Source organism: Ambystoma mexicanum, chromosome 10, assembly GCF_040938575.1.
Source record: "Ambystoma mexicanum isolate Mex_15411 chromosome 10, UKY_AmexF1_1, whole genome shotgun sequence".
In the NCBI taxonomy this organism is placed as follows: domain Eukaryota; kingdom Metazoa; phylum Chordata; class Amphibia; order Caudata; family Ambystomatidae; genus Ambystoma; species Ambystoma mexicanum.
The window spans coordinates 57,260,887-57,549,244 of record NC_090932.1 but is presented as its reverse complement, the minus strand read 5'-3'; the positions used below and the strand labels follow the sequence as shown (position 1 = coordinate 57,549,244).

The window sequence follows — 288,358 nt, the reverse complement described above, 5'->3', positions numbered from 1 at the left end:
GCTGTGGTAGCAGAGGCTGCTGTGGTAGCAGAGGATGCTGTGGTAGTAGAGGATGCTGTGCTAGCAGAGGATGCTGTGGTAGCAGAGGATTCCATGCTAGCAGAGGATGCTGTGGTGGCAGAGGATGCTGTGCTAGTAGAGGATGCTGTGGTAGCAGAGGATGATGTGCTAGTAGAGGATGCTATGGTAGTAGAGGATGCTGTGCTAGTAGAGGATGCTGTGTTAGCAGACGATGCTGTGTTAGCAGACGATGCTGTGTTGGTAGAGGATGCTGTGGTGGCAGAGGATGCTGTGGTAGTACACAATGATGTTGTAGCAGAGGATGCTGTTGTAGTAGAGGATGTTGGGGATGCTGTGGTAGTAGAGGATCCTGTGGTAGCAGAGGATGCTGTGGTAGTAGAGGATGCTGTGGTAGCAGATTATGCTGTGGTAGTAGAGGATGCTGTGGAAGCAGAGGATGCTGTGGTAGAAGAGGATGCTGTGGTAGCAGATTATGCTGTGGTAGCAGAGGACGCTGTGGTAGCCGAGGATGCTGTGGTAGTACAGGATGCTGTGGTAGCAGATTATGCTGTGGTAGTAGAGGATGCTGTGGTAGCAGATTATGCTGTGGTAGTAGAGGATGCTGTGGTAGCAGAGGATGCTGTGGTAGTAGAGGATGCTGTGGTAGCAGAGGATGCTGTGCTAGTAGAGGATGCTATGGTAGCAGAGCATGCTGTGGTAGCAGAGGATGCTGTGGTGGTAGAGGATGCTGTGGTGGCAGAGGATGCTGTGGTAGTACACGATGATGTGGTAGCAGAGGATGCTGTTGTAGTAGAGGATGTTGGGGATGCTGTGGTAGTAGAGGATGCTGTGGTAGTAGAAGATGCTGTGGAAGCAGAGGATGCTGTGGTAGTAGAGGATGCTGTGGTAGCAGATTATGCTGTGGTAGCAGAGGATGCTGTAGTAGCAGAGGATGCTGTGGTAGTAGAGGATGCTGTGGTAGCAGATTATGCTGTGGTAGTAGAGGATGCTGTGGTAGCAGAGGATGCTGTGGTAGTAGAGGATACTGTGGTAGCAGATTATGCTGCAGTAGCAGAGGATGCTATGGTAGCAGAGGATGCTGTTGTAGTAGAGGATGATGTGGTAGTAGCGGATGCTGTGGTGGCAGAGGATGCTGTGCTTGCAGAGGATGCTGTGGTAGCAGCGGATGCTGTGGTAGCAGAGGATGCTGTGGTAGTAGCGGATGCTGTGGTGGCAGAGGATGCTGTGCTAGCAGAGGATGCTGTGGTAGTAGAGGATGCTGTGCTAGTAGCGGATGCTATGGTGGCAGAGGATGCTGTGCTGGCAGAGGATGTTGTGGTAGTAGTAGAGGATGCTGTGGTAGCAGAGATGCTGTGCTAGTAGAGGATGCTATGGTAGCAGAGGATGCTGTGCTAGCAGAGGATGCTGTGGTAGCAGAGGATGCTGTGCTAGTAGCGGATGCTATGGTGGCAGAGGATGCTGTGCTGGCAGAGGATGCTGTGGTAGTAGAGGATGCTGTGGTAGTAGTGCATGCTGTGGTAGCAGAGGATGCTGTGGTAGTAGTAGAGGATGCTGTGGTAGCAGAGATGCTGTGCTATTAGAGGATGCTATGGTAGCAGAGGATGCTGTGCTAGCAGAGGATGCTGTGGTAGCAGAGGATGCTGTGCTAGTAGAGGATGCTGTGCTAGCAGAGGATTCTGTGCTAGTAGAGGATGCCGTGGTAGCAGAGGGTGCTGTGGTAGCAGTGTATGCTGTGGTAGCAGAGGATGCTGTGCTAGTAGAGGATGCTGTGCTAGCAGAGGATGCTGTAGTAGTACAGGATGCTGTGGTAGTAGAGGATGATGTGCTAGTAGAGGATGCTGTGCTAGTAGAGGATGCTGTGGTAGCAGAGGATTCCATGCTAGCAGAGGATGCTGTGGTGGCAGAGGATGCTGTGGTAGTAGAGGATGCTGTGGTAGCAGAGGATGCTGTGGTAGCAGAGTATGCTGTGGTAGTAGAGGATGCTGTGCTAGTAGAGGATGCTGTGGTAGTAGAGGATGCTGTGGTAGGAGAGGATGATGTGCTAGTAGAGGATGCTGTGTTAGCAGACGATGCTGTGGTGGTAGAGGATGCTGTGGTAGTAGAGGATGCTGTGGTAGTACACGATGATGTGGTAGCAGAGGATGCTGTTGTAGTAGAGGATGTTGGGGATGCTGTGGTAGTAGAGGATGCTGTGGTAGCAGAGGATGCTGTGGTAGTAGAGGATGCTGTGGTAGCAGATTATGCTGTGGTAGCAGAGGATGCTGTGGAAGCAGAGGATGCTGTGGTAGAAGAGGATGCTGTGGTAGCAGATTATGCTGTGGTAGTAGAGGACGCTGTGGTAGCAGAGGATGCTGTGGTAGTAGAGGATGGTGTGGTAGCGGATTATGCTGTGGTAGTAGCAGATGCTGTAGTGACAGAGGATGCTGTGCTAGCAGAGGATGCTGTGGTAGTAGAGGATGCTGTGGTAGTAGCGGATGCTGTGGTAGCAGAGGATGCTGTGCTAGTAGAGGATGCTATGGTAGCAGAGGATGCTGTGGTGGTAGAGGATGCTGTGGTGGTAGAGGATGCTGTGGTAGCAGAGGATGCTGTGGTGGTAGAGGATGCTGTGGTGCTAGAGGATGTTGTAGTAGCAGAGGATGCTGTGCTAGTAGAGGATGCTATGGTAGTAGAGCATGCTGTGGTAGCAGAGGATGCTGTGGTGGTAGAGGATGCTGTGGTGGCAGAGGATGCTGTGGTAGTACACGATGATGTGGTAGCAGAGGATGCTGTTGTAGTAGAGGATGTTGGGGATGCTATGGTAGTAGAGGATGCTGTGGTAGTAGAGGATGCTGTGGTAGCAGAGGATGCTGTGGTAGTAGAGGATGCTGTGGTAGCAGATTATGCTGTGGTAGCAGAGGATGCTGTGGTAGCAGAGGATGCTGTTGTAGTAGAGGATGCTGTGGTAGCAGAGGATGCTGTGGTAGCAGAGGATGCTGTGCTAGTAGAGGATGTTGTGCTAGCAGAGGATGCTGTGGTGGTAGCGGATGCTGTGGTAGCAGAGGATGCTGTGGTAGTAGCGGATGCTGTGGTGGCAGAGGATGCTGTGCTAGCAGAGGATGCCGTGGTAGTAGAGGATGCTGTGGTAGTAGCGGATGCTGTGGTAGCAGAGGATGCTGTGGTAGTAGTAGAGGATGCTGTGGTAGCAGAGATGCTGTGCTAGTAGAGGATGCTATGGTAGCAGAGGATGCTGTGCTAGTAGAGGATGCTGTGGTAGCAGAAGATGCTGTGCTAGCAGAGGATTCTGTGGTAGAAGAGGATGCTGTGGTAGCAGAGGATGCTTTGTTAGTAGAGGATGCTGTGCTAGCAGAGGATGCTGTGGTAGCAGAGGATGCTGTGCTAGTAGAGGATGCTGTGCTAGCAGAGGATTCTGTGCTAGTAGAGGATGCCGTGGTAGCAGAGGGTGCTGAGGTAGCTGTGTATGCTGTGTTAGCAGAGGATGCTGTGCTAGTAGAGGATTCTGTGCTAGCAGAGGATGCTGTGCTAGCAGAGGATGCTGTAGTAGTAGAGGATGCTGTGGTAGTAGAGGATGATGTGCTAGTAGAGGATGCTGTGGTGGCAGAGGATGCTGTGGTAGCAGAGGATGCTGTGCTAGCAGAGGATGCTGTGGTAGCAGAGGATGCTGTGCTAGCAGAGGATGCTGTGGTAGCAGAGGATTCCGTGCTAGCAGAGGATGCTGTGGTGGCAGAGGATGCTGTGGTAGTAGAGGATGCTGTGGTAGCAGAGGGTGCTGTGGTAGCAGAGGATGCTGTGGTAGTAGAGGATGCTGTGGTAGCAGAGGATGCTGTGGTAGCAGATGATTCCATGCTAGCAGAGGATGCTGTGGTGGCAGAGGATGCTGTGCTAGTAGAGGATGCTGTAGTAGCAGAGGATGCTGTGGTAGCAGAGGATGATGTGCTAGTAGAGGATGCTATGGTAGTAGAGGATGCTGTGCTAGTAGAGGATGCTGTGTTAGCAGACGATGCTGTGTTAGCAGACGATGCTGTGGTGGTAGAGGATGCTGTGGTGGCAGAGGATGCTGTGGTAGTACACGATGATGTTGTAGCAGAGGACGCTGTTGTAGTAGAGGATGTTGGGGATGCTGTGGTAGTAGAGGATCCTGTGGTAGCAGAGGATGCTGTGGTAGTAGAGGATGCTGTGGTAGCAGATTATGCTGTGGTAGTAGAGGATGCTGTGGAAGCAGAGGATGCTGTGGTAGTAGAGGATGCTGTGGTAGAAGATTATGCTGTGGTAGCAGAGGACGCTGTGGTAGCCGAGGATGCTGTGGTAGTAGAGGATGCTGTGGTAGCAGATTATGCTGTGGTAGTAGAGGATGCTGTGGTAGCAGATTATGCTGTGGTAGTAGAGGATGCTGTGGTAGCAGATTATGCTGTGGTAGTAGAGTATGCTGTGCTAGCAGAGGATGCTGTGGTAGTAGAGGATGCTGTGGTAGTAGCGGATGCTGTGGTAGCAGAGGATGCTGTGGTAGTAGTAGAGGATGCTGTGGTAGCAGAGGATGCTGTGCTAGTAGAGGATGCTATGGTAGCAGAGGATGCTGTGGTGGTAGAGGATGCTGTGATGGTAGAGAATGCTGTGGTAGCAGAGGATGCTGTGGTGGTAGAGGATGCTGTGGTGGCAGAGGATGCTGTGGTAGCAGAGGATGCTGTGCTAGTAGAGGATGCTATGGTAGCAGAGCATGCTGTGGTAGCAGAGGATGCTGTGGTGGTAGAGGATGCTGTGGTGGCAGAGGATGCTGTGGTAGTACACGATGATGTGGTAGCAGAGGATGCTGTTGTAGTAGAGGATGTTGGGGATGCTGTGGTAGTAGAGGATGCTGTGGTAGTAGAGGATGCTGTGGTAGCAGAGGATGCTGTGTTAGTAGAGGATGCTGTGGTAGCAGATTATGCTGTGGTAGCAGAGGATGCTGTAGTAGCAGAGGATGCTGTGGTAGCAGAGGATGCTGTGGTAGTAGAGTATGCTGTGGTAGCAGAGGATGCTGTGGTAGTAGTAGAGGATGCTGTGGTAGCAGAGGATGCTGTGCTAGTAGAGGATGCTATGGTAGCAGAGGATGCTGTGATGGTAGAGGATGCTGCGATGGTAGAGGATGCTGTGGTGGCAGAGGATGCTGTGCTAGTAGAGGATGCTATGGTAGCAGAGCATGCTGTGGTAGCAGAGGATGCTGTGGTGGTAGAGGATGCTGTGGTGGCAGAGGATGCTGTGGTAGTACACGATGATGTGGTAGCAGAGGATGCTGTTGTAGTAGAGGATGTTGGGGATGCTGTGGTAGTAGAGGATGCTGTGGTAGTAGAGGATACTGTGGTAGCAGAGGATGCTGTGGTAGTAGAGGATGCTGTGGTAGCAGATTATGCTGTGGTAGCAGAGGATGCTGTAGTAGCAGAGGATGCTGTGGTAGCAGAGGATGCTGTGGTAGTAGAGGATACTGTGGTAGCAGATTATGCTGTGGTAGCAGAGGATGTTATGGGAGCAGGTGATGCTGTTGTAGTAGTGGTGGCAGAGGATACTGTGGTAGCAGAGGAAATAATGCTGTGGTAGCAGAGGATGCTGTGGTAGTAGAGGATGCTGTGGTAGCAGAGGATGATGTGCTAGCAGAGGATGCTGTGGTAGTAGAGGATGCTGTGGTAGTAGAGGATGATGTGCTAGTAGAGGATGATGTGCTAGTAGAGGATGCTGTGGTAGCAGAGAATGGTGTGGTAGCAGAGGAGATGATGCTGTGGTAGTAGAGGATGCTGTGGTGGCAGAGGATGCTGTGGTAGCAGAGGAGATGATGCTGTGGTATCAGAGGATGCTGTGGTAGTAGAGGATGCTGTGGTAGCAGATTATGCTGTGGTAGTAGAGGATGCTGTGGTAGCAGAGGATGCTGTGGTAGTAGAGGAGATGATGCTGTGGTAGCAGAGGATGCTATGGTGGCAGAGGATGCTGTGGTAGCAGAGGAAATAATGCTGTGGTAGCAGAGGATGCTGTGGTAGCAGAGGATGCTGTGCTAGTAGAGGATGCTGTGGTAGCAGAGGATGCTGTGCTAGTAGGGGATGTTGTGGTAGCAGAGGATGATGTGCTAGTAGAGGATGCTGTGGTAGCAGAGGGTGCTGTGGTAGCAGAGGATGCTGTGCTAGCAGAGGATGCTGTGGTAGTACACGATGATGTGGTAGCAGAGGATGCTGTTGTAGTAGAGGATGTTGGGGATGCTATGGTAGTAGAGGATGCTGTGGTAGTAGAGGATGCTGTGGTAGCAGAGGATGCTGTGGTAGTAGAGGATGCTGTGGTAGCAGATTATGCTGTGGTAGCAGAGGATGCTGTGGTAGCAGAGGATGCTGTTGTAGTAGAGGATGCTGTGGTAGCAGAGGATGCTGTGGTAGCAGAGGATGCTGTGCTAGTAGAGGATGTTGTGCTAGCAGAGGATGCTGTGGTGGTAGCGGATGCTGTGGTAGCAGAGGATGCTGTGGTAGTAGCGGATGCTGTGGTGGCAGAGGATGCTGTGCTAGCAGAGGATGCCGTGGTAGTAGAGGATGCTGTGGTAGTAGCGGATGCTGTGGTAGCAGAGGATGCTGTGGTAGTAGTAGAGGATGCTGTGGTAGCAGAGATGCTGTGCTAGTAGAGGATGCTATGGTAGCAGAGGATGCTGTGCTAGTAGAGGATGCTGTGGTAGCAGAAGATGCTGTGCTAGCAGAGGATTCTGTGGTAGAAGAGGATGCTGTGGTAGCAGAGGATGCTTTGTTAGTAGAGGATGCTGTGCTAGCAGAGGATGCTGTGGTAGCAGAGGATGCTGTGCTAGTAGAGGATGCTGTGCTAGCAGAGGATTCTGTGCTAGTAGAGGATGCCGTGGTAGCAGAGGGTGCTGAGGTAGCTGTGTATGCTGTGGTAGCAGAGGATGCTGTGCTAGTAGAGGATTCTGTGCTAGCAGAGGATGCTGTGCTAGCAGAGGATGCTGTAGTAGTAGAGGATGCTGTGGTAGTAGAGGATGATGTGCTAGTAGAGGATGCTGTAGTGGCAGAGGATGCTGTGGTAGCAGAGGATGCTGTGCTAGCAGAGGATGCTGTGGTAGCAGAGGATGCTGTGCTAGCAGAGGATGCTGTGGTAGCAGAGGATTCCGTGCTAGCAGAGGATGCTGTGGTGGCAGAGGATGCTGTGGTAGTAGAGGATGCTGTGGTAGCAGAGGGTGCTGTGGTAGCAGAGGATGCTGTGGTAGTAGAGGATGCTGTGGTAGCAGAGGATGCTGTGGTAGCAGATGATTCCATGCTAGCAGAGGATGCTGTGGTGGCAGAGGATGCTGTGCTAGTAGAGGATGCTGTAGTAGCAGAGGATGCTGTGGTAGCAGAGGATGATGTGCTAGTAGAGGATGCTATGGTAGTAGAGGATGCTGTGCTAGTAGAGGATGCTGTGTTAGCAGACGATGCTGTGTTAGCAGACGATGCTGTGGTGGTAGAGGATGCTGTGGTGGCAGAGGATGCTGTGGTAGTACACGATGATGTTGTAGCAGAGGACGCTGTTGTAGTAGAGGATGTTGGGGATGCTGTGGTAGTAGAGGATCCTGTGGTAGCAGAGGATGCTGTGGTAGTAGAGGATGCTGTGGTAGCAGATTATGCTGTGGTAGTAGAGGATGCTGTGGAAGCAGAGGATGCTGTGGTAGTAGAGGATGCTGTGGTAGAAGATTATGCTGTGGTAGCAGAGGACGCTGTGGTAGCCGAGGATGCTGTGGTAGTAGAGGATGCTGTGGTAGCAGATTATGCTGTGGTAGTAGAGGATGCTGTGGTAGCAGATTATGCTGTGGTAGTAGAGGATGCTGTGGTAGCAGATTATGCTGTGGTAGTAGAGTATGCTGTGCTAGCAGAGGATGCTGTGGTAGTAGAGGATGCTGTGGTAGTAGCGGATGCTGTGGTAGCAGAGGATGCTGTGGTAGTAGTAGAGGATGCTGTGGTAGCAGAGGATGCTGTGCTAGTAGAGGATGCTATGGTAGCAGAGGATGCTGTGGTGGTAGAGGATGCTGTGATGGTAGAGGATGCTGTGGTAGCAGAGGATGCTGTGGTGGTAGAGGATGCTGTGGTGGCAGAGGATGCTGTGGTAGCAGAGGATGCTGTGCTAGTAGAGGATGCTATGGTAGCAGAGCATGCTGTGGTAGCAGAGGATGCTGTGGTGGTAGAGGATGCTGTGGTGGCAGAGGATGCTGTGGTAGTACACGATGATGTGGTAGCAGAGGATGCTGTTGTAGTAGAGGATGTTGAGGATGCTGTGGTAGTAGAGGATGCTGTGGTAGTAGAGGATGCTGTGGTAGCAGAGGATGCTGTGTTAGTAGAGGATGCTGTGGTAGCAGAGGATGCTGTGGTAGTAGCGGATGCTGTGGTGGCAGAGGATGCTGTGCTAGCAGAGGATGCTGTGGTAGTAGAGGATGCTGTGGTAGTAGCGGATGCTGTGGTAGCAGAGGATGCTGTGGTAGTAGTAGAGGATGCTGTGGTAGCAGAGATGCTGTGCTAGTAGAGGATGCTATGGTAGCAGAGGATGCTGTGCTAGTAGAGGATGCTGTGGTAGCAGAAGATGCTGTGCTAGCAGAGGATTCTGTGGTAGAAGAGGATGCTGTGGTAGCAGAGGATGCTTTGTTAGTAGAGGATGCTGTGCTAGCAGAGGATGCTGTGGTAGCAGAGGATGCTGTGCTAGTAGAGGATGCTGTGCTAGCAGAGGATTCTGTGCTAGTAGAGGATGCCGTGGTAGCAGAGGGTGCTGAGGTAGCTGTGTATGCTGTGGTAGCAGAGGATGCTGTGCTAGTAGAGGATTCTGTGCTAGCAGAGGATGCTGTGCTAGCAGAGGATGCTGTAGTAGTAGAGGATGCTGTGGTAGTAGAGGATGATGTGCTAGTAGAGGATGCTGTGGTGGCAGAGGATGCTGTGGTAGCAGAGGATGCTGTGCTAGCAGAGGATGCTGTGGTAGCAGAGGATGCTGTGCTAGCAGAGGATGCTGTGGTAGCAGAGGATTCCGTGCTAGCAGAGGATGCTGTGGTGGCAGAGGATGCTGTGGTAGTAGAGGATGCTGTGGTAGCAGAGGGTGCTGTGGTAGCAGAGGATGCTGTGGTAGTAGAGGATGCTGTGGTAGCAGAGGATGCTGTGGTAGCAGATGATTCCATGCTAGCAGAGGATGCTGTGGTGGCAGAGGATGCTGTGCTAGTAGAGGATGCTGTAGTAGCAGAGGATGCTGTGGTAGCAGAGGATGATGTGCTAGTAGAGGATGCTATGGTAGTAGAGGATGCTGTGCTAGTAGAGGATGCTGTGTTAGCAGACGATGCTGTGTTAGCAGACGATGCTGTGGTGGTAGAGGATGCTGTGGTGGCAGAGGATGCTGTGGTAGTACACGATGATGTTGTAGCAGAGGACGCTGTTGTAGTATAGGATGTTGGGGATGCTGTGGTAGTAGAGGATCCTGTGGTACCAGAGGATGCTGTGGTAGTAGAGGATGCTGTGGTAGCAGATTATGCTGTGGTAGTAGAGGATGCTGTGGAAGCAGAGGATGCTGTGGTAGTAGAGGATGCTGTGGTAGAAGATTATGCTGTGGTAGCAGAGGACGCTGTGGTAGCCGAGGATGCTGTGGTAGTAGAGGATGCTGTGGTAGCAGATTATGCTGTGGTAGTAGAGGATGCTGTGGTAGCAGATTATGCTGTGGTAGTAGAGGATGCTGTGGTAGCAGATTATGCTGTGGTAGTAGAGTATGCTGTGCTAGCAGAGGATGCTGTGGTAGTAGAGGATGCTGTGGTAGTAGCGGATGCTGTGGTAGCAGAGGATGCTGTGGTAGTAGTAGAGGATGCTGTGGTAGCAGAGGATGCTGTGCTAGTAGAGGATGCTATGGTAGCAGAGGATGCTGTGGTGGTAGAGGATGCTGTGATGGTAGAGGATGCTGTGGTAGCAGAGGATGCTGTGGTGGTAGAGGATGCTGTGGTGGCAGAGGATGCTGTGGTAGCAGAGGATGCTGTGCTAGTAGAGGATGCTATGGTAGCAGAGCATGCTGTGGTAGCAGAGGATGCTGTGGTGGTAGAGGATGCTGTGGTGGCAGAGGATGCTGTGGTAGTACACGATGATGTGGTAGCAGAGGATGCTGTTGTAGTAGAGGATGTTGGGGATGCTGTGGTAGTAGAGGATGCTGTGGTAGTAGAGGATGCTGTGGTAGCAGAGGATGCTGTGTTAGTAGAGGATGCTGTGGTAGCAGATTATGCTGTGGTAGCAGAGGATGCTGTAGTAGCAGAGGATGCTGTGGTAGCAGAGGATGCTGTGGTAGTAGAGGATGCTGTGGTAGCAGAGGATGCTGTGGTAGTAGTAGAGGATGCTGTGGTAGCAGAGGATGCTGTGCTAGTAGAGGATGCTATGGTAGCAGAGGATGCTGTGGTGGTAGAGGATGCTGCGATGGTAGAGGATGCTGTGGTGGCAGAGGATGCTGTGCTAGTAGAGGATGCTATGGTAGCAGAGCATGCTGTGGTAGCAGAGGATGCTGTGGTGGTAGAGGATGCTGTGGTGGCAGAGGATGCTGTGGTAGTACACGATGATGTGGTAGCAGAGGATGCTGTTGTAGTAGAGGATGTTGGGGATGCTGTGGTAGTAGAGGATGCTGTGGTAGTAGAGGATACTGTGGTAGCAGAGGATGCTGTGGTAGTAGAGGATGCTGTGGTAGCAGATTATGCTGTGGTAGCAGAGGATGCTGTAGTAGCAGAGGATGCTGTGGTAGCAGAGGATGCTGTGGTAGTAGAGGATACTGTGGTAGCAGATTATGCTGTGGTAGCAGAGGATGTTATGGGAGCAGGTGATGCTGTTGTAGTAGTGGTGGCAGAGGATACTGTGGTAGCAGAGGAAATAATGCTGTGGTAGCAGAGGATGCTGTGGTAGTAGAGGATGCTGTGGTAGCAGAGGATGATGTGCTAGCAGAGGATGCTGTGGTAGTAGAGGATGCTGTGGTAGTAGAGGATGCTGTGCTAGTAGAGGATGATGTGCTAGTAGAGGATGCTGTGGTAGCAGAGAATGGTGTGGTAGCAGAGGAGATGATGCTGTGGTAGTAGAGGATGCTGTGGTGGCAGAGGATGCTGTGGTAGCAGAGGAGATGATGCTGTGGTATCAGAGGATGCTGTGGTAGTAGAGGATGCTGTGGTAGCAGATTATGCTGTGGTAGTAGAGGATGCTGTGGTAGCAGAGGATGCTGTGGTAGTAGAGGAGATGATGCTGTGGTAGCAGAGGATGCTGTGGTGGCAGAGGATGCTGTGGTAGCAGAGGAAATAATGCTGTGCTAGTAGAGGATGCTGTGGTAGCAGAGGATGCTGTGCTAGTAGAGGATGCTGTGGTAGCAGAGGATGCTGTGCTAGTAGGGGATGTTGTGGTAGCAGAGGATGATGTGCTAGTAGAGGATGCTGTGGTAGCAGAGGGTGCTGTGGTAGCAGAGGATGCTGTGCTAGCAGAGGATGCTGTGGTAGCAGAGGATTCCATGATAGCAGAGTATGCTGTGGTGGCAGAGGATGCTGTGGTAGCAGAGGAGATGATGCTGTGGTAGTAGAGGATGCTGTGGTAGCAGAGGATGATTTGCTAGTAGAGGATGCTGTGCTAGTAGAGGATGCTGTGGTGGTAGAGGATGCTGTGTTAGCAGACGATGCTGTGTTAGCAGACGATGCTGTGGTGGTAGAGGATGCTGTGGTGGCAGAGGATGCTGTGGTAGTACATGATGATGTGGTAGCAGAGGATGCTGTGGTAGTAGAGGATGCTGTGGTAGTAGAGGATGCTGTGGTAGCAGATTATGCTGTGGTAGTAGAGGATGCTGTGGTGGCAGAGGATGCTGTGGTAGTACACGATGATGTGGTAGCAGAGGATGCTGTGGTAGAAGAGGATGCTGTGGTAGTAGAGGATGCTGTGGTAGCAGATTATGCTGTGGTAGTAGAGGATGCTGTGGTAGCAGAGGATGCTGTGGTAGTAGAGGAGATGATGCTGTGGTAGCAGAGGATGCTGTGGTGGCAGAGGATGCTGTGGTAGCAGAGGAAATAATGCTGTGGTAGCAGAGGATGCTGTGGTAGTAGAGGATGCTGTGGTAGCAGAGGATGATGTGCTAGCAGAGGATGCTGTGGTAGTAGAGGATGCTGTGGTAGTAGAGGATGCTGTGCTAGTAGAGGATGATGTGCTAGTAGAGGATGCTGTGGTGGCAGAGAATGGTGTGGTAGCAGAGGAGATGATGCTGTGGTAGTATAGGATGCTGTGGTGGCAGAGGATGCTGTGGTAGCAGAGGAGATGATGCTGTGGTATCAGAGGATGCTGTGGTAGTAGAGGATGCTGTGGTAGTAGAGGATGCTGTGGTAGTAGAGGATGTTGTGCTAGCAGAGGATGCAGTGGTAGTAGAGGATGCTGTGCTAGTAGAGGATGCTGTGCTAGTAGAGGATGCTGTGGTTGCAGATGATGCTATGGTAGCAGAGGATGCTGTGGTAGCAGAGGATGCTGTGGTAGTAGAGGAGATGATGCTGTGGTAGTAGAGGATGCTGTGGTGGCAGAGGATGCTGTGGTAGCAGAGGAGATGATGCTGTGGTAGTAGAGGATGCTGTGGTGGCAGAGGATGCTGTGGTAGCAGAGGAGATGATGCTGTGGTGGCAGAGGATGCTGTGGTAGTACAGGATGCTGTGCTAGCAGAGGATACTGTGGTAGCAGAGGATGGTGTGGTGGCAGAGGATGCTGTGGTAGCAGAAGAGATGATGCTGTGGTAGTAGAGGGTGCTGTGGTGGCAGAGGATGCTGTGGTAGCAGAGGAGATGATGCTGTGGTATCAGAGGATGCTGTGGTAGTAGAGGATGCTGTGGTAGTAGAGGATGCTGTGGTAGTAGAGGATGCTGTGCTAGTAGAGGATGATGTGCTAGTAGAGGATGCTGTGGTGGCAGAGAATGGTGTGGTAGCAGAGGAGATGATGCTGTGGTAGTAGAGGATGCTGTGGTGGCAGAGGATGCTGTGGTAGCAGAGGAGATGATGCTGTGGTATCAGAGGATGCTGTGGTAGTAGAGGATGCTGTGGTAGTAGAGGATGCTGTGGTAGTAGAGGATGTTGTGCTAGCAGAGGATGCAGTGGTAGTAGAGGATGCTGTGCTAGTAGAGGATGCTGTGCTAGTAGAGGATGCTGTGCTAGTAGAGGATGCTGTGGTGGCAGAGGATGCTATGGTAGCAGAGGATGCTGTGGTAGCAGAGGATGCTGTGGTAGTAGAGGAGATGATGCTGTGGTAGTAGAGGATGCTGTGGTGGCAGAGGATGTTGTGGTAGCAGAGGAGATGATGCTGTGGTAGTAGAGGATGCTGTGGTGGCAGAGGATGCTGTGGTAGCAGAGGAGATGATGCTGTGGTAGCAGAGGAAATAATGTTGTGCTAGTAGAGGATGCTGTGGTAGCAGAGGATGCTGTGCTAGTAGAGGATGCTGTGGTAGCAGAGGATGCTGTGCTAGTAGGGGATGTTGTGGTAGCAGAGGATGATGTGCTAGTAGAGGATGCTGTGGTAGCAGAGGGTGCTGTGGTAGCAGAGGATGCTGTGCTAGCAGAGGATGCTGTGGTAGCAGAGGATTCCATGATAGCAGAGTATGCTGTGGTGGCAGAGGATGCTGTGGTAGCAGAGGAGATGATGCTGTGGTAGTAGAGGATGCTGTGGTAGCAGAGGATGATTTGCTAGTAGAGGATGCTGTGCTAGTAGAGGATGCTGTGGTAGCAGAGGAGATGATGCTGTGGTGGCAGAGGATGCTGTGGTAGTACAGGATGCTGTGCTAGCAGAGGATGCTGTGGTAGCAGAGGATGGTGTGGTGGCAGAGGATGCTGTGGTAGCAGAAGAGATGATGCTGTGGTAGTAGAGGATGCTGTGGTGGCAGAGGATGCTGTGGTAGCAGAGGAGATGATGCTGTGGTATCAGAGGATGCTGTGGTGGCAGAGGATGCTGCGGTAGCAGAGGAGATGATGCTGTGGTAGTAGAGGATGCTGTGGTGGCAGAGGATGCTGTGGTAGCAGAGGAGATGATGCTGTGGTAGTAGAGGATGCTGTGGTGGCAGAGGATGCTGTGGTAGCAGAGGAGATGATGCTGTGGTAGTAGAGGATGCTGTGGTGGCAGAGGATGCTGTGGTAGCAGAGGAGATGATGCTGTGGTAGTAGAGGATGCTGTGGTGGCAGAGGATGCTGTGGTAGCAGAGGAGATGATGATGTGGTGGCAGAGGATGCTGTGGTAGTACAGGATGCTGTGCTAGCAGAGGATACTGTGGTAGCAGAGGATGGTGTGGTGGCAGAGGATGCTGTGGTAGCAGAAGAGATGATGCTGTGGTAGTAGAGGGTGCTGTGGTGGCAGAGGATGCTGTGGTAGCAGAGGAGATGATGCTGTGGTATCAGAGGATGCTGTGGTAGTAGAGGATGCTGTGGTAGTAGAGGATGCTGTGGTAGTAGAGGATGCTGTGCTAGTAGAGGATGATGTGCTAGTAGAGGATGCTGTGGTGGCAGAGAATGGTGTGGTAGCAGAGGAGATGATGCTGTGGTAGTAGAGGATGCTGTGGTGGCAGAGGATGCTGTGGTAGCAGAGGAGATGATGCTGTGGTATCAGAGGATGCTGTGGTAGTAGAGGATGCTGTGGTAGTAGAGGATGCTGTGGTAGTAGAGGATGTTGTGCTAGCAGAGGATGCAGTGGTAGTAGAGGATGCTGTGCTAGTAGAGGATGCTGTGCTAGTAGAGGATGCTGTGGTGGCAGAGGATGCTATGGTAGCAGAGGATGCTGTGGTAGCAGAGGATGCTGTGGTAGTAGAGGAGATGATGCTGTGGTAGTAGAGGATGCTGTGGTGGCAGAGGATGTTGTGGTAGCAGAGGAGATGATGCTGTGGTAGTAGAGGATGCTGTGGTGGCAGAGGATGCTGTGGTAGCAGAGGAGATGATGCTGTGGTGGCAGAGGATGCTGTGGTAGTACAGGATGCTGTGCTAGCAGAGGATGCTGTGGTAGCAGAGGATGGTGTGGTGGCAGAGGATGCTGTGGTAGCAGAAGAGATGATGCTGTGGTAGTAGAGGATGCTGTGGTGGCAGAGGATGCTGTGGTAGCAGAGGAGATGATGCTGTGGTATCAGAGGATGCTGTGGTGGCAGAGGATGCTGTGGTAGCAGAGGAGATGATGCTGTGGTAGTAGAGGATGCTGTGGTGGCAGAGGATGCTGTGGTAGCAGAGGAGATGATGCTGTGGTAGTAGAGGATGCTGTGGTGGCAGAGGATGCTGTGGTAGCAGAGGAGATGATGCTGTGGTAGTAGAGGATGCTGTGGTGGCAGAGGATGCTGTGGTAGCAGAGGAGATGATGCTGTGGTATCAGAGGATGCTGTGGTAGTAGAGGATGCTGTGGTAGTAGAGGATGCTGTGGTAGTAGTCCGAGCTACAGCCCCGATTGGAGCAGAGGAATTGTACGACTTTACTCCTGAATCTGTTCCAGCTCATGAATATGTCCACCTAGGCCCACCCCTGCGAGCAGGGTGGGAATGATGGAAAGTCTTCAGGCACCACCTGACGATGGGGTTCTTGTGCCTTGGAGGCTTTGGGGGCGCGTGGCGGCGATCCTGAGCCGGAGGAATCGGCTCATGTACGTTTAAACAGTTTAGTGCTTGATGAGAGAAACGTGCTGGGTCGGGCTCCACCAAAGACGCTTTGGAGAGTTCCATAGATTGGCCCTCATTACGACCCTTGCGGAAATCGAAAAACGATGGCGGAAATGCAATACCGCCATCGAATAGCGCTCGGTGCGACTATGACCCGTCACCGCAAAGTACGAAGCCATTAGCGACACCGTAGTGAACGCCAACGCTAACTGCACCAAGCACGCGCGCGCGCGCCATGCCAAACCGCAAACACCACCATGGCGCAACGGTACGCCAATTCCGACCCTAGCGGACATGTACCTAACGCCATCAGGCATGGCGTAATGTACCATTCCGCCATGGCGAGAAGTACGGCATCGCGAATCAACCGTAAACGGCCCCACTGAGTGCCTGTACACCGCTCCCTGCCCACAAAGTACAACCCCCCGTAGGTGCAATGAAGCCACAATGCAACCATTGAAATGTACAAGTCACCCATGCATGGCAACGAACAAAAGAAACACAAGAGGGGCCAATGGGAGCTGCAGGGCACAGATGGCACGAATACAGAAGCCATCCCAATGGACATGACCACAGTCCCCCATCAAGAAACGCACGCAAACACAGGCACCTGTGACCAGCAATATTCCGAAAATCACATCATTCCACCAGTCCACCTGGCTGACCGGCATCTGTTACACAAAACCCAATCCCCCGCCCCTGAGCATGACAACATTCAAACAGTCATATTGGCAGCCCCCATCCCTGACCTCACTGGGCTTCGTAGGCAAACGCGCCCAGCACAGTACCACGCAACTAAACCCCGAAGCTGGAACCCAATGCAGATCTCCTCACAATACATCGCCCCCCAAATAGGCATATGCCACATCACTTGCAAAGAAAAACGCTACACGGGCCAAATCAGAATAGAAATTTTATGCACATCAAAATCACCAAGCCCATACAGCCATCAGGCCATGAACTCCAAAACACTAATCACCATTGTGGGCTGCTTCCGCAAGAAATGACCAGCCACTACCTGTGTGTCGCCCTGTTCCCCCATGGTACACAGAGCCACATTCACGTACGAAAAGGCAACATGGAAGCGCACAGAACCGCAGGGCCGTCCCAATGGGGAGGCACTAGTCCAGCTGAAAGGCCGAAATGTTGCTCCGAGCCACCAGTACTGCGTAAGGGCATGTGGGCCATTGGCGATCGTCCCATAAGATCGTAATGCTGCTCCACTGATTAACACGAAGCAGCAGGTGTCGGGAGTAAAATCCATTTGCAGGAGTGGCATACAGATGGCAGTGGCAAAAGGGGAGGAGATACCTGTCAACCAAAAGAAAAGAAAAAGAACAGAATGGCCATCAGAACTACATTCCAACAACTCACTTCAATGATCACACGAAATCCACAGCCATATGCATGCTAGCCCACTCAAAAGGATCATCACCACCCCAAAACCACTTGCGACTCATAACCATCTATATCGAGGTGCAAACACCATCACAAACGAGTGTACCTGTGCATGCGTCTGTCAAAACAGATTCCATCAGATGGGAATGTTAACGTGCATGGACACAAGTGTCTGAGGGCGCCTCGAGACAGGGAGGGCTCAACAAGGCCAGATGGACGATGGTCCCACTATGGCAGCCCTGCATCACATAGCGTAGGGGAGGCGGATAGATCCCAAGAAGCCCTGTACATGGCAAACTCTGTATCAAATCACCTGCCCATGCATCCATCCATCATTCCCTCATCCCGGGATCAAAACGCCTGAATAATTACTCACATGACATTAGAAACATCCATTGAGTCTGTGCGTTATGCAGCCTGCTAAATCCACAGTGCCCCAGCCCGTAATTCCAGTGTTGTGAAGTAACATGTATTTGGGAACGGACGGCCTCATCGCCCACGTAGCTATTGCGCATCCCAAACTATTCATATCAATCATTGCTCCCTCGCCATGGGCCCTGTCTCAAGGACATAGAACAATAGAACGTTATATTTGCAGTCAGACCTGTGGGCATCTCCTCGCCGCTAGCTGGAAACCGAAAGCGCCGCCCTTCGAATTCCTCATTTGCAACAACACGTCGAAAAGGCATCTGTGGCCGTTTGAAATCACTAATTATTCCATCGAGTGCGGCTGTGTGTGAAAATGGCAACTGCCTTCACCCACGAATGGGACGCCCCGCCCGTCGTTGCAACTCGGTACAGTGATGCATGAGGGCCCACCGTTACTCGAGTACTACGTTCCACTGACCCCTCACAAGTCTGTTCGCGACTGCACAGATAGTATGTGAAACAATGGGACCACAGCAGAATGAACATATCAACCAATCTTACACGGCCATCGGGTACAAATACATGATTGCAATAGCAAGATACAATTCCCCGAATTGCAGCGTTGTGCGCGGGACGTGCTCGGCCAAAGGGGAGAGCAGTTTGCACAGGTGGAATCAATCACCACAGGTGGAGGCCATACAGCCTGAAAACACATAAATTGCACAGCCAGTCTCCTCCCACAACCACACCGAAATGCTACCGGCAGGACTCGCGATGTTGGCCCTGGGGGACCTGATAGCACTGCAAGTGCTCCGACTCCAAGAAGAAGACGAACACCAACTACAACCAGCCGCACGGAGGAGACGCAGGAGGAGGAGGAGGCCAAGGCAGGGCCAGCAAGGCCCACCAGCACAGCCACTACCACCACGCAGGCAGCCCGCAATACCACGCCTCCGAGCAGATCCGTTCAACCTCACTGATGAGCAGATCCACACCCTCTACCGTCTGGACCGGGACACCATAGCCGCCATTGTGGACATGACACAGGCTGACCTTGTCAGCATGATAGATAGCCCAACCGCCATCCCACCCCTACTGAAGGTGGTGTCTGTACTACACTTCCTGGCCACAGGCACCTACCAGCACACAGTCGGACAGTTGCATGGCATTTCTCAGCCACTGTTCTCACGGACACTATTGCAAGTGCTCGATGCCCTCCTGCAGCACGCAGACGACTACATCTCTCTACCACGCTCGGAGCAGGAAATAACCAACACAAAAGTGGGATTCCATGCACTTGCCGGCATACCGGGTTGCATTGGTGCCATCGACTGCACCCATGTTGAATTGGTCGTCCCACATGCCATGGAGGCCCAGTACCGCAACCGAAAACAATTTCATTCCCTGAATGTACAGATGGTGTGTGACTCCAACAGGATCATTACACATTGTTGTGCCCGATTCCCTGGATCAACCCATGATTCTATGGTCTTGAGGAACTCTACGATACCACGCTACATGGAGCGACACGCAGGGAACAGATCCTGGCTACTCGGTGAGTCTCATTACATGCATGATGATGTGGGGTATGTGAATTGGCAATGACCTGCCAGGAAGGGGGGGGGGGGTGTGCGTACGTATCAATGGCATTCCACATCATACGTTTCTCGTCCACATACAGGTGATGCTGGATATCCACTGAAGAGATGGCTCCTCACACCAGTCCGGAACCCACGGGACCAGCATGAGGAGGACTACAACCATGCCCACTCACGTACCCGTGTAGTCATTGAACAGGCATTCGGCCTACTGAAGACTCGTTTCCGCTGCCTCAGCAGGTCTGGCGGGGCACTCCTGTACCGCCATGAGAAGGTTGCAAAGATGGTGATGGCATGTGTCATGCTCCACAACATGTGCGTACGTAGAAATGTGCCCATGCCCCCTGACGCAGAACTGCAAGCACCTGATGATGGTCATGATGAGGGTGGGGATGTGGCAGCACCTCATGGAGTCTGCGAGGCACCGGAGGCCCGTGACATTCGTCAGCATCTCATTGATGTATGCTTCTAGCACTCACGCCTGGTGGCTGATACATGGACACGGGACTCGTGGCACTGCGTGTGTCTGGGACATGCACAATATGGACTGTACACCTATGATGGCCTAGTACACAAAGATCAATGTCCACACTTCTCATTGGTTGATCGTGCACTTTTTATGGCATATGTGATATCATGTTGAACACCCTATCGACCCGCCACCCAAGTGAGCCCAACACACCCCCTCCACCCTCCTACCTCCCCCCCGAACACCAGTGTCCAAAGATGCTCATTGTCAGTGGGCTGTCGCTATTGCATGCCCCCTCTGCGGGTATCAGGGGCACCCCTGCCTGTGGAGCGCAGGTTCCTTCCAGATCTACGTTGGGGGCTGCCCTGGACGGAACTTGCAACGGATGATGTGTCTGCCTGCTCACGTCCATGCATGTCCCTAAGGGTTTGCGAGAGCTCAGTGAGCACACGGCGCACTGCGGCAAGTTCGGCACATACGTCTTTGGACGTCGCATGCAGTTCCCCCCTCAGGCTCTCGGTGCTTCTCTCAATTTGTGCCCTTAGCGTCTCTGTACCTCTCTCCATTTCTGCCCTAAGTGTCTCAGTTGATGTTTCTATGTCTGCCTTAGTGCCCCCACATTCATCGGCATGGTCCTTGAGGAGTGTGGCCAGTTGCTGCTGTTGTTCGATCAACTGGTCGAGGGACTGTTGCCTCTGCTGGGCCATGGCCATTTGCGGGGGTGTCACAGAGGGGCTGTTGTCCTCATGTTGCCTTGCCACAGGGCTTGTGGGGGATGGCCAGTCGTCGTCTTGTGGGTGCCCCTGCGTGGTATCCTCATGTTGTACGGGATGGGACAGACAGGGGGATTGGGACAGGTCATGGATGGATCTGACTTCGGCATCCCCGTTTTCTGTGTCCGAGCATGCTGCCATCAATGGGGTGTCACCTATGGTGCTGCTGCCACCAGAGGCAGTGCCTTCTGTGGCATCCATTGGGGGGACCTGTGGTGGTGGTGTTGTGGGCATGCTGGCTGCTGGGGTGCCTGTTGATGTTCCCTCCTCTGTGCTGCCACCTGATTTGTGCTGCTGCCGTGTCTTGATGCGTGCAGCTGAGGTGGAGGGTCTCTGGCCGTTGGTCTTGGCCCTCTTTGCAGGTGTGCTGGTAGGGGTGTCCTGTAGCTCGTCGTTTGGATCGGACCCTGTGGTGGAGTAAAGGAGGGCGAGGGTTATTGATGGGTCTTTGGGAATTGGAATGGCATTGTATCACATGCTTTGGGGTGGTACCTGAGGGTGATTTGGGTCGGGGCCTTGGAGGTGCTTTGATTTGTGTGTGGAGTGAGGGTGCAGTTGTTTGGCAGCCTGCAGTTAGGGTGTGCCTGCTGCACGTGTAGTGCGTGTATTAGGGGTTTTTAATTATTTATGTATTTATTTTGGGTTTTAACGTGCGCTATCAGGCCGATGTGTGTGGACGTTCTCCTGGACATGTGTTTCTGTTGCACTATGTGGACGCATGGTACTTCACATGGATGGACTGTGTGGATTTGGCATTGTTTTATCTGGCCCACCTACCTGAATCTTCGGATGTCTGCACTCCTTTCTCCATCCCTCCGACTCCCTCTATGCTCTCCATTCCGATGGTGGAGGCACAGATTTCTTCCCAGGGGGTCAACTTGATGGGTGATTCAGGACCTCCCCCGGTGGCTGTGGCAATGTTGCGGTTGGCAGAGAGTATGCTGCGGACGCGTATCCGCAGGTCGTCCCATCGCTTGCGGCATTGCTGTGGGGTGCGGGGTGCGGTCCCCACCGCACTTACCCGCTGTGCCACCAGAGCCCATATGGCCTTCTTGTTTGCAAGTGCCGTCCTGGTCATTTGCGTGCAGAAGACGACGGCAGCATTCTCCTGGAGGGTCTCTGTTAGCACGGTGAGTTCCTCACGGGAGAAGTGGACCTGCCGCTTGCGGTCGCACGCTTTCTTCGCTACTTTTCCCATTTTTCTTGGTTTCGCTAGGGTGGTTGACGGGTTGGGGTGTGTTTCAGGGTAGTGATTTTAGTGGTTGTGTGGTTTTAGTGTTTTTATAGGTGTACGCCGGGATGTTTCCCGTTCCGGGCCCATGTTTTAACTTCCGTTTCCGTATATTTCCGGTCACCGTACTTTCCGGTAGGCGCACACTGCGGTGACCGCTAAGAGGGGTGGCGGTATTGCACCTAGGGCGCCGTACGGCGGCGGTGTGGGCCGTTTTGGGGTCATTTCCGCCATCGGGGACTTTGCACTTCCGCCGTGGCGTGGTGCTCGTGCCCGATGGGTCGGAATGGGCCGCACTTTGCTCCTTCGTGCAATGGCGGAAACGCTATTTACGCTGTGGCGCTCCGGTCAGTCGCTTTCCGCCAGGGTCGTAATGAGGGCCATTGTCTCTATCGGCAACTCGGCAGTGTCGGAATTGACGGTTGAATTTTCAGTGGGAGGTGTGGGGTTGTCCTGTTGGACCTCGTGGACCCCTTGCTGGGGATTCCATTACCTCTAGTGCTGTAAATTTTGGGGATTTTGCACGAATTCCCTTTCTCCCAAATATTATTTTAGATAATTTTAGTAGCTTGAATAAATGATATGATATGATATGGCATTTATATCGCACCTATACGCAAGTGCTTCAATGTGATCACGTGAGTCATGTGTGTAATGTAAAAAGTGACCAACCCTATCAAGCTAGTTTATCTAAAACAATGTTAGGCTCTTCTTCAGATAGTCTTCCTGCGCGGGAACACTTGGAAGGGTGTAAATCTTCAAAAATCACACAACGGAACCAAGCGACACAACCACTAGTGTGTGGATCTGACAAGGAGTCTGTGAGGTTACAGAACAATCCTTGTCGGGTGAATCATCTTAATCAATAGACTCTTTTACAATTGGAAACTAAGTCTCTAACGAGGTCCTTTCTCGATAGTAGGGCAAGGACGCAGAAACCCTGGATAAATCCTTGGACATTATAAGCTCCCCATCCTCTATTTTGGTTAAAGCTAACTCTGGTGATCATGACGCTCCGAGTATGAACTCTTACGGGGTCTCTGTAGTAGCCGCTGCGGCTATATCAGAAAAGGCCGTAGCGGCTTTTAGCGAATGTAAGGCCTACGGGACCTTAGAGCATAAGTAGGTAGTATTCTTGGTGCCGATGGGCCCTGCTGTACGGAGTTCCCCTAGCGGACTGCCGCTGTGTGCCGACTGCACGTGATATGGAAATCACGAGGGGCCTTGCCGCATGCTGGAAGTCTGGGTGCCATTCGTGGCATGGATAGTGTAGTAAAGCACGTTCCACGCTCGCTTATGTTACTTCTGGCAAGTTTATTGCCCGTTCTTAAGTTACAGATAATGCAGGACAGAAGACATCAGATAGGCAACAACACCGGCTCCCATCACCCAGGCAGGGAGGGACCAACTGACTCTGAATACAACGCTCACCAAGGCATTCTCTCACTCATACATCAACATTCCACATGACAACCACATGACTTCACCAGGCACATCACAAGCCACAGCAGACTCAGACAAGCATTATATAACACATAGCCCTTGCTGCAATGTGATCACCTTGTGCTATTGTGACCGCTGGTGTGGAGGCCAGTTGTGTTAGGTGCGCACCGGCTGCCAGAGATCTGCCAACAGCTGGTAAAGAAAATGTGTGTTTACCTAATAAAGATACCCCGAGTAAGTGCCTATATGCAGTACTTGGCGGTGTCACAAAGCTGAAGCCTTTTAGCATTGGGTGCCGCGAGCCATACGTGTTAGTGGCGCAGACAAATAGAGAAAAAGAATTCATGAATTCTAGGGGTTAGTGATATTGCCTCAAAACTTTTTCGCAGTCTCCGTATCCCGTCGGACTGCATGTTCTGCAAAGGCTGCAATGGTTCTGTTTTATAATAATAATTTAGCATTTATATAGCACTACAAACCCTTAGGTATAGGAGCGCTGCATATTATTACCCACGGTGTAACCTCGGAAGGATGAAAGGCTGAGTTTGGCTCCGCCGGGATTCGAACCTGCGTTAGCAAGCTCTGCACGGATGTCAAAGCGACTGACCGGCTTGCAGTTTTGAGCTTGCATGCTAAACTGCAGAGAAGCTCTGAGTGCAAGAGGAGTTGAGGTATTCCTGCATGCTCAATTAAAACTGTGCCATCTTCACGATACATGGTATATTACAGAGGAGAGACCCCTGGAAGTAGCAGAGTTTCGGGGAGAACAGGAGTACTGCTATAAACAAGGGTGGACTGGCCTATAGGGAACTCTGGAGATTTCCCGGTGGGCCTCTGCCCACTGGGCCACTTGTGTGGTATTTCCACATTTTCTCATAGGAAAAGCATTGGGCTTGCTGAAAATGTGTCATATGGGGCCACTTTGAACATTATTTCCAGGGCCTCTTTTGGTCCCTAGTAATTCTTTCCAGGGCCTCTTTTAGTTCCCAGTCCACCCCTGGCTATAAACCACTGTCTTTTAGATCTATCGAGATCAGAGTTAAAGCACACACTTTTGAGCAAAGTGTAGCATCAGTTTATGGAAGCGTGCGTTGGGGGGGGTGTATTCCTATATGCCACTTGCTCCCCAGGAGGTGGTCTTTAGACTGAGCGCTGAGATCCCCGAAAGAATAAGTCTGCTGATCCGCTCCTTAATGCACATTGTGACATCGCGAAAGGGGCCAAAGTGCAAAATGGTATGCTAGTTTTGTTACTTAGAATATGACAGGGGTTTTTGATAAGCTAGGGGATGCTGCGTGGAAACTGTGGTTAGAAAGCTTAGATGTGGTATGTCTCCAAGAGACTTGGTTGAAAGACGATGGCCGTCTACGGGCACGCTTCCTGGATTTTGGGGTTATGTCTTCGGTAGCTTTACAGTGTGGTTCAGGGCGCCCTACCAAAGGTAATGCGACTTTGGTGCACAACGTTTGCTGTATGCTTTCAGAAGTGGTTGTAAATATTAGGGAGCAGGGAATTGTAATCTCTTTCCAGGCCAAATCTGATATGCAATTTACAGTTGTTAATATATATTTGATGCACCTGATATGTCCCTCCCTATATGGACTACGATGTAGCTCCCCGCAACAAGAGGTGAGCTTTCCCAAGTATGTATTCTATGCACCTGATATGTCCCTCCCTATATGTACTATGATGTAGCTCCCCGCAACAAGAGGTGAGCTTTCCCAAGTATGTATTCTATGCACCTGATATGTCCCTCCCTATATGGACTATGATGTAGGTTCCCGCAACAAGAGGTGAGCTTTCCCAAGTATATGTTCTATGCACCTGATATGTCCCTCCCTATATAGACTATGATGTAGGTTCCCGCAAGAAGAGGTGAGCTTTCCCAAGTATATGTTCTATGCACCTGATATGTCCCTCCCTATATAGACTATGATGTAGGTTCCCGCAACAAGAGGTGAGCTTTCCCAAGTATATGTTCTATGCACCTGATATGTCCCTCCCTATATAGACTATGATGTAGGTTCCCGCAACAAGAGGTGAGCTTTCCCAAGTATGTGTTCTATCCACCTGATATGTCCCTCCCTATATGGACTATGATGTAGCTCTCCGCAACAAGAGGTAAGCTTTCCCAAGTATGTATTCTATCCACCTGATATGTCCCTCCCTATATGGACTATGATGTAGCTCTCCGCAACAAGAGGTGAGGTTTCCCAAGTATGTATTCTATGCACCTCATATGTGCCTCCCTATATGGACTATGATGTAGCTCTCCGCAACAAGAGGTGAGCTTTCCCAAGTATGTATTCTATGCACCTGATATGTCCCTCCCTATATGGACTATGATGTAGCTCCCTGCAACAAGAGGTGAGCTTTCCCAAGTATGTATTCTATGCACCTGATATGTCCCTCCCTATATGGACTATGATGTAGTTCCCCGCAACAAGAGGTGAGCTTTCCCAAGTATGTATTCTATGCACCTGATATGTCCCTCCCTATATGGACTATGATGTAGTTCCCCGCAACAAGAGGTGAGCTTTCCCAAGTATGTATTCTATGCACCTGATATGTCCCTCCCTATATGGACTATGATGTAGTTCCCCGCAACAAGAGGTGAGCTTTCCCAAGTATGTATTCTATGCACCTGATATGTCCCTCCCTATATGGACTATGATGTAGGTTCCCGCAACAAGAGGTGAGCTTTCCCAAATATATGTTCTATGCACCTGATATGTCCCTCCCTATATAGACTATGATGTAGGTTCCCGCAACAAGAGGTGAGCTTTCCCAAGTATATGTTCTATGCACCTGATATGTCCCTCCCTATATAGACTATGATGTAGGTTCCCGCAACAAGAGGTGAGCTTTCCCAAGTATATGTTCTATGCACCTGATATGTCCCTCCCTATATAGACTATGATGTAGGTTCCCGCAACAAGAGGTGAGCTTTCCCAAGTATGTGTTCTATCCACCTGATATGTCCCTCCCTATATGGACTATGATGTAGCTCTCCGCAACAAGAGGTAAGCTTTCCCAAGTATGTATTCTATCCACCTGATATGTCCCTCCCTATATGGACTATGATGTAGCTCTCCGCAACAAGAGGTGAGCTTTCCCAAGTATGTATTCTATGCACCTCATATGTCCCTCCCTATATGGACTATGATGTAGCTCTCCGCAACAAGAGGGGAGCTTTCCCAAGTATGTATTCTATGCACCTGATATGTCCCTCCCTATATGGACTATGATGTAGCTCCCTGCAACAAGAGGTGAGCTTTCCCAAGTATGTATTCTATGCACCTGATATGTCCCTCCCTATATGGACTATGATGTAGTTCCCCGCAACAAGAGGTGAGCTTTCCCAAGTATGTATTCTATGCACCTGATATGTCCCTCCCTATATGGACTATGATGTAGTTCCCCGCAACAAGAGGTGAGCTTTCCCAAGTATGTATTCTATGCACCTGATATGTCCCTCCCTATATGGACTATGATGTAGTTCCCCGCAACAAGAGGTGAGCTTTCCCAAGTATGTATTCTATGCACCTGATATGTCCCTCCCTATATGTACTATGATGTAGCTCCCCGCAACAAGAGGTGAGCTTTCCCAAGTATGTATTCTATGCACCTGATATGTCCCTCCCTATATGGACTATGATGTAGTTCCCCGCAACAAGAGGTGAGCTTTCCCAAGTATGTATTCTATGCACCTGATATGTCCCTCCCTATATGGACTATGATGTAGTTCCCTGCAACAAGAGGTGAGCTTTCCCAAGTATGTATTCTATGCACCTGATATGTCCCTCCCTATATGGACTATGATGTAGTTCCCCGCAACAAGAGGTGAGCTTTCCCAAGTATGTATTCTATGCACCTGATATGTCCCTCCCTATATGGACTATGATGTAGTTCCCCGCAACAAGAGGTGAGCTTTCCCAAGTATGTATTCTATGCACCTGATATGTCCCTCCCTATATGGACTATGATGTAGTTCCCCGCAACAAGAGGTGAGCTTTCCCAAGTATGTATTCTATGCACCTGATATGTCCCTCCCTATATGTACTATGATGTAGCTCCCCGCAACAAGAGGTGAGCTTTCCCAAGTATGTATTCTATGCACCTGATATGTCCCTCCCTATATGGACTATGATGTAGTTCCCCGCAACAAGAGGTGAGCTTTCCCAAGTATGTATTCTATGCACCTGATATGTCCCTCCCTATATGGACTATGATGTAGCTCCCCGCAACAAGAGGTGAGCTTTCCCAAGTATGTATTCTATGCACCTGATATGTCCCTCCCTATATGGACTATGATGTAGCTCCCCGCAACAAGAGGTGAGCTTTCCCAAGTATGTATTCTATGCACCTGATATGTCCCTCCCTATATGTACTATGATGTAGCTCCCCGCAACAAGAGGTGAGCTTTCCCAAGTATGTATTCTATGCACCTGATATGTCCCTCCCTATATGGATTATGATGTAGCTCCCCGCAACAAGAGGTGAGCTTTCCCAAGTATGTATTCTATGCACCTGATATGTCCCTCCCTATATGGACTATGATGTAGCTCCCCGCAACAAGAGGTGAGCTTTCCCAAGTATGTATTCTATGCACCTGATATGTCCCTCCCTATATGGACTATGATGTAGCTCCCCGCAACAAGAGGTGAGCTTTCCCAAGTATGTATTCTATGCACCTGATATGTCCCTCCCTATATGTACTATCATGTAGTTCCCCGCAACAAGAGGTGAGCTTTTCCAAGTATGTATTCTATCCACCTGATATTTCTCCTGTATGTACTATGATGTAGCTCTCCGCAACAAGAGGTGAGCTTTCCCAAGTATGTATTCTATGCACCTGATATGTCCCTCCCTATATGGACTATGATGTAGCTCCCTGTAGCAAGAGGTGAGCTTTCCCAAGTATGTATTCTATGCACCTGATATGTCCCTCCCTATATGGACTATGATGTAGCTCTCCGCAACAAGAGGTGAGCTTTCCCAAGTATGTATTCTATGCACCTGATATGTCCCTCCCTATATGTACTATCATGTAGTTCCCCGCAACAAGAGGTGAGCTTTTCCAAGTATGTGTTCTATCCACCTAATATTTCTCCTATATGTACTATGATGTAGTTCCCTGCAACAAGAGGTGAGCTTTCCCAAGTATGTATTCTATACATCTGATATGTCCCTCCCTATATGGACTATGATGTAGCTCCCCGCAACAAGAGGTGAGCTTTCCCAAGTATGTGTTCTATGCACCTGATATGTCCCTCCCTATATGGACTATGATGTAGTTCCCCGCAACAAGAGGTGAGCTTTCCCAAGTATGTGTTCTATGCACCTGATATGTCCCTCCCTATATGGACTATGATCTAGCTCCCCGCAACAAGAGGTGAGCTTTCCCAAGTATGTGTTCTATGCACCTGATATGTCCCTCCCTATATGGACTATGATGTAGTACCCCGCAACAAGAGGTGAGCTTTCCCAAGTATGTGTTCTATGCACCTGATATGTCCCTCCCTATATGGACTATGATGTAGTTCCCCGCAACAAGAGGTGAGCTTTTCCAAGTATGTGTTCTATCCACCTGATAGGTCTCTCCCTATATGGACTATGATGTAGCTCTCCGCAAAAAGAGGTGAGCTTTCCCAAGTATGTATTCTATGCACCTGATATGTCCTTCCCTATATGTACTATGATGTAGCTCCCCGCAACAAGAGGTGAGCTTTCCCAAGTATGTATTCTATCCACCTGATATGTCCCTCCCTATATGGACTATGATGTAGCTCCACGCAACAAGAGGTGAGCTTTCCCAAGTATGTATTCTATGCACCTGATATGTCCCTCCCTATATGGACTATGATGTAGTTCCCCGCAACAAGAGGTGAGCTTTCCCAAGTATGTATTCTATGCACCTGATATGTCCCTCCCTATATGGACTATGATGTAGCTCTCCGCAACAAGAGGTGAGCTTTCCCAAGTATGTATTATATGCACCTGATATGTCCCTCCCTATATGTACTATGATGTAGCTCTCCGCAACAAGAGGTGAGCTTTCCCAAGTATGTATTCTATCCACCTGATATGTCCCTCCCTATATGTACTATGATGTAGCTCCCCGCAACAAGAGGTGAGCTTTCCCAAGTATGTATTCTATCCACCTGATATGTCCCTCCCTATATGGACTATGATGTAGTTCCCCGCAACAAGAGGTGAGCTTTCCCAAGTATGTATTCTATGCACCTGATATGTCCCTCCCTATATGGACTATGATGTAGCTCTCCGCAACAAGAGGTGAGCTTTCCCAAGTATGTATTCTATGCACCTGATATGTCCCTCCCTATATGGACTATGATGTAGTTCCCCGCAACAAGAGGTGAGCTTTTCCAAGTATGTGTTCTATCCACCTGATATTTCTCCTATATGTACTATGATGTAGTTCTCCGCAACAAGAGGTGAGCTTTCCCAAGTATGTATTCTATGCACCTGATATGTCCCTCCCTATATGGACTATGATGTAGCTCCCTGCAACAAGAGGTGAGCTTTCCCAAGTATGTATTCTATGCACCTGATATGTCCCTCCCTACATGTACTATCATGTAGTTCCCCGCAACAAGAGGTGAGCTTTTACAAGTATGTGTTCTATCCACCTGATATTTCTCCTATATGTACTATGATGTAGCTCTTCACAACAAGAGGTGAGCTTTCCCAAGTATGTATTCTATGCACCTGATATGTCCCTCCCTATATGGACTATGATGTAGCTCTCTGCAACAAGAGGTGAGCTTTCCCAAGTATGTATTCTATGCACCTGATATGTCCCTCCCTATATGGACTATGATGTAGTTCCCCGCAACAAGAGGTGAGCTTTTCCAAGTATGTGTTCTATCCACCTGATATTTCTCCTATATGTACTATGATGTAGTTCCCCGCAACAAGAAGTGAGCTTTCCCAAGTATGTATTCTATGCACCTGAGGATGTAGCTCCCTGCAACAAGAGGTGAGCTTTCCCAAGTATGTATTCTATGCACCTGATATGTCCCTCCCTATAAGGACTATGATGTAGTTCCCCGCAACAAGAGGTGAGCTTTCTCAGCTCCCCGCAGCAAGAGGTGAGCTTTCCCAAGTATGTGTTCTATGCACCTGATATGTCCCTCCCTATATGGACTATGATGTAGTTCCCCGCAACAAGAGGTGAGCTTTCCCAAGTATGTGTTCTATGCACCTGATATGTCCCTCCCTATATGGACTATGATGTAGTTCCCCGCAACAAGAGGTGAGCTTTCCCAAGTATGTGTTCTATCCACCTGATATGTCCCTCCCTATATGGACTATGATGTAGTTCCCCGCAACAAGAGGTGAGCTTTCCCAAGTATGTGTTCTATGCACCTGATATGTCCCTCCCTATATGGACTATGATGTAGCTCCCCGCAACAAGAGGTGAGCTTTCCCAAGTATGTGTTCTATGCACCTGATATGTCCCTCCCTATATGGACTATGATGTAGTTCCCCGCAACAAGAGGTGAGCTTTCCCAAGTATGTATTCTATGCACCTGATATGTCACTCCCTATATGGACTATGATGTAGTTCTCCGCAACAAGAGGTGAGATTTCCCAAGTATGTATTCTATGCACCTGATATGTCCCTCCCTATATGGACTATGATGTAGCTCCCCGCAACAAGAGGTGAGCTTTCCCAAGTATGTGTTCTATCCACCTGATATGTCCCTCCCTATATGTACTATGATGTAGCTCCCCGCAGCAAGAGGTGAGCTTTCCCAAGTATGTACTTCTTGCACTATCCCAGGCACTGTTTGTCTGCTCTGTAACTATGTAATATGTATGATGCTAGCACTTTCTATAACCATATCCTTAAGTTAAAGCGCCTAGATGCTTCTGGGCTTTGTGTGCTATATAAACACAAAAATAAAATAAAGAGAATGTCACAAATTGTTTTGCAGCAAATGGTTGGCTGGCAAATTTGATGTCTACAACATTTACTTGGGGTTTTATCGTCGTGGGGGATTTTAATCTCAAATTGAGAAAATGTAATTCATTTTTTTCGGGTCGTAAAGAGTTAGAAGCAGAGTGCAGCATTCCAGAGCCTAATTAATGTTTATGAACGGGTGAATCACGTGGGCGCCTGCTGGACCTATTCCTGAAGCAATTCTCATTACTGGAGTGTAGAAGCCTGGGGGATATTCCCACAAAAATGACTTTTAGATTGGGCTCTAGAGAGTCACTGTTGCCTCGTTCACTACTTTTCGTATTCTTATGTTCGGAGATTTCCAATCTTATCTATAAGACCTGAAAGTGACCATCGCCCTAATCTGTTTGTGTGGAATGCGGGGGCTACTACACATTTTTATTCTGGTATTCATGTATTAAAGGGGGGAAAGCATCCTCTGTAAAACTGCCCAGAATTGCAATGGAGCTAACGGTGGGCAGGCAAGATAAAAAATATCTTGGCTAACGCTAAATGCTCTGCCATGCACTCCTGTGGGCAAGCGATTAGATCTTTCGAGGAGCTGCCCTTTCTTTTCACCAGGGAGCACTGCCCAAAGACATCTATGACAACCTCGGTTGCCAAGAAAATGAGCCAAGATGCGCCATGGTTTGATAAGGAATGCTTAAAGGAAAAATGGGAGCTCTTCATTTCTCCAACATTTCAAAGCCTCCAGCCCGGATTTTCACTGTCCCCTTGGACTTAGGGCTCTTGGACTTCCTGAATGTTCAAAAGGCTACTGGGGTTGCCTGTTTGCCTTCATACATGAGGGAGTGTTTTTGCATGTTCTTTTCTAGGAAAGCGGTTTGGGGGCGGGTCTGTTTCTGTCCTTTTTTTGTAAAACTTGGAAAATTACTGTGGTTGAATGGTGAATTATAATGAGTTTCTAAGAAAATTGTTAATAAAAAAATGTTAATGCTTAATTATAGTTGGTGGATCGATCTCTACAGGAGGGCTAGTTACCACTCACGAAATATTATCGTAAGACAACTAAATTTCCAAACAAGATCGGTGGCAGCGAGTACACTATTCCCTCAAACTTCCCACAAAAGTTTGTAAACAGTTAGCAGAGTAGATTGAGGTTCGGGAAGGTTTCTAGTGCTCAAAACCCTTGGTTTTAAGAAGTCCATCAATGTCAAATGATATATCACTCCAATATATCACTCCAAAGAAATAGGAAATATGACATTTGTTCTTCAAGTCAAAGACAGCCTTTGATTTGAAGAACAAATGTCATCTTTCCTATTTCTTTGGAGTGATATATCATTTGACATTGATGGACTTCTTAAAACCAAGGGTTTTGAGCGTGAGAATCCTTTCCGAACCTCAAAAAAAAAAAAAATGTTGACTACAAAAAAAACTCAAGCTGCTAACTTCCAACTGTTTCTACTTTGCAAGTTAAAGGCTTTCATTCCCCTGGGCCATTCTGCACCGTAGGTCAGGCTTTGGGTGTTTAGCACATGGACAGCGATAATGCTGTACTTTTTGGCACGTCTCAATGTTCTCTCCGCTCCCTAAAACCTTCATTTCCTGCTGCTGCTCGACACGTGGTCGCGATATGAAAGACCGACCATATCTCACCTATTTTATATGTGTTGGGCGGCCTAACATTTGAAGCCAGGATTCATTTTTAAATTGGGCGCTTGGCCTTTAAGGCCCTTCTACTCCATCACCCGCCTTATCTAGCTGAGAAATGTCAGGTAGGCAGGGGTGTGCATTGCACTAGAAGGCTTTCTACTTTGGAATATTCCCAGAGAGTCGAAACCTAGAGCCGCCAACCAAGCTTGCTCTATTTACATCCCCCGTCTGGAGCTCGGTTGTCCCTGACCAATGAATGGGTCCTCTCTCCGGATTTTTAGGAAAAAACTGAAAACTTTTATGCCCCCTTGCTAAAACTTTCCTTTTCATACATGACTTTCTCCTACTCTGTTTTAGTTTATGTTCTGTGCTCCGGTGTCCTCTGGTCCGTTTAAGCTTCCCAATACTTAGTACACAATTAGTCAAATCAAATGATTGCAAATTTCAACACAACCATTTAGATACAGAATCACAAGTATATTTGTACATAATAAGCAACATTTCAAGCACTTTAAAAAAATATAATCATTGTTAATGCCCACATTAGCATTTGTATAGAGCAGTTTGTAGTTGATAATGCACATAAAATCTTACAGCCAAATAATACATTACGAAACAGATATATCTTAACAAAATGATCCCAAAACCAAAACAGAAGCAGGATTATGTTTTTTTTTTTTAAAAAATGTAAAAAACATATGTTTTTTTTTATTAGTTGGTATAGCTGAATAAATCAACTTTACAACAAACCATTATTACACACAATCTAAAACCAGAATTCATTATACGACCACAAAGGTTACCAGACATTTGGTCGAAAAAAATTGGTCGACCAGACAAATGGTCGAACCAATTTGGTCGAAAACCAAATGGTCGAATTTTAATTTTTTTATTTTCACCTTTTTTTTTTTTTTGGGGGGGGTCCCCCCCAACCTCCTTTTTTTCTAAAAACCCATTTTTGTAAAAAACGAAAACCCGAAAAATAAATATATAATTAAAAAAAAAATTCGACCATTTGGTTTTCGACCAAATTGCGTCGACCAAATGTCATTCGACCAGTTTTAGGTCGACCAAATGTCTGGACACCGACCACAAATGGTACAAACCTATTCATGTTTACATTTCGTGTCATTTAGTTTGACAAAAATTGCCTCTAGGAATCTCATAATAGCAATGTACACTGAAATCTGCTTTGTTGAAAAGAATACATTCCATTTTTCCATTAGGTTAAACGTTTGAAATTGACAGTGTTTGATTAAAAATAATTCACGTTCTCTTGCAACACCTGGACATGTCATAAACAAATGCCATAAAGATTTGCTTGTTTGCTTATTCCCACAAAGCCGACAAAGGTCTAATGATTTATCACAGATCTTACAAGTGACCAAAATTTCACCTGTATTCCATAAATTGAGTCGAAAGCGCAATATCGCAGAGCGGAACACTGGATTTGGATAACATAGCAGATAAGGCTCGCATTGACCAAATTTCTTTTCAACAAAGGGGTTATTTCTATACACTTTATATCTCTGACACAATTGCTGCGTTTCAATCCAATCGTGAAGGTACAGCTTTTTTTTTGCTCTATCTCGGTTTTCCACAAGGGTTTGCACAGAAATATCTGCGGCTAGCAAAATGTCTAAGACCTTATTACACCACTGGACAGCAAAGGAATGTTTAGATCTTAACATGTACACAGCAAGAACTGATAGCAAGTTTCCAGATTCATCTGCCATCAGGTATTTCCTAAACAACGCACATTGACGCCACTGAAGTCTAGAGAAGAGGGATAGCTGCCCAAGTTCATACCGTATCAGTGCATGGCGTACACTGCGGGAGATTTAACACCCTCCTCCAAAGCCTTCCTTCAGTTTGTCAAGAATAGGTCTTTCTAATACTATCCACGTTTCAAGACCGTATAAGATTATTGGGACGGTCTTCTGATTGTAATAGGTGATTATTGGTTTTAATGAAAATTTCCCATAATTGTACAATATAATTTTTGATTGTGAAGTAGCTGTTAGTATTCTCTGATACAGAAGCGTCAGATGTGCTTGGTTAGGTTGTGGAGAACTCATTTGCATTCCCAGGTAAGTGTATTGATGGACTATTTCTAGATTGTCCCCTTGCAATGCCCATTTATATTTATTTGAGAACCTTAGCTGGCCATTATAAATCATTATTTTAGATTTGTTAGTGTTTACCGTAAGATGATTCTGCGATATATAGCCTTCCAGGGCTTGGGCCTGTAGGGCTTGTAGGCCGCTTGGGGTTTTTGATATTAAAATCAAATCATCAGCATATATTAAAGCGGGAATCTTTACTAAACCCAAAGAAGGAGGATCGCATGTCAAATTTTGGAATATATCAGGCATATCGTAAATGAAGAAATTAAACAAAGCAGATGCAAGAATGCAACCCTGCCGCAACCCTTTTTTGGTAGGTAAAGAATCTGAAAGTAGACCTTCCATATTCAGTCTTACTTGGATCATTGTGTCAGAATGTAATTTGTTGACTATGTCTATAATTGTAACGGGGCACTTAGCTTGCTGTAATTTCTGTATCAAGATCTCTCGGGAGACTGAATCGAAGGCTGCATGAAAATCTATGTAGGCAAGGTACAAGGGTTGCTTAGTGATTTCAGTCTGATGCTGGATTGCATATAATGATGATAAATTGACACTAGTTCCCAACCCTCGAACGAAGCCTGTTTGACATGGGTCTCTCTTATGATAAGAGATGGTCCACGAGTTAAATTCCCGCAACACACAACGGGAGAAGATTTTTCCAATAACATCAAGCAGTGAAATCGGTCTATAATTCTGAGGCATGTCTTGATTACCCTTTTTGTAAATTGTGATAATCACTGCTTTACGCCAAGAGGCGGGGATTTCCTTTTTTTATTGCATTCAAAAAGATGGTGTATAAGATCCTAGCCCATTCATGTGAGTGTGCTTTCAAAATGGCATTGGAGAGGCCATCAGGCCCCGGAGCTCGTGATCTTGAGGATTTTATAATAAAATCTTCAATCTAATCTATTTCAATTTTGAGCAACCACTTATCACATATAATTACAAGAGGCGTTTGATGGGGCCATGGCGACACATTATATAACTCATGGAAATGGTTAAGCCATTGTTTTTCCGACAGCCCATTGATTTGAGCGGCGAGTTGTTGTTTCCCTGTTATGTTATTCAACAGTGACCACATATTAGCCGAATTTTTCGAAGACCAAGTTCTTAACATAATCTCACCATCTCTTTGATATTTGGAGCTCTTCTTTCTCTCGCCCAGTTTCTGTAACGACATTTGATGGATTACAGAGCCAGTTTCCTATCCGCCATGGGCAACAGCTTCAATGAATTAATTTCACGCTGTTTTTGTATCTTTCTTTTTTTTTGTTCTTGATCAAAGCAGTGAGTTTTGTTTTTTTTAGAATTATGATTCAAGTTAGACTCGTTGTTATTTCTAAATTCCAATAGTGCCGTAGTGTAGAGCGAGTCTTTAAAACGTTGAACATTGCTCTTCAATATGGAATCAAAGCGAATCAATTTTTCTTCGTTCCATCGGAATCTCGATTTATTGGTGTTAATTTCTAGATTGTGTGTGTAAAAACATATGTAACCCCGCTTAAGAAGCCCACTTTCCTGCTCTGACTTGGTCTCTGTTGGTACCTTTTCTAGATCTATTTCCAGCTCCGCCTCTGGCCTCAACATGTCCGATATCTGCACACTAGTCCCCAGTATAGATTGTGCACATATACATGTGTGATGACCTTCTCATGACTCTGTTCCTTATTTTCCAATAGCATGTTCACGGCAGCCCTTTTGCGTTGCAAACTCTTTTCAGCATACATTCCAAAATGGCGCTCTTCATGGCTTTCCCTGTGGGGCATGTCCATAGAAAAAGACCTTTTCAAGGTTGGTCTGGGTCTCCTTCCGCCTTCAGCCTTTCTGTCTTGCGGTTGCTGGTTTCATAGGCCCTTTTGCTGACGCAGGGCAGTTCTTACTTATTGCTGTTTGTTCTTTTCCTGTTTTATGCGTGTCCTTGTCCTCCTAACTCCAGATTCCTGTGACCTAGTCTCTTGGATTTCCCACTTGGAAGGTCCTGTCATCAGCCTCCGCACAGGGCGTTCTCCTTGCCTCCTTTCCACCAAATCGTCCTTTTCCTGAAACCGGATATTTGTCTCTGGTTCCTGCTGTTGCACGGACCAGTGGTCGGTTCACACCAACACCATCCAGCGTGTATATCCATTGCAGTCTCTGGCATGTGCCAAATGAAATCAGAGTGGGGGCCAGTGCCACTGATGTTGGATAGTCCAAGAGCAGTCCATCCAGATTACCGTAGACTGGATAACATAATAAATAATAAATAATAAATGTCTAAAATAAATATGTTGCTGCACTAAAAGGGCCGGACATTACAAAATTACATGTTTAGACGTTTGACAATACTCAAACCTTTACAAAATCTACAATATGCTTCATCACGAGTATTGTTACAAGTACTTTGGATAAGGGGGAGTGTTATTGTACTTAGGGGAGCCAGTGTCTGTTTTTGTTCTAAAGGGCAAGCACCCCCTACCAGCGAATTTGGTCAAGAAGACGTGACCGCCCCTCCCCCATGCAAAATTATAGATGCAATCATAGCACCACGGTGAAGTAACACATCCAGCTATTTGTATAGGGCTTTTTGTGCCTAAAGCACAATAGCACACACAGTAAAAGCTTCCCATAGCCTTCCCAATTTCACCAGCTAACTTTACATGAGTGCATTTCACCCACCATCGGCTGCCAAGTGCCAAGGACGAGTATGCCTGTCCTTTTTGCATAGACTTGCCTAATGGCCTGGCAGTTAAGGGTTATTCACCACTGTAATGACATGTACAGGGGCCTTCTAAATCACCTTTTAGGCTCAAGTTGATCCTACCTATAACATGCTAAATCAAATCCCCACACACGTGTCTGCTACTCAGCAGAGCTTCCTCACAACCATGGAGTAAGTGCAATAGGGAAACCTTTGCAAAGTGGGGACTGTGGTGCCCAGTCCTTTCACCCGCCATGTTAGTGGTCTTATCCTTTGGCCCCGTGCTGCTATCTATGTTATGCATGGCTTCTACATCATCACAGCACCCTGGGGTCCTTTTAGAAGTGCACGGGTCACTTTATTCTCAAAAGTAACCAGCACAATGTAGGGGAGTCCCCTTGCATACATTAATGTCTGGAGTGTGCTTTCAACCATAATGTATTGACCAGAGACAGACCCTAAAGAGTCTGTCACTGTAAAATTTCTATTCCTGTTTTTTTTAAATGTGTATATGGTTCATTACAAAACCTTTACAAATGTTGTATAAAATCATTATGCTGTTACATGCATACATTTAATTAAATTGATTGATTCTAACATTTAATATCCTAAAGACACATATTAGAAATATAGGTCCCAATATCTTCAAGTACTATGTGCAAATTAGCAGTTGTGCACATATTTAAAATAGTGCTTTCCAACATTTAGACCTATAAGTACATAATTAAAATATATCAAGGAACTACTGTTTATGAGACACCAGCACCTCCTATTGTGGTGCAGAAGAGTGCAGTCTTACGAACAATTCGATTCAAGATCCTAGTTACAGCACATCCGTGGCCACCCTGTGTCGGTACTTGACTAAGTTAAACCACTTGGTTCTAAAAGTCAGCGAAGTACAATGATTAGCAATCTCCAGTGACTGAAGTTCATTATCAATTATATTTAGGAGACCTAGAAGTGAAGGAACCAATGAAACATGATCACCCCACATGCATCTAAGCCATAGAAAGTTCCTTGAGAAGGTGGTTTCGCCGATAATCATTTTTCCAAAGGCTTGCACTCGAACAGGTTCAAAGTGAGGACACAAAGCGACAAGGTGTTTCAAAGTTTCACATTGAAGCCTACAACGAGAAAACCGACAACTGCTAGATGATTTCACAGGATCTTTCGAGCCCCAGTGTTTCATTCTTTCATTGGTGTGAAATTGATTCAGTTTGAATCTGATATACAGAGAGTGTGCTTTTTCACAAGGAAAGCAAATAAAATGGGCTTCTCTTTTTGATAAAGCAAGTGTATTCTTTGTACACACTATATTTGTTGAGCGCCTCAATGGTGCACGCCCAGTCAAAAGCATATTGTTTCTTTTTAACATGGCCTGGATGGGTAATGATGTCTAGTTTGACCACCTCTAGTTTTTCTAAAAGAGTTTACATTTTCACACCAAACAATCATAGTGAAACTGGACAAGCTTCAGCAAGCATTTCAGATAAGTCAACATACAATGAGTTTCGTGGTGGATTGGACATTCTTTAACAGTTCCACATTCTCCATAGATATTTTTAAGAGAGTGAACTAAGCCCAAGTTCATGTCTCAAAATGGGGCTAGGAAATAAATTGGCTAGTCCCAGCGTTTCTTCCAGATGCGACCCTGGAGTCGGTCTAGAAATCTGCTTATGTCTACCAGACACATATCGAGACCATACAATAGGATTGCTTCCACCTTCAGAGTGTAAAAGTCTATTACTGGCATACCAGCGAATTTGCAATATTTTTTTGAAAAGTAGAGGTCTCAGTTTTTGATTCAGAGAATTCTTCCACGCAATGATTGACGCGGTATCACATAAATTGTAGCCTAGATACTACGATTGCAATAAACGTTCAATTGCGATACTTTATAAAGACCATTTAAAAGATCTGAGCTTTTTTCTACTGCTGAATATCACAATCTTAGATTTGCTGGGATTCGATTGTAGGTTGTATTTATGTGCATAGGTTGAAAATATCTGTAGTTTGTTCTGCTAGAGCTGCCTATGCAAACAGAATCTCGGTCCCTCTTTCCCGCAGAGTGCGTGCGGGTGGCACAAGCTTCCCAACCATGGCCACCACTTCCTGGCACACTCTCCCTTCTCAGATTAGGCTTATTGACTCTCATACAGCCTTCCGGAAAGCCATTAAAACCAGACCCTTTAACTGAGAGGGCATCATTTCATCCTCTGTATGTATCTCTGTCTTGCAACTAAGTAATATTCATCAAATGTATCTGTGCAATGTAACATTTGGTAATAAGCTCTACCTATTTGTTGGGCTGAAACCTTGTAACCCTGAATCAAGCCTTCTTACGTTCATCATAGCGCCTTGATGCCTGTGGGCTGTAGTGTGCTCTACAAATGCAAAAAAAGTAAAATAAATAAAGCCATGACATATACACTACGCCCCCGTCTGGCTGCTTTGTTGACACTAGAATGTGGGATAGAATTGTAGCATTGAGAACCGTGCCCATCTTTTTTCAAAAACCTACTTGAAATCTCGAAAAGGATGCCATTACCTTTCTAGGTCATAGAGGACCAATCACAATAGCCATACTTATTCCTGACTTCTGCCGCAAAATCACTTGTGTGCTGGAAGCTCCATTAGCTGGCAACTCGCCTGCAGTGTTCATACCGCAACGGATCCTGCTTTTAAAATGTAGTTATTCTTGAAACTGTGCTCGGGAGCAGCGTTCTGGAAGTCTGCTGTTACTGTTCAGCGAGGCTCACTGCACCAGGCCACAATTCTCCAAGTCTCTCCATAATGAAAGGTGTTTCTTGAGCCATGCATGTAAATTTAGGGGTGACAAGGGTGTTTGTCCCCCACAACCTTTGTGGCACACCATTGTGTCCCACTCACTTGGCAGGGGCCCTTTTCATTTAGATGTTATGCTCCCCCTCCCCCAACATGTTCTGCAAAGTTACACCAATGTCTTCAGCACTGATTAAGCAAGCGCAGTGCTTCCAAAATGCTTTATTTCTGAATGTATCCAGCCCTGCCCTGGCATGTACATGGTCTGAAAAATAGAAATTAGCTAAGCAAACTGTCAGTGGCCCTCATTACGACCCTGGCGGAAAGCGACTGACCGGAGCGCCACAGCGTAAATAGCGTTTCCGCCATTGCACGAAGGAGCAAAGTGCGGCCCATTCCGACCCATCGGGCACGAGCACCACGGCATGGCGGAAGTGCAAAGTCCGCGATGGCGGAAATGACCCCAAAACGGCCCACACCGCCGCCGTACGGCGCCCTAGGTGCAATACCGCCACCCCTCTTAGCGGTCACCGCAGTGTGCGCCTACCGGAAAGTACGGTGCCCGGAAATATACGGAAACGGAAGTTAAAACATGGGCCCGGAACGGGAAACATCCCGGCGTACACCTATAAATACACTAAAACCACACAACCACTAAAATCACTACCCTGAAACACACCCCAACCCGTCAACCACCCTAGCGAAACCAAGAAAAATGGGAAAAGTAGCGAAGAAAGCGTGCGACCGCAAGCGGCAGGTCCACTTCTCCCGTGAGGAACTCACCGTGCTAACAGAGACCCTCCAGGAGAATGCTGCCGTCGTCTTCTGCACGCAAATGACCAGGACGGCACTTGCAAACAAGAAGGCCATATGGGCTCTGGTGGCACAGCGGGTAAGTGCGGTGGGGACCGCACCCCGCACCCCACAGCAATGCCGCAAGCGATAAGACGACCTGCGGATACGCGTCCGCAGCATACTCTCTGCCAACCGCAACATTGCCACAGCCACCGGGGGAGGTCCTGAATCACCCATCAAGTTGACCCCCTGGGAAGAAATCTGTGCCTCCACCATCGGAATGGAGAGCATAGAGGGAGTCGGAGGGATGGAGAAAGGAGTGCAGACATCCGAAGATTCAGGTAGGTGGGCCAGATAAAACAATGCCAAATCCACACAGTCCATCCATGTGAAGTACCATGCGTCCACATAGTGCAACAGAAACACATGTCCAGGAGAACGTCCACACACATCGGCCTGATAGCGCACGTTAAAACCCACAATAAATACATAAATAATTAAAAACCCCTAATACACGCACTACACGTGCAGCAGGCACACCCTAACTGCAGGCTGCCAAACAACTGCACCCTCACTCCACACACAAATCAAAGCACCTCCAAGGCCCCGACCCAAATCACCCTCAGGTACCACCCCAATGCATGTGATACAATGCCATTCCAATTCCCACAGACCCATCAATAACCCTCGCCCTCCTTTACTCCACCACAGGGTCCGATCCAAACGACGAGCTACAGGACACCCCTACCAGCACACCTGCAAAGAGGGCCAAGACCAACGGCCAGAGACCCTCCACCTCAGCTGCACGCATCAAGACACGGCAGCAGCACAAATCAGGTGGCAGCACAGAGGAGGGAACATCAACAGGCACCCCAGCAGCCAGCATGCCCACAACACCACCACCACAGGTCCCCCCAATGGATGCCACAGAAGGCACTGCCTCTGGTGGCAGCAGCACCATAGGTGACACCCCATTGATGGCAGCATGCTCGGACACAGAAAACGGGGATGCCGAAGTCAGATCCATCCATGACCTGTCCCAATCCCCCTGTCCGTCCCATCCCGTACAACATGAGGATACCACGCAGGGGCACCCACAAGACGACGACTGGCCATCCCCCACAAGCCCTGTGGCAAGGCAACATGAGGACAACAGCCCCTCTGTGACACCCCCGCAAATGGCCATGGCCCAGCAGAGGCAACAGTCCCTCGACCAGTTGATCGAACAACAGCAGCAACTGGCCACGCTCCTCAAGGACCATGCTGATGAATGTGGGGGCACTAAGGCAGACATAGAAACATCAACTGAGACACTTAGGGCACAAATCGAGAGTAGCACCGAGAGCCTGAGAGTCCAAATGGAGAGTAGCACCGAGAGCCTGAGAGTCCAAATGGAGAGAAGCACCGAGAGCCTCAGGGGGGAACTGCATGCTACGGCCAAGGACGTATGTGCCGAACTTGCCGCAGTGCGCCGTGTGCTCACTGAGCTCTCGCAAACCCTTAGGGACATGCATGGACGTGAGCAGGCAGACACATCATCCGTTGCAAGTTCCGTCCAGGGCAGCCCCCAACGTAGATCTGGAAGGAACCTGCGCTCCACAGGCAGGGGTGCCCCTGATACCCGCAGAGGGGGCATGCAATAGCGACAGCCCACTGACAATGAGCATCTTTGGACACTGGTGTTCGGGGGGGAGGTAGGAGGGTGGAGGGGGTGTGTTGGGCTCACTTGGGTGGCGGGTCGATAGGGTGTTCAACATGACATCACATATGCCATAAAAAGTGCACGATCAACCAATGAGATGTGTGGACATTGATCTTTGTGTACTAGGCCATCATAGGCGTACAGTCCATATTGTGCATGTCCCAGACACACGCAGTGCCACGAGTCCCGTGTCCATGTATCAGCCACCAGGCGTGAGTGCTAGAAGCATACATCAATGAGATGCTGACGAATGTCACGGGCCTCCGGTGCCTCGCAGACTCCATGAGGTGCTGCCACATCCCCACCCTCATCATGACCATCTTCAGGTGCTTGCAGTTCTGCGTCAGGGGGCATGGGCACATTTCTACGTACGCACATGTTGTGTAGCATGACACATGCCATGACCATCTTTGCAACCTTCTCATGGCGGTACAGGAGTGCCCCGCCAGACCTGCTGAGGCAGCGGAAACGGCCCTTCAGTAGGCCGAATGCCTGTTCTATGACTACACGGGTACGTGAGTGGGCATGGTTGTAGTCCTCCTCATGCTGGTCCCGTGGGTTCCGGACTGGTGTGAGGAGCCATCTCTTCAGTGGATATCCAGCATCACCTGTATGTGGACGAGAAACGTATGATGTGGAATGCCATTGATACGTACGCACACCCCCCCCCCCTTCCTGCCAGGTCATTGCCAATTCACATACCCCACATCATCATGCATGTAATGAGACTCACCGAGTAGCCAGGATCTGTTCCCTGCGTGTCGCTCCATGTAGCGTGGTATTGTAGAGTTCCTCAAGACCATAGAATCATGGGTTGATCCAGGGAATCGGGCACAACAATGTGTAATGATCCTGTTGGAGTCACACACCATTTGTACATTCAGGGAATGAAATTGTTTTCGGTTGCGGTACTGGGCCTCCATGGCATGTGGGACGACCAATTCAACATGGGTGCAGTCGATGGCACCAATGCAACCCGGTATGCCGGCAAGTGCATGGAATCCCACTTTCGTGTTTGTAATTTCCTGCTCCGAGCGTGGTAGGGAGATGTAGTCGTCTGCGTGCTGCAGGAGGGCATCGAGCACTTGCAATAGTGTCCGTGAGAACAGTGGCTGAGAAATGCCATGCAACTGTCCGACTGTGTGCTGGTAGGTGCCTGTGGCCAGGAAGTGGAGTACAGACACCACCTTCAGTAGGGGTGGGATGGCGGTTGGGCTATCTATCATGCTGACAAGGTCAGCCTGTGTCATGTCCACAATGGCGGCTATGGTGTCCCGGTCCAGACGGTAGAGGGTGTGGATCTGCTCATCAGTGAGGTTGAACGGATGTGCTCGGAGGCGTGGGATTGCGGGCTGCCTGCGTGGTGGTAGTGGCTGTGCTGGTGGGCCTTGCTGGCCCTGCCTTGGCCTCCTCCTCCTCCTGCGTCTCCTCCGTGCTGCTGGTTGTAGTTGGTGTTCGTCTTCTTCTTGGAGTTGGAGCACTTGCAGTGCTATCAGGTCCCCCAGGGCCAACATCGCGAGTCCTGCCGGTAGCATTTCGGTGTGGTTGTGGGAGGAGATTGGCTGTGCAATTTATGTGTTTTCAGGCTGTATGGCCTCCACCTGTGGTGATTCATTCCACCTGTGCAAACTGCTCTCCCCTTTGGCCGAGCACGTCACGCGCACAACGCTGCAATTCGGGGAATGGTATCTTGCTATTGCTATCATGTATTTGTACCCGATGGCCGTGTAAGATTGGTTGATATGTTCATTCTGCTGTGGTCCCATTGTTTCCCATACTATCTGTGCAGTCGCGAACAGACTTGTGAAGGGTCAGTGGAACGTAGTACTCGAGTAACGGTGGGCCCTCATGCATCACTGTACCGAGTTGCAACGACGGGCGGGGCGTCCCATTCGTGGGTGAAGGCAGTTGCCATTTTCACACACAGCCGCACTCGATGGAATAATTAGTGATTTCAAACGGCCACTGATGCCTTTCCGACGTGGTGTTGCAAATGAGGAATTCGAAGGGCGGCGCTTTCGGTTTCCAGCTAGCGGCGAGGAGATGCCCACAGGTCTGACTGCAAATATAACGTTCTATTGTTCAATGTCCTTGAGACAGGGCCCATGGCGAGGGAGCAATGATTGATATGAATAGTTTGGGATGCGCAATAGCTACGTGGGCGATGAGGCCGGCCGTTCCCAAATACATGTTACTTCACAACACTGGAATTACGGGCTGGGGCACTGTGGATTTTGCAGGCTGCATAACGCACAGACTCAATGGATGTTTCTAATGTTATGTGAGTAATTATTCAGGCGTTTTGATCCCGGGATGAGGGAATGATGAATGGATGCATGGGCAGGTGATTTGATACAGAGTTTGCCATGTACAGGGCTTCTTGGGATCTATCCGCCTCCCCTACGCTATGTGATGCAGGGCTGCCATAGTGGGACCATCGTCTATCTGGCCTTGTTGAGCCCTCCCTGTCTCGAGGCGCCCTCAGACACTTGTGTCCATGCACGTTAACATTCCCATCTGATGGATTCTGTTTTGACAGACGCATGCACAGGTACACTCGTTTGTGATGGTGTTTGCACCTCGATATAGATGGTTATGAGTCGCAAGTGGTTTTGGGGTGGTGATGATCCTTTTGAGTGGGCTAGCATGCATATGGCTGTGGATTTCGTGTGATCATTGAAGTGAGTTGTTCGAATGTAGTTCTGATGGCCATTCTGTTCTTTTTCTTTTCTTTTGGTTGACAGGTATCTCCTCCCCTTTTGCCACTGCCATCTGTATGCCACTCCTGCAGATGGATTTTACTCCCGACACCTGCTGCTTCGTGTTAATCAGTGGAGCAGCATTACGGTCTTATGGGACGATCGCCAATGGCCCACATGCCCTTACGCAGTACTGGTGGCTCGGAGCAACATTTCGGCCTTTCAGCTGGACTAGTGCCTCCCCATTGGGACGGCCCTGCGGTTCTGTGCGCTTCCATGTTGCCTTTTCGTACGTGAATGTGGCTCTGTGTACCATGGGGGAACAGGGCGACACACAAGTAGTGGCTGGTCATTTCTTGCGGATGCAGCCCACAATGGTGATTAGTGTTTTGGAGTTCATGGCCTGATGGCTGTATGGGCTTGGTGACTTTGATGTGCATAAATTTCTATTCTGATTTGGCCCGTGTAGCGTTTTTCTTTGCAAGTGATGTGGCATATGCCTATTTGGGGGGCGATGTATTGTGAGGAGATCTGCATTGGGTTCCAGCTTCGGGGTTTAGTTGCGTGGTACTGTACTGGGCGCGTTTGCCTACTAAGCCCGTGAGGTCAGGGATGGGGGCTGCCTATATGACAGTTTGAATGTTGTCATGCTCAGGGGCGGGGGATTGGGTTTTGTGTAACAGATGCCGGTCAGCCAGGTGGACTGGTGGAATGATGTGATTTTCGGAATATTGCTGGTCACAGGTGCCTGTGTTTGCGTGCGTTTCTTGGTGGGGGACTGTGGTCATGTCCATTGGGATGGCTTCTGTATTCGTGCCATCTGTGCCCTGCAGCTCCCATTGGCCCCTCTTGTGTTTCTTTTGTTCGTTGGCATGCATGGGTGACTTGTACATTTCAATGGTTGCATTGTGACTTCATTGCACCTACGGGGAGTTGTACTTTGTGGGCAGGGAGCGGTGTACAGGCACTCAGTGGGGCCGTTTACGGTTGATTCGCGATGCCGTACTTCTCGCCATGGCGGAATGGTACATTACGCCATGCCTGATGGCGTTAGGTACATGTCCGCTAGGGTCGGAATTGGCGTACCCTTGCGCCATGGTGGTGTTTGCGGTTTGGCATGGCGCGCGCGCGCGTGCTTGGTGCAGTTAGCGTTGGCGTTCACTACGGTGTCGCTAATGGCTTCGTACTTTGCGGTGACGGGTCATAGTCGCACCGAGCGCTATTCGATGGCGGTATTGCATTTCCGCCATCGTTTTTCGATTTCCGCCAGGGTCGTAATGAGGGCCAGTGAATATTGTGTAAGCGGTTTACGCAATGCTTAGGGAATAAATGAACTGCTGGCAGAGAACTAACAAATGTTTATCACTGCTTGGGAACTGTCCTTTAAACATTCCAACTGCTCGATAAGTGCTCGGGAACGGCTCAGCAAGAATGTCTCTGACTAGGGAACTTCTAGACCAACTAGGGTGTTAAGGGTTCCTACGCAGATCAACCCAATTTCTATCGCTGCGGAGCCGTGGTGGCTAAACTCCCCGAGGATAGGCCCCCAGGCTGGAGTTGAAAGGACCGCCTGCTAACCACGTGACCGCCCTGCCCGGTAATGATTGCCAAGGCTTATGTTTGCAAAGACAACGTGCATGAGAGTTCAACCCTGTTGCCTCTCCCACTCATGCTTAAATGTTCCCCTCCCTGCTCGCGGCGGAGGGGGCAGTTTTCCTTGGGAAACCTCCACACTCTCTGTGGCACCTCCAAACCTTCATCAGAGGCTATCTTACGTTAGGGGAATGTGTAAAGCGCAGTATTCACCTGAGTTGGCCTCCTTGCATCAAACTGTTAAACACCAGGAACATGGTTTGAAAAACGTGGTCTTTAGTTTTGGCTCACTTGGGTGCTGCGAAGCGCCACCTCTGCTGTAGAATAGAGATGAGGGTTGGCATGTGGGAGGCAGACCGTGGGTGTTGTTTGGCTGCCCTGCTCTAAGTCCCAGTGAGCAGTCCCTTGAGGGTGGGGTATTGCCAGAGCTTGATCATGGCAGGCAGAACTATGTCTGTATCAATGCCTTTTCGGAAAGCATCAATTTTCAGGCCCCCTCTTGCGATTATGATAATGATTTGTTATTTATATAGTGCCTTAAGCCAAAGCGCTTTGCAGAGAACATATTTCCATACATTTATCATTCCAACCGAAGTTGGTACACATTTATCGACCTCGGAAGGATGAAAGGCTGCGTTGGCCTTGCCGGGATTCAAACCTGCAACCTGCACATCACACATAGATTACAGCAGCAAGCGCTTAACCCACTGAGCTATCTTACCGATTGGCATTCTCCAGCCTTGAATACTAACCCTGGGATGTAGGACAATCTTTTTTTCCTGCATGTTTTAGTTCTGGGCAGTAACCTATTTGTTACACAGAAGACAGAGCAAGTGGTTGCATGTGGGATGGGAGCCATTTCAACCTGAAAGTGAAATTCAGGCAAGCCCATACCAAAATGCTGGCACTTCCTCTTCCCTTGAGCCTTGAATCCTTCATGCCCAAGCTTAAGCTCTTTCAAGACCCTTCTTGTGTCCTTTCTCACCCTCTGCAGGCAATAACTGAAGGCCCCAGCACCCACCTGCAAAACACTCAACTGACCAAGCGGATGCCCCAGGGCTGCTGAATACACCCGCAGGACCCAGGCCAACTACTGACACTGCCAAGCCTGCCCCATCCAACCGCAACAGGCCTCACCAATTGGGCAATCAGAACCTCTACCCGCAGTACCCAGAGGCGGCAGGAGGCCAGCAAGAAGCGACACAGAGCAACAAAATAACTGGTCTTCCTCTTGTCCATACTGGCATGCATATTGACTTCCTTGGGGAACACACTCGTAGATCCTTTTGTCATGCACCCAGAGAGACGTCTTTGTGGGAGGTCAAAAGGGGCAGGTGCCTCGGGCCCCCACCCTGGAGGGGCCCCCACGTGGCTGCTTGGTTGAAATCAGTCAGTACCCATTTGTTTTATGGTCCGCTGCTGAGGCGCCACACCTGCAGCTAGGCTGCTGCTAACCAGCACATTTTGCTCGGATCCATCAATCCTGTCATGCTTTTTGTGTTCACTGTAGCACACGCAGCTGTCCAGTCGGGATAGCACAACTCCTGTAGTGCTCTCACCCTACTGTGGGTTATATATAGAACATGTGGCATGCCGAAAGTTGAAATGCATATTGATACATTTGAGTGCCATGACTGCTCAGATGATAGCTCAGTTTGTTAGGTACTGGTTTCCGAGATTTTTGTTCATATGCCAAATAACAGTATTAAATTCCAGTTAGGCCGACTCAGCCTTTCCTATGTCTGAGGTTGATAAACTTGCATGTATATATACTTTGTGATAGTAACACTTAACGTGTGCAACACAGAAATCTAATGGCACCACTTAGCGCTGGCTATAGAAAGTGACATGGCATTCATCTGGCGCATGTCTAGAGATTTGTTCCTCCAAATGAGGGTTGTTAAAATGATGCTCCTCATTGGGAAGTGATTGCCAAAGTGTTAGTAGGGAGAGGTGATTAGGTTGTAAAATTCCAGCCACTGCAACCAAAGTGTTGAGGCTCATCTCCCGGCTTTTCCAGCGGAAGATACACTGATCCTGGACACATCTTCTTATGCCACTGTATTGTACTGTGCTGTCTTCCTGTGAAAAGGTTTGTCTTCTCACTTACAGGTGGTGCTTTTTAGCCTAGTGCTTGATATTTCTTTTCAGGTAGGCCATTTGCATGGAAGGGGTTCTATACAGAAGAGAGCCAACCAAATGTCACAGACCTATGGCAAGGATATTTCCTAGTCTGCTCATTTGGCAAAAAAACAGTCTGCTTTATTTTATAATTTGAAAGGTTCTGCACATGCTAAATAACAGTCTTCAATTCTGTTTTTCGGTTGTATGCAAACCTTTAAAATACAATTGAAAATCCCAGATGAAGCCGTTAAAGCTCACATCAGTTAACATTGTAGTGTTAGTATAATTGCCTTAGTGATAGTGAAAATGAAGCTAGAATCATTGTCCTTTTGCATGAAAAACTTCTATAAAATGATATTTTTAAATGTTGTCAGATTGGGTTATTATGTGAATTGTGCACTTTCCAAGTCAGTTCTTAAAACTTATCCCATCCTAGCAGACCCTGCAATATTGACACTAGAAATACTAGACTCCGATCAAGACTGGCCAGGCTATTTGAACCCCTTGCTAGAACCATGCCTAACTTAGATCTTAAGAGAATTCATCCTCCCTGTAGCCAATCCACCATGAGTAACAAACCTTCAGACACCCTACCTCATCTCACCACTTCCAAGCACCGCACGGCCAAACAACTTAAGGATGCAGCTACTAACATCTCCCCCTCACTTGCCCCAGATCACACTAGCCCACCTCTCAAGGGGGCTTTGGTAAACTCCAGATCTCTAGTTGTACATGCCACAGAGATCGCTGATTTCATTTTGGCAGAAAAACTTGACTTTCTCGCCATCACTGAGTCTTGGCTTCATGCTGCATTAGTCCCTATGCTCATGCTAGCAATTCCTGACGTTACGCGATTCTAAGAGAGGATAGACATGAGGCGCGAGGTGGAGGCGTTGCTATCATCTTCAAATTGAGCCTATCCATGAGACTTGCCCCCTCCCAAGACATCCAATCTTGTGAAGTTCTCACAGCTAAATTACCTTTAGCTAACTCCCAAACTCTTACCATTCACCTTATTTATAGACCGCCTGGCCCTATCGGGTCATTTGAGGAAGTTATCTCAACCATTATTTCTAACAACCTTAAAAACACTTCAGAAGTACTTCTATTAGGTGACTTCAACTTGGGCTTTAATGACCCCCAAGACAAATTTGCTACTACCACCACCAACATCTTATCAGAACTAGGCCTCACCCAACGAGTTGACGCTCCCACACACAATGAAGTAAGAATTCTCGACTGGGTGGCAGATCATAACTGCAACGCCACTATCACCTCCATCACCGCTCAAGCCTGGACCGATCATTACCTCTTGTCTTTCAATCTAGTCACCACTAAACCTACCCCTACACTCACTCCTCCCGCTCCATCTACCCCAACTAGAAATAAAATGAATATTACAGCGGACAGACTCATTCCCCTTATTCTCCCCAACCTTAATTCTCTACCAGACAGCACCGATCCCGGCATGCTTGTCGATGAGTTCAATAATATCATGATACCATCTCTAGATACCATTGCTCCGCTCAAAACTTGGTTCACCCCACACCTAAAAGACCTACGACTGAAAAAAAGAAGCTGCAAGGCCTCCTGGAGACTACTCCCTTCAGAAGAAAACAGAATTGTCAAGATTTCATCTCTTTACTAAAAAGAAATTGGTCTGGCCAAACGAGAATCCTACAATAACTGCATCTCGCAAGCCAATTCCAGTATGAGCTAACTATTCACGATCCTATAAGAATTAGAGTCTCCTACCCCCTTGCCAGACACTTGCACCAAAGACAAAACCTGGTGTTCTGACATCCAGCATGCGCTAGCCAATAAAGTGACCACCCTCCAGAATAAAATTGCCCAAAAAAAAGCTTCTCTATCCACCACAACCCCGCCTAATAACACTCCTAAGCCCCCTCAAACTCCACCTACTCACTTCAACTTCTCTAAAATGTCTATTCTCAAGGTAGAAAAAGTCATACTATCACTCAAACCCTCTAATTGCCAGGGTGATCATTGTCCAGCCCAACTTATCAAAGACGCAGCCAGGGATCTAGCTTCCTTCATATCAAAGCTCATTAATGCCTCATTCACTTCTGGTACCATCCCCAGTAACCTTAAAGAATCGTGGGTGCTCCCACTGCTAAAAAAACAAACCCTGGATCCATCAATACCAACTAATTACCGGCCTATCACGACAGTACCTTTTCTCATAAAAATTCTAAATAAGGTGGCATACCTACAAATTCAGAAATATCTGGAACTTCACTACCTGCTAGGAGCTCGCCAATCAGGCTTCCGTCCCCAACATGGAACGGAAACCACATTTATTGACCTCAAGACCCAAATCGATGAACTAAGGGACAAGGGGAAATCAGCACTCCTCCTCCTCCTCGACCTCTCGGCTGCATTTGACCATGTGGACCTTGTGCAAACCCCCATTAACTGCTCTCGCTCCACACTACACTGCATACGCGCACACCTAAATCCGATCGCATCCCTGGCTGCGTACACGCACCCCTAAATCCGACATGCAAACCCACCTCCGCGCTGCGATTGCTATGCGCAAGTGTACTTATGCCTGCCTTCGGGCGGCGGAGACATAGAGGGATTTGCGTGGCCATTTCTCAGGTGGTAGGTTACGCGGTAACATCCATCTCGGGAGGATAGCTCAGGGGTAATGTGCTCACCATGGAAGCAAGATGACACGGAGCAACACAGGTTCGGTCCCCGGGTCCACGCTTAGTAACCTCTGGGTATTAAGCGTGTTATAAATAGCCAATCATATCATATCCATGAATACGCTTTGCCGTGCACATTTGTGGGAGTACTATGGACTGCCTGCGGCCCATCCCTCGTAATGCCAACTTTTTCCCTTGTTCTTCCTTATTTTCCAAGTTTGGCCCTCTACTCCCCCCTATGTGCAGGCCTCACCCATGCTCTGCGTGGTGTCTCACGCAAGGCACTCGACTGCTCGCAGAAACGTGCTGAGCTTGTGCCCTAAAATTCAACACACAAACAAATGTTTTATTTTTTTCTGTTCTTGAAATAGGGAGCAAAAAGAGGAGGCTGCAGCACTTTTCCACTATGAGAGATTTGGCTTTGAGGCAAAATCGACTTCTATTTATGGTAGGCAGCAAGCAAAGCACAAAGCTACACTGCTTTGTGTTGCCCTTATGTCAAAAGCTTTGCGTAATATCGCAAATCGCAGTAGCAACAGTGGTGTAAGCTGCACATGGATGTGGCTAGTGTAGCGGGGAGGAGGAACCCCTTTCTTATCACTATTTTCCCCAGGAATGGGATGCCCCTCATGTACCAACTCCAGGTAGTATGGCACAAATGGTCGTCTCCAGACCCCAGAGTCCCTCGAACCTCCACAGATATTGCTTCTAATGCGCCATTGTCACACTCTGCGCACCGTGGAATGAAGGAACGTTCTGAAATGGCGTCTGCTGCAGATTCCTCACGTTTGGTTGTAATGTCATGAAGTTAGGGATGGGACCCACACACTGTAGCTTGGCGTCTAAGACATACTAAGAAGCAGTGCTTTAAGTGGGGTGGTAAATTAAGGGGGCTCTCATTAGGGGGCATGGCCAAAGTACGAGTGCTTATGGCACGTCCCCAACAAGAGGCCCCCACAGCCGTTGTATTCAAGGACCCGTGGTTAAAATAAATTCTGCGAGGTTCAATGACCCTCCCAGGCAACCCTTCAACCACAGCTCCTTGAATGCAATGGGCTGCCTGCTGCATGATGTCTCTTTATTCAGAAACAGGAGGAGGGATGGGGGCCAAGCACGGTTAATGGGCTTCCTGCTGCATGTTAGCTTTTTACTCAGAAACAAAAGGAGAGGCTGGCCAACCCAGCCCCCCTCCTGTTTCTGAATATAGAGGCATCACGCAGCAGGTTTAGCTGAAGCACTACTGGTTACATGGCCGAATTCAGGTGTCAGTGTTTCAGATTAGAAAAAAGAAAAGGATAAACGGCTGCCTGAGTGATCGGCGTGGCTGGGGCTAGTGGGCGTGAGCCCCGGCAGGGCGCCAGTGCATAAGCCCAGCTCAGAGATTACCGAGGCTTGGCCCCGCAAGCTCGACCCACTTAAATGTTAAATGTTAAATGTTAAAGGTATTGGTCCCCAGGCGCTCTGGCGGATCTGTAAAGGATAAGGTGGGATGGGTTAGTAAGGTGAAGAGGGAGTAGGATAGTGAGAGGAGTCGTGTTCTGTTGGCAGCTTCAACTCGGTATACACCGGGTGCTGAGCTTTGGTGCGGGTATTGGATCGGTGTCAGTCCGCGTGTGCTGTTGCTCCGGCTTATGTGTTTTTGCAGTGTTGTGAAGTGCGTGCGGCTTGTGGTGCGAGAGATGGTTGTGTGAGTTTTTGAGTGAGATAAGTATGCAGAGTTTGAGCTTATATTGGTTATTTGGTTACCTGACCTTTAGCTAACATTCACAGTTTTGTCTAAGTGAGGCACTTGTTGGCCTTCACAATCCTATCTGGAAGTGGTGCAGGCCAATGTTCAAAATTCTATCTAGGTGTGGGCATGCTAACATTCATAATCTTATCTAGATGCAGCGCAGTCTGGTGTTCACAGTTCTTAGTGTGGCACATGCTAACATTCAAGTTTCATCTAGGCGCGGGCATGCTATCCTTCAAACAAAATCCTATCTAGATGTGACGCAGGCTAATGTTCACAATTCTATCTAGGTGTGGACATGCTAATATTTACAATTCTATCTAACTGTGGACATGCTAACATTTACAACTCTATCTAAGTGTGGATATGCTAGTATTTATTTACAATTCTATCTAAGTGTGGACATGCCAACATTCACAATTCCATCTAGATGCGACGCAGGCTAATGTTCACAATTCCATCTAGATGCGACGCAGGCTAATGTTCACAATTCTATCTAAGTGTGGACATGCCAATATTCACAATTCCATCTAGATGCAACGCAGGCTAATGTTCACAATTCCATCTAGATGTGATGCAGGCTAATGTTCACAATTCTATCTAAGTGTGGACATGCCAATATTCACAATTCCATCTAGATGCGACGCAGGCTAATGTTCACAATTCCATCTAGATGCGACGCAGGCTAATGTTCACAATTCCATCTAGATGTGATGCAGGCTAATGTTCACAATTCTATCTAGATGCGACGCAGGCTAATGTTCACAATTCCATCTAGATGCGACGCAGGCTAATGTTCACAATTCCATCTAGATGTGATGCAGGCTAATGTTCACAATTCTATCTAAGTGGGGACATGGCAATATTCACAATTCCATCTAGATGCGACGCAGGCTAATGTTCACAATTCTATCTAAGGGTGGACATGCTAATATATACAATTCTATCTAACTGTGGACATGCTAATATTTACAATTCTATCTAAGTGTGGACATGCTAACATTTACAATTCTATCTATGTGTGGATATGCTAGTATTTATTTACAATTCTATCTAATTGTGGACATGCCAACATTCACAATTCCATCTAGATGCGACGCAAGCTTAAGTTCACAATTCCATCTAGATGCGACGCAGGCTAATGTTCACAATTCTATCTAAGTGTGGACATGCAAATATTTACCATTCTATCTAACTGTGGGCATGCTAACATTTACAATTCTATCTAAGTGTGGATATGCTAGTATTTATTTACAATTCTATCTAAGTGTGGACATGCAAATATTTACCATTCTATCTAACTGTGGACATGCTAATATTTACAACTCTATCTGAGTGCGGGCATGCTAACATTCAAAGTCCTACCTAGATACGACACAGGCTAATTTTCACAATTCTATCTAAGGGTGGACATGCTAATATTATGGCACTCTATGTTATTGGGAGGTAAGATAGAGTGGCAGTGTTTTTCTGGAGTAGAGTAATTGCTCTACTCTCCACCCATGCCACACTCACAGTTTTTGTCGGTGTCTTTTAGCTGCTGGCTTCCTTGGCGTCCCCTGCGGACACCTGCAGACACATCTTGGAGCCGCCAAGTCGAAGCCGCCCTTGGCCTTGGGGCCCTTAGCCACAGGGGCTGCCGGGCAGAGGGCTACCCTGGAAAGGTTCATGATATGTGGCCAGGAGACCAATCAGGGTGTCGGGGGGAGGGTTGGGAGGCGGGATTGGGCTGGGGCAGGAGGGGGGATGGAGGAAGGGGACTGGAGCACCGAGCACGCTGGAATGCTATTTCAAAACACTTTTACGATGTTTGAAATGGTAGTAGGGGCATCTGGGGGCAAACTCACCGTGGCCAGCCTCATGTAGGGTGATGGTGGTAGCACCATGCAGGCAGCCAATCACGGGAGGGGGAGGGCTGGGAGGCGGGATTTAGCACAGGAGGAAGCCGTGGCTGCAAGCCAGCACGCGGGGGCATGGGGGCACCTAAAAACAAGGCCCAAGATGTTACAGAGGCTGGGGACTTCAGGGCACTCACCTGCTCACCGGGGGATGCCGGATGTTAAATGGCACGATCCCCCGGTGCAGCGATGTCACCGGGATCAGAGATATCCTCGTCAGAGAACGTTGATTCCGATTCTCCACCCTCCCCTAGCTCCTCACCTTCTTCTTTCCTTTCCGTACCCTTCTCTCCTTTTCTTCTTGGTCGCTCCTTTTTTTTGTGTAGATAAGGACGTCCACGGAAGGAAGCCACCGTGCCACCCGAAAAGGGTGCCCGGGGTCCCCCTCTGGGAACGCTAAAAAGGGGAAAAAGCCCAAAGGCACAAAAAACCCCTGAGCGACCCCTGAGAAACTCAGGATATGAGTAATGGGTAGTCTTGAGACGGGGCCGAGCAGAAGAGATGGTCAGCGGTGGTATTCTGGAGGAGCTCCGGAGGAAGGCAGTCCATGCGGTAAAGGGATATCACTGGGTGAAACCCAGTTCAAGGAAAGGGCACCAGGAGAAGTCGGCAGTCCAATAGCAGGCCAGGATCCGGTACACAGGAAAGCAACAGAAGAAGGTGTCCAAGCGGTAGAGTAGACAATCCGAAAATAACAGGCCGGGGTCCGGTACACAGGGAATCCAGCAGGAAGACCGCAGGAAGCAGAGGAGGAGACGGGGACAAGAAGACAGAACAGAGAAAAGGTAAGGAGCACAGAGTGAAGGAAAGATGGGACGGGGTGGGCTAGAAGACTGGAAGGAGGGCAAGGGGGATAAGAGATATGGAAATACAGGGGGGAAACTCTCAGAGCAATGAGGAGCAGGCAAGCAAGAGAGGAGGAATGGGACCCGATAGGGATCGGGGACCGAAAGGGAAAATATACAAGCGTGAAGGCTGCGAAAAGCACATAGCGGACAGCACTCTCGGAAAACGAAACCGGAAGCGTTGTAACGCGTCCGCGATCCGAAAGTGGCAGGCTTTGAGCTTCCGAGTCGCGTCAGCGCGCAAACACTAGAACGGTGCTGAAGGAGAACGTGACGGGTGAGCGGAGCATGCGACGGGCTAGTATCTGCGCCGCCAGCGGCTCCACAGGCTCCACCCGCCTCGCGGCATGACAGTATGCCCCCTCCTAATGGCCCCTCCCCCTGGTTTACCTGGATGAAAGAAATGAAATTTTGCGCAGCAGGGAAGGGGCTGTAATATGGGAGATGGGTTCCCAGGAGTTCTCAGAGGATGGGAAGCCTTTCCACTGTACCAAATATTCCAATTTGCCTCTGTGGTACCCGGAGTCGAAAATCTGAGCTACCTCATATTCCTCCAGAGTGGAAGCCAAAGGCATAGTGCTCCCTCAGCTTGACGAGTCCAGGTGTCGACATGAAAGTCTTTTAGCTGTGATGAATGGAAGACCGGATGGACCCGGTTAAGGCTGGTTGGAAATTTGAGACGAAAGGCCACAGGGTTGATCTTTTGTATTATCTTGAAGGGCCCTAAGAACTTAGGAGAAAGCTTGGATGGATGGGCCCATCGAGGGAGGTATCTTGTGGAAAGCATAACTCGAGATCCCACTTCCCAGCCAGGGACCGGTTGGCGGTGTTTATTGGCTTGAGACCTGTAACGCTCTTGAGCTGCCCTAAGGCTTTCCCCTGCCTTCTTATGTATTTCTCTAAGGAGAGTGAGGGAGGAATCTACAGATGGCACGTTGGTAGAGGATGGTAGCCATAGGTACAGAAAAATGGACTGAACCCTAGAGCAGAATGTAGAGAATTATTGTAGGAAAATTCAGCCAAAGCCAATAACGAGCACCAATTGTCCTGCTGGGAGTTGGCAAAGCACCTCAGGTATTGTTCAAGAGTTCCATTTAGCCGCGCAGTTTGTCCATTGGACTGTGGGTGAAAACCCAAAGTGAGGACTCTTTCAATACCCAGCCGCTCACAGAGGGCTTTCCAAAAGCGGGATGTGTATTGACTGCCCCTGTCAGAGATGATTTTAGAGGGCATTCCGTGCAATCTGAAGATATCTTGGAGGAACACTTCAGCCATTCTGGCGGCTGTAGGGACTCCGGGCAAAGGGGAAAAGTGAGCCAATTTGGAATATGAATCTGCTACCACCATAATACACGTGCATCCCTGAGTAATGGGCAGATCCACTATGAAATCGGTTGAAACAGAGCTCCAAGGGCCTTCAGGTACTGCACATGGTTCAAGTAATCCGATCGGTCGTTGGCGGGAAGACTTGCTTCGAAGACATACAATACAAGACTGGACATAACGATCCACGTCCTCCTTCATTCTTGGCCAGTAAAAGTGTCATTGAAGATACTCAAGGGTGCCTGTTCTGCCTCCATGGCCTGCAAGTTTAGAGTCATGACACCAGCTCAAGCCATCTTGCGAAAGGCGGGCGTGGGTAAGTAGAGTCTGCCCTTTACCAAGTAGAGACCATCTCTTATTTCATACGCCAGATCTTTAGGATGTCTCTGACCCTCAAAATGCCCTCCTGAATCTTCCTTTACCTGTCTGAGAAACGTGGAAACCACTCTGATGGACTTGGGTTGAGGGAACATACATTCAGGAGGAGATCTGAATCTGGTGAATAATCACAACGTGAAAGAGAATCTGCCAGCACATTCAATCTCGCAGGGATGTAAGTGATGTGGAAATCAAATTGGGCGAAGAAATGAGCCCATCGGGCCTGTCGGGTGTTATAACACTCGAATTGCTTCAGGACCTGCAGGTTCTTATGGTCGATCCAGATGGTAAATGGATGTCTGCCTCCCTGAAGGAGATGGCGCCATTCCACACAAGCAGATTTCATGGCTAATAATTCACGTTCGATTACAGAGTAGTTTCTTTGACTGGCGTTAAGAGTCTTCGAGAAGTATGCGACTGGATGCTCTACTCCCTGAATTTCTTGGAGTAGGACAGCTCCTATGGCTGCTGATGAGGCGTCGGTTTCAAGGACGAAGGGCGGGTCTTGATCAGGCTGTAGTAAGATGGGTGCTGTACAAAATGCATTCTTAAGGTCTCTAAAGCTGTCTTCGGCCTCAGCAGACCATCTGAATGGGTTTGAGGACTTCTTGAGAAGTGAAGTGATGGGTAAGATCTTCTGAGAAAAATTTGAAATGAACCTCCGATAAAAGTTAGCCAAACCCAAGAACCTTTGGAATTCTTTTACCAAAGAGGGTGAAGGCCATTCTAGTATAGAAGACACTTTGTTGGTATCCATTGAAATACCCTGGTTAGACAGGATAAACCCCAGATAGGGGATAGACGAAGCCGAAAACACGCATTTAGCGAGTTTGACTGATAAATGGTTATCTCTAAGTCTTCGGAAAACCTCCTTGACATAGCCTTCATGTTCTTCAGGACTGTTGGAGTATACTAGGATATCGTCGAGATATACTAGAGTGGTTTGACATAACAAATCGGAAAACAGTCTCTCCATAAAACGTTGAAAAACTGAAGGTGCATTCACCAACCCGAACGGCATCACTTGATACTCAAAGAGTCCGAACGGAGTCCGGAAGGCAGTCTTCCATTCGTCTCCTTTCTGAATGCGTAGAAGGTGGTAGGCGTTTCTCAAATCTTGGCTCCGTGGACAGCTTGTAAGATTTCTGTTATCAAAGGCATAGGATATCGATCCTTCACAGTGACCTTATTTAGGCCTCTATAGTCAATGCATGGCCTTAATTCCTTGGATTCCTTCTTGGAAATAAAGAACATGGAGGCCCCTGCGGGAGACTTTGAGGGTCTTATGAGCCCATTGGCCATGTTGTTGTCCAGATATTCTCTGAGATATTGTTTCTCCTCTAATGACAATGGAAACATTCTGCAGAATGGTACCAGAGCTCCCGGAGTTAATTCAATGCTACAATCCTCAGGACGGTGTGGAGGTAGCTCGATGGGTTTCTTCTCTGTAACTACCTCCGTAAACTCCTTTAGGTAATGGGGCAAGCAATGGACGGTCTTGGTCTCACAGCTGTTAGTAGTCTTGACAGTTTCAAATTTTGGCTCGGGTAAACACTCAGATTTGCAATAGGTGGACTGAAAATTCAGTATGTTTCTTGACCAGTCAATATTGGGGTTGTGCTTGCGTAGCCAGCATATTCCCAGGATGATGGGAAAGTGCGCGGCTCTGATGATGTCAAAAACGATCCTTTCTGAGTGTTGTTGTATCGACAAGGTGAGTACTTCTGTGGTGTGGGTGATCAAGCCAGAGCTCAATGGTTCACCGTCCACCCCTTCTACCTTCTGGTCTTCTTGTTTGGCAATTCTTTTGACACCCTTTTTTTTTTAGCCCAGTGGGTATCTATGAAATTACCGGCTGCCCCACAATCCAGTAGAGCTAAGGTAGTCACTTCAGTTGACTCTAATTTGAGAGTAACCGTGAGAACCATCAAACGGGAGTCCTCTGAGACTTCCGACGAGGACACAGATAGAGGAGCATCAGGACTTGGACCAGCCCCTCGGTAGTGAGTCCCAACATTTACCGAGGGCGAGCGTTTCTCGACCTCCTGGATGGAACATCCGGGCAGTCCCGTAACATATGTGTGGATGCCCCACAATACATGCACAGGCCGCCATCCCTGCGCCGTTTGCGTTCCTCTGGTGTGAGCGGGGCTCGAGTTGTTCCAATTTGCATTGGCTCTTCCTTGGTGGTTCGTGGGAAGGGTACGGACTTAGCCGGGTGAGTTTCTGAAAGAGGGGGTACATTTATCTTGGTTCTTTTCTTTTCCATGCGTCGTTCCATCATGCGGAAGTCAATTCGGAGGGTAGCTGTCAGGAGTTCAGCAAAGGATACAGGCCTTTCAATCCTGGCTAGCTCATCCTTTAAGTCTTCTCTCAGACCTCGCCGGAAAATGGCATACTGAGCCTGCTCCTGCCAACCGGCTTCAGCTGCCACCTGTTTAAAGGCGGTAATGTAAGTCAGCAGATCTGAATTTCCTTGACGGATATCAAGAAGATCTTCTGATGCCAAGAAAGTGCTTTCTGTATGCAGAAAGGTCAGCTGCATCAAAGCTTTGAACGCGTCATAGTCCTGCAGGACTGGGTCCGGCTGGTTCACAAGCGGGGTGGCCCATGCAAGGGCGTAACCTGTTATATGAGTGATCATAAACCCCACCTTGGCGTGGTCCGAGGCAAAGGTTTGGGGGCGAAATGAGAAGTGTAAATTGCAGGCATCCAAGAACTCTTTGACCCTTTTTGGAGAGCCATCAAACTTGGCCGACACAAGGGGAAGCGGTGGTAAGTGAGTCGAGGGTCGTTCTCTCTCAGTCATCTGTTGCTGTAAGGTGGTATTAGCGGCCTTTAGATTCTGCATCTCCACGTTTAGACTCTGGACTGCTGCTACAAGTTCTTGTACTTGCTGCGGCGTAGCCATCGTGATCTCACTCTTTTGGCGTTGCAAACTGTCACCGGGATCAGAGATATCCTCGCCAGAGAACGTTGGATCCGATTCTCCGCCCTCCCCTAGCTCCTCACCTTCTTCTTTCCTTTCCGTACCCTTCTCTCCTTTTCTTTTTGGTCGCTCCTTTTTTTTGTGTAGATAAGGACGGCCACGGAAGGAAGCCACCGTGCCACCCGAAAAGGAACGCCAAAAAGGGGAAAAAGCCCAAAGGCACAAAAAACCCCTGAGCGACCCCAGAGAAACTCAGGATATGAGTAATGGGTAGTGTTAAGACGGGGCCGAGCAGAAGAGATGGTCAGTGGTGGTATTCTGGAGGAGCTCCGGAGGAAGGCAGTCCATGCGGTAAAGGGATATCACTGGGTGAAAACCAGTTCAAGGAAAGGGCACCAGGAGAAGTCGGCAGTCCAATAGCAGGCCACGATCTGGTACACAGGGAAGCAACAGAAGAAGGTGTCAAAGCGGTAGAGTAGACAATCCGAAAATAACAGGCCGGGGTCCGGTACACAGGGAATCCAGCAGGAAGACTGCAGGAAGCAGAGGAGGAGACGGGGACAAGAAGACAGAACAGAGAAAAGGTAAGGAGCACAGAGTGAAGGAAAGATGGGACGGGGTGTGCTAGAAGACTGGAAGGAGAGCAAGGGGGATAAGAGATACGGAAATACAGGGGGGAAAACTCTCAGAGCAATGAGGAGCAGGCAAGCAAGAGAGGAAGAACGGGACCCAATAGGGATCGGGGACCAAAAGGGAAAATATACGAGCGTGAAGGCTGCGAAAAGCACAGAGCGGACAGCACTCTCGGAAAACGAAACCGGAAGCATTGCAACTCGTACGCGATCCGGAAGCGGCAGGCTTTGAGCGTCCGAGTCGCGTCAGCGCGCAAACACTAGAACGGTGCTGAAGGAGAAGGTGACGGGTGAGCGGAGTGTGCGACGGGCTAGTATCTGCGCCGCAGGCGGCTCCACAGGCTCCACCCGCCTCGCGGCATGACAAGCAAGCATGGGCACAAATGCCTGATACAGGCAGCCAATAACGGGAGGGGGAGGGCTGGGAGGCGGGATTTAGCACAGGAGGAAGCCGTGGCTGCAAGCCAGCACGCGGGGGCATGGGGGCACCTAAAAACAAGGCCCAAGATGTTAAAGAGGGCGGGGACTTCAGGGCACTCACCTGCTCACCGGGGGATGCCGGCAAGGCCCAAGATGTTAAAGAGGCCGGGGACTTCAGGGCACTCACCTGCTCACCGGGGGATGCCGGATGTTAAATGGCACGATCCCCCGTTGCAGCGAGCATGGACACAAATGCCTGATACAGGCAGCCAATCACGGGAGGGGGAGGGCTGGGAGGCGGGATTTAGCACAGGAGGAAGCCGTGGCTGCAAGCCAGCACGCGGGGGCATGGGGGCACCTAAAAACAAGGCCCAAGATGTTACAGAGGCCGGGGACTTCAGGGCACTCACCTGCTCACCGGGGGATGCCGGATGTTAAATGGCACGATCCCCCGGTGCAGCGAGCATGGACACAAATGCCTGATACAGGCAGCCAATCACAGGAGGGGGAGGGCTGGGAGGCGGGATTTAGCACGGGAGGAAGCCGTGGCTGCAAGCCAGCACGCGGGGAAATGGGGGCACCTAAAAACAAGGCCCAACATGTTACAGAGGCCGGGGACTTCAGGGCACTCACCTGCTCACCGGGGGATGCCGGATGTTAAATGGCAATGTTCAGAAGAGAGTAAGACAATGTCACACCCACTGTCCATGTAAAGTTTCTCTAATCTCTCCCTGCCTATTCTAAGGCTGGAGCACACGTGCAAATAAATGGCACAATATCCAAAATCGGAGAGCAGAGTTAAAGAGCTTGAGTTTACCAAGGTGCACGGCTGCACTGTCCTGGGGACAGGAGACGTACCTGTGTAAAGCAGACGCCTGAAGCGTCTCAGCGGGGAGTAGTGTGGGCAGTCGGGAGGCCAAAGCTGTACTGTGGCTTCTTGAGTGCAGGACTGAAGAAGAGCTGCCTTTGTGACACGATTGCCTGAAGGAGATGCACTACTCAGAGCAACACAGAAGATTGTGGCGTCATATGTAACTCCCCTCAGCTATCTACACCATTTCCATTATCTAAAATCAACACTGATACTTAATATTAAGGCTGTAAGCTTCTGATTTGAACTGTTTTACTGTCAAGAACAGTTCCTAGATGCCTACGGGTTGGGTGCGCTATACACATTTTAAAATAAATAAATATTGCGCACAGTGTACAGAGCAGAGTCTCTTCTCCACACGTGTGCATGTACCTCACGGGGAAATTACAGCCACAGACTGAAGAACTTCTTTAACAGATACAATTATTGGTTATATATACATTCCAACATGTCCCACCCATTCGGGAGATGCTTGTCCAGTGCTGTTGTTCTTTGCCTTCGGGGACTTGTAGCAATGAATACAGGACAGGCCTTAGGTTCAGGCACCTAGACGTCGGTCCTGGGTCCGAGGGGTGGGTATTGAGCTGTTAATACTTTTTCCCCTTGCAAATAATTTGCTGATTTTTTCATAATTGACAGCCCATGTGCTTGGCGCATTGTATGGGGTGAGTGGTGCCTGGAGCTGTTAGCCCACTCGCCCCCTCCCATTCACATATTCCCTGTATGCTGGGCTCTCCTGCCGGGTATTCTTACCCCATGAGAGTCAAACTGTGTACGGAATCAAACCGCAAGTGCCGATAGATGAGTGTAAGTGCAGAAGCTGGGAGCGGGATTTTGAGTGCTCTCCTTTTATTGCCAACTGTAGCAATTCAGCTGTAGCACTGCCTACACCTCAAGACTGTGGAACCTCCTCCCCGCCAGCATCAGACCCACCCCCATGCTCCTACAATTCAGAAAAGAATTCAAGACCCACTGCTTCAAGGAGTCTCTCCTCCTCAACACCTAGAGCAACACGTTGCCCCTTGCACCACCTGACTCACTATATGCCACCCACCCCCTCCTACCCGCCACCTGGTACAGCTGTACCCCCTCTCTGTGCCCCTCTGTATCCCACCCCCCTCTGTATATCTATTCTGTTGTTACCTCTGAAAATCACTCTGTTGTGCATCTGTACTGCAGTGTACCTCTGTAAATCACTCTGTTGTGCATCTGGACTGCAGTATACCTCTGTAAATCACTCTGTTGTGCATATGTACTGCAGTATATCTCTATAAAGCACTCCGTTGTGCATCTGGACTGCAGTATACCTCTGTAAATCACTCCGTTGTGCATCTGTACTGCAGTATACCTCTGTAAATCACTCCGTTGTGCATCTGTACTGCAGTATACCTCTGCAGAGCACTCCGTTGTGCATCTGTACTGCAGTACAGTATACCTCTGTAAAGCACTCCGTTATGCATCTGTACAGCACTCCGTTGTGCATCTGTACTGCAGTATACCTCTGTAAAGCACTCTGTTGTGCATCTGTACTGCAGTATACCTCTGTAAAGCACTCCGTTAAGCATCTGTACTGCAGTATACCTCTGTAAAGCACTCTGCTATGCATCTGTACTGCAGTATACCTATGTAAAGCACTCAGTTATGCATCTGTACTGCAGTATACCTCTGTAAGGCACTCCGTTATGCATCTGTACTGCAGTATACCTCTGTAAATCACTCTGTTGTGCATCTGTACTGCAGTATACCTCTGTAAAGCACTCCGTTATGCATCTGAACTCAGTGGTGGAAGTAGCGGGTTCCACTACTTTTCTTTTTTACTGTTAACACTTCCACTACTTTTTGCAACCACTTTCGCCATTCCGGAACTGTTCTTTGTGAAGTTAAAGCCCATTTATCCACTTTACCTCCCAATAGCAGTTACAGCTAAACTGAAATCTGTTTCTACTCAATTGGCTGTGTAGCAGCATGGCTGCAACCTTTGAAAAATGTGTTGCACTTTGCTCCCGGCCCGGGTCACTGTTCCACTGCTTTTTTAGGTACACTTCTACCACTGTCTGTACTGTTGTTACCTCTGAAAAGCACTCTGTTGTGTATCTTCAGTGTTGTATACATTTGTAAAGCGCTCCGTTGTGTATCTGTATTGTTGTATACCTTTGTAAAGCGCTCTGACGAAGCTAGGTCCGCCCTCAATCAATACAATAATAATAATAATAATTAATAATAATCACCTCTATTGAATTCTGGAAGCATGAATTGTTTTATTAAGTTTTGCAACTTCTGAAATCTTAATACTCAGTGTGTTTGCTTCCATGAATTTGACATTTCTCTTGGCAAAGTAAAAAAGATCCCTTTCTGTTTTAATTCAACTATTTTACTGCACTGCCTTTTGAACACACATTCTTTCTTTTTCTAATTTGTCCCCTAAAAAAGAAACATGCTTGATTTACATAACATGTTTACATGTTAACTTCTTGTATTTTGCCAGATTCACTCATGCACCATGGTTCCTTCAAGAAAAGGTCAGGAAATGAAAGGCTGTACTGTTTAGTGGGTGGGGAGAGTCCTCGGAGGATGGGTCTTCAAGTCATTACAAAATAGATGGCAGATATGTTGCATTGCTAGGTTAAACAATCCAAGTCATGCTAATGATTTTGAGGGAGGCTTGGTAAGTTTGCATGATATGGCAGTGATCGTTTTTGTACTTTTTTGTGTCACATTGTTGCAGGCACAGGTTATGATTTTGACACTGGACAGATAGATTCCCTGCATTACCAGAATTGTGTGATCCTGGGCAAATCACCTTCCTTCTATGTACCTGAGTCCACTTAACTGTCAAAATTGAGTGTACATAAAACAATGACCATCTTAAAAAGGAGTACGTATCAACTAAACAAGCATTGGCAAAGCCAATCGTTTTTTGCTTTGGTACAGGTATTGTAAAGGTGGTCTGTGAGTGAGGGGCAGAAGGGGCAAGGGAACGATCCAGACGATGCAGACCCACTGGCTGAACATTGCAGTTTTGAAGTTAGTTGGAACCTCACAGAAATACAGCTTCAAGGTTGGCACCTGCATTTTATATATTTCTAAGTACTTGCATGTTAGGTGAGCAATTGTTGCTATAACTCCACAACAGAAAACCATCTCAAAGTGCTTTCAAAATCTTCACTAAGCAAACTCAGAAACTAGCCGAGGGGGATGTGGGAGGAGCTATTTAATGGTTTGGTGCCTTGGGGGCCATTCCAGGGAAACAAAAGGCAAACACTGCTCCCTCAATGGGACTCTTCCCTTTCTCACTTTCCCCCAGAAGCTCAGTGTCTCCAGAGCCCTGGTTCTCTCTAGGCTGGACTACTGCAACAGCCTCTTTCACAATCTGCCTTTCTCTACTCTCCGCCCTCTGCAACTCATCCTGAACAGGACTGCAAGACCTATCATTGACCTCAAGAAAAGGGACCGTATTGCGCGAGCCCTGAAAGCACTGGCTCCCGGTGGCTGCAAGGATCAAGTTCAAGACCCGTTGCATAGTCCACAAGGCTTTCTGGGGCCTGGGCTGCACTTCATCCAACGGTTTCTTCCAAAAGACATTCCTTCTCAAGCCCTTCACTCAGCTACCTCCAACTCTCTATGGGTCAGAAGCTTCTCCAGGCAGAGAGTGGGGCTTAGATCTCTCTCCTCTGCAGGTGCCTCCCTCTGGAATGGCCTCCCTGCCCCTCTCAAACTTGAGCAGGACAACCTGAATTTCCGGAAGCAGCTCAAAACTTTCCTTGTTTCCTCTGATTTCTCTCCCTCCCCTGCTGACCTACCTGACCTACCTGTCTCCTGTACCGACTGGTTGCTTGGCTACCCTCAGAGTCTTACTGGGTACCAGGCTCTTTCTTGATCAGTCACCCTTGCACTGCCTCCGGGCCTACCACGCACTTAGGGGCTGTAACTGTAACCCTACAGTCCCTTGTTCTCCTTGCACTACTCAGAGCTGCACTGCCCTGAGTGCACTTACTCAGAGCATTGCTGCCCTGTTTTGCCCTCCGCTTTCCCTTGCACTTCCTTCCTCCCTTTCCCTTTGCACTTTGTGTTCTCGCACTTGCATGATCTGAATGACGCAAGGCCCAGTAAGATCGTTTGTCCTGTCCTCCCTCTCTTTTCCCTCTGTTGTCTTGTCGCGCCTAGAAACACTTGTGTACAGGTGCGTTATAAATGATTTATCCTATCATATCAAAGAGGGGTGGTGAGGGAAAGCGCAGTCAGGGAAAGAGGGTTGTGATTAGCAAGGGTAAGAGAGGAGCTTGCATGGCACTACCCGTAGATGCGCAGACAGGCAGACGAAGGGTGCTGCAGTGCACAGATATTGGCAAAAATCGCAACTAAAACTGTATTCACAGCAGTTGAGGAGATGTACAAAACCCCACAAGTCAGCAACAGGGTCCAGTAGAAACCACTTGGAAATGTATAATATGCACAAGGACACCTGAGCCCCCAAAGGCTGGTTGTGGTGTACAATATATGCCAAGTAGCACCATGCCAGCTGCATGCAGTTCACAGTAGTGATACCACCAATTAACATCTAAGACATGGGTTCCACTGCATTGGCGTGCAACATGATTTTTAACATTGGAATAACCTGATAAAATAAAATCACCCTGGACCTTTCTTGACAGATATTCAGCAGATGTACAAACTCCCATCTGTGAGTACCTTCATCTTTTAGAAAGAGTTAAGCAATAGTCAACTGGACTTTATACCAGTGCCCCCTGCCTTCAGCTGAAAGGCTTGAGATAACAGAGCTAATGACAGCAAGGGTAGAATAACTCACTTGGCTTCTATTAGATCCAGTTGCTGTCCTGTACTTTATTTGACAATCAGGCTACCTGTGCAAATGCTAGAAAATACGTAGGGTCCCTTTTTATGCACCCCCCCCAAAGAATTGTGTGCAATATGTCACCTTCACACTTTGCTCATGAAACTCAGAGCACACATATGGTCACAAGTGCCCATTGCATGCACCTTCAAAATGCATTTTATAAAAGACATTGGGAGACATCACGAGTTGGGCGGAGCGGGGAAATGCAGCGGTAATGCTATTACTGGCGCGGTTACTGCTCTTCCCAATCCGGTGTTCTGGGGCATTCACCTCCAGCTACAAGCTGGAGGTGAATGCGCCGTCTTCAAGGCCATTTTCAGCGATATTACTGCCTGCGCTGTTACCGCCTGCGGTAATAATGCCCCCAACCCAATTGGGTCCAATAGACCCAATGGGGACTTAATGCCCCCTCCTGCTACTCGGGATCCGGTGCAAATTGCGCCAGACCGAGTTGTGGTAACGCTAATTGCATTGGGCGGTATCCCATCACAATTAGCGCCGGGATACCGCCCCACTCAGGATGAGGCCCATTATATTGAACATCTTTGCAGTTTGGTTCCCATGTTAATAAATCTTTTTTGCATGCAGTATTTAAAAAATGGATTGAATATTGCAGTTTTTTTGTGTGAAATACAGCAGCGAGAGGCAATCGCATACAAGCCATGGTTTGTCATGTTATTTTATGTTGTCTTATACCGCACACCATTAACACCCCAGGGGTGGTCCCCATGCGCGCACGTGGTTCTGCAAGAAAAGAGGGCAGGGTTTATTATTGATGGAAGAATGATAGGATAGGTTCAGAACCAGGAGAAACTGGCGTCTGTGTGTATTGCCTTGCGCGTGAGCTGGTTACTAGACAGTGTTGCATGCAGATATATACGGTTGTTGACATTTTGTTATGAAGGGGGATCTAAATATTGTGTCATTCAGGGTGCGCCTAGGCAAAGACTGGCCTTGCGAATGAGCATTTTTTGGATTTTCGCAAGCCACTAAATGTCAGTTTCCATTGGCTACTTTTACTCAGCAACTGCATCTTCAGCGCAAACAGCGTGCAGCGGATGCCTCCTACGTAACGTCAGTTTCCATTGGCTACTCTTACTCAGCAACTGCATCGTCAGTGCAAACAGCGTGCAGCGGATGCCTCCTACGTAACTTCAGTTTCCATTGGCTACTCCTTCTTAGCAACTGCATCTTCAGCGCAAACAGCGTGCAGCGGATGCCTCCTACGTAACGTCAGTTTCCATTGGCTACTCTTACTCAGCAACTGCATGGTCAGTGCAAACAGCGTGCAGCGGACGCCTCCTACGTAACTTCAGTTTCCATTGGCTACTCCTTCTTAGCAACTGCATCTTCAGCGCAAACAGCGTGCAGCGGATGCCTCCTACGTAACGTCAGTTTCCATTGGCTACTCTTACTCAGCAACTGCATCGTCAGTGCAAACAGCGTGCAGCGGACCCCTCCTACGTAACTTCAGTTTCCATTGGCTACTCCTTCTTAGCAACTGCATCTTCAGTGCAAACAGCGTGCAGCGGAAGCCTTCTGCTACTACTGTGAGGGACTGGCTAGTTACCGCATTAAATAAGAATACTCTGAGGTTGTCGTGAACACACGTGGACAACAGTCAGATTCCACACTAGATATTACCATCCACTTTGACTAACGATGCATGGAAGGTTCCTTCCATGAACTTCCTATTCCATGGCAATAAGAAGTGGGGTAAAGTATATTCCCCATGGCAATTCTGGTGATCAACTGTCTGGATTTACCAGTTTTTTAGAAGACTGTCCTGAAGAAAGTGGTCATATCCACACCTGTACTACTGAAACCGGTAGACAGTGGTTGTGACACGGTGGAGGCAAAAATAAACCTACCTACACTCTGAACAACCCTCTTTTTTACTCTGTCTAGTATCAAGCACCCAAAGACAGATGATGTGGGTTGTTATATGTTTGTCTTCGTTTTAGAAGCTCATCCAGATAGGTAGTGCCAGTTACTCTCCTCTTCTGGCATAGCCTTTCCAGTTTGAGCTATCTGATTTTAACCTAAGTTACCCTAGGACTACTCAGCCTGTCTACGGGATATTAAATTACTATGTACCCATAGTAGAAGGTTGGGATCCTGCCATAGGTGTTAACCTTTTAACACTTCTTCACTCAACCTTACCCATTAGGGAGCCAGTGACCTGGGGCAGACAAGGTTATAACAATCATCAGATTGTCAGTTTATTTAAAAAGGATTTCTCTTTACCCTCCTTTCCTGTCCCTTTTAGATAAGCGGCCATCAGCACTTTCTAGCAAGATTTTGGGACTAGGCAGGGATAATGAGCAATACGATCTATCCTTCTGTCTTCGATAATAACCTTGTAACTCCCAGGCAACCCCCCCTTTGGGGTCTGTTTGGTATATGGAAGATTTACTGCGTTGTAGAATAATCATACACAGTTGCGTTCTACCTTCCTTTTGTGATAAAAAAAAACCTACCTGTTAGGGCATTACCCTGTATACTGTTTTCTCAAGGCCCCCCAGTTTTTGTGACTACTCTTACTCACCAACTGCATCTTCAGTGCAAACAGCGTGCAGCGGATGCCTCCTACGTAACGTGGGTTTCCATTTGCTACTCTTACTCAGCAACTGCATCTTCAGTGCAAATAGCGTGCAGCGGATGCCTCCTACGTAAAATCAGTTTCCATTGGTTACTCTTACTCAGCAACTGCATCGTCAGTGCAGACAGCGTGCAGCGGACGCCTCCTTCGTAACTTCAGTTTCCATTGGCTACTCTTACTCAGCAACTGATTCTTCAGTGCAGACAGCGTGCAGCGGACGCCTCCTACGTAACTTCAGTTTCCATTGGCTACTCTTACTCAGCAACTGATTCTTCAGTGCAGACAGCGTGCAGCGGACGCCTCCTACGTAGCGTCAGTTTCCATTGGCTACTCTTACTCAGCAACTGATTCTTCAGTGCAGACAGCGTGCAGCAGACGCCTCCTACGTAGCGTCAGTTTCCATTGGCTACTCTTACTCGGGAACTGCATCTTCAGTGCAGACAATGTGCAGCGGATGCCTCCTACGTAAAATCAGTTTCCATTGGCTACTCTTACTCTGCAGCTTCATCTTCAGTGTAGACAGCGTGCAGCGGACGCCTCCTACGTAACGTCAGTTTCCATTGGCTACTCTTACTCAGCCACTGCATCTTCTGTCGGGAAAATCGGCCCTGGTACAGGGAAGCTCCCTCCTGCTCACTGAGCTTTCTCCCGCGTCGCCATGTTCAGCCAGTTGTTTTTTGCATTTGGCCTGGGGTCTATCAGGATTTGCTTTGTGGGTGCACTTCTTGGGGCAGGACAGAGGACCTCTTGCATTGCGCTGCTTTATTTCTTCTGTTGGGGTATTTTGGAAGTGTTCTGCGTGGAGTTCACAATCACTGCCTTCTCACTTATTTCAAAGCCTTCCAGCAGCAAGCAGTTTCTTAGTAAATTTTGAGTTTTGGACTAAAGCTTCTTTTTGTTGGCGTTGGTAGTTACAGGTCATGCATGTAGTGCATGCCACAGGTAGATTCCCGCGTGCCTTTGAATAATGGGTGTTATGACCCAGGTCACCCGTGGCAATGATTTGGATCTTGGAAAGATGAGTCAGCGTTGCCGGTATTAACGTTTAAGGCCTGCAAGTTACCCCCAGTTCCCCATTTTATGCAGCGAGAACTCAACCCGCTATCTCTCGGCACCTTATGCACTTGGTCAAGCGCCCCGCTCTGGGATGCAATATAAACCCAGAAATCCACCTGCAGGTCGGTGCATCCACCCACGCATGCCTTCCTCTACCCAATCACCGCCTGCCTGCCTGCCAATGGGCCAATGCAGCTTTGCCTCGTGCCTGCCCCTCTCCATGCGCCCATCGGCTCTTCTTTCTTTCCATTCATTCATCCATCCATCCATCCACTGAAGTCTTGAAGCCCTCCAATATTGGCTCAGAAAGACCAGCTGTGGGTAGCTATGTCTGTGGAGGGGTGTTGCTGCATGAGGGGAACGGTGGAGGTAAGATTGCTCAGCGTGTTAAGCACTTGTAAACAACATGCAGTTATGTTTCTATCCCAGCAGGGCCGACTCAGCCCTTATTCCTATGGTAAGTACGTGTTGTGTTAAATTCAGCATTGATTTCACCTGTCATTGCAGCGCTTAGAAACGGGAAGATTCTGACGCTAGGCACTATATTAAAACGGGATGATATTATTTTTACTTTCAGAGAGCGAAGACTATTTGCTGATGAGTAGCGGCCACTCAAAGAGCTTCTGAACTTTGCTCGCGGGAAGCGGTGGGAGGCAAAGCGATTTCATGGAATCGCCAGGATACGTTCAGGGTCACCGGTTTACTCACCAGGCCTGCGAGCTCTCGGTCATGGACCTGGTGGTGAGCAAACACTAAAGCAGGACCCGGGTCTGCTTGGTCAGTCAGAGTCCTCCTCCCCTGAGTCAGGAGAGCAGGCCCGACACTCCACGCAGCCCAGTCCAGCCCAGCCAACGAGGGAGCGGAAGAGAAGACATGGATCTGACGGTGGAGCTCAAACCAGACCCCAGGTTCGGTCCCCGCTACCAAGTGGGTTAGTCGGGGTTGGACTTGTGGCTGCGAGTGCGGCTTGCGAAGCATATCTCATGGCAGGGGCAGGCAGGGGTCCCCACAATGTAGGTGTCTTGATGACTGTGCCCCCTTCCTCTAAAACATTGGGACATTGTGTGAGATCTGGGGTGATTGTACTCATTGCGAGAGGGGCAAGGGTGCTGCTCACTAAGGCGTGAGGTCATATCCGGGATTTTAGAGTTTCTTTTATCACTAGATCACCCAACATGCTGGATTAGGAAAATTAACGAATGGGGGTTGGGGGGGGTCTAGGCTGATGAAGTGGGCAACATGAAGGACCCTACCCTCAAAATATTGGGAACTTGTACCATAAAATGTGGAGTTTATTAATGGATATATGACCTACCCCTAAATTTAGCCTCTGTGACGCTCTGCACAACAATTTCCCCAAGCTACACAGATGGCACTAAAGCAAACATGCCACCATGCCCCGTTCCATTGGGGGAGATGCTAGTCCAGTCCTGGCTTTAACTTTCTATTCTGGGACTTGTAGTCCAAGATTTCCCCAGAGTGCAAAATTAAAACCAGGACTGGCCCCCCACCTCCGATTTCGAGTGGGGCCTGTTGGCACGTATTGACAAACTCTGGTTTTCTGGTACCTGCCTCGTTATCTTTAGGGAAAAGTTTACATGGTAGGCGGTGGACCAAGGTGCTATTAGCACCTTGGTCCATGCCGGTAAAATACCGCCACCGCCTTGGAGGAAAGGGGAATTACCGCCCTATTCCAAGGTTGGCGGGGCGGTAATTCCCCCTTCCCCCATTGCCCTTCCCCATTCTCATTTTTGCCCCATAGGGCATAATGGGAATGGGGAAGGTGCTAATTACGGCACCGCAAATTGCGGTACCGTAATTAGCTCCCTGGTCCCTTTGCGGGTTGGTTTTTAACGCCTGCTAAAAAGCAGGCGTTAAAGTACCAACCCACAAAGGGACCTCGTAGTAAGGCGGTAAGGGTTAACGGTCACCGGTACCATTACCGGTGACCGTTAACCCTACCGCCTTCCGTGTAATGAGGCCCTAAAGACTTGCTGAACTTTTCCCCTTTGCTATAATTCCCTTCTGCTTTTTGCTGTTTCTGCCCCCCTTTAGTCTGCGGTTCGATACTCTAGTATTGTATTGTATTGTATTTATTTGTATAGCGCTCCAAGCCCTAGGGCAACTGGGCACATTTCTTGGTACAGGAGTTACAGTGTTTACAGTTACAGTCATATTAGTAAACACCATTTGTACATTTATCAGGTAATATGAATATCGCGATTAACGCATTCTAATAATAATTAAAATAAGGACAAATAAATACAATCGAGCAGGAATGTTTGGGGCCCTGAACACATAGGAGCAAAAGCCCAGGAGCACAGAGGCGACCCCTGAGAACCTCCCAGGCAGACTGGCGAGGCAAGCAAACGAGGCAAGAGGCGGGGGCCCAGGCGTGCAGGCGAGGGAGGCAACTGGGCCAAGAACAGGATGGGCGAGGCAGTGACTAAGGGGTGCTCAAGGGTTGACTCAGTGTATGTGCCAAATATACCCTGAGACGGGGCCAAAAGGCCAGAGGCACAGAGGCTACCCCCCGAGAGTTCCCATGCATGCCGACGAGGTTAGACGCTACCCCCCAAGAGTTCCCATGCATGCCGACGAGGTTAGACGCTACCCCCCAAGAGTTCCCATGCATGCCGACGAGGTTAGACGCTACCCCCCAAGAGTTCCCATGCATGCCGACGAGGTTAGACGCTACCCCCCAAGAGTTCCCATGCATGCCGATGAGGTTAGAGGCTACCCCCCCTGAGTTCCCATGCATGCCGACGAGGTTAGACGCTACCCCCCAAGAGTTCCCATGCATGCCGACGAGGTTAGACGCTACCCCCCAAGAGTTCCCATGCATGCCGATGAGGTTAGAGGCTACCCCCCAAGAGTTCCCATGCATGCCGACGAGGTTAGAGGCTACACCCAAGATTTCCCATGCATGCCGACGAGGTTAGACGCTACCCCCAAGAGTTCCCATGCATGCCGACGAGGTTAGAGGCTACCCCCCAAGAGTTCCCATGCATGCCGACGAGGTTAGACGCTACCCCCCAAGAGTTCCCATGCATGCCGACGAGGTTAGACGCTACCCCCAAGAGTTCCCATGCATGCCGACGAGGTTAGAGGCTACACCCAAGATTTCCCATGCATGCTGACGAGGTTAGACGCTACCCCCAAGAGTTCCCATGCATGCCGACGAGGTTAGAGGCTACCCCCCAAGAGTTCCCATGCATGCCGACGAGGTTAGACGCTACCCCCCAAGAGTTCCCATGCATGCCGACGAGGTTAGAGGCTACACCCAAGATTTCCCATGCATGCCGACGAGGTTAGACGCTACCCCCAAGAGTTCCCATGCATGCCGACGAGGTTAGAGGCTACCCCCCAAGAGTTCCCATGCATGCCGACGAGGTTAGACGCTACCCCCCAAGAGTTCCCATGCATGCCGACGAGGTTAGATGCTACCCCCCAAGAGTTCCCATGCATGCCGACGAGGTTAGACGCTACCCCCCAAGAGTTCCCATGCATGCCGACGAGGTTAGAGGCTACCCCCCAAGAGTTCCCATGCATGCCGACGAGGTTAGAGGATACCCCCGTAGAGTTCCCATGCATGCCGACGAGGTTAGAGGATACCCCCCAAGAGTTCCCATGCATGCCGACGAGGTTAGAGGCTACCCCCCAAGATTTCCCATGCATGCCAACGAGGTTAGACGCTACCCCCCAAAAGTTCCCATGCATGCCGACGAGGTTAGACGCTACCCCCCAAGAGTTCCCATGCATGCCGACGAGGTTAGACGCTACCCCCCAAGAGTTCCCATGCATGCCGACGAGGTTAGACGCTACCCCCCAAGAGTTCCCATGCATGCCGACGAGGTTAGAGGCTACCCCCCAAGAGTTCCCATGCATGCCGACGAGGTTAGAGGATACCCCCGTAGAGTTCCCATGCATGCCGACGAGGTTAGAGGATACCCCCCAAGAGTTCCCATGCATGCCGAGGAGGTTAGAGGCTACCCCCCAAGATTTCCCATGCATGCCGACGAGGTTAGACGCTACCCCCCAAGAGTTCCCATGCATGCCGACGAGGTTAGAGGCTACTCCCCAAGATTTCCCATGCATGCCGACGAGGTTAGACGCTACCCCCCAAGAGTTCCCATGCATGCCGACGAGGTTAGAGGCTACCCCCCAAGAGTTCCCATGCATGCCGACGAGGTTAGAGGATACCCCCCAAGAGTTCCCATGCATGCCGACGAGGTTAGAGGCTACCCCCCAAGAGTTCCCATGCATGCCGACGAGGTTAGAGGCTACCCCCCAAGAGTTCCCATGCATGCCGATGAGGTTAGAGGCTACCCCCCAAGAGCTCCCATGCATGCCGACGAGGTTAGAGGCTACCCCCCGAGTTCCCATGCATGCCGACGAGGTTAGAGGCTACCCCCGAAGAGTTCCCATGCATGCCGACGAGGTTAGAGGCTACCCCCCCAGAGTTCCCATGCATGCCGACGAGGTTAGAGGCTACCCCCAAGAGTTCCCATGCACGCCGACGAGGTTAGAGACTACCCCCCAAGAGTTCCCATGCACGCCAACGAGGTTAGAGGCTACCCCCCAAGAGTTCCCATGCACGCCGACGAGGTTAGAGGCTACCCCCCAAGAGTTCCCATGCACGCCGACGAGGTTATAGGCTACCCCCCAAGAGTTCCCATGCATGCCGACGAGGTTAGAGGCTACCCCCCCCGAGTTCCCATGCATGCCGACGAGGTTAGAGGCTACCCCCCAAGAGTTTCCATGCATGCCGACGAGGTTAGAGGCTACCCCCCAGAGTTCCCATGCATGCCGACGAGGTTAGAGGCTACCCCCCAAGAGTTCCCATGCACGCCGACGAGGTTAGAGGCTACCCCCCAAGAGTTCCCATGCACGCCGACGAGGTTAGAGGCTACCCCCCCAAGAGTTCCCATGCACGCCAACGAGGTTAGAGGCTACCCCTCAAGAGTTCCCTTGCACGCCGACGAGGTTAGAGGCTACCCCCAAGAGTTCCCATGCACGCCGACGAGGTTAGAGGCTACCCCCCCAAGAGTTCCCATGCACGCTGACGAGGTTAGAGGCTACCCCCGGAGTTCCCATGCATGCCGACGAGGTTAGAGGCTACCCCCGAAGAGTTCCCATGCATGCCGACGAGGTTAGAGGCTACCCCCCAAGAGTTCCCATGCACGCCGACGAGGTTAGAGGCTACCCCCCAAGAGTTCCCATGCACGCCGACGAGGTTAGAGGCTACCCCCAAGAGTTCCCATGCACGCCGACAAGGTTAGAGGCTACCCCCCCCCAAGAGTTCCCATGCATGCCGACGAGGTTAGAGGGTTAGAGGCTACCCCCCCAAGAGTTCCCATGCATGCCGACGAGGTTAGAGGGTACCCCCCAGAGTTCCCATGCATGCCGACGAGGTTAGAGGCTACCCCCCAAGAGTTCCCATGCATGCCGACGAGGTTAGCAACGGGGGCAAGTGGAGGCCAGGCGAGGCAGTGGGTCCGGGGTGCTTGAGGATTCACCCCGAACCGGCCTCAGGCTTTGTGCCAATTGTACCTATACAGGTCAGCTATCTGGCAAGATAGCTCAGTGAGGTCAGTTAATGGCTCAGTGATGTCTGGGTAAACTGTGGCTTGAGTCCCAGTGGCGTCAACACAGTCTTCCATTCCTTTTACACACTTGACAAAATCAGGCAGGCATGTCATATTAGCAGCATTTTTGTACTTTGAATATTTTTTCTGAAACGGTGGACTGGATATTCTAAAAAACGGGATGTGCAATTAAGGGGCTGTGAGCAGAGGAAGCACCAGAAGCGCAGTGCACTTCAGTCGGGGCTGCTGTCCTATTAATGTGGCTCTACCACGGCTGGCTTGGAAGCTGGCGTGATTGCCTCTTCAAGGGGCAGTACTGGCACCTGTCAGTAGGCTAAGCTGTTTGTGCCAGTGCATCCTCTGCATTTCCTATCATGGGGATACGATTTATTTTCCTGCACAGTGCTGCAATTTCTCATCAGGGCTGCTATACCTTTCATGGGATATTAACAGTGCTTCTCACCAGGGCTGCTATACCTTTCATGGGATATTAACAGTGCTTCTCAGCAGGGTTGCTGTACCTTTCATGGGATATTAACAGTGCTTCTCAGCAGGGCTGCTGTACCTTTCATGGGATATTAACAGTGCTTCTCACCAGGGCTGCTATACCTTTCATGGGATATTAACAGTGCTTCTCAGCAGGGTTGCTGTACCTTTAATGGGATATTAACAGTGCTTCTCACCAGGGCTGCTATACCTTTAATGGGATATTAACAGTGCTTCTCACCAGGGCTGCTATACCTTTCATGGGATATTAACAGTGCTTCTCAGCAGGGCTGCTATACCTTTCATGGGATATTAACAGTGCTTCTCAGCAGGGTTGCTGTACCTTTAATGGGATATTAACAGTGCTTCTCAGCAGGGTTGCTGTACCTTTAATGGGATATTAACAGTGCTTCTCACCAGGGCTGCTATACCTTTCATGGGATATTAACAGTGCTAACAGTGCTTCTCACCAGGGCTGCTATACCTTTCATGGGATATTAACAGTGCTTCTCAGCAGGGCTGCTGTACCTTTAATGGGATATTAACAGTGCTTCTCACCAGGGCTGCTATACCTTTCATGGGATATTAACAGTGCTTCTCATCAGGGCTGCTATACCTTTAATGGGATATTAACAGTGCTTCTCAGCGGGGTTGCTATACCTTTAATGGGATATTAACAGTGCTTCTCAGCAGGGCTGCTATACCTTTAATGGGATATTAACAGTGCTTCTCAGCGGGGCTGCTATACCTTTCATGGGATATTAACAGTGCTTCTCACCAGGGCTGCTATACCTTTCATGGGATATTAACAGTGCTTCTCAGCAGGGTTGCTGTACCTTTCATGGGATATTAACAGTGCTTCTCAGCAGGGCTGCTGTACCTTTCATGGGATATTAACAGTGCTTCTCACCAGGGCTGCTATACCTTTCATGGGATATTAACAGTGCTTCTCAGCAGGGTTGCTGTACCTTTAATGGGATATTAACAGTGCTTCTCACCAGGGCTGCTATACCTTTAATGGGATATTAACAGTGCTTCTCACCAGGGCTGCTATACCTTTCATGGGATATTAACAGTGCTTCTCAGCAGGGCTGCTATACCTTTCATGGGATATTAACAGTGCTTCTCAGCAGGGTTGCTGTACCTTTAATGGGATATTAACAGTGCTTCTCAGCAGGGTTGCTGTACCTTTAATGGGATATTAACAGTGCTTCTCACCAGGGCTGCTATACCTTTCATGGGATATTAACAGTGCTAACAGTGCTTCTCACCAGGGCTGCTATACCTTTCATGGGATATTAACAGTGCTTCTCAGCAGGGCTGCTGTACCTTTAATGGGATATTAACAGTGCTTCTCACCAGGGCTGCTATACCTTTCATGGGATATTAACAGTGCTTCTCATCAGGGCTGCTATACCTTTAATGGGATATTAACAGTGCTTCTCAGCGGGGTTGCTATACCTTTAATGGGATATTAACAGTGCTTCTCAGCGGGGTTGCTATACCTTTAATGGGATATTAACAGTGCTTCTCAGCAGGGCTGCTATACCTTTCATGGGATATTAACAGTGCTTCTCAGCGGGGTTGCTGTACCTGCCGTGGGACAGTATTTCTCAGTGGGGCTGCTGTAGATTTAATGGGTCATTAACAGACAGTGTTTCTCATCAGGGCTGCTATACCATTCATGGGATATTAAGGGCGATACTAATCAGGCACTGCCAGTATTTATCAGCAGGGTTGCTGTACCTTCTGCCAGGCAGTGACAGTAATTCTTAGTTGGACTGCTATACTTTTAATGGGTTTTTAACCGTTTTTCTGAGCAGGGTTGCTGTGCCTGCTGCGGGAAAATGGCAGTATTTCTCAGCTGGGGCTGCTATACCGTTACTGGTCATTAACAGTGTTTCTCAGCAGAGTTTCTGTATCTACTGCGCGACAGTGGCAGTATTTCTCCGCGGGGCTGCTATGCATTTAATTCATGTATTTTTGGGGTGTGCTATACCACAGCGCTAGTGTAGAAATGGCCTTCAAAGCATGCAGGTTGATGGGTGGGGGAGGGGTTCAGTGTCAGCATTTCTGAGTCTGGCTGCTGTACTTATGATGGACAGGACCAGTATTTCTCAGCAGAATGGCCATGCAGTTATTGGGAGAGTACCTTCATCCTTCAGAAGGGCTTTAATAACTTTCATGGAAGCATAACTATATCGGACACGGAGGGCATGGCTCAGGAAGGAAACATCAAATGCATATATGTTTTATGAACAGTTATATCGAGATTCTTATGATTGTGTCTCAAGGATTCCATGTATCCCCTTGGGAAGGAAACGTGTTCTATGGCTTGCTTTATTGTGCTGTTGACCATATACTGTATGAAAGTACCTGAATGTTATTATCTGAAAATCTGAAGCATCATATATTATTTTTCACAAATCCTATATAGATTGGGCGAATCTTATTTACCAGCGCACTAGGCGACGTCATATCTTTTTGTTTCAATTACATTAACCCTTTCAGGCGGTGCGCTTTTTTGGTCGCGACTCCATGCAGCGCGACATGAGTCCCCCCAAGACGAAAGATTCCAGGCACTGGCCCTTCTTGGGGTGTCGCTATACTGCTCATGCAAGAGCCGCAGACGGTGACATTTTGATGGAAAGGGTGGTCGAGTGTTCATCTTTTTAGATCCACTGTGTGCTATATTTAGGTCCATGTGGAATGCCACATTAGTACCTACAACATAGCAATCTCCATTCAAAAACAGTAAACGTATAAGTGGAAAAGGGATCACCCTGAGAGTAGTGTAGGAGGTGTGGGTGAAAAGGGGAACATCCCGTGCAAAGGGCAGAAGGTGGGGTGAAAGAGGGATCTTCAGGAAAGAAGTATAGGAGGTGTGGGTGAAAGAGGGAACATCATGAAAGAAGTCTAGGAGGTGTGTGGGAAAGAGGGAACATCATGAAAGAAGTATAGGAGGTGTGGGGGAAAGAGGGAACATCAGGAAAGAAGTCTAGGAGGTGTGGGGAAAAGAGGGAACATCATGAACGAAGTGTAGGATGTTTGGGTGAAAGAGGGAACATCATGAAAGAGGTCTAGGAGGTGTGGGTGAGAGAGTGAACATCATGAAAGAAGTCTAGGAGGTGTGGGTGAAAGAGGGAACATCATGAAAGAAGTCTAGGGGGTGTGGGTGAGAGAGGGAACATCATGAACGAAGTGTAGGATGTTTGGGTGAAAGAGGGAACATCATGAAAGAGGTCTAGGAGGTGTGGGTGAGAGAGTGAACATCATGAAAGAAGTCTAGGGGGTGTGGGTGAAAGAGGGAACATCATGAAAGAAGTGTAGGAGGTGTGGGTGAAAGAGGGAACACCATGAAAGAAGTCTAGGAGGTGTGGGGGAAAGAGGGAACATCAGGAAAGAAGTCTAGGAGGTGTGGGTGAGAGAGGGAACATCATGAACGAAGTGTAGGATGTTTGGGTGAAAGAGGGAACATCATGAAAGAGGTCTAGGAGGTGTGGGTGAGAGAGTGAACATCATGAAAGAAGTCTAGGAGGTGTGGGTGAAAGAGGGAACATCATGAAAGAAGTCTAGGAGGTGTGGGTGAGAGAGGGAACATCATGAACGAAGTGTAGGATGTTTGGGTGAAAGAGGGAACATCATGAAAGAGGTCTAGGAGGTGTGGGTGAGAGAGTGAACATCATGAAAGAAGTCTAGGAGGTGTGGGTGAAAGAGGGAACATCATGAAAGAAGTCTAGGGGGTGTGGGGAAAAGAGGGAACATCAGGAAAGAAGTGTAGGCGGTGGGGGTTAAAGAGGGAACATCATGAAAGAAGTGTAGGAGGTGTGGGTGAAAGAGGGAACACCATGAAAGAAGTCTAGGAGGTGTGGGTGAAAGAGGGAACATCATGAAGGAAGTGTAGGAGGTGTGGGTGAAAGATGGACCATCAGGAAAGAAGTGTGGGTGAAAGAGGGAACATCATGAAGGAAGTGTAGGAGGTGTGGGTGAAAGAGGGAACATCATGAAAGATGTGTAGGAGGTGTGGGTGAAAGAGGGAACATCATGAAGGAAGTGTAGGAGGTGTGGGTGAAAGATGGACCATCAGGAAAGAAGTGTGGGTGAAAGAGGGAACATCATGAAGGAAGTGTAGGAGGTGTGGGTGAAAGAGGGAACATCATGAAAGATGTGTAGGAGGTGTGGGTGAAAGAGGGAACACCATGAAAGAAGTGTAGGGGGTGTGGGTGAAAGAGGGAACATCAGGAAAGAAGTGTAGGTGGTGTGGGGGAAAGAGGGAACATCAGGGAAGAAGTGTAGGCGTGGGAGTTAAAGAGGGAACATCATGAAAGAAGTGTAGGAGGTGTGGGTGAAAGAGGGAACATCATGAACGAAGTGTAGGAGGTGTGGGTGAAGAGGGAACATCATGAACGAAGTGTAGGATGTGTGGGTGAAAGAGGGAACATGAACAAAGTGTAGGATGTGTGGGTGAAAGAGGGAACATCATGAAAGAAGTGTAGGGGGTGTGGGTGAAAGAGGGAACTTCATGACAGAAGTGCAGGAGGTATCTGTGAAAGAGGGAACATCATGAAAGAAGTGTAGCACGTGTGGGTGAAATAGGGAACATCATGAACGAAGTGTAGGAAGTGTGGGTGAAGAGGGAACATCATGAACGAAGTGTAGGATGTGTGGGTGGAAGAGGGAAAATCCTGAAAGAAGTGTGAGATGTGCGGGTGAAAGAGGGAACTTCATGAAAGAAGTGTAGGAGGTATCTGTGAAAGAGGGAACATCATGAAAGAAGTGTAGGCAGTGGGGGTGAAAGAGGGAACACCATGAAAGAAGTGTAGGTGTGGGTGAAGGAGGGAACATCATGAACGAAGTGTAGGATGTGTGGGTGAAAGAGGGAACATCATGAACGAAGTGTAGGATGTGTGTGTGAAAGAGGGAACATCATGAAAGAAGTCTAGGAGGTGTGGGTGGAAGAGGGAACATCCTGAAAGAAGTGTGAGATGTGCGGGTGAAAGAGGGAACTTCATGAAAGAAGTGTAGGAGGTATCTGTGAAAGAGGGAACATCATGAAAGAAGTGTAGGCAGTGGGGGTGAAAGAGGGAACACCATGAAAGAAGTGTAGGTGTGGGTGAAGGAGGGAACATCATGAACGGAGTGTATGAGGTGTGGGTGAAGAGGGAACATCATGAACAAAGTATAGGATGTGTGGGTGAAAGAGGGAACATCATGAACGAAGTGTAGGATGTGTGGGTGAAAGAGGGAACATCATAGAATAAGTGTAGGGGGTGTGGGTGAAAGAGGGAACTTCATGAAACAAGTGTAGGAGGTGTGGTTGAAAGAGGGAACATCATGAAAAAAGTGCAGGAGGTATCTGTGAAAGAGGGAGCATCATGAAAAAAGTGTAGGAGGTGTGGGTCAAAGAGGGAACTTCATGAAAGAAGTGTAGGAGGTGTGGGTGAAAGAGGGAAAATCATGAACGAAGTGTAGGAGGTGTGGGTGAAGAGGGAACATCATGAACGAAGTGTAGGATGTGTGGGTGAAAGAGGGAACATCATGAACGAAGTGTAGGATGTGTGGGTGAAAGAGGGAACATCATGAACGAAGTGTAGGATGTGTGGGTGAAAGAGGTAACATCATGAAAGAAGTCTAGGAGGTGTGGGTGGAAGAGGGAACATCATGAAGGAAGTCTAGGAGGTGTGGGTGGAAGAGGGAACATCATGAAGGAAGTGTAGGAGGTGTGGGTGAGAGAGTGAACATCATGAAAGAAGTCTAGGAGGTGTGGGTGAAAGAGGGAACATCATGAAAGAAGTCTAGGAGGTGTGGGTGAGAGAGGGAACATCATGAACGAAGTGTAGGATGTTTGGGTGAAAGAGGGAACATCATGAAAGAGGTCTAGGAGGTGTGGGTGAGAGAGTGAACATCATGAAAGAAGTCTAGGAGGTGTGGGTGAAAGAGGGAACATCATGAAAGAAGTCTAGGAGGTGTGGGGAAAAGAGGGAACATCAGGAAAGAAGTGTAGGCGGTGGGGGTTAAAGAGGGAACATCATGAAAGAAGTGTAGGAGGTGTGGGTGAAAGAGGGAACACCATGAAAGAAGTCTAGGAGGTGTGGGTGAAAGAGGGAACATCATGAAGGAAGTGTAGGAGGTGTGGGTGAAAGATGGACCATCAGGAAAGAAGTGTGGGTGAAAGAGGGAACATCATGAAGGAAGTGTAGGAGGTGTGGGTGAAAGAGGGAACATCATGAAAGATGTGTAGGAGGTGTGGGTGAAAGAGGGAACATCATGAAGGAAGTGTAGGAGGTGTGGGTGAAAGATGGACCATCAGGGAAGAAGTGTGGGTGAAAGAGGGAACATCATGAAGGAAGTGTAGGAGGTGTGGGTGAAAGAGGGAACATCATGAAAGATGTGTAGGAGGTGTGGGTGAAAGAGGGAACACCATGAAAGAAGTGTAGGGGGTGTGGGTGAAAGAGGGAACATCAGGAAAGAAGTGTAGGTGGTGTGGGGGAAAGAGGGAACATCAGGGAAGAAGTGTAGGCGGTGGGAGTTAAAGAGGGAACATCATGAAAGAAGTGTAGGAGGTGTGGGTGAAAGAGGGAACATCATGAACGAAGTGTAGGAGGTGTGGGTGAAGAGGGAACATCATGAACGAAGTGTAGGATGTGTGGGTGAAAGAGGGAACATGAACAAAGTGTAGGATGTGTGGGTGAAAGAGGGAACATCATGAAAGAAGTGTAGGGGGTGTGGGTGAAAGAGGGAACTTCATGACAGAAGTGCAGGAGGTATCTGTGAAAGAGGGAACATCATGAAAGAAGTGTAGCACGTGTGGGTGAAATAGGGAACATCATGAACGAAGTGTAGGAAGTGTGGGTGAAGAGGGAACATCATGAACGAAGTGTAGGATGTGTGGGTGGAAGAGGGAAAATCCTGAAAGAAGTGTGAGATGTGCGGGTGAAAGAGGGAACTTCATGAAAGAAGTGTAGGAGGTATCTGTGAAAGAGGGAACATCATGAAAGAAGTGTAGGCAGTGGGGGTGAAAGAGGGAACACCATGAAAGAAGTGTAGGTGTGGGTGAAGGAGGGAACATCATGAACGAAGTGTAGGATGTGTGGGTGAAAGAGGGAACATCATGAACGAAGTGTAGGATGTGTGTGTGAAAGAGGGAACATCATGAAAGAAGTGTGAGATGTGCGGGTGAAAGAGGGAACTTCATGAAAGAAGTGTAGGAGGTATCTGTGAAAGAGGGAACATCATGAAAGAAGTGTAGGCAGTGGGGGTGAAAGAGGGAACACCATGAAAGAAGTGTAGGTGTGGGTGAAGGAGGGAACATCATGAACGAAGTGTAGGAGGTGTGGGTGAAGAGGGAACATCATGAACAAAGTATAGGATGTGTGGGTGAAAGAGGGAACATCATGAACGAAGTGTAGGATGTGTGGGTGAAAGAGGGAACATCATAGAATAAGTGTAGGGGGTGTGGGTGAAAGAGGGAACTTCATGAAACAAGTGTAGGAGGTGTGGTTGAAAGAGGGAACATCATGAAAAAAGTGCAGGAGGTATCTGTGAAAGAGGGAGCATCATGAAAAAAGTGTAGGAGGTGTGGGTCAAAGAGGGAACTTCATGAAAGAAGTGTAGGAGGTGTGGGTGAAAGAGGGAAAATCATGAACGAAGTGTAGGAGGTGTGGGTGAAGAGGGAACATCATGAACGAAGTGTAGGATGTGTGGGTGAAAGAGGGAACATCATGAACGAAGTGTAGGATGTGTGGGTGAAAGAGGGAACATCATGAACGAAGTGTAGGATGTGTGGGTGAAAGAGGTAACATCATGAAAGAAGTCTAGGAGGTGTGGGTGGAAGAGGGAACATCATGAAGGAAGTCTAGGAGGTGTGGGTGGAAGAGGGAACATCATGAAGGAAGTGTAGGAGGTGTGGATGAAAGAGGGAACATCATGAAAGAAGTCTAGGAAGTGTGGGGGAAAGAGGGAACATCATGAAAGAAGTGTGAGATGTGTGGGTGAAAGAGGGAACTTCATGTAAGAAGTGTAGGAGGTGTGGGTGAAGGAGGGAGTACTCTAAATGTAGTGCAGGAAGTGTAGGTGAAAAGAGGACCATGAAGTTAGTGTAAGAGGTTTAGGTGAAAAAGGGAGACAACTGAAAGAAATGTAGGAGGTATAGGTATGATATGATATGATATGATATGGCACTTATAACGTGCCTATACACAAGGTTTTCAAGGCGCGACGAGGCAAGGGAGGGGGAACAGGGGAAGACAGGCAACAATCTTACTAGGCCCAGTGTCATTCAGATTGCGCAAGTGCATGGGAGGGGGAAAGGGAAAAGTGCAAGGGGGAGGGGAGAGGGGAAGTGCAGCACATAGGATAGTAGAATAACAAGATAGTAACGGCCAGAAGGCACCAAGTGCAGGGTAAGTGCAGATAAGTGCTGGTAGGGGACTGTAGGGCTACAGAAAACAGTCCCCAGGTGCAAGGGTTGCCAGGGAGGCAGTGCAGGTGTGCAGCTGGTGGGGCCTGGGCACGAGAACAGAAGGGTGGCCAGGTAACCAGTGCAGTATCAGCCAGGAATTCAGCAGGAGAGAGGGGGAGAGAAAGCAGAAGCAAAGAGGAAGGTTTTGAGGTGCTTCCGGAACCCGAGATGGTCCTCCTCAAGTTTAAGGGAGGCAAGAAGGCTGTTCCAGAGGGAGGCCCCTGCCGACGACAGAGATCTACCACCAACTCGTTACTTGGAGAAGCGACTGACCCTGAGGAGGGAGTTGGAGGCGGATGAGCGAAGGGCTCGAGAAGGAAGATATTTAGGAAGACAGAGTTGAAGATATTTTGGCCCCAGGCCCCAGAAGGACTTGTGGACAATGCAGAGGGTTTTGAACTTAATCCTCACAGCCACTGGGAGCCAGTGCAGAGATTTCAGTCCTGGAGAGATATGATCTGTGGGCTTGAGGCCAAGGACAAGTCTCGCAGTCCTGTTTGGATAAGTTGCAGAGGGCTGAGAGTAGAGGCAGGCAGTTTTAGATAGAGGCTGTTACAGTAGTCCAGCCTAGAGAGAACCAGGGCTCTGGAGACAGTGAGCTTCTGGGGGAAGGAGAGGAAAGGAAGGATACCTCTGAGGAGGTGCAGCTGGTAGTGTGACTTCTTAGAGACATCAGAGACGTATGGAGAGAAGGAGAGTTTGGAGTCGAAGATGACCCGAAGGTTTTTAGCCTTGCAGGTGGGAGCAGGAAGAGGGCCAAGAGAGGCTGGCCAGAGAGCTGCAGGGAAAGAGGGAGTGGGTGTGCCAATGAGTAGAATCTCAGTCTTACTGGCATTAAGGCAGAGGTAATTTGCGGCACACCACTCCTGGATAGCATACAGACATTCAGAGATGAGAGAGGGAGAGGAGGAGGGCCGAGGGCATCCTGAAAATGAGCTGGGTATCATCCGCATAACACTGAAAATTGGGGCAGAGAGCGGCGATGTCGTGAGCCAGGAGTGCCAGGTATTGGTTGAACAGCCAGGGAGAGAGGTTAGATCCCTGGGGGACACCACAGGTAGAGAAAAAGATCTCAGAGAGGAAGGACCCAAGTTGGACCTGGGAGGGTCGGTCGGAGGTGAAGGAGGGAGCACCAAGAAAATAGTGTAGGAGGTATAGATAAAGAAGGGAGTACCCTGAAAGTATTGTATGAGGTATAGGTGAAGGAGGGACCCCCTGAAAGTAGTGCATGAAGTCTAGGTGAAGAGAGAACCCTCAAGGTACCATAGGAGGTTTAGGTGAAAAGGGGAGCTGCCTGCAAGTAGTCTAAGAGGTGTGGTCGAAGGAGGGAGAACCATGAAATTAGTGAAGGAGGTGTAAGTGAAGGAGGGGCACCCTGAAAGTAGCTTTGACTTCACTGTGTTCCTTGAGGATGCCACCGCCAGTGGCAGCCAGCCATGATTCAATGATGAAAATGCATAACTTGAGATTTTATGAGTGTGGTCGAGGCATTAGGGAGCATTAGAGCCTTGAGGAAACCCAATAATGATCATATGGTGAATTTATGAAATAAAGCGCGGGGAGAAGATGCAGTTGAGAAGTGCCTTGAAACAGAGATATGCAGAGGTTGTAGAAGGCGCTCAGTGAGGGCTGATGTGAAGGCATTGTGGAGCCAGCCTCGAAGGCATGGTTGCCAGTGTCCGGCCAGAACCGGGCAGTGGAACACATGGCATGTGGGGCTCATAGACGACACCACCCCTAAATCTTCAATGCCCCTGCCAGGTTATAGGCTTCTTTCAGGCATCTTAACACCCCTCAAGCTCTTGGTGCTTTTCAGGGTTCCAAGTGCCCTTTAACACCCCAAGACCATGGAACCTCCTCCCTGTTAGCATCAGACTCGCTCTCACGTTCCTACAATTCCGAAAAGACCGAACTCAAGAACTTCAAGGAATCTCTCTGCCTCAACACCTAGGCCATCACATCGCCCCCCCCTCGTGCCACCTCACTCAGTAGGCGCCGCCCGCCCCTCTCCTCCCCACCACCCTGTACCCTTCCACTGTACCCCTCTGCATCCTACCCCAGATGTATATCTGTTCTTTTGTTAACTCTGTAAAGTGCTCCATTGTGAAACTCCCAGGTAGGTTTAAGGGCTACTAGGAGTTCGCAGACTCTTGGAAGGCCTCAACCCCTTCCCCCAAAAGAAACGTAGGCCCAGTCAGACAGCACGTTCAAACTGTGGTTTATTACAGCCAAAAACCAACAGGGATAAGTGCAAGGATGGAAGAATATCCCAGGACATCTCAACGTCTCCTGGCTCGCAGGCCAGTTTTGTAGGCGCATTGCATCATAGTGGCATTGCAGCCTTGGCCCTTCTCCAGCAAACCTATCGCACCTCGGGATTGGGTGCTGAGTGATGGTCCACCTCTAATGGACCCTATACATGTTAGTTTACTGGCTCTCATATGTCAGGTGGCTGGCCTGGCCCATCCCCATAAAATACTTCTAAAATGTTACAGTGTGAGGGTCTTCCCATTGGTTCTTGTCCATTGCTACCCACCCCTAGGATGCTGAACTGTGATTCGCCAGAGCTGACGTCGCCAGGCCTGGGATTTGAAATGGTTCTCAGCTCTTGGTGTACCTTCTCAAGGTAATACCGTCAATTATGTGTCTGCAATGTAGCTTGTGTGTACGGTACAATGTCCTTTCATCGCCAGGCATTTCTTTTAAACATGTAGAAAATAAAGAAAAAGGTCATACATTCTTTTTTAGGGGGATGGGAAAGGGAGTTAAGGGGTTGGGCATAGTTAAAAATAGGTGCGGTAGGGGGGTTTGGAACTTTTCCGTTATTTTATACACGTTTAAAATGCAGGCATAGAAATGCCTGGTGATGAAAGGACTTAGAACTGTGTGCACCACCACAGTCAATGAGAGTGCCCGTCCATATCATGCAACACTGGTCTCTCACGGTAACAACTTTGTTGCAAGCCTCTGTCTGCCGGCGTGAGATCACTCTTCGTTCCCAGCTTCTAGTTTCGGTTCATCATCAGAGTCGGCCGGGTCACGCATTTAGAGACTGTGATTTGGAGCTTCTGCAGCTCTGAATTATGATGAATTATGAGGATGTATTCACATTTACTGTGGCTGGTGTTACTGTCGTCGAGGGAATGGAATGTCACTGGTATCTGGTGGCCTTGGCAGCGGGTCCCGTCCCACACGTTTGCCCCTCTGGTTGGCTTGAATTATCCTCAGCTCAGCCCTTGCTTAAAGTCTGTGGCCTACTGTAATTTTCCCAAGTCATAACATATTAATGACAGTATGTATATGTAACCGTGTTCTAACTTATAGTACTGTTATGCATGTGTTCTTTGTGTAATCAGGTGTGTGGTTGTGCCCCAACGTGCGGACAGCACGTGTGCTTCCTGTCTAACGCTTTTGTGTTGTAGTGTCTCTAACGACGTCAGTGGCTTTGCTTCTTGGTGCTTTTAGTCAATACTGTCAATTGCGGTCTCTTTAGTTGCAGCCTGAGGGTCTTCATCCACCCTGGGCAAGGTTTGTACCTCACCTGGTCTACAGGGCTGAGTGAGTGGGTACCTCTCGACATACTTATCAATGATTGGAGCACTGGGAATGGGTCCAAAATAGTATGTGTGATCACGGTATCTTCGGTTCTTCCTTCGTGCCATGTACCTTAGGGGAAGGGGAATAGGGGGCGAATTTGGCCATCCCTCTTCAGTTGCTTCTCGAAGTTAGGTATGCGCTCAATCAACAAATACCACAATAATAATATTAAATAAAAGGGAAAGGCACTTCTCACACGAGGCACTTTTTGACATTGCCTGATATCAAGAAAAGTGGATGGGTCTTTGATTGGGCGGTGGGAGTGCTGCACTGCAAACGGTGTTCTGGTGAGCCTCTTTCAATACCCTTAGTATTGGACACATGCATTGGACCTCATAATAAAGACACTGGGCCTTATTCCAAGTCCGGCGGTAACTGTGCCGGAAAAAACGGGAGGTTGCCGCCGGACTTGAAATGAATTACCGGGGCAATACAGCCCCAGTGATCCGGTAATTCCGGAGCCGGCATTCTGTAATTCCGCATTCCCGTGATGGGACTCCACGGGAATGGGGAAGTGGAAACACTGCACCATGCTGTAATGGTGCCGGTGTTTCCGCCTCCGTCTTCAGGCGGACCTGGCGGGCGTAACGCCACCCGCCTGCAGAATTCGTAGTCTGCCGGTCCGGAAACAACGGTGGTGGCGTGTTTACCACCACCGTTGTTTCCGAACCGGCAAACTCTGAATGAGGCCCACTGTCATCATGTTCAAAAGAAAAGAAGCAGCTCTATTTCTGTTGGAGGGACACACATGGGGATGCAGTGAACTGTTTGCAACTAAATGAAGTGCGTCTCGAGTGGGAAGCCGCAGACCTTGGATCAGCACTTTAGCCCTGTTTATGCAGGAGAGCAGTGGGGCTGGGACAGTTTAGCAAACGCTTCCGGGTCCGAGACAGTGTTCAGCCTTCCGGAGGCTTTACCTTAGACCAGTGGTCTTCAAACTTTTTTGGCCAGGGCCCCCCTGAGCAAAATTTGGGCAAGTCGGGACCCCCCAGAAATGCCAAATGGACAGTATATATTGCGCGCCGTCACCTGCTCCCATCAAAGTCGCTGGGCTCCCTCATCCCACTCCTACCCAGTCGCTGGTCTCTCCCCACCCCATCACACACCCAGGGCTCTCCCCACTCTGCTCCCATCACTATCCCATTGTTCCCGCCCATTGTGCTCCCACCATAGTCCCTCGGTTCCCCCATCCCGTTCCCAACACAGTCTGAGGGCCAGTGGCGGCTGGTGAATCTTTTTTAAGTGGAGGGGCATTAAGGGGAGGTTCGGGGGGGTTTCCCCCTGTGAATTGTTTTTTAAATAATAGGTTAAAATGTTGCATTGTAGAGCATACTTTTAACAAAAAATGGGTAAATAGCCAAACAGTTTGCAATTGTTGCTGGGAGTCCAGGGGGCAGGCATTGATATTTTATTTCTATCGCGCTCGTACACAAGTGTTTCAGAGCGTGACAAGGCAAGGGAGGGGAACAGAGGAGAATAAAACAGCGATCTTACTAGGCCCAGTGACATTGAGAACGCGCAAGTGTGAGGGGAAAAGTGCATGGAAGGGGGGAGAAGTGGAAAGTGCGAAGCAGAGGAGAAACAGATAAATAACAATAAATAAATAATAAAGGCAACAAACAGTGGTAGTGCAGCCAGCAATTTGCAAGTGCTACGTTTAAGGCAGCAGACAGGGTAGGTCTGATAAGTGCAGGAAGAAAGATGGTTCTCCTCAAGTTTTAGAGTGGCAGGGCGCTGTTCCAGAGGGAGGCCCCAGCCGAAGACGGAGATCTACCCCCAGCTCGTTTCTTTGATAAACGACTGACCCTGAGGGAGTTGGAGGTAGAGGAGTGAAGAGCTCGAGAGGGGAGGTATTTGCGGAGGAATAGCTGAAGGTATTTTGGACCCAGGCCCCAGAAAGCCTTGTGGACAAGGCAGAGGGTTTTGAATGATAGATGTCCGGTAAAAAGATACCATCCCTGTCCCCTGGGCCCCACTGGTCCTAACACAATGAACATGATTATGTGTATATGCAAGGCGCTGCACATTCATACAGCAATCACTCTATCATTCACATGAGCATCCATCACCATACACTCACTCATAACGCATCCATACACATGTTTAAATAAAAACAATGAACATAAACGTACCTTCTGCATTGGCCTGTGTGTGGGTGCTGAAACGGCCTGCTCCAGCTGCTCTGTCCGTATGTGCGAGGAGGCGCAGGAGCTCCCCCTCGGACATACAGACATACAGTGCCCCAGCCAGCATTTCCAATGAGCTATGCAATGCTGGCGAAGCAAAACGCCCCAGCACTTGCATGGCTCAGTGAGCATGTGCGGCTGGGAAACTAAACTGAACTGTCAAAGGGAAACAGTGTTTCCCTTTGACAGTTCAGCCAGCCCAGGAGCACTCCATTAGCTGGATAAAGCAGCTGAGGGAGTGCTCACTGTTTCACTGGGCTGGCTCCTTAGCTCCTCCATAATGGGTGAGGGACCACTGGGTGGGCGCCTCTTGCCATTATGGATGAGCCGCCAGGCTCGGACAGGCCTATAGGGCAATGCCTGTACCAAAAATGTAAAATGCTAGTTTGGGCCAATCAAAATGGGCCACCATTTTGGCCAATGTGGACCATTTTGATGAGTTACTTAACTATGCAGTTAGTAATGTTGACCATTGTTGCTGAATATATCACAATTTACTTACATTTTAACACAAAGCACCCCTTTGGGTACTATTGAAACAGTGGGCTTCATAACTACTCTGGCGGTAGCTGTGCCGATAAAACCGGCACGGCTGCCACTGGAGTTGCATCCGGGTCTGGCACCCGCGAATAGGCAATTACTAGGTCATGCCGAGTTAGGCGGACATGATAATTGCCCTTTCGAAGGTGCCGGTAGATCCCCATTCCCATTTGAGCCCCATATGGCTCAAATGGGAATGGGGAGCTCGGATGCACCGGCACCGTTAATAACGGTGCTGGTGCATCCGACGAGCTGAGGTCAGACCTGGCGGGGGCTGTCAAGCACCCACGAGCACAACTCTTACTATGGCGGAACGGTAGCAACGGTGCCGGTAGCTTACCAGCACTGTTGTTACTGGTCCGCCATAGTAGTAATGAGGCCCAGTCTGTGACTAAAGGAATGAATATCCATTTACAACTGTGGGCCACTTTTTCATTGTTGCCTGAGACAGTTTCATGCTTCAGCCCGCCCATGTGGGCCACCCCTGCCCATTTCTTCCAATCTAAAAAAAAAAAAAAAAAAATCTTTTTTCATGCTGAGCTCTCAGGGCCCCCCTGGGATGCACCCGCGGACCCCTAGGGGGTCGCGACCCACAGTTTGAATACCGCTGCCTTAGACGGTAGCAAGCAGTTCCATGGTACTGGACGGAGAGCGGAGAGAGCCTGGCCTCCCATCACGTTCTAGTTCATCGCAGGTGAATATGTAGAAGGAGTCATTGCGGGTCCATTTGAGTGGATTTGATTTGGTAAGAAACACAGTTCTCGGTTGTTGGGATGGGACTTATCGCAAAGGCAGGGATGCCATCTTGTGGACCCGAATACATTTTCATTTCTTCTTGCTTCCGTCTCGGTTCTACGTTGAAATACGAGGCCGAAAACACTGATTTAAAAAAAACTAATTTTCAAAATGGGATTTCCTTTTTTTCAATGTTTTATTTTAAATGCGGGGGGAAACCCCCTGCGCCGCCCCAAGCCCGCATTCCCCAACCTTAAGGTATTCCCTTACTCAACCCCCCATCTATTTTTTGTTTAAAAAAAAGTGCAAAAAGTCGGAAAATTCCATTAGAAAACTCTGCGTTTTCGGCCTAGTTGTTTTTTGATTTGTTGTTCTGAAGTAATACCCCCTTTACAGTGTGGGAGGGGTGCCTGATCTGAAAAAAAGAGGTGTCCTGGGGTGCAATTTGGCAGCCCTAGGAGGCTCACTGGCCAAAGCTAAGCTTCTCTGTGGGCCTAGCAAAGTTCCTCAGTAGAGAAGCCCTTTTCTTAAAGGTGGCAGCTCTGTCGGTCTCTCTTCTGTGGCGAATTCTCCTAAAGCCTCTAGCATAGCACTGACTGAATAGAAGCATGACTTTAAGCCGCCTGCTCTGGAATAGGTTGCACATTGCGCCATGACCTGCCTTGCTCACATTTCTTGCATGTAGTGAGATAGGAGTGTTCTGGACAGGCTGATGCTTCGAATGGTGAGGGGTTGTGGTTGGATGGGTCCTAGTTCCAAGAAGCAGTGAGCTAATGAGCCCCAAGTGCTAAGCGGCAGTCAACTGGGAGTGCCCATTGTGCCAACTGTAGGTCATGGCCTTTGCATCTGGTGGCATGAAGTGCTCCGTCGTCATCCCTACCGTGGGTCCATGAGGTTCTCGGCCGTCGCCGGGCCTACTGTGGGTCCAAGAGGTTCTCCATCATCCTCGTCCCTACCGTGGGTCCATGAGGTTCTCTGTCGCCGTCGTCCCTACCGTGGGTCCAAGAGGTTCTCTGTCGTCGTTGTCCCTACCGTGAGTCCAAGAGGTTCTCTGTCGTTGTCGTCCCTACCGTGGGTCCAAGAGGTTCTCTGTCGTCGTCATCCATACTGTGAGTCCAAGAGGTTCTCCGTCATCATCGTCACTACTGTACGTCCATTAGGTTCTCCGTCGTCGTCGTTCCTACCATGGGTCCATGAGGTTCTCCGTCATCGTCGTCCCTCCCATGGGTCCATGAGGTTCTCCATCGTCGTCGTCCCTACCGTGGTTCCATGAGGTTCTCCGTCGTCGTTGTTCCTACCATGGGTCCATGAGGTTCTCCGTCGTCGTCCCTACCGTGGGTCCACAAGGTTCTCCGTCGTCCCTTCCCGTGGGTCCACGAGGTTCTCATTCATCGTCGTCCCTACCGTGGGTCCATGAGGTTCTCCGTCGTCATAGTCCCTACTGTGGGTCAAAAGGTTCTCTGTCTTCATCGTCCCTACCAGGGGTCCATGAGGTTATCCGTCGTCGTCCCTACCGTGGGTCCATGAGGTTATCCGTCGTCGTCCCTACTGTGGGTCCATGAGGTTCTCCATTGTTGTCGTCCCTACCGTGTGTCCATGAGGTTCTCCGTCATCGTCGTCCCTACCGTGAGTCCATGAGGTTCTCCATCATCGTTGTCCCTACCGTGGGTCCATGAGGTTCTCCGTCGTCGTCCCTACCATGGGTCTCATTTACCTCTCTACCTGTAAATTACTGGTGTCCAAGCACTAAACAGGGGAACCCCAAATTGGGAGTATCTGCCTTTTTTGTGGAGCATTAAAGAGCTAGAGCGCCCCTTGTCTAACACCTAGGATTTGTTGAAAATATTGTAGAGCCAAAGTCCTCTCCTATCCTTTAAAAGTAAGAAAACCCCTTATCGGAGCACAACTACAAAGCCAGGCCTATGCTTTATGATATGATATGATAGTTCATTTATATCTCGCCCATACTTGGATGGTGTGTGGGCGGCAGGTGGGAGGGGCAGCTGAATTCTTCTACATATTCCCAGCCGCTAACATGTTTCTTTTCTTCACAGGTTCCCCCCGGGGCTTATTCATCTGCTGATAAGGAATTTCAGCGTGCCCACGGCCTGCTTCTCGAATCCGCCAACTTCAGCCCAACTCATCCCTCGTAAGTTTTTGAAAAGCAATATAGTGACTCCCCGCCACCAGCGCTGTGTCATTGGAGAACAAAACAGTGACTCCCCGCCTCCAGCGCTGTGTCATTGGAGAGCAAAACAGCGACTCCCCGCCTCCAGCGCTGTGTCATTGGAGAGCAAAACAGTGACTCCCCTCTTTGTTGCGTTCCTTAATTATCAGATTCATTAGCAAACGTAGTATTTAAAGGGCTATAATAGGCAGTGATCGAAGTGAGTGGGAACCGTCAGGAGCAGAGTTCCACTACTTTATCTTTTACTGTTAACAGCTCCACTACTTTTTTGCAACCATTTTCCCTATTCTGGATATCAGTTACAGCTAAACTGAAATCTGGTTCATCTGAATTGGCTGTCAGCCAGCATGACTGCAACCCTTGAACAAGGTGTTGCACGTTGCTCCTTTCCTTCCTACTCTGCCCCCGCCGGAGTCACAGTTCCAATACTTTTTTGGTACACTTCTATTCCTGATAATAGGCAATAAAGCAATATATGAACAGCAAGAGGGCAAGATTGAGGGCGCTAAAATGGTGGCATGGGGTGCAACAGAGAGATGGTGCTTTGTGTAAGAGAAGGCGTGGCGTGGCGTGGTGATGGGTGAGACCTCAGGGTGGTCGAGTCGCTTCCTGCAGGTTGTCGTCTAGTGGCATTCTTTAACCCCGTGTGGCCTGAGCATAGCGATAGATAGCTTGGGGAGGTGTGACTGGATAGGAATGATAAAGGATGAAGCAGTGTGGGGAGGATACAACCCTCAGCATAGGGAGGGCATCCTTGGTGCACACATTCCACATACCCCACCACTAGCACACACCAACCTCAGCATAGGGAGGGCATCCTTGGTGCAGGAGCCACATCAAAGCACACATTCCACATACTCCATTACTAGCACACACCAACCTCAGCATAGGGAGAGCATCCTTGGTGCACACATTCCACATACCCCACCACTAGCACACACCAATCTCAGCATAGGGAGGGCATCCTTGGTGCACACATTCCACATACCCCACCACTAGCACACACCAACCTCAGCATAGGGAGAGCATCCTTGGTGCACACATTCCACATACCCCACCACTAGCACACACCAATCTCAGCATAGGGAGGGCATCCTTGGTGCACACATTCCACATACCCCACCACTAGCACACACCAACCTCAGCATAGGGAGAGCATCCTTGGTGCACACATTCCACATACCCCACCACTAGCACACACCAATCTCAGCATAGGGAGGGCATCCTTGGTGCACACATTCCACATACCCCACCACTAGCACACACCAACCTCAGCATAGGGAGAGCATCCTTGGTGCAGGAGCCACATCAAAGCACCCATTCCACATACTCCATTACTAGCACACACCAACCTCAGCATAGGGAGGGCATCCTTGGTGCAGGAGCCACATCAAAGCACCCATTCCACATACTCCATTACTAGCACACACCAACCTCAGCATAGGGAGGGCATCCTTGGTGCAGGAGCCACATAAAAGCACCCATTCCACATACTCCATTACTAGCACACACCAACCTCAGCATAGGCAGGGCATCCTTGGTGCAGGAGCCACATCAAAGCACACATTCCACATACTCCACCACTAGCACACACCAACCTCAGCATAGGGAGAGCATCCTGGGTGCAAGAGTCACATCAAAGCACACATTACACATACTCCACCACTAGCACACACCACCCTCAGCATAGGGAGAGCATCCTTGGTGCACACATTCCATATACTCCACCACTAGCACACACCAACCTCAGCATAGGGAGAGCATCCTTGGTGCAAGACCCACATCAAAGCACACATTCCATATACTCCACCACTTGCACACACAACCCTCAGCATAGGGAGAGCATCCTTGGTGCAAGAGCCACTTCGAAATACACATTCCACATACTCCACCACTAGCACACACAACCCTCAGCGTAGGGAGAGCATCCTTGGTGCAAGAGCCACATCAAAGCACACATTCCACATACTCCACCACTAGCACACACCAACCTCAGCATAGGGAGAGCATGCTTGGTGCAAGAGTCACATCAAAGCACACATTACACATACTCCACCACTAGCACACACCACCGTCAGCATAGGGAGAGCATCCTTGGTGCAAGAACCACATCAAAGCACACAGTCCACATACTCCACCACTAGGACACACCAACCTCAGCATAGGGAGAGCATCATGGGTGCAGGAGTCACATCAAAGCACACATTACACATACTCCACCACTAGCACACACCACCCTCATCTTAAGGAGAGCATCCTGGGTGCAGGAGTCACATCAAAGCACACATTCCACATACTCCAGCACTAGCACACACCACCCTCAGCGTAGGGAGAGCATCATGGGTGCAAAAGTCACATCAAAGCACACATTCCACACACTCCACCACTAGCACACACCAACCTCAGTGTAGGGAGAGCATCATGGGTGCAAAAGTCACATCAAAGCACACATTCCACACACTCCACTACTAGCACACACCACCCTCAGCATAGGGAGAGCATCCTTGGTGCACACATTCCATATACTCCACCACTAGCACACACCACCCTCGGCATAGGAAGAGCATCCTTGGTGCAAGAGCCACATCAAAGCACACATTCCACATACTCCACCACTAGCACACACCACCCTCAGCATAGGGAGAGCATCCTTGGTGCACACATTCCATATACTCAATTACTAGCACACACCAACCTCAGTGAAGGGAGAGCATCATGGGTGCAAAAGTCACATCAAAGCACACATTCCCCACACTCCACTACTAGCACACACCACCCTCAGCATAGGGAGAGCATCCTTGGTGCACACATTCCATATACTCCACCACTAGCACACACAACCCTCAGCATAGGGAGGGCATCCTTGGTGCAGGAGCCACATCAAAGCACCCATTCCACATACTCCATTACTAGCACACACCAACCTCAGCATAGGGAGGGCATCCTTGGTGCAGGAGCCACATCAAAGCACCCATTCCACATACTCCATTACTAGCACACACCAACCTCAGCATAGGCAGGGCATCCTTGGTGCAGGAGCCACATCAAAGCACACATTCCACATACTCCACCACTAGCACACACCAACCTCAGCATAGGGAGAGCATCCTGGGTGCAAGAGTCACATCAAAGCACACATTACACATACTCCACCACTAGCACACACCACCCTCAGCATAGGGAGAGCATCCTTGGTGCACACATTCCATATACTCCACCACTAGCACACACCAACCTCAGCATAGGGAGAGCATCCTTGGTGCAAGACCCACATCAAAGCACACATTCCATATACTCCACCACTTGCACACACAACCCTCAGCATAGGGAGAGCATCCTTGGTGCAAGATCCACTTCGAAATACACATTCCACATACTCCACCACTAGCACACACAACCCTCAGCGTAGGGAGAGCATCCTTGGTGCAAGAGCCACATCAAAGCACACATTCCACATACTCCACCACTAGCACACACCAACCTCAGCATAGGGAGAGCATGCTTGGTGCAAGAGTCACATCAAAGCACACATTACACATACTCCACCACTAGCACACACCACCGTCAGCATAGGGAGAGCATCCTTGGTGCAAGAACCACATCAAAGCACACAGTCCACATACTCCACCACTAGGACACACCAACCTCAGCATAGGGAGAGCATCATGGGTGCAGGAGTCACATCAAAGCACACATTACACATACTCCACCACTAGCACACACCACCCTCAGCTTAGGGAGAGCATCCTGGGTGCAGGAGTCACATCAAAGCACACATTCCACATACTCCAGCACTAGCACACACCACCCTCAGCGTAGGGAGAGCATCATGGGTGCAAAAGTCACATCAAAGCACACATTCCACACACTCCACCACTAGCACACACCAACCTCAGTGTAGGGAGAGCATCATGGGTGCAAAAGTCACATCAAAGCACACATTCCACACACTCCACTACTAGCACACACCACCCTCAGCATAGGGAGAGCATCCTTGGTGCACACATTCCATATACTCCACCACTAGCACACACCACCCTCGGCATAGGAAGAGCATCCTTGGTGCAAGAGCCACATCAAAGCACACATTCCACATACTCCACCACTAGCACACACCACCCTCAGCATAGGGAGAGCATCCTTGGTGCACACATTCCATATACTCAATTACTAGCACACACCAACCTCAGTGAAGGGAGAGCATCATGGGTGCAAAAGTCACATCAAAGCACACATTCCCCACACTCCACTACTAGCACACACCACCCTCAGCATAGGGAGAGCATCCTTGGTGCACACATTCCATATACTCCACCACTAGCACACACAACCCTCAGCGTAGGGAGAGCATCCTTGGTGCAAGAGCCACATCAAAGCACACATTCCACATACTCCACCACTAGCACACACAACCCTCAGCGTAGGGAGAGCATCCTTGGTGCAAGAGCCACATCAAAGCACACATTCCACATACTCCACAACTAGCACACACAACCCTCAGCGTAGGGAGAGCATCATGGGTGCAAAAGCCACATCAAAGCACCCATTCCACACACTCCACCACTAGCACACACCACCCTCAGCATAGGGAGAGCATCCTTGGTGCACACATTCCATATACTCCATCACTAGCACAAACCACCCTCAGCATAGGGAGAGCATCCTTGGTGCACACATTCCACATACTCCACCACTTGCACAAACCACCCTCAGCATAGGGAGAGCATCCTTGGTGCACACATTCCATATACTCCACCACTAGCACAAACCACCCTCAGCGTAGGGAGAGCATCCTTGGTGCAAGAGCCACATCGAAATACACATTCCACATACTCCACCACTAGCACACACAACCCTCAGCGTAGGGAGAGCATCTTTGGTGCAAGAGCCACATCAAAGCACACATTACACATACTCCACCACTAGCACACACCAACCTCAGCGTAGGGAGAGCATCATGGGTGCAAAAGTCACATCAAAGCACACATCCCACACACTCCACCACTAGCACACACCACCCTCAGCATAGGGAGAGCATCCTTGGTGCACACATTCCATATACTCCACCACTAGCACACACCACCCTCAGCATAGGAAGAGCATCCTTGGTGCAAGAGCCACATCAAAGCACACATTCCACATACTCCACCACTAGCACACACCACCCTCAGCATAGGGAGAGCATCCTTGGTGCACACATTCCATATACTCCACCACTAGCACACACCACCCTCAGCATAGGGAGAGCATCCTTGGTGCAAGAACCACATCAAGGCACACATTCCACATACTCCACCACTAGCACACATCACCCTCAGCATAGGGAGATCATCCTTGGTGCAAGAACCACATCAAAGCACACATTCCACATACTGCACCACTAGCACACACCAACCTCAGCATAGGGAGAGCATCCTGGGTGCGGGAGTCACATCAAAGCACACATTACACATACTCCACCACTAGCACACACCAACCTCAGCATAGGGAGAGCATCCTGGGTGTAGGAGTCACATCAAAGCATACATTACACATTCTCCATTACTAGCACACATCAACCTCATCACAGGGGGAGCATCCTTGGTGCAAGAGTCACATCAAAGCACACATTCCACACACTCCACCACTAGCAAACACCACCCTCAGCATAGGAAGAGCATCCTTGGTGCAAGAGCCACATCAAAGCACACATTCCATATACTCCACCACTAGCACACACAACCCTCAGCGTAGGGAGAGCATCCTTGGTGCAAGAGCCACATCAAAGCACACATTCCACATACTCCACCACTAGCACACACCAACCTCAGCGTAGGGAGAGCATCATGGGTGCAAAAGTCACATCAAAGCACACATTCCACACACTCCACCACTAGCACACACCACCCTCAGCATAGGGTGAGCATCCTTGGTGCACACATTCCATATACTTCACCACTAGCACACACAACCCTCAGCGTAGGGAGAGCATCCTTGGTGCAAGAGCCACATCAAAGCACACATTCCACATACTCCACCACTAGCACACACCAACCTCAGCATAGGGAGAGCATCATGGGTGCAAAAGTCACATCAAAGCACACATTCCACACACTCCACCACTAGCACACACCACCCTCAGCATAGGGAGAGCATCCTTGGTGCACACATTCCATATACTCCACCATTAGCACACACCACCCTCAGCATAGGAAGAGCATCCTTGGTGCAAGAGCCACATCAAAGCACACATTCCACATACTCCACCACTAGCACACACAACCCTCAGCGTGGGGAGAGCATCCTTGGTGCAAGAGCCACATCAAAGCACACATTCCACATACTCCACCACTAGCACACACAACCCTCAGCGTAGGGAGAGCATCATGGGTGCAAAAGCCACATCAAAGCACTCATTCCACACACTCCACCACTAGCACACACCACCCTCAGCATAGGGAGAGCATCCTTGGTGCACACATTCCATATACTCCACCACTAGCACACACCACCCTCGGCATAGGGAGAGCATCCTTGGTGCACACATTCCACATACTCCACCACTTGCACACACAACGCTCAGCGTAGGGAGAGCATCCTTGGTGCAAGAGCCACATCGAAATACACATTCCACATACTCCACCACTAGCACACACAACCCTCAGCGTAGGGAGAGCATCATGGGTGCAAAAGTCACATCAAAGCACACATTCCACACACTCCACCACTATCACACACCACCCTCAGCATAGGGAGAGCATCCTTGGTGCACATATTCCATATACTCCACCACTAGCACACACCACCCTCAGCATAGGGAGAGCATCCTTGGTGCAAGAACCACATCAAAGCACACATTCCACATACTGCACCACTAGCACACACCAACCTCAGCATAGGGAGAGCATCCTGGGTGCAGGGGTCACATCAAAGCACACATTACACATACTCCACCACTATCACACACCACCCTCAGCATAGGGAGAGCATCCTTGGTGCACACATTCCATATACTCCACCACTAGCACAAACCACCCTCAGTGTAGGGAGAGCATCATGGGTGCAAAAGTCACATCAAAGCACACATTCCACACACTCCACTACTAGCACACACCACCCTCAGCATAGGGAGAGCATCCTTGGTGCACACATTCCATATACTCCACCACTAGCACACACAACCCTCAGCGTAGGGAGAGCATCCTTGGTGCAAGAGCCACATCAAAGCACACATTCCACACACTCCACCACTAGCACACACCACCCTCAGCATAGGAAGAGCATCCTTGGTGCAAGAGCCACATCAAAGCACACATTCCATATACTCCACCACTAGCACACACAACCCTCAGCGTAGGGAGAGCATCCTTGGTGCAAGAGCCACATCAAAGCACACATTCCACATACTCCACCACTAGCACACACCAACCTCAGCGTAGGGAGAGCATCATGGGTGCAAAAGTCACATCAAAGCACACATTCCACACACTCCACTACTAGCACACACCACCCTCAGCATAGGGAGAGCATCCTTGGTGCACACATTCCATATACTCCACCACTAGCACACACAACCCTCAGCGTAGGGAGAGCATCCTTGGTGCAAGAGCCACATCAAAGCACACATTCCACATACTCCACCACTAGCACACACCAACCTCAGCGTAGGGAGAGCATCATGGGTGCAAAAGTCACATCAAAGCACACATTCCACACACTCCACCACTAGCACACACCAACCTCAGCATAGGGAGAGCATCCTTGGTGCACACATTCCATATACTGCACCACTAGCACACACCACCCTCAGCATAGGAAGAGCATCCTTGGTGCAAGAGCCACATCAAAGCACACATTCCACACACTCCACCACTTGCACACACAACCCTCAGCGTAGGGAGAGCATCCTTGGTGCAAGAGCCACATCAAAGCACATATTCCACATACTCCACCACTAGCACACACAACCCTCAGCGTAGGGAGAGCATCATGGGTGCAAAAGCCACATCAAAGCACACATTCCACACACTCCACCACTAGCACACACCACCCTCAGCATAGGGAGAGCATCCTTGGTGCACACATTCCATATACTCCACCACTAGCACAAACCACCCTCAGCATAGGGAGAGCATCCTTGGTGCACACATTCCAGATACTCCACCACTTGCACACACAACCCTCAGCGTAGGGAGAGCATCCTTGGTGCAAGAGCCACATCGAAATACACATTCCACATACTCCACCACTAGCACACACAACCCTCAGCGTAGGGAGAGCATCCTTGGTGCAAGAGCCACATCAAAGCACACATTACACATACTCCACCACTAGCAGACACCAACCGCAGCGTAGGGAGAGCATCATGGGTGCAAAAGTCACATCAAAGCACACATTCCACACACTCCACCACTAGCACACACCACCCTCAGCATAGGGAGAGCATCCTTGGTGCACACATTCCATATGCTCCACCACTAGCACACACCACCCTCAGCATAGGAAGAGCATCCTTAGTGCAAGAGCCACATCAAAGCACACATTTCACATACTCCACCACTAGCACACACCACCCTCAGCATAGGGAGAGCATCCTTGGTGCACACATTCCATATACTCCACCACTAGCACACACCACCCTCAGCATAGGGAGAGCATCCTTGGTGCAAGAACCACATCAAAGCACACATTCCACATACTCCACCACTAGCACACATCACCCTCAGCATAGGGAGATCATCCTTGGTGCAAGAACCACATCAAAGCACACATTCCACATACTGCACCACTAGCACACACCAACCTCAGCATAGGGAGAGCATCCTGGGTGCAGGAGTCACATCAAAGCACACATTACACATACTCCACCACTAGCACACACCAACCTCAGCATAGGGAGAGCATCCTGGGTGTAGGAGTCACATCAAAGCATACATTACACATACTCCATTACTAGCACACATCAACCTCATCACAGGGGGAGCATCCTTGGTGCAAGAGTCACATCAAAGCACACATTCCACACACTCCACCACTAGCACACACCACCCTCAGCATAGGAAGAGCATCCTTGGTGCAAGAGCCACATCAAAGCACACATTCCATATACTCCACCACTAGCACACACAACCCTCAGCGTAGGGAGAGCATCCTTGGTGCAAGAGCCACATCAAAGCACACATTCCACATACTCCACCACTAGCACACACCAACCTCAGCGTAGGGAGAGCATCATGGGTGCAAAAGTCACATCAAAGCACACATTCCACACACTCCACCACTAGCACACACCACCCTCAGCATAGGGAGAGCATCCTTGGTGCACACATTCCATATACTTCACCACTAGCACACACAACCCTCAGCGTAGGGAGAGCATCCTTGGTGCAAGAGCCACATCAAAGCACACATTCCACATACTCCACCACTAGCACACACCAACCTCAGCATAGGGAGAGCATCATGGGTGCAAAAGTCACATCAAAGCACACATTCCACACACTCCACCACTAGCACACACCACCCTCAGCATAGGGAGAGCATCCTTGGTGCACACATTCCATATACTCCACCACTATCACACACCAACCTCAGCATAGGGAGAGCATCCTGGGTGCAGGAGTCACATCAAAGCATACATTACACATACTCCATTACTAGCACACATCAACCTCATCACAGGGGGAGCATCCTTGGTGCAAGAGTCACATCAAAGCACACATTCCACATACTCCACCACTAGCACACACCAAGCTCAGCATAGGGAGAGCATCCTGGGTGCAGGAGTCACATCAAAGCACACATTACACATACTCCACCACTAGCACACACCAAGCTCAGCATAGGGAGAGCATCCTGGGTGCAGGAGTCACATCAAAGCACACATTACACATACTCCACCACTAGCACACACCAACCTCAGCATAGGGAGAGCATCCTGGGTGCATGAGTCACATCAAAGAACACATTACACATACTCCACCACTAGCACACACCAACCTCAGCATAGGGAGAGCATCCTGGGTGTAGGAGTCACATCAAAACACACATTACACATACTCCACCACTAGCACACACCAACCTGAGCATAGCGAGAGCATCCTGGGTGCAGGAGTCACATCAAAGCACACATTACACATACTCCATTACTAGCACACATCACCCTCGGCATAGGGAGAGCATCCTTTCTGCAAGAGCCACATCAAAGCACACATTCCACATACTCCACCACTAGCACACACCAACCTCAGCATAGGGAGAGCATCCTGGATGCAGGAGTCACATCAAAGCACACATTCCACATACTCCACCACTAGCACACACCACCCTCAGCGTAGGGAGAGCATCCTTGGTGCAAGAGCCACATCAAAGCACACATTCCACATACTCCCTCACTAGCACACACCACCCTCAGCGTAGGGAGAGCATCCTTGCTGCAAGAGCCACATCAAAGCACACATTCCACATACTCCACCACTAGCACACACCACCCTCAGCATAGGGAGAGCATCCTGGGTGCAGGAGCCACATCAAAGAGCACATTCCACATACTCCACCACTAGCACACACCAACCTCAGCATAGGAAGAGCATCCTTGGTGTAAGAACCACATCAAAGCACACATTCCACATACTCAATTACTAGCACACACCACCCTCAGCATAGGAAGAGCATCCTTGGTGCAGGAACCACATCAAAGCACACAGTCCACATACTCCACCACTAGGACACACCAACCTCAGCATAGGGAGAGCATCCTGGGTGCAGGAGTCACATCAAAGCACACATTACACATACTCCACCACTAGCACACACCACCCTCAGCATAGGGAGAGCATCCTTGGTGCAAGAACCACATCAAAGCACACAGTCCACATACTCCACCACTAGGACACACCAACCTCAGCATAGGGAGAGCATCATGGGTGCAGGAGTCACATCAAAGCACACATTACACATACTCCACCACTAGCACACACCACCCTCAGCTTAGGGAGAGCATCCCGGGTGCAGGAGTCAAATCAAAGCACACATTCCACATACTCCAGCACTAGCACACACCACCCTCAGCATAGGGAGAGCATCATGGGTGCAAAAGTCACATCAAAGCACACATTCCACACACTCCACCACTAGCACACACCAACCTCAGTGTAGGGAGAGCATCATGGGTGCAAAAGTCACATCAAAGCACACATTCCACACACTCCACTACTAGCACACACCACCCTCAGCATAGGGAGAGCATCCTTGGTGCACACCTTCCATATACTCCACCACTAGCACACACCACCCTCAGCATAGGAAGAGCATCCTTGATGCAAGAGCCACATCAAAGCACACATTCCACATACTCCACCACTAGCACACACCAACCTCAGTGTAGGGAGAGCATCATGGGTGCAAAAGTCACATCAAAGCACACATTCCACACACTCCACTACTAGCACACACCACCCTCAGCATAGGGAGAGCATCCTTGGTGCACACATTCCATATACTCCACCACTAGCACACACAACCCTCAGCGTAGGGAGAGCATCCTTGGTGCAAGAGCCACATCAAAGCACACATTCCACATACTCCACCACTAGCACACACCAACCTCAGCGTAGGGAGAGCATCATGGGTGCAAAAGTCACATCAAAGCACACATTCCACACACTCCACCACTAGCACACACCAACCTCAGCATAGGGAGAGCATCCTTGGTGCACACATTCCATATACTGCACCACTAGCACACACCACCCTCAGCATAGGAAGAGCATCCTTGGTGCAAGAGCCACATCAAAGCACACATTCCACACACTCCACCACTTGCACACACAACCCTCAGCGTAGGGAGAGCATCCTTGGTGCAAGAGCCACATCAAAGCACATATTCCACATACTCCACCACTAGCACACACAACCCTCAGCGTAGGGAGAGCATCATGGGTGCAAAAGCCACATCAAAGCACACATTCCACACACTCCACCACTAGCACACACCACCCTCAGCATAGGGAGAGCATCCTTGGTGCACACATTCCATATACTCCACCACTAGCACAAACCACCCTCAGCATAGGGAGAGCATCCTTGGTGCACACATTCCAGATACTCCACCACTTGCACACACAACCCTCAGCGTAGGGAGAGCATCCTTGGTGCAAGAGCCACATCGAAATACACATTCCACATACTCCACCACTAGCACACACAACCCTCAGCGTAGGGAGAGCATCCTTGGTGCAAGAGCCACATCAAAGCACACATTACACATACTCCACCACTAGCAGACACCAACCGCAGCGTAGGGAGAGCATCATGGGTGCAAAAGTCACATCAAAGCACACATTCCACACACTCCACCACTAGCACACACCACCCTCAGCATAGGGAGAGCATCCTTGGTGCACACATTCCATATGCTCCACCACTAGCACACACCACCCTCAGCATAGGAAGAGCATCCTTAGTGCAAGAGCCACATCAAAGCACACATTTCACATACTCCACCACTAGCACACACCACCCTCAGCATAGGGAGAGCATCCTTGGTGCACACATTCCATATACTCCACCACTAGCACACACCACCCTCAGCATAGGGAGAGCATCCTTGGTGCAAGAACCACATCAAAGCACACATTCCACATACTCCACCACTAGCACACATCACCCTCAGCATAGGGAGATCATCCTTGGTGCAAGAACCACATCAAAGCACACATTCCACATACTGCACCACTAGCACACACCAACCTCAGCATAGGGAGAGCATCCTGGGTGCAGGAGTCACATCAAAGCACACATTACACATACTCCACCACTAGCACACACCAACCTCAGCATAGGGAGAGCATCCTGGGTGTAGGAGTCACATCAAAGCATACATTACACATACTCCATTACTAGCACACATCAACCTCATCACAGGGGGAGCATCCTTGGTGCAAGAGTCACATCAAAGCACACATTCCACACACTCCACCACTAGCACACACCACCCTCAGCATAGGAAGAGCATCCTTGGTGCAAGAGCCACATCAAAGCACACATTCCATATACTCCACCACTAGCACACACAACCCTCAGCGTAGGGAGAGCATCCTTGGTGCAAGAGCCACATCAAAGCACACATTCCACATACTCCACCACTAGCACACACCAACCTCAGCGTAGGGAGAGCATCATGGGTGCAAAAGTCACATCAAAGCACACATTCCACACACTCCACCACTAGCACACACCACCCTCAGCATAGGGAGAGCATCCTTGGTGCACACATTCCATATACTTCACCACTAGCACACACAACCCTCAGCGTAGGGAGAGCATCCTTGGTGCAAGAGCCACATCAAAGCACACATTCCACATACTCCACCACTAGCACACACCAACCTCAGCATAGGGAGAGCATCATGGGTGCAAAAGTCACATCAAAGCACACATTCCACACACTCCACCACTAGCACACACCACCCTCAGCATAGGGAGAGCATCCTTGGTGCACACATTCCATATACTCCACCACTAGCACACACCACCCTCAGCATAGGAAGAGCATCCTTGGTGCAAGAGCCACATCAAAGCACACATTCCACATACTCCACCACTAGCACACACAACCCTCAGCGTGGGGAGAGCATCCTTGGTGCAAGAGCCACATCAAAGCACACATTCCACATACTCCACCACTAGCACACACAACCCTCAGCGTAGGGAGAGCATCATGGGTGCAAAAGTCACATCAAAGCACACATTCCACACACTCCACCACTAGCACACACCACCCTCAGCATAGGGAGAGCATCCTTGGTGCACACATTCCATATACTTCACCACTAGCACACACAACCCTCAGCGTAGGGAGAGCATCCTTGGTGCAAGAGCCACATCAAAGCACACATTCCACATACTCCACCACTAGCACACACCAACCTCAGCATAGGGAGAGCATCATGGGTGCAAAAGTCACATCAAAGCACACATTCCACACACTCCACCACTAGCACACACCACCCTCAGCATAGGGAGAGCATCCTTGGTGCACACATTCCATACACTCCACCACTAGCACACACCACCCTCAGCATAGGAAGAGCATCCTTGGTGCAAGAGCCACATCAAAGCACACATTCCACATACTCCACCACTAGCACACACAACCCTCAGCGTGGGGAGAGCATCCTTGGTGCAAGAGCCACATCAAAGCACACATTCCACATACTCCACCACTAGCACACACAACCCTCAGCGTAGGGAGAGCATCATGGGTGCAAAAGCCACATCAAAGCACACATTCCACACACTCCACCACTAGCACACACCACCCTCAGCATAGGGAGAGCATCCTTGCTGCACACATTCCATATACTCCACCACTAGCACACACCACCCTCGGCATAGGGAGAGCATCCTTGGTGCACACATTCCACATACTCCACCACTTGCACACACAACCCTCAGCGTAGGGAGAGCATCCTTGGTGCAAGAGCCACATCGAAATACACATTCCACATACTCCACCACTAGCACACACAACCCTCAGCGTAGGGAGAGCATCCTTGGTGCAAGAGCCACATCAAAGCACACATTCCACATTCTCCACCACTAGCACACACCAACCTCAGCATAGGGAGAGCATCATGGGTGCAAAAGTCACATCAAAGCACACATTCCACACACTCCACCACTAGCACACACCACCCTCAGCATAGGGAGAGCATCCTTGGTGCACACCTTCCATATACTCCACCACTAGCACACAGCACCCTCAGCATAGGAAGAGCATCCTTGGTGCAAGAGCCACATCAAAGCACACATTCAACATACTCCACCACTAGCACACCCCACCCTCAGCATAGGGAGAGCATCCTTGGTGCACACATTCCATATACTCCACCACTAGCACACACCACCCTCAGCATAGGGAGAGCATCCTTGGTGCAAGAACCACATCAAAGCACACATTCCACATACTGCACCACTAGCACACACCAACCTCAGCATAGGGAGAGCATCCTGGGTGCAGGGGTCACATCAAAGCACACATTACACATACTCCACCACTAGCACACACCAACCTCAGCATAGGGAGAGCATCCTGGGTGCAGGAGACACATCAAAGCATACATTACACATACTCCATTACTAGCACACATCAACCTCATCACAGGGGGAGCATCCTTGGTGCAAGAATCACATCAAAGCACACATTCCACATACTCCACCACTAGCACACACCAACCTCAGCAAAGGGAGAGCATCCTGGGTGCAGGAGTCACATCAAAGCACACATTACACATACTCCACCACTAGCACACACCAAGCTCAGCATAGGGAGAGCATCCTGGGTGCAGGAGTCACATCAAAGCACACATTACACATACTCCACCACTAGCACACACCAACCTCAGCATAGGGAGAGCATCCTGGGTGCATGAGTCACATCAAAGAACACATTACACATACTCCACCACTAGCACACACCAACCTCAGCATAGGGAGAGCATCCTGGGTGTAGGAGTCACATCAAAACACACATTACACATACTCCACCACTAGCACACACCAACCTGAGCATAGGGAGAGCATCCTGGGTGCAGGAGTCACATCAAAGCACACATTACACATACTCAATTACTAGCACACATCACCCTCAGCATAGGGAGAGCATCCTTTCTGCAAGAGCCACATCAAAGCACACATTCCACATACTCCACCACTAGCACACACCAACCTCAGCATAGGGAGAGCATCCTGGATGCAGGAGTCACATCAAAGCACACATTCCACATACTCCACCACTAGCACACACCACCCTCAGCGTAGGGAGAGCATTCTTGGTGCAAGAGCCACATCAAAGCACACATTCCATATACTCCACCACTAGCACACACAACCCTCAGCGTAGGGAGAGCATCCTTGGTGCAAGAGCCACATCAAAGCACACATTCCACATACTCCACCACTAGCACACACCAACCTCAACGTAGGGAGAGCATCATGGGTGCAAAAGTCACATCAAAGCACACATTCCACACACTCCACCACTAGCACACACCACCCTCAGCATAGGGAGAGCATCCTTGGTGCACACATTCCATATACTTCACCACTAGCACACACAACCCTCAGCGTAGGGAGAGCATCCTTGGTGCAAGAGCCACATCAAAGCACACATTCCACATACTCCACCACTAGCACACACCAACCTCAGCATAGGGAGAGCATCATGGGTGCAAAAGTCACATCAAAGCACACATTCCACACACTCCACCACTAGAACACACCACCCTCAGCATAGGGAGAGCATCCTTGGTGCACACATTCCATATACTCCACCACTAGCACACACCACCCTAAGCATAGGAAGAGCATCCTTGGTGCAAGAGCCACATCAAAGCACACATTCCACATACTCCACCACTAGCACACACAACCCTCAGCGTGGGGAGAGCATCCTTGGTGCAAGAGCCACATCAAAGCACACATTCCACATACTCCACCACTAGCACACACAACCCTCAGCGTAGGGAGAGCATCATGGGTGCAAAAGCCACAACAAAGCACACATTACACATACTCCATTACTAGCACACACCACCCTCAGCATAGGGAGAGCATCCTTGGTGCACACATTCCATATACTCCACCACTAGCACACACCACCCTCAGCATAGGGAGAGCATCCTTGGTGCAAGAACCACATCAAAGCACACATTCCACATACTGCACCACTAGCACACACCAACCTCAGCATAGGGAGAGCATCCTGGGTGCAGGGGTCACACCAAAGCACACATTACACATACTCCACCACTAGCACACACCAACCTCAGCATAGGGAGAGCATCCTGGGTGCAGGAGTCACATCAAAGCATACATTACACATACTCCATTACTAGCACACATCAACCTCATCACAGGGGGAGCATCCTTGGTGCAAGAGTCACATCAAAGCACACATTCCACATACTCCACCACTAGCACACACCAACCTCAGCAAAGGGAGAGCATCCTGGGTGCAGGAGTCACATCAAAGCACACATTACACATACTCCACCACTAGCACACACCAAGCTCAGCATAGGGAGAGCATCCTGGGTGCAGGAGTCACATCAAAGCACACATTACACATACTCCACCACTAGCACACACCAACCTCAGCATAGGGAGAGCATCCTGGGTGCATGAGTCACATCAAAGAACACATTACACATACTCCACCACTAGCACACACCAACCTCAGCATAGGGAGAGCATCCTGGGTGTAGGAGTCACATCAAAACACACATTACACATACTCCACCACTAGCACACACCAACCTGAGCATAGGGAGAGCATCCTGGGTGCAGGAGTCACATCAAAGCACACATTACACATACTCCATTACTAGCACACATCACCCTCGGCATAGGGAGAGCATCCTTTCTGCAAGAGCCACATCAAAGCACACATTCCACATACTCCACCACTAGCACACACCAACCTCAGCATAGGGAGAGCATCCTGGATGCAGGAGTCACATCAAAGCACACATTCCACATACTCCACCACTAGCACACACCACCCTCAGCGTAGGGAGAGCATCCTTGGTGCAAGAGCCACATCAAAGCACACATTCCACATACTCCCTCACTAGCACACACCACCCTCAGCGTAGGGAGAGCATCCTTGCTGCAAGAGCCACATCAAAGCACACATTCCACATACTCCACCACTAGCACACACCACCCTCAGCATAGGGAGAGCATCCTGGGTGCAGGAGCCACATCAAAGAGCACATTCCACATACTCCACCACTAGCACACACCAACCTCAGCATAGGAGGAGCATCCTTGGTGTAAGAACCACATCAAAGCACACATTCCACATACTCAATTACTAGCACACACCACCCTCAGCATAGGAAGAGCATCCTTGGTGCAGGAACCACATCAAAGCACACAGTCCACATACTCCCCCACTAGGACACACCAACCTCAGCATAGGGAGAGCATCATGGGTGCAGGAGTCACATCAAAGCACACATTCCACATACTCCAGCACTAGCACACACCACCCTCAGCATAGGGAGAGCATCATGGGTGCAAAAGTCACATCAAAGCACACATTCCACACACTCCACCACTAGCACACACCAACCTCAGTGTAGGGAGAGCATCATGGGTGCAAAAGTCACATCAAAGCACACATTCCACACACTCCACTACTAGCACACACCACCCTCAGCATAGGGAGAGCATCCTTGGTGCACACCTTCCATATACTCCACCACTAGCACACACCACCCTCAGCATAGGAAGAGCATCCTTGATGCGTGAGCCACATCAAAGCACACATTCCACATACTCCACCACTAGCACACACCAACCTCAGTGTAGGGTGAGCATCATGGGTGCAAAAGTCACATCAAAGCACACATTCCACACACTCCACTACTAGCACACACCACCCTCAGCATAGGGAGAGCATCCTTGGTGCAAACATTCCATATACTCCACCACTAGCACACACAACCCTCAGCGTAGGGAGAGCATCCTTGGTGCAAGAGCCACATCAAAGCACACATTCCACATACTCCACCACTAGCACACACCAACCTCAGCGTAGGGAGAGCATCATGGGTGCAAAAGTCACATCAAAGCACACATTCCACACACTCCACCACTAGCACACACCACCCTCAGCATAGGGAGAGCATCCTTGGTGCACACATTCCATATACTCCACCACTAGCACACACCACCCTCAGCATAGGAAGAGCATCCTTGGTGCAAGAGCCACATCAAAGCACACATTCCACACACTCCACCACTTGCACACACAACCCTCAGCGTAGGGAGAGCATCCTTGGTGCAAGAGCCACATCAAAGCACATATTCCACATACTCCACCACTAGCACACACAACCCTCAGCGTAGGGAGAGCATCATGGGTGCAAAAGCCACATCAAAGCACACATTCCACACACTCCACCACTAGCACACACCACCCTCAGCATAGGGAGAGCATCCTTGGTGCACACATTCCATATACTCCACCACTAGCACAAACCACCCTCAGCATAGGGAGAGCATCCTTGGTGCACACATTCCAGATACTCCACCACTTGCACACACAACCCTCAGCGTAGGGAGAGCATCCTTGGTGCAAGAGCCACATCGAAATACACATTCCACATACTCCACCACTAGCACACACAACCCTCAGCGTAGGGAGAGCATCCTTGGTGCAAGAGCCACATCAAAGCACACATTACACATACTCCACCACTAGCACACACCAACCGCAGCGTAGGGAGAGCATCATGGGTGCAAAAGTCACATCAAAGCACACATTCCACACACTCCACCACTAGCACACACCACCCTCAGCATAGGGAGAGCATCCTTGGTGCACACATTCCATATACTCCACCACTAGCACACACCACCCTCAGCATAGGAAGAGCATCCTTGGTGCAAGAGCCACATCAAAGCACACATTTCACATACTCCACCACTAGCACACACCACCCTCAGCATAGGGAGAGCATCCTTGGTGCACACATTCCATATACTCCACCACTAGCACACACCACCCTCAGCATAGGGAGAGCATCCTTGGTGCAAGAACCACATCAAAGCACACATTCCACATACTCCACCACTAGCACACATCACCCTCAGCATAGGGAGATCATCCTTGGTGCAAGAACCACATCAAAGCACACATTCCACATACTGCACCACTAGCACACACCAACCTCAGCATAGGGAGAGCATCCTGGGTGCAGGAGTCACATCAAAGCACACATTACACATACTCCACCACTAGCACACACCAACCTCAGCATAGGGAGAGCATCCTGGGTGCATGAGTCACATCAAAGAACACATTACACATACTCCACCACTAGCACACACCAACCTCAGCATAGGGAGAGCATCCTGGGTGTAGGAGTCACATCAAAACACACATTACACATACTCCACCACTAGCACACACCAACCTGAGCATAGGGAGAGCATCCTGGGTGCAGGAGTCACATCAAAGCACACATTACACATACTCAATTACTAGCACACATCACCCTCAGCATAGGGAGAGCATCCTTTCTGCAAGAGCCACATCAAAGCACACATTCCACATACTCCACCACTAGCACACACCAACCTCAGCATAGGGAGAGCATCCTGGATGCAGGAGTCACATCAAAGCACACATTCCACATACTCCACCACTAGCACACACCACCCTCAGCGTAGGGAGAGCATTCTTGGTGCAAGAGCCACATCAAAGCACACATTCCATATACTCCACCACTAGCACACACAACCCTCAGCGTAGGGAGAGCATCCTTGGTGCAAGAGCCACATCAAAGCACACATTCCACATACTCCACCACTAGCACACACCAACCTCAACGTAGGGAGAGCATCATGGGTGCAAAAGTCACATCAAAGCACACATTCCACACACTCCACCACTAGCACACACCACCCTCAGCATAGGGAGAGCATCCTTGGTGCACACATTCCATATACTTCACCACTAGCACACACAACCCTCAGCGTAGGGAGAGCATCCTTGGTGCAAGAGCCACATCAAAGCACACATTCCACATACTCCACCACTAGCACACACCAACCTCAGCATAGGGAGAGCATCATGGGTGCAAAAGTCACATCAAAGCACACATTCCACACACTCCACCACTAGAACACACCACCCTCAGCATAGGGAGAGCATCCTTGGTGCACACATTCCATATACTCCACCACTAGCACACACCACCCTAAGCATAGGAAGAGCATCCTTGGTGCAAGAGCCACATCAAAGCACACATTCCACATACTCCACCACTAGCACACACAACCCTCAGCGTGGGGAGAGCATCCTTGGTGCAAGAGCCACATCAAAGCACACATTCCACATACTCCACCACTAGCACACACAACCCTCAGCGTAGGGAGAGCATCATGGGTGCAAAAGCCACAACAAAGCACACATTACACATACTCCATTACTAGCACACACCACCCTCAGCATAGGGAGAGCATCCTTGGTGCACACATTCCATATACTCCACCACTAGCACACACCACCCTCAGCATAGGGAGAGCATCCTTGGTGCAAGAACCACATCAAAGCACACATTCCACATACTGCACCACTAGCACACACCAACCTCAGCATAGGGAGAGCATCCTGGGTGCAGGGGTCACACCAAAGCACACATTACACATACTCCACCACTAGCACACACCAACCTCAGCATAGGGAGAGCATCCTGGGTGCAGGAGTCACATCAAAGCATACATTACACATACTCCATTACTAGCACACATCAACCTCATCACAGGGGGAGCATCCTTGGTGCAAGAGTCACATCAAAGCACACATTCCACATACTCCACCACTAGCACACACCAACCTCAGCAAAGGGAGAGCATCCTGGGTGCAGGAGTCACATCAAAGCACACATTACACATACTCCACCACTAGCACACACCAAGCTCAGCATAGGGAGAGCATCCTGGGTGCAGGAGTCACATCAAAGCACACATTACACATACTCCACCACTAGCACACACCAACCTCAGCATAGGGAGAGCATCCTGGGTGCATGAGTCACATCAAAGAACACATTACACATACTCCACCACTAGCACACACCAACCTCAGCATAGGGAGAGCATCCTGGGTGTAGGAGTCACATCAAAACACACATTACACATACTCCACCACTAGCACACACCAACCTGAGCATAGGGAGAGCATCCTGGGTGCAGGAGTCACATCAAAGCACACATTACACATACTCCATTACTAGCACACATCACCCTCGGCATAGGGAGAGCATCCTTTCTGCAAGAGCCACATCAAAGCACACATTCCACATACTCCACCACTAGCACACACCAACCTCAGCATAGGGAGAGCATCCTGGATGCAGGAGTCACATCAAAGCACACATTCCACATACTCCACCACTAGCACACACCACCCTCAGCGTAGGGAGAGCATCCTTGGTGCAAGAGCCACATCAAAGCACACATTCCACATACTCCCTCACTAGCACACACCACCCTCAGCGTAGGGAGAGCATCCTTGCTGCAAGAGCCACATCAAAGCACACATTCCACATACTCCACCACTAGCACACACCACCCTCAGCATAGGGAGAGCATCCTGGGTGCAGGAGCCACATCAAAGAGCACATTCCACATACTCCACCACTAGCACACACCAACCTCAGCATAGGAGGAGCATCCTTGGTGTAAGAACCACATCAAAGCACACATTCCACATACTCAATTACTAGCACACACCACCCTCAGCATAGGAAGAGCATCCTTGGTGCAGGAACCACATCAAAGCACACAGTCCACATACTCCCCCACTAGGACACACCAACCTCAGCATAGGGAGAGCATCATGGGTGCAGGAGTCACATCAAAGCACACATTCCACATACTCCAGCACTAGCACACACCACCCTCAGCATAGGGAGAGCATCATGGGTGCAAAAGTCACATCAAAGCACACATTCCACACACTCCACCACTAGCACACACCAACCTCAGTGTAGGGAGAGCATCATGGGTGCAAAAGTCACATCAAAGCACACATTCCACACACTCCACTACTAGCACACACCACCCTCAGCATAGGGAGAGCATCCTTGGTGCACACCTTCCATATACTCCACCACTAGCACACACCACCCTCAGCATAGGAAGAGCATCCTTGATGCAAGAGCCACATCAAAGCACACATTCCACATACTCCACCACTAGCACACACCAACCTCAGTGTAGGGTGAGCATCATGGGTGCAAAAGTCACATCAAAGCACACATTCCACACACTCCACTACTAGCACACACCACCCTCAGCATAGGGAGAGCATCCTTGGTGCAAACATTCCATATACTCCACCACTAGCACACACAACCCTCAGCGTAGGGAGAGCATCCTTGGTGCAAGAGCCACATCAAAGCACACATTCCACATACTCCACCACTAGCACACACCAACCTCAGCGTAGGGAGAGCATCATGGGTGCAAAAGTCACATCAAAGCACACATTCCACACACTCCACCACTAGCACACACCACCCTCAGCATAGGGAGAGCATCCTTGGTGCACACATTCCATATACTCCACCACTAGCACACACCACCCTCAGCATAGGAAGAGCATCCTTGGTGCAAGAGCCACATCAAAGCACACATTCCACACACTCCACCACTTGCACACACAACCCTCAGCGTAGGGAGAGCATCCTTGGTGCAAGAGCCACATCAAAGCACATATTCCACATACTCCACCACTAGCACACACAACCCTCAGCGTAGGGAGAGCATCATGGGTGCAAAAGCCACATCAAAGCACACATTCCACACACTCCACCACTAGCACACACCACCCTCAGCATAGGGAGAGCATCCTTGGTGCACACATTCCATATACTCCACCACTAGCACAAACCACCCTCAGCATAGGGAGAGCATCCTTGGTGCACACATTCCAGATACTCCACCACTTGCACACACAACCCTCAGCGTAGGGAGAGCATCCTTGGTGCAAGAGCCACATCGAAATACACATTCCACATACTCCACCACTAGCACACACAACCCTCAGCGTAGGGAGAGCATCCTTGGTGCAAGAGCCACATCAAAGCACACATTACACATACTCCACCACTAGCACACACCAACCGCAGCGTAGGGAGAGCATCATGGGTGCAAAAGTCACATCAAAGCACACATTCCACACACTCCACCACTAGCACACACCACCCTCAGCATAGGGAGAGCATCCTTGGTGCACACATTCCATATACTCCACCACTAGCACACACCACCCTCAGCATAGGAAGAGCATCCTTGGTGCAAGAGCCACATCAAAGCACACATTTCACATACTCCACCACTAGCACACACCACCCTCAGCATAGGGAGAGCATCCTTGGTGCACACATTCCATATACTCCACCACTAGCACACACCACCCTCAGCATAGGGAGAGCATCCTTGGTGCAAGAACCACATCAAAGCACACATTCCACATACTCCACCACTAGCACACATCACCCTCAGCATAGGGAGATCATCCTTGGTGCAAGAACCACATCAAAGCACACATTCCACATACTGCACCACTAGCACACACCAACCTCAGCATAGGGAGAGCATCCTGGGTGCAGGAGTCACATCAAAGCACACATTACACATACTCCACCACTAGCACACACCAACCTCAGCATAGGGAGAGCATCCTGGGTGTAGGAGTCACATCAAAGCATACATTACACATACTCCATTACTAGCACACATCAACCTCATCACAGGGGGAGCATCCTTGGTGCAAGAGTCACATCAAAGCACACATTCCACACACTCCACCACTAGCACACACCACCCTCAGCATAGGAAGAGCATCCTTGGTGCAAGAGCCACATCAAAGCACACATTCCATATACTCCACCACTAGCACACACAACCCTCAGCGTAGGGAGAGCATCCTTGGTGCAAGAGCCACATCAAAGCACACATTCCACATACTCCACCACTAGCACACACCAACCTCAGCGTAGGGAGAGCATCATGGGTGCAAAAGTCACATCAAAGCACACATTCCACACACTCCACCACTAGCACACACCACCCTCAGCATAGGGAGAGCATCCTTGGTGCACACATTCCATATACTTCACCACTAGCACACACAACCCTCAGCGTAGGGAGAGCATCCTTGGTGCAAGAGCCACATCAAAGCACACATTCCACATACTCCACCACTAGCACACACCAACCTCAGCATAGGGAGAGCATCATGGGTGCAAAAGTCACATCAAAGCACACATTCCACACACTCCACCACTAGCACACACCACCCTCAGCATAGGGAGAGCATCCTTGGTGCACACATTCCATATACTCCACCACTAGCACACACCACCCTCAGCATAGGAAGAGCATCCTTGGTGCAAGAGCCACATCAAAGCACACATTCCACATACTCCACCACTAGCACACACAACCCTCAGCGTGGGGAGAGCATCCTTGGTGCAAGAGCCACATCAAAGCACACATTCCACATACTCCACCACTAGCACACACAACCCTCAGCGTAGGGAGAGCATCATGGGTGCAAAAGTCACATCAAAGCACACATTCCACACACTCCACCACTAGCACACACCACCCTCAGCATAGGGAGAGCATCCTTGGTGCACACATTCCATATACATCACCACTAGCACACACAACCCTCAGCGTAGGGAGAGCATCCTTGGTGCAAGAGCCACATCAAAGCACACATTCCACATACTCCACCACTAGCACACACCAACCTCAGCATAGGGAGAGCATCATGGGTGCAAAAGTCACATCAAAGCACACATTCCACACACTCCACCACTAGCACACACCACCCTCAGCATAGGGAGAGCATCCTTGGTGCACACATTCCATATACTCCACCACTAGCACACACCACCCTCAGCATAGGAAGAGCATCCTTGGTGCAAGAGCCACATCAAAGCACACATTCCACATACTCCACCACTAGCACACACAACCCTCAGCGTGGGGAGAGCATCCTTGGTGCAAGAGCCACATCAAAGCACACATTCCACATACTCCACCACTAGCACACACAACCCTCAGCGTAGGGAGAGCATCATGGGTGCAAAAGCCACATCAAAGCACACATTCCACACACTCCACCACTAGCACACACCACCCTCAGCATAGGGAGAGCATCCTTGCTGCACACCTTCCATATACTCCACCACTAGCACACACCACCCTCGGCATAGGGAGAGCATCCTTGGTGCACACATTCCACATACTCCACCACTTGCACACACAACCCTCAGCGTAGGGAGAGCATCCTTGGTGCAAGAGCCACATCGAAATACACATTCCACATACTCCACCACTAGCACACACAACCCTCAGCGTAGGGAGAGCATCCTTGGTGCAAGAGCCACATCAAAGCACACATTCCACATTCTCCACCACTAGCACACACCAACCTCAGCATAGGGAGAGCATCATGGGTGCAAAAGTCACATCAAAGCACACATTCCACACACTCCACCACTAGCACACACCACCCTCAGCATAGGGAGAGCATCCTTGGTGCACACCTTCCATATACTCCACCACTAGCACACAGCACCCTCAGCATAGGAAGAGCATCCTTGGTGCAAGAGCCACATCAAAGCACACATTCCACATACTCCACCACTAGCACACCCCACCCTCAGCATAGGGAGAGCATCCTTGGTGCACACATTCCATATACTCCACCACTAGCACACACCACCCTCAGCATAGGGAGAGCATCCTTGGTGCAAGAACCACATCAAAGCACACATTCCACATACTGCACCACTAGCACACACCAACCTCAGCATAGGGAGAGCATCCTGGGTGCAGGGGTCACATCAAAGCACACATTACACATACTCCACCACTAGCACACACCAACCTCAGCATAGGGAGAGCATCCTGGGTTCAGGAGACACATCAAAGCATACATTACACATACTCCATTACTAGCACACATCAACCTCATCACAGGGGGAGCATCCTTGGTGCAAGAGTCACATCAAAGCACACATTCCACATACTCCACCACTAGCACACACCAACCTCAGCAAAGGGAGAGCATCCTGGGTGCAGGAGTCACATCAAAGCACACATTACACATACTCCACCACTAGCACACACCAAGCTCAGCATAGGGAGAGCATCCTGGGTGCAGGAGTCACATCAAAGCACACATTACACATACTCCACCACTAGCACACACCAACCTCAGCATAGGGAGAGCATCCTGGGTGCATGAGTCACATCAAAGAACACATTACACATACTCCACCACTAGCACACACCAACCTCAGCATAGGGAGAGCATCCTGGGTGTAGGAGTCACATCAAAACACACATTACACATACTCCACCACTAGCACACACCAACCTGAGCATAGGGAGAGCATCCTGGGTGCAGGAGTCACATCAAAGCACACATTACACATACTCCATTACTAGCACACATCACCCTCGGCATAGGGAGAGCATCCTTTCTGCAAGAGCCACTTCAAAGCACACATTCCACATACTCCACCACTAGCACACACCAACCTCAGCATAGGGAGAGCATCCTGGATGCAGGAGTCACATCAAAGCACACATTCCACATACTCCACCACTAGCACACACCACCCTCAGCGTAGGGAGAGCATCCTTGGTGCAAGAGCCACATCAAAGCACACATTCCATATACTCCACCACTAGCACACACAACCCTCAGCGTAGGGAGAGCATCCTTGGTGCAAGAGCCACATCAAAGCACACATTCCACATACTCCACCACTAGCACACACCAACCTCAACGTAGGGAGAGCATCATGGGTGCAAAAGTCACATCAAAGCACACATTCCACACACTCCACCACTAGCACACACCACCCTCAGCATAGGGAGAGCATCCTTGGTGCACACATTCCATATACTTCACCACTAGCACACACAACCCTCAGCGTAGGGAGAGCATCCTTGGTGCAAGAGCCACATCAAAGCACACATTCCACATACTCCACCACTAGCACACACCAACCTCAGCATAGGGAGAGCATCATGGGTGCAAAAGTCACATCAAAGCACACATTCCACACACTCCACCACTAGAACACACCACCCTCAGCATAGGGAGAGCATCCTTGGTGCACACATTCCATATACTCCACCACTAGCACACACCACCCTAAACATAGGAAGAGCATCCTTGGTGCAAGAGCCACATCAAAGCACACATTCCACATACTCCACCACTAGCACACACAACCCTCAGCGTGGGGAGAGCATCCTTGGTGAAAGAGCCACATCAAAGCACACATTCCACATACTCCACCACTAGCACACACAACCCTCAGCGTAGGGAGAGCATCATGGGTGCAAAAGCCACATCAAAGCACACATTCCACACACTCCACCACTAGCACACACCACCCTCAGCATAGGGAAAGCATCCTTGGTGCACACATTCCATATACTCCACCACTAGCACACACCACCCTCGGCATAGGGAGAGCATCCTTGGTGCACACATTCCACATACTCCACCACTTGCACACACAACCCTCAGCGTAGGGAGAGCATCCTTGGTGCAAGAGCCACATCGAAATACACATTCCACATAGTCCACCACTAGAACACAACCCTCAGCGTAGAGAGAGCATCCTTGGTGCAAGAGCCACATCAAAGCACACATTACACATACTCCACCACTAGCACACACCAACCTCAGCGTAGGGAGAGCATCATGGGTGCAAAAGTCACATCAAAGAACACATTCCACACACTCCACCACTAGCACACACCACCCTCAGCATAGGGAGAGCATCCTTGGTGCACACCTTCCGTATACTCCACCACTAGCACACACCACCCTCAGCATAGGAAGAGCATCCTTGATGCAAGAGCCACATCAAAGCACACATTCCACATACTCCACCACTAGCACACACCACCCTCAGCATAGGGAGAGCATCCTTGGTGCACACATTCCATATACTCCACCACTAGCACACACCACCCTCAGCATAGGGAGAGCATCCTTGGTGCAAGAACCACATCAAAGCACACATTCCACATACTGCACCACTAGCACACACCAACCTCAACATAGGGAGAGCATCCTGGGTGCAGGGGTCACATCAAAGCACACATTACACATACTCCACCACTAGCACACACCAACCTCAGCATAGGGAGAGCATCCTGGGTGCAGGAGACACATCAAAGCATACATTACACATACTCCATTACTAGCACACATCAACCTCATCACAGGGGGAGCATCCTTGGTGCAAGAGTCACATCAAAGAACACATTCCACATACTCCACCACTAGCACACACCAACCTCAGCAAAGGGAGAGCATCCTGGGTGCAGGAGTCACATCAAAGCACACATTACACATACTCCACCACTAGCACACACCAAGCTCAGCATAGGGAGAGCATCCTGGGTGCAGGAGTCACATCAAAGCACACATTACACATACTCCACCACTAGCACACACCAACCTCAGCATAGAGAGAGCATCCTGGGTGTAGGAGTCACATCAAAACACACATTACACATACTCCACCACTAGCACACACCAACCTGAGCATAAGGAGAGCATCCTGGGTGGAGGAGTCACATCAAAGCACACATTCCACATACTCCATTACTAGCACACATCACCCTCGGCATAGGGAGAGCATCCTTTCTGCAAGAGCCACATCAAAGCACACATTCCACATACTCCACCACTAGCACACACCAACCTCAGCATAGGGAGAGCATCCTGGATGCAGGAGTCACATCAAAGCACACATTCCACATACTCCACCACTAGCACACACCACCCTCAGCGTAGGGAGAGCATCCTTGGTGCAAGAGCCACATCAAAGCACACATTCCACATACTCCCTCACTAGCACACACCACCCTCAGCGTAGGGAGAGCATCCTTGCTGCAAGAGCCACATCAAAACACACATTCCACATACTCCACCACTAGCACACACCACCCTCAGCATAGGGAGAGCATCCGGGTGCAGGAGCCACATCAAAGAGGACATTCCACATACTCCACCACTAGCACACACCAACCTCAGCATAGGAAGAGCATCCTTGGTGTAAGAACCACATCAAAGCACACATTCCACATACTCAATTACTAGCACACACCACCCTCAGCATAGGAAGAGCATCCTTGGTGCAAGAACCACATCAAAGCACACATTCCACATACTCCACCACTAGCACACACCAACCTCAGCATAGGAAGAGCATCCTTGGTGTAAGAACCACATCAAAGCACACATTCCACATACTCCATTACTAGCACACACCACCCTCAGCATAGGGGGAGCATCCTTGGTTCACACATTCCATGTACTCCACCACTAGCACACACCACCCTCAGCATAGGAAGAGCATCCTTGGTGTAAGAACCACATCAAATCACACATTCCACATACTCCACCACTAGCACACACCACCATCAGCATAGGGAGAGCATCCTGGGTGCAGGAGTCACATCAAAGCACACATTACACATACTCCATTACTAGCACACATCATCCTCAGCATAGGGAGAGCATCCTTTCTGCAAGAGCCACATAAAAGCACCCATTCCACATACTCCACCACTAGCACACACCACCCTCAGCATAGGGAGAGCATGCTGGTGCAAGAGTCACATCAAAGCACACATTACACATACTCCACCACTAGCACACACCACCCTCAGCATAGGGAGAGCATGCTGGTGCAAGAGTCACATCAAAGCACACATTCCACATACTCCACCACTAGCACACACCGCCCTCAGCATAGGGAGAGCATCCTTGGTGCAAGAACCACATCAAAGCACACATTCCACATACTCCATTACTAGCACACACCACCCTCAGCATAGGAAGAGCATCCTTGGTGCAAGAACCACATCAAAGCACACATTACACATACTCCATTACTAGCACACACCACCCTCAGCATAGGAAGAGCATCCCTGGCGAAAGAGCCACATCAAAGCACACATTACACATACTCCACCACTAGCACACACCACCCTCAGCATAGGGAGAGCATCCTGGGTGCAAGAGTGACATCAAAGCACACATTACACATACTCCACCACTAGCACACACCAGCCTCAGCATAGGGAGAGCATACTTGGTGCAAGAGGCACATCAAAGAACCCATTCCACATACTCCACCACTAGCACACACCACCCTCAGCATAGGGAGAGCATCCTTGGTGAACACATTCCATATACTCCACCACTAGCACACAGAACCCTCAGCGTAGGGAGAGGATCCTTGGTGCAAGAGCCACATCAAAGCACACATTCCACATACTCCACCACTAGCACACACCACCCTCAGCATAGGGAGAGCATCCTTGGTGCACACATTCCATATACTCCACCACTAGCACACACCACCCTCAGCATAGGGAGAGCATTCTTGGTGCAAGAACCACATCAAGGCACACATTCCACATACTCCACCACTAGTACACATCACCCTCAGCATAGGGAGAGCATCCTTGGTGCAAGAACCATATCAAAGCACACATTCCACATACTCCACCACTAGCACACACCACCCTCAGCGTAGGGAGAGCATCCTTGGTGCAAGAGCCACATCAAAGCACACATTCCATATACTCCACCACTAGCACACACAACCCTCAGCGTAGGGAGAGCATCCTTGGTGCAAGAGCCACATCAAAGCACACATTCCACATACTCCACCACTAGCACACACCAACCTCAACGTAGGGAGAGCATCATGGGTGCAAAAGTCACATCAAAGCACACATTCCACACACTCCACCACTAGCACACACCACCCTCAGCATAGGGAGAGCATCCTTGGTGCACACATTCCATATACTTCACCACTAGCACACACAACCCTCAGCGTAGGGAGAGCATCCTTGGTGCAAGAGCCACATCAAAGCACACATTCCACATACTCCACCACTAGCACACACCAACCTCAGCATAGGGAGAGCATCATGGGTGCAAAAGTCACATCAAAGCACACATTCCACACACTCCACCACTAGAACACACCACCCTCAGCATAGGGAGAGCATCCTTGGTGCACACATTCCATATACTCCACCACTAGCACACACCACCCTAAACATAGGAAGAGCATCCTTGGTGCAAGAGCCACATCAAAGCACACATTCCACATACTCCACCACTAGCACACACAACCCTCAGCGTGGGGAGAGCATCCTTGGTGAAAGAGCCACATCAAAGCACACATTCCACATACTCCACCACTAGCACACACAACCCTCAGCGTAGGGAGAGCATCATGGGTGCAAAAGCCACATCAAAGCACACATTCCACACACTCCACCACTAGCACACACCACCCTCAGCATAGGGAGAGCATCCTTGGTGCACACATTCCATATACTCCACCACTAGCACACACCACCCACGGCATAGGGAGAGCATCCTTGGTGCACACATTCCACATACTCCACCACTTGCACACACAACCCTCAGCGTAGGGAGAGCATCCTTGGTGCAAGAGCCACATCGAAATACACATTCCACATAGTCCACCACTAGAACACAACCCTCAGCGTAGAGAGAGCATCCTTGGTGCAAGAGCCACATCAAAGCACACATTACACATACTCCACCACTAGCACACACCAACCTCAGCGTAGGGAGAGCATCATGGGTGCAAAAGTCACATCAAAGAACACATTCCACACACTCCACCACTAGCACACACCACCCTCAGCATAGGGAGAGCATCCTTGGTGCACACCTTCCGTATACTCCACCACTAGCACACACCACCCTCAGCATAGGAAGAGCATCCTTGATGCAAGAGCCACATCAAAGCACACATTCCACATACTCCACCACTAGCACACACCACCCTCAGCATAGGGAGAGCATCCTTGGTGCACACATTCCATATACTCCACCACTAGCACACACCACCCTCAGCATAGGGAGAGCATCCTTGGTGCAAGAACCACATCAAAGCACACATTCCACATACTGCACCACTAGCACACACCAACCTCAACATAGGGAGAGCATCCTGGGTGCAGGGGTCACATCAAAGCACACATTACACATACTCCACCACTAGCACACACCAACCTCAGCATAGGGAGAGCATCCTGGGTGCAGGAGACACATCAAAGCATACATTACACATACTCCATTACTAGCACACATCAACCTCATCACAGGGGGAGCATCCTTGGTGCAAGAGTCACATCAAAGAACACATTCCACATACTCCACCACTAGCACACACCAACCTCAGCAAAGGGAGAGCATCCTGGGTGCAGGAGTCACATCAAAGCACACATTACACATACTCCACCACTAGCACACACCAAGCTCAGCATAGGGAGAGCATCCTGGGTGCAGGAGTCACATCAAAGCACACATTACACATACTCCACCACTAGCACACACCAACCTCAGCATAGAGAGAGCATCCTGGGTGTAGGAGTCACATCAAAACACACATTACACATACTCCACCACTAGCACACACCAACCTGAGCATAGGGAGAGCATCCTGGGTGGAGGAGTCACATCAAAGCACACATTACACATACTCCATTACTAGCACACATCACCCTCGGCATAGGGAGAGCATCCTTTCTGCAAGAGCCACATCAAAGCACACATTCCACATACTCCACCACTAGCACACACCAACCTCAGCATAGGGAGAGCATCCTGGATGCAGGAGTCACATCAAAGCACACATTCCACATACTCCACCACTAGCACACACCACCCTCAGCGTAGGGAGAGCATCCTTGGTGCAAGAGCCACATCAAAGCACACATTCCACATACTCCCTCACTAGCACACACCACCCTCAGCGTAGGGAGAGCATCCTTGCTGCAAGAGCCACATCAAAACACACATTCCACATACTCCACCACTAGCACACACCACCCTCAGCATAGGGAGAGCATCCGGGTGCAGGAGCCACATCAAAGAGGACATTCCACATACTCCACCACTAGCACACACCAACCTCAGCATAGGAAGAGCATCCTTGGTGTAAGAACCACATCAAAGCACACATTCCACATACTCAATTACTAGCACACACCACCCTCAGCATAGGAAGAGCATCCTTGGTGCAAGAACCACATCAAAGCACACATTCCACATACTCCACCACTAGCACACACCAACCTCAGCATAGGAAGAGCATCCTTGGTGTAAGAACCACATCAAAGCACACATTCCACATACTCCATTACTAGCACACACCACCCTCAGCATAGGGGGAGCATCCTTGGTTCACACATTCCATGTACTCCACCACTAGCACACACCACCCTCAGCATAGGAAGAGCATCCTTGGTGTAAGAACCACATCAAATCACACATTCCACATACTCCACCACTAGCACACACCACCATCAGCATAGGGAGAGCATCCTGGGTGCAGGAGTCACATCAAAGCACACATTACACATACTCCATTACTAGCACACATCATCCTCAGCATAGGGAGAGCATCCTTTCTGCAAGAGCCACATAAAAGCACCCATTCCACATACTCCACCACTAGCACACACCACCCTCAGCATAGGGAGAGCATGCTGGTGCAAGAGTCACATCAAAGCACACATTACACATACTCCACCACTAGCACACACCACCCTCAGCATAGGGAGAGCATGCTGGTGCAAGAGTCACATCAAAGCACACATTCCACATACTCCACCACTAGCACACACCGCCCTCAGCATAGGGAGAGCATCCTTGGTGCAAGAACCACATCAAAGCACACATTCCACATACTCCATTACTAGCACACACCACCCTCAGCATAGGAAGAGCATCCTTGGTGCAAGAACCACATCAAAGCACACATTACACATACTCCATTACTAGCACACACCACCCTCAGCATAGGAAGAGCATCCCTGGCGAAAGAGCCACATCAAAGCACACATTACACATACTCCACCACTAGCACACACCACCCTCAGCATAGGGAGAGCATCCTGGGTGCAAGAGTGACATCAAAGCACACATTACACATACTCCACCACTAGCACACACCAGCCTCAGCATAGGGAGAGCATACTTGGTGCAAGAGGCACATCAAAGAACCCATTCCACATACTCCACCACTAGCACACACCACCCTCAGCATAGGGAGAGCATCCTTGGTGAACACATTCCATATACTCCACCACTAGCACACAGAACCCTCAGCGTAGGGAGAGGATCCTTGGTGCAAGAGCCACATCAAAGCACACATTCCACATACTCCACCACTAGCACACACCACCCTCAGCATAGGGAGAGCATCCTTGGTGCACACATTCCATATACTCCACCACTAGCACACACCACCCTCAGCATAGGGAGAGCATTCTTGGTGCAAGAACCACATCAAGGCACACATTCCACATACTCCACCACTAGTACACATCACCCTCAGCATAGGGAGAGCATCCTTGGTGCAAGAACCATATCAAAGCACACATTCCACATACTGCACTGCACCACTAGCACACACCAACCTCAGCATAGGGAGAGCATCCTGGGTGCAGGAGTCACATCAAAGCACACATTACACATACTCCACCACTAGCACACACCAACCTCAGCATAGGGAGAGCATCCTGGGTGCAGGAGTCACATCAAAGCATTCATTACACATACTCCATTACTAGCACACATCAACCTTATCACAGGGGGAGCATCCTTGGTGAAAGAGTCACATCAAAGCACACATTCCACATACTCCACCACTAGCACACACCAACCTCAGCAAAGGGAGAGCATCCTGGGTGCAGGAGTCACATCAAAGCACACATTACACATACTCCACCACTAGCACACACCAACCTCAGCATAGGGAGAGCATCCTGGGTGCAGGAGTCACATCAAAGCATACATTACACATACTCCATTACTAGCACACATCAACCTCATCACAGGGGGAGCATCCTTGGTGCAAGAGTCACATCAAAGCACACAGTACACATACTCCACCACTAGCACACACCACCCTCAGCATAGGGAGAGCATGCTGGTGCAAGAGTCACATCAAAGCACACATTCCACATACTCCACCACTAGCACACACCGCCCTCAGCATAGGGAGTGCATCCTTGGTGCAAGAACCACATCAAAGCACACATTCCACATACTCCATTACTAGCACACACCACCCTCAGCATAGGAAGAGCATCCTTGGTGCAAGAACCACATCAAAGCACACATTACACATACTCCATTACTAGCACACACCACCCTCAGCATAGGAAGAGCATCCCTGGTGCAAGAGCCACATCAAAGCACACATTACACATACTCCACCACTAGCACACACCACCCTCAGCATAGGGAGAGCATCCTGGGTGCAAGAGTGACATCAAAGCACACATTACACATACTCCACCACTAGCACACACCAGCCTCAGCATAGGGAGAGCATACTTGGTGCAAGAGGCACATCAAAGAACCCATTCCACATACTCCACCACTAGCACACACCACCCTCAGCATAGGGAGAGCATCCTTGGTGAACACATTCCATATACTCCACCACTAGCACACAGAACCCTCAGCGTAGGGAGAGGATCCTTGGTGCAAGAGCCACATCAAAGCACACATTCCACACACTCCACCACTAGCACACAACACCCTCAGCATAGGGAGAGCATCCTTGGTGCACACATTCCATATACTCCGCCACTAGCACACACCACCCTCAGCATAGGAAGAGCATCCTTGGTGCAAGAGCCACATCAAAGCACACATTCCACATACTCCACCACTAGCACACACCACCCTCAGCATAGGGAGAGCATCCTTGGTGCACACATTCCATATACTCCACCACTAGCACACACCACCCTCAGCATAGGGAGAGCATTCTTGGTGCAAGAACCACATCAAGGCACACATTCCACATACTCCACCACTAGTACACATCACCCTCAGCATAGGGAGAGCATCCTTGGTGCAAGAACCATATCAAAGCACACATTCCACATACTGCACTGCACCACTAGCACACACCAACCTCAGCATAGGGAGAGCATCCTGGGTGCAGGAGTCACATCAAAGCACACATTACACATACTCCACCACTAGCACACACCAACCTCAGCATAGGGAGAGCATCCTGGGTGCAGGAGTCACATCAAAGCATTCATTACACATACTCCATTACTAGCACACATCAACCTTATCACAGGGGGAGCATCCTTGGTGAAAGAGTCACATCAAAGCACACATTCCACATACTCCACCACTAGCACACACCAACCTCAGCAAAGGGAGAGCATCCTGGGTGCAGGAGTCACATCAAAGCACACATTACACATACTCCACCACTAGCACACACCAACCTCAGCATAGGGAGAGCATCCTGGGTGCAGGAGTCACATCAAAGCATACATTACACATACTCCATTACTAGCACACATCAACCTCATCACAAGGGGAGCATCCTTGGTGCAAGAGTCACATCAAAGCACACATTCCACATACTCCACCACTAGCACACACCAACCTCAGCATAGGGAGAGCATCCTGGGTGCAGGAGTCACATCAAAGCATACATTACACATACTCCATTACTAGCACACATCAACCTCATCACAGGGGGAGCATCCTTGGTGCAAGAGTCACATCAAAGCACACATTCCACATACTCCACCACTAGCACACACCAACCTCAGCATAGTGAGAGCATCCTGGGTGCAGGAGTCACATCAAAGCACACATTACACATACTCCACCACTAGCACACACCAATCTGAGCATAGGGAGAGCATCCTGGGTGCAGGAGTCACATAAAAGCACACATTACACATACTCCATTACTAGCACACATCACCCCCAGCATAAGGAGAGCATCCTTTCTGCAAGAGCCACATCAAAGCACCCATTCCACATACTCCACCACTAGCACACACCACCCTCAGCATAGGGAGAGCATCCTGGGTGCAGGAGTCACATCAAAGCACACATTCCACATACTCCACCACTAGCACACACCACCCTCAGCATAGGGAGAGCATCCTTGCTGCAAGAACCACATCAAAGCACACATTCCACATACTCCACCACTAGCACACACCAACCTCAGCGTAGGGAGAGCATCATGGGTGCAAAAGTCACATCAAAGCACACATTCCACATAATCCCTCACTAGCACACATCACCCTCGGCATAGGAAGAGCATCCTTGGTGTAAGAACCACATCAAAGCACACATTCCACATACTCCACCACTAGCACACACCACCCTCAGCATAGGAAGAGCATCCTGGGTGCAAGAGTCACATCAAAACACACATTCCACATACTCCACCACTAGCACACACCACCCTCAGCATAGGAAGAGCATCCTTGGTTCACACATTCCATATACTCCACCACTAGCACACACCACCCTCAGCATAGGAAGAGCATCCTTGGTGTAAGAACCACATCAAAGCACACATTCCACATACTCCACCACTAGCACACACCACCCTCAGCATAGGAAGAGCATCCTTGGTGTAAGAACCACATCAAAGCACACATTCCACATACTCCACACCCTCAGCATAGGAAGAGCATCCTTGGTTCACACATTCCATATACTCCACCACTAGCACACACCACCCTCAGCATAGGAAGAGCATCCTTGGTGTAAGAACCACATCAAAGCACACATTCCACATACTCCACCACTAGCACACACCACCCTCAGCATAGGAAGAGCATCCTTGGTGCAAGAGCCACATCAAAGCACACATTCCATATACTCCACCATTAGCACACACCAACCTCAGCTTAGGAAGAGCATCCTTGGTGTAAGAACCACACCAAAGCACACATTCCACATACTCCATTACTAGCACACACCACCCTCAGCATAGGGAGAGCATCCTTGGTTCACACATTCCATATACTCCACCACTAGCACACACCACCCTCAGCATAGGAAGAGCATCCTTGGTGCAAGAACCACATCAAAGCACACATTCCACATACTCCACCACTAGCACACACCAACCTCAGCATAGGAAGAGCATCCTTGGTGTAAGAACCACATCAAAGCACACATTCCACATACTCCACCACTAGCACACACCAACCTCAGCATAGGAAGAGCATCCTTGGTGTAAGAACCACATCAAATCACACATTCCACATACTCCACCACTAGCACACACCACCCTCAGCATAGGGAGAGCATCCTGGGTGCAGGAGTCACATCAAAGCACACTTTACACATACTCGATTACTAGCACACATCATCCTCAGCATAGGGAGAGCATCCTTTCTGCAAGAGCCACATCAAAGCACCCATTCCACTTACTCCACCACTAGCACACACCACCCTCAGCATAGGGAGAGCATCCTGGGTGCAGGAGTCACATCAAAGCGCACATTCCACATACTCCACCACTAGCACACACCAACCTCAGCATAGGGAGAGCATGCTGGGTGCAAGAGTCACATCAAAGCACACATTCCACATACTCCCCCACTAGCACACACCACCCTCAGCATAGGGAGAGCATCCTGGGTGCAGGAGTCACATCAAAGCACACATTCCACATACTCCACCACTAGCACACACCACCCTCAGCATAGGGAGAGCATCCTGGGTGCAGGAGTCACATCAAAGCACACATTCCACATACTCCACCACTAGCACACACCGCCCTCAGCATAGGGAGAGCATCCTTGGTGCAAGAAACACATCAAAGCACACATTCCACATACTCCATTACTAGCACACACCACCCTCAGCATAGGAAGAGCATCCTTGGTGTAAGAACCACATCAAAGCACACATTCCACACACTCCATTACTAGCGCACACCACCCTCAGCATAGAAAGAGCATCCTTGGTGTAAGAACCACATCAAAGCACACATTCCATATACTCCATTACTAGCACACACCACCCTCAGCATAGGAAGAGCATCCTTGGTGTAAGAACCACATCAAAGCAAACATTCCACATACTCCATTACTAGCACACACCACCCTCAGCATAGGAAGAGCATCCTTGGTGCAAGAACCACATCAAAGCACACATTCCACATACTCCACTACTAGCACACACCACCCTCAGCATAGGAAGAGCATCCTTGGTGCAAGAACCACATCAAATCACACATTCCACATACTGCACCACTAGCACACACCAACCCCAGCGTAAGGAGTGCATCCTTGGTGCAAGAGTCACATCAAAGCACACATTACACATACTCCACCACTAGCACCCACCACCCTCAGCATAGGGAGAGCATGCTTGGTGCAAGAGTCACATCAAAGCACACATTACACATACTCCACCACTAGCACACACCACCCTCAGCATAGGGAGAGCATCCTTGGTGGAAGAACCACATCAAAGCACACAGTCCACATACTCCACCACTAGGACACACCAACCTCAGCATAGGGAGAGCATCCTGGGTGCAGGAGTCACATCAAAGCACACATTACACATACTCCACCACTAGCACACACCAACCTCAGCATAGGGAGAGCATGCTTGGTGCAAGAGTCACATCAAAGCACACATTACACATACTCCACCACTAGCACACACCACCCTCAGCATAGGGAGAGCATCCTTGGTGCAAGAACCACATCAAGGCACACAGTCCACATACTCCACCACTAGCACACACCAACCTCAGTATAGGGAGAGCATCCTGGGTGCAGGAGTCACATCAAAGCACACATTACACATACTCCACCACTAGCACACACCAACCTCAGCATAGGGAGAGCATCCTGGGTGCAGGAGTCACATCAAAATACACATTCCACATACTCCACTACTAGCACACACCACCCTCAGCATAGGGAGAGCATGCTTGGTGCAAGAGTCACATCAAAGCACACATTACACATACTCCACCACTAGCACACACCACCCTCGGCATAGGGTGAGCATCCTTGGCGCAAGAACCACATCAAAGCACACAGTCCACATACTCCACCACTAGCACACACCAACCTCAGCATAGGGAGAGCATCCTGGGTGCAGGAGTCACATCAAAGCACACATTACACATACTCCACCACTGGCACACACCAACCTCAGCATAGGGAGAGCATCCTGGGTGCAGGAGTCACATCAAAATACACACTCCACATACTCCACCACTAGCACACACCACCTTCAGCATAGGGAGAGCATCCTTGGTGCAAGAGTCACATCAAAGCACACATTCCACATACTCCACCACTAGCACACACCACCCTCAGCATAGGGACAGCATCCTTGGTGCAAGAGTCACATCAAAACACACATTCCACATACTCCACCACTAGCACACACCAACCCCAGCATAGGGAGAGCATCCTGGGTTCAGGAGTCACATCAAAGCACACATTCCACATACTCCACCACTAGCACACACCACCCTCAGCTTAGGGAGAGCATCCTGGGTGCAGGAGTCACATCAAAGCAGACATTCCACATACTCCACCACTAGCACGCACCACCCTCAGCATAGGGAGAGCATCCTGGTTGCAAGAGTCACATCAAAGCACATATTACACATACTCCACCACTAGCACACACCAACCTCAGCATAGGGAGAGCATCCTGGGTGCAAGAACCACATCAAAGCACACAGTCCACATACTCCACCACTAGCACACACCAACCTCAGCATAGGGAGAGCATCCTGGGTGCAGGAGTCACGTCAAAGCACATATTCCACATACTTCACCACTAGGACACACCACCCTCAGCATAAGGAGAGCATCCTTGCTGCAAGAACCACATCAAAGCACACAATCCACATTCTCCACCACTAGCACACACCACCTTCAGCATAGGGAGAGCATCCTTGGTGCAAGAGTCACATCAAAGCACACATTCCACATACTCCACCACTAGCACACACCACCCTCAGCATAGGGAGAGCATCCTTGGTGCAAGAGTCACATCAAAGCACACATTCCACATACTCCACCACTAGCACACACCAACCTCAGCATAGGAAGAGCATCCTTGGTGCACACATTCCATATACTCCACCACTAGCACACACCATCCTCAGCATAGGGAGAGCATCTTTGGTGCAAGAGTCACATCAAAGCACACATTCCACATACTCCACCACTAGCACACACCACCCTCAGCATAGGAAGAGCATCCTTGGTGCAAGAGTCACATCAAAGCACACATTCGACATACTCCACCACTAGCACACACCACCCTCAGCATAGGAAGAGCATCCTTGGTGCAAGAGTCACATCAAAACACACATTCCACATACTCCATCACCATCACAGACCAACCCCAGCATAGGGAGAGCATCCTGGGTTCAGGAGTCACATCAAAGCACACATTCCACATACTCCACCACTAGCACACACCACCCTCAGCTTAGGGAGAGCATCCTGGGTGCAGGAGTCACATCAAAGCAGACATTCCACATACTCCACCACTAGCACACACCACCCTCAGCATAGGGAGAGCATCCTGGTTGCAAGAGTCACATCAAAGCACATATTACACATACTCCACCACTAGCACACACCAACCTCAGCATAGGGAGAGCATCCTGGGTGCAAGAACCACATCAAAGCACACAGTCCACATACTCCACCACTAGCACACACCAACCTCAGCATAGGGAGAGCATCCTGGGTGCAGGAGTCACGTCAAAGCACATATTCCACATACTTCACCACTAGGACACACCACCCTCAGCATAAGGAGAGCATCCTTGCTGCAAGAACCACATCAAAGCACACAATCCACATTCTCCACCACTAGCACACACCACCTTCAGCATAGGGAGAGCATCCTTGGTGCAAGAGTCACATCAAAGCACACATTCCACATACTCCATCACTAGCACACACCACCCTCAGCATAGGGAGAGCATCCTTGGTGCAAGAGTCACATCAAAGCACACATTCCACATACTCCACCACTAGCACACACCAACCTCAGCATAGGAAGAGCATCCTTGGTGCACACATTCCATATACTCCACCACTAGCACACACCATCCTCAGCATAGGGAGAGCATCTTTGGTGCAAGAGTCACATCAAAGCACACATTCCACATACTCCACCACTAGCACACACCACCCTCAGCATAGGAAGAGCATCCTTGGTGCAAGAGTCACATCAAAGCACACATTCGACATACTCCACCACTAGCACACACCACCCTCAGCATAGGAAGAGCATCCTTGGTGCAAGAGTCACATCAAAACACACATTCCACATACTCCATCACCATCACAGACCAACCCCAGCATAGGGAGAGCATCCTTGGTGCAAGAGTCACATCAAAAAACACATTCCACATACTCCATCACTAGCACACGCCAACCTCAGCATAGGGAGAGCATCCTGGGTTCAGGAGTCACATCAAAGCACACATTCCACATACTCCACCACTAGCACACACTACCCTCAGCTTAGGGAGAGCATCCTGGGTGCAGGAGTCACATCAAAGCACACATTCCACATACTCCACCACTAGCACACACCGCCCTCAGCATAGGGAGAGCATCCTTGCTGCAAGAACCACATCAAAGCGCACATTCCACATACTCCACCACTAGGACACACCATCCGCAGCATAGGGAGAGCATCATTGGTGCAAGAACCACATGAAAGCACACAGTTCACATACTCCACCACTAGCACACACCAATCTCAGCATAGGGAGAGCATCCTGGGTTCAGGAGTCACATCAAAGCACACATTCCACATACTCCACCACTAGCACACACCCCCCTCAGTATAGGGAGAGCATCCTTGCTGCAAGAACCACATCAAAGCACACATTCCACATTCTCCACCACTAGCACACACCAACCTCAGCATAGGAAGAGCCTCCTTGGTGTAAGAACCACATCAAAGCACACATTCCACATTCTCCACCACTAGCACACACCACCCTCAGCATAGGGAGAGCATGCTTGGTGCAAGAGTCACATCAAGGCACACATTACACATACTCCACCACTAGCACACACCACCCTCAGCATAGGGAGAGCATCCTTGGTGCAAGAACCACATCAAAGCACACCGTCCACATACTCCACCACTAGCACACACCAGCCTCAGCATAGGGAGAGCATCCTGGGTGCAGGAGCCACATCAAAGCACACATTACACATACTCCACCACTAGCACACACCAACCTCAGCATAGGGAGAGCATGCTTGGTGCAAGAGTCACATCAAAGCACACATTACACATACTCCACCACTAGCACACACCACCCTCAGCATAGGGAGAGCATCCTTGGTGCAAGAACCACATCAAAGCACACAATCCACATACTCCACCACTAGCACACACCAACCTCAGCATAGGGAGAGCATCCTGGGTGCAGGAGTCACATCAAAGCACACATTACACATACTCCACCACTAGCACACACCAAACTCAGAATAGGGAGAGCATCCTGTGTGCAGGAGTCACATCAAAATACACATTCCACATACTCCACCACTAGCACACACCACCCTCAGCATAGTGAGAGCATGCTTGGTGCAAGAGTCACATCAAAGCACACATTACACATACTCCACCACTAGCACACACCACCCTCAGCATAGGGAGAGCATCCTTGGTGCAAGAACCACATCAAAGCACACAGTCCACATACTCCACCACTAGCACACACCAACCTCAGCATAGGGAGAGCATCCTGGGTGCAGGAGTCACATCAAAATACACATTTCACATACTCCACCACCAGCACACACCACCTTCAGCATAGGGAGAGCATCCTTGGTGCAAGAGTCACATCAAAGCACACATTCCACATACTCCACCACTAGCACACACCACCCTCAGCATAGGGAGAGCATCCTTGGTGCAAGAGCCACATCAAAGCACACATTCCACATACTCCACCACTAGCACACACTACCTTCAGCATAGGGAGAGCATCCTTGGTTCAAGAGTCACATCAAAGCACACATTCCACATACTCCACCACTAGCACACACCACCCTCAGCATAGGGAGAGCATCCTTGGTGCAAGAGTCACATCAAAGCACACATTCCACATACTCCACCACTAGCACACACCAACCTCAGCATAGGGAGAGCATCCTGGGTGCAGGAGTCACATCAAAATACACATTTCACATACTCCACCACCAGCACACACCACCTTCAGCATAGGGAGAGCATCCTTGGTGCAAGAGTCACATCAAAGCACACATTCCACATACTCCACCACTAGCACACACCACCCTCAGCATAGGGAGAGCATCCTTGGTGCAAGAGCCACATCAAAGCACACATTCCACATACTCCACCACTAGCACACACTACCTTCAGCATAGGGAGAGCATCCTTGGTGCAAGAGTCACATCAAAGCACACATTCCACATACTCCACCACTAGCACACACCACCCTCAGCATAGGGAGGGCATCCTTGGTGCAAGAGCCACATCTAAGCACACATTCCACATACTCCACCACTAGCACACGCCACCCTCAGCATAGGGAGGGCACCCTTGGTGCAAGAGTCACATCAAAAAACACATTCCACATACTCCATCACTAGCACACACCAACCTCAGCATAGGGAGAGCATCCTGGGTTCAGGAGTCACATCAAAGCACACATTCCACATACTCCACCACTAGCACACACCACCCTCAGCTTAGGGAGAGCATCCTGGGTGCAGGAGTCACATCAAAGCACACATTCCACATACTCCACCACTAGCACACACCAGCCTCAGTTTAGGGAGAGCATCATGGGTGCAGGAGTCACATCAAAGCACACATTACACATACTCCACCACTAGCACGCACCAAACTCAGAATAGGGAGAGCATCCTGTGTGCAGGAGTCACATCAAAATACACATTCCACATACTCCACCACTAGCACACACCACCCTCAGCATAGTGAGAGCATGCTTGGTGCAAGAGTCACATCAAAGCACACATTACACATACTCCACCACTAGCACACACCACCCTCAGCATAGGGAGAGCATCCTTGGTGCAAGAACCACATCAAAGCACACAGTCCACATACTCCACCACTAGCACACACCAACCTCAGCATAGGGAGAGCATCCTGGGTGCAGGAGTCACATCAAAATACACATTTCACATACTCCACCACTAGCACACACCACCTTCAGCATAGGGAGAGCATCCTTGGTGCAAGAGTCACATCAAAGCACACATTCCACATACTCCACCACTAGCACACACCACCCTCAGCATAGGGAGAGCATCCTTGGTGCAAGAGCCACATCAAAGCACACATTCCACATACTCCACCACTAGCACACACTACCTTCAGCATAGGGAGAGCATCCTTGGTGCAAGAGTCACATCAAAGCACACATTCCACATACTCCACCACTAGCACACACCACCCTCAGCATAGGGAGGGCATCCTTGGTGCAAGAGCCACATCTAAGCACACATTCCACATACTCCACCACTAGCACACGCCACCCTCAGCATAGGGAGGGCACCCTTGGTGCAAGAGTCACATCAAAAAACACATTCCACATACTCCATCACTAGCACACACCAACCTCAGCATAGGGAGAGCATCCTGGGTTCAGGAGTCACATCAAAGCACACATTCCACATACTCCACCACTAGCACACACCACCCTCAGCTTAGGGAGAGCATCCTGGGTGCAGGAGTCACATCAAAGCACACATTCCACATACTCCACCACTAGCACACACCAGCCTCAGTTTAGGGAGAGCATCATGGGTGCAGGAGTCACATCAAAGCACACATTCCACATACTCCACCACTAGCACACACCACCCTCAGCATAGGGAGGGCATCCTTGGTGCAAGAGCCACATCAAAGCACACATTCCACATACTCCACCACTAGCACACACCACCCTCAGCATAGGGAGGGCACCCTTGGTGCAAGAGTCACATCAAAAAACGCATTCCACATACTCCATCACTAGCACACACCAACCTCAGCATAGGGAGAGCATCCTGGGTGCAGGAGTCACATCAAAGCACACATTCCACATACTCCACCACTAGCACACACCACCCTCAGCTTAGGGAGAGCATCCTGGGTGCAAGAGCCACATCAAAGCACAGATTCCACATACTCCACCACTAGCACACACCACCCTCAGCGTAGGGAGAGCATCCTTGGTGCAAGAGCCACATCAAAGCACACATTCCACATACTCCACCACTGGCACACACCACCCTCAGCATAGGGAGAGCATCCTTGGTGCACACATTCCATATACTCCGCCACTAGCACACACCACCCTCAGCATAGGAAGAGCATCCTTGGTGCAAGAGCCACATCAAAGCACACATTCCACATACTCCACCACTAGCACACACCACCCTCAGCATAGGGAGAGCATCCTTGGTGCACACATTCCATATACTCCACCACTAGCACACACCAACCTCAGCATAGGAAGAGCATCCTTGGTGCAAGAACCACATCAAAGCACACAGTTCACATACTCCATCACTAGCACACACCAACCTCAGCATAGGGAGAGCATCCTTGGTGCACGAACCATATCACAGCACACAGTTCACATACTCCACCACTAGCACACACCAACCTCAGTATAGGGAGAGCATCCTGGGTGCAGGAGTCACATCAAAGCACACATTCCACATACTCCACCACTAGCACACACCACCCTCAGCATAGGGAGAGCATCCTGGGTGCAGGAGTCACATCAAAGCACACATTACACATACTCCACCACTAGCACACACCACCCTCAGCATAGGGAGAGCATCCTGGGTGCAGGGGTCACATCAAAGCACACATTACACATACTCCACCACTAGCACACACCAACCTCAGGATAGGGAGAGCATCCTGGGTGCAGGAGTCACATCAAAGCACACATTACACATACTCCACCACTAGCACACACCAACCTCAGCATAGGGAGAGCATCCTTGCTGCAAGAACCAAGAACCACATCAAAGCACACATTCCACATTCTCCACCACTAGCACACACCAAGCTCAGCATAGGAAGAGCATCCTTGGTGTAAGAACCACATCAAAGCACACATTCCACATTCTCCACCACTAGCACACACCAACCTCAGCATAGGAAGAGCATCCTTGGTGTAAGAACCACATCAAAGCACACATTCCACATTCTCCACCACTAGCACACACCAACCTCAGCATAGGGAGAGCATCCTGGGTACAGGAGTCACATCAAAGCACACATTCCACATACTCCACCACTAGCACACACCACCCTCAGCATAGGGAGAGCATCCTTGCTGCAAGAACCACATCAAAGCACACATTCCACATTCTCCACCACTAGCACACACCACCGTCAGCATAGGAAGAGCATCCTTGGTGCAAGAGCCACATCAAAGCACACATACCACATACTCCACCACTAGCACACACCACCCTCAGCATAGGGAGAGCATCCTTGGTGCAAGAACCACATCAAAGCACACATTCCACATACTCCACCACTAGCACACACCACCCTCAGCATAGGGAGAGCATCCTGGGAATACTATCAGGACATATATGCCACATACTCCACTGCTAGAATATGCACATCTCATCACAGACAGACCAGCCCTGGTGCAGGAGTCACATCACAGCCAAAACACGTATCATTGGGGGCCTGTGACTCACGCCTGGCCTCGGGTGTTGAATGTTTCTTCTATATTGACCGCATGGCACCGGTGCTGTTGCCAGCCCACGCGCCACTTGCGATTGGAGCATCATGTCTTAAATTACGCGTGGTTCAATGTTGGGTTGGTGGGGGTGGGCATGGCTCCATAAGAATTGTTGCTATTGGAGTAGACCTACCCTGTGCCACATAGTATGAAACTGATTACAAATGTAATTCCTCCATTTAAGATGTATCATTAGTTACACTGGTCACAACTGACCCATAGGATACTGTTGCATGCAGAAGATCTTAAATGTATCAACACCCCAGTGGGTTACTGTGCCCAGTGTGACACCGAACCCCCTGGCAACAGGGTGAACATTCACCCATAGTTACCTTGGGATCAAGTTGCCAGGTAAAAGCATGGAGCACAGGACCCACATTTGCCCCCCTGATCCTATGCTAGGAAGTGTGAATGCCTTCACCAGATGCCCTTCACCTCTCGGCCACAGGGGGCAGTTTCCAGGGTTCATGGAATGACCAGTAGTTGTGGGCCACAATCACCCCAGCCTCTGTCATGACTGATGCCTCAGTCACATGCGGAGCCGGGGTCTGAGAAAGACCAAAGAAGGCGCTTGGCCCCTTTCTGGCTCCATGCCCTGACACAGAGGTTTCAAGCTTTCAGCCACTTCCGCCCTGACTCAACTACCCATACCTTAGCAGGAATGATGCAAGCCTTCGGGTGCTGCCTGCCATGTCTTACCTACGCCTGCGTACACAGAAGAGGAAGGGGGGGTGTTAGAGAATGAGCAAAAGAGGCAGCGGTCCATAGGCCCCCCATTTTCAGGGTTGTCCAACTCCATGCCTCGAGGGCCAGATCCATGTTAGTTTTTCAGGATACCCCTCATTAACATTCATGAGATACATTTGCATACAATGACTGTGCACATTTCTGCTCATGAATATTAATGAGGAATATCCTGAAGACCCATCAGGATCCAGGACCTCTAGGCCTGGGGTTGGACCTAGACCCTGGATTCTGGCTGACCCACCAGTGAGTGGTCAGTAGGTCACTGAGGAGCGCTGCTGAGGATTGTGTCACCACCGGCCGCTTCTTTGCTTGTACCTCCCGTGTTTACTCTTTCTCTCCGCAGAGCTGGGCACGCTCGAGCTCTCCATCTTGGGTATCCTGACCTCCCTCACGCTGCTCTCCCTCATCATCTTCATCGAGGAGGCCCTTTATTTGTCAAAGAAGATCAGAGGACCCCTGAAGAGCAACACCCTCATCTGGAGCAGTGCGGCGCCCACCGTAAGTCCCCTTCCTCTTTGATTTGCACGCATTGAGCAATTTTGGGAAGCTTTCCTTTAGTAAAATCAATCTTGGGCGGTCCAACCCCCTAAGGTACCACTGTTGTTTAGTCATACTCAAAAGCAGACTGCTGTACCTGGAGATCAGGAGATGGTTGGGTAGCTGTGGCTGAGGGGTAGGTGGGAGGGTGTAGTTGGGGGCTGATGCAGGATCAGTTGCAGGTCTGTAGTTACCCCTTATAGAATGTGATGGTCTAGGGTAGGAGGGCTAGAGTCAGGAGGATAGAGAATCTGGGATTGTTCAGGTGGAAATATTACAGCAAGCTTGGACTGTGTGGTGGGGCCGTTTCAGAAGCCTGAAAATCCTTGCAGCACCCTCTTGGGGTAAAGCCCTGGACACGATTGCTTTTCAGATCTCAGTAGTAATAACTGAGTGGAACTGAATTCTTGGCTGAACCTTAATTGTTAAAGTTCAAGTCTCAAAAAACAGAGATTCCAATGGCAGCTTGGCCGCTTTCAGACATCTCCTTCAGCTGGCCACATTCACTCTGTGTGTGTCTATGCCCACAACCTGGTCCTGTGGTGAACAAGGTGAGACTATACCAAGATTCAGAACTCTCCCTTAACCCCCACGTGAGGCTGGTAACTAAAACAGGCCCCCCCCCCCATTTTTGAACTTTCTAAACCTTTTCCTTATCTGACATGACTATTAGGCACACACAAAAACCTGAGGTTCTCCACAATATTTATTCAAAGGCATAGGACTACGCGGAGATCCTGAACCAACACAAAAAGGAAGATCCCAAGCCACATTCATTTAAATGAGCTGCACTGTCAGAATGGCAATTCCATAATTTATTTCACAATATATTTAATCACTTTTTTCAATTAATTAACCCCTTAACTGCAAGGCTATTGTGTAAGTCTATGCAAAAAGGACGAGCATACTCGCCCTTGGCACTAGTATGATACAAAACAAATGTGACAACCATAAACCAATGCATGTATTATATCATCAATCACAACTCTAATATACACTCTCACAATTATACATGCATACATGCATACCACCTAATACCATCACCGCCGTCGAATAACAAACAGTAATACAAATAAATGTGCAAAGACAACTATGAGTGGAAACGGCGTAAATAACAGCTATGGGGCAAACAGAACAAATAAGGTGCAAATAATTTCAATTATTACAATCTGAGGACTGCAATGGACCAGTCTGCAATGAAAAAGTGGAAAGTGACTGATAAATCCCATAAGCCAATTTCGCAGATTGAAGCTGCGTATCTATGGCTTAAATGTAGATCTTCTTATGTTGGCTTCCCATCATTAGTTGGCCTGCTCGAGTTTCGGCTATAGGGCTCTCAAATTCGCAGCGAGTCCAGCCTGCTTCAGGGCAAGATTCTATTTGATGTGAGGGCGGTTAACACCGCCTGAATCAAAAGAGATTGGTGTTGAAATCTCATCACTACATCCTATGGCTAGTATGAAATTAATTACGATAAAGTTTCTACATGTTAAAATTGGGGAGCGAAGCTCCAATGGTGGTCACATCTACAAAAGGTCAAATAGTGCCGCGCAGAGGAAAAAACAAACGCAGGAGGGAGGAGAGGGAGGTACCCATGGACAGGGAATAAAAATAGGCATTTAGAAGTGAAACAAGAGGACTCTTCCATCCTCCTCTAGTAGACGCTCAAACACAAGCTGTAATGGCCATTGTGTTATCACGAGTTCTAACATAACATAACAATACATTCATTAAAGGTTAAAGCTGAGACTTGGGGTTGTCCTATATTCCAGCGGGCGGCTAAGGAGGTCTTGTTTTCCTGGCCCATGCCCCAGTGGCAAGGAAGACACTCTTTTGTAGTGCCCCTGGCACAACCAATATCACACCCTGCCAAATGGCACCCATGCAATACGCCGTCCCATGGCAACGAACCCCTTACTCACATTTCATATCTCACAAATGACCCTCATTTGCAGGATCTGGCCAGCATTTTACCCTCGCCATTAGTCAAAAAAGTGACAATTTCTCTGTTGCGAGCCTCCAAAATATTCTTCACATCCATGGAGAGTGCAAGTGCGGGCAGAATTTCAGTGTTGGAGGACCAAGATCACAAGGTTGAAAGGTTGGGATCTGTGCATGCCATGCTCGTCTTGAACCCCTGGAATGCAAGTTACATTGAGCTACATAGGTTCGGCACTTGCTCCTTTGCACTTTTGGAAATCACAGGTGGGCCTTCCCAAACATGAGGGTCTGGGTCGAAATGGGAAAACCTCAAACATTCCAGGGTCTTCCTGTCCACTATGCAACTGCAACCAATCAGAAACCTCAAATCTACTGGCAGCCTTTCTACTACGGTACACTAAGAGGGGACACGATTCCTACTTCATGCCCACAGCACTCAAGTGGCCCTCATACTGGTTCAGGTGGCAATGGTAAAAACATATGGTATTTCAGATACCGCCAGGTTTTACCACCTGCCAAATTATGGATTGAGGTGTATTTACCTCATACACATTTCTTGGGAAATTCAGCATGCAGTAAATGCCGGCTGATCATAGTTGGTATCCCAACTCCAGGCCTCTAGGGCCAGATTCATGTCGGGTTTTCAGCATACCCCTCATTAATATTCATGAGATTCATGAGATACATTTGCATACAATGATACAATGATTCTAAATATATGCACATTTTTCCTCATGAATATTAATGAGGGATATCATGAAAACCTGTCAGGATCCCGGCCCTCGAGGCCTGGAGTTGGATGGACAAATTATTTTTAGGTCCCCCTTCAGTCCTGTAGGATAGGGAAGGGTAGGCACATCCCTTAAACCGCAGGAAACAACATGTGCATGGGGACCCCCAAAGCGGGTGAAAAGTGGGCATCTCTGAAACCCACCAACTTACCCCCTCTATAATGTACTGCAGGGAAGGGTTAAGAATGAAGCTTCTCTGCATCAGTGAAAATTGTACAGTAGCGCTATGAGCCGGTACTCCACAGAATCCATTTCCAGCCTCCAATTGAGCGTTGAAATGTTTACAAGAAAAATGATTACATGACTGCATGTAGATTTTCTAAAATACGGCATGAAGAATTTGAGGACATGTGTACCCGCGGCCGCAGTGTGGTCTGTATACTTGGAAACACGCAGAGCCCCTCAGATTATTGCATGCAGAAACGGTAATTATCGCAGGTGGTGATTGGGGCCAAAAATAAACCAAACTCATGATGGGACCCTATTCTTCCATGTTTGAATTGAATTGGGTTTTTATATCGCGCTTCATGCCGGAGTCCAGCCTCTAAGCACGGAACCAGGATTTTAACCCATGCTGCTCAGCGTTGTCTTTCTTCAAAGACCAGCGTTTGGTCACTGAGCTATCCTCCCGGCCTGTTCCTTCAAAACGGGTGTTCAGAGGGACTGCACAGCAATATGCCTGTCTGTGAACATGCTTACCTAGTTACCATTATTATCATTCACACCTATGCACAGTCCTTGCACATGGAAAGACTCCTGGACTTTACTGTAGACACTTTTCAGAGAGGTCAGATGGGACATGCACAAAGGCATTCAGTGTTTGCTCCTGTGGGACACGCCCACCTAAAATGAAGAAAAAAAAATCAATTTCCTCTCGTCCTCTTTTCCTTTAAGATTTGGAGCTCCCTAGAAGGCATTTCAAATCTTACCAGGTGCCTGTTATGGCGCATACTGGACGCTAATGGTAAGGCTTGCTGCTTCCTTCATGTTCCACACGCGTGGTTCGTCCGCTCTCTTGCCCACCTCTGCGTGCATTTCTCCATTTCCTGGTGTTGATTGACTTCCGCAGAGGGCCGAACTTCCCGCGAGATCAAGATACTGAGTTCCTGCCTTCTTTAAAGAAAGACATGACATGAATGTTTACTATTGGTGAACAAAGCAAGTGGGGCACTAGAATGGGAGGATCACTGCCCTTGATCAGGTGCTATTGGTGCTACCATGCTGTGTGTGCTGAGGATCTGATGGGACGGTGCCCTACTGTCCCAGGTGTGATTTGAACAATTCGACAAGTGGGAACCTTTATCACATGCGCTGGGTAATTGTTTTAGTCAGTGGCAGGATGTCTGCTGAATTGACAAGGCTTAGTCTGGTTGAATATGAGCAACATTTATTTGTATTCTTCTAGCCGACACGTGTTTCGACCCTCCCGGGTCATTTTTAAGGAAGTTCAATATGTTCAGTATGGTACTCTGGGTGTGGAGCGCGGGGTGCAACTTCAGAGCTTGTAGTAGGATCTCTCAAGCATTTGTCAAGGCGCCGTTAGGCGTTGTGCAGTAAGTCCTTCAGGTGGCCAGTCCATCCTGGGGATGGCCCCGTTCGTTGGTGGAGTTAGGGTTGGTCTGGAGTCTGGTGAGTCCGTGTCAGGCTCCTCTCCTGACGCCGGGCGGCTTGCACTGTCATTACTGTTAGATTTAAGGTTTATCATATAGTCTTTGTACCTGTTTGGAAGTATCACCCATGCAGCGGGGTCTGGAGCGCTCGTGATCCTTGTGTTCTGAGCTTGTTTCTTGGAGCCTTCTCAATGAGGATGGCCTCCTCTGCAGCATCTGCTTCTGACATGGTGGCATCTTTGCTTTCTGGTTCTTCGTTGTCTACATGCGTGAAGGGGTCATTGGGGTCCGCCAGGCTTCCAAGTCTTCCGATTGCCTCTGAAAGTTTTCTGGATCTCTCTCTCCTGAACACTTCTGGTCTACATTCACTCTATGACAGCATTCTCCTGGTGTGTATTGGGCCGCACGTTCTACGTTCCAGGTCCAACCATGATCTGTCACAATAGTCTCTCAAGCACATGCAAAGGTCAGCTGAATCTTGACCCTATGGAGGTATTCTTGCGATGAAGCTTATCCTGGACTATAACCACTTGTTCTAACATTGGGACAGTTGACGTCCTTCCTGCTGACGCCCCAGTCCTTCTGACTCTTCTTTGCTTAGGGTAAAGGCCGTAGCATGGCTCTCACATCAATCACCGCGTCTTCCTTGATGTCAAGAAGCCATGGAGGAACACGTTTGGGTCGCTATCACCTTCTTCCCACAGCTTGGAATGGGGACACTCCCATTGCAGTATTGGGAGTGAGGCAATGAACCAATATCGCTTCCTTTATTTATTTATTATTATTATTTATGTCCATCTTGCCCGCTTCCTTTATTTATTTATTTATTTACTATTTTTGTCCATCTTGCAGGCTTCATTTATTTATTATTATTATTATTATTATTATTATTGTCCATCTAGCCGGCTTCCTTTATTTATTTATTTATTTATTAGCATTATTGTTGTCCATCTTGCCTGCTTCCTTTATTTATTTATTATTATTATTGTTGTCCATCTTGCCTGCTTCCTTTATTTATTTATTATTATTATTTTTGTCCATCTTGCCTGCTTCCTTTACAACACTAATTTGCCCCCTCAACTGTGTACAATGCAGCCCGGCAGTGTTTGATACTGATTGACTTGAGGAACCTCTGCATCTCGTGGAAAGTGAATTGAACTGAGGAGTTCCTTCTTGATAAAACACATGTTAAAGGGCATCTAATACTGTGGTTATGTTGGGGACATATTGAAGTTCTGTCCACTTGGTCAAGTAACCCATCATCACTATTCGGTATCAGCAGTCAGGTTCCAAGTGGCCTGGGGGTCCTAGGAAACCTATTCCTAATTTCATCCATGGTGTGCGAGGGGTTTGTTTTGCGGGCACTATCAGAACACACATGACACCTGATCAAGGCTTGTTCAATCTCTGGGGCCACCAGTACCCTCCCTTCTTCGTCTCTTTGTCAATGTGATTCCAATGTGTCCCTGGTGTTCTTTAGAAAGGCACTTGCCAGGCGCTGCCGTAGTGGTATTAGCTGGTTATTGATGGTAGCAGATGCAAAATAGTGCCAGTACCTGGGCATCTAATAGCAGTGACTGGCAAATGCCTAACACATTTACTATTCAAGCCAAAACTGTGTGCGTTGCCAATGCTTGTTTTTAACAGGACGTCAATGAAGGACACGCATAGTGCTTATAAATCGAGTGGCTGAAGGCAGACCTAGATAAGATATTTCTATTGCACCAGTAGCTCGTTTACAGCTTCAATTAAGCCATTAACTCTAAGAAAACTGCTTTGAAAAAACACTGGCAGGCACTTCGAGTGCAACCTTTGATGGTAAGGCTTGATTAAAGGGAGCTCAAAGAGTTCCCCGCATGAGGTGTTTGCGGCAGGAGTGGTGGGAATGGTGATATTAGCAATAATTTTACTCACCTGCCAAGCCCCCTATGCACCCATACACTTCAATGGGCACTGAGCCACCCCCAGAAAATCTGGTGTTTTCACTGGTCCTGGTGATACAGAAAGTCCATAGCTATGCAAAACACTGTGCACATAGGTACCTGGAAAAATAGACAGACTATCCTTAAATCAGCACATAAAAAAATATACAGATTTTGTTTAAATGTCCATGGATAACGTTCGTAGCCCTTAAAAAAATATGCTTACTTCTAACAGATCTAAAACAAATCTTGTGTTAAAAACAAGGTATCATTGTCCATAGACAGAAACATAAAAAAAAATGTGTATCACTATTTCAAAGTTGGTTCCCAATAAATAGTGGCAAATACATATCATGAGAGCATTTGACACAGGTCCACTGAAATAATAGTTTGGCGTGAAAAACCCTTTCATTAGACTGACGTGGTTCTATCCTTCTAGTTTAACCTGGGAGAGGCAAGCACGCCAGCTCTGTCCACTACTGCCATTATACCACGTGTAACCCAGAAAAACAAGTTACTTCTTACCTTGTAACGTTCTTTTGATGGGATGTTCCTCCGACGTATTCCTTATCTTTGATGTTACCCATCCCAGCTTGCTGGCCTCGAAAAAAATTTCAGTAGAGAGCGCTGCGCGTCGATGTCCCTCGAGTTGATGTCCCTCGATAGCCTCCTTCTCGGCGCCAACGTCACCGTGCGTATAAATAGACTCGCGCAGCGTCCGTTGCTCAGTTCCGTTATGAAGCTTGAAATTAGCTGTGCATGAATTGGTTATTGACCATGAAGAGCATAAACTGCAACTACAAGGGAAGTTTTACTGCGGGGATGGATGGGAGGGGCGATAAGGAATACATCGGCGGAACATCCCAATGAAAGAACGTTACAAGGTAAGAAGTAACTTGTTCTTCGAAGGGATTGTGTCCTCCGAAGTATTCCTTATCTTTGATAGACTCCCATAGCAGTGGTGTAAAAGAGGAGGTGGGATTAAAATGTAATATTCCCTTTATGAATGTACAGAATGTAACACAGCTCTGCCAAATCTTGTCTCCTGGCTAGAGGAGGAATCCAGGCTGTATAATTTTGTCAAAGTATGTGCGGAGGACCATGTGGCAGACGCACATATGTCCCGAATCAGAACCCCTCTCTGGAGAGCCGAAGTGGCTGGTTGAATGAACCCTAAAATGTTGAGGGGGCTCTTTCCCTGCCAATTTGTAGCATTCTAGAATGGTTAAAATAATCCATCTTGAAATGGTCTGTTTCGTGATTGGCATTCCTAATTTGTGTCCTGTATAACCTACAGTTTGGTCTGCTTGTCTTATTCTAGCCAGTCTGTTGATATAAGAACTCAAGGCACACCTTGGATCCAGCCTATGTAACCTTTCTTCCTCTTTCCCTGGGTGGGGAGGAGGATTGAATGAAGGTAAGGTTATCTTCTGAGTAATGTGGAATTCAGAAACCACCTTTGGGAGGAAATTAGGCTTCACCTGTAGGACAACCTTGTCTTTATGAAAGATTGTATGAGGAGGTTTGCAAGATAGAACTTGTAATTCACTCACTCTTCTGGCAGATGTTAGAGCCACTAGAAAGACTGTTGTAAGAGTGAGAAATCTTAATGAACAAGAATGGAGTGGTTCAAAAGGAGTACCCATCAGAAAATTTAGGACTAGATTTAGGTCCCACAATGGAACTTGGAAAGGCTTTGGGGGATAAACATTAGTCAACCCTTTCAGAAATTGGACTACCAGGGGTAATTTGAAATATTTAGGCTGCTCTGTAGTGCGCTTAAAGATTGATAGCGCTGCGAGGTAGCCTTTGATCGTACCAACTTGAAGACCTGAATTTGCTAAATACTTTCTCTACACCAGCTGCAAAATTTGTTCCAACGGCAGCGGTATAAAGTCTTTGTTGCCGGCCTTCTAGCCGAAAGCAACAACTCCATGACGTCATCCGGGAGATCCCAATCCTTGTATCTCAACCTTTCAGAAACCAAGCGTGATGGTTGAGGGTTCTGATATCTGGAAGGAGAACCTGACCTCCCTTCTGCGAAAGAAGATCCTCTCTTTGCGGAAGACGAATCGGAGGGCAGATGGACATTTCCAGAAGGTCCGGGCACCACGTTCTCCTGGCCCAATCCGGGGCATTTAGGATCATAGTTTTCTGGAATCTTCTCAACCTCCTGATCATTTGAGGAATGACAGGGACTGGAGGAAATGCATATAGAAGTGGAAACTCCCAGTCCACTACGAACTCGTCCCTAGAGCTCCTCTCGGGGGAAATTCCCTTGAACAGAACTGATCGCACTTCCTGTTGATACTGGTGGCGAAAAGATCCACTTGAGGGGTTCCCCAAAGGGTGAAGATCTCTTGAAGGACTTCCTAAAATAGCTCCCACTCATGGGATACTGTGCTCTGCCTGCTCAGAGCATCCGCTGTCAAGTTCTTCTCTCCGGCTAAGTGAACTGCCGATAGAGAGATTCCTTCCTGAATTGGCCAAAACCAGAGCTGCATTGCCTCTCTGCACAGCGGCAGTGACCCTACGCCTCCTCTTTGGTTGAGGTAGTGCATGGCCACTGTGTTGTCCATCATTATAAGGACATTTTTCTTATGTACTGATGGCAGAAAGCTTTCAGCGAGTAGTCTGATTGCTCTCAGCTCCAAAAAGGTTGATATGTAGTCTGGACTCCGATGGAGACCAACGACCGATGATGGTCAAGTCGTTGGCATGGGCTCCCCACCCCGTGAGTGAGGCATCCGTGACTACCGTTATCTCCGGCCATGGTTGACAAAACAGTTCTCCTTTCAAAATGTTCTCCCGACAGGCCCACCACTGAAGGTCTTGAGCCACTCTGCCCGGGACTTGAAGGAGATCTGACATTCTTCCTGAGAATTGCGACCTTTGGGTTCTTAGTGTCCACTGGAGGGATCTCATTCTCAGGCGAGCCTCTGGCACTAGGAAAATGCAGGATCCCATGAGGCCGAGCAACCTCAAAAAAGTCGAAGGCTGGAAGACGTTGGGCATTTTGAAACTTGTTGACCATCTGCAGAATATCTTGAGCCCTCACTTCTGGTGGCGAGGCTTTTTCCCAGGGAAGTGTCCAGGACTGCTCCAATAAACTGGAGTCTCTGTGATGGTATCACCTGTGACTTCTTTAAATTGAGGCAGAAGCCCAGCCTGTGAAGGAAGTGGCAGACATAATCCAGCTGGATCTGAGCTTGTTCCGAAGATACTGCTCTGATCAACCAATCGTCCAGGTAGGGGTAGACGTGGATCCCTTCCCTCCTTAGACTTGCAGCCACTACCGACATTAGCTTGATGAAGACCCTCGGGCAGAGGTCGGCCCAAATGGCAGAACTCGAAATTGATAGTGAGTGTAGCCAATTACGTACCTCAGGTATTTCCTGTGTTTGAGATGGATTGGCACATGGAAATAAGCATCCTGAAGGTTTAGAGATACCAACCAGTCCTGAAGCTGGAGGGTCTGAAGGATCTGAGAAAGAGTTACCATTGTGAGATTGTCTTTCCTGAGGAATTTGTTCAATTCTCGTAAGTCCAAGATGGGTCTCAGTCCTCCGTCCTTCTTTGGAACTAGGAAGTAGGGGGAATACCAACCCCTGTTCCTCTCCGCTACAGGTACCGGTTCTATGGCACCTTTCTCGAGCAGGTCTAAAATCTCCTGCATAAGGAGCGGATCTGGAAACTTCAAAGAGTTGTTCCCTGGTGGATGACTCTGAGGGGTGTGTAGGAAAGGCAGGCAGTAACTTTGGGCAACTGTCTCCAATGCCCAAGCATCTGATGTAATAGCCTGCCATTCTGTCAGATGTTGAGTTAACCTGCCCCTTACCAGTGTCTTGTGAGGAAAGACCTCAGAGGGGTTTAGAAGCGGCTGACGCAGATGCCGAGTGTAAAGTGGCACCTGCTGCGGTTTTTGTAACCTTGGCCCGTCCACCATGGGTGAATCGTTTCTGCCCCCTTTGAGCTGGCTGTCCTCTACCTTTTCTGAATGCGGAGTAAAAGCGAAAGGACCTACCCCTCCAGGAGGTTCCTGAGGGGCGATTCGGAGTCTGTCAGATTGCAGCCCCAAGAGATTTCGCTGCTGCCTTGGATGTTTGTAATCTCTCCAGGTTGTCATCAGCCTTCTTACCAAACACAGAAGTGCCGTCAAAGGGCATGTTCAAAAGTCTGGCTTGTACATCTGGAGCAAAACCAGACTTCCGCAACCACGCAAATCTGTGGATTGTGGTACTTGCTGCCATGGCCCTGCTGATACTGTCAGCAGAATCAATGCCTGTTTGAAGGGACTCGCACATTGCATCCTTTCTATCCCTGATGATGTTTAAGAATGCTTCCCTTTCTTCTCCTTCTGGGAGACAGTCAGCCGCTGATGAAGCACACTCCCAAAGTGTATGGCTGAACCTTGCAAGCGTGCAAGTGGCATTAATAGATTTAAGGGTCATGCTACATGCCGAAAATACTTTTTTGACATAGCATCAAATCTTTTATCATCCCTGTCCTGTGGAATAGTAGGGTATGCAGATCTACTATTTGATGAAGTTGCTGCTTGTACAACCAACTCTCTGAAGTTGGATGTTTGCTCAAATATTCAGGATCTGTAGTAGATACCCTGTATTTAGCAGACAGTCTCTTGTTAACTGCAGGGATAACTTTGGGAGTTTCCCAATTTGCAGAAATTTTTCTTTGCAAAGCAGAATGAAAGGGAACAACAGGATCCTCCTGTGGACCTTTATCTAAAATATTAGTGAGGTCATCCTGCTGAAAAGAAGATGTAGGTGTAGACCACCCCATGAATTCGATTATTCTGGTCATCAGAACCCTATAAGGGGTCTCAGCATGCTCCCCAGGGTCTGGTTTAGCAAACTCTACTTCTGGAGAAGTATCTAAACCATTTGCCTCATGTAAGGAGTCTTGAAGGTCCTTTAACCTGTTCTCTTCAGAGATAAATTCCTCTGGTATGGGTGTCGTGGTCCTTTGTAAACCAAAAGGTCTCTCATGGTCAGAATCCTCCCCTTCCTCATATATAGAGGACAAGACTCTAAAATAGTCAGACCTATGATGTGGTTTAAAACCCATTTCTAGAGCAGAAGGAGCCAAATTTGTTGTCACTGGTTGAGAAAACGTCAAGGTTGTCGACGTGGAAGTCACAGGCTTCGACAAACTCGAAAAGGGCTTTGAAAAAGTTTGAACAGACCTCGATGTACTCAAGAGGATCGGAATCCTACTCGGTGTCGTCGAAATAGTCGAAGGCATTCTCAACGTCATGGTCGAGGTCCTCGACACCTCTACTGTGAGATGTAGTGACAGTTGCAGGTCTGTCTTTTATTGGAGTCAACAGTGGCGTCGAAGACGGCATCGAAGACGGCGTCGATGCAATCGATTTATGCATCGAGGGGCCCTTCGACAAAGGTGTCGATGACGCAGATTTATGAGTCGAAGAAACCTTTGACGACGGCATCAATGACGCGGTCTTACTGCCTTTACTCGAGGGTTCATGACGCTCTCGGGTAGACTCTCTCGCCGGGTGCAACGACTCGCAGAGTTTTGATTTTTTGTATCTTTCACCCGGGGTATCACCTTTAGATGTCTCCGAGGGGGTCGAGGCCGATTTCTCAAAGACGCCAAGCATTTTCTTACAGAATTCCTCTCACTTAGCTGGAGAGCTGTGTTTCGTGGGGCAGGTGACCCTTTCCGGAGAGACAGAAGAAGACGAAGAAGAGGGAGATCTACGACGCCTCTTCTTAGAGTGTCTCGATGTCAAAGACTGATGGGAAACGCTTCGAGATCTTGAACTGGAATGTTTCTTATGACGACGAGGAGAAGGATGTCTCGACTCTGCTGAAGAAACCTTTGAGGGAGTAAGAGATTTAAGAGTCTTACCTCTTTCTAGCTTCCCCTTTACGCTCCTTCAAGGTTTCGCCGTCATGGACATACAGTCCTTGCATTCCGAACAGTGATGCTCTGATCCCAGGCACCACAAACAGATCCTGTGAGGATCTATCAATGACATTTTCTGCACACAGTCACAACACTTTTTGAAGCCAGACCGAGGGGTCGATGGTTCGGATGAAGAAGCCATCGAATTAAGATGATATCTTCTAAGAATAAGTCTGAATCTTCTTGAAGAAAGAACTGAGCAACACGTTTCTGAGGCCCACCAAGTGCGGAAAAACTGAACTGAGCAACGGTCGCTGCGCAAGTCTATTTATGCGCACGGTGATGTCGGCACCGAGACGGAGGCTGTCGAGGGATATCAACTCGAGTGACGTCGACGCGCAGCGGCCTCTACTGAAATAATTTCCGAGGCCAGCAAGCTGGGATGGGTAACATCAAAGATAAGGAATACGTCGGAGGACACAATCCCTTCGAAGTACCACTTTACTGTTTGGTAACCAGAAAATTATATCCTCTGGTTGGTAACCCAGAAGTACTATCCTATATCCTCTGTTTGGTAGCCCAGCAGTATTATCCTCTGTTTGGTAACCCAGAAGTATTATCCTCTGTTTGGTAACCTGGCAGTACTATCCTCTGTTTGGTAACCTGGCAGTACTATCCTCTGTTTGGTAACCCAGAAGTATTAGCATTTGTTTGGTAACCTGGCAGTACTATCTCTGCTTGGTAACCTGGCAGTACTATCCTCTGTTTGGTAACCCAGAAGTGTTATCCTCTGTTTGGTAACCCAGAAGTATTATCCTTTGTTTGGTAACTTGGAAGTACTATCTCTGTTTGGTAGCCCAGCAGAATTATCCTCGGTTTGGTAACCCAGAAGTACTATCCTCTGTTTGGTAGCTTGGCAGTTTTATCCTCTGTTTGGTAACCCAGCAATATTGTCCTCTGTTTGGTAACCCAGAATTATTATCATCTGTTTGGTAGCTCAGCAGTATTATAATCTGTTTCATAACCAGTAAATACTATCCTCTGTTTGGTAGCCCAGCAGTATTATCCTCTGTTTGGTAGCTCAGCAGTATTATCCGCTGTTTGGTAACCCAGCAGTACTATCCTTTGTTTGGTAGCCCAGCAGTATTATCCTCTGTTTGGTAACCCAGAAGTACCATCCTCTGTTTGGTAGCAGTATTATTGGAGGCAGTATTATACCCTGTTTGGTAACCCAGCAGTACTATCCTCTGTTTGGTAGCCCAGCAGTATTATAATCTGTTTGGTAACCCAGAAGTACTATCCTCTGTTTGGTAGCCCAGCAGTATCATCCTCTGTTTGATAACCCAGCAGTATTATAATCTGTTTGGTAGCCCAGCCGTATTATCCTCTGTTTGGTAACCCGGCAGTACTATCCTCGGTTTGGTAGCCCCTCAGTATTATCCTCTGTTTGATAACCAGTAAATTCAGTCCGCTATTTGGTAACCCAGAAGTATTATCCTCTGTTTGGTAACCTGGCAGTACTATCCTCTGGTAACCCAGAAGTATTATCCTCTGTTTGGTAGCCTAGGAGTATTATCCTCTGTTTGGTAACCCAGCAGTATTATCCTCGGTTTGGTAACCCAGAAGTACTATCCTCTGTTTGGTGGCTCAGCAGTATTATCCTTTGTCTGGTAACTTGGCAGTACTATCCTCTGTTTGGTAACCCAGAATTATTATTGTCTGTTTGGTAGCCCATCAGTATTATCCTCTGTTTAGAAAACCAGTAAATTCAATCCTCTGTTTTGTAGCCCAGAATCATTATCCTCTGTTTTATAACCAGTAAATTCGATCCTCTATTTGGTAACCCAGCAGTATTATCCTCAGTTTGGTAGCTCGGCAGTATTATCCTCTGTTTGGTAACCCACCAGTACTATCCTCTGTTTGATAGCTCGGCAGTATTAGATGTCATCACAAAAGCTATCAATGAAATAGCACCACTCGAATGGAAAAAAGAGAAGAAATCCCTACACTTCAACTCATGGTTTACTGAAGAACTGCACTCAATGTGATCCCACAAAATATTAGCACAAAAAAACTGGCAATCTGACCCCTGCACCAGTACCAAAAACAAATTCAATTTAATCTCCCAGCAATACAAGATAGCTATCACCGATGCCAAAGCCAACGCTTTCAACACACGAATCTCTAATGCCAAATCACACTCTAAAGAGATCTTCACCATTTTTAACAAGCTCATCTCCCCCCCAATACACCGGATGAAATAATCAAAGATGAAGCTTGGTGTACCAGCATTCAAGCTGTCATGCTACATAAAATTGACCTTCTCCAAAAGAAAATCAAAGACCACTGCAAAGCACTTCCTCAACAGACAGAAACCAAGCCTACCAACGCCCCACCCACCTCTTCCAAGCCTGCCAAATATGACTTCTCCTTCAGGGACGTCACTGAATCAGAAGTTATCAACCTACTAAAAAATCTCAAACCCTCCCCCTGCAAAGGCGATATTTGCCCACCAAAACTCGTCAAAGATTGCGCAGACTGCTTTGCGCCGCTCTTTACGGCATTCATCAATGCCTCCTTTAAAACAGGCATTATCCCAGCTAGCCTCAAAGAGGCCTGGGTCCGGCTTCTCCTAAAAAAACCTACTCTCGACCCCTCACAACCTAACAACTACAGACCAATAACCATGGTGCCATTCCTCCTGAAATTACTGGACAAAGCCGCACATTGCCAAATCCAACACTTTCTGGAAACCCACTCCATCCTCGGGACTAGGCAATCAGGCTTCCGGAAAGGACATGGCACAGAAACAGCCCTGGTGGATTTGAAGAGTCAGATCACCCAAATCATGGACAAAGGCAAGCCTGCTCTTCTGCTCCTTCTAGATCTCTCAGCCGCTTTCGATCTCGTTGACCACAAGACTCTCACATCACACCTCACACACTCAGCCAACTTCTCTAAAGAATCAGCTCTCTGGGTCACCTCCTTCCTTGAGGGAAGAGCCATGAAAGTCTTCTCGGACATTGCCAACGCCACTCCCACGACAATCCACTGCGGGGTCCCTCAAGGATCATGCACTGCACCCACACTTTACAACTTGTTCACTAAGCCCCTCTTTGACAAACTAGACTCACACGGTATCACATACAAGAACTACACGGATGACACACAAGTACTTCTACCCCTCTCAGGATCATACAACGAAGACGCCAAAGGCACTCCACACAATCTACTCCACCATCAAGGCCTGGATGGCAGTTAATGGCCTCTGCCTCAATGGAGTCAAGACTGAAATCATGATATTAGGTCAACAGAGCACCCTAGACATACTTGACAAACTGTACGCTAACTTCTCCACTGACAACTCCATCATCCCCGTATCTACAGCTGTAAAGACACTGGGAGTATACCTAGACTCTTCACTATCTATGACCAGACAAGTCAGCGCAATCACCTCCTCATCTGCGCATACCACCAAACTCATAAACGCCATCAAGCATTACCTCTCTAAACCCAACTGCCTCTCTATAGCTAGAGCAACCATTGGAGCCAAATTGGACTACTGCAATGCCCTCCTAGCAGGCACATCAGCCAAAAACCTAAACAGACTTCAAGTCACGCAGAACAATGCTCTCCGGGCCGCTCTTAGCATCCCAAGAAGAGAGCATATCTCCCATGCCAGACACTCAGCCCAGTGGCTCCCGGTCAAAGAGCAGATCACTCTCAAAATCCTCACCCTCACACACAAATGCCTCTCTCTCTCTGCCCCGTCCTATCTATCAGAGACCATCCTCAAACCATCCTCATCCCGTCCCACCAGGACGCAATACTCCAACCTTCTCTACACCCCACGCATCAAAAAAGCCAAAGCCGGGGGGCTAAGTTTCCCTTTCATTGCAGCCTAAATTTGGAACGCCCTTCCTGCAGACATTAGAGCGGAAAACTCACTTGCGATCTTTCGCAGGAAACTGAAAACCTCATTCCTGGCAAAACAATAGGAAACTCTCGGGAATCCATGTAAATATACTGCATTTCAAACTTGTACAAATGTCCATGGCTTCTGTAAATATTTTATTTGTATGAAAATATTGTATCCTATGTAACTAATATATTGTCTGTAACAAGCGCCACAATGCCCCCGGGCTGACGTGCGCTCTACAAATCTGAATAAATAAATAAATAAATATTATGCTCTGTTTGGTAGCTCGGCAGTTTTATGCTCTGTTTGGTAACCCAGCAGTACTATCCTCTGTTTGGTAGCTCGGCAGTATTATCCTATGTTTGCTAACCCAGAAGTACTATCCACTGCTTGGTAGCTCGGCAGTACGATCCTCTGTTTGGTAGCTCGGCAGTTTTATGCTCTGGTTGGTAACCCAGCAGTACTATCCTCTGTTTGGTAGCTCGGCAGTATTATCCTATGTTTGCTAACCCAGCAGTACTATCCACTATTTGGTAGCTCGGCAGTATTATCCTCTGTTTGATAACCCAGAAGTACTATCCTCTGTTTGGTAGCTGAGCAGTATTATCCTCTGTTTGGTAACCCTGCAGTACTATCGTCTGTTTGGTAGCCCAGCAATATTATCCTCTGTTTGGTAACCCAGCAGTACTATCCTCTGTTTGGTAGCTCGGCAGTACTATCCTCTGTTTGGTAACCCAGCAGTACTGTCTTCTGTTTGGTAGCCCAGTAGTATTATCCTCTGTTTGATAACCAGTACATTTGGTCCGCTATTTGGTAACCCAGAAGTACTATCTTCTGTTTGGTAACCCGGTAGTATTATCCTCTCTTTTGTAGCTGTTGCCAACCAGACTGTACAGAATCCCTGGCCAGTATCATGAGGGGGTGACACGGAACACTTATATGTGTCAGGAATTAAATGGGACAGCTTTTATTCATGATCAAATCATGGAGTGATTTTAGCGGCTAAAGGGTTGCACAATAAACAGAATGGCCCATTTAGCAAAATGGAGGTACTGAGTCAACTAAGAAAAGAAGCTGGACAACTATTTGATGGCCTGTGTGGCAGCACATTATGCCTGGTGGTTTTTAAGGTGACCCTCTACTGTCCTAGGGTGGCCCTCTCCTTGAGCTTTCTTCCCCCAGTTACGCTAACCCCTGAATCTAGGATCAGGTGGGATACAACAATAGGGGACCTAGTGAAATAACTATCCAACAAAAAGGGGGAGACGTCAGAGTAACCGAGTCAGGAGTGAGGGATGAACTAAGAGTCGAGAACCAGCCTGTTCTAAGGCTCTTATATGTCCAGTCCCTGTTCTAATGCACAGAGATGTGGAGCGCCATACCTAGAAGGCATCTTGCACAGTCTCAGGAATTTTTAATTGCCCCAGCCCATCTCTTTACTTGGCCTAAGAGGATTTCCTCAGTGATGAGAGATCCTCTGCCGTGATGTACTCCACCCACCCCCACCGGGCAAGGCCTCTCAACTTCTGGTCTTGCCTTAGGGGTCTATTGCTCTTCATACTGAGAGAGCACCTTCCCAGCCTTTCCCCCTTTACCCTAGGGGTCTCCTCCTGCTCTCAGCAGTGCATGGCCTTGCAATTTCCTACTCTTCACATAGGGGTATCCAGGGTAGGATTATCCCCCTTACCTGAACGTTTGTGAATCTCCAGTTATTGTAACCCAGTCAAGGGTTGTTCTCTGGGGTGTGAGCCTACCTCAGGCTGGTCTCAAGCTCTCAAGTTTGTAGACTTGTTTAGCTGGCTCTGGTCGCTTTGCCGCTAACGCTATTATCTGGGCAGGGGGCCCAGAGGACTAGTTCCTTGCTGCATCTTATCAGGTTCTGGCTTCTATCAGCTTTTTGGTCAAGGTCCTTATCAAGCCTCTTGCTCTGGCCACTTAGACTCCTAGAAAGTGGTGGATTTGGCTCAGTCACATATTTTATTTAATTATGTTTCTAATTTTGGGCTGTTGGGTTATTACTTATACTTGCATTTGCCTTTTTCTGTTACAATACTTCATTGCACTACAAGTTGGCTTCCTAAATCTAATACTAGTGAGCTTTTTCTCCCCTATTTGATAAGGTTACATTTTTCCTGCTTAATTTCTGTATACAGTGTGATGAATCCCATGGAGTTATCACGTATTCCCCGGCGGTGACCTCCTCCCATGTGACCAGGGAACGGCAGCCATTACCTGAGCCTGACCCTGGAAGCGGTTACATGGTGGGGGATCACATGGGAGGCGACAACTACCTGGGAGACGCTTTGACCTCATTGGATAAGACATGGTATTCCCCCCTTATACCTGAGTTCTTAATGGCCTATTGTCACTCTGGTCAGACATCCACCTTTGATCCAAACACCCACAAATCACACATAACACCTTTTGTTTCTGATGTGCCTTCATGGGAAATCTCTGAGAAAAACCATCTAAGAGTTAAAAGTCCAATGACATCCATGGACTCCAACTCCCATAACCACCCAGGTACTGGGATAAGGAGGAGGATGAGGGAGTTTATGGAAAGTGACAAGAGCTATAAGTACAACATGTAGGCTATTTGCTTTTCAAAGCCTTCAGTGTGCAGTACATTTAAAAATGGCAACTGCACTATTACATCGAGCAGCGCAGGAGAAGATGCTGAACCCCATGCTGAGGCTCACGATCGCGAGGCACATAGGCCGGTTTGGTGGAACGGAAAAGGCCACCGAGACAGGAGGAGAAATGCTGCAGGTGAGCAAGAAGTACAGAGGATATGCTGGAAGCCGTGCAGGATCTCCTGGATGTTGAGCCACGCAAGCAGACAGTGTTCTCCAGTCTGAGCTGAAAAGGAAAGTGGCATGTGATCGCGGAGCGACGCTGGATGCTGGAAGAACATCTTCACACTCCAAATTGGAAAGCGGGTGAAGGAGCAACACTGCAGAGGCGCAAGCAGAATCAGAGATGCTGGAAGGAACCAGTGAGTCTGCCCAAAGCAGCTGGAGACCCTGGGGCATTCCAACAAGCGCACCAACCAATGTTAGAATGGTACGAAATTGCTGATGCCGAAAATACCCAAAGTTTGTTTGAATGTGGTCAAGTCAAAGTACAAATTGAACACCCAATAAGAAGAATGTTTGAATGCAGACAAGGCAACATACAAAGACAAACCCCAATCAAGTACAGATGCATGAGATGTCAGTGTGGGGGAAATGATTGAGCAAATGTTACCATAGACAGATACACAAAGCACCTCACAGTATATACTATTGTGGTAGAGCCAAAGGACGGTGAAACGCATAAGAAGTCCGGGTAGGCAAGTACACCAGGAGCTGAAATTGTATAAAGATTCCAGGCAGAGCAGTTTACCAGGCCATCTACCAAGTTACAAGAAATACTACAGAAAGACTGTTACGGAACCTATTGCATAAACAGGTACTTTGTGAGTCCATTCTTGCCATCCCATTTAAGAATCCAGGGGAAGGGGAGCACCCTCTGGATCCCCAGGTCTTTACATTGGAGAACAGTTTTGTTGGAATCATTCTTATATTTCTGTTGGTTTTGAACACTTTTGGCAACATCAAGTTAAAAACATTTCCTGGCACCCCTTTGTTGTTTTGTTTGTAGTGTGAGGGTCAGGATAGGACGTTTTGGACACAAGGATGGCTTTTCAGTTATTGACATCCTGACACGGGAAGATCATTCGTTTTGGTTTCTAGGCAGGAAAGTTCTTCTTTAGAATAGGGCTAAAGAGGCCTTTTCCCAACCCATTTTTATTTAATAAAATGTCTTTGATTGAAAATATAACAACTTTGTGTCCGACTTTCATTTTTGCCTCCTCACAGCAGACTGAATGAAATGTGAACCGTTATGCATTTAACCAGAGAATATAGTATGTGGGTACGAACATGGCAAACCTTCACCCATCTTTCATCTGTGCTAAAGCAATAAGAAGGCTGTCCCAGGAATTGTGGGGAGACTGCTCCTAGAACCCTTAAGGGGGCTTCTGGTGGAATTTTCTGTTGAATGTTTTAGGTGCTGCTCCAGCCAGAAATGGAGCAAAGGAGGGGGGCCTTGGGGCTTTCTCCCCCTGGGACTTTCAAAACAGAGATACAATATTGACCTGGGCCCCATAGGTTGCTCTTGCCCACCTGTGGCACCAACGGTTTATAGTGAAAAAACCGAATTACAAAATATCGAAAACAAAAATCTCGAATCCAAAATATCGAAAACAAAAATCTCGAATTTTTTTTTTAATACGTTTTTATTTCGAAATGGGGGGGTTCCCCCCCAACCCCCTTTTTTATTTATTTTTTTATTTTACCCTTTTTTTATACTTACCTGAACCCACAAATACATATAAATAAATAAATAAATAATTCGAGATTTTTTTTTTTTTCGAGATTTTGGATTCGGGATTTTGGTGATTCGATATTTTGTTTTCGGTTTTTTGACCGACCACCGGCACCAACACCTACATTTGCCACTGGACTTAGACAGGCATTGATTCAACAGGAATAAACCTATAAGGGAGCCCCCTTGCATGTACTGGAGCTACTGAAGGGAAGCCCCAGAGTGCTTTAATGTGGACACTTTAGTCTGATTGTACCCCAGCTTTTTCTAAATTCTGGCTGGAATATTTGAGCAGTTTAAGGTAAATGATGTTTGCCCACATTGAGGTTTTCAAATGAGTAATGTGGCCAAGCGTCCAGTGTATGTTCCTTGCAATAGCTGAGGAAGTTGCAGTCCGTGACCTGGGCCTGTTTGTGTTACTTCTCTTCCAGGTGATCGCAGGCTGCGCATGTCTTGGACTGTGGGTCCCGCGCTCTATGTTCTTCGTTGAAATGGGGATTAGCGTGTAAGTATCATGCTCATGTCAATGCATGCCTTTCCAAAGCCGCCTCATGCTGCCCCCATCACATCTGTGAGCCTCGAAGCAAATCTGTCAAAGCTGTACATTTTTGTATTTTGTATTTGGTTTATTTATAAAGCGCAACCAGGCCCAGGGGCATACGGGCGCGTACGTTTTTTGATCATGTTACATAAGAGTACAGTTACATTAGCAAGCAGTAGGCAACAATTACAATAGTTGCGGTTACAAATAAATGCATATATTGGTATTACAGGTAGAAGCATACATGTTGCAATTAAGGCGGTGGGCCGAAGGTGAGACAGATAGTAATATTATTTACAATATGTACAGTGGGTAGGCTGTAAATCTAAGCTCTAGGATGTTAAGCTGTCAATGGGCCTCATTACACGGTAGGCGGAGGACCAAGGTGCTATTAGCACCTTGGTCCATGCCGGTAAAATACTGGCACCGCCTTGGAGGAAAGGGGAATTACCACCCTATTCCAAGGTTTGCCGGGCGGTAATTCACCCTTCCCCCATTGCCCTTCCCCATTCCCATTTTTGCCCCATAGGGCTCTATGGGAATGGGGAAGGCGCTAATTACGGTGCCGCAAATTGCGGTACCGTAATTAGCACCCTGGTCCCTTTGCGGGTTGGTTTTTAATGCCTGCTTAACAGCAGGCGTTAAAGTACCAACCCGCAAAGGGACCTCGTAGTAAGGCGGTAAGGGTTTACCGGTACCGGTGCCCTTACCGGTACCGGTAAACCCTTACCGCACTACGTGTAATGAGGTCCAATGTGTCCAGGTCATGAAGCCAACGTTTGGTGTTGCGTTTCAATAGGTTGAAGGAGGTTACAGACCTGATTGGAACAGGTAGTGTGTTCCGTAGCTTTGAGGTTTGTACAGGGAAACTAACTCCTGTGAAAGGGGGATTGTGCGAGCGGAGCCGAGAACTTGGGGTCACCTATTAGATTTGCCAGAACAGGCTTAGGTGTTGGGTTAACAAGTTACTCCACTCTGAGAAGTTTCCTGTAGGGCGAGGAAAGGAAAGTTCAGGAAGGAAAAACTCATGATGTAAGAAATACAGACATACCCATAGACCTTGTTTTTTTTGGGTTGGGACGGGGAAAAGGATCTTCCAAATCCTCTTGAACAAAGTTCCTTTTAAAGTCTTGTGTAAAAGGGCCTCTGTCGAGCAGCCAGCGTCCCATTCTATTGGTGGACTCACTGCTTCTTCTTTCACTGCGACTTATTATATTGGTGGACTCTGCTTCTTCTTTCACTGCGTCTTATTCTATTGGTGGACTCTCTGCTTCTTCTTTCACTGCCTCTTATTCTATTGGTGGACTCTCTGCTTCTTCTTTCACTGCGTCTTATTCTATTGGTGGACTCTCTGCTTCTTCTTTCACTGCCTCTCATTCTATTGGTGGACTCTCTGCTTCTTCTTTCACTGCCTCTTATTCTATTGGTGGACTCTCTGCTTCTTCTTTTAATGCGTCTTATTCTATTGGTGGCCTCTCTGCTTCTTCTTTCGCTGCATCTTAGTCTATTGGTGGACTTTCTACTTCTTCTTTCACTGAGTTTTATGCTACTGGTGGCCTCTCTGCTTCTTCTTTCACTGCATCTTATTCTACTGGTGAACTCTCTGATTCTTCTTTCACTGCGTCTTATTCTATTGGTGGACTCTCTGCTTCTTCTTTCACTGCGTCTTATTCTATTGGTGGACTCTCTGTTTCTTCTTTCACTGCGTCTTATTCTATTGGTGGACTCTCTGCTTCTTCTTTCACTGCGTCTTATTCTATTGGTGGACTCTCTGCTTCTTCTTTCACTGCACCTTATCTATTGGTGGACTCTCTGCTTCTTCTTTCACTGCATCTTATTCTATTGGTGGCCTCTCTGCTTCTTCTTTCACTGCTTCTTATTCTATTGGTGGCCTCTCTGCTTCTTCTTTCGCTGTGTCTTATTCTATTGGTGGACTCTGCTTCTTCTTTCACTGTGTCTTATTCTATTGGTGGACTCTCTGCTTCTTCTTTCACTGCGTCTTATTCTATTGGTGGACTCTCTGCTTCTTCTTCCACTGCGTCTTATTCTATTGGTGGACTCTCTGCTTCTTCTTTCACTGCGTCTTATTCCATTGGTGGACTCTCTGCTTCTTCTTTCACTGCGTCTTATTCTATTGGTGGACTCTCTGCTTCTTCTTTCACTGCGTCTTATTCTATTGTTGGACTCTGCTTCTTCTTTCACTGAGTCTTATTCCATTGGTGGACTCTCTGCTTCTTCTTTCACTGCCTCTCATTCTATTGGTGGACTCTCTGCTTCTTCTTTCACTGCCTCTTATTCTATTGGTGGACTCTCTGCTTCTTCTTTTAATGCGTCTTATTCTATTGGTGGCCTCTCTGCTTCTTCTTTCGCTGCGTCTTAGTCTATTGGTGGACTTTCTACTTCTTCTTTCACTGAGTTTTATGCTACTGGTGGCCTCTCTGCTTCTTCTTTCACTGCATCTTATTCTACTGGTGAACTCTCTGATTCTTCTTTCACTGCGTCTTATTCTATTGGTGGACTCTCTGCTTCTTCTTTCACTGCGTCTTATTCTATTGGTGGACTCTCTGTTTCTTCTTTCACTGCGTCTTATTCTATTGGTGGACTCTCTGCTTCTTCTTTCACTGCGTCTTATTCTATTGGTGGACTCTCTGCTTCTTCTTTCACTGCACCTTATCTATTGGTGGACTCTCTGCTTCTTCTTTCACTGCGTCTTATTCTAATGGTGGCCTCTCTGCTTCTTCTTTCACTGCTTCTTATTCTATTGGTAGCCTCTCTGCTTCTTCTTTCGCTGTGTCTTATTCTATTGGTGGACTCTGCTTCTTCTTTCACTGCGTCTTATTCTATTGGTGGACTCTCTGCTTCTTCTTCCACTGCGTCTTATTCTATTGGTGGACTCTCTGCTTCTTCTTTCACTGCGTCTTATTCCATTGGTGGACTCTCTGCTTCTTCTTTCACTGCGTCTTATTCTATTGGTGGACTCTCTGCTTCTTCTTTCACTGCGTCTTATTCTATTATTGGACTCTGCTTCTTCTTTCACTGAGTCTTATTCTGTTGGTGGACTCTCTGCTTCTTCTTTCACTGCTTCTCATCCTATTGGTGGATTCTCTGCTCTTTCTTTCACTGTCACAACGCGACCCAGGACACTGTGGGAAAGATGGAGACTTACTTAGGCACCTTACGGTCCTTTACCGTTCTAGTCTTTTCTGGTTCTTTTCCTTTAAAAGGTAGCCACGCCCACAACGCTGTGCATTGCAACTCGCTTTGTCAGCCTTTCGCTAACTTCGCCTGCTGTGCCGCTCCTCGAGCTTGCGCCTTTGATTCTTTCCTACCCTGCATTCAGCCCGCTTCAGCTCTCTTTGTTTCTCGGCGCTTCCGTCTCGCATCCTTCTGTCCGCTCCTTCTTGTCAGCCTCTCTTCCTTTTTTGGGTTCTATACTGAAGCTATTCTTCGCATTCCCTCGCTGTTTACCTCCGGCTAGCGGTCTATCCCCTCGCACTCATATTCTACACCTGTCCAACCCGCCTTCGCTCCCGCTGGCTCTCTCTCTCCCCTGTGCTTGATTCCTTTGCCTTGTTCACCCGCTTTCGCTCCCGCTTGCTCTCTCTCCCCTGTGCTTGATTCCTTTGCCTTGTTCACCCGCTTTCGCTCCCGCTTGCTCTCTCTCCCCTGTGCTTGATTCCTTTGACTTGTTCACCTGCTTTCGCTCCCGATCGCTCTCTCTCTCACTTTCACTCTCTCTCTTCCTTGCTCGCTCTCTCGCCCTTCTGTCCCAGCTCTCACTCTCTCTCTCTCTCTCTTACTTGAGTTTTCAGACTTACCTTCCTTCCTATCTACTCGTGTGCAGTCTCCGCTCCAGCTTACCTTGATCCAGTGGACTCACCTCAATTCCTTTTCGACATCAACATACCTCATCCGGTAGTTCTTGGATTCGAGTACTGTTTGCTAATTACCATTCACCGGCCTCCTCCACTTCCGACTCTCTCCCTGTCAGCAAGGACTCGCCATCTACCAGGGTTTTTTCTGCCGTCACTGGCTTTTTCCCTGGCATAAAGGGACTGGCTCCCCTGGGTCCACCTGACAGCTTGTTCTCATCACTGTCAGGGTGGCCTCAAGCGGAGCTCGTCCCTATCTCTACGAGCGGAAGAAGGACAAGAAGGGAAGGAGGAATACTAAGACGGACGAAGACCCACAGGGGATAAAGAAGGAGGGGAGAAGAAGACCTACGACTTCTATCCAGGAGGATTCCTCTAAGGAGTCAGGTGAGGAGTCATCGGGGGTGGTAGTTTCCGATTGTGACAGCTTGCAACGCCCACAAATCAACATGGCCTCCCTAGAACACTTCCGGAGATGGTAGCTGCTATCCAAAGCCTTCAGACTGAAGTACAGACTCTTAGAACCGAAAATGTCAGCCTACGACAACAGATCGCAGCACGAGACGATACTCGGGGCGATTTGCCTCCACAGTCATTCTCTTTTGGAAAATATGACGGCAATCCAAAGCATTTGAAGGAATTCCTGGATGCTTGTATGGTCTATTTCACTTTTAGACCCAAGGCCTACGAACTAGACCGATCCAAGGTTGGTTTCCTTGTTGCTAATCTCGTCGGAAACGCCTTGGCTTGGGCCACCCCATTGATATCCCAATCTGATCCTGCAGTCAACGATTATTCCCTGTTTACCCAACAGATGAGAGCCCGATTCGACAGACCTGAGGTTCAGTTTTCCTCGTACGAAGCCCTCTTGGACATTCGACAAGGGAACCATGATGTTCAGACTTTTGCTTCTGCTTTCATCAGATTGGCAAAGGATGCAGGATGGCCCGACTCTGCTCAACAAACCCTCTTTCGTCGGGGACTCCATGATGATCTCAAAGACGAGCTAGCCAGAGTGGCTCGTCCGATCTCCTTCCAAGAGCTGGTGACTTTTACTCTTCAGCTGGAATACCGACTTCAAGAGCGAAGACAAGAAAGGAGGAGGTTCCGAAACCTTCCTTCTGCCAGTACTACTCCTGTTCCTCTTCCTACTCGGAGCCAGACTGAAGAACCGATGCAGATCGGAACTACTAGAGGTCCCCTGACTCCAGACGAGAGAAAGAGACGTAGAGATCTGGGTCTCTGCATGTACTGTGGATCTTCTAAGCATTTGCTCCGGAACTGCCCCGAAGTACCTCCAAAACGTTCGGGAAATGCCTCTCCTCGGTCTTGAGCAGGGATAAGAACCGAGCAGAGACGATCAATCCCTGCTACCTTACTTGTCAGAAGGCTACAGAAGAAGATAACAGACTGTTGGTGTTCACCATTCATCTCACTTTCGAGCCCAATCCTACCGTTGAGGTCTTGGCGATGTTGGACTGTGGTGCTGCGGGTAATTTCATCGATGTCCAGTGGGCTCGAGATCAGGGGGTGCCATTTCTACAAAAGAGCTGTTCCTTACCCGTAGAAGGAGTGGATGGGACTCCACTCTCCTCCGGGCCCATTGTACAAGAAACCATACCCGCTACTATGCTTCTTTTCCAACACCAAGAACAGATTGTTTTCGATGTGATAAGAGCCGCACACTTCCCAATAATTCTGGGTATACCATGGCTACGTAAGCATAACCCTACTATAGACTGGTCAACCAACACTATATGTTTTCCATCTTCTTTCTGTACTTCTTCCTGCCTTCTCCAGTCCGATCCGGTTCCTGGTAAGGGAATCCCTACTCCTAAGTCCGCCTCAGTGGTGCAGATGGTGCCACTCTGTTACCAACAATATGCCGAACTTTTTGAAGACGAATTACCACGCTCCTTACCTCCTCATCGGCCTGAAGACTGCTCCATTGAGTTAAAGTCAGGAGCTTCCGTCCCTTTCGGCCGAATGTACCCCATGTCTCTCCCAGAAAGAAGGGCCCTTAAGGAATATCTGGACGCAAACCTTCAGAACGGTCTCATCAGAGAGTCACGCTCCTCTGCCGGAGCATCTATGTTCTTTGTACCCAAGAAAGGGACCTCCGAATTGAGACCGTGTATAGATTATCGAGGTTTGAACTGTATGACTATAAGAGACAGATATCCCAAGCCTCTTATAAAGGAAGTACTGGAAGCAGTTGAAGGGGCTAACATATTCACCAAACTCGACCTTCGGGGTGCCTATCATTTGTTGAGAATCAAGGAGGGGGATGAGTGGAAGACCGCCTTCAGGACTCCTCTGGGACACTTTGAATATCGAGTGATGCCCTTCGGACTGGTAAACGCCCCGGCGGTTTTTCAACGGTTCGTGGACAAGATATTCTCAGACCTGCTATACTCTTTTGTAGTTGTCTATCTTGACGACATTCTTATCTTTTCTTCTTCTCCGGCCGAACACCACAGACACGTTGAGCAGGTGTTAAGAAGACTACAAGAGAACCGCCTATTGTTAAAGCCAGAAAAGTGCATCTTCGATTCCTCGACTGTTCCCTACCTAGGTTTCATTCTCTCCAAAGAAGGAGTTCAGATGGATCCCGAGAAGGTGAAGGCGGTACTTCTATGGCCCACTCCCAGCAGCCCTAAGGATATACAGAGGTTCTTAGGCCTCTCAAATTTTTACAGACGCTTTATCCCAAATTTTTCGGAGATCGTGCTACCCATTACTAATCTACTAAAGAAGGGTCAAGAGTTTGTATGGAACTCCAAGGCAGAACAAGCTTTCCAGGTACTCAATAAAGCCTTCCCCACTGCCCCCATCCTCATTCAACCTAATCAGTCCCTTCCTTTTGTGGTTGAGACGGACGCCTCAGGAGGTGCCATAGGAGCAGCCTTATTACAGTCTGGTAAGGACGGTATCGAACACCCGGTGGCGTACTACTCCCGGACACTCACCCCGAGTGAAAGAAACTACTCGGTATTGGAACGAGAATTGTTGGCCATCCGCCAGGCTTGTGTTGAGTGGAGGCATCTGTTACAGGGTGCTGCTCACCCGTTTTTGGTGAGAACGGATCACAGGAACCTTAAGATACTCCAACAAATGGAGTGTCGCAATTCTAGACATGCCCGGTGGGCCTATTTCTTCTCCCAATTTGACTTTGACATCACGTACCTTCCAGGGAAGGAGAACGTGTTGGCTGACGCCTTATCCCGGAGCCTAGGAGAAGAATGCCTAGTAGACGGTCACAGAACCGAAGAGATTCTTGCGGGGAAAAGAATACTAGGAACGGTCAACACTTTTCTACAAGAGGTCGAACGAACTACTAGTTCTACCCAGATACCCAACGACTGTCTGTCTTCATTGGAGAAGAGAGGGACAGTGTATTTCTACAAGGACACACTGTTTCTTCCGTCTAATGAGCTTCAAATTCAAGCCATGTCTTGGTGTCACGATCTACCTTCTGCTGGCCACAAGGGGCAAGGAGCCACAACCAATCTGGTATCAAGGTATTTCTGGTGGCCAACTTTAGCCAAGGATGTAAAGGCTTATGTAGCCGCATGCCCTATTTGCGCCTCCAATAAATCCTCTACTCATCGCCCTCTGGGTCTTCTTCAACAAGGACCTTTGCCAGCACGTCCTTGGGAACACATTTCTACTGATTTTATTGTGGATCTTCCTCTCTCTACGGGTTCTACCGCCATCATGGTGACCGTAGATTCTCTGAGTAAGATGGCACACTTTTCTCCTCTACCTGGCCTACCATCTGCTCCAGAAGTAGCTGAGGTTTTTCTGAGAGATGTGGTTAGGCTTCACGGTCTACCTCAAACTATTGTTTCCGACAGAGGCTCTCAATTCTCTTCTCGATTCTGGTCTACACTGTGCAAGACTCTGGGAATCAGTAGAGCTCTCTCTTCTGGTTATCATCCCCAAAGTAACGGACAAACTGAACATCTGAACTCCACCTTAGAACAATACCTTCGTTGTTTCTGTGGTCAAGAACAGGAAAAGTGGAAGACTTTTCTCTCCACGGCGGAATTCGCTTACAACAATACAGTGCACTCCTCCCTAGGAACCAGTCCATTCTTTTTTTCCTATGGCTTTCATCCCATACACATTCCCTTGGTCGGAATACCATCGACTGCGGTTCCTGCGGTTGACCAAAGACTTTGCGAGCTAAAACGTATACAAGGGGAGGCTAAGAAGAATTTGGAGTCCAGCAGAGAGCTCCAAAAGAGGTACGCTGACAGGAAGAGATCTCAAAACCCCAAATGGTCTGTTGGTACTAAGGTCTGGTTATCCACTAAATTCTTGCCCCGCTGGTTACACCCCGGAAAGTTTTCTGCCAGATTCATTGGACCTTTTCCCATTTCCGCACAAATCAATCCGGTGGCCTTTCGCTTGAAACTTCCTCACAGTATGAAGCGCATCCATCCTGTGTTCCACACGTCCCTTCTCAGGCCTATCTATCAGACCCGCATGGTCGGGCAGTGCCACGCTCATCACTCCCCGATAATCCAGAACCGGAGGAATACGAGGTGGAGAGGCTGGTGGATTCTCGCTACAGACATGGTACTGTTCAGTACCTGGTACATTGGAAGGGGTACTCCGCTGCAGAGCGTACCTGGGAACCTAGAAGCCACATTCATGCCCCCCGCTTGTTACGTCTTTTTCACCGCCTTCATCCGGGTAAGCCCGGGGGATCCCAGATGAGAAGGGGGCATACTGTCACAACGCGACCCAGGACACTGTGGGAAAGATGGAGACTTACTTAGGCACCTTACGGTCCTTTACCGTTCTAGTCTTTTCTGGTTCTTTTCCTTTAAAAGGTAGCCACGCCCACAACGCTGTGCATTGCAACTCGCTTTGTCAGCCTTTCGCTAACTTCGCCTGCTGTGCCGCTCCTCGAGCTTGCGCCTTTGATTCTTTCCTACCCTGCATTCAGCCCGCTTCAGCTCTCTTTGTTTCTCGGCGCTTCCGTCTCGCGTCCTTCTGTCCGCTCCTTCTTGTCAGCCTCTCTTCCTTTTTTGGGTTCTATACTGAAGCTATTCTTCGCATTCCCTCGCTGTTTACCTCCGGCTAGCGGTCTATCCCCTCGCACTCATATTCTACACCTGTCCAACCCGCCTTCGCTCCCGCTGGCTCTCTCTCTCCCCTGTGCTTGATTCCTTTGCCTTGTTCACCCGCTTTCGCTCCCGCTTGCTCTCTCTCCCCTGTGCTTGATTCCTTTGACTTGTTCACCCGCTTTCGCTCCCGATCGCTCTCTCTCTCACTTTCACTCTCTCTCTTCCTTGCTCGCTCTCTCGCCCTTCTGTCCCAGCTCTCACTCTCTCTCTCTCTCTCTTACTTGAGTTTTCAGACTTACCTTCCTTCCTATCTACTCGTGTGCAGTCTCCGCTCCAGCTTACCTTGATCCAGTGGACTCACCTCAATTCCTTTTCGACATCAACATACCTCATCCGGTAGTTCTTGGATTCGAGTACTGTTTGCTAATTACCATTCACCGGCCTCCTCCACTTCCGACTCTCTCCTCTCTCCCTGTCAGCAAGGACTCGCCATCTACCAGGGTTTTTTCTGCCGTCACTGGCTTTTTCCCTGGCATAAAGGGACTGGCTCCCCTGGGTCCACCTGACAGCTTGTTCTCATCACTGTCAGGGTGGCCTCAAGCGGAGCTCGTCCCTATCTCTACGAGCGGAAGAAGGACAAGAAGGGAAGGAGGAATACTAAGACGGACGAAGACCCACAGGGGATAAAGAAGGAGGGGAGAAGAAGACCTACGACTTCTATCCAGGAGGATTCCTCTAAGGAGTCAGGTGAGGAGTCATCGGGGGTGGTAGTTTCCGATTGTGACATTCACTCACATCCCCGGTTCCACGATTCACTGGGTGTAAATAGAAAGAGGGCATGGGATCACCTTGGGATCAGGCAAAGATATCTGGCACTCACGGATCAAGTTCCTGGGTAGACATTGCAGACAGGAGATGAACAGCTCATTCCAGGGATAATGAGGTGGAAAGACCTTCCCCAGGTTCTCGGAACCACTTGATAACAGCTTACAATTCCCCTTTTTAGATAACGTGTTCATGGTTTTCCAGTGGTTTAATAAGGTTCTTCCTTAGGGACTTTTGTGTGGAGGAGTGTCTGCTTTCTCTATTGTAGTAGCAGTTTCAGGGCTGAGGTCTCCCCATCAGGGCCTCTTGATTGCCATTGTTTGTTTTATGGGCGATACGTGAGCTATTCTGAGAATATACTAGTGTCCATGGGGCCTCATCACGAGTTGGGCTGTAGCCCTTAAATGTGGTGGTAACGGTATTACCGCAACATTTAAGGGCTGGCCTTATCACGAGTTGGGCGCTAAATGGGCTGTTTTACCTGCAGCTTTTTTATGGAGGTGAAAATCCCTGTTTTCGGCGGTACTACAGCCAGCTGTATTAGCACCGAAAATTCCCCATTGGATCCAATGGACCCAATCAGAAATGGGGATTTAAGGTTAAGGCCCAACCCGTGATCCAGTGGTAATACCACAGGGCCGGTCGATGCTAGGGCTATTACAGTCGGCGGTATTACAGCCGGGAATACAGCCCAACTCGTGATGAGGCCCCATGTCTCCAGGTTTTCTGTGACTTTTGCCATACTGCGGGATTTCCCTGGATTTCCACCAGAGCCAACCCAAGGAAACTCTTGCAGGTGAGAGGTGGTTGCACTCCGAGTTCTTCTGAATTAAGTATGATGTTCTTTGGTCTGCCTCCATTCGCTTCAGGTCTCTTACATGGTCTGTGGAGCAGTTGTGGCTTCTGTAGGGTCTCTAGTTTCTCACTGGAATGGGGTGTGCCTGTGGTGGGTGAAGTCCCTTGAACCTCAAATCATCAGCTAGTGAGATTTGACTTTAGATCTCCTTTGAGGCTTTGTTTTCTTGAATAAGGTGCCCTGTCCAATGGCACAGTATTTGATCTGCTGTCCTATTTTAAGGAACCAGTCATGACCTGCTCTGTTTTGTCATGTTCTGTCCCATGACACCTGCCATCCGGAGCCCTCCTCTCTTGCATGAAGCACCCTGTCCCCTGGCACCTGCTGCTGGGCTCAGCTTTGCTTTCCTGCCCTGTCCCTTGCCACCTGCCAGGCCATGCTCAGGTCAGCTTTGTCCTCTTGTATGAAGCATCCTGTTCCCTGGCACCTGCGGTACCCTCTTTTTCTCTCCTGTCTTGTCCCATGGCACCTGCCAGGCCCTGCTCATCTCAGCTCTGTTCTCTTGTTTGAAGCATCATGTGTCCTGGCACCTGCTCTGCTCAACTTTGCATTCCTGCCTTGTCCCATGCCACCACCTGCCCGGCCATGCTCATCTCAGCTTTGTCCTCCTGTATGAAGCATCCTGTTCCCTGGCACCTGCAATACCCTCCTTTGCTCTCCTGCTTGTCCCTTGACACTTGCTGGGCCCTGCTCAGCTCAGCTCTCTTGGATGAAGCATCCTGCTCCCTGCAGCCACTATGCACACCTTTCATATCCTGTCCCATGCCACCTGGCAGGCCAAGCTCAGTTTTGTTCCCTTGAATGAAGCATCCTGTTCACTGGTAGCTGCTGAGCTCACCTTTGCTATCCTGTCCTGTCCCATTCCACCTGCCAGGCCATACTTATATCAGCTATGTTCTCTTGAATCAAGTGCCCTGTTCCCTGGCACCTGCAATACCCTCCTTTGCTCTCCTGTCTTGTCCCATGGCACCTGCCAGGTCATGCTCAGCTCAGCACGGATGTCTTGTATTAAGCATCCTGTTCCCTGGCACCTCCTGTGCACACCTTTCATCCCCTGTCCCATGCCACCTGGAAGGCCAAGCTCAGCTCTGTTCATTTGAATGAAGCATCCGGCTCCCTGGCACCTGCTGTGACCATCTTTGTTCTCCTGTCCCATGGCACCCATCGTTCTCAATGCTCGACTATTGCATGAATAATCCTGTCCCATGGCACCCACCATGCGCAATGCTCATTGCTTGCATAAAGCGTCCTACTCTATGGCACCCATCGTGCTCAATGCTCGTCTCTTGCTTGAAGAGTCCTGTATCATGGCACCCATCATGCTCAATGATGGTCTCTTGCATTACGCGAGCAACACATGGATATCCCAAAAACAAGCTACCTATTGAGTATAGGCTGGAAATGTAGACTCACATAAGGCAGTTTATGAATCAAAATCTTGTGTGAGAACATATATCACAAGATATGTGCGACAGCAGGTATTGCAAAAATATATTCAATTTTATTATTTGCTAAAAAGCACGGACCACAGAGTCCAATTGTTTAAAAAGACACTATATCACAACATACAACAACAGTAAATCGAACACTGTATTCAAAGACATTCAAATATTAGCAATTATCAACGTTCAATCAAGCCCATTGCTAATTTCAGGTGATGTTAGTAAACCAAAGTGACTCCCAATAGCAGGCATTTGTTTGTAATTTCGCAAAGAGGACCCTATGGGGGAAGTGTCGGCAGAATTGACTCTGTTTCCAGCCTTAGATCTGTAAAACCACAAGGTGATACGTATTAACTAACTTGTTGTAGCATGGACGTCTAGTCGCCCCGCTAAGGCTTTCATCAGGACACCCGGAGGACAACTGATGTTAGATGTCGTGTATTACACAAGGAATGCTTTGTATTAGCCAGTGTATCTAAACAAAAGACACAAAAGAAACTTTTTTTTATAAAAAACCTGCTTCATCACGGAAAAACGTTGCCTCAATAATCTTAATATTTCCAACCCTTTGACACAATATTTTATGTGCATCATAGAGATATCAATATTCAATAATATATACCACTTTGTGTTGTTTGGACACAGCTCATTGCATTACGCGTCATGACCCATGGAACCCATCGTGCTCAATGCTGCGCTCTTGCATTAAGCGTCACGACCCATGGCACCCATTGTGCTCGATGCTGGTCTCTTGCATTAAGGATATGAATACTTTAATGGCCACTCAGGTGCCAGCGAATAGAAAAATCCAGTAGCTTGTACTGTGAACACGCGACACTTAAATTATAAAGGCACCTCTGAGCGAGGGGTCCTTTCTAAGGATCTAAAACTTAGTGTAGACATATGACATTGTATAATGTCTAAAGTTTTTAACACAGTCTATGGCAACCATTCTACACATAGATCTAAAAACACATGAGTCCTGCTCATGCTATATCAGAGTCGACCGGTTTCATAACCATATCTCATTCTAGTTATCTTCGTCAGGACTTTGTTTGATAAGGTCTTGATTGCCTGTTCTGGGAACGCTGTCTTGCGCCCTTACGTGTCTGTTCCTATTCCTATAGGGTATGGATCAAAGAAAGACAGAAAAAGGAATGGTTACTTAATGTACCATTCAAATTCTCGAATTGTATACTGCTATACCTCTATTACTAATTATAGGTGTATCATTTGATATCACTAGGCTTACTTATTCAAAAGGACAACTAAATGTGTCCAAAAATGCCTATTCTTACATAAAACGTCGAAGGGAAAGGTAAGGGAATATGAGATATAACTAGAATGAGATATGGTTATGAAACCGGTCGACTCTGATATAGCATGAGCAGGACTCATGTGTTTTTAGATCTATGTGTAGAATGGTTGCCATAGACTGTGTTAAAAACTTTAGACATTATACAATGTCATATGTCTACACTAAGTTTTAGATCCTTAGAAAGGACCCCTCGCTCAGAGGTGCCTTTATAATTTAAGTGTCGCGTGTTCACAGTACAAGCTACTGGATTTTTCTATTCGCTGGCACCTGAGTGGCCATTAAAGTATTCATACACTGACGTGCAGATATAGCACTAGAAAAATCTAAGTACATTGGCATTATCTAATGTAAAATGCCTTATATGTTTCTTTTGTTGTGACTTATACACTTGATACTGTGTTTTAATTGCTGGAAGTGATCAAACTGAATTTCCTCTGTATGTTGGAGATTACTATCAACATATTAAAAAAGTTTTGTACTGCTCTACTGCTTTGATGAAATGTTTTTACATATTAAAATCTGTTTAGTAAAACCACTTTCTCTATAGACCGTGATTGAGTGTGATGATAAATTTAAAAATTCCCGGTAAGAATGGAAATAAAAACCTTAGTATAGGTATAAATAGACTTACCCTTGGTGTTTTAGTATTTTTCGCACAACCTTAGGGTTGTTGGGTTTGATTAATTCATTTTCAGGACCCAGGTGTAATCCACCTGAGAGTCCTTACTTATAGGAAGCATAACAAAGAAATTGCTTCACTGTAGTGTTTAGTTTTGTTTGTGGTACATGTGGGAAACAATTTTATTGATCTGACTAGGGATCTATAACAAATCGGCAGCTACATTCTCTTGCCACCTGACTAATGATACCCTAGCTGGAGTCTGACAAACACACACAGAAATGGCGGAAAATAACTATCTTGCCTACGCGGAAGAACTTGTTGAAGGCATTTTATCCAATCCTTCTCTATTGAGTGCTGACCTAGCGAATCATGTCATTCCAAACACAGACGAATGGAATGAGATGGAAATTATTCGAAAGAAAATCATACGTACAGAACTACATGGGGCTCTAATGACTGAATACCTGAGAGCCCATGCAGCCCCGAATGGCCTCATTATACATATAGAGCCAAGGATTTTCTTAGACAATCTAGCATTCAGAAAAGACTGGTCGTATATAGCGAATAAATGTACCAGAGACTGGTTGATTTTGATAATCAACACGGCCAAGAAAGTCACTGAACAATTGCTGAAAGAACTTAACGATAAAAGTGACGCTCTAAAACTTAAGGTGTCTCTGGACATTTATAACGCTAAACTCCTGACCTTAGAAACATCTTTAAAAGAGTTTAAAGACCTTAATCTGAATAAAAAACTGACCAAACTCAAAAAAGACCTGGCAGCATTTACCCATGAAAAAATATATCCTTATGTGGGGGTAGATTACTTTTCAGATGAGGCTATAGAGTCAAGACGAGATGCAGCGCAGCTCAGATTCCAAAATATGCAGAGAGGAAATTATAGAAATAGATCTGGTTCCTCATCAGGCTCATCTACCAGTTCAGGCAATCGCAGAGTTAGATTTAATTCAAATCAGGCCCCTGCGGCCCCTACTAATGTCCCTTTTTTAGGACAACGAGGAGGCAACAGAGGCAACCAGCGGTGGCAAGGACACCCCACGGTAGTTACTCGCAGCAGAGGCAGAGGCCTTCCACAACCAATGACTCGCTAGTGGTTAACTTATCCACATATACACTGATGAAAGCAGAAGATGAGGTTTTGCAAAAAGGCTTGTCCTTTGTACCTACATCATACTATGACCCATTTCAAACTAGAATAGAGGTCAGCCAATTGATGAGGAAGATCAGATTAAAACAATACTTTTATGAAGGCACACCAGCTATAGAAGATGCCACAGGCTTGAAGCCAGCATCCCAATTTCATCCTCCTTATGCTCTGAATACAGTAGAGTCCACTACGTTCGAACAAGCCTTACTTAAGAGAATCAGCCAATTAGAAGAGAACATTCCCTTTACACATTCTAACTGCACGAAACAACAAATAGCAGCATTAAAAACTTTGGCAGATAACGCATGTATTGTAATTAAGCCGGCAGATAAAGGAGGAGCAATTGTTGTGATGAACAAGGTAGATTATGATAACATGGTTCAGGAACTTTTATCAGACCGCACCAGTTATCGCATTCTACCGGGCAATCCCACCAACCAATTACAAAATCAAATTAAATCTGTAATTGAAGAAGCAGAGGCAGAGGGTTATATAAGCGCAAAAGAAGCAGCTTTTCTCACACCACCGTACCCTCGAATACCAGCATTCTATGCCACCCCGAAAATCCATAAAGGCATAAGTCCACCCCCTGGCAGACCCATAGTATCGGGCATCCAGTCAGTCCTAGAGCCTCTGTCACAATTTGTTGATTTCTTTATTAAAGATGAAGTTCCGAAGATGCGGTCATATGTAAAGGACTCTACAGCTATGCTAAACCTCTTGGAGACTATCAGCTTTAATCAAGAGACAGAATGGTTAGTTACCATGGATATAGAGTCGCTGTACACAAGGATACCACAACAAGCCACACTCTCCATGGTTCAACACCTTTTGGAATCAGGCATAGACCTATACAATACTCCTCCTGGCCTGATAATACAACTTGCTGAAATAGCTCTCACCAGAAATTATTTCATCTGTAATGACATTTTTTATCAACAGATTTCAGGGACTGCTATGGGGGCTACCTTTGCCCCAGTTTGGCCAATCTTTTTGTCAATGCCTTTGAATGTGATGTCATCTATCCCCCGACCAATCCTTTTTTGAACCATACTATCCTATGGAAGAGATATATAGATGATGTTTTTATGATCTTTAAAGGAACTGAAGCAGAACTACATGGATTCCACATGTGGCTCAACTCACAAAATCCTTTTTTGAAATTCACCATAGAATTTGACAAAAAAGCTATACATTTTTTGGATCTCAATATTCTGGTGGTACAAGACAAACTATGTTCTAAAATATACAAGAAGGATACTGACAGGAATTCACTCCTGAGATACTCGAGTTACCATCCACAGGCATTGAAAGACAATCTTCCCTTCGGACAATTCCTGCGTTACAGAAGAACCTGTACCCAGACCTCTGATTATGAACAACAAGGAAAAGCCCTCAAGAAACAACTGGTTGATAGAGGGTACCCTAAGAGAATCATTGACTCTACATACAGGAGAGCCCGTAATATCCCGAGAAGTGTCACGTTACAACAACATCCAAAACCACCTGCACAAGACAACATAACGGCAGTTATGAGCTATTCCCCGATGTTGAATAAATTGAAAAAGGAAATCAAAAATCTATGGCCAATTCTAAATACTGGACAACATCATTTGGAGGAGCCCAAATTTGCCATCAAAAGGAGAAGTAACATCCGTGACAAAATAGTGAAAACTTGTAGAGACACAAGAGACAACCATCCTGTCACGATCTGGCAAAGTACAGCCCCGATGGGACATTCACCATGCGGTTCCTGTTCCATGTGCTCACAAACCGAGCGCACAAAACAAATAGATTTGGGGCTTCGCACCCCGTGGATACAACGGCAGTTTACCAACTGCAATACCGCAGGGGTGATTTATCTCATTAAATGTCCTTGTAACCTTAAATATGTCGGGATGACTATGAGACCTATTAAGAAACGCATGATTGAACATCGCTCGTGTTTAAGGACCAAGAAGCTGACAGCACCTATGGTAAACCATTTTATCTTGAAAGGACATAGTCCAGAAGCATTCAAATGGACCATAATTGAAAAAATTAACATTCCTAAACGGGGTGGAAATTTCCAGAACATACTATTTAGGAGAGAACAACATTGGATATTTAGGCTTAATACACATAAGAAAGGGCTTAATGAATTTATCCAATGGAACGAGCTAGCGGTTCTCCCTAGTTAAATAGCATAGAGATTCTCTGCAATAATAGATTATCAGGATATACCCCCTTTTTCCCCAGGGGTTGTGTTGTTAGGCTTCCTCCTGTTTGCTATACAGAGAGAATAGCCCCCCCTTCTATTGTATAACAACTATGCATGATCAGGACTGCCAGTAGAAACCAGATTTTTAACATTAATACGAATCCAACACACTGTAGTAGGGTAAAAAGATCGGTTCCTCCATATGCTGTTACATATATTTAAATGTACATTTAATTCGGATTGATATATGCACACACAGAAATGCTACCTAGTTAAGAAACGGTTGTTTTTAAAGAAAGATCGAATTATGTAAGGGACATATTTGTTTTTTTTTAAAAACTGTGTCCTTGCAATGATGAACCGGCCTGCATGTGATCAGTGAGCAATTAATGTAATTTCCATGAGGACAAGATGACAAAATATGTGTATCACGTCTTCATGGGCCAATATATGGTGGTCACTAATACTTCATCTAATTTAGAATATGATGTGTCATTAGCCTCGTTTTTGTCCGCGAAAAGATTCAAGTTTCTTTTTTGTGTGCGCAAGAAAAATGTCTATTATTCCACGATTACGGACGATTTTATACGTGTCGGAAAGTTGTTCACCTTATATATATAGAAATGTCCTGTGGATAGAGATACACACGTTATTTGCCCTATCAAAGATGGCTGTTTAGGTAGCCTGAGATAAGATGGCTGCTAAACCATAGAGTCCACTTTAACCATCTTGGCTAGCATGCATGCTATCGAGTTACCATAGCAGATAGCGTTGTAACAGTAACACCAGCGTGCTGAAACTTAGATGCATTGCACAGACACAGTGAAGCTTTGATGTATGCTGCTTTAAAGTAACTAAGGTGAGAGGCGATTTTTGCAAAACAAACTAAACAAAGTGCCGTTTGGTAAGAATTATGCATATATTTTGCAGCACTCGTGTTTTTAAGAAACTCTGCACGTTTGTTGCTGTTTTCGTTTTTAAAGGTGTCCATAACTTAGAAACATTGCGCAGACACAACGCTGTTGGATGCAGCTATTGCATAATCAAGACGATAGGTGTTATATATGTAAAGCTAATGAAACAAGTGCTGCTTTGTTAAGAATAATGCATGTACTTAGTCGCACCGTGGTCTAGGAAACTTTGCACGCCCGCTGTTGTACTTAGTTTCAAAGATGTCTATACCATCCCGTGAGAAGTGTATATAGCTTATGAACACCAACGGTTGTTTTTGTGTCAAAAATAATGCATGGATTTAATAATATTTTTCGTGTATACTAATAGCGCTTTTGCCTATTATTTACAGATTGTATATAAGCCAATGCTGAAATAGGCAATGAGCTAACTGGCGCGCTCTTTTCCAAGATGCTTTCTGAGCAGTGATGGTCCACAGTAAAGTGTGGTAAGATCACACACAAAGATAAAATGGGCTATTAGGGGATTCTTTCACCCCCTTTTTCACCCTTTTCTACCTATAGACTATTTGGTCTAGGCTATGGAGTTTCCTCGTGCCTGTTGTTTATTACTCCCCCACCCCTTTACCTTTCCCTTACCTTTCCCTTCGACGTTTTATGTAAGAATAGGCATTTTTGGACACATTTAGTTGTCCTTTTGAATAAGTAAGCCTAGTGATATCAAATGATACACCTATAATTAGTAATAGAGGTATAGCAGTATACAATTCGAGAATTTGAATGGTACATTAAGTAACCATTCCTTTTTCTGTCTTTCTTTGATCCATACCCTATAGGAATAGGAACAGACACGTAAGGGCGCAAGACAGCGTTCCCAGAACAGGCAATCAAGACCTTATCAAACAAAGTCCTGACGAAGATAACTAGAATGAGATATGGTTATGAAACCGGTCGACTCTGATATAGCATGAGCAGGACTCATGTGTTTTTAGATCTATGTGTAGAATGGTTGCCATAGACTGTGTTAAAAACTTTAGACATTATACAATGTCATATGTCTACACTAAGTTTTAGATCCTTAGAAAGGACCCCTCGCTCAGAGGTGCCTTTATAATTTAAGTGTCGCGTGTTCACAGTACAAGCTACTGGATTTTTCTATTCGCTGGCACCTGAGTGGCCATTAAAGTATTCATACACTGACGTGCAGATATAGCACTAGAAAAATCTAAGTACATTGGCATTATCTAATGTAAAATGCCTTATATGTTTCTTTTGTTGTGACTTATACACTTGATACTGTGTTTTAATTGCTGGAAGTGATCAAACTGAATTTCCTCTGTATGTTGGAGATTACTATCAACATATTAAAAAAGTTTTGTACTGCTCTACTGCTTTGATGAAATGTTTTTACATATTAAAATCTGTTTAGTAAAACCACTTTCTCTATAGACCGTGATTGAGTGTGATGATAAATTTAAAAATTCCCGGTAAGAATGGAAATAAAAACCTTAGTATAGGTATAAATAGACTTACCCTTGGTGTTTTAGCTCTTGCATTAAGGGTCATGACCCATGGCACCCATCGTGCTCGATGCTGGTCTCTGCATTAAGCGTCATGACCCATGGCACCCATCGTGCTCGATGCTGGTCTCTTGCATTAAGCGTCATGGCCCATGGCACCCATCGTGCTCGATGCTCGTCTCTTGCATTAAGCGTCATGACCCATGGCACCCATCGTGCTCGATGCACGTCTCTTGCATTAAGCGTCATGACCCATGGCACCCATTGTGCTCGATGCTGGTCTCTTGCATTAAGCGTCATGACCCATGGCACCCATCGTGCTCGATGCGCGTCTCTTGCATTAAGCGTCATGACCCATGGCACCCATCGTGCTCGATGCTGGTCTCTGCATTAAGCGTCATGACCCATGGCACCCATCGTGCTCGATGCTGGTCTCTTGCATTAAGCGTCATGGCCAATGGCATCCATCGTGCTCAATGCTGGTCTCTTGCATTAAGCGTCATGTCCCATGGCACCCATCGTGCTCAATGCTGGTCATTTGTATTAAGCGCCATATCCCAGGGCACACATCGTGCTCAATGCTCGTCTCTTGCAGTAAGCGTCATGTTCCATTGTGCTCCATGCTCGTCTCTTGCATTACGCGTCATGTCCCATTGTGCTTAATGCTCGTCTCTTGCATTAAGCATCATGACCCATGGCACCCATCGTGCTCAATGCTGGTCTCTTGCATTAAGCGTCATATCCCAGGGCACCCATCGTGCTCAATGCTCGTCTCTTGCATTAAGCGACATGTCCCATCGTGCTCAATGCTCGTCTCTTGCATTACGCGTCATGACCCATGGCACCCATCGTGCTCAATGCTGGTCACTTGCATTAAGTGTCATGTCCCAGGGCACCCATCGTGCTCAATGCTCGTCTCTTGCATTAAGCGTCATGTCCCAGGGCACCCACCGTGCTCAATGCTCGTCTCTTGCATTAAGCGTCATGTCCCATTGTGCTCCATGCTCGTCTCTTGCATTATGCGTCATGTCCCATCGTGCTTAATGCTCGTCTCTTGCATTAAGCATCATGACCCATGGCACCCATCGTGCTCAATGCTGGTCTCTTGCATTAAGCGTCATATCCCAGGGCACCCATCGTGCTCAATGCTCGTCTCTTGCATTAAGCATCATGTCCCATTGTGCTCCATGCTCGTCTCTTGCATTACGCATCATGTCCCATCGTGCTCAATGCTCATCTCTTGCATTAAGCATCATGACCCATGGCATCCATTGTGCTCAATGCTGGTCTCTTGCATTACGCGTCATGACCCATGGCACCCATCGTGCTCAATGCTGGTCTCTTGCATTAAGCGTCATATCCCAGGGCACCCATCGTGCTCAATGCTGGTCTCTTGCATTACGCGTCATGACCCATGGCACCCATCGTGCTCAATGCTCGTCTCTTGCATTAAGCGTCATGTCCCATTGTGCTCCATGCTCGTCTGTTGCATTACGAGTCATGTCCCATCGTGCTCAATGCTCGTCTCTTGCATTAAGCATCATGACCCAGGGCACCGATTGTGCTCAATGCTTGCTCGTCTCTTGCTTTAGTGTCATGTCAGAGGGCACCCATCATGCTCAATGCTCGTCTCTTGCATTACGCGTCATGTCCCAGGGCACCCATCATGCTCAATGCTTGTCTCTTGCATTACGCGTCATGTCCCATCGTGCTTAATGCTCGTCTCTTGCATTAAGCATTATGACCCATGGCACCCATCGTGCTCAATGCTGGTCTCTTGCATTAAGCGTCATATCCCAGGGCACCCATCGTGCTCCATGCTCGTCTCCTGCATTATGCGTCATGTCCCATCGTGCTCCATGCTGGTCTCTTGCATTAAGCGTCATGTCCCATGGCACCCATCCTGCTCAATGCTCGTCTCTTGCATTAAGAATCATGTCCCAGGGCACCCATCGTGCTCAATGCTCGTCTCTTGCATTAAGCGTCATGTCCCATTGTGCTTCATGCTCGTTTCCTGCATTACACGTCATGTCCCATTGTGCCCAATGCTCGTCTCTTGCATTAAGGGTCATGTCCCATGGCACCCATCGTGCTCAATGCTCGTCTCTTGTATTAAGCATCATGACCCATGGCACGCATCGTGCTCAATGCTTGCTCGTCTCTTGCATTAAGTGTCATGTCCCAGGGCACGCATCATGCTCAATGCGTGTCTCTTGCATTACGCGTCATGTCCCATCATGCTCCATGCTTGTCTCTTGCATTAAGCGTCATGTCCCATGGCACCCATCGTGCTCAATGCTCGCCTCTTGCATTAAGTATCATGACCCATGGCACCCATCGTGCTCAATGCTTGCTCGTCTCTTGCTTTAAGTGTCATGTCCCAGGGCACCCATCGTGCTCAATGCTCGTCTCTTGCATTATTCGTCATGTCCCAGGGCACCCATCGTGCTCAATGCTTGTCTCTTGCATTACGCGTCATGTCCCATCGTGCTTAATGCTCGTCTCTTGCATTAAGCATCATGACCCATGGCACCCATCGTGCTCAATGCTGGTCTCTTGCATTAAGCGTCATATCCCAGGGCACCCATCGTGCTCAATGCTCGTCTCTTGCATTAAGCGTCATGTCCCATTGTGTTCCATGCTCGTCTCCTGCATTACGCGTCATGTCCCATCGTGCTCCATGCTCGTCTCTTGCATTAAGCGTCATGTCCCATGGCACCCATCGTGCTCAATGCTCGTCTCTTGCATGAAGAATCATGACCCATGGCACCCATCGTGCTCAATGCTTGCGCGTCTCTTGCATTAAGCGTCATGACCCATTGCACCCATCTTGCTTGATGCTGGTCTCTTGCATTAAGCGTCATGTCCCATGGCACCCATCGTGCTCGAAGCTGGTCTCTTGCATTAAGCATCATGTCCCATGGCACCCATTGTGCTCGATGCTGGTCTCTTGCATTAAGCGTCACGTCCCATGGCACCCATCGTGCTTGATGCTGGTCTCTTGCATTAAGCGTCATGTCCCATGGCACCCATTGTGCTCGATGCTCATCTCTTCCATTAAGCGTCATGTCCTAGGGCATCCATCGTGCTCGATGCTGGTCTCTTCCATTAAGCTTCATGTCCCATGGCACCCACCGTGCTCAATGCGCGTGTCTTGCATTACGCGACATGAACCATGGCACCCATCGTGCTCAATGCTGTTCTCTTGCATTAAGCCTCATGTCCCAGGGCTCCCATCGTGCTCGATCCTGGTCTCTTGCATTAAGCGTCATGTCCTATGGCACCCACCGTGCTCAATGTGCGTCTCTTGCATTACGCGTCATGACCCGTGGCACCCATCATGGTCAATGCTGGTCTCTTGCATTAAGCGTCATGTCCCAGGGCACCCATCCTGCTCAATGCTGGTCTCTTGAATTAAGCGTCATGTCCCAGGGCACGCATCGTGCTCAATGCTCGTCTCTTGCATTACGCCTCATGACCCATGGCACGCATCATGCTCAATGCTCGTCTCTTGATTTAAGCGTCATGTCCCAGGGCACCCATCATGCTCAATGCGTGTCTCTTGCATTAAGCCTCATGTTGCATGGCACCCATCGTGCTCCATGCTCGTCTCTTGCATTACGCCTCATGACCCATGGCACGCATCGTGCTCAATGCTCGTCTCTTGAATTAAGCGTCATGTCGCAGGGCACCCATCGTGCTCGATGCTGGTCTCTTGCATTAAGCGAAATGTCCCAGGGCACCCATCGTGCTCAATGCGCGTCTCTTGCATTACGCGTCATGACCCACGGCACCCATCATGCTGAATGCACGTCTCTTGCATTACGCGTCATGACCCATCACACTCAGCTCTGTTCTCTTCCCGCAGGTATTTTTCCGTGTGCTTCTACTTGACGCTGCTGATGATGATCCAGGGCTTCGGTGGGAAGGCGGCCCTTTTGGAAAAGCTGAAAGACAGACCTCTAGCCATTCACACGGGCCCCTGCTGCTGCTGCTGCCCCTGCCTGCCGCCCATGAGAATGACCAGGTAAGGCATCGTCCAATGATAACCCAACCTGGGAGGTCGGAGATCTCATGCGTTGCCAGGTCAGGTTGGAGTATCACATCCAGGCCTGGATTTCACTGCATCTTGGTAGTTGTAGTCCTACATTTAAATTGAGAAATGCACAAACACGAGTGGCAGAATGCAAAGGAAAATCTAGGAATATGTATGTATGATCAACTCTCCCATAAGGAAACATGGAGCACATGAGGTCATGCTCCTGCTCCTAGGGGCAAGGGAACCAGGCCAGGCCGGGTCACCAGGGGATAGGGTTTAAGCTGTTTCTACCATAAGTAAAAACAGAATCTTCATTCTCCTGAAATACAAATCCTGATTCTCGAAGATGTCTTAATGCCTTAAAAACCAGGAGCTTAAAAGATAAAGAAAAAACAATTGTTTTACGTTTGCACCTTCAACTGTCTTAAAAGGAATTTGCTGGGAAAGAGGATGTGTAATGATAGGAAGCAAACATGAGAATTTGCCATTGACAGCGATTGAAATGACATGCGTAAACATCTCAAAGATGCTGCAGGCATCTCCAGCTTCACTCCAGCTGGAGGCTTTGGGGTCAGGTGCAGGATAGCAGGTCTACACCTGAGAGGTCCACAGGTGTGTCCTTGTTTACTTCAGTGGGAAGCTTTATGGATCATTTAACATATGATAAGTGATCCTGGAAAGTCAAGCTGTGTCCAGTGAACTGTTCCTCACGCTGCATTGACCCCCTTAGTCTATTCCTATAACCCTGTGTCATACATAGCCCCTTCTGTGCTATGTAGTGCCTCAGTTGGGACACTGCAGGCGTGGACAGAGTCCTGCCCTGTGTTGTGTGCCCACTCTGCTCTGTTTAAAATGGGGTGCTGCCAGAACCAGCTGTTAGGCAACTGGCGCATATTGTCAGGGAAGTTGAAAGCCCCTTACCCCAGGATCAAGTGTGTCACAGATACCCCTGAAGTTCAGGGGAGCCCCCACTATTGAAAGGCCGCAGGTTACCCAATGTTCAATGTATACATCATTAAAGAACGACTATCAGGGGCTTCTCACCACGTCCTGCCGGTAGCCGCCATATGCCCTCCTATGCCACTGAGAAGGCGTTCCATAGGCTCAGCGTAACTACAGATTGCGGGTGAAAGGCAGCAGAGAAAGAGGCCCCTGGCTGGGTGTGAGGAAGCGGCTCAGCAGGATCTGGAGGACAGAGGCATGCTGGGAGGTGTGCAACCCACTGCTGATTACCCAGAAAGCCCTTTGCCATTGCCATCCATGAAGGCTGGAAAGAAACCCATAGTACACGGCCAGAGAATGAATTACGAAAGGGGGTGCACCTGTTCTGTGTGCTCCCAGAACAAGGGACAACAGGAGAACTCGTTTCATGTGTCCTCGGAATGGGAGATGAAAGGGAAGTCTTCACCCTGGTGTTGGTGAGTCATCATGGAGCAGGAACCATTCCAGACCAGACTGGTAATACAAGGTGATGCTTCTTTATAGTATCTTGGTAACAGGTAAAGAGAGGAGCAGGAGAGTGGCAAGCAGCATCCTTCTGGTTCCTTCTGGAGTGTCCCAGCCAAGACCTAGAGAACACGCATCATCACACAACACTCCACACGCATCATCCCATCCTCACATTCCATTCAGCCTTCAGACTGACACACAACACACACCTAGTATCACAGGATACTACAGGAAGGAGGCTAGCCTGTTTTACACGTCCTCAAAAAGAGGGATGAAAGGAGGGAAACTTGTTTCATATGTCCTCAGCACAAGTGTCCTCAACACCAGGGATGGAAAGAGGTGAACCTGTTTCAAATGTCCTCAGAACGAGTTATGAAAGGCAGTGGACTTATTTCATGTGCCCTCAGGACAAGGGACGAAAGGGGTTGAACGTGGTTGGTAGGAATTCAGTATGAGAGATGAAAGGATGTGAGCCTGTTCTCGCATGTCTTCAGAATGAAGGATGAAAGGAGTGGAGCCTGTTTTACATTTCTTCAGAATGAGAGACAAAAGGCGGGGAACCTGTCTCACATGTCCTCAGAACTAGCGTTGAAAGGATCTGTCTTGTTTGCCATGTCTTCAGAACAGGAGACAACGGAGGATGGCATGACTACGCTCAGGTAGAGAGAGGCACAGGCTGGAAAGGCAGGCCCGTAAACAATCTTTCACTTATGCCACTGTAAACCCCCCGAGCTGGCCCCATACCTGTTTCCCCCGGGTCCCTCCGCTTCTAATGTTCGCGGACCGCCCAGCAGGGCTGAGCGGTGGACAGAGGCGAGGTGCAGCAAGGCGGGGAAGCAGGATGACATGCCAAGGTGGGGGTGCCCAATTCCTTAAAGAGAATACACTATTAACACCTCATTTACACTTTGAAACAGATTCATTGAAGACAATGACCACGATAAGCTATTCTGCACCGTCGTAAGTGGTTTCTTTGAACAATGTGGTCTCCAGCTTTGCCCCAGAATGCAGGTGAGAAAGCCGCCCTCTTACAGGATGCCAGCTGTTGCTTCCTTTCCTCTGTTGAAGCCATAACAACTTAAGTGAGAACAAGTCTGGAAAATTCCAATTTTAAAAGCCTAATTATCTCTATTACGATGAGGAGGTGAACCTAGTTTACAAGTCCTGAAAACCGGCAGTGACTTGAAGGGAGACTAGTCTATGTGTCCCCCTAAAAGGGGCAGAATGTGGGCAGCAATTGGCATGTCCCCTGAAGGAGGGATGTCACAGCGACATTGGCATAGAATACCCGGAAGTGGCTGGCAAGGGAAGGGGTGGAGTGTATCAGGTGTCAAGAACTGGTGCTTACATGGAAGGCCAGGGGGCTAGGTCAAATGGGAGAAAAGGTAAGGAAACACCCCAATCAGGTGTTTACCATCTCGACTACTGGGAATGGTTCGCCAATAGTCAACACCCTCTGTGCATATTTGGGACAGTGACATCCTTTGACACCTATTGGGCCTGTGAATATTTAAAATAAAAGTCCCTTGAGTCTTCTCTGTTGCCGCTTGCCATGATGTCCTATGCCAGAGAAAGGCCTTGTATGGGCTCTGCCAAGGGTGTCCGACCTCTTAAATGACCTTAAGTTGAGGGATGCTGCTGTCCCTGCTCCCTAGCGACAAGACAACACAAGAACCATCAGCAGCGGTGGGGGAGGGAAGCACATGGCTGGGCCTGAAAGAGAGGAATGGTGGCGGGGAGGGACAGCACTGGATGCCGGGAGAAAGATGGCTTCCTAATTGATGAGTTCAGCATGAGGCAACAGAGAGCCATCCAGTGAAGAATTGCAGAGAGGGAGTTCATAATCCGTCTGAGATGGCTGGGGTGAAGCAGGGAAAGGAGAAACATATTTGAGTGTCATCAGCAAAAAGGTGATAGTGAAAGGCAATGGGTGAGATACGTCGGTGTAGGGCAGAGGTATAGAGGGTGAACAGCAGAGGTTCAAGGACTGGAGGACGCTTACAGGGCAAGGAGGAGTGTGGGTCAGAGGTTTCAAGTTCCAAGAGATTGTAAAGGATCGACCTTCCAGGAAGGAGGCGATACAGGCTACAGCAGATTTGAGGAACATAAGCTCCTGGAAAGTGAGGGGGACAGAGAAGTGGTTGACGGTGTTGAAAGTGGCAGAGACTTCCAAAACAATGAGTATAGAAGAGAGTTTGGAGTGGTAAGCATCAGAGAAAAAGTTGGAGACATGCATGAGTGCAGGCTCATTGCAGGGTTTCCTATGGAAGCCGGATTAAAGTGGATTTCATTATCTTCAAGGTAGTTAGTGATCGGGTTGAAGACGACGCACTCAGGGATCTTTGAATAATGGGGAAAGAGAGAAACTGGACAATAGTTTGCTGGGAGGTTTAGGTCGGCAGAGGGTTTCTTCAACAGTGTTAGGACAGTTACAGATTTGATGAAGGCATGGAAGAGTCCAGCAGAAAGAGGTTAATGAGCTCAGAGAGATAGGGGCAAGTGATTGAGATTAAATCTTTGACCATTTGGGGAGCACAAGAGTTGACAGGAGTGCAGGATGGGTTGGTGCTGCAAAGGATGGGCAATAATTCAATAGGTGAGGTAGTTGAGAGAAGAAGAGGTAGGGGAGAGGTGGTGGACAGAAGGAGGGTTGGGGATGGAGAGAGAGGAGGGTTGTGAGAGTAGCTGTGAGAGTATCAAGATCTTTAAAGATTTTAGAGGAAACGAAGTGAGCAAAGTCAATACCAGATATGGAGGAGGTGATGGATATTGGCTTGAGAGGTGTGAGCAAAGCTTGGAGGGTAGAAAAACAGTTTGTTGGGGCAATTGCGAAGGAGTGTGAATAGGTTTGCGAAGTAAGAGGAGTTGGCAGAGGTGAAGGCAGTAAGGGAATTTTTGTAGGCTAGCCTACCAAGTGGGGTCAATGTAAGAGGCATTATATTTCAGAAAGAGGAGAGGTCCTAAAATCATGAAGCTAAGGGGGTTCTGCTTGAATTTCCTCTTAGTCATTGAAGAGGGGAGATGAGGAGTAGAAGGTGGAGGGACCAAGATATTAAGGTGAACCATGGAATGAGAAGATGAGAGAGGTCAATGGAGAGGTCAGAGCAGGAGAGTGAATTAGAGAGAAAGACAAGGTCAAGAGAGTTCTCACGAGGGTAGGCTGGTTGTGAAGGGAGTACAGGAAGTGGTCAGACAGGAGGGAGTTAAGTTCAAGGCAGGTGACTTCACGGGGTTTGGGGAGGTTTAACTGCCCCAGCATGACAATGGGTAGGTTCGGTAGGAAGTGACTCAAGGGTGAGATCAAGGAAGATGATGTTGAGAGAATCAGGGGGGCGATAGACAGAACCATGAGAGGGGTCAGAGGGTGTAGTTAAACAGTGGTGTATTCAAAAGAGGAAGAGTTGATGTCAGGGGTCTTGAGGGGCACTGTTGAGGGCCTTATTGCTAACCACCGCCCTTCCCAACAGGTCTGGGAGAGTGGGAGAAGGTAGCAGGGTCAGTGGGGAGAGCTGCTAGAGTATTAGAGTAATGGGGCATACCCAGGTTTCTGTCAAAGCAAGCAGAAAACGTGGAGGGTGTTAACAGTCAAAGTGGTCAGGGATGTAGGCAGACTTGTTGCAGCGGGTTGCACATTCCACGGACCAAGTGAAATAGCGATAGGAGGTGGGGGGGAGAAGCAGGTGTTGTGTGGTAGGCATGGGGGGATATATGAATGTAGATATCCGGAGAGAATGAGCATGACATATTATGCCTTCAAGAACACTGAGATTCACAAATTAACTCTTAATGAAACAAACTGCTTTAGTATGCAGATTGGCAGCAGATCCTTGAGCTATCTGTCCCCACCCCACCTATGCCTTTGGAGCTCTATTCCTAGTATTCTTAGAGGACCCCTCAAGAACTTCCTCTTTATTGAGGATTCCAGCCCTAAAAATGTTCTTTGCCATTTATCGAATGGTTTGCAGCTTTTTTATTTTTTGCTTTTCCCAGGACGCTATTTGTGGTAGGAGTGTGCGCTACAAGTATTAGCACGTAGCGTAACTACTCACCCTGCCCTACATTTCTGTCAACTCATCCATCCCTCGGTTAATTCCTTCAACAATATAAGAATGTGCCTTTTTTCCAAACTGTACCTTACTCTGCAATACTGCCACACTGACTCTCTGAGATATCCTGGCCATTCCCCAGAGAGGCTTAGGGCCCCCTTCCTGCACTTATCCAGAACTGCAAAACCACCTCTATCCTTGACTCCATACACCAGCACCAAAGGAATGTACAGCATATACTTCACAGAAATCTAGGCCCTAATTGATGACTCTCACATCCCCATTACATGGTGCTTCTGGGCCAAAGAAAAGTACTTCCTATAGTCCCATTATCCTTGTGTGCGCTATATTCCAGTGAGGAACTTATTTATTTTATTTTATTTTATTTATTTATTTATTTATTTATTTATTTATTTATAACGCGCCGAAGCTCGCAAGCATCAGGGCGCGACAAACACACGAGAGGACAGATCACAGGACAACATGAAAAGGGAGGACGGGGGACTCAAGGGAGTCCATGCTGAATATGTAACGAATTATCGAAAAAGTAACGTTTTCAGCTGCTTCCTAAATAGCGAGTAGCTACTTTCCAATCTGAGATTCTCAGGAAGCTCGTTCCAGAGCGCAATAGCTTTGGTGGGGAAGGCTCTCCCGAGTCCAGTAGCTTTGACTCTAGTGTGGCTAACTTTGAGTAGCCCTTTTTTTGCTGATCTAAGACAGCGGCTTGGTTCATACCAAAGAAATTCCTTCTCTAGGTATGTAGGAGCCGTGCCAAAAAGACAGCGGTGGACAAGTGTCAGGGATTTGAATTTAATACGCTCCTCAATGGCGAGCCAGTGAAGGCCTATTCGGTCATGGGTGATGTGCTCGCGCTTGGACTTCCCGGTAATAGTTCTAACAGCGTTATTCTGGATTATCTGGCATTGTTTAATGCAAGATTTGCTTGAACCGAGCATCAGCGCATTCCCATAATCCAGTCGGGACAAAATCGTGGCTCTAGCAATGGTGGCGCAATTTGTAACGTTGAGATATGGCCTAATGCGGCGTAGTAATCTCTGGTAGTATTGGCAGTTCTTTTTAAGAAAAGCGAGGGCGTTCCAGTCGCCTGTGCCTTAAATCCCCAGCCTGGAGGCCAGGGCTGGATCTGGTAAGGGGCCTTGCCCAAGAAGATATCTTCTGAAGGGGGAAATACTCTGGGGCTGTTACTGAATCTACATATGAGCTCAATTAGAATTCCCCTAAACCTTTGATAGGGACATGGGATGTGCACATCTGTGCTTTCCCCTAACTGACAGAGTGCAGGTAATGAGCCCAACTACTCCAAGCCACATCCCTAGCCCTGCTTCCCGATAGCACTTCTGGAAACGACAGCAGGATGCCCCAGGAGGGATCCATAGGCTGCTAATTGCCTGAACAGGACCCTGATCAGGGCTTGTAAAATATAATAGCCCACTCCTTTTGGCAAGGAGATTTTATGAAGGGTGAGCACCATTTACATGGTTCTTGACTTGGCTGGCGAGTATGAGGATATTTGAAACTTTTATTTGGCATTTACTGCAAGCAAACTATGTTTGTAGTAAATGCAAATGAAAGTTTCAATGTGCATGGGTGGCCCGTGGGTGGCTGCATTGCACAACATAGTGAATGTGCTTATGGTGACATACATCATTTTACAGAAAGCACTGGTAAATATGTTGTCACCCATCTCCAACGGGCAAGTGCATTTCTCTTAGGTCGAGTATATAAACTGAGGAAGTCGCGCTGCAGGTCTAGTTGGAATTCTACACATTTTCAAGGCCTGCTGATGCTGTCAATGTGTTCCTAAGACTAATGCTGACTTTTTTTTTTACTCCTAGAGGAAAACTTACGCTCTTCATCGTTGGAGTGTTCCAATACAGCTTCCTGCGGCCCCTATGCGCTTTTGTGGGTTTAATCCTGTGGACGGATGGAATCTATGACGTGGAAGACGTAAGTGAAGCTAGATTTACTTCATATAAATCACAAGACGACAACTTTAAGAGTTGCAGTCAATATAGCAAACATGGCACAAGCAGCATCACACTAACTAGGCAAGGTGGGCGTATGACGACGTGAAGCAAGACAGGTTCCATCCCCGGGTCCGCACTTAGAAACCTCTGGGTATTAAGTGCGTTATAAATAAACAATTACAATTACAATATGCCGTCGCATCCTCAAATATTGTATTTCCCCTTTTTTGCTTCCTCAACATGACTGGTCATTCCTCCACATTAAGGCCATGCCAACCAGGAACTGCCAAAACAGATCCAAATTGCGCCTGCCAGGAGTGGAACTCAACGGCAAAGACAATCGGACGACATGCCTGTCAGGCCTAGTCTGCTTTGCTGTGGGATGGTCATGTCCGGGTATATGGTGAGATGGGCCGCCGGCCAATGTGGCGGGAAAGACTGATGGTTGATGCTGCAATGTGTCCTTACGTGCCGGTGCCTAGGATGGCTTGACTTTGATTGCCTGCCACGGCTATGCCACGCCCTTGCTTTGCCATGTGAGGGCCTTTCTTGACCAGCAAGATGGAGATAAGAATGGCCCACCCACAAGGTCACACGTGACCTCGCAGCAGCTTGCTAGATGGCAGACAAGGCTGTGGTTGCTCCTGGTAGACACATGCTGCCTATTAGCAGAAGGCAAAATGGAAATACCTCATGTGGTATTTCTAGAAATCTACCTGCCTCACATTACTAGTAGTTTAATCCATCTCCACCTTTATTTAGAGTCCTTGTAATAGTGGTACTAGTGGTTCATGCTGCTACTGTATAATATTGATGAAAATGCGGGAAGGGTAAATTGTGATCCTTTGCTACATTGCATGGTAAAGGCGGTGAAAAGGTGAGCCTCAAAGGTGGTCACTTTCTCAGCTTTTGTAATTGACCCCATCAACAATCTTCTTTTCCCCCCCTAGCATTCAAGGTAAATGGATGCACTTTTGTTCAGTTCCGTAAAAGAAAATCACATTGGGGACTTTCTCAAAAGTTTACCACCACCTCTTGGATGGAGGTAAAATAGCAGGAAAAAATGTGGCATGCGACCACTTGCTATCAGCTACAAGTGCCACACCACCGTCTCCACACAAACAATTCCCTGAAATGTAACTCAGAATAGCACCCCCCTGAGATAATTCCACACACCTTTTGGTTAATCGCAGGCATCCACCCAGGACACCAAGTGATGACAGCATCGTATCCTTTCCAGTAGAAAATGGAGATGAGGTGTGCACTCTGGTTCCCAGTCAGATTTACCTGCTAAAGCAACAGTTAGTCTTCTCCTCCAAACATTTTCTTGACTCTATCAATCATCAGGGAGGCTGTTTTCCTTTTCCTTTTCAGGTGTGTCTGGTTAATTCTAATTAAAGTCTCTAAGGATTCTGGTACATCTAGTCGCACACTTTTTTCAATGCAGGTGACTAGGAACCAACTCTCCTCCAAAGCACAAATCTTACCATTGATAGGGGGAGGGGGAAAACATGTTTATGGCTCTCCATAGTAAGGCATGATGACCCTGGTGCTGCTGCCTCTTGAGCCCGGGACTCTTGAAACACTGTAGAAAATGGAGATAAGGCGCGCACTGGTTCCCAGTCAGATTTACCTGCTAAAGCAACAGTTAGTCTTCTCCTCCAAACGTTTTCTTGACTCTTGTATCCTTTCCAGAAACACCTGTAACCGAGTGAAGCGGGATAGGGTTTGCCCACTCTCTGGCATTTTCTGCACTGTATTTGGGGAGGTGCTGTGCAAATGCTGAATCCAACTTGCCGCTCACTGCAGAAAATGCCAATGCATCTTTGCCTGCATTGGTTTTCATTCGGGCAGAGAGCATGATTTCTGCATGGAATTCCACCTGCATTTTGCGTCAAGTGGAAACCATTGGGATTATTGTAAATGCCATCCATGATATACGGTCACTGTGGTAGGTATTTACAATTGTTCTATAGATTGATCAGTAGATCACGTGCCGTTTGTGCACGTAAATCTAGGGTCACCCGGATTTGTGTGCACAATCTATAGCTCATCTGTAAAAGAATCTAAATTGCACAGAAAAGACAGTTTACATGCAAGCGTAAGTGGTACTTTCCTGTGCGACTAACAATTTTGATGAAATAGCCCCTTTTTAAAATGTTATTTTTTTATTATTCTTGTGTTTAATCATTTAAGATTTTTACAAGTACAGTAAAAGAAGAAGAATCCTTCGCGCTACAAAATCCACTTGCTCAGAGACGTTGACGAAAAGAGGAATAGCCCCTTTATATTTTTGAAATAATTAATCGCTACGTGTGCCCTTTCCTGATAGTATGTTGATAATACAACCAATGTGAAGAGGCACTTTACTTGGTTAGCCTTCTGATTGGATGTATGTGTGATAAAATAAGCCCTCTTTGACACACAATCCACTGCTTTTGGCCAACTGAACATATATTTCACAATCAGTCGGTTCATACATTCAATCTTACCATTGGCCTGGGGATGATACAATTTCACTAGATGATGGAATGCTACCCACCTCTGAGAAATACTGTTATCCTCAAATAAATCCTGCATCTCTTATGATACGAGTTGCACTCCATTACCAGTTGCCACATCTAAACACCCCTAAATGCTTGATAGTTTCAGGATCGTAATCTCGCTAGTGAATCATATTTCTATCCATTAGAATCAGTAATCCATCAAAAGAACCCCACATTTATTCTTATGTGACAGGTTGCGAAAAAATGATCTATAAAATCAATTGCCAATTTTCACCATGATGTATCCATTTACTCCAGAGGACATAACAGCAACTGACATTATTTGTTGGTCCTATCAGCTGTTTGGCACACCTGTCTCAGTGTGGCTGGCACCATCGAAAGACATGCGACACGTAAAGTCAGGTTTCAGCCTTGTTTTGTTGGCATTAAATCACAGGGGTAGGGAAAAGAGCCCAGGGCACTATGGGGAGGAAGCTAGAACACAAGACACAGCTAAAAACAACAATGCTACGGTACAGAACGAAAATAAATCTTTATTGCCCCTCTGCCCACCCGGGGTTCATTTGCAGGCTTGGGCCATACCTCTGGCCCTTCAACCAAGTATGGTTGGGTGAATTAAGAGCCTGTCACAAATTAATCTTCTAGGTGCCAGGTTCCACCTGCTGTCTAGGATACCTTCTCCAGCAAGTGTGCACTAGTTTCTCAACTCACTCTGTCCAAGGCCAGGATTTGTGCTATGGCCATAAATGGGCTCTGGCCAAGCTCCATGGATTAGAGGAGCCAAGGCTGAATACTTTCTTTCAGTCAGGATCACTTTCCCTCTCTCAGCCTTCCCTCTCCTCCTCACCACTCCCTTCCTCACACTGCCTCCTGATGTTCCTCTCTTACTCTTCTTCTCGGTTTTCTCTCTCCAACCGCATACTGATGCTTCCTTCCTCTTCTTCTCCTGCAGCCTGACCCTTGCCTCTATCTCTTTCTCCTCCACTCCTCTCTGTCCCTTCTCCACCTTCAAACTGCTCTTTCCTGTTTTCTACGTTTTATCGCTTGCTGTCTCCTCTTCTCACTATATATAACTCACCAGATTGGAATGCTGCCCTTAAAACTGGCTTGTCTGAGCCCCTTTTTATCCTGTGCGGCCATGTCTAATTGGTTCCATATTCTCAGGGATGAGTGAGTTTGCGACTTGGATAGTTTGGGCTTGTATGATTGGCTTGCCACACTTACTTCTTCCTCCTCCACAAGTGATTTTAATAATGGGAGTTCCAGTCCTGCGCCCCCCCCCCAAGGGCAGAACTCCTAAAGAGGTCCTCTGCCATTTTGGGATCAGGGGAAACTGTCAAGACATCAAGCTGACCTTGCATTCTCTCCTGCCTTCCCTCTCATCTGTGTGATGCAGTCTACAGTACTTGGATCGCTGGTAAGATCTCTGGGTGTCTATTTATCTTCTGCCCAAGGATGGTGATGGAGACTGGTCCTGCGGTCTAACTCGCACGCCACTTCTTTGCGCATCGCATAATCACAGCACTACATCACCAGCCCATGGACCACTACTCTACTGTGATGGTCTCCAACCCTGATGTTCCTATACCTGCCTTTCAGGGGGCAGGGAATTGTTCTTCCCATGCAGGAAGGGGCGACAATCTCTGGGGATCCCCCTTTACCACCTCCAGGGTCGGCAACAGCGTTTCCTTGCCCCCAGAGTTTCAGGACCCTCTTCCCCAGCCTGACAAATCGGACATAGTCACACACCCATCCTTTAATATCCTGGCACCCCTAACATTCAACTGAAGTTCCCCTCCATTTGCAGGACAGTAAATATGTACAGCTAGAGTCCTCAATACCACCATATCACCAAGGGTTTGGGGTCTTTGCTTTTGATAACCCTGAGTAAGGGGCTAGTGTTCCTCCCACCTATGAACAGACAAACTGTGGATCTTGTAAACTGTGGGGCCTGGGCAACTTCTCCCCCCATAAGTATAGGTCTCAGGGCAACCTCGTTGCCGAGGTTCCCGATTCCCAAGAGGCAAAGCCATTCGCGAGTTGAGAACCATGTTCTCAACGTACCAAGAGCGGAAGTATCGACGTGGACCCACAGCTCCCCAACATGCAAAATTGAAAGTACCCACAGCGGATTTAGTGCAGTGTGCTGCAAATCAGAGTTGTGGGGGGCAGTGTGGCCCCTGAATCGATGGCTACATCTAGTAATACCTCTTGTGACCTGTTTACGGAAAAGGGTATTCTTACCAACCTGAGGGGACCAAGACCCAGAGAATGAAAACCTGAACACCAGGTCATTTTACCAGGGCCTCTCAAGCTGGGCTTCTCCAGAAAATATCTTATTTCTAGCATAGAGGATATCAGGAACTGCATGGCATCAAATGGCAGCACATGTATGTCAAAGAAAGCAAAGTTCAACATAATCTAAAAACCCAGGTTGGCAATAGACCGAAGACTCAACTAATACTTTTAATTCCTGAAGCGAAATCCCAGAAGATGATCTTTAGAAAGAGCCATGCAACCTCTTGCTGAGGTGATAGCCCAAATGTATCTCAAGCACCCCGACAAAGCTCTCTCATTCCTTCATGGGGAGAAAAAGCAGCCGCCAGACTTATCAAAGGAGGCGCCCGGTACAGGCCCATCTCCAGGAATCTTCACTAGTCCTCCAGTAGAAGCTGGAGTCCTGTTCAAAGGCCTGGTGCTTGTCAGGAAAGACCTTTAAATACTTGAATGAACCAGGTGATGTGTCATGTGCCCTGCAGAGCTCCTGGATGCACCATAATCCACATAGATGAAGTGCCACGGTGTATACCCAAGCCACCACCATCCCGATCGAAGCGCTAAGCTGGGTGTGACAGGGGATGCTTTGCAAGGTTGACCTGCAACTAACAGCAAATGTAGAATGCATTCCCCCCACGGGGGCCGTGCCAGGTGTCTCTTGGAAGCTTCTGGCTTCCGTTGGGCATGGTGATGTATGGGGCGATATTATGCTCTCACTGGCAGAAGGTTCATTTTGTGAGGAACATGTCAATTCCACCTCAGGTCAATTTCATGTAATACCATGCCATTTAACTGTCTACTCTGTGTCAATGCCAAATCATTCCTAAGGTCCTATCAATGTCCTGGCAGCGTAATGAACTTCAAAGGGCACAAAGCTCAGGTGCCAGGCTCACCAGTGGTCAAAACACAGGAGACCACACGGGTGCCTTTCTCAAATATTTGCAAGGGTCCTTGTAAGGAATGGCTTCACGCCCACGCATCTCTGCTGAACTTTAAAACTCCTTTACAGGATGGCTCCCACCTACCCCTGCAACCAGATAGCTAGGTCTGTGGGTAAGTGGGCAAATGCACCCACTGTCTAGGACTGTATTTGACCTTGTCGGGGGGAAATTCTGCCGGGGTCGGCCGGGCCGTCCACAGACCTCCGAGCAGGGAGGCCCCAACTCCTCCCGTATATCCCAAAAGAGATAGAGTGTGAGACACACGCAAGAAGCAAGGTGACTCTGCTGTTTATTGGACAAAACGGCAGGGATGGGTCAAGGAGCGTACGCGTCCGTCCTGACACACACACAATCGTGGGGCTCGCAGGCCCTTTTTACCTTTGTATGACGCGCTACTTGCGTCACTTGGAAAGTTTAGCAAAAAACCTATCTCCACTCTGGATTGGTTACTCGAGTGGTAGGGTTAGTATAGCGCACATATAGAGAACGGTGTTAGTGCCTGAGGGTTAGTCAGGTGGTATACCTGGGCTGTCCCTTCAATTTGATACATGAAAATTGTTACATGAAGACCTCTGAGGATTGGTCAATGTGAATGGCGTCAGTGATAAGAACCCCATGTTCTAATTGGTCCGCTCGTGAGCCTCCCAGTCTGGGACTATCGCTGTTCCCAGCTCGCGGTGCACCTGTCATTTGCAACAATGTTTTAATATGGGTAGGTGTAAACAATGTGAGGATTTATTCATATGTTGGGAGGTCGAATACTCCCACTGCTGCAGATGTTCAATGAGTCTTTTAATTGTATCTGCCTGTGTCTTGAAACGTGGGATTCAGGCGTCTCCTTCCTTCTGGGCTTGGCATCTTGTCAGGTTTGGCTTTGTCACGTGAGGTGGGACCGTGTTTGAGGCAAAATTCAACACAATTAATATTGTTTTTCATACTGTGTGCCTGGTTTATCTTGCAGGTGCGACCTTGGCGTTGGCTTGCAGCGTGCGAGATTGCAACATCGTGCCCTTGGCGGTGTGCCTTCGCCGGGCTCAATTTGCAGGGTCAGCAACCCAGTTCTTGCTCATTCAATGTTCATGGAAGCTTTTGCCTGCGGCCTACTTGGGCCTGGTGCATAGGTGGAACCATTTGATGCAGGGCGCTTTAGGTTACGGTATCATATTGCTTTATCCTCAGTATCGTGTCCCCGTTATATTCTTCATTATGGTACATGGCTCTTAGGAGAAGCGTGAGCAAGCCTTTATATATAAATTCATGATGCGTCTTGCATTTCTGCGTTTTGAGAGCCTATGTGGAAAATAATAAAGATGTACGTCCGTGAGTATGTCTGTCGCCTACGTCATAGCACTGAGTATATTCTTCGTGTAGATTGGTGCGGGAGTGTCCGGTGTGTATATTTGCACAGGTGTGCTGACCGTTGGCTAGGTCGTCATGGCATCTCTAACGACGTGTAGGTTTAGTCGAGTTGATCCGTGCCGCAGGTATCGGCATGGACAGGGCAGGCTGCTGGGCAGGTAGATGGACACATCCGTATGTTCCTGTACCAGGGTATTTGGTCGTCCGGTAGATAGGCAAACTCCTCTCGTGGCGGGTGTCTGGGCCGTGATCCTCTAGGCCAAGCGCGAGAGGGGAAGGGCGGGAGCCTGGTCTTCCATTCTCCCACTTCAGTCCCCCCTCTGGTCGACTTGTCGACCACAAACATATCCTTTTCTTTATCTCCTCTTACTCTCCATATCTTAGTTATTCCTCACAAATGTCCATAGTGGTTAACATGGTCTTCAAATGACCAATACATATATTCACAGGTTCCTCCAGGAGTGCAGTATACCCATTTCCCTATGTAGCTCCTGGGGTTTCTTGGGTTCTCGAGCTTCACAGATGGTGGTTCCAGGTGGTTGGTGATGATCTGGTTGCGCAACTTCTCTCTCTCTTTTATGATTGTGCCTGTGTGTTGGCCGTCATCTGTTGGCATCAAGAGGTGTATACCAACCATTTCGATCATCTCGTCTGTGGTGCGTGCCTTCCGGGCTTTCCAAAATCTTATTATGATCAGTGTAGCTCCAGCCAGAATAGTGCATCCAGCTATGATCTTCAGTCCATCTGACAGCCACGATGGCATCCATGACCATAATATTGAAAACCAGCTCTCATCCTTTTTCACACCTTTACTTTCATCCATCATTTTTGAGTGCATCTGGGCCAATTGTGATACAGCTTCCGTGAGTGTACCATTGTCAGCATCGTTAGCAGGAATGAATGTGCAGCATGATTGTCCTATCTTTGCGCAAACGCCTCCTTCCATTGCTGTGAGGAGGTCCAGTACATATCTGTTCTGTAGTGCAACCATTCTTACTGCTCGCAATTCCTCTTTTATTGCGTTGAATCCATTTACTGTAGAGTTGATTGTCATCATTAGTTCCCACCTAGTTATCTGGAGCCATTTTGCGTTTGCGTAAGCCTGCAGTCCAGGGTGTATTATTGAGGAGAAGAACATAGCTGCTCTGCTGAATAGTCTGTGTTCCGGCGGTATTGAGGTCAGTGCTGTTTCCGACCTTCCCCATAGGTAATTTCCTGTCAGAGGTTCTCCTTGTCTTTTCCTTCTGTTGAGGACAGTGTTGTTGCCGTTGCGTCTGTTCTCTGGCCCTTTCCGAGGCTGTGCAGATCTCTTCTTCCTTTTGTTTCCTTCATCCATCTTGGGGAAATTCGCCATATTCACATGCTTCTGGGGTACCACTAGTGATGGTACATTAACGTGTACTATAGTGCATACACCATTCCACAAAGGGGGCAGTGTGTGATACGCCTTGTCTCCACAGGCCCAGTAATGGTCCATTACTACTGCTGTTCCTGCTCCCCCCTCAGGTAACTCCATCACGCTTTCACAGTTGGTATTGTATCCTACATCCACCTCTCCTTTATGTTGGTAGCATACCTTAGGCGCAGTTAAAGGCAGTATTGTTATTGGGTCTTCATCCTTCTCCATCCACGTGAGCATGGGTACGTACTTGATCCAAGTCATCCAACATCTATGGTTATGTCCATCAATAGTTGAAATATTTTCTCTTGTTACCATGTTGCTGCCAACCACTCCTATGTCCCATTTGTTGTCCATGTACACCTTCCCTGTTATTATCATCAGTGGTCTTTCCCAACATCCGTTTATACCAGGGACTTCAGTGGCGTACCAATCACATGGTAGGTACTGCAGTGTTACCTTCTTTGTTTCTCCTTTTTCAGGACCACTTGTTATGTATTTGAATCCTTCAGCATGTAAACTGCTCTTGTGGTAACTCAAATAAGTCTTGAGGAAGTTGTTTTCATATGGATATGTATCTCGCGTTTTCCACACCAGATGCACCACAGTCCCTTGAAATCTTCCTTTCGTCTGGAACAGTGCCAGGTATATTATACATCGTGCTATTTTTCCATCTATCTCCGTAGCAACAAATGTTCGAGAAGCGCTCATGGCGTATGGGATCAATGAGCAAACGTAGCAGCTGTCTCCTGTTGTCTGCTTGCCTATTTTGGTCATGTGTTGGTACCACATGTTGTTAGAGACGTGTGCTGAATCTTGTACATAGTTGTCAATGCCTTTATTATCTGAGTATGTGCTGCGTTTAACTCTATTTTCTTGGTGTGGGGTTTTACTAGTACCACCTGACATAACACCTGTTGCAGCTGGGGGTGGGGGTATATTAGGTTTGGGTACAGCAATAATATCCATAGCATAGCTGTACTGCCATACAGAGGCAGCCAAGAACCCGGTGATCATTAAAATCCCTATCAATTTTATTACAAATGCTAATTTCACCGGCATTTTGCTCTTACCTTGCTGCAGTCCGGCAGCTTATTCTTGCGACGTTACAGTTGCCCGCCTGAAAGTTCTTAATATGCTCGTTATTAAGGTTAGTTGTTGTTATTAAGCTCTCCCTATCAAGTAGTCATTCAGTGCCCAGGCGAAGAGCTGTTCCCACGCCAATCTAAGCGATCTATCTCTTAGGGCAGGCAAGTATGGCTGGAGGTGGGGCATTGAATGTTCTATGGCCAAGAGGAATGCTGTGTAGTAGACACGTACCCTCCTTCCTTTCAGGTACGTTGGCCGTTTTATTTCATATACAAATTGGTGTGACAATTCTTCCAGGTAATTATCGTCTGAGGGTACCATCTACTCCTGGGCAGTGAATTAGTTAGTTATCTACTTTCTTAACAGTACAATAATATGCTTTACCTGCATGTGCGAGAGAAAAGAAAGAGAACATTCAGGTGTTTACATGTGTATATGTGCAAAAACAGTGTCCTTTAGTTCAATTGTTACTACAGTGGGCAGGGGGTCAATGGGCAGAGGGTTTGGGGTTCAGCTGGCGGAAGTCTCTTTACCCTTTGATCGTGTAACCATGGGGTGGGCGGTATGGGGATCACCCCTTTTTTTTCTAATAGTTGTCTCTGGGGAATCTGGGGGGTGGCAGGGTATAGGGACACTTAGGCCGTTAGTCGTGGTAGAAGTCTCTTCCTCCGTTGGTGACGCTGTCGTTGTTCTTCCAGTGGCCCTGTCGGTGGCGTAGGTGGTTCCAGGCACGTTTGTCCTGTAGCTTTACTGCTCTTGTTGATACCTCCTCTACCAGATGGGGGCCAGTGAATCGTGGACTGTTCCACTTTCTGTTGAAATTGCGAAGTAGTACGTGGTCACCTTTAGCAACTTTACACAGTCTTTCCTTTTCCAAATCTTTATCCACGTTTTCTTGTTGGTTGCTGTTAGACCCGCCCCGCGTGCGCTCGAGCTGTTGAGATACAAACACTACACTAGTAATCAAAGAAGACACATATTGGTACATTTCATCACCAAGAACACTCGCAGTACTTTCGTGGTCGGTAAATGCTCTTGATGTTGGCGTTAGGGGAAGGCGCATTTGACGTCCGGTAACCACCTCGTGAGGGGTGAGGTGGTGGTCGGACCCTGGTCTATTCCTTAGCTCAAATAGGGCTAATGGAAGGCAATACAGCCAACTCTTCTTTGTTGTTTGCTGTATCTTTGCAATTGCCTCCTTTAGTAGGCCATTCAGGCGTTCACATATACCGTTGGCCTGTGGGTGGTATGCGCATGCAAATTTATGCTTGATGTTCAGCAAGGATGTAATGTGCTGGAACATTTCGTTTGCGAAATGTGGGCCATTGTCTGACCTTAATACCTCACACACTCCCCACATGGGGAAGACCTCCCTCACTAGGAATTTAGCTGCTCTAAATGCACCTGGGTGTGAACAGGGCCCTGCTTCAATCCATCTTGAAAATGGGCATACTACTACAATCATATACCTATTTCCTTGACATACGTTGATCATATCAACATAGTCAATATGGAGATGCCGGAACGGTACCTCTGGCCGGGGTATAGTACCTCTTATCACCTTCAGAGTGTGGCCGGCCGTAAACTGTTGACATGTGAGACAATTGCTGATAAAATTTGACACATGAGAATTTAACTCGGGGCAGAACCAGTCTTCCCTAATTCGTGCTGCAATTACTTCCTTGCCTGTGATGGCTGGGTAATGTAGTTGGCTCAGGGCGGTGTTCAAAAGTGCCAATGGTATTACAACCTTTCCAGTGTCACCCTGGTGCCATAGTGCGTCGGTTGGTGACATTGTGCATCCTCTTTTTACCCATATTTCTTTTTCGGCCATTGGTGCAGCCGCTTGTAGCTCCATAATCTGTGTGGCTGGGAGATGGGTGTACCCTTCTCTTATCAACATCTCCTTAGCCATTCCCCTCCCTCTCCCTCTCTGTGACTCTGGGGGGTTCCATATCTCACCAAAGTATGCAGCATACTTAGCATGTGCGTCTGCTGCTGCATTCCCTTTTGAGATGTGGTCTTCACCATTGGTGTGTGCGGTGCATTTGACCAAAGCTAATTCTTGGGGGTCATTTATTGCTTCAATTAGTTCAGCCAATAGGAGGGCATGTTGCACTGGAGTGCCATCAGCTCTCCTAAACCCTCTTCTTCTCCATTTCGACAGCCCTGAGTGGACAGTGGATGTAACATACGCGCTGTCGGAGTATATGGTCACTCGTTTGTCAAAGCTTTCCCTCAACGCCAGGATCAGTGCAATCAATTCTGCTGCTTGAGCAGAATAATGCTGTGGTAATTGTACACATTTCATTCCACACTGTCACACCGCGGGGTATCTGGCGGCTGTGGAATAGGTGGAGACTGCGTCCGCCTTTACTGGCACCATCACGTCCAATGAGAACGTGAGGTGTCGGTCTAGTTGTTTCCTGCAGCCTCCCGACACCGGTATTTATACATTTCACTTCCGGGGTCGGGTTGCGTTGCAACGTACAGTTTTCGTTCTGTCTCTTGCCTGCGCTATCTCCGTTTGGTATTCCCTTTCGGGTTATTACTGTTTTCTTCCATCGTTTCCTCCCCGCCTGTTTTTCTGGTCCTCTTACAATTCCCTTCCACCCTCCCGTCTTCCGTGAGTGCGCTTCCCTTTGTTTCTTTCAGTTTACTTTTTCCTGGCTACCCTGGTTCCTTCCTCTCTCGCGGAGTTTGTTCTCCTTCCTCTCTCCTTCTTTTCTTTTCTCTCCACTGATTTCCCGGTTCCAACTTTTGCCTGCATAACGGATTGCCCTGCCTCGCCCATTCCTGCTTGGATTTACCTATTGCTCCTCCCGTGTATCGACCGCTGCCTGTTATTTGGATTGCCTTGCCTACCATTTCTGGCTGAAGTACTTACGGCTTCACTCTTTCTATCGCTATCTGCCTTTCTTGTCAGCACCTCCGCTGTGTTGGATCCGTTCCTGCTTCACTACAGTATCCTTTGGAGTCATAATACTCGAGCCTCCTTCAGCTGCGGAATCTCATCTCTTCCGGGGTTTTTTATGCCTTTGGCTTTTTCCCCAGTACTCGGCGGCTGCGGAGGGTTGCCACAGACCACCCTTTGGGTGTCACTGTGGCGTCCTACCTTGGTCGCCTTCATCTACAAAAAAAAGGAGTAAAGACTCGAGTAAAAGACAACCCAACGCTGTCACAACGCCGGAGACTTCAAGGTGAGGTGGAAAGGGAGGAAGGGGAGTCGGGGGCATTTTCGGAAGAAGAGGATAAATTAGACCATACTGACAGTTTGCAACGCCCAGAATCAGATATGGCTACGCCGCAACAGGTCCAGGAATTGGTCGCGGCGGTTCAAAGCCTGAACTTGGAAGTTCAAAACCTCAAGACCGCCAACGTTGCGCTACAACAAAGAGTAGCAGAGCGGGATCCACCCACTGCTGACTTACCCCCTTTGCCACTGGTGTCTGGGAAGTTTGATGGGTCGCCTAAGAGGTTACAAGAATTCTTGGATGCCTGCCACCTGCATTTTTCTTTTCGGGCTCATGCCTTTTCTACGGGTCATGCCAAGGTGGGATATATGATAACTCATATGTCTGGCAATGCCTTGGCTTGGGCCACCCCACTGGTAAACAGAACCGAACCGGTTCTCCAAGACTATGATGCTTTCAAAACCCTGATGAGACAGACATTTCTACGAACCGAAAGCACCTACATGGCCTCTGAGGACCTCTTAGATATCAGGCAAGGAAGCTCTGACCTGATGTCCTACATTACTTCGTTTAAGCAAGTCGCAGCGGAAGCTGGGTGGCAAGAACAGGCCCAGTATGCCATTTTTCGAAGGGGTCTTCGAGAAGAGTTGAAGGATGAACTTGCACGTATTGAACGTCCCCTAAACTTTGCAGATTTGATCACTGCAACACTTCGGATCGACTTCCGACTGTCCGAACGTCGAGCGGAGCGCCGCAAGATCAAGAGTGGTGGTGCCATGCCCCTTGTCCCTCCTTCCTCGATGCCACCTCCCTCTACACGTCTTTCACGAGAAGAACCTATGCAAATCGGAACCACTCGTTCCCCTCTCACTACTGAAGAACGCAGACGACGAAGAGAAGGAAATCTATGCATGTATTGCGGATCCTCATCTCATTTGCTTCGGGATTGTCCGTCTGTTCCTCCCCGGCGCTCGGGAAACGAGCACCCTCGGTAAACTTAGGGACTTATTACCGAGGGAGTGATTCCAGTCCCTTTGTTACACTTTCAGTCACTACTTCTGACCGTTCAGATGAATCAGATGATGCCCGACTCATGGTAATGACCGTTACTCTTCTGATTGGCAAGAACTCCATTCAAACCCAAGCACTCCTTGATTGCGGGGCTGCTGGGAACTTTATGGATACTCATTGGGCAGAAAGCCAGGGCTTGTTACGGATTGCCAAGACGGAAGATCAAAAGGTGGAAGGTGTTGATGGGGAACCTTTGAGCTCAGGCCTCATTACTCATGCCACTGAAATCCTCACGATGCACATCAGGCAGCATTCCGAACGTCTTTCTTTTGATTTAATCCGAGCGGCCCACTTTCCTCTGATCATTGGCATTGGATGGTTACGTAAACACAATCCCACCATAGACTGGTCCAGAAACCTGTTGAGTTTTCACTCCGAGCACTGCAAGACAAACTGTTTGGCAAAACCCACTTTTTCTACCATCCAAACCTCCTGTGGAGAAGAAGAAGCAAAGACCATTCATTGTATACCCGCCTATCTCCAGGAATATACCGAAGTGGTTACGGAAAAGAACCCTTTGGAACTTCCTCCCCACCGACCAGAAGACTGTAGCATCGATTTACATCCTGGTGCTTTGGTCCCGTTTTGTCGGATGTATCCTTTGACGGTACTAGAAAGACAGGTTTTGCGAGACTACCTAGATAAGAATTTGGCCAACGATCTAATCAAATCCTCCAAATCCCCTGCTGGCGCTTCTTTGTTTTTTATACCTAAAAAAGACACCCAGGAGCTACGACCTTGTATAGACTACCGGGGGCTGAACAAAGTTACTGTCAAGGACAGGTACCCGATGCCCCTGATCTCAGAAATCATCCATGCTGTAGAGTCAGCCACGGTGTTTACCAAACTCGATCTCCGTAATGCATACCATTTGCTTAGGATCCAAGCAGGGGACGAGTGGAAGACGGCGTTCAGAACCCCTTTTGGGTTATATGAGTACCAAGTGATGCCCTTTGGCCTGGTGAACGCGCCGTCTACATTCCAACGTTTTATGGACAGACTCTTTTCGGATCTCTTAGGACACTCAGTCATCGTATATCTCGATGACATTTTGGTCTTTTCCTTCTCTAAGGAAGAACATGTGGCACATGTCAAAGAGGTGTTCCGCAGACTCAAAGACAACCACCTTTCAGTCAAGTTGGAAAAATGTAAGTTTTCTGTGACATCTATCTCGTATCTGGGTTACGTTCTTTCCTCTGAGGGAATATCGATGGATCCTCAGAAGGTTAAATCTATCTTGGACTGGCCATCCCCTAATTCTGTGAAGGAGATCCAAAGATTCCTAGGATTGTCAAATTTCTATCGGAAGTTCATTCCGAACTTCTCTCACATGGTACTCCCGATGACCACACTCCTTAAAAAGTCCTCCCTACCATTTCAGTGGACTTCTCATGCTGAGAAAGGATTTCTACTACTGAAACAGGCCTTTTGCTCCGCTCCCATACTAAGACAACCTGATCAACACAAACCCTTCATCGTGGAGACGGACGCCTCTTCAGCTGCTGTAGGAGCAGTCTTGCTGCAGGAAAATCAGGGTGAAGAACATCCAGTGTCGTACTACTCTAGGACACTGAATCCTAGTCAGCGTAATTATTCTGTTATAGAGAGGGAACTGCTGGCCATGAAATTAGCTTGCACTGAATGGCGACATCTCCTTCAAGGTGGTGAACACCCTTTCACCCTTCGTACCGACCATAAGAATCTACAAGTGTTGCGTCAATTCGAATGTTACAATACTAGGCAGGCTAGGTGGGCTCATTTCTTTGCTCAATTTGACTTTAACATAACCTACATCCCGGGAGAGCAAAACGTTGTGGCTGATGCCCTGTCCCGACGTAGTGACTACTTGTCAGAACAGGAAACCGCCGTTGAATTGATGTTTGCTAGATCTCCCTGTATCGGTTTGGTATCGACTTTCCTACAACAAGTCAAGGATGATTCAAGAGAGAGATTTGAAGATGAAATGCAGGGAGAGAAGTCGGAGTACGTTCTGAAAGATGGGCTGTATTTAGTCAACGCAAGGTTGTACTTGCCAACCACATCCTTGAGAAGGACGGCCTTGTTCTGGTGTCATGATACCAAGATAGCAGGTCATCGTGGAGTAAAAAACACTCAAGATCTCTTATCGCGTTATTTCTTTTGGCCAAAGATGAAGGAAGAAGCCAGACTATACGTGCAATCTTGTATCACCTGTCTCCGTAACAAGTCTTCTACCCAAAGACCATTGGGATTGTTGGAATCATGCCCGGTTCCCACAGGCCCGTGGACCACATTATCTACCGATTTCATAGTGGAATTGCCCGAATCTCAAGGATGCACCTGTATAATGGTGGTCGTTGATTCTTTTACCAAAATGGCACATTTCACACCTTTACCCGGAGTGCCTTCAGCCTCCAAGATGGCAGGAGTATTTCTCAAAGACATATTTAGACTACACGGTCTACCTACCAAAATCATTTCTGACCGTGGCACCCAATACACTTCGCATTTTTGGGCAGCCTTTTGTCGGCGGTTGGGCATAGAAAGAGCTCTGACCTCTGGGTTCCACCCTCAATCAAATGGTCAGACGGAACGTCTCAATGGTACATTAGAACAGTATCTTCGATGTTTCGTTAATCAACAACAAGACGATTGGGTCCAGTTGCTTCCCACTGCTGAATTCTCGTACAATAATTCTTCCCATTCTGCCATCGGTACCAGCCCTTTTTTTTGTACTTACGGTTTCCATCCCCGTATTTTTCTATCATTGACTGACATCGAGTCCTCAGTCCCTTTTGTTGAAACAACATTAGCAACCGTAAAAGAGGCCCAAGACCGGGCTAGACAGGGACTCAAAGAAACACAAGACAGAAACAGGCTCCAAGCCAACAAACACCGGAGACCTGTCCCAGATTGGACAGTCGGTTCTAGAGTGCTTCTCTCCACTAAGTTCTTACCACGGTGGGTGCGTCCTTCAAAATTGTCACCTAAATTCATCGGACCATACAAGATAACACACGTGGTTAATCCAGTGGCCTTTCGTCTCCTATTACCCACACAACTACGCCGAGTGCACCCAGTGTTTCACACCTCCCAACTAAAGACATTTGTTGAAGACAAATGGCTTCGGACGAAAGGGAAGGTATCAGTACCTCCGGACCCCTCTAAAGATTTTTATGAGGTCTCCCGTATTTGCGACTCTCGTTATCATCAAGGTCGATTGGAGTATCTGGTCCACTGGAAAGGCTATCCAAGCTCTGAGGACACATGGGAACCCAGATCCCACTTACGTACCCCCTTCCTTCTACGACAGTTCCATGTCAAGAACCCTTCTAAACCTGGGGGTGTGGGCCTGGGGAGGGGGCATACTGTCACACCGCGGGGTATCTGGCGGCTGTGGAATAGGTGGAGACTGCGTCCGCCTTTACTGGCACCATCACGTCCAATGAGAACGTGAGGTGTCGGTCTAGTTGTTTCCTGCAGCCTCCCGACACCGGTATTTATACATTTCACTTCCGGGGTCGGGTTGCGTTGCAACGTACAGTTTTCGTTCTGTCTCTTGCCTGCGCTATCTCCGTTTGGTATTCCCTTTCGGGTTATTACTGTTTTCTTCCATCGTTTCCTCCCCGCCTGTTTTTCTGGTCCTCTTACAATTCCCTTCCACCCTCCCGTCTTCCGTGAGTGCGCTTCCCTTTGTTTCTTTCAGTTTACTTTTTCCTGGCTACCCTGGTTCCTTCCTCTCTCGCGGAGTTTGTTCTCCTTCCTCTCTCCTTCTTTTCTTTTCTCTCCACTGATTTCCCGGTTCCAACTTTTGCCTGCATAACGGATTGCCCTGCCTCGCCCATTCCTGCTTGGATTTACCTATTGCTCCTCCCGTGTATCGACCGCTGCCTGTTATTTGGATTGCCTTGCCTACCATTTCTGGCTGAAGTACTTACGGCTTCACTCTTTCTATCGCTATCTGCCTTTCTTGTCAGCACCTCCGCTGTGTTGGATCCGTTCCTGCTTCACTACAGTATCCTTTGGAGTCATAATACTCGAGCCTCCTTCAGCTGCGGAATCTCATCTCTTCCGGGGTTTTTTATGCCTTTGGCTTTTTCCCCAGTACTCGGCGGCTGCGGAGGGTTGCCACAGACCACCCTTTGGGTGTCACTGTGGCGTCCTACCTTGGTCGCCTTCATCTACAAAAAAAAGGAGTAAAGACTCGAGTAAAAGACAACCCAACGCTGTCACAACGCCGGAGACTTCAAGGTGAGGTGGAAAGGGAGGAAGGGGAGTCGGGGGCATTTTCGGAAGAAGAGGATAAATTAGACCATACTGACACACACACACCGGTACCTCCATCATTTTTACCACTGCTGCCCCAGTCCTCCTTATACCATCCCTTTTGTCGATAGTTGATGACCCATCAATGAACAGGAGCTCACCTCCCTCTAGTGCGTTTTCTTCAACCTTTCTAGTACATGAGTACATTTCAGTTATTTGCGTACAATCGTGGGCATAATCTCCTTCCTCAAGTACTTCTGCTAGGAACCTTGCAGGGTTGACCGTGCTACATCTAACAATTGATAGTTCAGCTCTGGATAGGATGATCTCATAACCTGATGCCCTCTGCGTGGTTAGGGTGGACTTAGGTTTATTCAATATTGCAAATAGTGCATGTTCCACAAACAGTGTAGTTGGGCACCCCATGGTTATTGCTGATGCTTTTTCTACCGCAAAAGCAGCTGCGGCAAGACCTTGTTCGCAAGGGAAATGACCTAACATCACAGGATCTAAGTGGCCACTGTAAAATGCTACTGGTTTGTAGCCCATGCTTGTTTTTTGAGCCAACACTGCTTTCATTACTGCTGAGTCGCAATGTGAAAATATAAAAAATTGTCGCTCATAGTCTGGGGATGCCAGTACCGGAGCAGTTGATATTGCATCTTTCAATTCATCAAAAGCCTCTTTCATTTTCATCGTCCACCCCAGCTTTTTCTCCCCTTTATTAGCTTCCTTTAACGCCTCAAGCAGGGGTCCTATGTATGAACTGTAATCAAATACCCATGCTCTACAGTAGTTGCACAGCCCCAGGAACTGCTGCAGTTCTCTCACTGTTTGTGGTACTGGAGTGTTTGAAATGGCCTGTGCTCTTTGTGGTGCAATCTTTCTTCCATGTTGGGATATGAGCTGACCAATGTAAAGTACCTGTTCTTGACAGTACTGTAGCTTTTCCATGTCTACCTTGTAACCTTTCTCAGCCAATATTGTCAACATCTTTAATGAGCCCTCTCTGCATGTTCTTTCGTTTGTACTGCAAATTATTATGTCATCCACATACTGCAACACTGTGCTTTCCACTTCAATGTTACCCAAATCCATCTGTATTACTCTGTTGAAAATTGAGGGTGATTCGCAATACCCTTGTGGCAATCTGGTGTGTTTCCACTTTGTGTTTCTGTAAGTGAAGCTTGTCAGATCTTGTGAGTCTGGGTGCAATGGTATTGAGAAAAAAGCATTTTTAAGGTCGATCACTGTAAATCGTGATGCTTCTGCTGGAATGCCACACAATATTGTGGCCGGGTTTGCTGCTATGGGATATTCTGCTTCTACTATGTTGTTCAAGGGCCTGAGATCCTGTATGAAGCGCCAAGACCCCCCTTTAGCCTTGCGTACTGGGTATACAGCCGTGTTACATGGTGATTCTCAGGGGACCAATATGCCATTATTTATAAGGGCCGTTATGGTTTCATATATGCCCTCATCTGCCTCTTTTGATAGTGGGTACTGTTTCACTCTGGGGAGTATTGCACCTTTTTTCAATTGTATCCTTACTCCCCCTATACTTTTTATGCACCCCACGTCATAGGGGCTAGTAGTCCATAATGATGCGGGTACTTTTGTCATATCCTCCTCAAAGAAGGGAACTGGGGTGGATGTGGGTGCCTCAAGTGCCATTGCAATTTTCTGTGCTACTTGTTTGTACGCCACTCTTAGCCATATTTCCACACTCATCATAAACACCATTTCACCTCCCTCCTTTTCTTCTGAGAACAGCTCCTCATCTGACACCTGGGTGAGCCTACATCCTTCTGCTAGTGCTATCACTGCCCTCCATGCTCTTCCTTCTCTGTCTTGGGCATGTACAGCAATGTAATCAGCTGTTGCTATAATGCTCTCAATGTCCACTGGAACCACCTTTCCTTCTGGTTCATTAACGGGTGTTTCTGGTCTGAACAGATAGGCTGCTGGCCTTCTCCAGATTTTTCCTTCTATCCCTGGCATCCATGCAAATGCCATGTCTGTCCCGTACTGGAAGAGTTCGCCATCTACTGGCTCCGCCCTAATCGCTGTCTGTCCGCAGTATGCTTGCATAATCTGTCGTGCTTTGAGCATGTTAATCCCTGGAGTAGAGCAAACTATGCCGTCCTCAGTAAAGGAGATCGTCATATTCAACCTGTTCATTATGTCTCTCCCCAGTATATTTACTGGTGAGGCACTATAATATAGAAGTGGAACTGACAGGTCATAATCTCCTATAGATAAGGGAATCTTATCAGTAAAAGAAACCAACCCTCTAGCCCCAGAGAATCCTTGGGTGTTCATGGCTTCGCCTGACATCTTAAATTTACCTTCCCTTATGCAAGACCGGGTCGCCCCGGTGTCAACAAGGAATGATAATTTTTTGTCACCTATCGTTACCTCTATGCGTGGTTCCTCCGCACTATTAGGTGTTACTGACAGGATGGGACACACCAAGGCCGTCTGTGGGCTGTCCTATTGAGGGTACAACGATTGGCCATTTCCTGTGTACGGGTTGTGTCCCAGGACCGTCACCCTACCCAGTTGTGTTTGTTGTACTTGGGGTTGTTGTGTTATCGCTACCTGTTGTTGTGGCAGTGAATGTGTCTGTGGCTGTTGTTGTGTTATTAGTTGTTGCTGTTCATTTCCCTGTTGCAACGTCTGCTGTTGCTGTATGCCCTGCTGTTCCTGTGAGGGCCTTGGTTGTCCCTGTTCACTCCATGATGGTGTTCCTGGTCTAACTCTACACGTGCGTGACATGTGCCCTAATAATCCACAACTCCAACACACCGGTGGTTCCCTACTCTGCCATGGAAAGCTCCCTGTGTTGTCCTGGTATACTGGTTGCCCTGTGGGGTAGGAATTTCTAAGTCCTCCCACCTGCTGTTGGGTGTTATATCCGTATCCTCTCCCTCTCATAATTCCTCCTCTCCCCCTGTTATAATTATAATACCCAGCTCCTGGCATTGGGTATCCTCCTCCCATGTTGGTTGTGTATGGTTGGAGTGGCGGCACCTGTTGTGTTATAGTCTGTGAAGGTGGTATTTGGGAGGAATCTTGTGCAGCCACTACTTGTGTGGGGCTTTGGGTCATTGTTGTAGGCGTAGTTATTAGTGCCCCTTCCATTGTGTATTTAGTAAGCTTTTTCTGTACTAGTTTAGCCTCTTCCGTTTTCCTGTCCTCTTCCTTTTGTTTCATTTTTCCTTGCCATGTCCTGCAATGATGCACTATAGTCAGTTGTATTTCTGGCCATGCTTTTGCTTCCATTCCCACTACTTTCTTTAGTTGTTTCTGAACTCCTTCTGGGAGCCCTTGTACTAGTATATGATAAAATATCGCTGGTGTTTTGTCCCATTGTTCTCTAGTTTCCATGCGCCACTTCTCTTGGATTTCCTGGATATAATCAACAGGATCTTCGTTCTCACGCATCTTGCGGGAGGTAATTGCTCCTATGTCTGATGTGTCTGGGTACTGTACCCTCAGAGCCTGCCATAGTGCATGTCTGCAGTTTGCGAATGGTGCCCCATCATGCGATGTGTTTGTTATTGTTACCCCAGGGAATCCCGCTCTCTTCCAAATCTCATCCGCTGCATCCCCTAATATCGATATTAGAAGGCCCTTTACATTTCCTACTGCCAGTTTCTGTCCTGCGGTGTGTTTTTCCATTTCATATATCCACTTACCCGCACCTCCACTTAATGATGGGAGCCTGCATTTTATATTTTCTTTGTCTGTATGCTTCCAAGGGACATACTGTGGTCTAACCCCTCCCCTCTCCAGAAGTGGCATTAAGTTATGTCTCGTTTTACCCTTTGTGTTCCATAAAATCGAGTCCTCACACCCTTCCTCTTCTTCCCTTTCTTCTACATCGTCAATTTCATCCGTATTTCCCCTGCTCGTAACTCTTTCTTCTCCATCTTTTCCCCTTCTTCCATCATTTCCTGTATTTAATGTGGGCATGTGTATTTGTCTTTCCTGCCTGCGTCTAGGGAGGTCCCTAAGCCGACATGCATAGGGTGTCAGTTCGTCTGTGAAGGGTGCAAGTTTTATTGTGCGTAACGAGCGTGAGGTGGTTGAGCATGTAGAGTGCGATGGGAGAGGGCGTGATGGGGACGGTGCGGCCTCATGTGTCTGTCTTTCCGCTATTCCTTGCTCTCCCTCCTCACTTCTCTCCAGCTCATCCTTTCTCCTACGGATCCATGGTGAGTCTGTGTTGGTCCGGGTGATGTATAGTTTATCTAGGCTTTCCCTTTCACTGTTTCCTCCTTCCTTCTCCACTCCTTCTTCTTCCTCACTACAAAAGTCAGTCATAAACGGCACCCCCCACTCTGTCTTTTTTCCCTTTATTGTTACTGTTTTTAAGTCTATCAGGTCTGGTTCTCTCTTTCCTCCTTTACCAACCGCTCCCCTTTGTGCTGATGTTGTTGCTACTTCTGTGTCTCTATATACATCCTCCCATACTTCACTCTCCCTTCTCCTATCTTCTCTTTCTCCTTCATTTCTCTCCTCCATCTCCCTACCATTTTCCTCCCTTTTCCTTTTTAATTCCTCCATTACTTCACTACTCATCTGTTCCAGTATTCTTTCATCCTCTTTCTTCCTTTCCCATTTCACCCTTTCCCTTTCTAATATACTCTCTATCACCCTCCCTTCTTCGTATTTCTTAGTCGTTTCTGATAGTAATCTCCTCTTCCACATTGCCATTTCTCTTTCTTTCTCTTCTTCTTCCCTTTTCTTTTCTCGCAGCACTGCTCTTGATACCCTTTCTGCTGCTGCTTTTACCCTTTCAGCTTCTCTCCTTTGCTCCTCAGTTCGTTCCCTTATTTTTTCCAATTCGTTCTTACCTTCTTTCCTTTTCCTCGCTCTCTCTCTTTCCTCCCTCTCGAGCTGTTTGATCAATTCATTCTGCTCATCCCTTAACTCTGCTAGTCGTTCCTCCAAAATCTCTTCCTTTTGTCGTAACAGCTCTTCCCCCCTCATTTCACTCTCCCTGGTATTATTCTCGTCTGTTTTCCTTACTACCTCCTTCTCTTCTCCTGTTAATGAACCTCGTAATTTTAATAGTATCTGTGCAGCTACCCACTCATCATTTCCTACTTCCACAATTTGTTCTTCTCCAGTCCTCCCCTCCTCTGCTGGCATCTTCCTATGAGCCACATATGGTGGAGGGCTGTATGCCGGGTTCGAGTACCCCTCAGCCGCCCTTAACTGACCTCTTCCTATTTCTCCTAACTCCCTTAAAGGGTACAACCCCCCTCCCTCTGTTTTCACTCCCTTTGCTAGGGGTATATCGTTACTCGGTTCCTTTTTTATTTCATTTGATGTATTATTCTTTTCTCCTCCCTCTTGTCCGTTCCCCGTGTTCTTTGGGTCTTCACTCCCCTTTTTCCCATCCTCTCCTTCCTCCTTAATCTCTTTTTCTTCCGGTATTTCCCCCACAGTGAACATTCCATTTGGTCCTGGTCGGGACCCTTGGAACATCCTCCATAAGTTAAACACCTCCACGTGGTTTGCCAACTTCTTCCCTTTGTATGTATTATGCAGATGGTTTAATAGTGAATGTTGGGGATATGGATCGAAGCTACCATTAGGCGGCCACGGTGTTATCATTTTGTTGTCCGTCCCCTGGGTCCATTCTATGCTATACTTAATCAGTTTCTCCCTATGGGGTGACAGTGTGGTACATATGTGTTGTAGTGGGGTAGTGAGGGTGTTCCCCCACCCTCCCGATCCTGTCCCGTATGACATAGTAGCGCTCCACTTGTTACTCTTCCCCTATCTGGTAGCGGTTATCTCACTAGCAGTTTACAATATACAGTCTTATATCGTTACCTGGCCCCGTAAGTTTGGGGACTTGCGATAGTCCGCTAAGGAAAATTATAAAAATATAGTATTTACATTTGTATATTTTCTTCTGTCTTTCTTCCTTTACACGACACCCTTACGGCCCCCTGCGGCCGAGGTGCACGTAGCCCTCTGCGGCTGCGTACCCCTTATGACGTTCTTATACAGTCGTCCTATTTTCACTTGCTCCTCCTCCTTCTTCTACACTTGCCGTGGCCGGCGTTCTCCGTGCGCAGCCACGTCCCCCGTTTCACCTTTCCCCGATCAACTCATTACCGTTTATCTCAGTTTCCACTCCCTTACCACAGTTCTCTTCCCCACCACTCTCAGAAAGAAAGATGCCTTGTGCTCGGGATATCCTATGAAAGCCCTACTGGTGACGTCACCGATCTCTTTGAGCTACTGGTAAGTTCTTCATATATCCTTTAAGTTCAAAATACACTTGCAATCTACCCCCGTTAACCTCACAGCTGTCTTCCTGTCACTCCTGGAACAAGGTAATCGATAATATAATCGGACTGCGCACGCTGCGTCGCCTCGCGTGTGATACGCCCCTCGACAGGAGGGCTTAACCAGCCAATTATCTTCCGTATTGGGCAACTAACTAGCTACCGCCTACAGGGAAACGTCATCTACCTATCGAGTTTCTTGCTCGAACAATAGGGATCCTCATCTACTCATTGATCAATAAATGCCAAATCGTAGGAAACCACACACACACACACCCTTACATGTAGTCGCGACCTAGGCCAATCAGTGTCTACGAGCGGCCGCACGTGATGTTTTCGTGCTCCACCCCCCTCTCTCGCGCAACGTAGCCGACTGCTCTCGCACTCGTTCGGCTACCATTCATTCCATTGCCAACACTAAATTGCCAAACCTTCGCCGCGCACCTGTGCAACACCTCCCACCTCCCGTATTTAATTCCTCCCCCCTCCCTCACAATTTCACATTGCTTGTTGTGCGTGGCATGCTCACCAAGTTCTCTTGATGCGGGGCCGCTCGACTGCGTGCACCCCTCCAAGCGGCTCGCCACCTCCCCTCGTCTGGACCACGTCTGGACACTCGCCAACCGCGGGCGGGATACTTCTCAACCGGCTCCCGAGGGCCAATATCCGGATTGCGCTGTCCGGTCTTCTCGCAGCTCCGCGATGGTCCTGTAGTCCTCAGAAGGGGGCAACGGCAGAGGGGGCCGCGCCGCCGGGCCTCCTCGCAACGCGATTACCTGGAAAAAGTAAAAATAAAAAAAGCAGATCTTAAACAGATCTCAGCAGTGCCTCCAACTTGTCGGGGGGAAATTCTGCCGGGGTCGGCCGGGCCGTCCGCAGACCTCCGGGCAGGGAGGCCCCAACTCCTCCCGTATATCCCAAAAGAGATAGAGTGTGAGACACACGCAAGAAGCAAGGTGACTCTGCTGTTTATTGGACAAAACGGCAGGGATGGGTCAAGGAGCGTACGCGTCCGTCCTGACACACACACAATCGTGGGGCTCGCAGGCCCTTTTTACCTTTGTATGACGCGCTACTTGCGTCACTTGGAAAGTTTAGCAAAAAACCTATCTCCACTCTGGATTGGTTACTCGAGTGGTAGGGTTAGTATAGCGCACATATAGAGAACGGTGTTAGTGGCTGAGGGTTAGTCAGGTGGTATACCTGGGCTGTCCCTTCAATTTGATACATGAAAATTGTTACATGAAGACCTCTGAGGATTGGTCAATGTGAATGGCGTCAGTGATAAGAACCCCATGTTCTAATTGGTCCGCTCGCGAGCCTCCCAGTCTGGGACTATCGCTGTTCCCAGCTCGCGGTGCACCTGTCATTTGCAACAATGTTTTAATATGGGTAGGTGTAAACAATGTGAGGATTTATTCATATGTTGGGAGGTCGAATACTCCCACTGCTGCAGATGTTCAATGAGTCTTTTAATTGTATCTGCCTGTGTCTTGAAACGTGGGATTCAGGCGTCTCCTTCCTTCTGGGCTTGGCATCTTGTCAGGTTTGGCTTTGTCACGTGAGGTGGGACCGTGTTTGAGGCAAAATTCAACACAATTAATATTGTTTTTCATACTGTGTGCCTGGTTTATCTTGCAAGTGCGACCTTGGCGTTGGCTTGCAGCGTGCGAGATTGCAACATCGTGCCCTTGGCGGTGTGCCTTCGCCGGGCTCAATTTGCAGGGTCAGCAACCCAGTTCTTGCTCATTCAATGTTCATGGAAGCTTTTGCCTGCGGCCTACTTGGGCCTGGTGCATAGGTGGAACCATTTGATGCAGGGCGCCGCTTTAGGTTACGGTATCATATTGCTTTATCCTCAGTATCGTGTCCCCGTTATATTCTTCATTATGGTACATGGCTCTTAGGAGAAGCGTGAGCAAGCCTTTTTATATAAGTTCATGATGCGTCTTGCGTTTCTGCGTTTTGAGAGCCTATGTGGAAAATAATAAAGATGTACGTCCGTGAGTATGTCTGTCGCCTACGTCATAGCACTGAGTATATTCTTCGTGTAGATTGGTGCGGGAGTGTCCGGTGTGTATATTTGCACAGGTGTGCTGACCGTTGGCTAGGTCGTCATGGCATCTCTAACGACGTGTAGGTTTAGTCGAGTTGATCCGTGCTGCAGGTATCGGCATGGACAGGGCGGGCTGCTGGGCAGGTAGATGGACACATCCGTATGTTCCTGTACCAGGGTATTTGGTCGTCCGGTAGATAGGCAAACTCCTCTCGTGGCGGGTGTCTGGGCCGTGATCCTCTAGGCCAAGCGCGAGAAGGGAAGGGCGGGAGCCTGGTCTTCCATTCTCCCACTTCAACCTCATGGCCACAGGTTTGAATCCCAATTCATACTATCATCCTCCAAGGGTCCTGAGTACCAATAAACCCTGTAACATTGCCCATCTGTCTGTGTGCAGCACCGACATAGCCCCTGCGTGGAAACATGTGCTCTTTCAATACGCCTGTCATGTTACATGCCGCTACATCCTCAAAAAACCATTCCGATTGGCTAACTTCCAACTCCTGCCAATCCTCTCCAACAAGCAAAGATGTACAGGAGACAGATCACTCAATGTGGACACCCGCACACTCTTGAGCGGCATCGCCCCCCAAATAAGGGCCTGCTCCCTCCTCACCTCTTATAGAACATTCTAGAACATGCTTGCCATTCCCTGCTGTGGAGGTGACTGACTGCCTAATCACTGGGCCCCGGAAATCAGGTGTGCACATCAGCCAATTCCGGAGACATACTACCACCAGTTCTTCAATGCCAGGTCTGTGTTGTCCATCCTCCTGACTTTAAGCAGCAAATAGCCAGCATCCCCCACTCTCCAGACTAGTCTGTCCCACCACCAGTAAAGATGATCCAGACATTCTGCACCATGCACAAACCAGTGATTAATTTGTAAAAGAAATAAGTGCCAGGTCTCAAACATCTTGGCAGCCGGATCCCTGCCACTGTTACCATCAACCACGGGTGTTCCCCACAGTGTCAACATATGTGGGGTTAAAGTCTCGGGAGGATAGCTCAGGGGCAACGTGCTCACTTTGGAAGCAAGATGCCACGGAGCGCCACAGGTTCGCTCCCCGGGTCCGCGCGTAGAAACCTCTGGGTATTAAGCGCGTTATAAATAACCTATCATATCATGTCAAATCTGCGACTCACACAGGCTCATTGGGATTGATGGGTGCACTGACTGTGGCTGATGAGTGATTTGCAGACACCAATCCACGTAACAAAAAATAACATGGCATGCCAGTGGTGTCTTGAAACGAGACATGTGGAAGTGCTTCTTTAAACACAATCATCGTAAACATTTTGCTGGGGTTCTTTTGTTCACAAGTAGAATTCACTGCCCATCTCGCCACAGAAAACAGAGCAAACGTGCTTCCCCCCGCTCCCTCCCCCGTGAAACTGATGGACAAATGTAGTCAAAATCATTACTCAAGAGATGAACTTTCCGGTCAACCACACAGTCAAGGTCTTCCTGTGTGGGTTGGTTCTCGGGGCAGTGACTCCACTTCGATTACTCGGTTATGACCTTTTCCCTGGCATTGCCCCCGTGTCGGTCCTGCTCACTGTTCTGTTGCAAACCCACCCTGCTGTGGCAGTGCTTCCGGTTACTGCAGTAGCCAAGCTGCATCAATGTCCTGCAGACTGACGAAGGAGTGTAGTAAGCGCATGACCAGCACGACCTTCCAACTCATGCTAATTGATGAAAATGGACAACTAGCACTGCCATGTCAGTGTGGGTCATCATGTTCATGGATCACAATGAGCCAGCCCAGGATGCAGAGCTGTGGCCATGTGCACACTGTTCTTGCTTGTTATGTTGCTACTACTGACCGACTAATGAAGTTGCCAAAATACTACATCATAATCAAACTGAGGCTGACACAATAAGTGCCAGGGCTCAGAAATAAGTGCTAAACACCCCCACAAATTAAGCACTGCCTGCCCCAATCCAGAACCCTTATGCTTTGAAACACACATTAAAATTCTGTCATAGCGATGTGCTATCAAACGTCGACATCATGAAAGTTTCAAGCCAACTCAATGTTGATCTCATGCCAATTGCATGTTAAGTCAGGTTCTTTATTTTTTTTTATGGATGAGGCACTACTACTACAAACGTGTTCACGGCACTATGCCACAAGAAAGGAGAAGCAGTAACAGCAAGGAGGCAAAATGAAGGCCCTACATCCATCTATCTATCTATATAAACAAAAATGTAAATGTTTGTTTGTTCAAAATCTTAAATCTCCGAAAGTTCTTCACCAATTGCTTTGAAATTTTGACGCAACGTTGCATTCGAATAGGTGCGTGTTTTTATATACCTACTATACATAGATGTCACACCTGTGACAGGTAAAAACATACTTTTTTCTGAAAAACAGCAGCATCTGTTGGACATAAAAGCAACACACGCTACACTAAACATTTTACTGCAAAACAGCACCATCTGTTGGGCATAAAAGCAACACACGCTATACTAAATATTTTACGATTCCATTTCAATGTTTCTGTGGCTCAAATACGTACCGAGGAACCAGTAGAGCCACGTGCGGCCAGACTTCAGGATGCACGGTTGCGAGCGATGCGATCGCGTTCTGCAGCTTCAGATCGGCTTCGTTCTCAACAGAATGAACGCGACAGGCTAAGAGTGGCTGAAAGACGTCAACGAGAAACAGCAGATCAGCGTCACACACAAGTCCGTGCTCAGCAATCACGCGATTACAATCGCCTTGCATTCTGGTACAACCCAGCTGATGACTATAGTTTGAGCAGGCATGTTCTCATCGGCGCCATGACTGAAGTGTGTCCTTATTGCAAGGCTCTGAAATGTAATGGAGAAACGAAAGGAATTTGTTGCACCACTGGGAAAATTAAACTTCCTCAACTTGGAGAACCGCAGAGCCATTGTGAAATTAAACATATTAGAAACGTGCGCTTTCTCTTTTCTTTCTTTTCCATTTAACCAGACTGAGCCACATCAACGCGTGGCCAGGGACAGCTAGTTTCGAATAAAAGAAGTGCCATACCAAATCAATACCATGTCATCGAAGTAAGCGCAGGTCGTGCCATAGCAAATCAATACCATGTAATCGAAGTAAGCCCAGGTCGTGCCATACCAAATCAATACCATGTCATCAAAGTCTGCCCAGGTCGTGCCATACCAAATCAATACCATGTCATCGAAGTAAGCCCAGGTCGTGCTATACGAAATCAATACCATGTCATCAAAGTCAGCCCAGGTCGTGCCATATGAAATCAATACCATGTCATTGAAGTCAGTCTAGGCCATGCCATACCAAAGCAATACCATGTCATCGAAGTCAGCCCAGGTCAGAGTCATGCCCAGTGATTGCCCTATTAAGTTTGTGTCAACATCATGCCATTGTCCTTTAAAGTCAATGCCAATGTTTCCTAAATTCCGAAATCATGTAAAGTCAGTCTTGTCTTCCTAACAGCCGGATTCATGGAATTGTTTGTGTGGAAAATAGGGTTCTTGTGTGCCATTCGGGGTGCAAATCCCTGTTTGGTGATTCATGGAATCGAATGCACAGTACTTTTCCTGAACTTGCATTGATTTCGTGCAGAGTGTAGGCGTGGCTTGTGCAGAGGGCTGGGAAAGGGGCGGAACAGCAGAAATGGGGGAAAAACTTGATCAAAAATGGGCGTTCCTAGGGACGACCTGCAGGCAGTCCTTCGCACGCCCACAATTGCGCTGCATGAGATGCATTCATGGATTCGATCGCGCAACCTCTCGGCCGTGAAAGGCCACACAAGTCTTTCATACGATCCGCCACTTGAAGGCAGGTGTAATTACGCTTGCGCATAGTGTCTGCAGAGCGGAGGTGGGGTTGTATGTCGGATTTCAGGGTGTGTGTACTCAACCAGAGTTCTGATATAACTTAGGGGTGCGCATACGCAGTTCATTGGCGTGCAGGAACGGTTTATTGGATTTCGCACATAGATTTTCTGAGTAATTACTCAGTTGGGATTTTTTATACACATGTTGTGGGGTGCCGGGTACAGTTACAAGGGACCCCACGCATAGTCCCCGAGATGCAGGCCTGCTTGCGGGGGACCCCATGCACTGTTTCAAAGGTAGCTGTTCTGGCTGTTTTTGCTTTGCGTGTGGGCGTGTCGGGGGCGTTCCAGCCACGATTTGCGAATGCGGTTACTTTGCGCGAACAATTCCATGAATACACACGGCACACATTTTTTATTCTGCGCGCAGGCTCACACAGTGTTCTTCGCGGCGCGCGGCCCTTGCAGGATTTCTGCGCACATTTCCATGAATCGGGCCCACAGACTGTGCATCACAGTGCCCCGTAATGCACGCCCTTAGTTCATTGTCATTTTACATCGCTAATACAAATTCTCTCGAGGGAGACGGAAGTCTGCCTCTCTATTCTGCCTTGATTTCCGCATGTACATCAAGGTGTGCTCTCAAGTGCCTGAAAGGCAATATTTTGGCGCTACAAAACAAAACACATGTAGCAGAAAAACATGTTCTTGACCAATTACTTAGCCATTCAGCCTCACACTATTGTGCGTAAAAGAACAATTGATTTCATGTGTTACCTGTTATCCTTGACACCCAATCCACACTGTGTGGATTAAGACAAAATCAGAGGTGACAAGTTGGAAAATGGGGTGCGAGAGACCCAGCAGGGCACGGAAGTCCACCAGCTCTAAGGTGCAGACCTGGAGGTTATATATGAAGGCATTGCGAGGGTATTGTGCCCATTGCGACCACTACCCGCGGCCCATCATGGAGAAGACCCTGTGAAACCAGACCTACTGTGACAAGTCCACACAGACCAAGAAGAATCCTAACCCAAGACTACACACTGAACCCGAGAAGAGGGAGTCATGAGGCTGAAGCCTCGGTATCCAAAAATCACTACTGAAGGATAAAATCTATCAGCAAGAAGAAGACAGACAGACAGATTTGTGCCCATTCCCCACCTCCTCACCCACTCCAGCTTCATCCATCCAGACTCTTAGAAGATTAGAAGAGCTCAGATTTTGAGTGCAGTGCAAGAAGCTGGAGAGAGGGAGTCCAAGCGAGTGCGGTCCATGGGTCAACCCACGCAGGCAATCGCGATTTTACTGGCATTCTCTGCAGCTTTTGGGGAGATACAGGGAAATCCGAGGGTAGATGGGGAACCAAAGGCAATGGCCCATTAAAGTGACACTTACAAGGACCCAGCAAACGTATGGTGGAAAGAGGAATGCAGCATAGCAGAGCCACCCTATTCCAAGAAGGGCCCCCATTTGAAGTCTTGTCCCATGAGCCATGACATGCAAACCGAACTGCATGAGGCACAACATGACAGGGCTGGTGATCAATGGGAACCCTCCAACCCAATATTTCCACCCTCAGAAGACCCCAGAAGTTCTAGAGGAGGCCCTTATTGTCACAATCCCAGCCTGAGGTCGATGTGAAAGGGGGAAGGGGCCATCCCACTGTGATGGAGTTTGCAGAATGGTCATTAGAGAGGTGGTGTGCGTGTGCCAGAGAGAAGACAGAGTAGGAGGAGGAAGGAAGCAGTGGAAGGGAAAGCAGTGAGTTGGAGAAGGGATAGAGGATAAGAAAAAAAGGAGAGGGAGAATTGAAACAGGACATGGTTGGGGGAGAGAAATCGAGAGCTTCAGGATGTCATCAGAGGCCGGGAGCTAAAAGCTGGCAGGGGGCTGAGAAGAAGACGGCGAGATCAGTTGAACCAGAGCTGGGGTGCAGCAAGAGTATGAGCACTGTAGAAGCAGAGAGGCTTTGCAACCTGGACCCATAGATCCTAGGGCCAAAAACCTTAAAGACATTGGGCCTCATTCCGAGTACGGCGCTAACCAATGGCGCTATTAACGCCTTGGTTGACGCCGTACCCGGACCGGCAGCGCCTTGGTGGATGGCGGAATTACCGCCCCATTCCAAGGTTGGCGGGGCGGTAATTCCCCATTCACCAAGGCTCTTCCCCATTCCCAAATGAGCCCCCATAGGGCTCAATGGGAATGGGGAAGATGCAAATAACGGTGACCGTTCATTACGGTCACCGTTATTGGCTTGGAGACCCCTTTGCGCCCTCGACTTTAACACCTGCTCAAAGCAGGCGTTAAGGGCGAAGGCGCAAAGGGAACTCGGAGTATGGCGGTAAGGGATTACCGCCACCGGTCTCGTTACCGGTGGCCGCTATCCCTTACCGCCATACTCGGAATGAGGCCCATTGTGAGCGAGTCAAGAGGAAAACAGGAAAATAGAGGGAAGCCACAAGCCTTAGTCCAGATTCTGGTAGGACGCCCAAGAGAACTTTGCCTCCCCCATATGCACTATCCCCAGTCTATCTATGTCACTTAGGACCTAATTCAGAGAAGTCTTTTATATTGGCAAAACCCCATTGGAAAATGCTCTGTGAATAAGGGCCTTAATCTGGCGAATGGATTCCGTGTATTTTTTCTGGATAGAAAATGTGTTTTAATCCAGACAAAAATAGACTCCCGCCCAGTTGACCAACAGGCCACCACACCAAACATGGAGACAACATCAGTAGCAGAATCAACTCTGCCCCGGTTTGCATTCTCTCCTGCTACTCTAGAGATAGGGCCTCATTACGACCCAGGCGCTCCCGTAATGAAGCGTGCCGGTACGGGACCGGCACCCTTCATTCCGGGAGCGCCTATTATGAGGCTCCCGTGGCGGGGCCCGGAACAGACGTAAAACCAGACGTCCTTTCCAGGTCCCGCGAGGGGAAGAGGCCGCTAATAACGGGCCGTTAGTAACGTGCCCGTTATTAGCTCCCTCCCCATTCCCATTGAGCCCTGTGGGGGCTCAATGGGGAATGGTTCCTTCAAGGAGGAATAACCGGGTCTTCCAATGTTGGAATGACCCGGTTATTCCTCATTGAAGGAACCCGGTATTGGAGCCCGGTATGGAGGCAGCCATGGCGCTAATAGCACCATGGCTACCTCCATACTCGTAATGGGGCCCATAGTGTCTGATTTTATTGGCAAACTCAAGCCGACCAATTTCAGCAGTGACCCTATCCTAGCAAACCTGGCCAGACCACACGCGTCAGCACTGAGTGGGACAATCCTATCCGTGGTAACCGCCTCGGCAGCCCAGGGATCTGTGCCAGTAGATCTAAAAAATCATACCTCATTCCACCATTAAAAAACGCACTTTAGAGCACAAAGTGCTCTCAAATTACCGCCCAATTGCAGGCCTTTTATGACCTGCAAAAATGGTCACCATGCAACTCCAGATCTTCTTCGAAGAGTATGATATTCTGGATGTGTGCAGATCAGGATACAGGCCAAGACACAGTACTGAGACAGCGCTTATATCTGTCTGGGACGATATTTTGAGGGCTGCTGATGAGGGTGACATTAGCATGCTGGTCATGCGTGACCTGTCAGCAGCCTCTGACACAGTCGACTGTGACATCCTTATTTCCAGACAGTCTACGGTGGCTCAGGTGTCTGACAACTCCCTGAAATGGTTTACCTACTTCTTAACTGATCGATCTCAGTAAGGTAAACTGGGACGCACTTGTCTGACTCCTTACCAGTCAGCTCGGGTTTGCCCCAGGGTTCTTATATGTCCCCACTATTATTTAATGTTTATGTGCGTCCATTGTTGAGTATTTTCTCTCAATTTGATCTGCAATATCATTCCCATGCCGACGACACACAAATCTACGTCCGGCTAAAAGAACTAGTGGAAGCAATTGACCGAGTCTTATCTTGTGCAGACAAAAATTAAATGGATGCTGGAAAACAAACTTAAGTTAAATCCTTTGAAAACAGAAGTTACTGTATTCGGCTCAAAGAAGAAACTTGCTAACATCATGCAAGTTGTCTGATGTCCAGTACTTTTTGAAGTCCACACAAAGTTTGCACTCAAGGTAAAGAAACTTTACGAACTGCAATCTGCAGGTCAATCAAACTGTTAAATCGTTCTACTTTAAACGTACATTGTGGAAGCCTCTGCTACCTCTTATTGCAGAGCGTGACCATCAAGCTGTAGTTGGAGCACTAACTAACTCGAAGTTAGATTATTATAATGCCCTGTATATGGGTATCCAAAAAAACAAAACAAATACAGAGACTACAAGTTGTCCAGAATTCAGCTGTTGAGCTCATTTTCACTTTGCCCAGGAAATCGTCTGTTTCCCAGTTTCGTAGGAGCCTCCCTTGGCTCCAGGTGCAGCATAGGGTCCTGTTTAAGACCCTCCGCCTGGCTCCCACCTATCTTTCTTCAAATATCACAGTCTATCACCCAAATCAGTCACTTTGATCCCTGTGACAATGTCTTTTGATGGTTCTATCATCTAGGTCCGTCTCTTGGGGAGATAGATGTTTCTTCTCCGTAGGCCCTCGGACCTAGAATATGTTGCCAACTGACCTACAAAAAATGGATTCTCTCGGTATCTTTCGCAAAAGGCTTAAAACATACCTTTTTGATAATGCCTCTGATGTGTCTTAGCTGCCTGTTCAACTACTTTTATCATCTGCGCCCAGATGCTAACTCTGCATGGTTCCACGTGAAATGCGCTATCCAAGTTCAAAAATCAAATCAAGTAAATACGTTCGATTTGCTCATTGAAAAACAGATCCAGGTGGGCTCTTTGAGAGTGAGGGCTAAAAGGACTCATTGGGAATCAAAGCTAGGAGGAGTCACTGAGATTCCAAGCCAGGAGAACTAACAGCAAATCCGTGCCAGGAGGGATCATTGAGAATCTGGGCCAGGAGGGCTCACTGAGAAGCTCCACCAGCAGGGCTCGCTGAAGATCTGAGTCAGCCTGACTGAATATCAGAACCAGGAGGGCTCATTGGGGATCTCAGCCTGGAGCGCACATTAAGAATTAGAGCCAGGAGGGCTCATTGAGAATCCAAGTCAGGAGGGCTCACTGAGAATCTGAGCCAGGAGGGCTCACTGAGAAGCTCCACCAGGAGGACTCGCTGAGGATCTGAGCAGGAGGGCTGACTGAATATCAGAAACAGGAGGGCTCACTGAGAATCTGAGCCAGCGGACTCACTGAGAATCTGAGCCTGGACGGCTCATTGAAAATCTGAGCTTGGAGGACTCAATGAGAATCCAAGCCAGGAGGGTTCACAGAGAATCCAAGACAGGAGGACTAACAACGAATGCATGCCAGGATGAATCATTGCAAATCTGGGCCAGGAGGGTTCACTGAGAATCTGAGCCAGGAGGGCTCACTGAGAATCTCAGCCAGGAGGACTCACTGAAAATCTCAGCCAGGAGGACTCACCGAAAATCTCAACCAGGAGGACTCACTGAGAATCCAAGCCAGAAGGGATCATTGAGAGGAATCTGATCCGGGAGAGCTCACTTAAACTCTGGCCGGGAGGGCCCATTGAGAACCTGAGCTAGGAGGACTCAATGAGAATCCAAGCCAGGAGGACCTGCTGAGAATCTGAGCCAGGAGGAGTCACTGAGAATCCAAGCCAGGAGGGATCACTGAGAAGCTCCACCAGCAGGGCTCGCTGAAGATCTGAGTCAGCCTGACTGAATATCAGAACCAGGAGGGCTCATTGGGGATCTCAGCCTGGAGCGCACATTAAGAATTAGAGCCAGGAGGGCTCATTGAGAATCCAAGTCAGGAGGGCTCACTGAGAATCTGAGCCAGGAGGGCTCACTGAGAAGCTCCACCAGGAGGACTCGCTGAGGATCTGAGCAGGAGGGCTGACTGAAATTCAGAAACAGGAGGGCTCACTGAGAATCTGAGCCAGAGGACTCACTGAGAATCTGAGCCTGGACGGCTCATTGAAAATCTGAGCTTGGAGGACTCAATGAGAATCCAAGCCAGGAGGGTTCACAGAGAATCCAAGACAGGAGGACTAACAACGAATGCATGCCAGGATGAATCATTGCAAATCTGGGCCAGGAGGGTTCACTGAGAATCTGGGCCAGGAGGGCTCACTGAGAAGCTCCACCAGCAGGGCTCGCTGAAGATCTGAGTCAGCCTGACTGAATATCAGAACCAGGAGGGCTCATTGGGGATCTCAGCCTGGAGCGCACATTAAGAATTAGAGCCAGGAGGGCTCATTGAGAATCCAAGTCAGGAGGGCTCACTGAGAATCTGAGCCAGGAGGGCTCACTGAGAAGCTCCACCAGGAGGACTCGCTGAGGATCTGAGCAGGAGGGCTGACTGAATATCAGAAACAGGAGGGCTCACTGAGAATCTGAGCCAGCGGACTCACTGAGAATCTGAGCCTGGACGGCTCATTGAAAATCTGAGCTTGGAGGACTCAATGAGAATCCAAGCCAGGAGGGTTCACAGAGAATCCAAGACAGGAGGACTAACAACGAATGCATGCCAGGATGAATCATTGCAAATCTGGGCCAGGAGGGTTCACTGAGAATCTGAGCCAGGAGGGCTCACTGAGAATCTCAGCCAGGAGGACTCACTGAAAATCTCAGCCAGGAGGACTCACCGAAAATCTCAACCAGGAGGACTCACTGAGAATCCAAGCCAGAAGGGATCATTGAGAGGAATCTGATCCGGGAGAGCTCACTTAAACTCTGGCCGGGAGGGCCCATTGAGAACCTGAGCTAGGAGGACTCAATGAGAATCCAAGCCAGGAGGACCTGCTGAGAATCTGAGCCAGGAGGAGTCACTGAGAATCCAAGCCAGGAGGGATCACTGAGAAGCTCCACCAGCAGGGCTCGCTGAAGATCTGAGTCAGCCTGACTGAATATCAGAACCAGGAGGGCTCATTGGGGATCTCAGCCTGGAGCGCACATTAAGAATTAGAGCCAGGAGGGCTCATTGAGAATCCAAGTCAGGAGGGCTCACTGAGAATCTGAGCCAGGAGGGCTCACTGAGAAGCTCCACCAGGAGGACTCGCTGAGGATCTGAGCAGGAGGGCTGACTGAAATTCAGAAACAGGAGGGCTCACTGAGAATCTGAGCCAGAGGACTCACTGAGAATCTGAGCCTGGACGGCTCATTGAAAATCTGAGCTTGGAGGACTCAATGAGAATCCAAGCCAGGAGGGTTCACAGAGAATCCAAGACAGGAGGACTAACAACGAATGCATGCCAGGATGAATCATTGCAAATCTGGGCCAGGAGGGTTCACTGAGAATCTGGGCCAGGAGGGCTCACTGAGAAGCTCCACCAGCAGGGCTCGCTGAAGATCTGAGTCAGCCTGACTGAATATCAGAACCAGGAGGGCTCATTGGGGATCTCAGCCTGGAGCGCACATTAAGAATTAGAGCCAGGAGGGCTCATTGAGAATCCAAGTCAGGAGGGCTCACTGAGAATCTGAGCCAGGAGGGCTCACTGAGAAGCTCCACCAGGAGGACTCGCTGAGGATCTGAGCAGGAGGGCTGACTGAAATTCAGAAACAGGAGGGCTCACTGAGAATCTGAGCCAGAGGACTCACTGAGAATCTGAGCCTGGACGGCTCATTGAAAATCTGAGCTTGGAGGACTCAATGAGAATCCAAGCCAGGAGGGTTCACAGAGAATCCAAGACAGGAGGACTAACAACGAATGCATGCCAGGATGAATCATTGCAAATCTGGGCCAGGAGGGTTCACTGAGAATCTGAGCCAGGAGGGCTCACTGAGAATCTCAGCCAGGAGGACTCACTGAAAATCTCAGCCAGGAGGACTCACCGAAAATCTCAACCAGGAGGACTCACTGAGAATCCAAGCCAGAAGGGATCATTGAGAGGAATCTGATCCGGGAGAGCTCACTTAAACTCTGGCCGGGAGGGCCCATTGAGAACCTGAGCTAGGAGGACTCAATGAGAATCCAAGCCAGGAGGACCTGCTGAGAATCTGAGCCAGGAGGAGTCACTGAGAATCCAAGCCAGGAGGGATCATTGAGAGGAATCTGATCAAGGAGAGCTCACTTAAACTCTGGCCGGGAGGGCCCATTGAGAACCTGAGCTAGGAAGACTCAATGAGAATCCAAGCCAGAAGGGATCACTGACAATCTGATCCACGAGGACTCACTGAGAATCCAAGCCAGGAGGGATCATTGAGAGGAATCTGATCCAGGAGAGCTCACTTAAACTCTGGCCGGGAGGGCCCATTGAGAACCTGAGCTAGGAAGACTCAATGAGAATCCAAGCCAGAAGGGCTCACTGAGAATCTGATCCACGAGGACTCACTGATAATCCAAGCCAGGAGGGATCATTGAGAGGAATCTGATCAAGGAGAGCTCACTTAAACTCTGGCCGGGAGGGCCCATTGAGAACCTGAGCTAGGAAGACTCAATGAGAATCCAAGCCAGAAGGGCTCACTGAGAATCTGATCCAGGAGGACTCACTGAGAATCCAAGCCAGGAGGGATCATTGAGAGGAATCTGATCCAGGAGAGCTCACTTAAACTCTGGGCTGGGAGGGCCCATTAAGAACCCGAGCTAATAGGGCTCACTGGGAATCACTCCAGAAGGACTCTCTTAAAATCCAAACAATGATTTACCTGCTGATTTTATGGCGTCTCTTTTATCTACTTGATGATCTTATTGATTTGTTGATGCTGGTTTTAGGTTGTTCTTATGTGTCCTATTCTTCTCTTTTTTATCTTTGTGTTTTTATGGATCTTTCTGCTACTGCTTTATGTCGTTGATTTTACGCGTTCTGTTCTGCCCCTTACCTGTCTGTGCTTATGGTTCTGTCTGGTTTTGTTATTTGAGCACCCGCTTGCCCTTGGGCCTAGGCCACGTTACAAATGTTTAAACATAACCATGAGGGCTCCCTGAGAATTCAAATCAGGAGGTCTCGCCGAGAGCTTAAACCTGTGTTCAGACCAAGCGCATCACCCTCGGCTGAGAGTGCAAGAACGATTTCATGTTGAAAGTCCACCTAGGACAGATGAGGAAGACATATACTGTCATGAAATACTTGTATATAGGCAGGTTATAAATGCCATATCATATCATATCTGGACATTGAGCTCCAAATCGCAGGAAGGCAATATGTCACAGAAAGGTTCCTGGACCGGGGAACCTAAAAGAGCCGTGAGTGGCTCTGAATGATTTATTCAGGGTGACTCAACCCAGATCATGAGCTGAACTTGGACTTAGCACCACCCCGGCTGTACTTTAGGATTTTCCTGGTCTGTGCTCCTCACCTGCCTTGTTCTTATTTCACCTCACACTATTACACAGAGATACATCCTTGCTGTGTTTTGACCTACATCTTTGCCGCAGCCTCTATATCTTGGCTTGGAGTCTATTGTGGGTCTCGCATCATCCGTCAAACCCACAGCCTCTGCAAGGGTGCAGTTTGTATATCACCTCATCTATGCGGATCAGCACATTTTTCTGGTTCACAATAGTGCTGTACCTTTTGAAGCTTCCCTTATTACCGAGTGGATCTGCAGTGGGGTCTGTTTAATTAGGTGCTCTACACTTGCAAGGTCCGAAAGTAACTAATTCCCTGAAATGTTGCACTATGTTCCACCCATGTCACAAAACTAATGATTAAATTATATGTGAAAATAAAATGAATCAGTGCGTTTGTGGTTAGTAAAATATGCAAAAATCAGAAAATGACTGCTACAAAATCAACAAAGTAACTTTTTTAGGAGATTTTGCCAAGAGAAAGTATACACTTAGGTTGGTGTTCAGTTGTAAAAGCTTCATCATAAAAATAGCTCCATGTTTTTTCTAGCAAATTAATTTATTTTGTATGTATGTATTAGCACTGGTTTATCTCAAACCATTTAGCTAGTTCAATGCATGAAATAACAATTTAAAAATTAGTGTTTAAAATCAAAATAACCACCAAAATTCACCATTGCAATTCATCAGCACAACTATTTATAACATCATTACAAATAAGTAATATCTCTTAAAATATCTTATTCAAAATGTTTATAGTAGCTAGGACCAGATGAACATGTCCACCAACCCTTAGAAGCACAGAGCATTCCTCAAATTGAAAATTCAAGTAAATAGATTTGAAAAATATTCTGTAGAGGAGCATGAATCTGCTGGAAGAACCGCCGCCCTGCTCCCTGTATCTTGGAATCCTGAAACGGAACCATGCATGACACCAGTAACTGTGACCATACCGCGACGAGTGTTTGAGAAAAGGTATCCATTAAGAAAGCCGTACCAGATGTATCCTCGAAGAGATGACAATGTCTTGGAAGAAGTTCCCAAAGGAATATGAAGAAGACAAAGGAAAAGGAAGCCGGTGACATCACAGAAGATAAACATGACGCACTGAGAAGATGGTCTGAAGAAGAGGATGTGTAGACCTTATGGAATCTGACGTCGAAATAAGGAGTCGAGTAAACCATTATGTGCAAAATAAAGATTGCACGTGTGAAAAGAAATGCAGAAAATGCAACCCATTTAATAACTGTACAGATGCACCAACGCAAGTAGACTAAGTAATCATAAAGGCTGGCTATACCTAGTGAATAGACGGTGTTGGGGGTTGGTCAGGACCCCCCGGCACCTTCCGTAAGCCCCCCAACCCCGAAGGACTCAGCCGGAGACGTCCTCTCGGTTCGGGCTTCCAGGTCGCTCTGACGCGGCCGGGAACGCCCCGTTTATTTATGTTGCACGCGGCGGCGTGCAATGTCACGGCGCCGCGTGCACGCCCAGTCATCGGGCAGCGCCACACTCCTCCTTTTTCCGGGAGAACAATAACAAAACTAATACTAGACACTGCAAACCAAACTGAATACTTAACATTTTATGAAACCCCATGTTCAAAACACCCCTTTATTGACATCCACCCGGGTCCCCTTACTTAACAGTTCTCATCCTCAAAACAGCCAGGTGACCCAAAACGTAATCACTGAGGTGAGCAGGTTCCCTCGCCCAGCCCTCTGGGGGTAACTCCTGCTCACCTCCGGCATGGGTGATCTGTCCAGGAGCATGCCCCGGGCCGGGGACTCAGGCAGACAGGGTGTTTCCCCTTCGTCCTCGGGGATCGCTCCTGGGTCTGGATCAGGAGGTGGATCAGTTCTTGGATCCCGCAGTTTCTTGAAGAAACTCACATTGCGAGTTATCGCTGACCGTCCGTCTGATGCAGTCACCATGGATCCCCGGACCGCGACGACATCCAGCGGTTCCGGCTCATACGTTAGGGAGAGCTTCCCATGGGGATGCCTATTCCGAATGAGGACCTCATCGCCAGGCTCCAGCCGCTGCGGGCGAAGCCCTCTCCTAGCGTTCTCTTGCTCGATCCTCAGCCACCGGTCCATCTCGACCTGTTGGTCATTAATCACCCAGGTTCTTTCTCTCCTACCTCCGGTAGCAAACCCCGAGGACACCGCTTGAAAAATGCCTCCGCCGGGGCCACTCCAGTGGATGCATGTAGTGTGGTGCGGTACACCCTCAGAAACTGGTACAGGGCTCTCTGGAGCGACTGCCCCTGCCCCTGAGCAATTCTAAAGGTCTTGTTTAGAGTCCTCATGAGCCGTTCTGCTTCGCCATTGGCCCGGGGCCAGAGGGGCATGATTTTCCTGTGCACCACCCCGTAGCTTTCCATCAGCTCCGAGAAGCGTTCGCTCTGGAATGGCGCCCCGTTGTCCGAGCACACCGTGCGTGGGAAACCATGGGCCGCAAACACCTTTTCTACGGCCACCACGATGTGCTCAAACGCCACAGAGTCCACAAACTCCACCTCGGGGTATCTAGAGTACTCATCGACCAGAACTAGAAAATGGGTGCCCATGGTGGTGGATCGAAAGTCCGCATGAACGATCTCCCAAGGGCGCGTCCCCCTAGGCATTGTTTATATTGCAGGTTCCCGCTGCAGGGGAGATGCCGCCTAGCACCAAACACGGGCCGCCACAAAGTCATCCACCTTGCGTTCTAGCTCAGGGAACCACACCTTCAGCCGTAGGTGTGCCTTGGTCTAGGCGGCACCCTGATGACCACGGTGAGCCAACACGATCACCTCGTCCACCTTCGATTGGGGCACCACAATCCGATCTCCGTGGAGCAGAAGGCCAGATGTCGAGAACGATAACTCCTCTCAGACTTTCCATAGTTGCTCAAGTCCGGTCCTGGCCTCCTGGGTGCTCCCCGCCAGAGCCTCCAGCACCGACTTCCAGGAGACCTGTTGCATCGAGTGCCTTAGGATCTGGAAGCACTCATCTTGCGCTGCAGCTGCCTCCAGCTCCTGGAGAGGCATGGCATTTGGCGTGGCTGCCTCCACCACCACCCGAACGTGCTCTTCTGCCTCTTCTGCACAGGCATCCTGGACTTCGCCTGCGTGCGCCCCAGGGTGTCTGGAGAGATAGTCTGCAGCGTTGTTCGCCCCTGGCCGGTATACCAAGGTGACTCCATACTCCAAAAGGGCGAGCATCCACCGCTCAATGCATGCCGGTTGCTTGAATGACGACCCTGCCAGGATGGGAAGCAGCGACTTGTGGTCTGTCGCCACCGTCACCGGGCGTACAAGGACATAGAGCCGGAAGTGCCGGCATCCCCACAGTACTGCCAGCGCCTCACGCTCGATCTGTGAGTATCGCTGCTCCGCATCGGACAGGGCCTTGCTGGCATAGGCCACCAGGCGGATGCCCCCACCGCTGTCAATTTGTGTTAGCACAGCGCCCAGGCCAAATGGGCTGGCATCGATGACGATCTCTGAGGGCAGCGCGGGATTGAAGAAGGACATGGTTTCTTCAGCCGCCAGGGCACCCTTTATGTCATCAAAAGCCGCCTGCTCTAGCGGGCCCCAGTTCCAGATGACATCCTTCCTGGTCAGTGCCCTGAGCGGTTCTGATCTGGAGGCCAGATTCTTAATGAACCGTCCACAGTATGTGACCATGCCTAGGAAGCTTCGCGCCTCAGATACGGACTCCGGAGGCTGCGCCTTCTTTATGTCCTGCACCTTCCGGGGATCAGGAGACACCCCCCCTTCTTTGAATACAAAACCAAAGAATTCTATCGATGGTCGGAGAAACTCACACTTTTCTTTGTGGCGGGTGAGTCCCAAGGATTTCAATCTTCCGAACGTCTTCGCCAACCGCCTCAGATGGTCTACCTCAGTTCTGGCAAACACCAGGATGTCGTCGCTTATGTTCAAAACGCCCTGTAAATCAGCCAGGGCGCCCCGAATGATGTTTTGGAACACCTCCGTCGCCGAGGACACACCAAAGCTCAGTCTCATGTAGCGGTGTAGGTGGTAATGTACCTCGACTCGGGGTGGAGGACAACCTGGTGATAGCCCGCTCGAAGGTCCAGTTTCGAAAAGAAATGAGCGCCCTGTACCTCCGCAATGATGTCGTCAATCGTCGGGGTGAGGTGCCTCTCTCTCTTAATGGCCTTGTTCGGGAGCCTCATGTCGACGCAGATTCTAACAGCATCGGGTTGTTTAGGCTTCCGTGCCACCACTATCGGGGACACCCAGGGCGTCGGGCCTTCCACCTTCTCTAAAATGTCAAGATTGACCAAATTGTCCAGCTCCTTGTCGACTGAGATGGAACGGCACCCCTCAATGTTTCAGGGCAATGGGCTTCACTGACTCATCAATATGTAACCTCATTGGGTCACCGGCCATCTGCCCGATCCCTTTGAACAGCGCGGCATACTTCTCAAGCAAGTCATCATTAATGTCCTCTAAATAGACAGAGTATGCGAAGCTGACGATGCCAAGGGCCTCCGCTGCAGCACAATTTAGGAGTGTGTTGGTGCTCACCGGTGTCACGTAGAATCATGCTGTGATTTGGGATCCCTCATGTTCTACTTTTGCCACAAACACACCATCCAGAGGGATGGGGTCAACACCACCGAAGGCAAAAATGTGGGCCTTGGGAGCAGCCAGCTTGGGGGGCTGGTCCATGGCATCATAGTGTCCACGAGCCATTACATTCACCGACGCCCCAGTGTCCACGAGGACAGGGACTGGAGATCGGTTCACCTCGACCACGCACCTTGGCTGTCTCCTGTTCTTACTTTTCAGGATCCCCATACTCGAGACAAAGAAGATGTTCTCTTCCTCCTCTTCTTCAGCTTCCTCCACCTGAGCATCCTCCTGAGTCTGGTCCACCTGAGCGACGTTGGATGGTCGACTCTGGCGATTGAGACTGGACCGTCCCGGGCCCCTCGGTACCAATACTGGCATTGCAGCTTTGCATACCCTCGAGAAATGATCTGGCAGCCCACACCGTCCATAGGTCTTTCCAGCTGCAGGGCACTCAGCAGGGTGGGGAAGGTCATACCCACATTTTTGGCAGATTTCTCCTGCCCTCCCGGCTCGATTCCGGGTACTGCTGCCAGGTCTTCGGGTGCCCCTGCCACCTCGCCACATCGCACATACCTCTTCGGTCTTGATGGGGCGCGACCAGGCCTCCATTCTAGCTGCCCTCGCCTCCGACACCTCATGGCACCTCCCCAGTTCAAGGATGCGCTGAAGTGTAATTCCAGGCTCCCTTAGCACTTGGCGCCTTAATTTGCCTGATGAGCAAGCCTGGATCAGCATCATCCTGATCATGTCCTCCGCATTGCACCAAGCGCAGGCCAGCGAGAGACGCCTTAGGCGCCCATAGAACGTGTCCAGAGTTTCATCATCTTTCTGTTTGGCAGAGAGCATGACAAAACGTTCATAATCCGCATTGGCGAGAGGCAGAAAGTAGGTCTGCAGAGCCTTTGCCTGATCATAGGATCCATCCCCTGGCAGAAGCAATTCGAAAGTCTCTTGAACAGATGGACCTGCCAAGTACAGCATCGTTGCCAGCCGGGTATCATCATCCACCACCTGGGCAGCCCGAAAGTACATGTCCAGGCGGTCCACCCACCTTCTCCATCTGGGCCCCAAACTGGAAGGTGGGCCTGATACATCAAACTCCGGGATGGGCTGCAGAGCCGCCTGTGCACGTACCTGAGCCATAACGGGGAGAATCTGCTGAACAACTGGTGCTGCCACAGGCTGCGCTGGAAGTAGAGGACCTTGAGGGCCTGCCTGACCAACTGGAGGCTGCTGTGCCGGCTACACTGGAGGTAGCAAACCTTGAGGTGCTGCTGGCACACGTGGAGGCCGCTGCACCGCCACTCCGTCCTGGTCCTCAGTATAACTCATTCGTTCGAGCGCACAGGCAACCCCAGCGTGGAGGACAGGGGCCGCAACTCAAACACCAAGTCCAAATGCCTCCTGCCAGCACCATCGGAGAAAACAGCTGCTGCACCACACCTCTGTGATGATGAAGAGGATGAAGATCGGTGGGGCCACCAGTCTGATGATGAAGAAGATGAAGAGAAGCCTCAGCTTCCAGCTGCTACAAAAATTAGGACAAGAAAGAAATATGGGCTATGCCGGCCCAGCCATTGTAGCCCTCCTTCTTGCTTGCACTCGACGTAGGAGACCCAGGAAAATGCAAAATCACCCCCTGGGCATAGTCACGTGCAGGTAACACTGCCTGCTGACAGGATTGCCAAAAATTAGGCCTGGATGCACTTCTCAGCTCAGACCGGAGCTCGGAGAAGTTTCACGGCTTGATTCACAAAATGGCCGCCAGCCGCGTGGGTAACGCATGGACTGCGGGCCGGAGCGAAGTCTCAAGGCGACCTCGCTGCAAGTAAACAAAAATTGCCGCCGGGCCCAGGCATTCTATCCCACCTTCGTCGCCACTGTTGGGGGTTGGTCAGGACCCCCCAGCGCCTTCCTTAAGCCCCCCAACCCTGAAGGACTCAGCCGGAAACGTCCTCTCGGTTCGGGCTTCCCGGTCGCTCTGACGCAGCCGGGAATGCCCCGTTTATTTATGTTGCATGCGGCGGCGTGCAACGTCACGCCGCCGCGTGCGCGCCCAGTCATTGGGCAGCGCCACATACGGCAGGCGGTGCTGCCATTATATAGAAACTGGACATCGATGTCACAAACGTTAGTAAGCTCAAGTCCACGAAGAAAGAAGCGTAAACCCGCTTTTATTGTGGGTTTATGTGTATGAATGAGCACAGTGTAACTGTTGTCGGGCATTGGTTTTCCTTTACCCTTTCTATTTCTATCCTGTCATTTCGTTTTAACACTCCCAGTGCAAGAAGTTTGTTTCTGGCTGACATGGTATGATCCACCAGCAGGGGGAGCGGGCCGTGCAGTGAGGAGATTTCACCTCAGCGGCAGCAGGAGCTCCCCTACTGGCAAACTTTAGTGGAAGGTCCCTAGGGAGCATAAGAGCCCTGAGGGAAGCCTCAGGCGAGAGGTCACCAGGAGAACACGAGAGGGAGAGACGAGGGAACTGGGAAAGCGGCCCGCTCCCATCTCCCGCCCAGCAGCTCGCTCTCCACTTCACAGTGTCGAGTGCTCGAGCAGTGCCGGGGCTGGAGACAGAAGTAGGTAGAAAGTTTAGCTGGTACTTGTCCCACGAAGCCGGCGCAGCTCTGAGGGACCAGTCCAGGCCTCTGTCTCCCCCTCGTCGATGTTGCCGTTGATGTAGGAGTGGGGGAAAAAAAACAGGAAAGGAGGACGCTAGCAGCGCGCTCTGTTTATTGAGCACTCTTGTTTTTTTTAGTGTCTCTCTCTCTGTGCCTCAAGCAGACTTGACAGTGGGGGCATTGAATGGCCTAAGAGACGCGCTGAGGCCTGGTTCAACTGGGTTCGCTAGGGATATGTTACTGAGGTGATTCCTACCGAGTGAGACGTTGGGTGACCCTCCAAAGACTCCCGCTTCTGTGACTTGAGTGGTTTTGTGGTTTCTTCTATTGCCCATGACCGCGTTCAATGCGTTCTGCTCAATGGGACGTGTTCTCATCCCTGAGTGGGGATAGTGCCGCCTTAGAGAGGGGACAAAGAGTGGTAGAGGAGGAAGGCCAAGGCTATTGGGGGATTGTCCGGTGGCAGACTGATTCTAAACCAGGTGGGTAATTGGGTTAGGACGGCCTAGTACCCGTTTGATCTGTCCGCGTTCCGCATCAAATAGGCAGTGTTTGCAGGATAAGGATTGCTCAGTTAAGTACGGATAACACGCCACAACTAAAAAGGAGTGGTTCATCAGGTATCTCCAGGGTTAGGACAACAGTGCTGTCGTGTCTGTGACCGAATTGTGTGAGACTATGTGGTAGTCTGCAGCTACCAGAATATAGGGAGACTGGCAAGGTTAAGAATTATTTATTTACCGAATGTGATTTAACTTGCTCCCAGGTGACCCAATTGTGGCTATTTATTTATTTTCCAAATACGATTTAACTTGCTCCCAGGTGACCCATTGAATGCTATTTAATTATTTATTTACCAAATGTGGTCTAACTTGCTCCCAGGTGACTCACTGGATGCTGTCTAATTATTTATTTACCAAATGTGATTTAACTTGCTCCCAGGTGACCCATTAGATGCTATTTAATTATTTATTGACCAACTGTGATTTAACTTGCTCCCAGGTGACGTATTGGATGCTATTTAATTATTTATTTACCAAATATGATTTAACTTGCTCCCATGTGACCCATTGGATGCTATTTAATTATTTATTCACGAAATGTGGTTTAACTTGCTCCCAGGTTACCCATTCGATGCTATTTCATTATTGATTTACCAAATGTGATTTAACTTGCTCCCAGGTGACCCATTGCATGCTATTGATTTATTTATGAACAAAATGGGATTTGACTTGCTCCTTGGTGGTCCAGTGATGTTATTTAATGGTTCAGTACTGAAGGTAATAGACGGCAGACCCTTAAGTATCCATTCAGCTCATTAACTAAACAATAGTGCCTCAATTAGGGGCCCTGTGATGTAAGATTACTCGGGCATACCGAGTACCTGGTTTTACATTTGTCTGTTACATAAAGAAGGCTGTTTAGTTGTGCCAAATTAAATAAGGCTCTGACTGGTTATTTCCACCAGAGCACACCAATTATGGTTAGTCACCAGGGCTAGGGGTAGGGTGGAAGAGGGCCCATTCACCCACATGGCAGCCTGCGCTTTCAGAGATCTGCCCTAGGCCATCATAGGAGGATACATCAATCCTCGCCCTGGGTTTTCATTCGCGCATGTGCGCCATAAGGTGTAAGTATCCCATACTCAGGACTCCTACAGGTTGCGGCTCACCCCGATATTTGCCATATAAAGGGAGAAACACTTTGCAGAAGCATCAAAGATGAAGCTGTGTCACAGTAAGAAAAGTAGCTCAGAATCTTGGAAGGACCAAGAAGGGCTGTTTGGCCTGGTGTCAAGGCTGAAACAGCCAATAACTGGCTATCAGTCCTTGAAGAACAGTGAGCGTGAGACACTGAATCGTCCCATGTTAAGTTGCAAAGAAAGAACACTGTGGTTGCCAAGTTTATTCATTTAATACTATTACATGCTGTAGATCAGGCTGCATCGTGGACTTCCCTTATATTCCCAGAGAAGAGAAGCTACTACAAGGGCAAGCTCCAAGAAAATGTAATGGCAGAAGGCATGAGCGATGAGAGATATGGGACTAATTGGGTGGGGAGATATGGTCAAGTCCACCTCCTAGCACCTGGGGTCTGGGCTTACGTGCTGCTAGTGAAACAAATGTTCCAGAAGGGTACAAGTGTGCCAAACAATTGTAGAAGGCCATATAACGAAGGGCCTTATAGTTTGAAGAGCCAATAGTGTACCGTGTATCTAATAACTGTCAGGGATGACTTGCACTAGGGGTGGGTATGAGTTGTGCATCTGACTGTAGAGGCCCAATCACAACCTGTTCCTATATAGAAAGTATACTTAGATGTTCCCTTCAATCCAATCCCGATTCCCCGTAGGTTTTTCTTCTTTGCCACATAGTATGACATCACATATGACACATTTTTAGTATAAAGATATGTTTAGAGCTCGAGCGAACGTCCGTTGATGTCCATTGTAACTCTCTGCTTTAGATAAATGATAATAAAACAGTTGGATGAGACTTTGCCAACTTCCTGAGTCGGTCTTATTATTTGGTCTCATCTACTGCATGACTCGTTACTGAATTAAGGACCTTATGTTCAATTCACCTGAATTTTTACCCTACTTTGGCAGAAAAACAAAATCAATATTAAGCTTTGCTGGAGATTTGGAACCTAAATGTATGCTCTTTACTTGAGTGTTCCTCTTATTTTGCTTATTTTTTTACAATTTCACCATACGCAAGACTGGAAAATAAACTCATAATTTTATGAATTGAAAATATTATGAATTTCCCCCAATTATGCTGGAGAAATTTAAAATGCACTCATCCATGGTGTACACAATAATACATTTTTTTGTGAATCTTGGTTGGTCGTCAATCATAAAACATGTCTATAGATTAGGCTATTGGGGGGTTGTCCGGTGGCAGACTGATTCTAAACCCAGTGGGTAATTGGGTTAGGACGGCCTAGTACCCGTTTGATCTCTCCGCGTTCCGCATCAAATAGGCAGTGTTTGCAGGATAAGGATTGCTCAGTTAAGTACGGATAACACGCCACAACTAAAAAGGAGTGGTTCATCAGGTATCTCCAGGGTTAGGACAACAGTGTTGTGTCTGTGACTGAATTGTGTGAGACTATGTGGTAGTCTGCAACTACCGGAATATAGGAAGACTGGCACCGGAATATAGGGAGACTGGCACCGGAATATAGGGAGACTGGCACCGGAATATAGGGAGACTGGCACCGGAATATAGGGAGACTGGCAAGGTTAAGAATTATTTATTTACCAAATGTGATTTAATCTGAAGATTTACTAATTTACCAAGGAAAGTCTTTCATACTGAGTAATTGAGTTTCCAACCATGGAACGCTTCAAAGAATGGCAACTTCCTTTGTTCACACGTCATCTCCACTTTCAATGCAACACGATTGTGATGTAACATAATCCTTCTCATTCTCATGCTTGCAGGTCTCCTCCACAAGCACCGCCATGTGGATAAACACCTCACTTGGCGTGTCCACCATCTTTGCCCTCTGGCCTCTTGGCATCCTCTTCCGCGAAGCAAAATCGCATTTGGCTGAGCAAAACATAGCTTCAAAATTCGCTACTTTCCAGGTACGTAATTCCGCTGATGAATGGCAAAACAATGTCCCTCATAATAAGTGAGGCGGTCCGGAAATAAAGGTGCTACTATCACTGGGATATCAGGTGATGGAAATGGTAAGGTAAGTCTTACTAGATAACATGGGTAACTCTTCTGTATCTGCTAACCTGAGTCAGGGACACCAGGGTAAGGATGGAGATGTGTTAGAGGAAGAGAAATAGAGGGACGAACGCTAGCACCGGCGGGTTATCGGCAGACTCGTAATGAGGGCCAATGTCAGTAAAGACTGTGAGCGTACACCACAAAGTAGAACTATAGGTTTGTAGCACATTCTCTTTGTAAGAATATAACATTGCCTGCTCTTAGTAAGAAGCTGCAAAGGTTTGTCCCGTGTCGTGTAAGCCGCTTTTGGAAACAACTACAAACGTTTACATTTTTATAACTTGTGTTGGACTAACTGAAAACATTACGCTGAGATGGAATAATGCATGAGCTTTCGAAGTCACATGGACCTTCTTCATCAGATGGTACCCTTAATGGACTACACTAGTCACCCCTCCAGGCTCCGGTCAACTACAAGACAGACTGTGGCACTTGGCACAAGAATCACTGCAAGTCTCAGAGGTGGTTCCAAGAATAATATTGAAGTCTTTCTTGGATGTAGGTTCGTCCCTCTATTTCTCATCCTCTAAAACATCTCCATCCTTACCCAGGTGTCCCTGACCTCAGGTTAGCAGATACAGAAGAGTTACCCATGGTATCTAATCCTGTCTTCAGCCGGTTGTGAGAACCTAAAGGTAGACCACCTTATCCATCTAAACTCCATACAAAACGTCCTACCGTTCCCTACACTATAAAGTTATGAGTGTTCAATTGTTCCTTACAAGTTCCCTGCTCCATCTAGTATGCTCGCTCTCATCTCTCCCTTTGCTACTCTTTCCTCTTACCCACTTTGTCACACTCCTCCCACCAGTCTTCGAAAACCTCCAATATTTCTCACTCCATCTAGGTCTCGCCTCGACCCTTTGCTGTTATCCCTCCTTGACACCACACTGCTACTCCCTCCTCTACACCACTACTCTCTCCTCTGCACTACTCAAAAACGCTCCTTTCACTCATTACCATCTGCTTCACAATCACACCCTACACTAATCTTTTCTAACCACATTCACCACACAAACACACGCACTCAAACAGAAGTACCACTTTCACTTCCTAGCCAATACCGTATCTTCTTCAAAAATCGCCCCCACACTCCGTCACTCCTTCCTCCCTTCTACTGGACCCTTGGTCTTTCACTTCCTCCACCTCTGACCTCACTGGGTATCCCTGCTTCCTGCTGCCAGCTTATATTCCCCACTCCCTTCTAGGATTGGTCCTCTTTCCCTGACCAATCAGTCCCTGTCTTCCCCACCCAGGTGGTGATGAGTCATGTGAAGTTAGAAATAGTGGGCTAAGCCATGCCCATTTCCACCACTCAGACCTGCCGCAGACTCCATCACTCTCTACCCTTCTCCATCGATGTGCGAGCCCTTAAGCAAAATCCATCAACACCAGCATGTCCTTCCAGAAACACATAGCCAAGAAGGCTCAAATAGCCTGGCTCCAAATCTCCACCTTCTGCAAAATCAAACCCTTCATCCCACCGCAGGACTTCTGGCATATGCTACGATGCACAAGTCCGGTGGAGGGATGAAGGGTTTGATTTTGCAGAAGGTGGAGATTTGGAGCCAGGCTGTTAGAGCCTTCTTGGCTATGTGTTCCGAGAGTTGCGGATAAAGTTCTTCCAAGCACATATCAATGAGCCATTGTTGGACTAGTTGTTGTTTATTGGGGGGACCGATGAGGACAAATTCAGTCTTGGATGGGTTTAGTTTGAGGTAGGCTGTCAACATCCAGGATTGGATGATGGCTAGGTAATCGCGGAGATGAATGCTGCCCTGCACACTATTTACTCTCACATACAACTGAGTATCATCTGTGTATTGGTGAATGGCTATACTGGGATCGTTGAGGAGTGTGCCCAGAGGTTCCATGTAAAGGTTAAAAAGGATTGGTGAGGGCACTGCACCTTGGGGGACTCCGCAGGAGACCGAGAATTGGTTAGATTGCAATGTGTTCATCTGGACGGCCTGGTGTCGGTCCGGGAGTTAGGAGGTAAACCGATAAAGGACAGGGCCTTAGAATCCCATCCAGGAGGGAGAGGTGTATGCGGTGGTCAGCAGTGTAAAATGCATCCGATTTGCTTAAGGTTAATAGATCCGTTTAGTGAGAAAGGTTCACTTCAATTGTGGTTGTCGTGAGATACTCAGTGGTGAGAAAGACATTATTAGTGTGTTCTTATTTGGCAGAGGAGAGTACATTGGAGATGTCAGTGAAAGAGTCATTCCTGTGTGGCGGTTTACAGATGCGGAGGAAGGTGATGAATTCCTTGTGAGATAAAGGGAACTGGCAGGCATGTGATTTGAACTTGCTTTTCTGGGAAGGGAATGATGAAGCATGGCCAATCGCTCCTGCAGATCAATGTCACTCCGTCTCTTGCCCTTCCTAGCTGGTCAGCATGTTTGATACAGTAGCCCGGGGTAAGAGGACGTCAAACACATAGGGGGAGGATGGGGTAAACCATATAATCCCCCACTTCATTTTTTCATGGCTCTCTTTTTCTTTTCTGCTCTTTTCACGCTACTGAAATCCCCCACGTTCAGGCATGGACATGATATGATATGGCATTTATAACGCGCCTATAGACAAGTTTTTCAAGGCGCGACAAGGCAAGGGAGGGGGAACAGCGGGAAGACAGAGACGGCGATCTTACTAGGCCAGGTGACATTGAGATCGCGCAAGTGCAGGGGAGGGGGGCAAAGGGGAACGTGAGGGGGTAGTGCAGTACATAGGATAACAGTAACATAAATAAGAAAATAAATAAGAGTGTGGCCAACAGGTGGCAAGTGCAAGGGTAAGTGCAGACAACAGGTGTCAAGTGCAAGGGTAAGTGCAGACAACAGGTGGCAAGTGCAAGGGTAAGTGCAGACAACAGGTGGCAAGTGTAAGGGTAAGTGCAGACAACAGGTGTCAAGTGCAAGGGTAAGTGCAGACAACAGGTGTCAAGTGCTAGTAGGGGCAGTAGCGATACAGAAACAGTCCCCGAGTAGAAGGTATTTCCTTTGTGTAGCTGGTCAAGCCAGATGCCTGATAGGTGAATCGGTGCAGTGTCCTCTAGTAGCGATCACAAATAGCTCTGGAAGACTAAGGTCGTCCAGACGTGGACCCCTTGATCACTGTGCTCAGAAAGGCTCTGCTTCTCGTCACTGATGAGGCCCGACTAGGCCGAAACACGTGTCTGGGGATGCTGTTGTCACTTTTGTTCAGAGGAGAATTGCCTAGCATTTCGGTGCTGGACTGGGTGGGACCAGACTGACATGCGAATGGTTATTTCTCCTCTGTGAAGGGTGCAGTGAGCTAGAACGTGGCTGTAGACCCTCCTGAGTTGATGAAATTCCATGGAACAGATTATTTGACCCATGTTCGTTCCCAGTAGATGGGCTCCCCCACTCTTGTTTCCTCTAGCAGCGAGCTCAGCTCAGCCTTTCATCTTCCGGATTAATAAAATAAATACAATTCAAATGTTAATTTTTACACCTGCTATTTACACCTCACTATAGACTTCACTTTGTGGCGTGCCCTTTACTAGTCCTATTTTCAGACTCTGTTGCTCCAGACTCATTGGATGCCCAGTTCTGAGTTAAATTGCAAGCACGGGTGACCCGGCATCACCGCCTAAAAAGAACGCTAGTATCTACACTCCAGTCCTTGCGCTTTATTGGATGAAGGCCGATGCCATTTGGTCTTGTGCTTGTGGGCTACACACCTATCATTTTACCTGGTCATGACAATTCCAAGCCACTTTCTGCAGCCTTCATTTTCCCGGACACCACCTTCATTGAGTAGCACGGTGGGCTCATGCACATGCTGCAAGTCACTGGGTTAAGGAGGGCAAGAGCTGCAGCCATCAATGTTCTGCACAGCCTGGTTTGGAATATTGTGAAACCGAACACTCAGGAGTGTACGGCTGGCATTTCGTGTTGTATGGAGAGAAGAAGAGGTGCACCTTGGGAGAAGCTGAACCCCAGAACAGCATTTCTGCAACTTCCTGATGGGGTGGGTGCCCATCCAGGGTACCAGTGAGTCCCGCTGGGGGCTGCTTCCAAACTTTGCACACCCGCCAGACGGGCTGTTCGACCAGGTCATCTGTCCATTGCCCTTAATGCAAAGGTGGAGAACTCTGCGTGCCGCGTGGTGTCACCCACTCTGTGACGCAACCCAAAGTAGTGGTAATTATAGAATACCACAGAGCCCCTCCTTATTGAGACTAGGGGTGCATGCAGCTCCTTGCTTGGGGAGGGTTCCTGGCAGAGCCGGCTCAAGGGTCGATCAAGTGGTGTGGTCACAGAGGGTGCCGCAAATAAAGGGCGCTGCCAGCTCACACAATGTAAAGGGTCATCATTACATTGTGTGAGCTGGCGGCACCCTTTACATGCACAAACAAGGAGGGTGCTGGGAGTGTCTCTCTGCCAGCCTATATCCCGGGTTAGAGTCTCAAACCAGAGTCTTTAGCTCACCATCCTTTCACAGAAGAGCAATGTCCACAGCGTATCAGTCTTTGTCCTGCCCAAGGGCAGTCCAGAACCGAAATGCCAGGCAATTCTCCTCTGAACAAGAGTACCAACAGCAACCCCAGACACGTGTTTCGGCCTGGTTGGGCCTCGTCAGTGCGCTGGAGCTGTGCCTCTCTAAGAACAGTGAGCAAGGGGTCCACGTCTGGATTAGCCTAGTAAGGTAGGGTGAAAACCCAAAGCTACTTAATATGACACAGTCATGTAAAGTGTCAGTCAATAACTTTCCATTAGTGAGTGACATAAGCCCCAAAACCTAGAACTAGGCTCCCAGAGATACAACCTGGAGAAAACTGGTCCTAAAATAAGGGGTTACCATTTGTATCGTTACCAACAGCACCGGTCATTGGGTCGGATTTTCACAGATCTGGCAAAAAATGTCTGCCGGGATATTGGATCCAGTAAATCCATTTCCCCTTCAAGGAGTTTAGTGTTTTTATTTTCCTTTTGCTGCCGAAGCCGGGATTCGAAAACTCATCATCTGTTCGGGATACCTGTTAATATGCTTGTTATGACTACCCTGCAGAAAATACAATATTTAGGCAAGCTTTGTAGGTATACAATGTGTGCACCTTGTATGCTTTGCTTGCAATATTATAGGAAACACTCCTCTCTCTGGCAACACCCCCCACCCCACCCCAAAAGGTCCTCCACTGCCTGCCCCCTCCCTCACCACTGGTGGGCTCACACAGTTAACAATTTCCATTTCCAGCACTGATCATCCAGTGATTTAGCACTGTGAGCTCCAGTCGGGGACCGGCTTGTGCATGGATGGAGTCGAGGGCATGCTTGATTCACACGCCTTGGCATGGTTCCCAACCAGAGCTCTACAGAAATCCTTAAGCGGTCAAGGGGAACCCCTGCTGCAAATGCCCACGCTGGGTTCAGCACCACCAGTGAGGAACACTCCCAAGGGCATGGAGGTGCTGCTGCCTCTCTGGGTCCAATGCTTTCATGATTCTGCTGCCCATCCCAAAAGAGGATTCCGGCAATGTGAACTGTGTGTAGATGTGGAAGCGTGGCAGAGTGCAACAACTGGAGCACAACATGGCGCATACCTTCCCTGTAAGCCAGGTTTTCACCTGATTTCGCACTCTGACACATTTTCAATGAATTGGAAGGGAGAGCTGGCGAGCGGAACAGACTGCCCGAGTCTGGTGGCACCGCATTGGGTCAGTCATTTCAGGTTTCACACAATCGGGGGCTAACACGCCACCCAGTGCTCACCCGGGGCACTAATCAGTGGCATAGCACAAAATGTAGTGCCCCGCCTGCGAGCCATGTTGAGGGCTCCGCTCACAGCTCGGCAACAAATCACAGGTTGTGCCACACTCTGGGACGGCTTACATTACCATGCTTGTGCAATACAGACGAACGTGCTGCTGCCGGGGTATGCCACGCAATGCACTAGGAGAAAGAAATGTATATATGTGTTTTAATGCAGTATACAGCACACGTTCTGAGAAAAACTGGTTAAAAAGCCAGAGCGATTGCAATTGTTTTGTAGGGCAACACCAGTCCAAAAATCCAATACATGCAAGCCCCAACAGTGCACAGGAACATTAATGCTTTAAATAATGCCAGTCAAAGCAGTAACACTTATCATGGTTGTTTTATCGCAGATGCCCAGAAAAATATACAATGCCAGAGTAATACATGGCTAGACTGGCAGCACCCAAATGCCAGTCTAGCCAGGTAATTACACTTAGCAGGACTACTTTATCAGAGATGACCAGTTAAAAAAAAATCAAGTCAGACTAAGAAATGACTAGTATGGCTGCACAAAAATGCCTCTCTAACCATTAATACCACATATCATGGCTGCTTAGCCTGGACATGGGTGACCATTATGATTTATCGCATCAATCCCCACCACATCACCCCACACATCCCCTCTCCCTCCCACCCCTGCCCAAAACCCCAAAATCAGCTCCTCAGCCCAGAATTACCTCCACGTCCCTCTTCCTTGTCCAAGTGTTTACGTATGAGGCACCTTTCCTCGTAGGTAAGTCTGGGACGAGGAACAGTGGGTCTAGGAGTAATGCAGATTACAGGTGACTAAGCCAGGCATTACCTCTATGTTCCACTACCTCATCCCAGTACTTTTGGATGAGGCACAGTGCCTCATGCACAAGTACTGGGACAAGGATGAATAAGGCTAGGAGTAATGAAGATTATTAATAAGTAATCAACGCATTAAACACAAGCAGTGGCGCAACACCATTGAGCTGACTGGGCTTCAGCCCCCCTCGATCCCCTGAAATTTCGCTCTATGTTGACTCGACCTGGCCCACCTACAGAGCCGTTGCTGGACAGAACAGGACTCAGATGTTGAACAGCACCTGGGTTTGGGTTTCGCCGTTAACACGCAAAGCATTTCACTGTTAGTACAGGCATTCAAATGCATTCTTTTTTTGGCAATTGAAATTGTGATGTGGGTTTAGTACTTGCATGCCAGGGGAGTGATTGGAAGGGTAGAGAGGGGACAGGAGACCGCTCATTCTCACAACAGTCCATAAGTGGGTGCTTTCAGACTTAAAGGAGAGAGTTAACTGCTTGTAACATTGAAGCTGTACTAGAATAGTCCCATGAGAATGCGTAAAGAATTTAGATGTCCCCACACAAATAAGTTTGCCCCTACCCCACCGCCGTGAAGTTAGCACCTCTCCCAACATTTGAAGAGTTAGCCCCCCTGAAATGCAGGTGTCATTGTGCTCCTGAACACAAGCACACACACCATTCACCATACACACACATGCATACCCAGCCACAGATACATTTTAAGTGTGTTCCCTTTTACTATACAGGCACACCCAGGAAGCCCAAGTGTGCACCCTTTCACCATACACTCACATGAACACCCAGCCACCCATACATTTAAGTGTGCACCCCTTCCCCATACACACGCACACCCAGGCAGACACCCATACATCATGCACACACTCATCCATGCACAATACATTATATACATATATACACACACACTTACATGCATGCACGCACACACATTTAAAGAAAATACATGTTCTTACCTTCAGCTCCTTGCAGCAGCCAAGAACGATTGTTCTCTTCATCTGCAGAGGATCTGGAGGCCTCCATATCACGGGGTGGAGGGGAGCCCGATTACTTCTAAAAGAAAAGGGTTCTTTTTTGAAATCACTCTGACTTCATGAAGACATTATTTCCGTAAAAGGACTGAACCATAATGGAAATAAGTTCTTTATGAAGACAGAGCGACTCAAAAAGAAGCTATTTATTTTTGAAGTCATAGGGCTCCCCCCAACCCCATGAACTGGGGGCCTCTAGCCTAGAGGCTTCCATGTCATGGGGTGAGGGGAGCCCTCAGAATTCAAAAATAGTTTCTTTATGTAGTCACTCTGCCTTCATAAAAAAATGATTTCTGTTGCTGTAACAGAAATAATTTCTTTATGAAGGCATTGTGACTTCAAAAAGAAGCTATTTCCCTTTTGTATTTTTTTTGTAAAAATCTATTTTTTGCCCAAGGGCCCCCCCCCTCAGAACATGTAGTGGCGAGGCCCCCCGCACCGCCGGGGTGGGGGGCTCCCACTACGCCAGTGGTACTAATAGGTACAAGCACCTCTGATGCCGGCTGTATGGGCCTGCCATCTGTGTTTATTGGGTAAATCATGTAACTCGTATCTGACTGCTATCAACACCGAGAGCAAACAAGAAAATGATGGTTCCTCCTTACAATATAATATTAAGCCGTATTTCTGCAAGTTTCTCTGCACTCCCCTCCCCCAGTTTTCACATGCTATCCGGTTTTGGATCCCTGTCTTGCTATATCAGTGTTTACTTGTAAGCAATTTATTCAAGCATATGGTCCAAAGCCATGGTCCATGGTCTCTTGCAGTCTAGAATTTGATGCTGGCGTGAAGGCAACTAGGCCTCTAGGACAACTAATACAGGACATGTCTACAAGACTTACCCTTGGCCTCAAGCTGAGGTACCGCATCTCTGAACCACTGAAATCCCTCCACTGGATCCAAGTGGCTGCAAGGATTAAGTTCAAGACCCTCTGTATCGTCCACAAGGCTTTCTGGCGCCAGGGCCCTCACTATATCCAACTCTCTCTGCCTAAATAAATTCCTTCTTGAGCCCTTCGCTCAGCTACCTCTAACTCTCTAAGGATCAAACACTTCTCCAGGCAGGTGCCTCCCTCTGGAATGGCCTCCCTGCCCCTCTCAAACTTGAGCCGGACCACATAAAGTTCCGGAAGCAGCCCAAAACCTTCTTTTTCTCCTCTGCTTTCTCTCTCTCCCTCCCCAGCTAAACTACCTGTCTGCTGCGCCAACTGGTTGCTTGGTACTCTCAGAGTCTCACTGGGTACCAGGCTCATCCATGATCAGTCTCCCCTGTACTGCCTCTGGGCCTACCGCGTGCACTTAGGGGGCTGTAACTGTAACCTCTACGGTCCCCTGGCTCCTTGCACTTATCCAGAGCCACGCTTCCCTGGCTGCACTTACTCAGAGCCATGCTGCCCTGATCGCACTTTGTCAGAACCTCTCCACTGCACTTCCCACTTGCAATTCTCGTTCTCGCACTTGCACGATCCGAATGTCACAAGGCTTACTAAGATTGTTTGTCTTGTCATCCCTCTGTCTCCCCTCCCGTTTCTTGTTGCGCCTAGAAACACTTGTGTACAGGCGCATTATAAATACCAAATTATATCATATAATACTTATGCATAGGGGTGGACTGGCCTATAGGGAACTCTGGAGATTTCCCGGTAGGTCTCTGCACTCTGGGCCACTTTTGTGAGGTAACCTGTTTTATTTCCAAATGTTCGCATAGGAAAAAGGTTGGGCTTTCTGAAAATGTGTAATAAGGGGCCATTTTGAAAAAGTATTTCCAGGGCCTCTTTCGCTTCCCAGTGCACCCCTGCTCATGCATGTTCCGAAGGCCCAAGACCGCTTCTGTCACTTTCCAGCACTGTCTTCCTTTGGACGTTATTTAGTCTCAGGATGATGGATAGATCAGGGGCAAAGCAAGACGAAGTGGAGCAACACAGGTTCGATCCCCGGGTCCGTGCTTAGAAACCTCGGGGTATTAAGCGCTTATAAACAACCAATTATATTATAACAATATTTGCAAAGCAGAACAATTGACTGCTCCACTTCGTGTTTGCAAACATTATGCAACAAATACTATTGTTCGATCAGATGCCTAGTTGATGAGCATTTGGTGCCAGGCCCCCAGAATTCCTTGCAATTGCCTGCTCTGCATCAGAATCTTGTGGACTGCACATAATCCTCCTGTGAGTGTGTAGGGAAGGGAACTGTAGCTGGCGTCGGTGCACGTTATTTCCTAGTAGGGGTCTGCAGCCTCCTGCTCTGCTAATGTTTTTGGCCTACAACTCCCATCAGCCCTTGATAGCAAAGTAAGTGTTGAGAGATCTAGGCGCCACAGAGCAAAACATCTGGAGTCAGAGCCAGTTGTTGGAGACCATAGCCCTAGTTTTGGACACCTAATGTTTGCGGGTTTCAAACGTGGGCCGAAAACTGTTCTATTTCATTGAATCTTCTCACCATTGTACCACTGACACTCCTTCTTCTCCGGTCCTGAGCCTGTTGTTTTTTTGTGGTTTAGTCTTGTCTAGTGTTATCATGCCCCACGATCTCTCGTCCCATCGTTTTATAAATAAAATAAATAAATAAAAGAAATTTCCGATGTACATTCTTATGCCCTGTGTTATAGCTCAAAGGTCAAAGATCTGATAGAATGAGTACGGTCCTGAATGCCTAACGAATAATACACACCGCCCTTTCTCAAACTGAAAGTTTCTATTCACCTGCATCTTAAATGGCCGTGGCTGAACAGCGACAGCACAGGAGCTGGAGTAAAAATACTGAAAAAGGTGGCTATATGTGCCTTCCGGCTTGCCGCTCTGTTTCCCTACTTAGCAAGCCACGCCCAGCTGGTGCCTTCCTGCTTCCCGCTCTTTTTCACCACTTAGCAAGCCACGCCCACCTGGTGCCTTCCCGCTTGCCGCTCTGTTTCCCTACTTAAGGAGCCCTCCAGCTTCTTTTCCTTTGCAGATGGAGAGCAGGTGCAAGTGGATCTAGGTCAACTGGCCTAAGCCCCGCCCACCTGGTACCTTCCTGCCTGCTGCTCTTTTTCACCACTGAGCAAGCCCCGCCCACTTGGTGCCTTCCTTCACCATCACTGTCTTGTGGCCAATGCTGGATTTGACTTTTATGGACTTCATTCATTCACGGTGCGTCACTCTTTCTCAACTCTCATGCTGGACTTCCTTTGCATCTTGTACGCATGGTGGCCCTGAATCATGCTGTTCCCATCTTCATGTTGTATCCTGGCTTGCAAAATTATGTGTTACTAATGACTTCTACAATTGTATTTGCTCTCCACTCTTGCTTCTCCACTCTTTTTGACTGCTTACTCTATTTTCTCTCCTTCTTTCCATTCTCCCTTTTCCTATCTCCTCCCCTTACTTTCTTCTATGCACTTAGTCTATCAGAATTGTCCCTGGACCTAATATGATAGCAACCTCATCTGTTTCCTCCACCCTCCCATTACTGTTTTTTTCCTCCCCACCACGCCTCCAGCACTATCTGAAATGTCGTCAGGCCTAGTATGATAGTCGCTTGTTTTGTTCCTCCCCTCCCTTTCTGCACCCCTCTCCCTCACCTTTTGTTTTTCTCCGGCTCTACCAGAAATGTCGTCGCCTGTCTGTTTCCATTTCCTTCCCACTCTCCCCCTCCCTTCCTTATCTATGTCTTAGCTCTTGCACTATCTGAAATGTCGTCAGGCCGAGTACGATAGTTAATTTCACATCCTTACTGTTCATGGCCTGTAAGAATGTGGTTGTATTTTCCCTTGTTCCCTCCCTTGCCCTGAAGCGCTTCGAAACACATTGTGTAAAGGCGCTATATAAATAAACGATTATATCATATTAGATCATATCATATCATATCATTTGAATCTTTTAAATGGGTGCCCCCGCTGCTAATCATACACTCACTGATTCCTAGTGAAGCCATGTTCTTTTTTTCTGGTATTGGGTTGGTTGGAGCATCACAGCCCTGAGTTCGAACATAGGTGTTTTATCCTCTTTACCCTCTGCAGGTGCCTCCCTCTGAAACAGCTTCCCTGCCTCTCTCTGCCTTGAGCCGGAGCTCCCTAAATTCCGGAAACTCCTCAAGACCTTCCTCTTCTCTTACTCTTTCTCTCTCCCTCTCCCTTGCTAACCCCCTCTCTCATTCTCTCCTGCCTCACTCCTCCATCTCTCCCCTAACTCTGTTCAGCTTGCTGACTGGTGGCCTGGTTCACCTAAAGAGCCCTACAGGTCCCAGGCTCCCGCCAGTCTTCGCACTTTCATCCGGGCCTCTGCACTATGCTACACACTACTGCACTTTTCAACATGCGTTCCATGAGAGGAGTAACCTCTGCACTTAACCCAGGGCCCTGCTTGACTGGGCACACTTGTTCCCCCTGCCCCCTCCCTTGCACTTCCATCTGTACAGTCGCATGACCTGAATCTACTAGGCCTATTAAGTTCTGTCTTGTCCCCCCTTTGTCTCCCCTCCCTATCTGGTTGAGCCTGAAACTCTTCATGCACTTGCACTACGTGAAATGCTGTCAGGCCTAGTACGCTAGTTACTTTCTTGTTTGATCATTCGGAAACTTCAAGGCCTAAGAATGACTACTGTATTCCCTTGCTCCCTTCCCGCCTTGAAGCACTTTGAAGCACTTCACCTGTGTATAAGCGCTGTGCAAATAAACAATTATAATTAAAAGTGGGCACGGGGCTCCTAGGCTCCAGATGGAACAGCAGGTGATACACTTTGAAACCTGGCCCTTGAACCAACCCAACTTGGAAGCCACTCTGGGAACGGGATCGTTCAAGTAATTTGCAAAAACACTTGGGAGGCAACAAGGCAAAGGGTCACAGCAGCAAAATGAAGATGCATTGGCAAATCCATCGGTTTTGGCTTTTGCATAGGTATGGGATTGGCATTTTCCAGGCACTGCCATGATGGCACTACCTGGCCATAAGGTGGCAACAGCTAATAAATGGTGCGATTATCTAGGCATAATAGCATCAGTGGCGCACCCAGACTTACAAATGGTGCACCTGTTCTTGAAACTCCACGCCTAAAGCATCCTTGGAGCCCAGCCTCGGTAGGTACTAGGAATACTCGCTCTATTCAGCCCTTTCACTCAACTGTGGTTAGGTGACGGCATGGGTGGGGGGTGATGTGGTGGATTGCACACAGGTGGGCAATGCAGTGTGGGAGCTATACCCTGGCGGATGTTGAAGTGGAGTAGCACTGAAATCAGTGCACACTGAGGTTTGCTGATGCGGAAATTGTCTGGTGGCTAAGTCTGGAGTGCTTACTTAAGCTTGAACAGGCGTAAGTAGAAGTGGTTTCGCGCTGGAGTGCCCGCACGCAGAAGTGGTTGCGCACTGGAGTGCCTTCATGCAGAAGTGTTTGCGAGCTGGAGTGCCCGCACGCAGAAGTGGTTGCGCGCTGGAGTGACCGCACCCAGAAGAAGTTGCGTGCTGGAGTGCCCGCACAGAGATGAATGACACATGGTTTTGTTTGATCCTCCAGATCCTCCTGATACTCACTGCTTTACAAACCTCCATCTTTTCAATCCTGGCCAACGCGGGGCAAGTGGCCTGCGCGCCTCCCTACTCCTCCAAGGCACGCTCCCAGTGTAAGTACTTTTCAGCTGAAAGCTTGCTTCTATGTTCAGAGTGATTAAAAGTGGCCTTATGTTTAATTTCAGATGCGAACTAGGGATGGGAGAAACGTTAAAGCATTTTTCATTTTCTCTAAAGCTTTTGGGCAAAAGAAAACATATTTTTTCCCAGTGAAAGTAATTTCTTCACATTTAAATTTTGTTGTGAACGTGTTTAGATTGGTCCCTAGAGAGACTGTGTGTGAGGAGAAAACTCCACAAATTTGCTAAATGTAAAATGTGTCTAATGTGTGGCCCTTTTTTGTTACTCTTCCAAGGAATCCTGCTGAACTACACACACAACATTGCAAATATACCCTGAATTGAACAGTGCAATGTCTGGGTTGTAACTCGTTCAACCATGTGTAGTCTCTAATCCTGAACTAGTGTAGAGTCCCAGCAACCACGCCAGATGTGACGTCAGTAGGCGTTTCCCTACCAAAACCATAACACTTTTGAATGCGCCCACAAAAGTGTTCTGGATAGTTATTAAGAACTATATTAACACTACATTTCCATGAAAGAATGAAAAGCGTGGTTGGCACGGCGCTGTGGTCTGTATATAATACCCGACATGCAGCTGTAATTGGCATAGTATGGAAGTAACTGGCCATACAATGCTGAAGTGGCATATCTATGGCAGTGCCTCAGCCTATTTTATTTTTGGTGTGTTTATAGTTTATTAAAACCTTTAACACATTTTTAATCATATACTTCACAACTCTTAGTTCATTACAAATGGCAATAAATCACTTCAGGCACAACATTCTAAAACACACAATACAGCCATTAATTCATTCAACACAAAACAATATACTATCACATACTATATACCTATCAGGGCCTACCTTTCTAACCACCAGGAGTACATTGTCCACCTATCTGACAAATGACTGCCTTCCCTACTTCATTATGATGGACTAATCGAGAAAAACATGTTCCCCAAATGTGTGTGTACCACTATTAAAATGTTCACTAAAGAAATGGTCACTGAGATAGAATATCCATGCAAGAGCCTAGCCCGCTTGTCTTGACTGTTTAAATCCTCTAACCTCCTTATGAACTTTCCCAACCAGATTATCCTTAGTCCTAGTGTTGCGCTACAGCCAATCAGCCAATGTTTTAGCGTTTCTGCTTGCCCCAGCTTTTTACAGAGCCGTCAATTTCTGTCTTGTCACGGGATACCTCTTATGAGACCCCCACCTTTGTAGGGAGCCTAGTAAGTTAAGTCAAAAGTGCATATAAATGTAACAATATTTCAGCACTGGGAATCTCATCACAGAGGACTGCATCTCCTTATATATCCTCAGGTGTGTGGTTAGCTCCCTTTGTAGTTCATACAGTGACATTCTCTGTATATCTTTCCCCATTTTACAATTTTAATTCTGTTGTACATCTTCACCAGGCTTTTCATCACTGTAAGCGTGTCTAAATCTATTTCAGCAAGAATCGGGTCACAGCACTCCCCCAAATTGCTCAATGCATTGTCATAATTAAAGGAATGGTTCGGTCAGAAATATTATTGTCCATATGGTTCGGCCATGTGTTTTTAACCATAAATTGATCGATCGTAGAAACATTTCCTATGCACCTTACCAGAGTTTTCGTCTTTTGAACACAAGCGAAATCAGGCAGCAGGGCGTGGCCATCTTGTGATAATCTCATCAGTTGCTGCATCTCCATGGTTGAACTGCCTTTGCGTCACTAAATCATATCCCCCGCCCCTGAGCCTGACATCACCAAATTATTGATATTCTCTACCTCTCTCTGTGACGTTACTGAGCAGCGTAGCCAAACACGCCCAGTCGTCACCTACGCGACTTGACGCAGAACCCGGAAAACAACACACATCATCTCACAACAAAGCACGTCACAATTCGGAATATGAAACTGTACTTTAAAAGGAAACAGCAAGACTGTACAATTTACATTTAGTAAAGTACATTTATTTCACATGAAATGCTTCGAGAACATTCAGCGATTGACATATTCAATCAAAATGGAACTTTTTTTCTTTGCTCTCGATCCGCAAATGTTTATCGTGAGTCACGCGCTGTTCCTTTTGAGTAAACAGGGTGTTCGTTTTGGGTAAATGAAGCACTTTGGTCGCACAGTGAATTGCAAGGCTGTTGCATCAACTTGGCACTAGACCACCGTAAAGGTTGTTATGTTGCTACAAATCGCTGGTACAGCATAAGGGCATATCGGCCCTTGGCGATCGTCCCAAAAAAGAGTCAAATAAATCCAGTGATTGACATGTAGCTGCAGCTGGCGGTTGAAGAATCTATCGGTTGGGGTCTGGAATAGATGACAATCGCAGAATGGCAGGATGTACCTGTTTGCAAAACATAAAAATAGAAATGTATCTCAGTAGGCGGTCTTTATTACAATTAATCATTTTACTTATTAGCACAGATGTGACACAATCTGAACCAAGAGAACACAACGTGGAAAGTACTCCACTATTTTCTTCCGAGGATAGTGCAATGGAGTATGTTCAGCTCTAAACGTAATGCGTAAACTGAGGCAACAATTCGAGGGTGCACAATGTAATGATTTATTAGCGTTGAATCAGGGGGAAACGAGTGGTTGTGTACTTGCGCTTCATTGCAATATGCCACACAGAACGAACGAGTACAATGTAACACAGCAATAACTGTGAGCTATTGATATTTGAACTAGTTCTGGTATAAAATCGTCTAAAGAGAAACTTACATTATATTCGGCATTTCTATTCTCTTGGCGTAATGCAGACCGCAACGCAAACTCTGTTCGTGTCAATGATTTTTCATAAACTGAAATTACATGTAACTAAGTCCAGTTTTGGAATGGACACCTTATCATATCCTACGTTATTACACCCCTCCTTCAATTTAATCTCTTTCGGAATGGTCCCTGTCTCTCAGGGTCAAAAAACAATAGAACCTTATACTGTGTGTGTGATGCGTGGGCCTCCCCAGCTCCAAAGCAAACATTCAAAGCTGGTGACCTTCACTCACAAGGAACATACATTCTTAGTTTGCAACATCTCGTGTCAATGCATCCATGAGAACTGGAATTTTGAAGCACGGGCCCTGGAGGAAAAAATTGGGGGCATCACTGCTCGCTGTTCGTGGCGCTGCTGAGGGGTAGGGAAAATTTGCCAATGACAGAATGCGCCCTACTCCAAAATTGTAGTCGATGAAACACAAAAATGGAGTCAAAGTGTGTCTAGTAATAGCCCCGGCTCTTCTTATCTCACGGCCTCCTACCCCATGGCATGTTTTCACAGTCAGTACTTCTTGCGTGCCTCGTATTTTATGTAGCCTAGGTCCCATCCCTTTTGTGTGACGAGCAGATATACAGCTGTTTGGGGAACTGTATGGCAATGCAACTGCCGAAACCCAAAGGTTCTTACACACTGTTATCCATCGGGCACTAACACGATAAATGAAGATCCCACAGTAGCTCGACGAAACTGTGAAATGTGAAAGCAGTGTTACATTGTATGTCAATAATAACACTTGTACTATTTAAAAAAAGGACAAAGAGGATAGATTTCAAAAGAGAAATTGCATACTTTATTTGGACACTTTATAAAAACATTTTTGGCAAAAATAAAAACAGATGGTAATCATTTGTACCGGATTTGAACTGTTCAACGAGCTCTGCTTTGGGTGGACATGGCACATTGGCAATGTTTTGTGGCAATGTATGTGTGCTCTGAACAGATTCACGCGCAATTCCATGAGTATGCATCTATATGACATTAATAATAAGATATTTAACAAAATCGAATTCCATTTCCTCATATACTGGTTTGACCACCCATTATTTGCTTCTTTTCGTAAAGGCCATAGTGTAGCGAAGCATCCCTAAGTTTGCTGTAGTCCTAGATTGTTCACGGCCTACATTCTCGTTATGCGCTAATACCGCTAGTTATGTTATATATTTCATCCCTCCGATGCCGAAATGCAATCTCTTTGGCCTGTACTTTAGGCACATATTGTGGAACACCTCCAAATCTCCTGTGTGACAGAATTCTGTGAGTCCCTTCAGATCTCTTGATAGAGTTTTATCAAACACAATCTTCTCAAGGGCTTTGTATGGAGGTGAAGATGGAATTAACCACTTCTTCTTCCGTGCCTGCTCCGAGGACAAAGGGCCATGTTCACATTGGTGGAAATGTTGGTTTTCTGTCCAGTGGTGAACGTTGGAACAGTGGTGCATTACTGACCACCATTTTTCCAGTAGAATTTCCACAGACCCATCACATGTTTTGGAGCTCCACCAAAGATGGTTGCTGAAAGACTGGGAACACTGTGAAATACTTTCCAAACCTTTTTTTTTCCCTGCAGCTGAGATTTTTTTATTGATTGATTTGGCAACATGCCATACATCAACTTGATGTTTAATATTTGGAAACTGCTCTCTCATTGTCTTGGCTATTGGAATGTGTCTGTCCGTGGCTATGAGGTCGATTTGCATTCCCCTCGATTGTAGATCTTCCAGTGATTTTATAAAACCAAGTTTCTCCATGGCCACTGAGGATGTACATTTGGACACCTGCACGACCACCAAACTCACAATTTTCTTACTTTCCATGTCCTGAAAGTGGTATGTACAGTACTTAGCAGAAAATCCGGGGCTGTCACACTGTCCATCGCCGGCTAGCCTGAACCGTTTGTCGGAGAATGTACTTTGAATAGACAATTGTTCAATTTTCCATGCTTCACTAATGGCAGGGAATAGATAATCACATTGATATTTGTAATACTTCGTTTTAGAAATGAAAAGGAGTCCCACAAACTGACAGAAACTGGATACCTTCCTGAAACTAGAGCCACTGAAAAGTAAAGCTATTGCACACAGTAGATTGCCAGCTGGCAGTTTCCCCAGCATCGGTTGAGCGGACCATGAAAAAGTTTTATGTAGCATTTCACAGTTGGCATGTATTTTGAGGTTACTGCCATGTGTTACACGAGTCACATTCACCAATGGCTTCCCACATACTTCCCCTCTCACTGAATGCACATATTTCAGCATCTTTATAATCTCCATCAAGCTGCTGCCAAATACTATGTATTTGGACTCCTTTATTAGACTGTCATCCTGCATTAATGTTGTTTCGGACTGAACCGTTGTGGAACTATCAGCCAAACTGGACATACTATAGTTTAGATGTTTGTCTAGTTTCTCAGTCAATTGTGTTGATGCTTCAGTCTCTGTCATTTCAACATCTGTTACTTGACTGTGAATAGGAGAAAACATCAATGTCGACTGCTTTTTGGGTGGCATTTTTTTGGCGGGTATCGATTGTGTCAAGTGCTCTGCGACTAATGTAAAAGTATCTTCTATACATTCAGTTTCATCTTCATCTGGTGGAGCAGTCGCATTGTAGCAATGGTCCAAAAACACTTTGCTGGATTCGCCGGTCACATTAAATTCAATTTCTGGCCATTGGACAAAGGCATCTCGAGTCTCAACACGCCACGCCTCAATTAATAGTTCCTCCATGGTGAAAACAGTTTGGCAAGCAGCATCTCTCATTTGTGTCGCTGTCTGTGACTGCATAGTCTGTACTCCACTGGGCAACTACAGGATGGATAGGAAAAAGGATGTTCAATGTGAATCCAACATACAGTATCGTACAATTTACATTTAAAAAAAGCATATAAGGAAGGCCTCAGCACAAAACAATTGCTAAAAATAGAAACTGTTTACAAATAACCTTATTTTTCTTTCTTTTCGTTGAAACCTTCTTTACTCTAACATCACCAACAGCACGTGCCTCCCGTTCAATATACGGATCTTGTATACATCCCTAGAAAAGAGTATCCATTTAAAATAAGTCATTTGTATTCCAAATAAAATTAGACCGACTTTCTTTCAGTAGAGGGTACGGTCAGTACGCATACCTCTGGCTCTGGATCAACTACAAGGAATGATGTAATTGTAGAGGATGCTCCAGCATCTCCCTGAAACACAGTACTTGCATTAGTATGGATGAAAATATTGTAAATTCAACACACACATTGGTACGACGACAAAGGTGCATATCAATAGAAAAACACGAATGAAACATTGTGTAAACGAATGACACGATATGTAAATATGATCAGATTATCTAATTCGATGGAACTGTCAGTACGCATACCTCTGGCTATGGATCAACTACAAGGAATGATGGAATTGTAGTGGACGCTTCAGCATCTCCCTGAAACAGAGTATTTGCATTAGTAAGGATGAAAATATTGGAAAATGAACACACACATTGGGACACGGACAAAGGTACATATCAATAGCAAACCGCGAATGAAACATTGGGCCTCATTACGACCCAGGCGGTAAGTTACCGCCTGGGCCGTGACTTTACCACCATGGCGTAAACTACGTTTACGCCATGGTGGTTGGCGGACTTACCGCCCCATTCCGACCTTGGCGGGGTGGTAAGTCCCCAATCCCCATTTACCCTTCCCCATTCCCATTTTTGCCCCATAGGGTATAATGGGAGTGGGGAAGGCGTTAATTACGCCACCGTAAATTACGGTGGCGTAATTAACTCCATGGTCCCTTAGCGCCATGGATTTTAACACCTGCTAAAAGCAGGTGTTAAAAGCGCCATGGCGCTAAGGGACCTCGTACTCAGGCGGTAAGGGTCGGCGCTGTTAACGCTGCCGTTAACCCCTTACCGCCTGGGTCGTAATGAGGCCCATTGTGTAAAAGAATGACACGGTACGTAAATATGATCAGATTATCTCAAATTCCATGCATAAAACAATTCCGGAACTGAATAGCTAAGTAAGACTACCTGATACACGCTCAAAGTGGTTGTTGACTCCAGGCAAGACATGGATGCTGAATCTTGCTCCTTCATATTCGGTGCCTAGTCATCGAGCTGTAAAGGGAAAAAATTATTTGATTTAGAAATGCTAATCTTAAAAATTAGCATGTAAGTAGACAGATTACGAAAACATTATGCTTATTGCAAAGGACACTATAGCATAGTTATTAGTGGCATTTAAAGCTAAAATAGCAATCAATCCATTTGGTTACCTGCACACTACCACAAGGCCTAAAGCTAAATCCGGAAGCGTGACTCACCTGTGGTGGCATGTGAACGAATAATGTCGGAATAGCGTTTGGGAGCAATTTTCGAGTTGTTCTCAGTTGATTCTTCTTTGTGTGCAAGGATGTGTCGTACATATTCGGCGTAAAGTGCAGCCTGCTGATGCGGTATCGATCACCCCTCTTGTCCTCCAAGACTTTTTTTACTCGACTTTCAAGCTCTGCCGGTGCATATCCGCAATATCTGACCCATTTTCTAATTCGATCTACAGTTTTAGGGAATACATGCATTCAAGTGCCTTCAGATTTGTCATGGGTCTTCGAAGGGCAACCGAAAATCAAACATGCAGGCATTGTTGTAAATTATGCAAAAAAAAGGTCAACATTATTCGAAATGTACTTTGCATAAAAATGTGAGAAAGAAGAAATTAGACTATACATTCTTCAATGCAAGCTTTGTTTCGGTCACCACAGCAAAACCAGTGCAGCGTGGGCAGCTGTATTATACGATATCTTTCATAAACAATTCATTGATGTGACGAAAATCAGAACATGTTACTCGTCCCTTGAATGTGCTATCGTGCATGAAAAGGAAACATGCTTATATTATAGACACGGTCCGCGAAGGATGCAATTCAATGCCAATTGACACTGATGAAAATTGATATATTGATAATATAACAAATGAAACTCAAGTCAATAGCAATTATACGAATGAACATAGCACTACTGAGTACGTTAGTTCGAAATAGATAGAAATGTACAGATGAAGGAGATATGAGTAGGATACATGCCCTTACCTTGACCAACGAACAGTTAGATTCAGCAAGCAGAGTAGTTAGTGGCAGGAGAGAGATGTTCACAGGTAGCACACTGACGAGATGACTTGCAGCGGTCACAGAAGTTCCCAGATAGCACGACAGCAAGCAGATTAGCATCGGTCACCGGGGTTCTCAGGTAGCACGTTCACGAGTTGACTTGCAGTGCTCAAAGATGTTCTCATGATAAATATCAAGTGGTTTATAAAGAATTACAAAAAGGGGTGTGTATGTGAATGAATGACGTGTATATGTTGTGGTGTTATGTGGATTGCGGGGGCGCGGCCTGCTTCAAGGGGAGCCTGCCTGGAGACACAGGGTCTGAGGAGGGCATGTGAACAATGACCCCTGCGTGAAAGATAGCTATGAAGTGTACATGGTGTTTGGCACCTTGGCCGTACACGCCCCTGACAGCACCCCTTGGCAGCACACATCCACTGGTGCCAGCTACCTTTGATAGTGGAGGGGTGATGGATGGACCTGGGGCGTGCAGACAAGGCACCGGAACACTGTTGAATGGAGACACACTTGATTCACCGAAAAACTGAAACAACCATTGATAATAAATATGTTGTGTTTTATTTTGTTTCTTATTTTGATGGCACAAAACTACTACACATTGTAAAGGTCTGGTTGCAGCACAGTGAGGGAAAATCCCCTGTACTGTCCGCTGTCACTGGGGAAAGTTTCTCTAATGGCACCAACGACACAGGCGGGTATTACTCGTCGAACGCGGTGTCCAAGCCTCCCATGAAGCCACCATGTAAACGAACGATAGGCCACCAGCCAGTACCACCTGTGAAAGAAAAAGATACAAATTGTTTTTAAATGACCAAGATAAGTGTATTAAACCTTAGTTGTCAATGACAATTCTTGTATCCAATGGCATTTTTGCCAGGACAAATGCTACCTAGACACTGCACAATATTGAACGACTTTTATACGACTATTACTAGAGAAATGCGAGACTAAATTGGTATGACCATGATATGTTGAAGTTACGACAATATAGGAGACAACCATGAAATAAGTAGTGGCCTAACTGACATCACAACCAGAGTATACTTACTCGTTACTCGGATTACGAGGGCGAACTGTTGCGCGAAGTTCATGTATGAGCACCATCAAAATCCTCAACACGGACCATGTAAGGCAGGCTGCCCTGAAGTCTGGCAGCTCGGTAACGCATTGCGGCCGTGGCTCGACTTGCGATATGTAGGACAAGCATCCAGAGTTTTCTCGGCAGCAGCAGTTCTCCACCTCGGTTGGTATTAGCGCACACCAACTGCAGGTACACCAGGTGGAGACGCCGTCCATGCGACTAGGCTCAGGCTCTTGATCTGTTGAATCGTCCTCCCAACTGTCGTCCAAAGCCCCATTGTTTCTGCATCTTTCTCTTTCCAGTAATTCCTCCTCGGAATACTTGGGATCGTACTGGTAGGGCATTATTGTTGCCATTGTGGGGTAAACAAATGAAAATAATTTATAGCGATGGTACTGGTATCTGTTTGCATGGGCTACAAGCAACGAAGGTAGCTGACCAGAGCACAGAAACGAGTCACAGAATACTCAAAGAAATACAGTGAGAGGAATGGAATCGAAAATCTGCTGTTATATGTTGTGAAACTGTCTGTTTATACTTATTGAGGAAAGAGGCATCCTGCCATTTCCATGGCGACACGTCATTAGTTGAAGTGCAGAGAATGTTGACACGAGACGTGCTTTGGCGTTGTGAAATGGGCAGTACGCGTCTAGTGATGTCTGGTTCAGGGGCGGGGGATATGATTTAGTGCCGCTCACCCAGGCAGTTCACCCAGGACGATGCAGCAACGGATGAGAATATCACAAAATGGCCGAGCCATGCTGCCTGATTTTGCTTGTGTTCAAAAGATGAAAACTCCGGTAAGGTGCATAGGAAATGTTTTTACGATCGATCAACTTATGGTTAAAAACACATGGCCGAACCATAGGGACAATAATATTTCTGACCGAACCATTCCTTTAAAGTTATATTCAGTTCTTCAAATAGCAAACTCGATGGTGGAACCAATATGGCCTGGGCCTATGTTGTACTGTTGGGTCTAACCCTATTATATCATGGCCCCATCCATGGCATATGAAGACAGCACCATTGTTAAAATTTGGTTGATATCTAAAATATTCTTGTCTGCTTCAGCACGTATTTGGGATTTTAAAATGTTTACGTTTATGTACTTTTTGTACTCCTTCAAGCCATTTTTTGTAAGGTCACCAGGGTTAAAGAAGAACTGATGCCCTACGGGTCAAATGTCAAGTGACATCACTTCCTGTGATGTCATCAGATCTGTGATTTTACTTCCACTACCCCTGGCATTTTGGTGAATCAACGTCCCTGTCAAGGAGGTTGAAAAGATGCGATGGGCTGCAACAAGTATATGTTTCTTCCGAAACAGCCTAAATTCTGGCGCTTGAAAAATGTCATACTTTGAACCAAAAACTAAGAGAAGAGGCAAAATAATTATAGCTGGAGCAGTTCTTTTTTCGCAAAAACTACTTACTTTCCAGTTTTCATGGACGGCCTTTCTCCAGCTGCGCAAAGCATTGTCAGCACTCCTAAGCAATGATAATATAATTTTGCTCACAATCTTTTGGACGATATTCACAAACTCGCCAAACGAGGGACTAATGGTAAGCGAGTGGATAAGCCAATCAAAATTCTGAACCAAGAGTTATCAAGGAAAAGCTTACTTCCTGTCACAGGGATATCCAATCCTGCAAAAGGCTCCCCTGGAAAAACGTTCCAAGATTACATCAATGCCAGCAGCTGCCCAGTCACCAGACAGCAATATCTTGTCCGCAACTAGCAAGAGTTATTTCGAGAAATTTGAGAACATCCACATTGATGCGCTCATCGTTGCACCTAAGTTTCTCCTGCGAAGGAAACAAAACCAGGTGCTTCAAAAGCTGAACATGACTCAATGAGAGAACCCAAGTGGACAGGAACGGAGCACGTCAGGTGACCAAATTAGGCGAGATCAGGGTAGCGAAAGGATGTGAGGGCCGGAAACAAAGTGCACGAGGGAAACCTGGGAGACAGGAACAGGAAAGAAGATCATAGGAGCGGAGGGAGGAGATAGTTTCAAAAGAGCTGGATCAAGTTTGGCAGAATAGGTCAGAAAGGCAAGCATCTGCCATTTCTATAACACAGTATAACATTAATAAATTAAAACAAATTATACAGGAGCGATACACAAATTAGGTTGGACTTCCATTTAGGACCTTTGAATCTGCGCCCCAGCTCTGGAATGAGCCAGGAACTCTTGCACAAATTACAAATCCCGATATAGATTCTTTTCATGTCAAGAACCCTGAATTCCTGAATGCCAAATCCGTATGGATAAACTCTAGGATTCACTCAATGGTCGTTTTTTTTTAAATCACTGGTGGGAAAACTCTGGTTTGTGGTCTTCTGAAAAATAATTTAAGTAAAGAAGAATTTAAGCACTAAGAGACAGGCTTTTTGAGTTAATGAACAGGCGAATCAAGGGACTATGTGTCTGAAAGAAAGAAGCAGGACTACTTTGATAACGGCAACAAAACTGGATCAATTGGTCGCCTTCCAGCTCAATCATTATCGGTGTAATTACTTTTGTGAAATTGGGCTCCCAAAAGTCACTCACTAGTTCAGGGTTGCCCAACGCCAGGCTTCGAGGGCCGGAATCCTGACGGGTTTTCCGGATATCCCCCATTAAAATTCATAAGAAAACATTTGCATACATGATGGAATAACTACAGTGCAGTAGGATGATGCATAGCACTCCAACATTTAGGGAAAATGTCCTTAAAAATGGCAAGGACCATTTATTTGTTTACTAGTCTTATCTCGTACTCGCGGTCACACCCACATTTCCCCTTTCTCCTTTTCTGGACCCACCCACACTGGTTGCCGGTCCTGTTGCTTCAACTCCAGAATGATGTGACACTTGATGGTAGCCTTGTTTAATACCTTTCAGAGAAGGGTGTAAAGTGATGTAACTTGGTTTATTAACAATTTTAAAAAGGCAACAATAAATTAAGGCAACAGCTAAGCAAAGACTGCAGACTTCCCCACGCCATCTTTATTTCCACTGTGTCTCCTTTCAGAATGAAACAGGGCAGGGGTCTGCAACTTTGGCTCTCCAGATGTTTTGGACTTCAGCTCCCATCAGCTCTAGCTGTCAAAGTCAAAGATGAGGGACCATGGGAGTAACATCGAAAACATCTGGAGAGTCACAGGTTTCAGATCCCTGAAATAGGGTTTTCCTGCATCGAGTCTGCTTAGGGACACTTTGTTACTCATGCCTTTGGGGTGGAACATTTTGGGGATAATCTCATTGGAGAGCTAGCATTACACCTATCTAATCCTGAAGGATGCCCAAAGGGTTAAATGTCCATCACTGTTAAAATTCCATGACTCCGTGAGAAGAGGATGCTGTGAAGTAAACGTTCCTTATACCTAGGGTGCATAATTGCAGGGCTCCACTACTGAAACCAGAGAATAGTAGAATCCGGTCCGGTCGAAATAAATCTCTTTAGGAAAGAATGACATCTAATTAATTTCAGTGGAAATGATTTGCAAATGTTTCGACCATTCCAAAAACCTGGCTGGATTTTACTACTGGATTGCCAATCAGCCCTGCTCCTAAAAGGTTTTGCTAATATTGTTTGTTAATAAATATAAGAGGATTTAATTGTTCTGAAATGTGGACGTTGCAGAATTTCCCAATACAGAAAAAAAGCAATTATTATATGCGTTCACTTATCACTGTCAAAATGTAACGAAAATAGATAATGGAATTTAAACTTTGGCTAAACTTAAACTTTTAAATCTTAAATTTAAACTTTAAATCTTAAACTTTTAAGATATCCAAATGTAGGAAACTTGCAAAAATTATGAACCACGAGAAATTGTTCCTAAACTGTGATCCCTGAATCAAAAGCGCCATTATATTGGAACTGACCCATCTTCAGTCTGAACGTTATTTGAAATATGTGTCTACAGGTGATGAGCGATCTTCCATGTCACATTTACCCCTCTGACTCTCAAAGTTTGAAATACAATCAGTATGAACGGGGGTCATTCAGCATTGGCCAATGGGCCGTACGACTGTATGGCTATTTGCAACAAGGCCGATGCGCTTTGGAATGAAGTGTGTCCATCTATATATGCCATCACAGCTCCTGATGCACAGCCATTATCTGAAAGGTTTGTCGACAAACGAATAGTCATAATTGCATGTCGGATACCCCACCATGACTGCCAGAACTGACAATGACAGTCTTTTGTAAATTTCACATTGAGAGAAGGGGTGTCCTACGATATTGAGAATTGTGACAACGATTATGCAGTGTAGGTGTGGCCCTATTAATCAGCTCCGGTAATAATGACCCTCCCATTATGCAGTGTAAGTGTGTGCCTATTAATCAGCTCAGGTAATAATATTTTGTGATCAGATGTATCATTTTCTAAACATTTCAGATAATTGGCAACCCCTGTTTTTTAATGTTTTCAAAATTCTTTATTAAGATGTGTTTGTGACTTCTTTGGAGGGCCTGGGATTTCTCATTGGGGGGAAAAGAAGTAGGGCATGTTGTTAGAAGAGAAGTGGTGATGGGCCAGTGTTGTAACTTTTGCTTCTGTCTTCTTCAAAGTGATGAGCAACCAGTTGTTAATCATAGAGACTTTCATTGTGACTGCTGTGGTGAGGGTCGTCTACCGAAAACACAATGACAAAACAGGCTACGGAGCACTACCTTCGGCTGAGCCGGGTCGAGCTGGTCATGGAGAAAAAGTCTGAACAGGATGAACTCTGTACTGTAAATACAACTTTCAAGGAAGCGAATGATAATTTATGACGTTCAAGCACCAGACAATGTTCAACCCGTAACCAGGCTGGCACACCCTGGTTCTACTCCTGCATTGCGGAAAGGTTTTAGGCTTCTGGTGGTAGAGTTTTCCAGAAGTCACCTTCTCTAAATGTTTTCAGCAGTGCTGGTCCCTTTTAATGAACGTGATCCTTGTGAAAATAATAAAGCCAATATCCAAAACTCTAGAGTGTGATTATCTTGTCAATAAATTCCTATTCTGAATACACACAGTAGAAGAGGAGAACACATAGCAGGACTCTCCTGGGTCAAGGACCAGGGGTACTTAAGAAAGACTGACATGTCTGGAGTCTCAAGAGTCGCAGCAGCCTTCCTGCAGGGGATTGTGGGGGACAACACTTCTTTGTGTTAAGCAAGCCAAGCATGTACAAAGCCAATAGGTCTGGCTTTAATATGCTGCATGCACACTTCCACACATGCATGTTTGTAAAGCGTTAAATTGCGACAGGTGTGTGGCCTTGTAGTGCCGAGTTTCTGGTAGACTGTAATCTGAGCATCACGCAGGCTGTAATCTGAGCATCACACAGGCTGTAATCTGAGCATCACGCAGATTGTAATCTGACCATCACGCAGGCTGTAATCTGACCATCACGCAGGCTGTAATCTGAGCATCACGCAGGCTGTAATCTGAGCATCGCGCAGGCTGTAATCTGAGCATCTCGCAGGCTGTAATCTGAGCATCACGTAGGCTGTAATCTGAGCATCGTGCAGGCTGTAATCTGAGCATCGTGCAGGCTGTAATCTGATCATCGCGTAGGCTGTAATCTGAGCATCACGCAGGCTGTAATCTGAGCATCACGCAGGCTGTAATCTAAGCATCCCGTACATTGCATACATAATGGCAAAGTAAATGCAACAGTAGGCGATAGTGCTAATGTTATCCATTCATTCTAGCAATACTATGTGTGGAGTAGCACGGTACTGTGAGGTCAGATTCGTGGTCCGTGTTGGTTGCACAAGGGTTTGAAACGAAGTGTAACTGTAATTTAGTGAGGAATTAGGTGTCCCTGTGCAAGAGGGGTGCAAAGTTAGTTGGCGGGGGTATCTTGGCCAGTGCTGGAATAAACCATGGATGCACCAGAAAACGTTCAATCACGAAAGATTGATAAAAGGGCACTTAGAAACACAGTCATCATCAAGGCTCCCTGTTTTCAGTTTTTACTGATTTTTACTCATAAATACAGACGGAAATCACTTCTTTCCCTTTCAGTATTTATTTGGAAAAACATGGAAATTCACGTCACTTGGTTGGGTCTTTTGAGTGGTTAATCATGCTTTGCGGGTCAATGGCTCTGCAAAGTAAAATGAGAGAGAGGTGGAACACTTAATTTAATTCCTTTTTATTAAGTTGTTAAATGGCTGCATACGTGCAGGCCTGGACTTGTTCTGCAAGAGCAGAGCTCCAGGAACCTCACATTGCAGGCAATGTGTTTTTTCAAATAAATAAATGTGGAGACTCACTAGCTACAACTTATTATTTTACATAGCAAAAAATAAATGTGAATAAATGCAGATAAAATTACCAAAAAATAAATATGGATAAATACAGATGGAAATGGTGCAAAAATAAATACCATATAATGGGGAGCCTTAATCCTAATCCTCAAACAGGCCCCCACCTGTGAACACACACGAACACACACACACGTGCATGCACAGAGTCACACGTGTGCGCACTTATGCACACACATACACACACTCATGCACACGCTCATGTAGTCATTATAATGCCCATTAGACATTAAAGGCACGCCCCCATAAGGCAATTCAGATAATAATGTCCTCCTACACACACCATACACAGGACCCCATTAAGCAGTGTCCTCAGGTAAGAAAGATGCCATTGGGCAGTGTAGGTGTGCACCTATTAGTCAGCTCGGTAATAATGACCCTCCCATTATGCAGTGTAGGTGTGGCCCTATTAATCAGCTCAGGTAATAATGACCCTCCCATTATGCAGTGTAAGTGTGTGCCTATTAATCAGCTCAGGTAATAATGACCTTCCCATTATGCAGTGTAGGTGTGGCCCTATTAATCAGCTCAGGTAATAATGACCCTCCCATTATGCAGTGTAGGTGTGGCCCTATTAATCAGCTCAGGTAATAATAAACCTCCCATTATGCAGTGTAGGTGTGGGCCTGGTAGTCCGTTCAGGTAATACTGACCCTCCCATTATGCAGTGTAGGTGTGGCCCTAGTAGTCAGCTCAGGTAATAATGACCCTCCCATTATGCAGCGTAGGTGTGGCCCTAGTAGTCCGTTCATGTAATAATGACCCCCCCATTATGCAGTGTAGGTGTGGCCCTAGTAGTCCGTTCAGGTAATAATGACCCTCCCATTATGCAGTGTAGGTGTGGCCCTATTAATGAGCTCAGATAATAATGACCCTCCCGTTATGCAGTGTAGGTGTGGCCCTATTAATCAGCTCAGGTAATAATGACCCTCCCATTATGCAGCGTAGGTGTGGCCCTAGTAGTCCGTTCATGTAATAATGACCCCCCCATTATGCAGTGTAGGTGTGGCCCTAGTAGTCCGTTCAGGTAATAATGACCCTCCCATTATGCAGTGTAGGTGTGGCCCTATTAATGAGCTCAGGTAATAATGACCCTCCCATTATGCAGTGTAGGTGTGGGCCTGGTAGTCCGTTCAGGTAATAATGACCATGACATTATGCAGTGTAGGTGTGGCCCTAGTAGTCAGCTCAGGTAATAATGATCCTCCCATTATTCAGCTTGGGTGTGGCCCTAGTAGTCCGTTCATGTAATAATGACCCCCCATTATGCAGTTTAGGTGTGGCCCTAGTAGTCCGTTCATGTTATAATGACCCCCGCCCCCATTATGCAGTGTAGGTGTGGCCCTAGTGGTCAGCTCAGGTAATAATGACCCTCCCATTATGCAGCGTAGGTGTAGCCCTAGTAGTCCGTTCATGTAATAATGACCCCCCCATTATGCAGTGTAGGTGTGGCCCTAGTAGTCCGTTCATGTAATAAGGACCCTCCCCCCATTATGCAGTGTAGGTGTGGCCCTAGTAGTCTGTTCATGTAATAATGACCCCCCCCCATTATGCAGTGTAGGTGTGACCCTAGTAGTCCGTTCATGTAATAATGACCCTCCCATTATGCAGTGTAGGTGTGGCCCTAGTAGTCCATTCATGTAATAATGACCCCCCCCACCTCCATTATGCAGTGTAGGTATGGCCCTAGTAGTCAGCTCAGGTAATAATGACCCTCCCATTATGCAGTGTAGGTGTGTGTTAAGATGGATTTCTGAACTCTGTCCTGGAGGGGCAGAGGTTCAGAAGGCCAGCCTAGTTTCTTGGAACAGGGTAACCTCTGGACAAGCCAGACCAATCAAGGTAGCGATCGCGGCGGTCAAGACTAGGTCTCAAGAGGGGTGAGGGTGACTGAAAGCCCGCAATGAGCACACAAAGCAAGGACACTTACAAATTACTCCAAGCAGGTGTTATATTAAAAATATAGACACATTTATTACAAGGCCTTTGTAATATTGACCAAGGTAAAGAAGCAAAGAATCACGATAAAAACTCAAGTAAACCAATACATCGCAATCAAATACAGTATATATACAATTACCGAAGGGTCTAAAGAGTTAGAAGCACAAAATATGCAGACCACCTAGATGGGGAGGAAAACAGGCAGTGCAAGTTATCGTTAGACCCAGTTCGCCTTCAGAGGCCACCTAACTAGAAGGAAGTCTGAGCCCTACGAAGAGTGGAGCCTTGTGCTCAGAAGTACCTGCACACGCTGGTGCCTATGGGCCAAGGGGAGTCTCTTCAAGGAAGTCAGGCAGTTCAGAGCGGTGAACAAAGGAGGGTGAACAAATCTCCGCCACTCAAGCGCGGCCTCCACTTGCGGGCAGAAGTAGAGCGCGAGTGCGAAAAAGGTGTGCTGTTTAACACAGCGAGGAAAAGCTACGGGCTACTGCAGGAGGGCGACCAGTTCCTAGCGTTGCTACTCACCGGTCCCTGATGCAGGCAGACCCAGGCTTCTCCGCGTCAGTTTCAGTGCTGGCAGGTTCAGATGCGAGCCGGGGACGTCTCGTGTCGTGTAGATTCTGCGGCAGCAGAAGTTAGAGTTGAAGATGTCCCAAACGCAGTGAACCCGCACAGTTTGTTACCACAGCAGGGCAACGGAGCGGCCGTGTGTATTTCAGCCCAATGTACACTTCTCACTTCAGACCTGGGAATGCCAAGTGTACAAATCGTGTGAGAGTGCTAAGGACGCGGAATACAACACAACCTAACGGCGGTAACAGAGCAAGACTCCTGTGTAGGCTGGTCAGTCCACTGGATGGTCCAGAGATGCTTCCGAAGGCTTACGTGCAGGAGATGATGAAGATGCCGAGAATAGTTGTTCCCACTATTCCAAAGGGTCGAAGTACCAGTACAGGCCTTCTCGTTCGATCAGAGGCAGAATGGTTTCACAGAGCGACAGCAGTGCAGAGGAGCAGTCCTTCAGCGGGTCACCAGCGATTCCTCGGTTCAGCCTCGTAGTTGCAGGATACTTGGCTCCTGTATCCCTTGTTCGTGAGAACTCAGGAGATCGACATGGTAGTGGTGTTTCCAGCCTCCTCTTATCCAGAGTTCCCTTTGTGCCAAAACGGAGGGGACCCAATGGGAGATCTGCTCACAAAACACTCACACCATACGTGGACCTATCACGGACCACGGTGGTCCCAGGCATTCACGACACACTAGACTCTCTGGCACCCAGGATGTGTATTGGGACCAGACATCCCAGCCCACATCCTGGAGAAGCACACAAGGCCTGTAGAAGCCCGCAAAAGCATCTGTGCTTCGTGGGAAAGTACATGCCCAAATAAGGAAGGCCCCGGGTCGGCTCGACTTGGGGAAGGTGAAGGGGACAAGACGGTCAGCGGGCAGGACAAAGAGCCTCGTGGTCTGGCCATTTTGGTAGCCAGGCCACCATTTTGGGCTAAGCGCGAGAAACGCGCTTAAACAGCCAAAAGGAGCTCAAAACACAAAGAAACGATCGCTGCCACCACTCCCGTCCGTGATTCACTTGCACCGTTAGTTAACAATCCAAAGAGGTGTCTAGGGCCTGTGGATGACTAGAGACCCAAGAGAGCGGTAACTTAGCTTGCAGTGCCCTCTTGTGTCATGTTGCGCGAAAGCTGCAAGATGATAAAAGAACTACGGAAAACAACATTTCCTGATACTGACTGTCTTAAGGACATGTCAGTTTCCCCGTAAGAATGGAGCGAAAGCCCAGAGGAGTGCAGCAGAAGGCTGAACTTCTCTGGTAAAGTCTAGATCATGGTGAAAACAACAGCAAAAAGTTTAGGGGTTGCCACATGGAAGGAAAATTACCCACAATTAAGAAATCTTTCCTAACAGTGTGGCCCTATTAATCAGCTCAGGTAATAATAATGACCCTCTCATTCTGCAGTGTAGGTGTGGCCCTAGTAGTCCATTCATGTAATAATGACCCTCCCATTATGCAGTGTAGGTGTGGCCCTAGTAGTCAGCTCAGGTAATAATGACCCTCCCATTATGCAGTGTAGGTGTGGCCCTAGTAGTCAGTTCAGTTAATAATGACCCTGCCATTATGCAGTGTAGGTGTGGCCCTAGTAGTCAGCTCAGGTAATAATGACCCTCCCATTATGCATTGTAGGTGTGGCCCTAGTAGTCCATTCATGTAATAATGACCCTCCCATTATGCAGTGTAGGTGTGTCCCTAGTAGTCAGCTCAGGTAATAATGACCCTCCCATTATGCATTTTAGGTGTGGCTCTAGTAGTCCATTCATGTAATAATGACCCTCCCATTATGCAGTGTAGGTGTGGCCCTAGTAGTCAGCTCAGGTAATAATGACCCTCCCATTATGCAGTGTAGGTGTGGCCCTAGTAGTCAGCTCAGGTAATAATGACCCTCCCATTATGCAGTGGAGGTGTGGCCCTAGTAGTCCATTCATGTAATAATGACCCTCCCATTATGCAGTGTAGGTGTGGCCCTAGTAGTCAGCTCAGGTAATAATGACCCTCCCATTATGCATTGTAGGTGTGGCCCTAGTAGTCCATTCATGTAATAATGACCCTCCCATTATGCAGTGTAGGTGTGTCCCTAGTAGTCCATTCATGTAATAATGACCCTCCCATTATGCAGTGTAGGTGTGGCCCCAGTAGTCAGCTCAGGTAATAATGACCCTCCCATTATGCAGTGTAGGTGTGGCCCTAGTAGTCCATTCATGTAATAATGTCCCTCCCATTATGCAGTGTAGGTGTGGCCCTAGTAGTCAGCTCAGGTAATAATGACCCTCCCATTATGCAGTGTAGGTGTGGCCCTAGTAGTCCATTCATGTAATAATGACCCTCCCATTATGCAGTGTAGGTGTGGCCCTAGTAGTCAGCTCAGGTAATAATGACCCTCCCATTATGCAGTGTAGGTGTGGCCCTAGTAGTCAGCTCAGGTAATAATGACCCTCCCATTCTGCAGTGTAGGTGTGGCCCTAGTAGTCCATTTGTGTAATAATGACCCTCCCATTATGCAGTGTAGGTGTGGCCCTAGTAGTCAGCTCTGGTAATAATGACCCTCCCATTATGCATTGTAGGTGTGGCCCTAGTAGTCCATTCATGTAATAATGACCCTCCCATTATGCAGTGTAGATGTGGCCCTAGTAGTCAGCTCAGGTAATAATGTCCTTCCCATTATGCAATATAGGTGTGGCCCTAGTAATCCGTTCAGGTAATAATGACCCTACCATTATGCAGTGTAGGTGTGGCCCTAGTAGTCAGCTCGGGTAATAATGACCCTCCCATTTAGCATTGTCGGTGTGGCCCTAGTAGTCCATTCATGTAATAATGACCCTCCCCATTATGCAGTGTAGGTGTGACCCTAGTAGTCAGCTCAGGTAATAATGACCCTCCCATTATGCAGTGTAGGTGTGGCCCTAGTAGTCCATTCATGTAATAATGCCCCTCCCATTATGCAGTGTAGGTGTGGCCCTAGTAGTCAGCTCAGGTAATAATGACCCTCCCATTATGCAGTGTAGGTGTGGCCCTAGTAGTCCATTCATGTAATAATGACCCTCCCATTATGCAGTGTAGGTGTGGCCCTAGTAGTCAGCTCAGGTAATAATGACCCTCCCATTATGCAGTGTAGGTGTGGCCCTAGTAGTCAGCTCAGGTAATAATGACACTCCCATTATGCAGTGTAGGTGTGGCCCTAGTAGTCATCAAGGTAATAATGACCCTCCCCTTCTGCAGTGTAGGTGTGGCCCTATTAATCCGTTCAGGTAATAATGCAAGGGAACTGCATGTGTCCCATTCAGTACAGGCAAACATGTTGTGGGACAGTGAAAGAGGATGAAAAATTGGGTATCTCTGATGCCCACCTTCTCATTCCCTTTACCACAGAATACACAAAAGGGTCAAGTTTGACACTGTTTGCACTGTAAAAAGAATTATTAATAGCCATGGGACATAAATTTCATCCTCAAAATGTAATTGGAAATAGTCAAAAATGTGTTTCTTTATTTTTAACGAAAATGCATGCGGAGTCCCTGAAATACCACCAGTGGTTTTTCTGTGCATCCACATTTGCTGCACCGCCACGAGCGGTACTTGTATAATAGGTGGGATTTCCCCGATTGCCACCCACAGTCATCATGATTACTGTGGGTGGGAATCCAGGAAGAAACCTACTGAAAGTGTAATGAGGACCTAAGTAGTAATGGGCCGCATTCATGCAGCAGAGGTACTGTCCTGTTGCAAAGTATAATTAGCAATGGCCCCCTGTTAGGTAGGAAGCCCACTTTTTGGGGCTGGGATTTGAGCTTTGTTTTTGTCCAAGCCAGGCTTAATCCAAAGCCTGAGTGAGAGTGTGCCTCTGTGTTTATGTGCCCCACTCTGTTCTTCTTACTACTAAAGCAAGGAGTACTCCGCGAAAAGGAGCGTGTTATCTGTTAGTCATGTGGCTAGTTTGGTAGTTGTTTTTTTGTGTAACATGGTTCCAGTGGTTGGAATCCATTTTACCTGGCTGGGTCCTTTTTGACCCCCCTGCTCCATTCTCCAAAGTGGAGGTTGTCTTTGTTTGCCTCAGAGACCTGAGGAGCCGCATGCCTTCGAAACTTTAGGTAAGGGCATTGAGGTAATGTAGGCAGTAATACCACCCAGTACTATATGTAATGCTGATTCGTCAGATATCATAGGTTTGGTCCCTTCAGGTAGTAATAACCCCACTAAACAGTGGCTGTGGAAAAACAGGGGGAAAAATCCCTAGAGCTGAGACCTGAGACCTGCACTAAGCGACAGCACAATTCAGCACCCACTTCTTCTGCCACATCTCGTGCCTGGGTTGCATTCTCCCACAGATTCCTCATCTTGATAAACTCCCAAAGCAGTAGCCATTATAGAGGGAAGTTGGAAGCTAAACCAAGAAAATCTGGAGGGCTACTCTACCAAGATACACATCCGCCCCACCGGCAAAGTCCAAGCTGTAATGCTTAGCAAACATGTGTAGAGAAGACCAGGTTGCTGCGTGACAAATGTCCCTGGCCGGTACTCCCCTCTGAAGAGTAGAGGAAGCTGCAAACCCTCAGGAAGAGTGGGTCCTAAGCCCTGCTTGGACCTCCTTGCCCGCGGTTTGATAACAATCAGCAATGAACAGAAATATCCACTATGAGATGGTTTGTTTGGTGACTGCTCGTCCAAACCTGCACTGTGAAAAAAGCAACAAACAGCTGGTCATCCTTCCTGAAGGAGCACGTAATGGCTAGGTAAAAGCTCAGCGGCCTCCAGGGATCCAACCTGTGGAGTGTTAGAGATCTTTTTGAGCTATATTTAGTATCTCATGGTATTTTGTGTGGTATTTTGGTATCGCTATATTTTTCCAATCTCTTGGCAATATATTGTGGTAAACCTATTGGGATATTTTTATAGTGGTGAGACTAATTTCAGAACACTGCCTAATAATTATTTCACCAGGGTCACTAGCGATAAACAAATACTGGACTTAGTACACTCTGAATAATTAGCTCATGCTCTCCTGTGATATTTTATCTACAATATCATGCTTATGCACTTTTAGCTGTGTTTCAAAATACATTAAACATGCAAATAAAATACAAAACATCCATTTTCAACCTCTCAAAGTAAAACAATTTACTGTGGCTAACTTTGCTTTGAGATTTTTATTACTGCAGGTTTTACATCTCTATGCATGCCAACTTAATGAGACTGAACGCAGAATAAATACCCTGAGACTAAATTACCTTTTCGAATTATTATTCTTTGTCAGTAACTAGAAATACGCAAGTTAAACAGAATGACACATGCACCCATGTTGTAATTTAAACATAAACCAAGCTTTCCTGCAATGGATTTTAACGCTCTGCGATAATGTGCAGAGCTCTGGCCTGTTGTCGACCTTGAACTTTGCAACAAAAATTGACAGAGCCTAAGTCACTCTGAATTGCCGAAAAACATGGAGAAATATAATCACAGTTTTACATGCAAATTTAAATTATTGTTATTAATGCAGCGCCTAAAAATGAACTGAATTATTTAACTTTTGCTACATAGTATCAAACATCCACTTCAACACACCTCTCAATTAACAGCATAATTACCTAAATCTGTTAGCGATATTCCCTGACTCAGCTTGGCAGTAACCCACAAAGTCCTTCCCCAGCCTTTCTGCTTGCCTCGCACAGGGTCATTCACAGATAAGGTTGCTCAATACTGCAGCTCTTCTAAGGACTGCCAACCCAAGAGAGACAGACAAGCTGCAGCACTGAAGACTCAGTCGGCTCAGGAACCAGCCCTCTCTGCCTTAAACCTTTTTCTAAAACCCATGTGTCACTCAAAATGCACCTCCCCTTGATAAATCAGCTCATTAAAATAGCATGTGATTTCCTCTGTGCCTTTACCCAAGATACAAAGCTGAAGAGAAATTGTTACATCCCTCTGGGGCTTCCTGCCCCGAGACAATGCGATGTCTTTAGCGGAACAGATCTCATATTCCTTTAAAACACAAGCCTGCAGGTTTAAATTATTTTCCTTTTCAATTTCCAGTCCATCATGCATTTCCATCAATCTGCATCCATTTTATCTCATAGACTGGTTTGCACTAGATGTTATTATGGGAGTCTGTTATATGTTACATGGGTAGGGTAAATTAGTATGTTAGTTTCATATCTTCTTGCCCTGAATCACATCTCCCCCGCTCTCCCCATCCCATCCTTGTGGGATGAAGGGCCGCTTTCAAAACCCTATGCATTACCCGGCGAGCAGTACACAAGACCATCCCAGGATTGGAGGATCCGCCTTCTCAACCTTGGCTCCCACTCTGTGGAACTCACTCCCCCCACACATTCGACACAACCAAGACTACATGGCCTTCCGCAAAGCTCTAAAAACCTGTCTCTTTCTGTAAACCTGATTAGGACCATCTAGGGCTGCTGAAGCCCAACAACACCATTGACCACAACTTCAATTACATTACATTGGAATGTAATTACAGCCTGTGGAAAAATGTTCGAGGAGATACTGAGCAAAGTGTCCACAGAAGGCGACCCAATAAGTCACCAAGACAGAATTAAGAAATGGATACCGTAGATGGCATCCTTAACATCCTGCAGGTGCTAAGATATGTAATTGTTGCCTATCCGCTTCCTGAGTCTACTACACAGGCCTGGCAGCCTCCTGTGCCATCTACCCTGAGCGCAGCTACTGCGAAACATGAGAATGTAATCCGGAACAGTGGGCTCGTAAGAATAAAACATCCACTTCAGACTCTCACCGCTCCTATCACTATGCTCACCCTCTACTTTACACCAACACACAATAGAGCGCAGCTATACCCCTTGATCAATTTCGGCCTAGCTGCTCACATACGAACAATACTCCATGAACACCTCAACATCCTGCTAGAACGCAGCTATACCCCACAAAAGAATCAGCCTAGCTGCACACATAAGCGTCCTGCATAGGCCTAATGCCGCCAGAATGAAGTTTCTGAGACCAACCACCAGACTGCACACATTCAACTGATCTTGCAATACCACTGCACTTAATGTTAGGATGCAACTACCATCAGGCAATCGCATCAGCTGCTCACATATTGAGTGCACTCAAGCACCCTTTACTACCCTACTCTCTCAACTGACCTGGACTACGGTCCCCAAGGGCGTTCAACCCACAAGCGCTTTGAGATCATACCAATGATATGTAGAGAGCTATATAGATGTCAAATAACAAAACATAACAGTTTTATTTTTTAGTGCAACTTAGTCCATTAAAATAGCATTGTGGAGCAAAGTGACTATTTTCTAGCATGTGTTCCGTGCATTGACATCTATTTCGATTCAGCCTGAGTCTCATACCCTTGAATCACATATATGAGTTTCACACCCTTGGCCCTAATTTTAATTCAGACCTTTGCTAAAATGTGGATGATGAAATGCAGAGTCTACATTCCTACACCCCGTCATTTTTTTCTGGTGGGACAACACTAAAATCACTGCAGAAAAAAAAAATCCAATAATCTCAATAAACCACATCTTAATAATCAAGAAACAAATAACATTCAATTGGTAATATTCATACACGAAAAACATTATGTATTTATCTCTATTCTTGAGCAAAAGAAAAAAAACTTTTTTAAACTAGTTTTTAATCTTTATCTTTTGATCACCTTTATGTTTTATCTTCTTTTAATTGGTGATCTCCTATTTGTTTTTTCTTTTTTTTAAATTTTATTTTGTATCTTTTTTTAAACATAACATAAACAAGCATAAGTCCATAGGACTATGTTAGTAGCCTCAGTCTGATGTAAGAATCAGTAAAAACCAGTTTGTAAAAATAATTTTAAAAAATAGTCTTTAACAGTCAATTCAAAAATCATTCAGGAAACTGTTCTTGGTGAGTTGCATTCTCTGTAGGTCAGAAATTGTTCAGGAAACCGTTCTTGGCGAAACGAGCTTCCATTCTTTGTAGGTGGGACTTCCTTCGGGGTCATCATCTTCACCCCCGTCTTCGGTCCAGGGGGCTTTAGAGGGGACTCCATTCCAGTGGTATCCTCCAAGGATCCAGGCACTCCAAGGATCTGGCACACTGACAGGGAAAACAATTATTTTTCGAGAATAAACAGAAAAGACAATGTAAGAATCAAGTACACCAAACCTTTACTTTTCCCTTCTCACTGGGATATCTGAAATCAATTTATATTATACACACAAATGCACATTGTCCCAAATACCATATAATGCAGCGTGAACATCTATTTAGGACCATCTAAAAATAATATAAATTAAGCACACTAATACCAGATGGTATTTTTCAGGCAACAGTCCCAAACACAACCAATCTTAACACACCACTTCTTTCTCTTAATCGCCTATTTATACTTTTGCTCACTAATTTGATATATATTTCCCTTTTTATCTCTTCAAATCTCATTTTGATATTGTCACATTATTTACACCTATCCACCTTCTATGGTAATTCTATTTAATAGGTAAGCGCTTTACTTTTTCACTCCCTGCTAGTCTTAATTCGCTGTAGTCTTTTCATTTCATATTTCGAGTGAAAGGGCTGAATTTGATCAACATGAACAAACTGTTCCACTGTTAATCCTCCCTCCTTTTTTGCAATTCTGTAGAACACAGATGAAACCTTATCAACAATTCTATATGGCCCTTGCCATGCTGCAAGAAATATCATTTTTTTATGCTTATTTTTCTCAAAGTTAAATTTGTACACCTGATCTCCTATTTCATATTCTCTCACAGATGTCTTCCTATCGTAATATGTCTTTGCACTGTCAGCAGCCTTTTCCAAATTTTGCTGCGCAAATGCAAATGCCTATTGCAAGTGCTTTCTCAGTTCTTCCACATATTCATGAATTGTGGACGCATTTACAAGAACCTGTTAATTTGTTCTGTAAAGTAAGTGTTGTGGCAAAACCATTTTTCTTCCTGTCAAGGTTTCCGGTGGGTTCAGATTTGTTGATTTAGAGGGTGTCGACCTGAGAGCTTTTAGTACCAATGGAAGCTGCAAATCCTAACTAGATCCCGCTTCAGCTACAAACATTTTCAACATGTCAACTATCGATCTTTTACACCGTTCCACTCCCCCTGAAGAGGAGGGCCGGTAAGAACTTTGTAGCTTCCTCTTCACACCCAAAATTTGCTACATTTTTGTCATGAATGCACTAGTGAAACGACTTCCACATTCTGATTCTATTCTTTGAGGTAAACCAAATCTTGAAACAATATGATTTTCAAGTAAAGTGGCTGTCATTTGCACATTGCAGTCTGGAGCTGGAATGCGCTCCACCCATTTAAACATTAGGTAAACGACTTTCAGCTTGTACCTGTTTCCCCTCGCTAATCTCCTCACGGGCCCTACATAATCTACTTGTAAATCAGACCATGTGAGCATCAAATCCATTTTCATTAATGGTGCTCTATGAGCTGGTGGCGCAGGTTATAACTGTGCACACACTAAACACCCTCTGGTGTAGAGCTCAACATCTTGAGACATGTGTGGCCAATAGGCATAATCTTTTAAAATTTCCAAAGTCTTCTGTCAACCTCTGTGTCCTGCAGTTATGGCATCGTGGGCATGGTATAACATCAATCCCCGAAATGACAAAGACGCTACCCATTGAATTTGGCATGTCATGGATTCTCTAATCATCAGTCCATCTTGTAATCTAATTCTCTTTCAGTTTTCTAATACCCTCAATTCCTCTTTCCCTTGCAGTCCTCTTCAGTCAGTGTATTTTGTTTTGCCTCTAGCAAATGGTTGTAAAATGGGCCTAGAATAAGTGCCTTAATCAAGTCTTGGTAGGGCGTATCAAAGCACCGTTGTGCCACAGACTGTTCAACTGCTTTCAGAGTTTTGGAGCGTGTTATTGCATCCACCTGTATTTCACCAAGCAGGTGTTCAATCAAAAATAACTCCTCATTACAGTTCCAATTTTGGCTAATTGTTCTGCCTTATCAATTCCTTCCTTTAGACTCACCTGCTGTTTTCAAATGACCAC

The 288,358-nt window shown here is 48.0% G+C and overlaps 2 protein-coding genes and 1 long non-coding RNA gene across 3 annotated transcripts; all 3 read left to right on the top strand.

The window, feature by feature from the left end:
• The first annotated feature begins 3,861 nt into the window (after positions 1 to 3,861).
• LOC138492803 (serine-aspartate repeat-containing protein I-like) lies at positions 3,862 to 9,428 on the top strand. Its single transcript, XM_069620158.1, has 3 exons — positions 3,862 to 4,197; positions 7,210 to 7,623; positions 9,087 to 9,428. The coding sequence occupies exons 1-3, from the start codon at positions 3,862 to 3,864 to the stop codon at positions 9,426 to 9,428; spliced, it is 1,092 nt and encodes a 363-aa protein (XP_069476259.1).
• A 62,344-nt stretch (positions 9,429 to 71,772) lies between these two features.
• On the top strand, positions 71,773 to 274,498 carry SLC51A (solute carrier family 51 member A). Its single transcript, XM_069620326.1, has 9 exons — positions 71,773 to 72,121; positions 94,861 to 94,955; positions 144,324 to 144,478; positions 165,386 to 165,459; positions 189,176 to 189,334; positions 196,698 to 196,809; positions 247,027 to 247,173; positions 260,433 to 260,538; positions 274,098 to 274,498. Exons 1-9 carry the CDS (start codon positions 72,087 to 72,089, stop codon positions 274,241 to 274,243), a joined length of 1,029 nt encoding a protein of 342 aa, XP_069476427.1. The 5' UTR covers positions 71,773 to 72,086; the 3' UTR covers positions 274,244 to 274,498.
• Positions 183,655 to 185,244, top strand: LOC138493118 (uncharacterized). Its single transcript, XR_011276264.1, has 3 exons — positions 183,655 to 183,735; positions 184,180 to 184,275; positions 184,624 to 185,244. It is a non-coding gene; the product is annotated as an uncharacterized lncRNA (long non-coding RNA).
• Positions 274,499 to 288,358: the final 13,860 nt, after the last annotated feature.

Excerpts from the sequence above, each read along its gene's own strand:
- LOC138492803 (XM_069620158.1), top strand. The coding sequence starts at position 3,862 with ATGCTAGCAGAGGATGCTGTGGTGGCAGAGGATGCTGTGCTAGTAGAG. Across the intron at positions 4,198-7,209 it reads TGGTAGTAGAGGATGCTGTG|GGTGCTGTGGTAGCAGAGGA; the intron begins GTAGCAGATTAT and ends GTGGTAGCAGAG. Across the intron at positions 7,624-9,086 it reads TGGTAGTAGAGGATGCTGTG|GGTGCTGTGGTAGCAGAGGA; the intron begins GTAGCAGATTAT and ends GTGGTAGCAGAG.
- SLC51A (XM_069620326.1), top strand. The coding sequence starts at position 72,087 with ATGGATCTGACGGTGGAGCTCAAACCAGACCCCAG. Across the intron at positions 196,810-247,026 it reads GAATCTATGACGTGGAAGAC|GTCTCCTCCACAAGCACCGC; the intron begins GTAAGTGAAGCT and ends TCATGCTTGCAG. Across the intron at positions 247,174-260,432 it reads CAAAATTCGCTACTTTCCAG|ATCCTCCTGATACTCACTGC; the intron begins GTACGTAATTCC and ends TTGATCCTCCAG.